Raw genomic sequence first — 270,790 nt, 5'->3', positions numbered from 1 at the left:
GAAAAGAAAGGATCCTAAATATTCCAAAGCATGTTGTCAAATGATAATGATCAAACTTGACTCCAGATCTGCATATGAGGAGGAACCTCCTCACCTTCTTGCAGAGATGAGGAATTATGGGTATGGCATGTGGTATATATAATTTAAGATCTTTTTGATGTGTTAACTTTGCTTTTTTAAAAATTTTTATTCAGGGTTGGCTAGGTGGCGCAGTGGATAAAGCACCAGCCCTGGAGTCAGGAGTACCTGGGTTCAAATCCGGTCTCAGACACTTAATAATGACCTAGCCGTGTGGCCTTGGGCAAGCCACTTAACCCCATTGCCTTGCAAAAATCTAAAAAAAAAAATTTATTCACTGGTAGAAGGGATAGCTTTCTGGAAGCAGAAGGGACATAGTGGGAAATGTAGGTGATGCAGAAACAAAAGACATCAATAAATTGAAGAATATTTTTTTTAATTCTCCCCTACTCATAATTTTGGAAAGCACCAAATTTTAATCTCTTCTAATTTTTAAAAATAGCTTGACCTCTTTTATTTAGATCATGCACCCATTTTAGCATGTTGTGTTATGTAGATTAAGGTCTTAGTCTAAACTTGATTTGGGTCAAACTACATTCCAGTTGACCCAGTAGTTCTAGTTTTAAAAAAGGAGCCCTTTCCCCAATGACAGGTTTTTCAAACACAGCACTACTGGTTTTTTTTATTTCTTCTCTTTCTTGCTCATCTAGCCTTTTCTCAGTCCCAATCTGCATTGACTTTTCTGTGATGTTTTAACTAATGCCAATAGTTTTGACTATTGCTGCTTTATAATATAGTTTATTCACATTTTTCTTATGATTTCCTTTTAAATAACCTTTTCCCTCCGAATGATTTTTTTGTTGTATCACATACTCTATATAAAATTCCTTTGGAATTAGAGTGTTATATCACTATCCATTAATTTAATTCGTAAATTAATTTATTATTGCACAATTCAACTTGGGCAGTGAATATCTCTCCATTTCCCCCCCCCTTTATTTCTTGTACTTTCTATTTTTTTTCATCTTGTATGTCTAAGTAGATTAATTCCCTAATATTTTGCAGCTGTTTTTACTTATTTTAAATGATATGCCTTATTCTTTCTTCCTGACTTTTTTTTTTTTTTTTGGTTTTTGCAAGGCAGTGGGGTTAATTGACTTGCCCTAGGCCACACGGCTAGGTCATTATTAAGTGTCTGAGGCCGTATTTGAACTCAGGTCCTCCTGACTTCAGGGCCGGTGCTCTATCCACTGTGCCACCTAGCCGCCCCTCTTCCTGACTTTTGTTAGTACTATATAGAAATACTAATGACTTATGGATTTACCTTGCTATTATGCTAAAGCTTTGGCTTTCATGTCTTTGCCAGCTCTCTAGGATTTTCTATGCACACTGTGTCATCTGCAAGTGGAGTTCTTTTGTTTCTTCTTTGCCAATATTTATGCCTTTGATTTTGTCGTCCTGTCTCATTGCTACAACTAATGTTCCTAAAGCCACTGCATATAATAGTGAATAGAGAGGGCATCTTTATTTTACATATTTGAATTTAGAAAGCTTCTAGTGTTTCACCATTGCAAACAATTTTAGCTCTTGTTTTTAAGCATATCCTTGTAATGTATTAATTAAAGACCTTCCATTCTTGACCTTTTCTATGGGGTCTTAACTTATATGAGGGCAGCTGGGTGGCATCGTGAAGTGCCAGACCTGGAGACATCTTCCCGAGTTCAAATCTGCCTCAGATAGTTACTAGCCATGTGACCCTGGGCAAGTCACTTAACTCTGTGTGCCTCAGTTTTCTCATCTGTAAAATGAGCTGGAGAAAAAAAGGGCAAACTACCCCAGAACCTCTGCGGAGAAATCTCCAAACAGGGTCACAGAGTTGGACACAGCTGAAAATGATTGACATTTTTATCAAAGGCATTTTCTTCAACTACTGAATTTATATGATTAATTATGATCATTGTTCTAATGTTTAATCACCCTTATGTCCCTGGCATGAATCTAATTTGGTCATAGTAAATTATTTTCTGGATATATTTTTATAGGCCCCCTATGAGGACTTAAAACCAAAACTTACATCAGTATTCATTCATGACCTTAGTCCAATATTTTTCTTACTCTGCTTTTTTTTCTCCCTTGTGGAGTTAACAGGGCCATGTGTGTCTCATAAAAGGAATTTGATAGAGTGTATTTCTTTTCAGGAAAATAATTTTTTAAAGCAAAGTAATAATTTCTTTTTAAATTTTGGTAGAATTCACTTATTAAATCCATCTGAACCAGTGGGTTCCCCCCCCCCCTTTGCCTTGTTCAAATTACTTTTTGGAGAATGGGCTGCTTAATTTACTTTTGTCTTGGCATTTTGTTTTTTGGATTTCTCTTTAAGGTTTTTTTTGTAGATATTTATCCATTTCCTTTGCTTTTGTAGTTTTACTGTTTTGTAATTATGTATAGTATTCTTGATAACTTATTTCCTCTGTGTTATGAGTTCACTTCATTCATTTTTTATTTTGCTAATTTAATTTTTTCTCTCTCTTTTCCTTAATCAGGTTAGCTAATGGTTTATTGATTTTTGTCAGTCCTCAAAAACCCAGCTCTTGCTTTGTTTATCAGTTCCATAATCACTTTAGTTTCTAGTTCCTCAGAATCTCTTCTAATTTCCAAATTGCCTTCATTTGTACTTATTTTTAAATTGCTAATATGTTTATTTTCTAATTTTCTAATCGCATGCTCAGCTTATTAGTTCTTTTCTATATTGTTAACGTAGGTTTTCTTAGATATAAATTTCACCTTAAAGACTGCTTCAGCAATGTCCCCAAAGTTTTACTATATTCTTTCATTTATATCATCTTTAATATAATTATTTATCATTTCTTTCACTTGTTTTTTGACTTGGTCACTAATCATGTTATTTCTTTTTTATAATAATTGTATCTTTATTTTAAATTTTATTTATAAGGCAATGGGGTTAAATGACTTGCCCAAGGTCACATAGCTAGTTGATTATTAAGTGTCTAAGGTTGGATTTGAACTCAGGTCCTCCTGACTCCATGTTATTCCTCCTCAAGGGAAACCAATGTCTTTTGCTTATATGTCCTTTATTACTAAGCACATTACATCAAGGTCCAAAAAAGAATGTCATTATTTTATCTGGCTTTTTAACTACCTTTTTAACTGTCTTGAAGGTTTGCAAAAGCAGTTTACATGCTATCTTATTTGATTATCTAATTTACAACATCCTGTAAAGTAAAAGCTAAAATTCCCATTTTATAGATGAGGAAACTGAAACTGAGAGGTTAAGTGATTTGCCTCAGACCATACCAGCTAGTAAATATCTAAGAGATGATTTTAACTCCAAATCCAACAAATTGTCTACTGTATCACCTAGCCATCTTTTGATCATAACTCCTTTAGGTATTAGCACATTTGGGTAAAGGGACTGTGGGATACTGGTATGCTAGCTGTGTCTACCTCCCCATACTTTCCTCTGTGATCTCCCTCTCAGTATTATATCCCTTGTCTTTCTTCATCTCAAAGGCAGGGGAAGCAATGGAAATCCTTTCATCCCTTCCTCTCTTCAAATCCTGACCAGTCATTAACCACTTCCTTGTCTCACCCTCTCTTCTTTCCATCTGGCAGGTGTTACTTTATTGTACTCTGGCACCTACAATACTGATTTATTAATAAAGAAAATGGGGCGGATTTTGCTTGAAATAGTAAATCACTTCTTCCACCTTCTGTCCCACTTTTTCCTTCTTATAAACTGTTCTCTTTGCTTACTTGTTACCATTCGGGCAAAAATATGTCATTTTTAAGAAAAACAAACATTTACCCACATTTGTTGTTTTATTTGCTTCAGTCATAAGAAAATAAACAGTTCATTTCTTAGTCTTTGATTATTATGTGAAAGTGTTTAACCTTCTGCGCCCTGGGCATGCTGATTTCCTATAACCACAGAGAGATCTCGTGGTTTTCTGATGGACTCTTCTTGAAATCTGAAGACTGTTCTTCACCTACTATAAAAGGTCCCCAGTTATATTGTAATCCTGAGATTTCACCAGAATGTTACTTGGGGTGTCTCTGTTGGTGTTCTCCATCCATTTTTTCCACTGCTTCTAAATTCCGGGATATTTTTCTGTGTGATTTGTTGGTGTGTGACACTCAAAATTTATTTTTCATTATATTTATTTGGAAGAATTGTTATTATTAGATTATCTCTTCACATCCTATTTTCAAGTCCAGTATTCTTGTTTGGTAGAGTCCTGGGTATTCTAATCTTGGTGGATTTGTTTAGCTTTTCTATTTTGTTCCAGTGTTTTACTTCTAGGGCAGCTAGGTGGTGCAGTGGATAGAGCGCCAGCCCTGGAGTCAGGAGGAGCTGAGTTAAAATCCAGACTCAGACACTTAACAATTACCTAGCTGTGTGGCCTTGGGCAAGTCACTTAACCCCACTGCCTTGGGGAGAGAGAGAGAGAGAGAGAGAGAGAGAGAGAGAAACAATGTTTTGCCTCTGTCTCACAATTTTTTCCTTCCAACTCTGATTTTTTTTCAGACTATCTATGGTTATGGAGTATATGTATATTTTGTCCTAAGTTCATTAGTCCCTGATTAGTCCTACTGATTGCTTCTATAAAAGCTCCAGTTTCTTTCTTATTTCTCTGATGTTTTTGCTTAATTCTTTCCTTTGCTTTTCAGATCCACTCTGGAGGTTCTTCAGAGATGTTCCATTGTTTCAGAGACCTTGATGAATTTGTTATCTTCAAGGGACTTTGACTCAGTCTCCTCTGTTGCAAAGTACATGTCCATTGAAATGGTCTCCCCTCCCCTTTGGTTTTCCTAATCCTTGTTCATTTTATCTCAGTTAGCTTTGGTCTAGTTTAATCACATCTGATTTTTCTCTGGAATTTTTGATGAAAATGTGCTTCAGTGTCAATCCCTTTCTTTCACGTGACACAGCACTTTTGCTTCATGGCCCCTCTCCCACTGACTGTTTCTTGTCCTCTCACAACCATCAGGATTGAATAAGGCCTGTTTCCCTTACAAGGTAAGAGTACCCAGTTAAACCACTTCTGCGGGAGAATCCAAGAAGCCAAAATAACTAGATTTATTCTCCGTCCTTACCAGGCTCCCTCTTCTGATGTTTCCACCATCCTCTCTGCAACCATGAAAGAGTAAGGGGAGGTACCCTGAGACATTGCTGAGAGACAGGCATCTCCTTTGTAACTGGGTCTGCTCTCTGATTTTGTCTTGTTCCTTCCCCAGTTTCCCTATTTCCTAATGTAGGTAGCCACTTTCCAATCAATCCAATTCAATCAACATTTATTAAAGCCTACTACATGAGAGGCACTATGAATGCAATTAATAAAAAGACAGCCCCTGCCCTCAGGGAGCTAAAGAGGAAGCCAAGACACAAAAGGAGGCAGGAAATGAGAGTTGAGGGGAGGTGGAGGTCGGATAGTAGGGGGCACCTAGTGCAGGCTCATCTCGTTCCAAGGAGTTGAACCTAAAAAGAGAAGCACCTGCAGGCTGGGTTGAGCAGGAGGCCAGTTTGAATTGTCTAGAAAGGAAGGCGTTGGGAGGAGGCCTCCAGTCAGAGGGGAGAGGAGGCTGAAGGAGGCGGTCTTCAATCGAGGCTTGAGGGAGCAGTCCCCTGATAAACTCAACTGCAAGGGACATCTGGTTCCACTGAATTGAAACCAGGCAGAGAAACAAATAATTAGCAGAATGAATTTTAATCAAATTTCCACTTCCAGGTTCCTCCCTCCTTCACTTGTCCCCTAGACTCCACACTCCTCCATAGCCACCCCTCTCCTTGACTGATTGACAGGCCTCAACTTGGCAAGCTCATGCCATTTTCTCCCTAAGGGGGAGAATTCCAAAAGTTAGCCACCTAAAAATGCAGGAGGCTTTTGGCGTTCACTGAGCTGTTAGCATCTTCATCTCAGCCTTAGATTAGGGAAAGGGAAACAGAAGAAATTGGATCACTGGCCTAATCAGTAAATTTTCATTTATTTTTTTTCCTGTAAGAGTCACTTTTATGTTAGCTTCTCTCACTTATCTTTTTGTTATTTCTAAGTCTTTTTTTTTCCCCTTTAAGTTAATTTACCTTGTATTATTCAGGTGGAGTATAATACTATGTCCTGGAAACCTTTGATTCTACCATTTCCCCTAGATTCCCCCAAAACTTGCCATAAAAAATGTCTTTAATGTATTACAGTTTTCTGCAGCATATGCTGATGAAAATTAATAATTTAATAATCATTCATTGATATTGGTACATAAGCATTAACCACTGTGAGGGTACAAAAGTAAATGAGAGGGACAGCTAGGTGGCTCAGTGGATAGAGCGCTGGCCCTGGAATCAGGAGGACCTGAGTTCAAATGCGGCCTCAGACACTTAATTACCTAGCTGTGTGGACTTGGGCAAGCCACTTAACCCCACTGCCTTGTTAATAAAAAAAGATTTTAAAAAAAGTAAATGACATATAGTTCTTACAGCTTGTGCTATTCTAGATCAAATATGCTTAAATGTAAACTGGTCTCCATAAGATACCTGAAACTTGTTTTTCTGATCAGTTTTTGGTGGAAGGAATGCCTCTCTCTAAGCATGGTGTTAAAACTGCACAACCAACCCCTTTTTCAGTGACTCCCTTGTGTCAGCATTTATCTATTTATTTATTTAATTGATTAATTAATTTTATTTATTTATTTATTTCAAGGCAATGGGGTTAAGTGGCTCGCCCAAGGTCACACAGTTAGGTCATTATTAAGTGTCTGAGGTCAGATTTGAACTCAGGTACTCCTGACTCCAGGGTCAGCGCTCTATCCACTGCGCCACCTAGCCTCTCCTCCATTCAGTATTTATTAAAACATATTTAAACCCTTTGAGACACTGAAACTTGACCAAGGTGAAATATGTTGGTGTCCAAGCCTGGGCTAAGACACCAGCTCTCCTGACTCTGCATCTGATGTGTTCTCACCTGGGCGGAAGTTTTCCTTGCAGTGTTTGGATCACCCTACCCCTCCTCCCCAGCTTTCTCAGCTCAAAAGCTTTCTCCAGTATCATCATCGGTGCCCTTCCTTAGTCAGTGCCCTTTCACTTACCAGCATTCCAAACACCCGTTTCTTTCTGGTCCCCAACAGGATGGGTCCCCATGGCAACTTCATTGGCAGTTTCAGCCCACACTCTTCTCTCCCCTCCACTTTCATTTTGTTGATGGGGTGTGAAGAAAGATTATCCCTCACCATTTCAAGTGTTTGTGCCAGCATTATTTTTGGGAAGCCTTATCCAAAAGCAAGCAAATGCTTCAGAGAAGAAGATGATGATGCTTCTGAAACTGCAATTTTACTTAAGTTCTCATGCCTTTGGGCATGATCTCAAGCAGAAGCAACATAAACATAAGGTGTATCTTGTATCAGACACTATGGGTCTGAAAATCCTTTTTTAGTGATTTGCATGATGAAATAGCTTTGTCATGAAATCACTTTCTGCATTATACTGTATATTTTGGTCTAGGAATACAACTAAACTCATTAAATTTAATGTCATTTTTTTTGCTCCATTTTAAATTCCAAACCATCTCCCTCCCACCTTCTTCAACAGGTACTTCAACAGGCATTGGACATATATAGATGAATAGATGGATGGATGTATGGATGGATGGATGGATGGATGGATGGATGGATGGATGGATGGACGGATGGATGGAAAAACTATACTATGCATGGTTCCATGTCTTGGTTTTGTTTCTCTGAAAGTGGGTAACATATTCTTTCACAAATCTTTTGTAGTTGATTTAAATATTTATAATACTCAGAATAGCTTAGTGGTTCACAGTTGTTCTTCAAACAGTATAGCTATTACCATATACAACATTCTCTTAAGTTCTGCTCATTTCATTCTTTATTATCTCATGCAAATATCAAAGCTAATGTTGGGAGGAAGGAAAATACAGAAAAATATTACCAACCAAAACCTAGGAGGGTTCATTTTTCCAATTTCTTATGGAAGTTTCAAGCATTGGCTCCCAAAAGAATGACAACCTTGTCTTTGTCCTAGATCCCCTTATTCACTGGAACAAGTATAACCCATGTCAAACTTTTGCCAATATTGTCCGAATTGTTTTAGGGGTGAACCATTTATAAGTGAAAAAGTTACAAAACTAGATTTGTTTTTTCATCAGATTATCAGTCTGATCCCATGTCTCATTTTGAAAAGTCCATTGGGGTCAATGAATAGAATTCACTCCAGATAAATTGATAGATGATTGACAGATGAGAGAGAGAGAGAGAGAGAGAGAGAGAGAGAGAGAGAGAGAGAGAGGATAAGGAAGGAAGGGAAGAAAGGAGGAAGGAAGAAGAAGGAAGGGAGGAAGGAAGGAAAGAAGGAAGGAAGGAAGGAAGGAAGGAAGGAAGGAAGGAAGGAAGGAAGGAAGGAAGGAAGGAAGAAGAGAGGGAGGGAGGGAGGGAAAGAAGGCAAAAGGAGAAAGAAAAAAAATGAATCTACATTTTCACTTAGTACTATGGCAGTGATCTTGTTTGGAGATCTTGGATGACCCCCCTACCTGTTGGTAATATTAGAGTTCTCCTTATGTCAAATCAAGAACCTCTCATTTATATTTGATCTCAGTTCCCTGATTGATCTATACTAGCTACAGCCATCCTCAATAGCTTTATTTGAAACTATGGAATCAAACCACCTGTCTTTTCTTAGCTTTCAATTCAAGCAATCAACATTTATTAAGTGCTTACTAATGACAGATACAATGCCAAAGGATAGGGACATGGGTGGGAAGGAGAAGGGGGGACCCCAATCCCTGTAATCAGCTTAAGGATCTTAAATTTGAGTGGGGGACACAAATGTATACAGAGATGGGTACATACAAGATGTGTACAAAATGGTAGCTTCCAAAGCTAACAGAATCCTGTGCTGCCCTTAGAGAACCATGGTGTCCAGAGCATAGGAAGCAGTGGTCTCGTTGTACTCTCTACTCAGATCACAAACAGGGTATTGTGTTCAGTTCTTGGTGCCATGTTTCAGGAAGGACATTGAGAGGAGAATGATCACTGTGATGAAAATCCTTGACACCAAGCACTAATAGAAATGGTTAGCCTAGAAAAGAAAAAAGCTTATGGGGGAAATGATAGCTGTCTTTAGGGCAGCAGAGAGACCATGAAGGACAGTGGACATCATACTGGATTTACTATCAAAAGACAAAATTTTGAATCGTGACTCTTGTTAGCTTTGTGGACTTGAGTTTCATTTTCCTCATCTGTAAAAGGAAAGGAGATATCAAAATGGACAGAGGGATCAAACATCTAGAACCAAAATAAACTATAATTGGAAATATTTAACAAAATAAGTAAAAATACAACAGAACATAGATAATGCTAACGTGGTTTTCTATGTCATTATGCAGCCCCTGCCAGGATCATTATGTATGATTTAGTGTTCTCCATTTCTGTTTGAGTTTTATATCACTGAATTAGATGAGCACCACGCCCCTTTGTAACTACCTCTAGATCCAGATCCAAAGTATCTGAAGGGCTATCATTTAGAAGAAATTTGGCTGAGTGTGGCAGAAAGGTAGATCTTAATTTAATAAGAAAAATTTCCTAATGCTACTAACAGGTAGTGGGTCACCCCAGATCTCCAAGCAAACTTGCTAAAGCCCCTTACCAATAAATTGGAATAGACTGCCTGTGTGATTCCTCCCAAGCTGGGAGATTGCGATTCTGATTCTCTGTCTCTCAATGGCAGTTATTCCAAAGCTTTCTCTCTGTTGACTATCTCCAATTTATCCAATTTTATCCAATTTACCCTAAATGGCCAATTAATTTAGCATGTTTACTGTACTTAGTTGTTTGCATGTTGTCTCCCCCTTTGAATTGTGAGCTGTTTGAGGACAGGGACTATCATCTGTCTTTCTTGTATCCTGAAACACATAGTAGGTGCTTAATAAAGGTTTATTTGGTGCCATAATCAGAATTATATGTCTCTCCTAGCTTTTTGCCCTCTTTATAAGTTGCTTTTTTGTTGTTCACGCATTTTAATCATATCTGATTCTCCATGAGCCCACTTGGGGTCTTCTTGGCAGAGATACTTGAGTGATTTGTGATTTTTCTCCAATTCATTTTACAGATGAGAAAACTGAGGCAAACAGGGTGAAGTGACTTGCCCAGGGTCACACAGATAGTAAGGATCTGAGGCTGGATTTGACCTCAGGAAGATGAATCTGACTCCAGACCCAGCTATCTATCTACTTTATCACCCAGCTGCCCTTATAGTTATTAAAGCAAAATGTTTTAACAATAAGTTGTTACTGGATTCTTGGTATCTTGAGCTGGGAGCAATGGCCTTAGAGTCAGAAGAACTAGAGTTTGAGTCCAACCACAGCTGCTGTGTGACCTTGGGTAAGTCACTTAACTCTGCCTCAAATCAGGGTCAAATGACTCAAGAGGAGAAAGTGAGACTAGTGACTTAGCACAGTACTCCCTCACTCCATCCAATTCATTTGTTTTTCATGGCATCACCTCCCTTGATGTCATGGTTCTTCTTCAAGAACAAAGGACAAGGGGTGGCTAGGTTGCCACCTAGTGGATAAAGCACCGGCCCTGGAGTCAGGAGTACCTGGGTTCAAATCCGGTCTCAGACACTTAATAATTACCTAGCTGTGTGGCCTTAGGCAAGTCACTTAACCCCGTTTGCCTTGCAAAAACCTAAAAAAAACAAAAACAAAAAAAACAAAGGACAAACATCATCAGCTAGACTAGAAGCTTGTAAATTGAGTTTCTTATATTTAAAATATTTTGATAACTGTATTTTATACTCTAATATATAACTATACTATATAAATACTATAATAATTTCATACAATTTCCTTCATATTTTATTTTATTCATTTAAAAACCTTCTTCATAGAAGAAGTCTTGGGCATTACCAGACCATCAAAGGATCCTGGACATCAAAATGGTTAGGAAACTCTAACCTAGAACGTTATTTTTTTTAAAAAAGAATTTAATTTTAATCTTCAACTTTTCAATTTATTGTTAAGGTCAATATAACTCCCTTTACTCAAGTTTTTGGAACCATTTGTGTTTATGTTGAGTTTTGGGTTATTCCAGTCCAAGTCAGGGTTAGCATTCCGAGTTCAAGGAAAGGGGGTGACGGAACCGGGGAAGAGCGTGTTGTTGGTGTACAGAAAGGTCTCGTCCTGGGTCTGGGAGCTGCATGTTTGGGGCAGATCCTTGCCATCCCGGAGCTGTGTAGGAGGTGGGTAGGATTCTCTCAGTGTTTTGGTGAACACGGTAAGGAGACGAGCAGATGGCTCGGAGTTGAAGGTGGGGGGGAGGACGTGGAGCAAGTGTTTTGCTCTTAATTTGGTAGCAATTGGCTGATCTCATTGTTGCTGTCTAGGTGGGGTGCAGTCTGGGTGACTCATCAGAACTAGTTAGAAAAGACTGGAAAACAACTCGGGAGAGAAACTCTGCATCCCAGGCCTTAAAGGCTCTTTAATTTGTTGGTAGAGAACAATGCCCAACCTCAAAAATGGCTCTGATGCAAATAGAAGAGCGAGCTATTCACAGCAAAAAAAGAAGGGTGACCTAGGTAACCAGCCATCTGGCTGCACGCAATTGGTTATGAGCAGCTGGTGCCTAATTCCAAAGAGGCCTGTGAAGGTGTGTTTTCTTCTCTAAGGAACCCTAGAGCTCCTCTTTGGCATATGAGGCAAAGAGGGTCATTTTCCATTTTTCTATAGAGTTATTCAGAATAAATCAAAATGTATTGCCAACTCTGGGTTACAACTTTCATCATTTCAGTTTTGTGGTTTTGCTTTTAGAGTAGGGAAAAGAGAAATTGCCTCTAGGCTCCCTATTTTCTGATTTCGTTATTTCCCTTTAGCTGTAAAAATCCCTCATTTAGCCAGATGTCTACCCTTTCACCTATTTCTCTCTCCTCTCTCCTGTTCCCCTCTTTCTTCTCCTCTTTCTTCTCCTCCTTCTCCTCCTCCTCCTCCTCTTCCTCCTCCTCTCTCTTTTCAAACTTCTTCCTTTCCTGTCCTTTCTATCCCCCCTTCTCTAGCTTCTCTCTCCCCTCCCTTCTCTCCTTTTAATCTATTTTCTCTCTCCTCTTCATCTTTCTCAACTGTCTCTGTGCTTCCTCTCTGTCTCTCTCTCACTTTCTGTTTCTCTTTCATTCTCTCTCTCTTTCACCCTCCCTTTTTCCTTCCCTCCTCTTTTTCATGACACGGAACACGCTGCACTTCAGATGTAAAATGCTATGCCATCCATTACTCACCACATTCTTCAGAACCCTGTGCCCAGAATCCACATGGTGGCAACCTGTTAGAAAAGTCATGCTGTGCAAGACTGGGTATAGCTTTGCAAAAATCATCTCTAAATTAAGGACCTCACTCATTTGAGTTTTCCCAGCCTACATTCAATGAGACTTGGAACAAAAGAGAATTGTCTTCCCCTAACCTAGGGCTGCTGGCTGACAAGCAAGTAGGGCAAAGCGTCTCCCACTTAGGTGGCACTCAGGTGGTCCTGTAGATAGAGCAATGGGCCTAAAACTAGGAAGACCTGAATTCAAATACAGCCTCAGATTTTTATTTGCTGTGTGACCCTGGGCAAGTCACTTAATCTCTGTTTGACTCAATTTCCTCAACTATAAAATAGACATAAATAATAGTCTCTCTCTGTTTCTCTGTGTGTCTCTCACTCTCTCTTTGTTTCTCTCTGTCTTCCTGTCTTTCTCTGTCTCTTTTTCTCCCTATCTCTCTGTCTCTCAGTTCTCTGGCACAGAGTAAGAGATGTGGAGATGTTTATGCTTTTCCCCTTTCCCACTCAGTCTTAGAATCATTATCACTTTATTGCTATTATGATGTCCCAGTTCACAGTTGACTGAAACCTATAGGAAAGATTTGGGTCTGTTGCTTTCACAAGTTTTAGAGACAATGAAGTCGACTCACTAAGTAATTCAAAGGTATTTTAAAAAAGGAACCTTCTGGATTGAATCTAGTCCTCTCTTCAGGTTATTCTCTGATGAAAAATACATTTTTTCCCCTTTCCAGTGAGTCACTGAATACAGGTGAGTTCTTGCAGAAACTTGGTCCAGAGTCAAGACCTTTTGTCGTTCTTGTTATTCAATCATTTCTAATTATCCATGTCCATTTGGGGTTTTGGCAAAGAACCTAGAAGGCAAAGATTTCTTCTCCAGTTCATTTGAAACATAAGATAACTGAGGTAAGCAGGGGTAAGTGATTTGCCCAGGGTCACCCAATAAGTTTCTGATGTTAGATTTGAACTCAGGTCTTCCTGACTCCAGGCTTCCTTACTCTGTGCACTATGACATCCTGTAGCTGTTTCACATTTTGGGGGGAAATTGGTGTGAAACCCTAGTGAAACTGAAGTCAAAATATTGGGTTCAAATCCTAGTTCCTTTGCTGGCATTTGCATGCTACAGGTTTAACTCAGTACTCAATTTAATACGTTTTTGTTGACTTTGCTGTTGGATTGTCTGTGTGACTTAATCTAGGTAACCCAGGGATAAAATGAAAGTCATAGTGGGAGGGCAAAAGGGTGGGCTGATGTCAGAGCAGAGGGAATCTAAGGTCTAGTGCTCAGCTCTGTTATCCTATAGAGTCTAGCACATGTAAGATGTAAATTGGGAGTGGGGAAAAGAGAACACATGGAGCCAGAGGTCCCTTCAGAGACCGAGGCCCTGTGAGTAAATGTGGGGTCTTCACCCCAATGGTCTCTTATCCCTTCTTTTGGATATTCCTTGTCTTTCTGAATTCAGGAATAAAGAATTTGAGAGGAATGGGATCGTTTGGGGAATCATCGTATTGAGAATGTAAAAGTCCCCAAAGCACTTTATGTATCATAAGAAGGTGCTTATAAAGTGCTCAGACCCTCTTCCCAAATCCATCCTCCCCTCAGAAAAATCTCATGACTACAATTTGTCCTTTAGGGGTTCCTTTGGGCACATATTTCACACACACAGGCATTCAGAAGATCCACAGTTTCTATGAAAATATGAAAAATAATTGACTATATGAAGGATAAACACTAATAAGAGTGGGTGAATACCCTCCCCTTCCTTGCAAAGGCCATAGAATATTGTATACACTAAGACTGTTGGTGGGTTGATTCATTTTACTGAAATTCTTTTCTGTCTGTCTGTCTGTCTGTCTCTCTCTCTCTCTCTCTCTCTCTGTCTTTGTTCTCTGTCTCTCTTGACTCTGGCTCTGGCTCTGGCTCTGGCTCTTTGTCTCTCTGTTTTTCTGTGTGTTTCTCTCTTTCACTCTCTGTTTCTGTGTCTCTGTTTTCCTGTACCTCTCTGTTTTTCAGTCTCTCTGTCTCTCTGTCTCTCTGTCTCTCTGTCTCTCTCTCTCTGTCTGTCTCTCTCTCAGGCTCTCTGACTCTGTCTCTCTCTGTCTCTCTCTGTCTCTGTCTCTCTCTGTCTCTCTGTCTCTCTCTCTCTCTCTCTCTCTCTCTCTCTCTCTCTCTCTCTCTCTCTCTCTCTCTCTCTCTCTCGTCTCTCCCCCCTTAGCTTGCTGATCAGGGGAGGATATACAGAGATAAAAGTTTGGATAAAAACAGAAGATAGCAATGGAAATTGCTTCTTCAAAAAAACAGGAGAATCGAAACACCAACATGTGGAGCTTAGAAGGCCGCCCCAATGAACTCTTGCGCTCCTCTCTTTAGCAGTCGTCTGATACCTACGGCAGCATGGATGGGAGCCAAAGGGACCAAAGAGGCAGAAGCCTCAAACACCTCTGAATTATTCAGTGAGTCAACCTCATTGTCTTTGTCACTTTTGAAAGTAAGAGAGCTAAAGTCTCAGTCCCAGAGGTTTTCCCCAACAGTGAAATGGTATACTATAATTGCCATAAGCCAACAATAATGCCAAGACCAGTGGGAGACGTCTGGTGGCAGCTCATTAGTGCCGATAGATAGAGTGCTGAGCTTAGAGTTGGGAAGACCTGAGTTCAAATCTGGCTTCAGATACTAGCTGGGTGACCCTGGGCAAGTCACGTTACCCTGGTCTGCCTCAGTTTCCTCATCTTTAAAATGGGAATGCCTGGTATATGGTAGGCTTAATAAGCACTTGTCCCCGTTCTCATTCCTTCTCCTACCTGTGCCACTAAATCCTTGTAGATTCTACCAAGTTAGAAGGATTTTGAGTATAGGCCCATAAGTGTAGTCTATCCTAGGGTTCTTCACAAGACTTGCCGTGGATGGGTGAAATACTTGGCCCCAGCAAACCCTGGCGAGTAGATACTAATCATAGCAGGGTCCAAACCTGCAGTGGCAGAGGGGATACCCATACCAAGCAGGTCTGAGTTGCTTCAAGTCTAAGGAGCCTCTGGTCCACTCTCAAGTCTCCTCTCTTATTTCTAGCCCATGCAGAATCCTTGGTGGGGCTCTTTTTATTCTGAGTCATGTAGGGAAGTTTTCCTGGAAATACCTAGATCCTGGGGTTCCACAGCGCTGTAGGAACATGCGGCTGAGGAGAGCCATCTGTTCCCTTTGTCAGTCTTCTCATCCGACTTCTCTGACTCCCCTTCTTTTGTTTGAGGTTTTCTTTTCCCTCCCAATATTCCAGAACCAGCTAGGCAAAACGTGACACTGGGGATCAGGGAAACAAAAGGCGTTTTTTCTTACAAAAACAATCACTACAGCAAGCCCAGCTGACAATTCTCAATATTGAGGTCACTCCGTGTAATGAGAAAGTTCTGTGTAGGAGTTGACACGCTATGACAAGTAGGCTGTCATGTTTCCCAAGTGGCCCCAGCTGGGCTGTGATCAAGCCAAGAATACTTCAGGTGGGAGAAATAAATAGTAGACTCAAACTTTTGAAAAAACGAACCAAATCAGTTCAATCTCTTTCTTACCACTGTCTTGCTAGTGTTATTCTCAGTGACCCAAAATGAGTGATTTGCCTTTTCCCCTTGGCCCAGACAATTTTTCAGATACGGGAAATGACAAGAAATATGGCATCTGGATAAACTCTAAGCTGGCCAGAGGACTGGTCAGAACACGAAAAAAATTAGTGTTTTAAGAAGGAGATCCAGGAGAAAGATAATTTAGCCTAAAGAAAGACTGGGTCAACTATTATCCGTGTGACCTTGGGCAAGTCACATTATCTGTCTCTGCCTCAGTGGGCTCATGGTTAAATGTTGGGATTAGTAGAGATGACTTCAAAGGTTCCATCTAGCTCGAAACCTAAGATCCCATCATCATAAAACTCAAACTCTCTTTCAGATTCTTACCTTTCTACTGAAACATGATTCTAAATTTAATCACAATGGAACATTTAAAAGGCTAAATACTTGATCAAAATTACCAGGGAGAATGCTTCTCTGCATTCTTGGCGTAGAGCCCTGGCCTTGAGTCAGAAAGATCTGAATTCAAATGCAACCTCGCCCACTTAGCTGTGTGACCCTGGGCAAGTCACTTAACCCAACTTGCCCCAGTTTCCTCATCTATAAATGAAGAAGGAAATGGCAAATCTCTCCAGAATCTCTACCAAGAAAACCTTAAAATGGGGTCACAGAGTCGAACATGACTGAAAAGCAACTGAACAACAATAATTTCTCTCCACAGACAAAATGAGCTAAGAAAGAAAGATAATTAGGTTTCACCTTAACTGTTTGGTCTTTCACTGATCAAATGAGAAAATTTATTAAGTGTTTAGCATAGTGTCTAGCCCATGGTAGGTATTTAATTAATATTTGCTCCCCTTCCTTTTCAGAATTATGCTTTCTAATTCACTGACAAATGTTATTCTTTAACATCAGCTTAGTGTGTGGTTTCCCAATCAGCATTTTAGAGGCCATTTGGCCTTTCTAAAACGGAAGTTTCACCTTAGAGTCCAGAGCTAATGCAAAGGGCAGCTCCATCACTTTCTAGCAGTATGACCATAGGCAAGTTAATGGACTTTTTTGGACTTCAGTTGCCTTATCTGTAAAATGGGGACAGTCATGTGGGCAAAGGTTATTGTGAGAAGAGTATTTTATAAACCTTAGCAAGCTATAAAAATATGAGCTGTTGCTATCATTCTTGCTGAGCTGTAGCCCTCTGAGGTATTTCCTTCTCCTTGCCAGGTTAAGTGAAGGGGCAATAAGAAACTGAAGAAAGGAAAAATGGCTGGAGTGCATGTATGTATGTATGTATGTTTGTATGTAGAGATTAAATATAACATTGGTGGGTATGGGTATATATGAACATAACAGATGTGGAAATGCATGTTACATATAGATTAAATATAACATTGGTATGTATTGGTACAGCTACGTGGTACAGTGGATAGAGCACTGGCCCTGGAGTCAGGAGGACCTGAGTTCAAATCCGACCTCAGGCACTTAATAATTACCTAGCTGTGTGACCTTGGGCAAGCCACTTAACCCCATTTGCCTTGCAAAAAAAAAAAACTAAAAAAAAACCCATTGGTATGTATTAAGTGTGTAATATAAATATAACATAGGTATGCTTGTCTGTGTATATATATATATATACTATATATATATATATAGTATATATATATATATATAGTGTGTGGTTTCCCAATCAGCATTTTAGAGGCCATTTGGCCTTTCTAAAACAGAAGTTTCACCTTAGAGTCCAGAGCTAATGCAAAGGGCAGCTCCATTACTTTCTAGCAGTATGACCATAGGCAAGTTAATGGACTTTTTTGGACTTCAGTTGCCTTATCTGTAAAATGGGGACAGTCATGTGGGCAAAGGTTATTGTGAGAAGAGTATTTTATGAACCTTAGCAAGCTATAAAAATATGAGCTGTTGCTATCATTCTTGCTGAGCTGTAGCCCTCTGAGGTATTTCCTTCTCCTTGCCAGGTTAAGTGAAGGGGCAATAAGAAACTGAAGAAAGGAAAAATGGCTGGAGTGCATGTATGTATGTATGTATGTTTGTATGTAGAGATTAAATATAACATTGGTGGGTATGGGTATATATGAACATAACAGATGTGGAAATGCATGTTACATATAGATTAAATATAACATTGGTATGTATTGGTACAGCTACGTGGTGCAGTGGATAGAGCACTGGCCCTGGAGTCAGGAGGACCTGAGTTCAAATCCGGCCTCAGGCACTTAATAATTACCTAGCTGTGTGACCTTGGGCAAGCCACTTAACCCCATTTGCCTTTTTGGCCTTTCTAAAACAGAAGTTTCACCTTAGAGTCCAGAGCTAATGCAAAGGGCAGCTCCATTACTTTCTAGCAGTATGACCATAGGCAAGTTAATGGACTTTTTTGGACTTCAGTTGCCTTATCTGTAAAATGGGGACAGTCATGTGGGCAAAGGTTATTGTGAGAAGAGTATTTTATGAACCTTAGCAAGCTATAAAAATATGAGCTGTTGCTATCATTCTTGCTGAGCTGTATATATATATATATATATATATATGTAGATTGAATATAATACAAGTAACATCAAGTTAGGGGCAGAAAGGTGAAACAGTGAATAGAACCAAGTTCAGAGGTAGGGAAGATCTGAGTTCAAATCCAACCTCAGACACTCTTATTAGCTGTATGACCACTTTAATTTGCCACAGTTCTCTTTTTTTTCCCCAAGGCAATGGGGTTTATGTGGCTTGCCCAAGGTAGGTAATTAATAAGAGTCTGAGGTCAGATTTGAACTCAGGTCCTCCTGACTCCAGGGCCGGTGCTCTATCTACTGTGCCACTTAGCCACCCCCAGTTTCTCATATGTAAAATGGGGACATACTGGAAAAGAAAGTGGCAAACCACTTCAGTATCTTTGTCAAGAAAACCCATCATGGAGGCTCAAACACAACAGAATGTCCGAACAGGGATACACATATCATACAAACATGTTGAGCCATTTCAATCATGACCAACTCTTCACGATCATTTTGGGGCACATTTCTTTCTTCAGTGGATTCCTGTTGTCAGATAATCAGAGGTTAAGGGATTGACTTGCCAGAGTCATACAGCTAGGAAGTAGATGAAGCTGAATTTGATTCCAGATCTTGTGGACTAAGTGTCTCACATATATAAGTCTGTATGTATCTGTTTATATGTATGTGCGCATTATGTATGTATGTTCATATATATATGAGAATATTTTCCCATCTCAGTGTCATCATCATCATCATCATAAGGAAGCCTGCTAGATAACAAGCATCCTTTCCCCATGCTTTAACGGCCTCACCTAGAAAAGAATCCTCAAACCTGTTCGCTGTCTTTTTAAGCATCCCTTGGATCTGAAAGTTGTTGGGATGACATAGAGAAGATTATTCAGGCTTTGGAGGGGGCAGGAATCTGATGAACAGAAAACCTCTATCATTTATTAAACAAATTAGGAAAAACATGCTGATATCTAGAGACTTCTAAAAGGTGAAGATGTGCTCTTTTTTTTTCTTTTTAGTTTTTGCAAGGCAGTGGGGTTAAGTGGCTCGCCCAAGGCCACACAGCTAGGTCATTATTAAGTGTCTGAGGTGGGATTTGAACTCAAGTACTCCTGACTCCAGGGTTGGTGCTCTATTCACTGCACCACATAGCTGCCCCCAGAGGGTATGCTCTTAAGACTGAGAATAGCTTGGGTGCTCCTGGCTCCAGGGCTGGTGCTCTGTCCACTGTGCCACCTGGCCATACCTACAATCATCATCATCATCATCATCATCATTATTATTATTATTATCATTATTATCATTATTATTTTAATTTTTTCCTCTCCCCTTTGTTGCTCATGCGGGTCCATATTTTGGGGGGGGGAGTATTATGTTTACTCTTAAACAAGAATATTTTAGCAATGTATAAAAAACATTATTTGTACAAAATAAGAATAAATAATTAATTAATTTTTAAAAAAAGAAAGAAAATAAGAGATGGTTTCTAGATGAAATGGGAGCCAAGCAGATACAGCATTCTCTAGGGTCTTGTTCCTTCCCAACAATTTTTTGCCAGCTGTGGGTTAACCCCAAGTTTAGATGTAGCCTGTGAAGTATAAACTGGCAACAAGATGGGGAAAGCCTTGGTGAAAGGAGGCTGAACTCTCCAAGTAAGCTCATTGCCCTCCAACTCCCTTGAACTACCTTGATCTGAACTCGGAATAGTTAGAGCAACTAGGGCATTTAGGGGAAAATGCCCCAATTCCCAACTTTTAACCTTGAATCAGTGAATTTTCCCTATTAGAGGAACGGAGGAAACAAGAACCACTTAAAGCTTCCCCAACTTGGATTTTATTTCTGGATTCCTGTACTCTGATAGGAGAACCTGTTACTTATCTTGCAGGAGCCCAAACCTGCACATCATCATGCCCCCATGCTTGTACCCCACCCCATCTTATGTATTGTCCTCTTCCATGGACAAGTTCCTTGAGGGCAGGGACTGTTTGGCTACTTAGCACGGTGCCTGTGACAAAGCAATAACTTAATTCATGTTCATTCTATTTATCATCCATCCATTCATCTATTCATCCATCCGTCATCTATCCATTCACTATCCACCCACCCACCCATCCATTCATCCATCTAGACATCCATCCATCATCTATCTATATCTATTTTTGGGGTGCCCATTCAACTTCATGTCACAATCTGGACAGCAAGCATTCTTCATCCCTTTGTTTTTTTCTTGCATTGATTGTCAGGTCAAACCTCTTAAGGGGTCATTTATCTCATTTGGGAGGCTCTCAATTTGATGCAATATGCAGTGTTACAGACAGAATCAAACACCTCTGACATTTGGGCTTCACCTTAAACATCTTCATGACAATGGCAAATTGCATCACCTTTGGTGAGCCTGTCTACCTGTTTTACGCCAAGCTGGATATCAGAGGATAATCAAAAGTACTTCATTCTGTCTTTCAAGCTGTTGAATTTTTTAACATTTTTAACATATTCATCGGAAAGGCCTTATTGGTGTTTACTCAATTATATCAAATATCAACACTAGTAATTATCATATTTCCATTGTACCTCTCAATCCAGTGAAAGATATAGGGTGGTGTCGAATATCATTTATAAAATCCTTGCTCTTCTCATATTTTCATCAGGGAGACTTTGTATTCATGTAAGTTATTCTCAGAAATTTTTTTTTAAGAGAGGAGAAAGCAGTCATATGATTTGGAAGTGATTCAAGTTTTCTTGATGGGCTTTCTTAGGTAGTGAAGATGATGATGATGATGATGATGATGATGATGATGATGATGATGGTGGTGGTGGTGGTGGTGGTGGTGGTGGTGGTGGTGATGGTGATGATGATGGTGGTGGTGATGGTGATGATGATAGTGGTGGTGGTGGTGAGATGATGATAATGGTGGTGATGATGATGACTATGGTGAAAATAAAGATGCCCAGAATTTTTCCTAAGCATTTGGTATATTGCCATCTTAATTATCTTAGTCCTACCCTCCTCTAAGTATATGTGGGCTGGTCCAGTGATACTTCCCTTCTTTGATTTCTTTCTTGTCATTCCTCCTTCCTTGTAGACATATCAAGCTCTGTGAGATTAGCATCGAAATGTAATGGCTCCTGTCTCTGATGGAGAAAATAGTTTTTATTATAGAAATTGTAACCCCTTTCCACCCTGATTTTAATTCTTCCAATTTCATTCTAAATTATCATTTTAATGTGGCTTAATTAGGTCTCTTCCCCAGTTTTCCATGCATTCTTCCACATGATGTTTTTGAAATCAGTATTGTTTACATTATCCTTCCCCATCCTCCTCCATGTGATCTAAGGAACATTTAAAACCTTACATTGTCTTTTATTACAATAATTGTCTGCTGATTAGAAGCTCAAATGCTTGCTGGCTAAGACATTTTTTAGATTCTTCCTCATTATTTTAATTAATTTTTGAATTTCAGTTTTCTCATCTATTAAATGAAGTTTAATTGAGTTACCTTTTAACTCTAAAGTTATAATCTTAAGAAATACTTTTTGTTTTGTTTTGCTTTGTTTTTGTTTTTGTTGTTAGATTTTTGCAAGACAATAGGCTTAAGTGGCTTGCCCAAGGCCACACAGCTAGGTAATTATTAAGTGTCTGAGATCAAATTTGTACTCAGGTACTCCTGACTCCGGGGCCTGTGTTCTATAAACTGTGCCATCTAGATGCACCAAGAAATACTTTTTTGCATTGGTAATATGATAGTATCTATCCAAGATCGAAATGGAATTAAATAATATTGTCAAAATCAATTGAGATAAAATTTTTAAAAAATAACTTAGCACACAGTGTTATTCATTCATTCAGTTGTGTCTCGTCTGTCTCTTTGCAATCTTGTGAACCAAAGTATACTAATAAGATCCTTGGGATTTTCTTGCAGAAATACTGGAATGGTTTGGCATTTCTTCTCCAATAGATTGTCACACAGCTGAGGCCCAATTTGAACTCCGTTCTTCCTGATTCCAGGCCCAGAGCTCTATCCATTTAGTCAGCTAGTTGTCAATGATGGTTTATTTTCTCTTCCTGTATCCTTTGATCCATTTTCCATTTTCCAGTATCAATAACTTATGTAAATAAGTTAGAGTTATTTTTAAGCATTTATGATCATCACAATCACCACCACCACCATCACCATCATCATCATCATCATCATTGCTACCTGAGAAAGCCCATCAAGAAAACTTGAATCACTTCCATACGCTCTCATTTTTATTTCTTCTTCTACTGTGGTATTGATTTTTATCTTTGCAATTCCTAGTTGATGGCCAGACCATTGTTACAGTAAAGACACCCACCTCAGTATTTAGTCTTTTCCTATGTTAACATATAGTAAGTTTTATTTTATTGTATGTTTTTATAGGGCTTCCTATATCTTTTATCCTGCTTGAACAAAACATTCACAATTTGGGGGGTGTAAAATTTGTGAGTAGATTTAGAAGTTTTTCATAGCAATACTGAGTCATATTGTCCAGGATGAGTTTCTGTTCCTTACCTATGACCATCTTTGCAATGAAGCCACTCAAGAATTAAATTATATATTGATTTTATTGAGGGGGGGCTTATCAGATTCTTCATTGAATGTTTCTTCATCATAGATTTAAAATTGGAAGGGACCTTAAAGACCCTGAAGTTCCAAACTCTTGCAGATGAGGAAACTGAGACAGATGACATAGGTCAAATGTGACATGAAGGGGCAAAGTCTGAACCCAGGGTATCTGACTCAAACTCAGTACTCCATAATATATGCCGGTTAGCACAGAAGCTGCCATTATGGTTTTTTTTGGGGGGGGGGGGTAAAGCAATAGGGTTAAGTGACTTGCCCAAGATCACACAGCTAGATAACTATTAAGTGTCTGAGGTCACATTTGAACTCAGGTCCTCCTGACTCCATGGTCAGTGCTCTGTCCACTGATGCCTCAAGCTGCAATTATCTTTATGGTAGTCTATATGGTGGAGCCTTTGGAGCTTATGCTGATCTAATTGGCCAGTCAGACACACTGTACCTTTACCCCAACATAGTAATGCCATTTTAGTCCTCCTTTGAGCACAAAGGACAGCAACTGACTCCTCATAAGCATGGGTTTCCAAGATGATCAAAGTGTCCCCTGAAAGGCTATTTCTTGATTGTTTTTTGAATTCCCCAATCAATCCAGCTCTGCCAATTTGCTCATTTGCCTCTCCAAAGGGACTCTGTCTGCCACCCTCCTATGTAGCTGTGCCTTCCTTTTATCTTCTGTTTTCCTCTATCAGGAGAATGTCAAGGTTGATATGATCCAATTCCTCCAGAAGTATGGTATTTCACTGGTCACTGGGCAACGAACTCACATTAAAAGTACTGTTAATGCTTCTAGAAGGATTAAAAGCTATGGGGTTCTTCATACTCTTTGTCCATTTGCCTCCACCACTTTGATACTATCATCACAGAAGGGGAAGGAGGATGCTCACCACCGAGGGCCACTTCGATCATACAACAATAAACATTTATGAAGAACCTACTGTATGACAGGCCTGACTTGGATTTATTCAATATGTTTCTTTGTTTTACATGTTTCCATGGCTGAAGAATTCACTCCCATGTTGTCAGACTCAAGGTGATAAGTCTATCTGGACTTTTAAATCTTGTCCTCAGAACACAAACAATATGCCACCAGGACCACACTCCTAACTTTTCCAGCCTGGTAGAACCCAACAAAGCTTGGGTAGCCTTTGAGAAACCTGGTTATCTCCCTTACCTTAGGCAAGTCACTTTTTCAGAGTTTCATCTTCAAAATGGGGTTGGTCTGGATCTGTCCAGTTTGTCTCCATCATCCTATCATAACCTTATATTTATCTATATCTTCCCATAACCTCCTGTTTGTCCATCTCCATCATCCCATAATCTCATTTGTCTCTACCATTTTATGACCTCCCTCACACAAAATGTGACTTTGAAGTATGTTTCTATTATATACTTTACCTATGAACAGAGAAGAGCAACAGAGAAAAACCCACTTTATAGAAAGGGAGCCCAATGCACAGAATTGCAATGATATACCCAAGGTCACATGGTTCCACTTGGTCACTCCTGGGACTAAAGTCTTAGGATAATGGAGAGTCCCAGACGGAGTCAGGAGACATAAGTTCAAGTTTCACTTGAGGCACTTAATAACTATGTGATCTTGGGTAAGTCATCTTTATCCTCCTGAGCCTCAAAATCCTTTGCTGAAACAGGGATGATAATACTCCCAAATCTGTTAGAAAGAGAGTGTGTCATACACCTTAAACCACCATAGAAATGTGAGTTGTGAACAGGCGCACATCATCCACACATCTTAAATAAAGAACATATAGAGACATGTAGATATCCAAATTTTGAACACATGGATATAAATATTTTAAGATCTATTCAGAATAGAGGATAAGGGAAAGTTATTGAGTATCATAAATTAATTATTTCTACAGATGAGGAAACTGAGGCTTAAGGAGTTGAGGCCCAAGATCACACAGTAGTTAAGTGTCAGAGTTGTGATTCAAACCTAGATCCTCTGATCCTGACTCCAGCCAATTTTCTACTGTGCCATGTCTATTGGCATCTGGAGTGTCCAACAATGATGAGACTGTTTAATCTCTGGGATTGGGGAGATGATGAATAAATGGCATCTACCCAAGTTGCTGACCTGTTCTGTGCAGTAGCTTAGCTCAAAGGTCAAAGTTTTATCCCAAAGCAGGATGGTTTAGTGATTGGAGTGAATATAGATTCAAAGAGAAAGGAAAAGCTTTCAAAATGATAAAATACAAAATTGTTGCTTTACAAGTCAAGTCAGCAAGCATATAATGAATGTTTACTATAATAGAAAAAAGGCAAAAACATGGTGTCTGCCCTCAAGAAGCTCACATTTAAATCCAAATCTTAGAGCACTATATCATGTCACTGAAGGTACAAAAGTGGCACCAGAGTGCCCAGAGCGCCAGACTTGGAGTTGTGAAGACTCACCTTTCTGAGTTCAAATCTGGTTCAGACACTGACTAGTCGTGTAATCCTGGGCAAGTCATTTAACCCAGTGTGCCTCATGTTTCTCTTATGACAAATGAGCTGGAGAAGGAGATGAAAAACCATTTTAGTTTCTCTGCTGAGAAAAGCCCAAATGGGGTCACAAAGAGTCAAGACACAACTGAAAAAACAACTGAACAACAACAGTTAGTCTGTCCTTGTAAATAAATGCCAAAATCTTGCCCGCCCAGAAAAATAGGCTACAAATTTCCACAACATTCTCAGGGCCCATACGCTCAAATCCATTCCTACTTACTTCCATCCATGCAGATCACAATCCGCCCACAGTCCGTCCTAGGAGAGTCTCACTTTTTCCTCCCATAAGGTCATCTCAGAGCATCCCAGAGCTCTAACCTAAAAACCTTCTTTACTGTCTCTTTGATGGTTTTTGGATACCAGGCAAGCTCACAGATGGCCCATCAGTGGTCCCTCACTCTCACCGTGTGACCAGACCATTTTCTTTTCCAGTTACACATTTCTCAACTGATATCCTCTGCTGTCTTTGGCCTAATTCATTCCGGGTTATAGACTGCTTCCCCAAACCTCTCCATCGTCCTCTTGAGTGAACTTCTTTTTCAATTTTCAGACTCTAAGATTCCAAGACTTAAAGGCCACAACACAACAGTAGTGATAAAGTGAATGAAATCATCCCACATGAGGGGAATATTTATTTAGAGGAATATTTATCTAAGCAAATGGCTATTGTCAAGTCTGGCAAATTATAAGGAATCAGATTTTTTTTTTGTTCTCAAACCAGCCTGATAGAGAAGAGTGAGGAAACGGAGGGGGGGGGAGGAAGGCTCCAGTCTCAGATCCCAATCCCTCTATCTACTTAAAACAGGCACCAGAACTGACACCCAGTGATATCACCCTCAATTTTTAAATCATGTTGCTGCCTACAGAGTTATCTCAGCTTCAAAAAAAGATGCCTTTTTGGGAAATGTTCCACTCCCCCCCCCATCCAGTTCACTTGTTTTGGAAGCCAAGCATCTCAGGATGAATATTGTTGCTGCTTAGATGAATGAGACAGCTGCTCCTAGGTCAGTATCTGCTTAAATGTTGTAAGAAGATGGAGATGCCAGTGGGCAGGCTCTTGGTCATTCTTCAGATCCTTTGGTCAGTGTGGGGATGAGACAAAATTGATTGCCAAATTATGAATTCCAGATTTGGATGATCACCTATCTTTGTATGGCCCTGCAAAGCTAAGAACAATTATTTGACTTGTGAGCTACAGTTTGCCTGACCTACCCTGATAGAAGGATTTTCTTTACCTGATTGCTCCCTTTATCAAAGAACTCACAGACCCTTCTCTTTAAATAAGAGTTATTTAAAGGAGGACTCATCCCTGTGAAAGGATGAGCAAGCTCAAGCAATCAGACTCCTAACAAAAGGAAGAAAACTCTGGGGCTAGCTGTTGGAAGACCCAAGTTTTAGCCTAACTCTTGTTCATTTTTCAGTCATGTCTGACTCTTTCTGGCTCCATTTGGAGTTTTCTTGGTAAAGATACTGTAGTGGTTTGGCATTTCCTTCTCCAGATCATTTTACAGATGAGGTAACTGAGGCAAACAGGATCAGATGACTTGCCCAGGGCCACACAGCTAATATCCTAGGCTGAATTTGAACTCAGGAAGATGAATCTTCCTGGCTCAAGGCTTGGCGCTCTGTCCATTTTGATGTCACCTAGCTACCCCACATCCCTTTGTTTCTTCAACTGTAAAATGTGAAAGATGAATTAGATAAAACATTCTTAACCTAAAATCCATGAATTCTTTTTATAAAACGATGACTATATTTCTGTATAATTGATTGCCCTGATAATCTTCTATGTTTTATTTACGCATTTAAAAATATCATTCTGAGAAGGGATCCATTGGCTTCCCCATATTGTCAAAGGGAACCATAATCCAGGAAGGTTCAGATCACCTGGTGAAAAGATCATTAAGGTCCCCTTCAGTCAACCAGTTACAGTTTGGTCCTTAAATGTCTACAGTCCCCCAACTCTTGTAGGATTGAGTAGGAGTGTGTGTGTGTGTGTGTGTGTGTGTGTGTGTGTGTGTGTGTGTGTGTGTGTATGTGTGTGTTCTTCAGAAAATGGGTCTCAGGGCCCCAATTTGTCTTTTTTTTAATAGTCATCTCCTTCTCAGCAAGAGTAATTAACCCTTGCCTTGGTTTCTCATTGTTTTGGGGTTTGGCCAGGGATCCAGAAGCTTCTCTTCTAGCATTCCTCTCCTTCTTTTTCTCCAAATATCTAAACCTACTGCCTTCATAAGAGATGCAGGGTAAGGACAGCTAGGTGGCGCAGTGGATAGAGCACTAGCCCTGGAGTCAGGAGTACCTGAGTTCAAATCTGACCTCAGACACTTAACAATTACCTAGCTGTGTGGCCTTGGGCAAGCCACTTAACCCCATTTGCCTTGCAAAAACCTAAAAAAGAGAGAGAGAGAGATGCAAGGCAGAAGTACTCAAAGAACATGGAAAGAGTCAGGCATGATCATGGTGCATGCCTGTTATCTCCACCACTGTGGAAATTGAGACACCGATGGATCTCAGTGTCTATATAACCAACAGGCTGTTAAGTCTAATGCCAATATGAGGAGCCCCCAGGAAACAAGAGTCGCCCACCTGCCAACAAAGGAACAAACTTCCCCACACTGGAAACAAAGCCCATCAAAGCTTCTAAACCCATCAGTATCAGAACTGCTGCAAGTCCACTCTAGGCCAGACAGGGAAACCCATTATCCAAAAGATGAAATAATAAAAATCCTGATAGAAACAGCTGGGAGCCTTCTTTTAAGTTTTATTCACATCCCTACGCCTTTATTCAAGCAGGGGAGAAAACCAATGCCATTTCTGATTAGTGTCGACTGGTCTTTGTAGGCCCCCACTAGCATCTTTTACAAAAGCAGCTTGGTTTGGGAGCAGGAAGAGGTAGACAACTCCGAATAGTGGGAGCAGAGGCAGACGGGGGACGATGGGGCTGATGGGCTGGCTGTGTGCTGACAGCCGGATGGCACCCCCTGAGTCAGCATAACAAGGGCATAATTGACCTTGGATGGCATAGTTATTACTCTCCCACCCCCAACCCACAGAAGCAGCAGATAACTGCTGCTGCTGAGGGGGTCTCCGGTCTGTGGGTGCAGAATAACTGTTTCCTGAGAGGTTAAATTACAGTGAAGGGCAGACAACCCATATTCCTGTTGCATGTCCCAACTGGTCTTCCCCCACTCTCTCTTTTCTGCTGCCCTTGCAATAATGGTCAGCCCTGACTTTTTTAATGAGGCAGGACCAAATGATGGGCTGCCTCCTCTCGGAGGATGCTACCTTATAGTTAAGGCCCTGACTCCCAGGCTTTAGACGTGTTCTCACTCAAACTGACGGTAACCCCAGAAACCCAGAGGAGATGTGGGAGGGGGTAGACTTGTCCACTGTCTATTAGGCAGTCTTTGGGTACTTTTAGAGGTGAGACAAACCTGAATGGAGCATCTGAAAACTAACTAGTGTGAGCCTTGGTCCTCGTTTCTGAGTTGGAATTGGAGTTTTACTGTTCTCATTATAGCTTCTTGTGTGACTACACAAGCCACTTTCTCCACCTTGGCCTCAGTTTGCCCATTTGTAAAGTGAGAAGATTTGAATAATGACTTTTTTTTTAGGTTTTTTGCAAGACAAACGGGGTTAAGTGGCTTGCCCAAGGCCACACAGCTAGGTAATCATTAAGTGTCTGAGAGCGGATTTGAACCCAGGTACTCCTGACTCCAGAGCTGGTGCTACGCCACCTAGCCGCCCCTGAATAATGACTTCTAAGGTCTCTTCCAATTCTAAATCACATGATAGAGCAATGGACCTGAATACAGGAAAACTTGAGTTCAAATCTCACCTAGACACCTACTAACTTCATGAGGCTATCCAAGTCACATAACTCTCTTAGCCTCAGTTTCTCCATATGTAATGAGGAAGGCAACAAGCAAACATTTATTAAGAACCTACTGTTTGCTAAGCATTTTACAAACATCATCTCATTTGATCCACACAACAATCACAGGATCTGGGCACTGTTATCCTCATTCTAAATGAGAGGATCAAATGAAAGCAGAGTTAATACTCCCTGTAAAGCTTTAATCATTTATCATTAGCTGTGATGTCTCAGACTCAGTTTACTCATCATAAAATGGGGTCCACCATGGCACCTGCCTCACATGGCTGTTGGGAGGCTCAAGTGAGATAATGAGCTTCAGTGCTCTAATGAGGATGAGTCTGAGACACAGAGGATCAGATCAGCGTTTAAACAGAATTGCATCAACTTCCCTAGATTGTTATCATAGAAATTTGCAGACAATTTTGAAGACTTTTTTCCAGTGGGATTTCTCCATTTTCTAAACCAGAGAAACTAAGGTCTCCAGAACAGAACTGAAAGAAAAGGTAGGAATATCAGAGAAAACATAAGAAAATCCTTCTCTGTGGAGAATCAAATCCTATCTCTGATATTTACTTAACCATGTGAATCTGGACAAATGATTACACCTCTATGAACCCTAGGTTCTTTATCTACAAAACAGGGATAATAATGCCTCTAGTTGGTACAATTAGGTGAGAGTGCTAAGCCTGGAGTTAGGAAAACCTGAGTTCAAATCCAGCCTCAGACTCTTAAAGCTATTATGACCTTAGGCAAGTCACTTAACCTCAGTTTGTCTCAGTCTCCTCGATTATAAAATAGAATGATCAAGCTAGCACCCAACTCCCAGTGTCGTGAGGTTCAAATGAGATATTTAATTGTTAGACCAGTATTTAGCACACAGTGGGCTTGTTTCTTTTCTTCCTTTTTCAAACTGAACATGGGACAACAGCACAACTTCCTGACTCCAAAGTTAGGGTGAACCTTACTTTCCCCCACACTTGCACAATTTGAAAAATAGAAGTGGAGGGAAAGGTCAAGGTTTATTCTTCCATTTTGTGACTTTCTCATTGCTTCCCCCCCACCCAAGACTCCATGATTCTCCTTTTTCCCTACCAATTTGTTCCCAAATTCCTCCATTGGGTGATTCTTTCTCCAAGAATACCTTCCACACTTTGACACTGCCTCTCCCCAGTGACCATATGTGGGGCCTTGGGGGCCAGAGAGTAAAGTCTAGACCAGGTGTGTACCCTGTTTCACCTCTGGCCCAGGTCTGTGTTCAATTCTCTGGGTATCCTTTCTCTGCTCCCTTTGAAGATCAAATAGGATCATAGGGAGCCTTAGAGGTCATCATCAAATCCAAACCCTGACACCAGAATCATATTTTACAGGGGAGGAAACTGAGGTCCAGAGAAGTGGCATAACTTGGCTGGGGTCACACAGTCAGTAAACATTTATTAAGAGCTATGTGTCAGCTACTTTGCTTAGTTAGAGTATAAGGCAGGACTCTAAGCCAGGTCTTTCTGATGCCAGATTGAGCAAGGTACTCCTGGTCACTCCCCATTGTCCCCAAAAGCAATGACAAAAACATCCATATTAGCCTAGGTTTCATGAAAGCCCGTTGAGTCAGAGCTCCTGGCAGGCTCTTTAACTGTATTATCACTGGTTTCCCCTCTTATATCCTTCTACCGCTTGAGAAATCCCAGGCCCTGTCATCCGGAGGACGATGGGGAGACTAAAATAGAAGTTGGCATTCTGATACATCTCTTTGCTCCTCCAGTCTGTTTGCAACTTTCCCCTTCCATGTAATGCAGCATTTGGAACCGATCTGTGGGGTTCCTTCCCTTCACCCCCCTTGCTATTTCCTGGAATGTGTCGCTCTTTAGAATTATATAAATAATAGAAAGCAAGCCTTTTAAGGAGCCCCTAGCCCAGGAGCAGTAGCCTTTTATTTTTAGACAGCCAATCAGCCTGCCCACAGAACTGCAAACCTCTGCAGTCTATGCCCTCTGGTCCCAGGCTGCAGCAGTGGCAGGGACTGAGCCCTCTGAACCAGTGTCCAAAAGCGTTGTGGACATCACACAAGCTTGGCATTGTTATGGGGCTTCAGAGTTTTCTTTACCTACCTTATCTCTTTCAAACCCCCATGGCCACCCTGAGAAATATAATTATCCCCATTCTGCAGATGAGAAAATTGAGGCAATCAAGAGGTTTAAGCCTTGCCCAGGATTACAAAACTAATAGGTATCACAAAGAAGAGTCTGTTCATCCCAAGTCATGTGTTCAGTTCTGGGGCCACGTTTGAAGGTACTGGGACCCTTCCAGTAGAGACAAAGCATCATAGTTGGAGTCAGTTGACCAGTGTTCAAATCCCAGCTCTGCTACTTACTGACTTTGGGCAAGTCACTTGATTTCTCTGGCCTCCATTTCCCCATCCTTAAAATGAAGAGACTGAAATAGCTTGGTTCTTCAGGTTCCTTCCAGACCCAAATCAATGACCTGCAATGTGACTCCTTGTGGATCTTTGAACTAGTCCCTTCCCCAAGGTCCCTTTCAGCTCTAAATCTAGGGTCTTAGGACTAGCGAGGGAAAGAGATTGGAGACTATGTCTTACAAAGATTGGCTGACCCAAATCTGGAAAAGAGAAGATTTGGGGAGAGGGGGACACCTGAGATTCTTTAGGGTCACCCCATTCCCCAAATGCTGACCAGTTTTAGTGGGTGCTATGTCAGGTGGTTCCCTGTGGAGGTTTGCCTAGATTGGCATCCACAACCTCTTAAAGTCTCAGCCAACCAAAGGCCTTCAGAGCTTATGGTTCTGGGAGGGGAACTTAGATACTCTGAATTCAAAGTTCTTTTCAAAATTCTCTTGGGGAGGGGATGAAGAGGGGGCAGCTTGGTGTCACGGTGAATGGCATACCAGCTCAGGAGTCAGGAGGAAATGAGTTCAAATTTGGCTTCAGACACTTACTAGCTGTGTGACCCTGGGCAAGTCACTTAATCCCAGTTGCCTATCTAAAACAAACTAAAAATAAATTAAAAAAATAAAATATTCCAGGGTCTCTCAAGGTATGTTGGGTATGTATATATGTGTCTGTGTGCCCATGTATATATCTATATATATATATATATATATCTATATCTATATCTATATATATATATATATATATGCGTGTGTGTGTGTGTGTGTGTGTGTGTGTGTGTGTGTGTGTGTTTGGAGTGGTCCAAGAAAGAGGGGGGGAAAAAGTTGGTGAGAAGGGGAGGGAGAATGGAGTGCTGATGGCTTTTTATTCTCTATTATGTATCTCTTGAGGGGAAGAGAAGGACATAAGGTCCTGGCTGGAAATAAATGCCCTCAACTTTATCCTTAAAGTCTTGGGTTGTTTAGCCTCGTCTCGAGGAGGAAAATCTGGAAAGATGTGTCTGCGATTTCCCCAAAGGTTGCAAAGTACAACTGGTGACTGTCTGTCCTTTAACTCCATCCAGGGAAGAACCAAGACCTTCAATTGTAGCATAAACGGATTTAGGGGAGATAAAGGGAACATTTCCTGGCTCTGAGTAATAGGAGACGAAAGCAGACTCGGAATAGAATTGCTTTCTCTGGAGAGTTATAACTTCATAATAGTTTCTCTAGAATTATTTTTAGAGAAATTCTGCCAAGAGGTAGGGGGCTATCAATCAAACAACCAATCAATAAACCTGGATTAAGCACCTACTAAGGGCCAGATCTTGGGCTAAGTGCAGGAGTGGGGGGAAAAAAGAGGCAAAACCCTCAAGAAGCTTACAGTCTAATGGAGGAGATAATATGAAAAAAAATTCATACAAAGAATAACTATATACAATATTAATAGAAAGTAAACAAAACAGGCAGCTAGGTGGCTCAATGGATAGAGCACCATTCCTGGAGTTTGGAAGATTTGTGTTCAAATCCAGCCTTGAACACTTACTAACTGTGTGACTCTGGGCAAATCGCTTTACTCTGCTTGCCTCAGTTTCCTCCTCTGTAAAATTATCTGGAGAAGGAAATGATAAACCACTCCAGTATCTCTGCCAAAAAAAATCCAAATGAGGTCAAAAGGGTCAGATACAATGGAAATGACTGAACAACAAAACAAAAAATAAAGAGGGAAGGCAGAATTAAGGATTGGAAATGGTTTCCTAGAGGAAAAGGGGATTTTAGTTGGTATTTAAAGGAAGATAGGAAAGTCAGAAGGAGATGAGTACAGAACACATTCCAAGCTTGTGAAAATAACTGGAGAAGAAATGAAGTGCCTTGGTCATGGGACAGCCTGGAAGCCAGTATCATGGATACTGAGTACACAATGGGAGTAAGGTATAAGAAAACTGAAAAGGTAGGAGGGTATGAAAGTTTGCTCCCGGAGGCAATAGGGAACCACTGGATTTTAGTAAAGGGATGGGCATCAGCCCTGTGCTACAGGAAAATTACTTTGGTGGCTGATTGGAAGATAGACAGAAGTAGGGAGGGACTTGAAGCAGGTAGATGCCCCATGGTCCAGTCATGAGCTGATGAGGGTCTACAGCAGGATAGGGGCAGTGTCAAAGGAGACAAGAGTATATACATCAAGAGATGCTTCAAAGGTGACGTAGAGGGGCAGCTAGGTGGCACAGTGGATAGAGTACCAGCCCTGGAGTCAGGAGGACCTGAGTTCAAATCTGACCTCAGACACTTCATAATGACCTAGCTGTGTGGCCTTGGGCAAGCCACTTAACCCCATTTGCCTTGCAAAAAAAAAAACCCTAAAAGAAAGGTGACATAGGTAGGCCTTGGTACCATATTGGATCTGAGGATTGAGAGATAGGGAGGAGTCCCTGATGACTCCTGGGTTGTGAGTCTGAGGGACTGGGAAGACAACTGTGGCCTCAATAGTAATTAGGAAGTGGGGAGGGGGCAAGGTTTGGAGGGAAAGATAATGAGTTATGCTCTGAATATGTTGAGTTTAAGATGTCCACAGGATATCCAGACTGAGCTATCTGAAAGGCACTTGGAGATGCAAGCTTGGAGGTCAGAAGAGAGTGATCAGGAAAGGCAGATTTGACAACCATTAGCATACAGATGGAAATTAGATCTACACCAACTATGAGATCACCAAGTAAAGCAGTACCAGAGAGAAGAAAAGAGAGTCCAGGACAGAACCCTGACAGACACCTATGGTTAAAGGGCATGGTCTGACGGCACATCCACCAAAGGAAGCAGAGGAGAGCAGTCAGAGAGAAAAAAGGAGAATCAGGAGAGAGGGATGTCTGGAAAATGTAAAGAGAAGAGAGTATCAAGCAGGAGAGAGTGATTAAGAGTGTCAAAGGCCGTAGAGATGTCAAGAAAGATGAAGATTTAGAAAAGATCCTTGGCCTGGGCAACTAAGAAATCATTCATCACTTAGGAGAGAGCAGTTTCAGTAGAAAGATAAGGTAAGAAGGCAGATTGTAAGAGGCTGAGAGTGAGAGGAAAGAGCAGAGGTCCTTATGACCTTGCAGATAGGATGATGGTTAGCAGGGCCATCCCAGAAGCCCTCTGGGATCTCTTTCAGTCTTAGGCATCCAGAGACAAGGGAACAAACTTTTCCAGTAGTGGAAAATTTTTTTTGGATGTACAGTGACATCAATTCTATATAATAATAATAATCAATTATTCCTATTTTATAGTACTTGAAAGTTTTAAAAACACTTTACACATATGACTTTACCCACTTGACCATCTCAGCAACCTTGTGAGGTAGGAACTATGATCACTGCCATTTGACAGATGGGGAAACTGAGTCTCAGAGATGTCAGAAAGTATTAGAGGCAGGATTTGACTCTAGGTCCTCCCTGATAATAAGTCTGACATTGGAAGGAAAAGATGATTTTTGAATAAGACATCAGAAAAGAACCTTGTCTGACAATCACTATAGCTCCATTAATGAAGTGTGATAAAAGTCAAGGGATCTTTTGGAACACTTTGGTTTTCTCTATTGGGAAAGGGGAAGATGAATGCCCATGCTTGCTGATGACTACCAAGTCTATAATTTTTAAATGTTAAGAAGATAATAAATGCTTGTTTTGATTACTTGATTAGTTGTTTGGTTATAACCTTCACTAATAGGAAATTTGGGAATGCTAAGCTAAATGTTTGATGAAGTTTATTGAAGTCCCAGAATAAAATGAAGATTTTCCCCATCTTTGTTTCTCTCTTTTGAGGTATTTTTTTTAGGCAATGGGGGTTGAGTTGCCCAAGGTTACACAGCTAGATAATTAAGTGTCTGAGGTCAAATTTGAACTCAGGTCCTCCTGACTCCAGGGCTGGTGCTCTATCCACTGTGCCACCTAGTTGCCCCTTGTTTCTCTCTTTACCATCTTTGGGTAAAAGACCTTGATGGCAAAGAACCTTGGACTAAATCCTTTAAAAATGAAATTTGATAGAGATAAATATAAATTCTTACACTTAGATTTAAAAAAAAAACAGTATCAGAAGGACATGCTGATTAACATGCAGCTAGATGATAATTCATGTTCTTCATTGAAAAAAGATCTCAGGATTTTAGTGAATCACAAGTCAGTAAAAGCCAATAGTAATAATCTAACAGACAAAAGAACTAATTCAAACTAATTCAGAGCAAAGAAAGCAGAACTAAAATACCAGTACAGACCTTAGCTACTATGGGGCAAATGACAATGACACAAAAAGAGTCAAACTTGGACTAAATATAATGACCAATTTTGGCTGCTGGGAGATGATGGCGGCTATAGTCTCTGTCTTCTTAGGAGGCAGATGATGGACTATGAATGTGGAATACTCCAATTTAACCCTACTTCACTGTTTTTCTTTGCTGCAAGGAAGAAGTTTGACATTCATATTAGGAAATATTAGGACTGTGAGGTAAGATCAAGGGAGGAAAACAAAAGACAAGGAAGAAAAAAGAAGAGGAAAAAGGAGGAAGAGATGAAGGAGAAGGGAAAGGAAAGGAAGGGGAGAGGAGGAGAGGGAAAGAAGGAGAGGAAGAGGGGAAGAAGGAAACGAAGAGAACAAGAAGGAGGATGAGGAGGTGAAGGACGACAAAGAGGAGGAGGAAAGGAATAAAAGATCTTTTACGATGGTAAAGAGAGGAACAAAGGTGGGAAAAGGTATTGGACCTCATTTTATTCTAGGACTTCACCAAACATTCAGCTTAGAGTTCCCAAATTTCCTATTAGGGAAGATTAAAATATCAAAATATAATCAAATACTCAAATTAAAAAGGATATAGCTTGTAGGTCCATCATGCTGGCTGCATTCTGCCCTAATTAGAACATATATGAAATATTATGACCTATTTTTAAAAATGCACTTTTTAAACACCCTTTCACTTTTGTAGAAGACCTTGTGCAAGATGCTAAAGATGCAGAAACAAAATGAAAATGTCTTATCTTAGAGGAGTTTAAAGTCTACTTTAACTTATATTCTATTGCATTCACTTCTGGACACCCTATGATGGATAGTCATTGATAAAATGGAGGACAACCAGGATGTTGAAAGTTCTCGAGAAGAGGTACAAAAATATAATAAACTCCCTGAGGATGGAGACTTCTATATGAGTTGTGGTATCCTTAATGCTTAGCCCAGTGTTGGAACATGGTAGGTCCTTAACAGCTGCCTGATGGTTGATAGTTTTCATATTATACACAGATACATCGAAATAATTAGGTATATTTAGCCTAGAGAAGAGAACTCTTAGGAAAGACATGGCATGATAACTGTCTTCATATATTTGGTTTTTTTGGGACTGGGTCTCCTTGTCTCACCCAAGTTAGAAGGGCAGTAGCCACTCCCTGGACATAGCAGATTCTCCCAGTATTTGGGGGCACAGATGTCAGTAGCCTGAAGAAGAATTGACCTTTCCTTAGACAACCTGGTGGCTCTCTGCTTCCAGGGTCTTATCCTTTTGGTTTCAAACTTAGCGTAGACCCCCAAATGTAGCCTGACTCCAGAGCTCCTCCCTAGCAGCAAGAATTAAAGGTATTTGACAACACCACTGCTTCCAAGCCATCAGGTAAAAGAGATAACCTACTTTCCTTACTTAAAATCAGCAAAAGGACAGATTGTTGTCTTAGTGTCAAACATCCTAGCACCGAGAGCTGTTCCAAAGCTGTTCCTAAGTTGCCCCAGGATCCTTTATAATGGACAATCTACCTACCTTTGGAGGTAGCAGGGTCTCCCTCATTTGGAGGTCTTTAGGCAAAAGGTGTCTGCTCATTTATCAGGTATTTTTGTAGAGGGGATTCCATTTCAGCACAGGTTGGGCTAGATGACTCTAGTGCTCTTAGAATCCCAAGGCTCCATGATCAGTACGGTATCATAAAAGGAGCACCGACCCTAGTGACTCTCATTATCTGTTATTGTTCCATCATTTTCATTATGTCCAACTCTTCATGACCCCATTTGGGGTTTTCTTTCTTTTTTTTTAGGTTTTTGCAAGGCAAATGGGGTTAAGTGACCTGCCCAAGGCCACACAGTTAGGTACTTATTAAGTGTCTGAGGTTGGATTTGAACTCAGGTCCTCCTGACTCCTGGGCTGGTGCTTTATCTACTGCACCACCTAGAGCCCCCATTTGGGGTTTTCTTGACAAAGATCCTAGAGTGTTTTGATGTTTCCTTCATTGGTTCATTTTACAGATGAGGAGACTGAGGCAGTTAGGGTGAAGTGACTACCCCAGGTAAGTGTCTGAGACCAGATGTGAACTCAGGTCCTCCTGACTCCAAGCTGGGTGTTCTCCACAATGTGCAACCTAGCTGCCTCTCATGAAGTATGTCATTGATTTATTACAGGCAGCTTTTATATTTCCCCCAGAGTGTTGAGCAAGTCACTCCATCAATGAAGCAGATAACCTAGATGGCCTCTGAGATATAGATCTGATACTCTGATCCCCTCTGTGCCTCAGTTTCCTCATCTATAAAATAAGGGGATTGAACTAGATGGCTTCGGAGGTCCCATCCATTGTAAATCTAGAGTCCTATGACCCATTGTTTCTGTGTCTTTTCTTATAACTAAATTGTGTCAGCCTAGCCTGTGCCAAAGCTTTTAATCAGCTTCTCTGGGGAAGAGAGGCAGTTGCCTGGAGACTGAAGTGTTTCCAAGCCTTCCGGAGGTTGGGCTGTGTTTTGCAAAGTCAAGATCGAGATGGAGTTTCCTTTTTTTCCCAGGCATTAGACTAACAGGGCTAATCATCGAACAAGACCCCGTTAAAAGCTTCCAGTTGCTAGAGAAAAATTATAGGTGCCAAATTACCCACAATACAGGGCCATTACCCAGACAGGGGAAACTGCCCTGCCTCATTTCCCCATTAAATGCAAGGTGAAGAATTGGTGACAGGCCTGTAATGCAAAGAGCCCAGGAATTGGACCCAGGCAGCTTCAATTGACTCAACCTACCAATGTAACTCCTTCATTTGGGGGAGAGGAGGAGAAATTGAGGGGTCTTTGAAGAGAGGGGACAGAACCTTCAACCATGGGAAATATGACCTCCTTGAAGATTTTGAAATTCAATAGTCCTTCTAGCTGTCTCCTTGGATTTTCCTCCTGCCACAACCCTCATCCCCTACTTTTGGATGAGACAAGTGGATCAGTTTCTGCCTTTCTTTGTACCCCAACTGATTAGCATAGGATTGAGTGACTGTGGGACTATTGCTCTCCTGTTTTATCCTAGGGGTTCTCCTAGCAGAATTGTTCTCCCCCTTCCTCCTGACGAAGTGTCCCTCTGACAAATATCTAAAGACACTTGTAAAATGAGGATGAGTGGTTTAGATCATCCTGGAACTGGGGGTGTTTAATTTAATCTGGAGAGGGAAAGGTTATTTTGGGGGGGGGATATGAAACTAGTTTCATCAACAGGCATTCATTAAACACTTACTGTATGCCGCTATATACTGTGCAAACCAATGGGGTTACAAAGTGAGACATTCATCTTGTGAAAGGAGATTAAATATGTGTTCTTGGTCCCTGAGGCTGCAAATAGGAAAAATGGGTAGATGGGAGAAAAAGCTCTATGCAGACTCCAAACTTCTTATAATTGTACTTAGTTATTTGCATGTTGTGTCTCCCATTAGACTGGGAGCTTTGAGAACAGTCTGCTTTTGGATTTCCAGAGTTCAACACAGTAAATAAATACTGAATAATTTTTTGTTGGTTGACTAGGAATGAATGCTGTCCCAAGGTGGAATGAGCTGCCTGTGAAGGTTGGCGCTTCATGTTGAGATGGATGGTCACTTGCTAGGAAGGGCACAAGGGAAAATATTTCCTATTCATCAATAGCCTCTGAGGTCCCTTCCAGGACAAAACCCTGCTCAGTTAATTCTTTTACCATTTTATAATAGGTCAAAGTGCCTAGGTCACAGCAGTCAATAAAAGTTTGTTCAATTAAATTAAGGCTGCCCTGTCTTCAGATAGGTGATCTGACAATGGATGCAGAGGTCACTTTCTAAATCAATACAAAGAGGAGAGAGTAAGCCTTTATAAATAATATAATATCTTAAATATATAGATAATATGAACCTTTATAAATCAATATTTATATGCTCATCACTGGGTTAAGCATTTTCCAGTTACCTCACTTGACTTTCATAACAGCCCTAGGAGGTAGGTATTCTTATAATCCTCATTTTACTGATGAGGAAATGAAAAGGTAGGTTAAGTGACTTACCCAGGGTCATACAACTAGTGTCTGTGGTTGGATTTGAACCAGGGTCTTCCTGCTCCATCCACTGTTGTTATGATCTAGGCTAGCCACTGAGGATACAGAGACAAAAAAAAACAGCTCCTGCCCTCATGGAGCTTGCAGCTTCTCAGGAAATAAGCCCTGAGTTCAAATCCAGCTGGGACACATACTAGCTCTGTGTCACTAGGCAAGTCACTCCATCTCTGCTTCCCTCATTTTCTCTATCTTTATAAGCTTGGCTTCACTTCAATTCACACAGAAGTCAAGATGTCACCGGTGACGTCATTGGTCCTCTTCAAAAATAAAGGACAGACAAGTATCTGTAAAATGGAGATAATGGCCGTACCTGCCTCCAAGAACTGCTGCAAGACTCAAATGAGATCTTATTTGAAAATGTTTTGCAAACCTTAACGTGCTGTAGGGATGCTGATGAGTATTATATAAACATAAACTAGTTCAAGTAAATAGATTATGTAGGGAGATCAGGAAGCTTCATGTGGAAGATGGTACTCGAGCTGAACTTTGAAGCAAATTGGGAATTCTAAGAATCTGAGGCAAAGAGGGAATTCCGGGCATGGGGAGTGGCCAGGACAAAGGCGTGAAGGTGGGAGATGAGGAGAACAGCAAGCATACCAGTCTAGCTAAAGAGGAGAGCTTATAAAGGGGAATGATGTGCCTAGAAAGGTAAATGGGAGCCAAGCAATTTGAGGATAGCCATTGGAGTCTGTGGAGGTCCCAGGACCACTACAGTGGGAGGTGAGGAGGGAAAGAAGCTGGGATGGCCCAGAGCTTGAATTAATATCACTTCACTATGTCTCTGGCTCAGAACATTTGCTTCCTAACCACCCCACCTTCTTTCTGACCCCTCCAAGGACATCTCAAAGTAGATGAAGACAAAAAAAGTGAATCTCTTCTGCATTCCAGTCTCTACTCCTGGGGAACTTTAACAAGGCAGCTCCCCAGGAGCATCTCAAAGTCTCTGTGGCCTTCCTGGGGGAGAAGGGAAGAATGGAGGAGGCAGCATGAAAGCCCCATTAGTTACTCATTTGATTTTTTAATAATTTAGTAAAATAAAATCACAGGAACCAATAAAAATAAATGAGTGGTCATAAAAATAGAATTCCCAGCAAGTGTGGGTAATGATGAGCTTGGTCAGCACCTCACAGATGCCTCAAAAGGTCAGGGAAGCCCTGCTGGCGCCAGAGAAGACCAGCTTTGGTCTTGAAGGCACAACTGCTTTCCATGTTTGCTCAGCCTCCTGGGCCTGCTACTGGTTCAGGTATCTAGGGCTCTCCTACTGACTGACTCCCCTCAGGTCTGAAAGCTGCACCTCCAAAGGTGAGCCCCAAAGGACAATCTCTTCCTTGTTACTTAGATGATAGACTTAGGACCTTAGATAAGGACCTTAGAAATCTTGTAGTCCAATCCTCACGCTTGACTCATAATTAAATAATAATAAAACAAAAATGTTCGTAGCAGCCCTGTTTGTGGGGGCAAAGAAATGGAAACTGAGGGAATATCCTTCAATTGGGGGATGGCTTAGCAAACTGTGGTCTATGTGTGTCACTATTGTCTATTAGAAACCAGGAGGGACGGGAATTCAGGGAAGCCTGAAGGGATTGGTATGAACTGATGCTGAGTGAGATGAGCAGAACCCTAACAGCAACATGGGGTGATGATCAACCTTGATGGACTTGCTCATACCAACAGGGCAACAGTCAGGTACAATCTTGGGATATCTGCAATGGAGAATACCATCTGTATCCTGAGAAAGAATTGTGGAGTTTGAACAAAGACCTTAAGTTTAAAAAAAAAGTTATCTTATTATGTAATTCTGCTATATCTCATACTATATGTTTCTTCCTTAAGGAAATGATTTCTCTCTCATCACATTCAACTTACATCAATGTATACCACGGGAATGTTGTAAAGACCAACAGACTGTCTTCTGTGGGGGTGGAGGAGGGAAGCAAGATGGGGGGGGGGGGAATTGTAAAACTCAAAATAAATAAAACCTTTTTAAAATTTAAAAAAGAAAAAATAGCTAAGATTTATGTAGCATTTTCTATATGCCAGTAGAGTTCAAATGCTTGGCAATTCAGTTCATGGTCTGGTACCTTCTCTTACCAGATGAACTTCAGAATCTTCCCAAGATAATTAAAAAGGAAGTGGTTCAGTTTCCTGGCTTGGATTTGGTAGACTGTCCAAGCTTCACTCATACAACAATGAAGTCAGCACAACTTGTACATAGCTCTGTAGACCTTCATTTATGGGCAATCTCTTCTCCCTTCTCTCTCACCCTTTCTTTTGGAGCCTCCCAAACTCTGAACTAGCTCTGGTAATGCTTACATCAGCTTCATGATCTATTTGGACATACTCAGAAAGATGAGTACCGTGGTAAGTGAACTTCACCAAGACTCAATATTTCTCCATTTGCTATAACTGTTGGTTCCACATGTGGATGGCATGGTGCTAACTGGTAGAGAACCTCTGCTTTCTTGGTACTGTCAGAAAAAAATTAGTGCAAATGACAGAGAATCAATCTACATTCTCTTGCATCTTGGCTTCAGAAGCTGCATTGAGTGCACAATTCTCTGCAAACAAAAAAATGATGCACCAAATTTTCCTCCACTTTAGTCTTGGCTTGTAGCCTTTCCAAGTTAAATAATTTACCATCATTACAGTAGCTGACCTTTCATCCTCATTCAAGGCATCTGACAACATGCCCGAAAACATCTTGCTAAAGTACAAGGGAGCCAGTGCACAGCCTTGTTTCACTCCACTGGTGATTGGAAAGCCGGAGAGCATCATCCATTATCCAGATTTCGAGTAAGCATGCCGTCATGAAATTGATGTACGATACGGATGAACTTTTCCAGAAAAGCAAATTTTGATATAATTTTCCACATGTTCCACACAACTGACAGCACCAAAAGCCTTGGTCAGATCAAATTTTACTTCAAAGAACTCAACTTGATGGATTAGCCATGTTGTTTGAATGCCAAACAAACATTTGCCTAAGCTATTTTACAGAAAACTCACACAAGGCAAACATTCACATGAAGATCAAAAGAAGCAATACAAGGACAACTCTCAAGGTCTCGCTGAAGAAATTGGGAAATGACTTTTGGAAAAGAGGGAGCCATTGGAACATCTGGAGCAAGAGAGATCTATGCCTTGAGAAAATTATTATTTTTAATACTCTTTAAAATGTTCTTAATATGCAATACTCCCTCCTTTGCCACAATCCTGGGTTTTACACAAATTGGCATTGCACTCACCAGATTGTGACATGTGTTCTTTGATTCTTCATCAGGAAACCACCCACGACCTTGGATATTAAATGTATATTTGACAAATGTTACACGGGAGATACTCAACTTGGTGTGTCCACATCGAAGAAAGAGCTGTATTCTATGAAAGAAGCAGAATTGCGGTAGCTCAAAAGAAACATGAGGTACACAAATGTAAAGACATCTCCAACCCAAATGTTCATATGGACTATTTGTGCCTGACCCGTGGTAGATCCTTCTGAGTTCATATTGGTCTGATCATCAGAAACACTGTACCTTGATTCCAATATAGTGATGCCATTTTGGTTCTCTTTGAGAACCAAGGACAAAAACCACCACCAGCAACAAAACAACCCAGACACTATACTAAGCACTCTACATTTATTAAGTCATTTGATCCTCACAAGAGCCAATAGTTATAGCAAATGGAGAAGTATTGAGTGTGGTGGAGAAGTTCCCTTCTTTCTGGGTATGTCCTTATAATAGAATGGGGGAAACTGAGACAAACTGTGAAACTGGTGGGGAAACCAAGGCAAATGGTGTTGAGTGACTTGCTACATTCATTCATTTATTCATTAGCAGGTCCATTTATATAGATACAGACATTCATATGTATGTATATGAGTGTCTCTAAATGCATATGTGTATATGTAGATATAAAGATGTGTGTGTGTAGATCCATATCCATGTATGGATATATGAATATATGTATTCACACATATATGTCTGCTAGGTACCAGGTATTATTACCCTGACCATTGGGAACACAAAGACAAAGTAGCACCTGATCTCAGATCTTATATTCTATTGGCTGGGGTGGAGTGCTGAAGACTGACCACCAGCATTTATATAGAGCTTCTGAAGGTTTGCAAAACACTTTATAAATATTATTTCATTTTACTCTCCAAAACAACCTTGGGATATTGGTATTATTATCCTCATTTTATAAATGGGGAAACTAAGGCAGAGATTAAGCAACTTCTCCAGGCTCACAAAGATAGGATTTGAGTCAGAAATTGAACTCAGGTCTTCTTGACTACAGCTCCAGCTGTCTAGCCACGGTGCCATCTACCTCCCTTTTCACACATACAAAATAATAAACATTTACACACACGTACACACTCACACACCCCAAAGATACAAGGTAATTTCCAAGGGAGAGGGCACTACTAGCTAGGGGCATCAGGAAAGGGATTCTAGAGGAGATGGCTCTGAAAGCAATTTGGAATTCTATAAGTCAGAGGCAAAGAATGTATTCCACAACACAGAACAACCTAAACCAAAACCTGGAGATAGAGGTGAAATGTTGGGTACAGGGAAGGATGGGTAGGTTGTTAGGGCTGAAACAGTTCATGAAGGACATAATGTTCCATATATCTGGAAAAGGGACCTTTAAACCTCAGGGGAGTTTAGAGACAAGAGGGAGCCATTGGAACCTGTTGAGCAAGTGAGAGATCTATGCCTTGAGAAAACTATTATTTTTTAAATACTCTTTAAAATATTTTTAATATGCAACACTCCCTCCTTTGCTACAGTCCTGAGTTTTATACCATTTGGCATTGCACTCACCAGATCGTGACATGTGTTCTTTATTCTTCATCAGGAAACCACCCAAGACATTGGATACTAAATGTATATTTGACAAATGATCCAGTTTTTCCAGGTCTAGTTTTGTTGAAATTCCCTTTTTTTATTTCATTTTCAGTTAATAAGTATTTATCCTTCCACCCTACCCCAATTTTAAAGAAAATAGAAAGACAATAACCTCATAAGAACTATACACAGTCGAACACAGCAAAGGATGCCTAGTTTAGCAGTTATGAGTAAGATGAATTGGAGAGAAGGGAATGGAAGTGGGGAGAGAATTAGGAGGCCAGAGCAGGATGTAGTATTCCAGGTGAGAAGGGCCTAGAGAGCAGGGGGGGGGGGTGGAAGGATAGATTTGGCAGCCAATTGCTGAGGCATCTTAACAATAAATAAGGAAGCAAAGCTTAGAAAGGGTAAATAATTTAACAATTATTTATTATAAAATTTCAAATTATATATTTATATATTATTTATTGTGTAATATTATATATTATAATATATTAATATATTTTCTATATAATAAATATAATAATAAACATATTGCACATTATATATTATTTATTATAAAATTAAATAATTATTTATTATTATAAAATAATAAAATCACTCAGCTAGTAAAAGTGGTGGCAATATTTGAACCCAGATCCTTTGACTCTCCATTTGCTTCTCTATCTAGTATACTCCACTTGCCACTCCTGATCTCTGTTTGTAGAGTGTGTATATATACACATATACAAACAGATATGTGCATATAAATTTACATATATGTGCATGTATGCATGTGGATATATTATATATTTTTTTGTTGTTTCCTTGTAATCCCATTTGGGGTTTTCTTGGTAGAGAGATTGGAATGGTTTTGCCATTTCTTTCTCCAACTCATTTGACAAATGAGGAAATTGAGGCAAACAGTATTAAGTGACTTGCCAAGGGTTACACAACTAGTAAGTGCCTATTGCTAGATCTGAACTCAGGAAAAGGGGTTTTCCTGCCTCCGAGTCCAGGATTTCATCCACTGTACCACCTAGCTTCCCCATATATCATACATTATCTGTAAATTAATTATAATAATGGATGATAATATAACAAATGACATTGCTATAATATATTATTTGCAAGACAATTCATACATATATATGTATATATATTTTTTAAAAAACAGATAGTGGCAAAGTTGGGGACTATAACCCAGTTCGCCTTACCCAGAATGCTGCTGTTTTTTCCATCACACCACATAGCTTCTCCTCAGACTGGGTAGCTGCGTGGAGGGGGAGGAGTGCCCAGGCTGACTTCCTCTAGTAAACAACTTAGAAAAAGTCCCTCTTCTGAACTTCATGAGATCCTCGACTTACAGTCAGAAGGGACTTTAGACATCATCTAGTTCAACTCCCTCCCTTTATAGGTAAGAAAACTGAGACTCAGCTAAGTGACTTGCCAAAGGTCATGCAGGCAGTAAGTGGCAGATGCAAAGTTTGACTCCAAAATCATGCTACAGCATGCTACCTTTCTTAAAAGTCACTTCCAGGGCATCTAGGCATTACAGTGGATAGAGGACCAGCCCTGGAGTCAGGAATTCCTGGGTTCAATTCCTGCCTCAGCCAAGTAATAATTACCTAGCTGTGTGACCTTGGGCAAGTCATTTAACCCCATTGCCTTGTGAACAACAAAAAAAGTCAGTTCCTCAAGGTAGCTAGATGGTGCAGTGGATAGAGCACTGGCCCTGGACTCAGGAGGGCCTGAGTTCAAATCCAGCCTCAGACATTTAATAATTACTTAGGTGGCTGACCTTGGGCAAGTCACTTAACCCCATTGCCTTGCAAAAAAGAAAAAACAAAGTCACTTGCCCAATCAAGGTTACACTGGTTGAAGGGAGCTGCCCCAGATCGAACCCCTGGCTCATTGATTCCAGGTGGAGGAGGGCAGATTGCAGAGAAGCCTAAATCTTGACCTGTAACCCCAAGGATATAGCAACTTATGCGACCTCTTCTCATTTTACTAAGGTCTAGAAAAGTGAAGGGACCTGTCCAAGGTCACCCGGTTGCTAGGGATAGACTTGGGATTCAAGCTCAGATCTTGGGTCTCCAAAGGCAGTGCGCCCTCCTCTTCCCGCTGCTGCCTTTGTTTCCCCCTCTGTAGAATGAGGAGGTGGGATTCGTGGTTCTTTCTTGGTTCTGTTCCAATCCTCATCCCCGTTATCCAAGGGGAGGCTAGAACTTTCCGAGTGGGGAGGATCTGGAGCTAGAAAGGGGAAGGGTTAAGGAGAGGCCCTCCCCCTCCTCCGTCCTCCGTCTCAGGACCGTGCTGAGCCCGAGGAGCTTCGCGGAGCCTCCTCTGACCTCCAGATCTGCGCCTCCGGGCCTCCTGCAGTCCCGGGAACACGGCAGGCTCTGGGACCCGGCGGGCTCTCGGGGTGTCTCTATATTAGCCGGAGCTCCCCCGAAGCACGTAACTGTGCTCCTGGCTTGCTCCCCGCTGGCCCCGGGGCGCAGTCCGGGCTGCAGTGCTGAACCGGCGCCGGCTCCGGCTGGGCAGGAGGACCAGCGGACAGCCCCGCTGCAGCGGCCGCCGCGCCTCCCCGCCGGCGCCCGCGCTCCCCTGCGCGTCTCGGGGCGCCCCGGGGCGGTGGAGTGGAGGGGGCCGGCCGGCTGCTCCCCAGCTCTGTCCCAAGCCGGCGCAGCCTCTCCCCCCCAGCTCCCTTCTGGAAGGATGGGCTCATCCCAGTCCATGTCGGAGGAGGTCCGGGAACTCGTGGGCAAGACTGGTTGTGAGTACCCCCGGGGGCTGGGCCGGCTGCCCGGGGCTTCCCTTCTGCTCACCGAGGGTTCTGGGTTCGTGAGGCTGCCCTGCGTGGACTCTAGCTCCTTGCCGGTCATTTCTCTAGGCTGGGGTGGGGGGAGAAGCTCAGAGAGGGGCCAGTTTGGAGGGGAGGGAAGGCAGGAGTTCGGGGAGACCTCAGTGGTGAGGGGAAGTGGACAAGGGGGTGCCCACCAAATCACTATTACTAGCGGGTGTAGCACGTAGGGGGTGGGGAGAACTGGTCCCGGAGAGCCCAGGGTTCAAGTCCGCATTAGTCCGGTGACCCTGGGCAAGTCTCTGAAGCCTCTGCGCGTCCCCAAGTCATTCCAGGAGACTAGAAGTTTCGGAGCAGAGCCGTTCTGCCCCCTGCAATGAGCGAGTCTAAGGAAATGGACCAAGAACTAAACAAGCAAAACGCTGTCATTAGCCAGCATTTGTAAGGGAAGGAGTTCCATTGGGAGCAAAACTGCGTGTTGGGGCGGGCTTGCCTGGAAAGTCAGAAAAGCCTGGCTCCAAAAACAACCTTGACCCAGACACGCAAATCTTTTAACCTTTCCCTGCTTCCTCGGAAACTGTGAGGGACGAGTTGCTTTTCTGCATGGTTATTAATTCCCTGCTGAAATAACAAGCTCAGACGCCCACCCACCACCCCAAAACGTAGCAGACACTTTGCTCTGGGATTTGTGATCTCTATCACCGGAGGGTGTTTCCACACCAGAAAGTTCCCTCCGCTCCTGGTGCAAAGTGCTTTGCATACATTATCCCATGGGACCTTTAACTACAAGCTTCAGAGGCAGCTAAGACAGACATTATTATTATCTCTATTTTATGGAAGAGCAAACTGAAGCTCAGACTGGCCAGGGGGCATTGCTTCTGGTCCTATAGCTAAGAAATATCAGAGGTGGGATCTGAACCCAGATCCCGTCTGAGACAAAACCTAGAAATTCTAAACTCAACGCTACAACTTAATGGTCATGGAAACAGAAGCTAGTCATTTTCTGTTTCTGAGACTCATCTCGGGGCAGCTAGGTGGCACAGTGAATAGAGCACAGGCTCTGGAGTCAGGAGGACCAGAGCTCAAGTCCTGCCTCAGGCACTTAATACTTATTAGCTATGTGACTCTAACTCCAATTGCCAGAGAGAGAGAGAAAGAGAGAGACAGAGAGACAGAGACAGAGAGAGGAAGAGAGAGACAGAGAGAGAGAGAGAGAGAGAGAGAGAGAGAGAGAGAGAGAGAGAGACTCATCTTCCTGATCTGTCTAAATGAATGAGTAGGTTAAGAGATGGTCCCAGGCCCTTCCTCATACAGTGGAAAGAACACTGGCTCTGGATTCAGAAGACCTGGGTTCAAATCCAGATTTGGACCCTCCTGTGTGACCCTTGGTATCCCTGGCTTCAATTTCTTCCTGTATAGAATGAGGAGATTGGCCTCTACTGAGGTTGCTTCTGGCTTTGGATCCTGGGATTTTCTTTGCCATTCAATTCTTTTTCAAAGAGTGGGCTCAGTGGACAAGCTGAGGGCATGCCAGTCTTCATTCTAAGTGATGGCTGAAGCCAGAGCTTCGGCAGAGGTGCTGTATCCTTCTCTCTCTAAAAGAGGCTTCTAGTCTTCAAACATACTGATGTCACCAAAGGCAGCTGAAGAGAAACTTCCTTCCTTATTTCACCATTTCTGGCAGGGGGAGGGCCCCATCCTACAAAGGTTCCTGTTCTTATCATACGCTTGCAGCTCTTGGGTAGAGAACCACGAACTAGGGCAGAGGGGAGAGACATACAACTTGACTTCTAGGAGGGTAGTATGGATTCTATGATATATCAGCCAATCAATCACTATTTATTAAACATCATTTGGAACTTGCCCAGGCATGGAGAATACCAGCTAGGTGTCATTGCCTGAATTCAAATCTGACCTCAGATACTCATGAACTGTGTGACCTTGGGCAAGTCACTTCACTCTGGTAAAATGAGCTGGAGAAGGAAATAGCAAATCACTCCAAAATCTTTGCCAAGAGAACCCCAAATGGGTCACAAAGAGTTAGATGTAATGAAATAACAATATATGTCAAGTACCCTGAAAATTTTCAGGTGGGATTGTTGGGACACTGCTGGGATAGTGAACTCACTATCAAAGTCACAGAGCTTCCATTGTACTGAGGGTATACATCACCCAATCAACTGATCAATCAAGGTGTCAGACACAGGAGACGCTAGAAGGGGAGAAGGATTGGAGCAAATATTCAAAATGGATGAAGTGGGTTGGTTTGGAGCAATGATTTCACTGCTCTAGGGAGCTCCTGACTCCCCAGTCAAAAGTTGACTTCCCTTTTCTAGAATTCTCTGGAAAAGGGAGTTCTCTGAAGTCATTTGAAGGAAAATCCTTCAAGGGGACTCAGGCAAGACTTTGTGTGGGAAGGGGCAGCTGAATAGTGATTTGAAGGATTGTAGGAATTTATTGTCAAATTGACTATATGCTAAACCCCAGGGATACAAAGAAAGATGAAAAAAAATAATTATGGGGGCAGCTAGGTGGTGAAGTGGATAGATCACCGGCCCTGGAGTCAGGAGGACCTGAGTTCCAATCCAGTCTCAGACACATAATTGCTTAGCTATGTGACATTGGGCAAGTCACTTAACCCCACTGCCTTAAAAAAACTTAAAAAAAAAGGGGGGGGGGGGAATCATGCCTGGCCAGGGAGTTTATAGTCTAATGGGAGAAATGATGAAAACAGTCATGTGCATTCAAGATATAGATAGGATAAATTCAAGTTGGAGTGGACCCTAAAGGTCTCTAGTTATTCAGCAGATAAAGTAATAAACCTGCAGTCAGGAAGTCTTGAGTTCAAATTTGGAAAATGGAAGACCAGCTCAAATCTGGCCTCAGACACTTACTGGCTCTATCTGTCTCCAGCTCCATTTCTTCTCCTGCAAAATTGGAATTATAATGGTACCTACCCTCTTCCCAGGGTTGTTTGTGAATCTCAAATGAGAAATTTGTAAAGAGGTTTTGCAAACTTGAAAAGTGATTATTACTAGAGGGAGCAATCTCCTCAATTTATGACTCAATTAATCTGCAAACATTCATGAAGTGCCTACTGTATACCAGATATGAAGAAGGAAACCAAAATCCAGAGAGACTGAATGATTCACATGAAGTCTCCCAGGTAGGAAGTGACAGATGGAGGAATCTAATGGGCCCAGGTAAGGGTGGGGGTGGGAGGGAGGCCAATCAAGGATGGGGAAAAGGGCAGCCTGTGCAAATCTGCTATTCTCTTGTTCACCAAGCCAGAGTTGGCTCACGATTCATTCCCAGCAGGGAGGAACCAAGCAACCCACAGAGGTGACCCAGCCTTTGAACAGGCAAGACCAGGCTTATCAGCATATCTTCCATCAACAGAGTTGTTCCTCACTGTGACCCTCCCAATTCCTCCCAAAGCCACTGAGTTATTTTTGGAAGAGCCTCATCCTGCCAGGCCTATGATTCCACACCCTAGAGATTTCCCAAGACCCCCAGGGGCCTCTGGCTTTCTCTTCCCTCCCCCAACTCATATGCCCTCCCAGAATGCCCACTGGCCAGACCTCTGAAAATGACCAATCTCTCTGAAGTCCAAGAGGTTTCAGGTGCTTCAGAGGGCATGTGCTCCCTATAGAAGGATAATGACCCACCCAAAGGCAGGTAAAAATCTGGGGAACACTAAGCTCTGCCAAGAATTCTGACCTTTACTGATCCCTCTCTTTATAAGGATCTCTGATTATAATCAGTAGTGGGAAGTTTCCCAAGGCCTCCAGGGGCTCTGGTTTTCTCTCCCCCTAACTCATATGCCCTCCCAGAATGCCCACTGACCAGAGCCCTAAAAATGACCAAAATTCTCTAAAACCCAAGCTCACCACAGAAAGATAACGACCCACCCAAAGCCAGGTAAAAATCTGGGGAACACTAAGCTCTGCCAAGAGTTCTGACCTTTACTGATTCCTTTCTTTATAGAGCTGTGATGATATCATTAGTGTTGAGCATTCCTGGGATGGGAAGTCCCTTCAACAATGCAGATTGCCACCCTAATGTATAACCATAGAGAGTTACTGGGAAACTGAGGTGACTTGCCCAGAGTCACATAGACAAATTCGAACCCAGGTCATCTTGACAGCAGGGCCAGCTCTCTATTCACTCATGGTATCTTACCTAAAGATCCTATAGATCACAGTTTCATTCAAAGCCCAATTCAGAGTAGTTACCTTTTCTTTGAGCCCTGCCCTCCCCCTCTTCTAGTTCCTTTCCCTCAAAAGAAAATAAAATACCCACTTGTATTAATTTTCCTTATGTATATTTTGTGACTCCTTACATACTCATCTGAATTCACACTGTCTCCACCAATACAATGTGACCTGAGGACCAGGACCTGATTTAATAAATGCTCATTGATTTATTGAATGAGTCGAACCCATTTATTTTCCTCTCTGTAAAGATTAGGAATATGAAATTTGTTTATGAGAATCTTCCTTAAACTCTATGGACAATTCCCAAGGGCTATCTGAACCGAAAGAGATGAGGAAACTGCTCCAGAGATGTTAAGTAATTTTTCACAAGGTCACACAAGCTTCTGATTCCTAGTCTTGGACTATTTCCCATGCTCCATATTGCCTGCCACAATGCTAAACCATTGGTTAGAACTTCCAGGGATTTCAGACCCTGCTGTTCCATTTCCTAGAAAAATACCCCAAGACCCCACTGGTCCCAGAGCAAATATCGATGACCCTCAGAATCACCCTTACCCTGTTTGGGCTGGGCACCATTCAGAAGCTCCAAAGGAAAGAGAGCAAGACATACCAGTTACCCATTCTCCCAAGTCAGGTCCTCTAAACTAGAGACTGGTTCATCTGCAAGGATGGCTGAGTGAAAACCTCCAGAAACTATTCTTTAAGAGGTAAGATGAATACAAATCCTTCTCTGGAGTTTAGGGTTCAGGCTGTCTGTTTTCAGGTGTTCAGATAAATTTTGTTGTATCAGATGTGACCAAGGTCAAGGGGAGAGAAACAAGAGAATCCTGTATTTTTGGATTCCTAAGTTGGCAGCTTTTATCATTGAAATCAAAGTCCTAGGAGCAGCGTGGTTTGGGGGGGGAAAGAAAGTGGGGTTGAGAGGGAGAGGACCTGAGTTTAAATAACAGCTGGGCTCTAAACCTTGTTTCCTTATCTGTAAAATGAAAGAATTGGACTAGATAATCTCCAACCCAATGATCCTCTGATGTGAATTTGAATTATTCATCTTCCACTTAGCATGTGACCTTGGAAAAGTCACCAGTCCCTTCTCTCTAAGGTTACCCTCCATCCATAAAGGTCTGTATCCGGTATGGATATAGTTGGAGGGCAGGGGCCTTTCTTTCTGTCCCTGTGTTTGGTACAAGATAAAAACTTACTTGCCTTGATTTCCTCATCTGTAAAATGGATTCTTTGGACTCCATGGCTTGAGATTCCCTTGAGCTCTAGACATTTGCCTTCCCTTGCTTGGGTTTCTAGATAACAATTATATTAGTTTCCCACAGTAGGAGGTGAGCTCTCCCAGACCCTGTAGAGGGTCCTTATTGGAAAAGAGCACCTAATGTAATTAGGGGGAATTCAATCTGCTTAAATAGACTTCGTAAAGGCTCAGTCCATGAACAGATGGGAACTGCGAGCTGCCTAACCAGATTTCTAGGAGTTCTGCTACCAGATCTGCTGTATCTTCACTGAAATGGCAGTGGGTTTCTCTCCTGAGAATCATTTGGGTTAGCAAATGAAGAGAGATCCCTTTTAGCTTCCCGCAATCAGACCCAATTAAAAAAAAAAAGAACTGGAAAATGAGATGGCCAGGAGTTTGATCCAGGAACGAGGAATTTCCCAGAAGCCTAGAATATACCTCAGGATGGGAAATTTAAAGAGCCAAGGTAGGAGTAAGACCTGGGGAAGGGTGGGGGGAGAAAGTTGACTCCCTGTCTGAGGGAGCAACTAAATTGTGTAGAGGGCATCCTAGGGCATGATTGAAGCCAGTGGAACCCAAGATGTGGGGAAATACATAACATATCTGTAGCAGCAGCCTCATGGGGTCCTTGAATCTCTGTCTCCCCTGCAGGACCATCTCCCCCAAGAGATTGGTGCTTCTCCTCCCCTTTCAGTTAAGGTTACCCTTCATACCACTTGCCCCAGACATGATCAGTTAGCCAATGAGCATTTATTAATCACCTACTATATGCTGAGCAATGTACTGAATATTGGGGATAGAAAGAAAGAAAGCAGAAAAGTCCCTTGTCTTAAAGAGATTAATTTCAAATGGGGAGATAAAACGCGAATAAGTGAATACAAACCATATACATGGTAGAAGGAAGGTGACTATAAAGGAGAGGCTCTGGCAAAGGAGGGGCAGGTAAAGGGTTAGGTTGTGATGCTTTCCCTAAGTTCCAAAATTCCCCACTACAATGTTAATTGCTTGAAAGCAGGGACTGATTTACTATGCCATTCCCCTTTTTTTCTTTTTTCCACCCCATTCTCCTCTTTCTTCTTCTCCTTCCCTCCTTCTCTCTATTTGTCTCTCCGTTTCTCCATCTCTGCCTAACTCTGTCTCTTTTGCCTCAGTTTTTCTTTCTGTCTCTGTCTCTCTGTCTCTGGTTTTCTCTGTCTCTCCTCCACCCTCACCACCCATCATAATGGGGATTCTGTTCTGACCAGACTTCACCTGTTCTGGCCTGGGCACCACTGTGTTAGGAAAGTTGATGATGAACTGGACGCTATCTAGAAAAGGGCAGCTTGTGTATGGCGTCCAATGGGGCTCCCTTAGGTTACCAAGAATGTTTACCCTGCGTTGGGGGAGGAGCTGCCAGGTGACAGCCTTTTGGCAGCATAGCTGGCCAACATAGAAATATAAAGACACACATTGTGTTATGAAGCATCGATTCAGACCAGACTTGGAGTTGGAATCGAATCTCATCTTTGCCACTTAGGGAGCCTTGGGCAAGTCACCTCACTAAGGGTCTCAGTTTCCACCTTTTTAAAATGTAGGACTGGACCAACTCTAAGTGTAGTCCAACTCGGGTGCTGTGGTGCTACCTGCTGAAACCCGATGTGACAGGGAAGAAGGGAGGAAGGGAGGAAGGAAGGGGAAGGAAGGAAAGAAGGGAAAGGAAGGCTTTTAAAGCCCTTCATAATCTGGTTTCAATTCTAGAATTTTCTTTGTAGACTGAGTGCATGTACTCGGTTTCAATCAAATTGATATACTTGCTTCTTCTTGGGTATGAGTGAGTCGGGACTCCTTTCATATATGGGGTTAGATGAGGTGCCGGCTGAGATCCCCTACTTGAGTTTATTTTGTCTGCATCTTGCATTTCCTTCTCTCTCTTTGCTTCTTTCCCCTTACCAACATCACTGCCACCATCTCAGAATATAAGCTCTTTGTGGGCAGATACTGCTTTGCTTTTGCTTTATTCCCAGCAACTAGCCTAGGCCCTGACAATTAAAAGGAAATGAATGACATGTCCACTCTTTACGTCAAAGAGAGCTCGTATAATTTGGTAATATTGGAATTCCTGGATCTCAGTGATGGAATCCCCCTGTCCATGGGCTGAGGAGTGAGATCACCCAGCTCCAGACAGAGAAGGGTGACTGGGAAGGTCATTACTTTAAAATCCAATTTTTATTTTTAATTAGTTAATCAAATAGTATGCACTTGTGCATTTGAAGAACCTGGGCTAAATCCTCCAAAAATAGACAGTCTATGAAAGCCCCTTTGCCAGAGAGCCTCAGAAACCTAGGTGATTGGTTGAGGAAGTAAAAGTGAGATAATTAAGTTGAAGTGGGTGAGTGGGTGGTGAGTGGGTGAGTGGGTGAGTAGGTGAGAATGAGTGGGTAGATGAGAATGAGTTGGTAGGTGAGAATGAGTGGGTAGATGAGAATGAGTGGGTAGGTGAGAATGAGTGGGTAGATGAGAATGAGTTGGTAGGTGAGAATGAGTGGGTAGGTGGGTGAGTGAGTAGGGTTGTGCCAGTTTTACTGAAGTTTTTCAAACCTCCTCTGCTTGACTTCACCCTTTGGGTCAAGAGCAGTACCAGTCCCCAGAGGCTGCTGGCCGGGGCCTAGTGCCTGAATTGACAATGGAGAGCCAACCCATCTTGACTCCTTTGGGTTGATGTTCAAGTAGTTTCATTTATGGCTTGCCCTGTAGGGGGGATGAGAAGTGAAGGTTTCTGGGAAACATTTTTTTTTAGATTTTTGCAAGGCAAAGTTAAGTGACTTGCCCAAGGCCACACAGCTAGATAATTAAGTGTCTGAGGTCAGATCTGAACTCAAGTACTCCTGACTCCAGGGCCGGTGCTCTATCCACTGTGCCACCTAGCTGCCCCTGGGAAACATTTTTTTAAATCATCCCTTAAAATCTAGACTTGGATCTCAGAAGTTGCATCTTGATGCCCAAGAAGTTCCCAACATCTTCATTTTATAAAAGAAAAAACTGAGGCTCTAAGAAGGAAAGTCAAGTTTCCTGAATCCCAGACTGGGGTCTTTCCATTCAGGAAAGAGAGGGATGGTCTGCAGAGGTCAGAATATACGGTATATCTGGGGAGGGTAGACTTGCAAAGGTGGCCCAGGACTGTTAAGTATTTTCACAAATAAGGGAAGGAATGGGTCAGGGCAAAGGAGAGGGCAACTCCTCAGAGAAGGACACAAAAGAATGGCCAAGGACAATGTCACCTGGTTCAGTTTTTCCCCAAGATCACCTACTAGTGATACTTGGGCCCTAGTGCTTGGAGACTCTTAAAGAAAAACTAAAAGAACCTTAGATATGCAGCAAACCTCAATCTCTTTCTATTTCACTATACTGTCTCCCATGGTGCCAACAAAGCAGTGGCCCATCTGTGCCAACACTGGTCCTAACTGCTGAGCAGCAGCAATTCGATCCCCTTGAACTGAGTTAGAGTCCCAGGGCATCTTTCACAGGGCAATGGTCCCCAAAATGCTGAATGGGATTTGACACAACCACAAGGGAATTCTACCAAAGACAGGAACTCTACCCCAATCATGTGCATGTTCAAGGGACTTCTGAATTTTCTTGTCCTTCCTCCCAAACTAAGATGTTTTTTGGAGTCAATTCTTACTACACTGGGAAGACAGGAAGAGACTTTCTCAAGGAGCTGACTTTGCAGAGAGGGTTGGGAGTGGGGAGAGACAGAGAGATAGAGAGAGAACAGGACTAGAGGATAGAATGAGGGGGGTCCTGATTGAGCTTCTAAATTAATCCAACAAATATTTATTAGCATTCAGTCTAGATGCTGGGGATATATAATTCCTGCCCTCAGTGAGCTTTTATTCTAAAGTATCTAAGTGGCTAGAGAACCACGTCTGAAGCCAAGAAGTTCAAATCCAGTTTCTCTGCATGCCCCTAGCTATGTGCCCTCCAGCTGTGTGCCCCTAGCCGTGTACCCTCCAGCTACTATGTGCCCCTAACAAGACACCTGAGCTGTTTCCCCATCTGCAAAATGGGAATGATAATAATAATAATAGTAAAAATAGCACCTACCCTCAGGATTGTTATGAAGATCAAATGACATAATCATAAAGCACTTAGTTTTATGTTCAATTTGTTTCTGTTCAATCATGTTCAATTCTCTGTGATCCCAGGAACCAAAAGTCCATGGGATTGTCTTGGCAAAGATACTAGGGTGGTTTTCCATTTCTTGCTCCAATAGATGAAGCCAAACAAAAGTTGAGTGACTTGCCTAGGATCAAATCTAGTAAGTGTTTGAGAGTGAATTTGAACTCAGGTCATCCTCACTCCAGGTCTAGCACTCTCTTCACTGAGCCTCTTAGCTGCCTCATCTGGTACAAAGTAAGTGTTATATGAATGATAGCTATATCATTATTAGGTGGGACACATAACATGTATACAAGTTAATAAATAAAAAACATATACTTATCCAGCCCAACCTCCTTCTTTTACAAATGGAGAAACTGAGACCCAGAGTGAGGAAGAGCCCAAGTGTCACCTAAGCAGTAAGTGGTAGGGTTAGGATTGGAATGTAGGCTTTCTGCCTCTGACTCCTGATGTGTTTTCTATTAGCAACATGTTGCCTCCCACAAAGTCATCTTTTTTTAAAAAAAAATTTCAATAATATGCAAAAGTAGTTTTTTTTAACAGACAACCATTTGCAGTTTACAAGTTCCACATTTTTCTATCACCCTCCATTCCTTCCTCCCTTCCCATGGCAATGAACAATCTGGTAAAAGCTGTGCATATATATAATCCACTATGTCATCTGGTGGAACTCTCCAAGGTAGATTTCAAAACCAAGCTCGGATGCTTATGACCCATGCCATCACCTCAACTTTCTTCATCTCCGTTTCCTCCTTAGTAAAAATGAGGGGTTTGAGCAAGATTGTTTTTGACATCTCTTCCATTCCTAGATCTAGGATGCTGTGAGGTTTGAATGTTGATGATAGTAATGATGGTGATGATAATGGTGGTGGTGGTGGTGGTGATGATGGTAGTGATCATGATGATGGGAGCATCTAGGTGGTGCAGTGGATAGAGCACTGGCCCTGGAGTCAAGAGGATCTGAGTTCAGATGTGGCCTCAGACACTTAATAATGACCTAGCTGTGTGACCTTGGGCAAATCACTTGATATGACATGTTTGTTTGTTTTATTTTGAGTCAATAGTGATTAAGTGACTTGCCCAAGGTCACTCCATTAGGAGGTTCCTCTTGGGTGAAAGTGGGAGGAAGGGGAGAGAAAGGGCAGAGTCAAGATGGCATCCATCTCCAAGTGTGATCAGATTTGAACTTGTGTCGTCCTGACTCCAGGGCAGGTGCTCTCTCCACTTTGCCATCTCACTGTGCAGTGACTTGTTCCTAAAGAGGTTTGGGCATCCCTCAGGGAGAGGGAACTCTGAGGCTGGAGGGCAGGATCACTTAACCCCATTGCCTTGCCAAAAAAAAAAAAAACAAATAAAAATTTAAAAAGATAGTGGTGATGATGGTGACAGCAAACCTTTATAGAGTTCTTTAAGGTTTCCATGCTGACTTACAAATATGATTTCGTTTGATCTTCACAACCCTGAGAGGTAGATACTATTATCATCCTCTTTTTACAGATAAATAAACTGAGGCAGAGAGGGCCTGAGACTTACCAGGATTATATAATTAGTAAATGTCTGAGACTAGATTTGAATCATGCCTCTGATGCTATGACACCCCTCAGAGCCTCAGTTTCCTTACATGTAAAATGGGAAAGTTACTTGAGGACAGAGACTATTCTGCCCTTTTGTCTTTGAACACCTAGTCAGTAAGCCCTTCAGCATGCATTTATTAAGTGCCTGCTATATGCCCAACATTATGCTAAGGATTAGGGATGCAAAGAAAGACAGAATCATAGCTTAGAACACAATTGTTGTTAGCATTTTTTAGTCATGCCTGATCCCATTGGGGGTTTCATGGCAAAGATACTGGAGGGATTTACTATTTCCTTCTCTAGCTCATTTTACAGATGAGAAAACTGAGGCAACAGGGTGAAATGACTAGACCAGGGTCACACAGCTAAATATCTGAGGTTGGATTTGGATTCCGGATGCTGAGTCTATGCAATATGGTACCACTTACTTGCCCTCAAACACAGTAGGTTCTCAAGAAATGCTTGCTCTTTGATGAATAAAATAAAAACAGTGCTTTGTGAAAGCAATTTTGAATACTACATGAGCCGTTAATATTTGGCACAGGAGGAAACCAGGTGAAGGGAAATAGTGACTTGTCCAAAGTCACCCTGGTGGGAAGTAGCAGATGCTTAAATAGAGGTGCTCTACCTCCAGATTCAGCGAGTGCCCTTTCCCTTAGCCTTAGGATGACCAAAGAGTAGACTTCTGGGAAAGAACCCCTGGAGCAAAGCCATTGCCTCAGCCAAGTTTTGCAGCTTTTCCAAATCATGTTCCCAAAGTAAAAAGACAGGTGATTGCCTCCAGTGAGCCAGCAATATAAAAGTCTCTATGACAAACAAACCCTTTGTTTGAGGGCAGATGACCTTTACTGAAGGAAACAATGTTGAAAGAGGGTTATCTGTTCTCCCAAAGGTCTCCCATGAAGTCACCGGAGATCCCCGTGTCCTGGGAGGAATAACAGTCACACCTGGGACAAAGCCTGGTATTTTTTCTGCTGTTGAGAACTCTGGGAGGACAGAAATATGGAATGGGACAGGAAGTGGGAAAAGGTGGAGTCAGGCTGAGTTCTGAGTCCCCAACAATCTACCAGTCATGGCCCGGAAAGGAGAAGGGTCTGTTGGACTCAAGCTATGATGACTCCACAAAGGTTGGAGCCCCAGCTTGTCTACTTGTAATCTGTATGACCTTGGCCAAGTCCTTTCACCTCTATGGACTTTTACTTCCTCTTCTGTGGACTTGGTCGGTCAGATAGGAACTTGATATAGAAATATTTGTGAAGGGGGATTTCCTGCCCTTATCTGGATCTGTATGTGGGTTACCTGTGACCCAGCACCCCAAACTCTGAACTCATCAGGTCCAGATACTGAGAACTCTAGTGCAGGCCCCCAACCAGAGGTTCACCTCAGAACCTCAAAATTGGGCTCTTTCTTCCCCAGTCAAGCATCTCCAGCAGTTGGACCCCAAATCTAGAGGACGAAGGGACCTGGGGGACCATCTTTACAAAGACCCCCACCTTTCTTTAACAGATGGGGAATCTGAGGCCCAGAGAGGTGAAGTTCCACAGGTAGGGGACCATCCAAAACCAGATTTGAACCCAGTTCCACTGGCCCAATACCACTATGATATGACATGTTTGTTTTATTTTGAGTCAATAGTGATTAAGTGACTTGCCCAGGGTCACTCCATTAGGAGGTTCCCTTGGGTGAAAGTGGGAGGAAGGGGAGAGAAAGGGCAGAGTCAAGATGGCATCCATCTCCAAGTGTGATCAGATTTGAACTTGTGTCGTCCTGACTCCAGGGCAGCTGCTCTCTCCACTTTGCCATCTCACTGTGCAGTGACTTGTTCCTAAAGAGCTTTGGGCATCCCTCAGGGAGAGGGAATCCCGAGGCTGACGGCAGGATTCCAGAATCTAACATCTATTATTCTTATTACCTAAAGACTCACCTTCACTGGTAGTTTTCTTGGCCATCCCCCATGCTTGGAATACTCTCCCTCTTCATCTCTGCTCCCTTCCTTCATCTCTTCCTCCATCATCCTGGCTTCTCTCACTTCTCCATTAAAATCCCACTTTTTTATAGGAAGAAACTTTTACTAAACCCTCTTGGCTCTGCTATCTTGCCTCTTTTAATAATATCCAGTTTAGGGGGCAGCTAGATGGCACGATGAAGAGAGCATCGGCCCTGGAGTCAGAAGGACCTGAGTTCAAATTCGACCTGTGTGACCTTGGGCAAATCACTTAACCCCACTGCCTTGCAAAAATCTAAAAAATAATAGTATCCGATTTATCCTATGTAAATCTTGTTTGTATGGACATAGTTATTTGCATGTCTATCTCCCTCACTAGACTGTAAGCTCCTTGAGGGTAGGGGGTCTCCTGTCTCCCTGGTGCTTACAGGAGTATCCGGCACTCCAATATTGTAATAGATGGTTGACTACGAGGGTGTTTGTCCACCGCCTGTGAACCAGAAATGCCTGCCTGGCTGGTGTTGCTCCTGTCTTTATCCTTCTATCTTGGGCTCCCCAGAACGGAAGACGGGCCTTCTCCATTTCACCGGAGAGAAGAGTCTAGTTTCCAGGCTGGCCCCCTCCCCCACAGCCCTGCCCCATGCACTTGTTCTCCCTTTCGATGGATGCCCAGAGGGCTCCATCACTAAGCCTGGGAGTCCCAGTCTGGGTATGGGTTTGACAGTTCTCACTGTCAAAGCCGTGTGCCCAAGCTTTCCCCAAGTCTGACCTCAGGGCAGAGCTATCAGTCAAAGAAGGTTTCCACCAGACAGGAAGCTGTTCCTTAGGAGTCCTGGAAAGCTAATGTGACGGGGGGTGGCGGGGGAAGTATGGAGATGAAGAACTTTCAGGAGGAAGGACAGTCATTGCTATTCTCCGGTTAGACCAGGAGAGATTAAAAAACCCCAAGGCTTTAAAGATGGAAGGGACCTCAGCACTTAAAGGGCAGCTAGGTGGCTCAGTGGTTAGAGTCCTGGACTTGGAATCAAGAAGTCTCATCATCCTGAGTTCAAATCCAGCCTCAGACACTTCCTAACCGTGTGACTTTGGGCAAGTCATGCCCCCAGTTTCCTCATCTATCAAATGAGTTGGAGAAGGCAATGGCAAACCACTCCAGCATACTTGCCAAGAAAACCCCAAATGGGGTCAAGATGTGACTGAAAATACCTAAAACCCTAATACTCCAGGCCCAGAAAGGTCTTGAGATCATACAGCTTGAGACAGAAGGAATCCAGAAGCTCTTTGGTTCAATCCCTTTATTTTACAGATGAGGAAACTGAGATCCGGAGAGGTCATGAGATTTTAGATTAAGAGTTTTAAGAAACCTTAGAGGTCATTTAGTCTAACCCCTTTATAAATGAGGAAACAGTCTCAGAGGGGGAACCTCTGGAGTACTGGATGTACTTCCAGGCATTATATTTTAGTAAGGACATTAATAAACTGGAGGGCATCCAAGAGGGGGGCAACCAGGATGATGATAGGTCTCCAGTCCAAGCCATATTAGGATGAGCTGAAGGAAGTAAGGAGGATCCCTTGGGTGAAAGTGGGAGGAGGGGGAGAGAAAGGGCCGAATCAAAATGATGCCCATCTCCAAGAGTCTGAAGAGCTATCCCAGAGAGAAGATGCAGGAACAGTGGGGAGATTGCAAAGGTATGAGGTAAAGAAAGACTTTCCAACAAATGGGGGAAGCACCAGACCTGGAGTCAGAAGACCTGAGTTCAAATATGGATTATCTGTGTGACCCTAAACAAGTCATTTAATACTCTGTCTCAGTTTCCTCATCTATAAAATGAACTGAAGAAGGAAATGATAAGCCCCTCTATCTCTGCCAAGAAAACTGGGGTCACAGAAAGTTGGACATGTCTAAAACCATGGAATCCCACAATGGCAGGGGATTCTTCAGGTGGGAATGGAGGTCTTCAAGAAGAGACGAGATGACCACTGAGCTTTGTTGGGAATGCTCTAGATGAGAGCCTGATGGTATTGAGGCATAAACCATGATTGGAGAAACTGAGGATATGGGCTCCAATTTCCTTCCCCCAATGCTTCCTACCTGTGTGACCTTTGGCAAGTTACTAAACCTCTTCGATCAGAGTCCTGTGGAGGATTGGTTTAGCCTCACCAGATCTTTTCAACATCAGATTGGTTGAATTCTTCCCTTTTCCCCATCTTTTTTTGTGGGGGGAGAAGGAGGCATTTTAATAAAATGAAAAAATTGGCACAGCTGAGCAAAGGAGAGAAAACTGGACAGGAGATGAGATGCTGGCAGAACACACACACACACACACACACAGACACACACACACATTACAGCACATAACACACACCACAACTCTCACATATCCATATACCACAGCTCACACACTCCACAACACACACAACTTTCAGACACAAACAGCTCACCTACACAGACCCCACAGTTCACACACAAACATACATATACATACCATAGGTCATATACACATAGACCATAACACAAACACGTACACATACCCCACAGCTCACAAATACCACAAGACACACATACCACAGCTTTCCCACACATCAACACACACAAACACAGCTTTCAGACACACACAGACCACAGTTCTCATATACATATCTCACTGCTCACACACAATAACATACACACACAACACAACTCACGCACACATATCATTGCTCACACACACACACACAGAGCCCACAGCTCTTCCCAACCCAATGCCACCTCCCCAAAGGCCCAGCTGGCTGGTGGGGAGAAGAAAGGCACAATGAAAAGTCCAATCAATACAGCTGAGCATCAACCTCTGCCTGGAGAAAGGCAGCAGGAGGCTCAGAGATGAGAAAGAAAGGGTTGTTTCATCCTCTTAATTCCTTCTCTAGATGAAAGATTACAGAGAACCCCCTTCTAGGCCCAGACCTCCTCCTGCTGTGGGCACTGTTCCTATTGGCAGAAGAGGCCCAAGTTTAAGGGCGGTGAGCTGTTCAAGGTCATATTCAGCTCAATTCGATGGGATAATAATAAAGAAAGAACATTGCTATATAGTGGCAGTCACTGTGCTAAGCATTTTCCAATTATTATCTCACTTCATTCTCACCACAACCCTAAGAACAAGATGCTAGTACTATTATTACCATTTTAAAGATAAGGAAACTGAGTCAGAGTGAGGTTAAGTGACTTGCCTAGGGTCACACAGCTAATAAGTTTCTGAATCTGGATTTGAACTCGTCTTCCTGATTCCAAGCCCAGCATTCTACCCACTTCCCCACCACCCCCACTGCCCTAACACAAACCAGGGGGCTTAATAAATATTGACTAGTTGATGGAAAGATTGTGCTTCACTGGGCTCATTTGTGACCCCTGGCAGATGGATGTCCCAAATTCCTAAAATCTTTCAAGACTCTCCTCAGGTGCTCCCCTTGATGGATGGTGTTTCCCAATCTCCTGCAGCTGATTGTGGCCACCCCTCCCTCACTAGCTCATTTTTGATATCATATGCACGTGTAGTCTCCAGTAATAGAGTAGAAGCTCCATGAGAGCAGGGTGTGTGTGTATGTGTGTCCAGAGCCAAGTCCAGTGACTGGCAAACAGCAAGTGCAATGCTTAGATGGAGAACATCCATATAAAGCTGGGAGATTGCTTCATTTAATTGTCTAATTTTACAAATGAAGCAACTGACACTCAGAGAAGTTGGTTTATGGATTTAGAGCTAGGAGGGACTTCATGGTCTGTCCTCATTTACAGAGGAGGAAACTGAGGTAGTCTAAGTGACTTGCCCAAGATAATCCAGGAAATAATTAGCAGAGATAGGATTCAAACCCAAGAATACTTTGCATTGCTCCTACCCAGTTGCTGCCCATTACCATCCTCAATGACATGGTCCCAAATGGAAGAATCCAAGGGAGACCATGAAGAGTGGACAAGAGGGAAGCTAGATGGTGCAGTGGATAGAGCACCAGCCCTGGAGTCAGGAGGACCTGAGTTCAAATCCGGTCTCAGACACTTAATAATGACCTAGCCGTGTGGTCTTGGGCAAGTCACTTAACCCCATTGCCTTGACAAAAAAAAATAAAAAGAGTGGACAAGAGCTTACTGGGACACATTCCCATGGTGGGTACGTAGGGGTCCCTCAAGGCAAGAGAATTCACACTATTAACAGAACAATCTGGCAACTGAGGCTGTTGGTCGAACTCAGCACCCATGTCCTACCTGATTAATTGTTCATGCTCCTCTTCATCTGCATACTGGAAGGATTCAGGATGTTTGTATTGAACTAAGGATCTTGGGTCTCTGATACATCTTCCTTTGGGCAGGATTAGCCTCTGTCTCAGCTTCCTTCACCATAAAATAAAGGGGTGACCTCAAAAATTCCTTGCAGTTCTAAATCTCTGATCCTTCCCTCACATCCCTGAGCCTCAGTTTCCTCCTCTATGAAATGGGAGGATTAAACTAAATGGCCTCTGAATTGCCTTCCACTTTATTTTTTAGGTTTTTGCAAGGCAACTGGGGTTAAGTGGCTTGCCCAAGGCCACACAGCTAGGTAATTATTAAGTGTCTGAGACCGGATTTGAACCCAGGTACTCCTGACTCCAGGGCCGGTGCTTTATCCACTATGCCACCTAGCCACCCCTTGCCTTCTACTTCTTAAGATACCAATTGTTGCTGTTCATTGTTTCAATTGTGTCTGATTCTCCTTGACACCATCTTGGGGATTTCTTGGCAGAGATACTAGAGCAGTTTACCATTTCCTTCTCTGGTTCATTTTACAGATGAGGAAACTGAGGCAAACAGGGTTAAGTGACTTGCCCAGAGTCACACAGTTAGTAAGTGTCTGGGGTCAGAGTTGAACTCAGGAAGATAAATCTCCCTTACTCCAGGAATAGAACTCTATCCATTATGCTACCTAGATGACCTAAGGATACCAATGCACAATCAAAAGTAATCCATGGTGTCAGGAAGTTTATATTCTATCTACTTGGAGGCTATAATATTTTCACAAATAAGTCATTAATAGTTCTAGAACCATCTCATCTACCTCTTATTTTACAAATGGAAAAAAATAAGGTACAGAAAGAGGTTACACAGGGAGTAAGAATCAGAGGTGAGATTTGAACCTAGATTCTTTGACTCTATATTCCTTGCTAATAATTGGGGATGAGATGGGGACATGGATCAGGGGAAGTTTCACAACAAGGTAAAAGCCAGGGGCAGCTAGAGGACAGAGACAGTGGATAGAGCACCAGCCCTGGAATCAGGAGGATCTGAGTTCAAATTTGACCTCAGACACTTAATTACCTAGCTGTGTGACCTTGGGCAAGTCACTTAATCCCATTGCCCTACAAACAAAGTAAAAGCCAGCAAACTCAGAAGCAATAAGTCTAGTTAAGAGGAAAATATTCAAGAGTCTAATTCTTGCTTTTCAATTCTCCCCTCCATGATGAACCCCATTAGGAAAAAGGCCAATGTAGCTACCTGTTTTCTTTACAGAGATGGGAATTATGTTTGGGGATCACTGCGTGTTCTCTCCGAGCTGCTTAGATTCTCTGATCTACTTTTTGTCCCTTTCCAGCATTACTTGATGTAAGTTATGACTCAGTAAAGGAAGGAGAGAGATGCATTGGGAAATAAAGATGATATAAAAACACAAAATCAATTTCTTAAAAAGAAAACTGAGGAAATATCACTCATCTGGGAAGGGGGAGCATCAGGCCCACCTTGGCACAAGGGCCATGAAGAATGAAGAGAATTCTAAAGCTATTTCTGAAGGAGGGGGCTGGGTCCCTGAAGCCTCATCTTTGCTTCCAAATGTCTCCTTCAGTCTTGAAGGGATTGTTCCAGTCCCTGACTACATCTAATCTCCTCATTAGCCCTAAAGAGGCAGAGGCTGAAGACAATTCCAGAAGACAGGCATTGCAGATGATGGAAAGGGGCCAAAAGCTAAAAGCATTCGGAGATTCAGCCTGCCAGCCTCCAGCTGCCAAAAGGGACTTGAGTTTTTTCATCTTGGGACCAAGGTTCCCACTCCGACAGCCCCTTCTTTCATCCAGGGGATTCCTCACCCATTCTACGCCTCCAACCTAAATGGGATCACATGACCTCCCCCCAGTTTATCTTCCCTGAGGGTAGGAATTGTTTTACATTTGTCCTTGTATCCCCCATCATCCATCACAGAACAGGCTAGCACAGAAAAGGCGCTTCTCCTTCTTCTTCTTCTCCTCCTCCTCCTCCTCCTCCTTCTTTTGTTGTTCTTCTCACATTCCAGGGCCATCTCCAGTCACCCTGATTCCTCTCTGGCCCCTGGACCCAGATGGTTCTGGAGGAGGAGCTGAGGCTCGTGACTGAGCACAGCCCCCCCACTCAAACCCAATTCAGACGCTTCCCATGGCATCACCTCCCTGAAGATCATCCTCATCCTCATCCTCATCCTCATCCTCATCCTCATCCTCGTCCTCGTCCTCATCCTCATCCTCATCCTCATCCTCATCCTCGTCCTCGTCCTCATCCTCATCCTCATCCTCATCCTCGTCCTCGTCCTCGTCCTCGTCCTCATCCTCATCCTCGTCTTCTCTTCCTCCCCCTTCTTTCCCTTCTTTTGTTGTTGTGACTGCTGCTGTTGTTTGATATTGTTGCTGTTTTTCTTCTTTCTTCTGTCATGTCCGATTTTTTGTGACCACTTTTTCTTGACAAAATATTTTTAAAATCTTTAAAAAGTGGTTTATCATTTCCTCTCTAGCTCATTTTACAGATTAGGCAACTAAGGCAAGCAGGGTAAAGTGACTTTCTCAGGGTCACTGAGATTGAATTTGAACTCAGGTCTTCCTAATTCTAGATCCATCATTCTTTTCCACTGGACTCTCAGTTTCTTGAACCAGATTTCTTTTCCCATCTCCAGGCTTTTGTTCCTTTTGTCAACTCTTCTTTCCAATCTCATCTATCTATATTTTGATCCCTTATTTTATTATTTTTATAATTATATTGTATCATATCCTATCCCTTTTTATATATTTGCTTCCTGGCAGCTAGGTGGCAGACAGTGGCTAGAATGTTGGATCTCAGGAAGACTCGAGTTCAAATTTGACTTGAGCCTTAAATCTGTATTAGCTATGTTTCCCTGGATAAGATACTCTGCCTCAGTTGCCTCACTTATAAAATGGAGACAATAGTTTCCTCACCTATAAAATGGGGATAATAGTTTCCCTCCCACAGTTTTTGTGAAGACAAATTGAGATGCTATTTGTAAAAGTGCTTATCATCACCTGGTATATATTAGGTGCTGTAGAAATAGGAGCTGTTGTTGCTGTTGCTATTGTTACTCCCATACGATTGTATGATTGTAAAATAGGGAAATCATATGTAAAGTATTTTGTAAATCTTAAAGCATTATATTACGTATTGTTGATGATGGGGGTGGTGGTGATGGTGATGGTGATAGTGGTGATGGTGATAGTGGTGACGATGACGATGGTGGTGATGGGTGGAGGTGGTGGTGATGATGGTGATCATGGTGAGGGTGATGGTGATAGTGGTGATGATAGTGGGTGGTAGTGGTAGTAGGAAAAAGGAGGAAGAGGAGGAGACAGTCCATGGGCGGCTCTTTCCATAAAGTCTCCCAACTCTTCTCTTCTCTGATTTCTTAGCACTTAGTTTTTTGTTTTTTAGGTTTTTGCAAGGCAAATGGGGTTAAGTGGCTTGCCCAAGGCCACACAGCTAAGTAATTATTAAATGTATGAGATTGGATTTGAACTCAGGCCCTCCTGACTCCTTGGCCAGTGCTCTATCCACTGTGCCACCTAGCCACCCCCCTCTCTTAGCACTTAGCCACTCCTCTTATGCCCTTTTCCTATTCTAGTCTGCATCATATTTACCTGGACATCTCTTGGCTACCAGACTGTAGGTATGTGGGAGGGGGGATATAGGAGTTATGACCAATAATATTAAGATACCATCTTGTACAAGAAGGAAATAGCTGTAGTCAAGGCACAGGGAAATGTGCACTGAGTGTATTGGCAGGATTTGGCAGCCACGGTCCTTTCCAACTCTGATATTCCATGTTCCAATATGGTGTATTGTAAGGGCAAATGGGACAATGGAAACAATATGTGAATCAAAAGCCCCACCTTAGATGGGTACCACTTTTTGACCTTGGGCAAGTCTCTTTACCTCCTGAGCTGACTCAGTTTCTTCATCTGTAAAATGAAAGGATTAGACAACAAGGAAACTCTGCTCCCTTTCAGTACTAAACTTGTGACCCTAACCTCTTAACATTTAGGACTTTCTCAAAGAAGAACCATTTGTATCTAGTAGCTAGATATGAATCAAGTTGACTGGAAACGGCCCTTCTTCAGGAAGTGGTGAATTCCCCACGACGCTTAGGCCTCCAACCATAATCTGAATGGTCACTTTTGGGGACTGTTCAAATACGGATTGAAGTTAGCACTGAATGATCTCTGAGGTCTCTTTCCATTTTCAAAGTCTGAAAATCCCCAAAGAGAATTTCTTCTGACATGGGATCAATTAAGGCATCAGTCAACCAGAATTTATTTTAAGTACCAGTGATATGTCAGACAGGATGAGGTCTCCTGCCCTCTAGGGGCTTACCTTCCACTCAGACACATTAACAGCTGTTTAAATCTAACATAAATAGAAAATAAACTCACCGTGGTGGGTGACTCCTTTGTCTAGTCCTGTCTCTTTTAAGATGCTTAATGTGTCTATGCATTGCCATTTAGGCTCTTCACTGCTCTATGGACAGGCTTTGGTTTCCTGGTCTTATAGGATGTGGTGGGCAGTTGCTGACTAGTGATAGCTCTGGGGCCTGTTATGGTAGAAAGGAAACAGGCAAGAGATATGCTCTTGGTCTGTTTTGATCAATCTGTCAGTAAGCCCTTATTAAATGATCACTGTGCTAAGTACTAGAGAGAAAAAAAAGGGAGGGGAAAGGACCAAAATGTGATCCCTGCCTTACAGGAGCTTACAATCTCAATGGAGCTTTGGAACAGGTATGACTTAGAATCTTAGTCACAGAATATTAGGAAGTCTAAGGAACAACATAAATTGATCATATGTTCCTCAGTTTCCTGAAGAGAAGGAGCAGCTAGATGATGCTGTGGATAGAGTTGGAAGCCCTGAAATCAGGAGGTTGAGTTCAAATCTCATCTCAGATACTTATTAGCTGTGTGGCCCTGGACAAGTCACTTAATCCTGATATCCCCCCCCCAATTTTTTTTAAATTTACAGAAGAAGAAACTGAAGCCTAAAGTGGGGAATGAAGTTGCATGGCTGGGAATGGCAGATCTGATCCTCAACCCCAGGCTTAATGACTTTAAATCTCAGCAAAACTCCTTCTCAGAGATGAGTCTCAGTGGGCAAGGAAAGGAAGGGTGAAGGATTCATAGCCTGGTTAAAAAGGGAAAGAATGTCAGTCATGGAGTCCAAGGCCTTGATCTTGACCCTGCCATTTACTATCTGTGTGAGACCTTGGCTAAATTTTACAACCTCTCTGGGCCCTATTTTCCTCACCTGCAAAATAAAAGGGTAGGACCAAGCGGCCTCTAAGATAGTGGCAGTTCTAGAACTGTGCTCCTTTGGGGGGTATCTTCATGCTCCTCCATGCTCACACTCCTGGGATTCAGTCAGAAGAATGGAAAAGAAAATTCAGGTGCCAGTGAACTTTGCTGGGATGGCAGCCAAGAGGTGATAGAAGCTGAGCTAGCATAATGATAAGCTTGGCCATGACCCATAAAGAAGGGACAATAGCCTCCCAGGGAGAGCAGCTTTGTTTTTGAGGTCCTCACCAACAGGACTGCACCCTTTCAAAAATAACTGCTGCCAGCCTGTGGGGTAGCTTGAATGAATCACAGGCAAGTTTATCCTTAGTCCTTCAGGTTTCCCGCTCACTGGTGAACTGTGATGGTGATGCTCTATCAAGCCTGCAGATCCAGACAGATTATGCATTACTCCCTTCACACATCCTCCATTCCAGTCAAACTGTCCTTGCTGTTCCCTACAAACAACATTCTAATCTCCTTTCTCCATATCTTTGTCCAGGCTGTTCCCCATGCCAGTTATGCAGTTCCATATCATCTGTCTTGTAAAACTCAAGTTCAGGTTAAGTGCCACCTTCTAGATGAGGCTTTTCCTGATTTCCCCTAACTCCTAATTACATAACCTTCAGAATTATTTTGTATGGAGAGAAGTGGAGGGGGAAGGGGGAGAGGGAGAGAGACAGACAGACAGAGACAGAAACAAAGTCTAATGTCTAAGCTATTATATAACAGATTCTCTCCAGTATATACAGCATATATATATATAGTCTATATAATATCTATATAGACATTCACATTCACAAACACAACAATGTCCAATCAGTTCTCTCTGTGGTTGATTGGTTGGTTCTTGTCCTTCACTATCAAAGAAGACCAAAACAACATCACTACATCAGAGACAAGTTACAGGAGGTTCAACTGTGGGTGATCAGACCAATATGATCTCAGAATGCTCAGGCACAAATAGTCCATGTGAATGTATATATATATACATATATATATATATGATATATATATAGATATAGATATATATATGCATAGGTGTCTATAGATACATATGTATCAACCAGTTTCAGATACTTATTAATTGTGTGATCCTGGGAAAATCACTTAATCTTTTTTTATTAAAATGATTTTTATTAAGGTATCTTAACAAACAAGTCACTTAATCTTTTCCTCATTTTCCTCATCTATAAAATGGGTTTAATAAGAGCAATTACTTTCCTGGTGTTGTGGTAAGGAACCAATGAGGTAAGAATTGTAAAACACAGCCTAGTGACTGCCATATAACTGGGTGTTATATAAATGTTGCTTATTGTTTTATCTCCAAATCTATGATCCTATGATGATGCTAAAATTTGCATCTTTTTCCCCCTGGTACAGATACTATCTTCTGCATAGAACAGGAGTTTAATGGTCATGTATTTAGATGGATGGATGGATGGATGGATGGATAGATGGGTGGATGGGTGGATGGGTGGATGGATGGGTGGATGGGTGGATGGGTGGGTGGATGGGTGGATGGATGGATGGATGGATGGAGGGATGGGTGGATGGGTGGATGGATGGGTGGATGGGTGGATGGGTGGGTGGATGGGTGGATGGATGGATGGATGAATAAGGATAGTGGGAAGGCCCAGAGGGATTATTCTTTAGCTCCCCTGATGTCCCCAGTGTGGATTTAAGAAAACAAGAACGGTAGGAAAGGATTCCAGAAATATGAGATGATCTCGTTCCCATGGTTCCCACTGCATCAATGACTTCATCAGCCAGGGTCAAAGGCTGGGTTACAGGACTTGGAAGCAAACATGGAAAAAAAAGTAAAATTGACATGAACAATCAGATGGGAATAAAAACAGCCTTCTGAGTGCCAAAGGAAATTGGAGGAGAGGGATTTGTTAACTTGAAAGTGTTTATAGGAACCTGAGAAGATTGATATTAGCAATGTTTTTTCTTGATCTGATGATCTGTGCTTTCATCCATGTGCAGGATTCCTGGTGTGGAGACTCCTTCTCCCAAGATAGACATAACCCCAGTAAATCCAAAGCTGGCAGGGCCCTCTAATTCCATTATTTAGAAACAAATTTATAAGACCTAGATGAAGAACCTCTACTTTAAAGAAATTTCATCTTGGATCATTTTCAAGTGAATAATAATCCCCATCTTGTAAGTCAATCTAAATTGTTCATTCATTACAGTTCCTAAAATGAAGCACACTCCTATTGATATTTTCATGTATCAATGTTAGTAAAATTTCTCTCAGTTGCTCTTGGAAGTGTAAAAAGTAGAGACCGTCCTGTTATTGTTTCTTTGACAATAGGGAGGTGCGAGTGAATTGGATTTAAGTGAGGGGGTGCTGTGCTATGTCACCAGCCTCACTTTCTCCTCCAGAGCCATCTGAGTCTAGTGGCCAGATATGAAGCAGGAGACCTGGAGATGGAAGAAAAATGACAATCATAATAGCTGTCTCTTTCAAAGTTTGCAAAACAATTGAATAGCTTCTTTCATCCTCATAACAACCTGAAAGATAGGTGCTATTTAGTATCTCCATTTTGCAGATGAGGAAACTGAGGTCCAGATAAGTTCAATTAGTTCATTTTTATTTAATTTGATCAAAATTTAAAGTTTGCAAAAACACTTTTTGTATATTATCTCATTTATTCGTCACATTAACCCTGTAGAGGAGGCTCATTTGGAATTAAGTGACCTACCCAGGGTCACAAAACTGGTTTGGACCAGAGACAGGATCTGAACTAAGACAGGATCAAAGGATTAGAACTGGCAGGAACCCCAGGGGGCATCTATCCAACCCTCTCTCTGTATAAATGAGGAAACTGAGAAAGATGAAATGAGTTGGGGTAGTATCTCAGATGGGATTGGGGGATCATTTTATCTGCTAAATTAGTCTGCCTATCTATGTCTCTGAAGGGGAGGGACTTGTAGAGGGAGAAGATCCAGAGAATTGTAGCCAAGCTGGAATGGGACCCCTGCTCTTTAGACTCCAAATCTACCCCCGGCCTTGAGCATGAGAAATAGATAGGATCCCTGTTCTGGTGTGGGTCAGACTGACTGACTCCTTATGGTCCTTCCAACTCTGCAATCTTGGGATTCTGCTATCATCATCAACACTACCATCATCATCATCATCATCATTAATTATTATTATTATTATTATTATTAATTACCTAGCATTCCATCCCATTTCCAGCCTCTTTTTCCAGCCCCTGGGGGTCCCAGGAAGTAACTACAACATATACCTCCTACCCTTTGGGAGATGGGATGAAGGTGGGAGAGGAGGGCTGCTGTCAGCCTAGAAAGGGAGAGTTAATGGTACCTCCTGAATATGCGGCCCCAGGGCTTCTGAGCTAGACCAGCTGTGCCCCTGGGCATGGCCCCAGGCATTCTCCAAATTCTGGGCTTGTTAAGCACCAGAGTCATTCCTTCCTCTCCTAATCAGAAGATCAGATGGCATGTATTACTTATTACTTTAGGAAATGGGGGTCCCCCAGTCTGACTTTAGTGCAGCACACCTCAAATAGCATCACACTTTCACTATGTGCTTCAAATTAATTCAGGTGTGTGTATATTCATGATTCTTTTCAAAGCCATTGTTTAGATATTTCTTATCTTCATTTTACAGCTAGGGAAACTGAGGCAGGGACTGCCCCCCACCACCACCAATGATTGAGGTTATATTGTACAAAGTCAGGTTATATATTCAAACCTGGAGCTCTGAAATTCCTTTCAATTTCTCCAATTAGAGCCTTAGTAGAGATATCTCCTTAAGGTAAAAGGTAGGAACATCTATATTTGAGATGAGGGAGGGTTCAGCTGGGTTTTCCACCCCCAAAGGGAAGGGCAAAATAACACCCTCCCCCACAACATGCTATGAATGAGGAAGGGGAGATGGGTTTAGGAAAATGGAAGGAAGGAACTCTGATGTGACTTATTTGTAGATAAATAATAAATAAGCAAAAATAATATAAATAATAATAATAAATGAATAAAAATAAATAATAAAAAAGCTGGTCTTGGGACTTGGGGGGTAGGGAGGCAGTATTCACCAAGGACAATGAACTGAGACCTCCAATTGGTCCCTTTAATGCCTCATTTAAGGGCTAGGAAATTCTGTTTGATTCAACATTCAGAAAATGTTGAGAAAGAGAAAAGGAAAATGAAATGGCTACTTCCCACAAGAAGCTTATAGTCTTCTTAGGTAGACATGGAGGAATGGAGGTGAGGACTGAGTTTACAAAAATAAGCTAAGATGTGATGGAGGCAAAGAAGAGAGAGAACTGAGAAAATAGTTGAGGAAGGAAAGAATACTGTCAACTGGAGAAGGGGAGGAAGGAAAAGGTTAAAAGCTTCCAACTACACCAAAACTTTTGGGACATCTTATAAGCAAGTGAATGTGTGTGTGTGTTTGTACAGATTTATATTTATATAACTTAAATATAAAGTGAATTAATACAATACCATACTTTACAAACCCTAAAGCCTATAGAAAGATTAGCTTTTGGTGAAGATGAACCTCTGATTTCATTATCGTGTGGAATTCCTGGGGAGACTCCCACACATCCCCCTCCCAGTACAGGTCAACATCTGGAAAATTGCCTGGGGGTCATGGACTGGCTCTTTGATGGTTTCCCAGGTCTAGATGCTGTTTATGAAGCTATTAGACAAATCATCACCTCCCTAAGCCTCAGTTTCTCTCTCTCTCTCTTTCTTTTCCTTTCTCTTTTTCTCTCTTTTATCTCTTTCTCTTTCTCTCTCACTTTCTCTCCTTAGACATAAAAGGAAGAATATATATATATATATATATAGCTATATATAAATATAAATAAATAAATATACATATGGGGGGTGTATGTATGTCTGCATAGATGTAATTTATAGACACACACACATATATATATATATATATATGTATTTGTGTTTTATAAATATAAGACAAACCAAGAATGGCTTGGGATCTGAGCCATCCAGAGCCTGAGTTGAATTTCCCATCTCAGTTTGAACCTCTTCCTCCCTCCTTCCCCAGCCTGAAAACTTTGTTGGGACAGTGGAATGTCAGCTCCTTGGGGGCATCAGCTGTTTTGTCATTTGGGAGGATTTTGTTGTTATGTTATTTTTGTGGTGCTTAATAAATGCTGGTTTATTGATTAATTGGTGCCTAGGGAAACTCTTGGGATTGTGGGTAAGGTCTTGGGTAAGGGGTATTAGAGATGGGAATGGATTTTTCTTTCTCTCCCCTGAGCAGTTCAAGGAGAGAACTCCCTCATTTACTAATGTCCTTTCCCTCTTTTTTCACCCTTCAGTCTCTTCAGATCAAATCGAACAGCTTCACAGGAGGTTCAAGCAACTGAGTGGGAACCAGCTGACCATCCGGTAGGATGCTTTATACAATCCTTTCCATAAATTTGTTAGGAAGTCACTGTTTGGGGGCAGCTAGGTGGCGAAGTGACCCTGGAGCAAAGAGGAACTCAGTTCAAATCCTGCCACAGACACTTAATACTCGCTTAGCTGTGTGACCTTGGGCAAGTCACTTAACCTCATTGCTTTGCAAAAACAAAACAAAACAAAAAACAAAGTGCCAGCTCAGGTTGGGGCATGGGGAAAGCTTCCCTCTCTTCCCAAATGATGACCTTCAGGACCCAACTACAGCCTGAGGTTTTCACCATTTTTACATCCTTGGTCTCCCTTGGACCGTGTGTCTGGTGAAGCTAAATGGACCTCTTCTAAGAATCATACACAAGAGAAAGTACATAAGATTATAGAAAAACAATTATATTAAAGAGTTATCAATTTTTTTTCACAACTCTAGATTAAGAACTCCAGGTCAACTTAAAGTCCACAAGGCAACTTAAAAATCTTAAGGACACCATCGGGGAGGAAAGGAGCATATAGCTATGCTAAGTATATAGTGAAGGGAGAAGGGGAGATCACTCTCCTATTCTTTTTTGGACCAAATGAGGGAGCTAGACTCATAGATTTAGAGCTGGAAGGGGTGGAGGGGGCCATCCCTTCCAACCCCCTTGTTTTTACAGATCAGGAAACTGAAACCCAGAAGGAATAGTAGATTTGAAACCCAGAGTCATCCCCCAATCCCCGTGATTTTATAAGGGAAGAAGCAAAAGTGACTTGCCCAAAGCTACATGGATGGTAGGGGGAAAACCAAGATTGGAAGTCGTGTGACTCCAGATTCAGTATCTGCTCCCTATACCACGCTTTCTACTAAGATCTTCAAGATCCAGGTTCTCCTGGGAAACTGAGTCAGTGCTCTGGGAAAATGAAGGTATTTCTTTAGCAAGGAATCTCCTTAGAAGCAAGACCAGGAGTTTTTTCACCTGGAGAAGAAAGGACCAAGGAATAGGTTGGAAGTTACAGGAAGGGGGGGGGTTATAACTTTTCAATAAGAAATGCTACCTTGAAAGTGAGCTCCTATCATTGAAGAATTCAAATTCAACCCAACAGTATGTTAAGCATCTATCAGGTGTAAGGCTTTGAGAAGGCAAAGACAGAATTTTCAATAGTCCAGTACTCAAAAACTTGATATTCTACTGGAGGATATAGGAAAGTGTGTGGCAGGGGGGCGGGAATGAGAGAGCACAGCCTGTATCATTGATTGGTATATCTTGATTGATTCGATATTACCTCCAGGATCAAATAGAAAATCCCCTGTTTTTTTAAAACCACTAGGCTTGAAATGAGGCAGACTGTTCTTCATGGGTTCAAATCTGCCTCAGTAACTTACTACCTGTGTGACCCTGGGCAAGTCATTTCACTCTATTTGCCTCAGTTTCCTCATCTGTAAAATCTGCTGGAGAGAGAAATGGCAAAGCACTCCAGATCTTTGCTAAGAAAAATCTCAAATTGGGTCATGACTGAATAACTACAATGGTAGCTTGTCACCTCCCTACCTTTCCAGTCTTCTCACCTTTTTATCCCCTCCATGTTCTCCAAGATCCAGGGACACTGGCCACCAACAACACTGCATCTCTGGATTCCAAATATTTTCACAATCCCTAGGTGCCTAAAATTCTCTCCCCTTTTCATCTCTGCCTCCTGGCTCCCCTGCTTTACTTCCTATTTCACCTAAAATTCAATAGAAACCTTTTCTAGTTCTCCATAATTCTAATGAATTCTCTCTGAGATAGGAATTCACCTTTCGTCTCCTGTCTATGTTTTGTTTGTGCATAGTTGTTGGCGTGTTGTCTCTCTTATTAGACTGTGAGCTCCTTGAGAGAATTTACTGTCTTTTACATTTCTTTGAACCCCAGCGCTCAGTCCATAGTAGGCGCTTACTAAATGATTATTGATGAGTGATACTGATAAGACTCCACTGCATCAGTCAAGGAGAAGGGAGGGCTAATGATTCATGGGTTCAGGTTTTCTTGCAAAAAGTGACTCATGAACTTCCTTTGAAGGAAGTCATGGATCCTAAGAGATGGAAGGGAGAAGGGGGTGATGAATAAAGAGATGGCAGGCTCAACTGAGTTCAGCAGATGGACCAATTTGTAAAGTAGAGAGTGTATCAAAGAAGAAAGGTTTTGATCAAAGGAAAGATAGTCCCTGCCCCCAAGGAGCTTACAATCTAATAGGGGAATGGGGAAGACAACATACAAAATGGAGCATGAAATGGGGGATGGGGAAACCAGGGAGTGCCCATCATGGGGGCACCTTCTTCCATAAAGTCAAAACCAAGCAGGATAGCAGATACATAGTGGAGTGAGATAAGAGTCCAGCTTCTGCCATCTATAAAGGAAGGCAATGCGAGGAATTTGATACTCAGCCCTCCAATCAGAGTGGAGAGGAAGCTGAAGAAGGTGACATCAATGGAGGCTAGAGTTAGCAATATAGTGGCGAGGTTAGACAAGATGAACTTAACCTGGTAGGGACATCTTTTTCCATGGAGTTGAAACCAGGGAGAGCAGCAGATGTGAAGGGGAATGAGAGCCCCAGAGGGTAGACCCCAGAAACAATGGAAAGAAGAGTCAATGAAGACAACTTTGGAGTGATATCAGGGCAAACTTGTTGACATAAATGGAAGGTAGAAGTTCTCTCTCCCTGAAGGCTGATCACTCTGGGGGATGCCACTGATAGTATTCTGTTATAGGTTAGACTCCATGCCCACTCTGAGATGATGGGATTCCAAGAAAGACTTGTGTCTCTTGCACAATGGCAGCCCAGATTTTACCTTTGTATACCTAGACTTCTATTAATGCCCTAATAAATTTCCAGCTATTCCAATCTTCAATGGCTGAGCTCAGCCTAAGGGAATCCTAGCTTCTGAGCCTCCTAATCCAGAAGAAGATAAAGGAAAGGAGCTGAGGACTCCTGATTCCCTCTCCCTTTCCCCTCCCCACCATCAAGCTTTAGCACCAAGAATTTGACCTTCCTTCTGCTGTCTGGTCTCCCAGGGGACCTGGATGCCTGGCTCATTATATAAACAACCCAGCAGGGAGAGCCTCTGGTGGCTAGCCAGGATGCCCTTGGCACCCTGCTTTGCATAATCTGTCTTTCTCCATGTTCTTCAAGGCAGTAGAGAACAATCATCCACAGCTGTCACCCCAGGGATGACAGGACAGAGCTACAGGCGACAGAAGAAAGAAGAGACAGAATCTCTCTGGGACTTAACCCCCTTCCTCCCCCCTTCCTTCTCTCCCTCTTGGGGATGCCTCCAGAACAGAAGGCTTTATCAGGAGGCAGGAGCCTATATCCATAACTCCTCCCTGCCCCTCACTTACTCCATCCTACCACCCCATCAGCAAGCGTGAGGGGAGGGGAAGTGAGAGAATCATTTTATCTTTAGTGTTTAGCACAGTTTCTGATATATTGTAAATGCTTGATAAATCCATCTTGGTTGACCTTTGATCCCCTCTGATAGGTCATAGGGATACAGAGACCAAAGTGAGACAATTTCTGTCCTCATGGAGCTGTCTCTGCTCAGGGAAAGGACCAGTACTTCTGGATATGAATATTTATGAACTACATTCCCAGGAATGATAATAAGGTGTGCTAAGCACTTTACAAATATTTTCTATTTGATCCTCACAGCCATGGGAGGGCAAGGTTATTACAAACCTCATTTGACAGATGAGGAAATAAGAGGCAGCTAGATAAAGTGATTTTCTTGGGGTCACTCAGTTGTTTCTATGCTCACTTAACAGCTGAGGAAACAGAGGCATATAGATCAAGTGACTTATTTGGGATCACTCAGCTATCACAAACCTCATTTTACAGAGGAGGCAGGAAGATAAAGTGACTTGCTTGGGGTTACTCAGCTATTACTATCCTCTTTTTTACAGATGAGGAAACAGAGGCAGACAGATCAAGTGAATTATTTGAGGTCACTCAGCTATTACTAATCTCACTTTACAGATGAGGAACAGAGGCAGGAAGATAAAGTGACTTTCTTGGAGTCACTTAGCAATTGTCTAAATGCTGATTTGAACTCAAGTCTCAATGCTACCAGGTTCAAAACTCTATTATTTAGATGCCTGAGGAAAATTGCTTGATTGTGGGGACATTTCAGTTGAGCCTTTGTAGGCATGCAGACCAGGCATATATGCTTGTTGGAATTGAATGAAACCAAGAATACAGACTCTTCTCCCAGAAACAAGCCCATCCCTCTATAAAACAGAAAATGGTGGAGAAAAAGTTCAGCAATGGAAGTATATTGGGCAGGGATGGATAGAAGGGGAGAAAGGAGAGGAAAATTTCATGATAACTGCCCTCAAGGAGCTTACAATCTATTTTGAAAGAACATTGAGGGGCAGCTAGGTGGCGCAGTAGATAGAGCACTGGCCCCGGAGTCAGGAGTACCTGAGTTCAAATCCAGCCTTGGACACTTAATAATTATCTAACTGTGTGGCCTTGGGCAAGCCACTTAACCCCATTTGCCTCGCAAAAACCTAAAGAAAATATATTGACACAGGAAATAAAAGTTTTTAAGCATTAAACAATTTTTGCTGCATATAAGTTGTTGCAAAAATGACTTTTGGTTCCGTGGCTTCCCTGATATGGACCCTGACTGCAAGATGTCCAGCATAATTCTCATGGCTCTCCCACAGAGGGTCCACCTGGAAGAGCCAGTCAGTAAGGATTTATTAAGGTGTCTACTCCTCGCCATCACTGTATGTATATAGAAAGGCAAGAGACAGCCTTGCCCTCAAGGAGCTCACAGTCTGATGGACCAGTCATACCAGCCACTCCATTCATAGAGCCCTGGACTGAATGCCTTCCTTCCTCGGGTCCTTGTGATCTTACAGGTGACCCCTGGGCTCGCCTTCTTCATTCTTAATGTAGAATTGTTCTGTTTCCTCAGCCTAATAAATGACCAGGAGCAGGTTGTGCAGGATGGACCTTCTGTGCCAGGGCCAAGAGCTCTGGGTCAGAAGTCTGGGTTCTGGGTGGTACCTTGAACTCTGCTGTCAGGAAGCTGCGTAAGCTTCATCAAATGCCTTCCCTCCTCTTTATTTTCAATTAGAACGAGAGGCTATGGGACTGGTTTCCTTCAAGGCCCTCCCAGATGACATTCCCTTTCTAAGGCTCCTCCCAGCTTTAATGATCTATAATACTATTAACTCCCAATTTTATAAAACTTCATACTTCACAGAGCACTTTCCTCACCACAATCACCTCAGAGAGGCATTAGAAGCACTCTTATAATTCATTTTACAGGTGAGGGAACTGAGGCACAGAGAGGTTAAGAAACAAGTCCATGCTCACACAGTTATAGCAGAGGTGGACTTTGAATTTGAGCCTGGAAAATCCTACAGAGATTCAGAAAATGGAATATCCTCTGTGGGCTGGAGTAAGTAGCCCAGAAAGGCATCTGGGGAAGCAAGATTTGTCCTGGCCTTGGCCAGAGTAGGCAGATATCCCAACCAGAAGCTTAGACCCAGGAATCTAATTGTACAAATGGGCAAGTGGTTTCTTTTTGGTTCTCTCTTCTTGCTGTGGGCTGGTGGGAAGTGGGTGGGAAGGAGAACCATCCCAGAGCCCTTCAAAAGAGAAATTTAAATTGTTTAAGGAAAGAAGCAGGGACCTTGTTCTTTGGATATCTCATGGGGTGGGGACTTGATCATTCCTTTACTATGGGGCCTTTGGTTTTTGACCTTTCTCCTCTTCTCATCCCTCCCTAACAAGTTTGGGTGCAGAGGATAGTATTGAGTATTTAAAGCATCACCTTGCTCCCTCCTCAAAATCCAAACTTTGATCCCCTGTGGCACCAGGATCACTGTAAAGCCACTTGGGTTCAGAAATAAGGAGGAAGAACAGGCCTTCCCAGTTGATCTGATCTGTGCGGTAAATGCCATTTCCCTTGAGGCCACATAAAGGCAGGGCCTGGTAGGACCAGACAAACAGCTCAGGTTTCTGCCTGTTCCTGTCTCCTTAGCAACCCTTTCCCATCCCCCTTAGGAAACAATACAAATCTACAGTGATGCCAGCAAGGTCCCAAGGGAAGTCACCAAAGATACAGAAGTGGAAAGTGTTGGATTTGTAGTCAAAGGACCTGAGTTCAAAACTCTCTGCCACTTACTTGCATAAGCCATGTAACCTCTCTGTGTCTCAGTTTCTTCATCTGTAAAATGAACAGTTAGGCCAGATGAGCTCTGAAGACCCTCCTAAGTTCTCAATCTATCTTTCTCCAGAATAAAATGAACTGGTCATGTGATGGAAGTGATTGATCCCAGAGTCCAGGACAGGGAGCAATGGGTAGAAAGTGCAAAGAGGACAGTGCACATGATATTAGATTTCCTAACAATGAAACCAAAGAACTGGGTTCCCTCTCATTGGAGGGCTTCGAGCAAAGATTGGGGGGGGGGGGCTACTTGTGGTTTGGATGTTATAGTAGATGATTCTTTTTCAGCTATTAATTGGACAAAAAGAGAACTAGGACTAAAGTTAGAGGAGCAGGGTTCAAATCCCCCATCAGATGCTTACTAGCTGGGACTTGAGAACCGATAGATGAGGAAAGTGAGGAAAAACTGATAGATATCCCATATATTCAGAGAAACAAAGAAGGCTCCCTAGCATAGTCACCTCCAAGAGTGAACTGATGGAAGGACATGAGTTTGAGGCCTATTGAAGGGATGGCGTTGCCACCTGTGCCATGGTGGAATATTGGAATCCATAGGAATCCAGACCCACTGGACCAGCATGGAATGGTAAGCACTGGGTAGAAGGAAGGAGGAGCAGAGATGGAGAAGTCTTGGAGAAAGAGGGGAATTTGGAAGAAAGGAAACAGGGGCTGGGAAGCTCAGGGAAATTTGACATTTTAAGAAATATGTGCCAAGCCTTTGCAAAATAGCATCTGTTAGAGATGGCGGGGGAGGCTTTGAAAGTCAATAACTCAGTTTTTTGTCACAGAACAAGAAGTGGGCTCACGTGGATGGCCACCAGACAAAGCAGCTGGGCTTTCAATCACAGCTTCCTACAGACAGATATGTTCATTTTCCCCATCAAACTTCCCGAGCCAAGATTTGGGTTCCTTCTGGTTCTACTTCCCTTCATTTAATCTGGGAACATGTTACAATCTCTCTTAATCAGTCCCATGGTCTGTGGTTCCTCTGGCCCTGAAGACGGAGGATGACAGATTTCTAGGCAGAAAAGGAGGGCTGGAGAGATCATTGAGTCCAATCCCCTTATTTTACAAAGGAAGAAGCAAAAGTCAGGGGAGTGAACTAGTCAATGTAGGAGGGAGAATTTGAACCCACATCTTTCTGATAGAAATTCCAATACCCTCACCACGATATCAAGAGGTCTCCTTCAGTCTCTGGCATGTGAGAGCTGAGAAAGACCCTAGAAGTCATCTAGTCTACCCTGTTCCCCAGATGAGGAAACTGAGGTTCAGGGAGAACTTGCGATTTGTCTAAAGTCATACAGGAAGTAACTGACAGAACTAGGATTTGAACCCAAAACAGCCACCTTCCAATCTTACAGCATTTCAGGGTTCCAATCACCTTAGTTTTCCTCAATCAGTTATCATAGATAAACCTCCCATAAATTTATCTAAACCTTTTCTTGTGAATTATTCACAAAATCTCTTCTTTTTAAATTTTATCACCTCTCCTGACCTCTGAATTTAAAAGACCTGGGTTCAAATTCTACCTCTGACTCACAATAGCTTTGTGACCTTGGATAAGTCATTTAACCTTCTAGTGCCCCCCTGGGAACTCTGTAAGACTATAAGATGCAGAGTAGATGCTTCTCTGAATTAGTAGAGGGAATCTTCTCACCTGGAGTTCTCTACACTAAAGAAATCCTCAATCTTTACCTTCTTGCTCTGCCTCTACTCCCCAAAGTACTTCTCCAGGGGGGAAAAAGTCACCTACTTGTATTTCTATTTGAGGTTTTGGTGGCAAAAGTGGTTTGTCATTGTCTTCTCTAGCTCATTTTAAAGATAGGGAAACTGAGGCAAACAGGGTGATGTAACTTACCCAAGGTCAAATAGCTAATAAATGCCTGAAAGTCAAATATGACTTCAGGAAGATATCTAGAAGCGCTGTATGTACTATGGTGCCACGTAATTTGTGGAAACTGAGACAGGATGAAGTGACTTGCCTAGGGTCATCTAGCTAGCAAGTGTTGAAGGCTGCATTTGAATTCAGGGCTTCCTGAAACCCGATAAAGATCTATAAGGAGAGGCTGACTAAGCACTGGGGATAGTGGCAGAGGAATTCAGACTAGACAGTCTCTAAGGGCCCTGCTTGTTGTCTGTGCTCCTGTGGTCCCCAGACAAGAGAATCCAGGGTTTGCAAAGCTCAAGAGTGTGTTGACTTGATTGAATTCCAACTGAGTTCCCCTGCATTCTGCCTTGCCAGGATGGAGTCATCTTAAGCACCAGGAAACCTAACTTGGGAAGAGCATTGATGAGCTGGGGAGGATGGGGTGGGGGAGGAGGAGACTAGCATGGGAAAAGATCTCTAATTCACCTCCTCCAAGGAGGGTTTGAAGGAACTAAGGAAGCTTAACTTGGAAGACAGAGGAGTGAGTGAGATGTGACAACTGTCCTTAGCTACTTGAAGGTCTGTCCAATCAAGGAGAAGTCATTTTTGTTAATCCTGGCCCATGGGGACAGAACTAGGAGCAATTAAAGGATAGGGGGAGAGAAAAGGTTGGCAGAGAGACAAAATTTGGCTGTATGAAAGGAAATTATCCTAACAGTCATCAATACCCCAAAGAAGATGGGGGACTCCTCCAGCAGACTTGTAGGCTAGCTGAGAGGGAAGCTAGGTGGTGCAAGGGATGGAACACTAGCTTTGGGGTCTGGAAGTTCCAATTCAGCCTCAGACACTTGAAACTAGCTGCGTGACCTTGGGCAAGTCACTTAATCCTGATTATTTGGTATTCAGGGACATCTCCCGTTATCCTGCTTCATATGTGGCCAATGGACCCAGATGACACTGGAGGAGAAAGTGAGGCTGGTGACTTAGCACAGCCCCCCCTCACTCAAATCCAATTAACATATTTGTCATGGCATCACCTGCCTGATGTCATGGTCTTCTTCAGGAATGAAGGGCAAGGGGTGGCTAGGTGGCGCAGTGGATAGAGCACCGGCCCTGGAGTCAGGAGTACCTGATCTGACCTCAGACACTTCATAATCACCTAGCTCTGTGGCCTTGGGCAAGTCACTTAACCCCCACTACCTTGCAAAAAAAAAAAAAGAATGATGGACAAACATCATCATCAAACTAGCTGAGAGAAGAGGAACCATTTTGGCTTTTCTTTGCCATCCTCAATGCTTAGCACATAGTAAGTAATTAATAAATCTTTATTGACTTGACTAAAACCATAACCATGATCAGCTCAACTCTGTCATTTCTCTGGTCAGTTTATCCCTTTTGGCTCCATTCACTCTTCCTGTAACATTGTGGACCCCAGTGCTTTTTACTATCTGCCAATCTCTCCCTTTAGAATGAAAGGTCCTTGAGGCCATGGATTTGTCTGATTTTGCATTTCTAATGGTAAAGTGAATAAAGCTCCCAATCTGGAGTCAGGAAGACCTGAAAACAAGTTTTAGACACTTACTAGTTGCGTGACCTTGGGCAAGTTCTGTTTGCCTCAGTTTCTTCATCTGTCAAATGAGCTGGAAGAAGGAAATGGCAAACCAGTCCAATAGATTTGCCTTGAAAACCCCAAATGCGGTCACAGAGAGTCAGACACGACTGAAAAATGACTGAACATCACAAATGCCCAATAAATGTTTATTTATTCATTTCTTCATTCTCTTATCCATTCATTTATTCATACTGTAGAGGACATTCCAATTCAACGACAAGTCAGATTGTATGGCCTCTGAGTTTCTTCCAGTTCTCAGGTTCTGAAACTCTATTTGGTATGCAGCAGGCGCTTAATAAATGAGAGTTGCCTGAGGGCTTCCATTTGACTTTAAACTGCTATCCTGGAACCCACCTGAATGGTTAAACAACGACTAAATAGGACAAATGACAGAAGACATGATCTGACCCATTTCTCTTCTCTTCAAAACCAGCAAAGAAAACTTCAACAACATCCCTGACCTGGAGCTCAACCCGATCAGATCCAAAATCATCCGTGCCTTCTTTGACAATAGGTAAGAGCGCTCGGCTGGTTTATGAAGCTAATGGATTTTAATTCTTATTGTCATCACCACCCTGCAATTATTACAACCTTTTCATTTTTTTTCAAAGCATTTTCCAATCCCACTGGTAGTTCATCTTCCCCAAGTCAACAAGGGCTAACGTAAGAGGTAGAATTATTCCCGTTTTATTTATGAGCTTATCTCAGCAGGTACCTCAGAGATCCAACAGTATTATATTGGGATTTGCCCAATAGCATGGAAATAGCTAATGATTACATAGACTTTCAAGTTTTCAGATTACTTGGTCTGTCTCTTTTGAGGCAGCAAGACAGCATAACGAATAACACAGAGGGCTAGGAATAAGGAAGAGCTGGGTCTGTATCCTGCCCCACTATTAACTGGCAAGCATCTAGTGGTGTGGCAATGGGCAAGTTAATGGTCTACCAGCTTCAGTTTTCTTCATCTGTATAACTGGTGGATAACCACCCAGGTTATATGGGAGGATGAAATAAGGTAATGAATGTCAAGATTCTGCAACCTTAAGTACAAGGGAGCCCAAAACTCTTAGTAAAGTTCTAAGTTTATGAGTTTTTAAGATGAGCTAAGATTTTTTGGGACACTGTATGAGTGCCAGTGATTATCTAATTCAGGCAGCTAGATAGTACAGTGGTTAGAGCACATGGCTTGAGTCAGGAAGACCTGAGTTCAAGTCCAGCCTCAGACACTCATAGCTGTGTCTGTGGCAAGTGACGATACCATTTTCCTCAGTTTCCTCATCTGTCAAATGAGCTAGAAAAGGAAATAGCAAAGCTTTCTAGTATCTTTGCCAAGGAAACCCCAGAACTTCCAAGTCAGTATTTTTACCTTCTGCTATACCATACTGCTTCCTCCAGAATTATATAGGTAATAATCAACTTAGAGACTCAAGTGAGATCATGTGTATAAGGTGCTTTGCAAAAAGCACCTGTGTGTGTAAATGCCAATTTTTATTATTAGATAATATAATAATAGATATTATTAGATATACATTCACATAGTGTTTGGGGGGGGGAATTGGGCTTAAGTGACTTGGCCAGGGTCACATAGCTTATAAGTATCTGAGTCTGGATTTGAACTCAGTTCCTCCTGATTTCAGGGCAAGTGCTCTATCCATATGCCACCCAACTATCCCATTTATATAGCATTTTAAGGTTTACAAAGTGATTTCCAAATAATATGTTATTAGGAGAAAGGTACCACTTACTACTTACCTGATATAACATCTGTGAGCCTCAGTTTCCTCATCTGTAAAATGAGGATAATCCTTATAATATTTCATGATGTTGTTATGGGCTCAAATGAGATGAAATAAAACTGAGGTAGACAAGGGTTACCCAGCTAATCAGTGCCAGGGTTAGGATTCTAACTCAGGTCTTCCTGATCCCAGGTCCAGCAGACTATCTGCTTTTCTGCCTAGTTTTTTCCTACAGTAAATGCTATGACAGAACCAGGGCTAGAAATAGGTTTTCCCATTTCCTAGCTGTTCAATCACACCCTTCTGGAAAAAGAACATAGAAAACATAATAGTTTGCTCTCTAGTGTCCACATAATGTCTGAGAATATAAAGGTGGAAATCACCAACTTACCCTGGGGGATATAAAACCATCCACTACATTTATTCTTTATGTGCCTAAGTCCACCTCTTCTCTACCCCACCCCCAGGAGAATGTAAGCTCCTGGAGCAGAAGGGTTCTTCCCTTGTGTCTTTCTGTCCTTGGCATTTAACTTGTTGGCTTGTAGATTGATTTATGATCCACTAGATCCCTACTCTACCTTGGGCAAAGGAAGCCCTGTCTGGGGAGATTTCTAAACATGGAGAAAAAACTAGAAAGGAAGAAGGAAGAAAGACTATGTGTTCCCCTGGCCCCAAAGATCTAGGAGGGGCATATTTAATAGTGATAAAACTGGTGGTGAATAACCCAGTGGGTGGGGAGCCTGGTGCTAGGAGGCCCTTGGCTGAGTTAACCACTTTTAGGTCACACTTTAGCCCAGGGTTTTTTTTCCCTTTAAGTGGGTCACACACCCCTCTGGCAGTTGGGGATCTCTTCTCAGAAAAATGTTCTTAACTCATAAAATAAAATATTTACTGTTGCAGGATTATGAAGGAAACCAATTCATAGGAAATACAGTTGCAAAAGTTTACAGACTCCAGGTTCAAAACCAAGACAAAAAAGAGAGAGAGAGAGAGAGAAAGAGAGAAAAGGGAAAGGGAAAGGGACAAAGGGGGGAGATTTTGATAGAGAGATAGAAACAGGGAGAGGGAAAGATAGACAGAGGGAAGAAGGAAAGGGAGAGGGGGAGAAAGATCTAGAGAGATGGGAAAAGGAAAGGAAGAAAGGTGGAGACAGACATTGATGCTGAAAAACAGAGACAGGGAGAGAAGAAGAGGGAGACAGGGAGTCAGATAAAGAGAGAAAGAAAGGGAAAAGAGAAAGGGAGAGAGAATAGGAAAGACAGAGATACAGAGAATCAGAGACAGAAACATTGAGGCAGAGAGTGAGAAAGACAGAGATAGATACACAGAGACAAAGAAAAGAAGAAGGGGAGACAGAAAGAAAAACAAAGAGAGAGTCCTCCTACACAATAATCATAGTTCACATGCATCTACTGGTGTAAAATAAACCATTTTTACATAGTTTAATCCATTTGATCCTCTCAACAACCCTGAGGGGCAAGTGTTATTTTATTCTCTTTATTTAACAGATGAGGAAACTGAGAACCATGCAATCATAGAAGTAGCTAGGTTTTATATAATGTTTAAACATTTGCAAAGCATTGGACACCTGTGAGGCAAGTGTTATTATCTTCATTTTCTAGATGAGGGAACCAAGGCTGAGGAAAGTCAAGTGACCTACCCAAAGTCATATAAATTAAGTGACTTGTCCAAGGCAGCAGAGCTGAGTTTGAATTATAATTCATAGGATTATAGATTTAGGGTTGGGAGGGATTTAGAAACTACTTAGTCACAGGCTACTAGAATCATAGATCAAAGGACTTTAAGAAGTCACTGAGTTCAGGAACATAAGACCAAGTCATTCACATAGCTCATAAGGCAAGGATTTGAACCCAGAGCTTCCTGACTCTCTAAATCAAATTACCTTTCAAACAACAGGTAGTAAGCATCTATCATATATCCTCGATCATCTATCAGGGCTAGGTGGTACAGTGTATAGAGCTCCAGTCTTAGAGTCAGGAGGAATCTGAGTTCAAATCCAGCCTCAGATATTTGACATTTACTAGATTGATGACCTTGGGCAAGTCACTGAACCCTGATTGCCTTGAATCTAGGGCCATCTCCAGTTGAGCTGATTCATATGTGGCCACTGGACCCAGATGACTCTGGAGGAGAAAGTGAGGCTGGTGACTTAGCACAGCCCCCCTCACTCAAATCCAATTCACATGCTTGTCATGGCATCACCTCATGGTCTTCTTTGAGAACAAAGGACAAACTTCCATTAATAAGCACCTGCTGTGGGATTTGAACCCTGATCCTCTGGCTTCCATGCTAGTGCTCTTATCCAAGGAATTTCTGAAAAGGAATTTCTCACTACAACCCCCCCCAAAACAGATATCCACTCTGTTTGAAGACCTCCAGTGAGAAAGAACCCACTTCTTTCTGTGACTCCCCACACTACTCCAGGATAGGTTCTTATTAAGAAACCTTTTCTGCCCTCAAATCCAAATTAGACAAGTTACAAAGATGGAACTTCCACTGAGCTGTGAAAGACCTTGCTACTTTAATCAAGTACAATCATCCAAGGTAGCTCCCATTTCTGGTCTTTGGGGCCAATCGTCATCGGAGTCTCAGTTTCTCATATATGATTGCAAACTTGCCTGAGGCTTTGTAGGATGTACTCTTTATGTCCCAAGCTCTCTCTGTGGCTCAATCTAGGCTCTGTCATTCCCATTCCCTCATTCTCCCTACGCCTGCCCTTTTGACACTTCATTAGGAAAGGGCAAAAGAGATGGATGGTCTATTTGGTGCTTTGTTAGCTGCTCTGGTATTGGGAGAAGCCTAGAGGGAAACATTTATTATTGAATTTTTTTCCAGGCTCCCCTCGCAGTCTCTTGTTAATATGAGAAAATGATAGTTGTTCTTAGGCTGGGCCTTTTAAAGAGCTCTAGATTAGAAATCTGACACTGATTAGCTTCATAACATGGGAAAGCCACTTCTCTGGACCTCAGCTTCTTCATCCATCAAGATCATCATCATCATCATTTCTTTACATGCATTCTCATTTGAACCTCACAAAATGAGAGGGTTGGACTAGATGGGCTCAGGGCAGAGCTATGAGTCTGCCCTATGAAGTAGGTGTTGTCACCCCCATTTCATAGATGAGAAGACTGAGGCTAACAGAGATTAAAATGTTGGGGTCTGATTATTGGGTGCCTGTGATGCTCAAAACATGATGTCATTGCATGAGTGACCTTGGGTCACTACCTTCACCATAGTGGCTTCAGTTTCCTCTTCTGTAAAATGAGGGAGGTTCCCTTCATCTCCAGATCCATAATCATAGGGTACCTTTACCCAAGCTTCAACACTATATTGGAGGAGGAATTGGGGTTGTAGATTCCTGGGTATAGTATTTGGTGTTGAGTCTCATGGATATGCTAAGAGTATGGTGGAGGGGAGACCTAGACAACAAGTAAGGACTCAGACATTATGAAAAGTTGGGGGGTTGATTTCATACAGGAGACAACACTGGATTTAGAAGATGGAGACGGGGGAGAAGAGAACCTTTCAGTGGTCATCTGTCACCTCTAGGATGAAACAGAGTCAACCTCCATACGGCTTCCTGCTTCAGTTTGTTTATTTCCACATCACAAACACTTACCCCAGTGTTGAAAGCCCTCCACAATCTGGCTGCCTCCTACCTTTCCCCAGTAGGTGTATAATCAAGGTTTGTTGAATGAAAATGAGAGCCAGGAGGTGGTTTCACATGAGGGGAGAGGAGCAAATGGAAAATAACAAATCAGGAGATCGGTAGGACTGGGAGAACGAGAGGAATAATTAATGTCGGAAACCAGGAGCCCAACTGTGGTTGCTTGGATAACACACCACTTTTGCAATCTTCTCGTAGGGCTATTGTGAGCATCGGGTCATTCGTGCTGTCTCTCTCTTCTAATTGCCTTAAATGTTCTCATCTTGGGATTATCTCGTGCCCTTTAATAAATTGCCAGCTCCTTCAGGACAGGACCCTTTTTGCTTGTCTTGGCATGCTCTGCATCCAACACAGATCCTTGCACAGCATACATTCTTAATTTCAGTTGTTTTTCATTTATGATTGACTTATGGAGGATTTGAACTCAAGGACATGAAGTCTTCCCGGCCTGCACATTATCCAGGTTGCCACCTAGCACATAATCAGTATTTGTTACATTGAATTGGTATTTTGTAAACCTCAATGTTGAAATGGCAGTTATGATAGAGTTTGAGGAAGAGGTCGGACAGATGGGAGAACAGCCAACATATAAGCTATTATGGACCTATGTACCACCCAATCCAAGGAAGGGGAGAGCATCCTTGGGGGGTTGTGTGGTAGTCCTTGGGTGTTCCATTGATCAAACTTCTCTTCAATACTTTCTTAGTTCAAATAGTAGCTTCTCTTGTGGGTCATCATTAGATTAATTCCTTGGAATGCCACTGATAATGAGGCAGCTAGGTTCATAGGCTCATAGGGCAGAGAACACTGGTCCTGGTGTCATTAATTTAAATCTGATAATAGTGCTTATTAGTTGTGTGACACTGGGCAAGTCGCTTCATTCTGTTTGCCTCAATTTCCTCAACCACAAAGTGAGCTAGAGAAGGAAATGGCAAACCACTTCAGTATATTTACCAAGAAAACCCCAAGTGGGTTTATGAAAAATCATAAATGATTTTGACTGAAATGACTTAACAACCGCTGGTAACAATAATTGACATTTATAGCATAGGTCAAGAAGAAAGAAGCTATACTTGCTGACACCAGGGATTCTAATATAGAGAAGGCATGGTAAAGCAGGCTTAGAGTTGAGAAAACCAGATTCAATTCCTTTCCTAGCCTTGGAAACTAAACAAGTCACCATGAAGAGCCCAACACCTACTACAAGTCCTGGGCTTAGAGTATCTGAAATATGAACTCATTTGATCCCATTTTTTTCCAAGTAAGTTTCATAAAAGTTGTAATTGCCTGTTAACAATCACAACACAATTATTATCTCCATTATATTGTGGGTTAGTAGTAGTGGTAATTGTGGTAGTGGCTGTGATTGTGGTTGTAGTAGGTGGTAGCGGTAGTGGTAGTGGTAGTAGTATAGTTAGTTCTAGATTAAACTATGAACTGTTATTATGTCCATTTTATAGATGAGGAAACAGAGGCAACCAGAGATTAAGTGACTTGCCTAGAGTCAGAATCTAGTAAATGCCCAGGGTCTGAAGTCCATGCCATTCTTAGAAGGACACCCAAGATTGGGTTTGGGAAGACAGTCTGATACATGTAGGGACAGTGAGTTTAGAAGCCAGCAGCCAGCTCCAGAGACAGACAAAGATTGAAGGTGCAAGGGGACCCCTTTCTGTTTCTGTGGATCAAGTGGTTGCCCAGAGAGAGAAAATTATAGAAAGACAGCACCCTGGGTTTGACCAAGAACCAGCCCAATAGGATTCAGATAGTATTATGTAAACATTTGAAATATGGCAGAACCCAGGGAGGGAGAGAAGACTTATTCAGGGGGGATGAGAAAGAACCCCAAGCATGGAAACTATTAAAGAGACATTCTAAGGAGCTTCTGATCCCTAGACGCTGAGGGAGAAACTCTCCATCTCAAGAGAATGTGAGTTGCATTTCTTACTTTTGACCAACACATCCCTATAGAGAGCGCCATTCATTGACCAAGCTACCTCACTTTTACTAGTTGTAGACAAAACCTCAGAAGGTTCATTTTTCAAACCGGGGAGGGGTTTCTAGGAAGCTGGGGTTTGGGGGACAGTTCCAAATGGCTGGTTATCAGTTGCAATTGTTTATAGATGGAAGAGCAGGGTTCCTTTGTTTCCTGTGTCTCCCTCCTGAGTTTCATTTCTACATGAGAAGGAAGGAGTCCTGAACAGCCAATTGGCATCAATGTTCATTTTGGGTGCTGAAAGGGCAGCACCATGTAGGAGAAAGTAAATGGAATTCAGAATCTGAGAACCAGAGCTCAAAACTAATCAATGACCTTCAGCAAATTATTTCACCGTTTGTTGCTCAGTCATTTCAGTTACGTCTAATTCTTCATAGCTCCATTTGGGGTTTGCTTGGCAATGACCCTGGAGTGGTTTACCAATTCCCTCTGCAGCTCATTTGACAGATGAGGAAACTGAGGCAAACAGGGTAAAGTGACTTACCCAAGGTCACCCAGCTAGGAAGTGTCAGAGGCTGGATTTGAACTCAGGTCTTCCTGCCTCCAGGCCCAGTCTCCTTAAATTTCTCATCTCTTCCACCTCCAGGAAAGAGTCACACAGACAGGAAGACAACCTACTGTAACTGTCTACATATTTTTTAAGAAAGGGATTCCATGACTCCTTTAGGACCTTGTCCAGCTTTGAATCTTCCCTGTTCTTTTTGCACCCAACCTCAGGGCTTCTAGTTGAACTTTAAGACTCTAAGAGTGTCTGGGAGTTAATGTCTATATTGGGTAAATATAGGGGACTATTTTTACAACAGTGTGTACTTAGTCTACACTGGCCACCATAAGAACAATGAGATTATTTTAAATAACATATTAGGAGTGGGAGAAGCTTTATAATGTCAGTGATTTGGAAGAGAGGCTGAAGGAAAGGTGCCTCTTCCAACATGCAGAGGGAAATCTTTCTCTGTCTTTCCTTGAAGTTTACTCCTCAAAGGATTTACCTTCTTGTTCCCAGTTCTGGATCTTAGTCCTTCTTAGGAAAAGTCCCCTTTGAATGAGAATATTTAGAGCTGGGGGGGGGCACTAAAGATGTCATCTAGCCCCAATCTCTTATTTTACAGGTAAGGAAACTGAGGCCCCATGAAGTGACCTGCCCTTGGGCAGAATTCAGTTATTAACTGGATGATCTGGGGCAAGTTATTTAACTTTGCATCAGTTTTAACACTTACTAGCTGTGGGAATTTAAGAAACTTCTCTGGGCCTGGGTTTGCTTCCCTGTAAAATGGAGATAATAATATGTCTAGTACCAACCTTGAAGGATTGTTGGGGGCGATCAAATAGATACCTTATGACCTTTGATGTACCAGATAAATGGCATCTGTTTTTATTAGAAAGCTGAATGGACCAATTCTACAAGGAAAAAAAAAAAGACGATGGGTCACTGAGGGAGTTATATTGGAAGAGTACCTCCTGGTCAACTGCGGGGGGAACTTTTCCTTCCTTTCATATGGTTCATAGTCTAACCAGTGTTGAGATTGTATCACTCAAGGAGTGAAATAAGGGGCAGTTAGGTGGCCCAGGGGATAGAGCACCGGCCCTGGAGTCAGGAGGACCTGAGTTCAAATCCAGCCTCAGTCACCTAATAATTACCCAGCTGTGTGGCCTTGGGCAAGCCACTTAACCCCATTGCCTTGTAAAAGAAAGAAAAAGAAAAAAGAAAGTGAAATAATCAGAACCCTGAGTCTTGGTACTCACCTCCCATGAATTGCTCCAGGCAAGTAAGTGAGTAGTTTTTACCAAGTCCAGCATCAGCTGGGGACCCCATAGTGTACAGAGTCTGAAATTAAGAAGACTCCATCTTTTATGAGATCAAATCCGGCCTCAGGCACTTACCAGGTGTATGATCCTGGACAAGTCCCTTTACCCTGATGGCCTCAATTTTCTCATCTGTAAAATGAGCTGGAGAAGGAAATGCAAGCCATGCCAGGATCTTTCCCAAGTAAATTCCAAATAAGATCAAGAAGAGTTGAACATGAATGAAATGACTGAATAACAACAAAAGCCAGTTAAGGAGTTTGAAAATGCCACTCTAAGAGTTTCTTTAAAACCCTTGTCTTTATATTACAATTCATGGGCAGGGAATGATGTAAACAAATCAAGAGATCCAAATTCTTGGCCTAGCATCATCATAAAAGAGTTGTATGGCTCCAGGTAAGTGATATGACTGTCCTGTACCTCAGTTGTCCTATCTGTAAATTCCACATGTCATTAGCATGCAGTGAGAAAGTTTAATGTTTTCTCTGAAGAAAATTTTCCAGGTGATACAGTGGATAGAGCACCAACTGAAGTCAGGGGGACCCAAGTTCAAATTTGGCCTCATTTACTTAATAACTGCCTAGTGGTGTGACCTTGGACAAGTCATTTAACCCATTATAAAAATTTTTTTAAAGTTTTTAAAAAAGAAAAATTACTTGGAAAGGTAGGTTATAAATATATTTCCTTGAGCAGAAGTAATGCTAATCTTTTTCCTCTCTCCCTCATTTCTTCTGGAGGAACCTCCGAAAAGCACCCAGTGGTTTGGCTGATGAGATTAATTTTGAGGATTTCCTGACCATCATGTCTTACTTCAGACCAATTGAGACCAACATGGATGAGGAACAATTGGAGCACTGCAGAAAGGAGAAGTTAAGATGTAAGTCTTATAGGGAGGTAGCCTGCTTGTCCAGTTGCAGAAGGAGGACCCAGATGGCTGGACAGTAGACAGTGTGCATTCCCAATCTGACCCTGGCCTTCCACAAACCTTCATTCTACAACCAATGGTCAAAGCCAGAATTTGAACTCAGATGTAGGGTGCCTTCTACTATATTGTATTATCAAGGGTCCTTTTCATGGTGTCTTATGTATAAGTTTTGTTTGATGCAGGTCCAAACTGTTAAAGCTTAAAAATGGCAGAAAGTCTTTGAGGGCACTTTCTACATGAAACACAACCAGAAATGACTTTTGTGAAGCATTTGTTATGGTTCTTATTATGGTATCATGCTAAGATCTAGGTATTCAAACAAAAAAAGCAAGATAGTCCTTTATTTTTAGAAGCTTAATTTCTAATGAGAGGAAACTATCTGGAGGAGGGACCAGGTGCAGTGTAGATGGAAAGTCCTTAGGGAGCAGTAGTATTATAGTCTTGTAACAAGATCCAATTCTTGTTTACCTACAGTGATGAGGGCACAATACCAAGATGATCTCATGAGTTAAATAGCACCCAAGTAAGTTGTTATTATTAATAAAGAGGGGTACATTGCAGAGTGGTTAGAGAGCCAGAATTGGAGTAAAAAGTCTTGGGTTCAAGTCTTGCCTTCAATACATATCAACCAAGTGACCATGGACATTGAACCACTAACAACTATTCTTTTGAGTCTAGTCATCCAACTAGTTTTGAATCCATTACATTACATTAATTTCTAATCTATGTCTCTTTATCTTCTCTATAGAAAGAGTATGATATACTTTATCAAAAGCCTCATTAAAATCTAGGTAAACTAGGTCACAACCTTTTCCTCATTCTCTAGTCTAATAAACTTGTCCAAAAAAAATGTCGTCAGTGAGGTGCTTCTCCTGTGCTTGATAAGGCCAGTTTGGCTCATTGTAATCATTGCTTTCTTTTCTATAAGTTCTTCAAACATCTCTTTAATGATTTTCCCAAAAATAGAAGTCAAGTGCACTGGTCTATAGTGTGGCAAACCCTTTCTGAAAATTAGGAATTCAACTTTCTCTAATCTTGTGCTACCTTTCCCATCTTCCATGATTTTTCAGGTATCACTAATAGTGGCTCATGAAGGACAAGTCTAAAAGATATTTTCTCATTTATCTTTATATCCAATTGGTATTTGCTATTTTTGTTCTGTTATTCCAATATAAATGCTATTCTCCTTGGAAGAGAAAAATAATTGAGCAGCTCTGCCTACTCTTCTGGCCATTATGGCCCCAAGGAAAGATCATGTCCCATCTCTTTCTTTGACTATAACAGAAAACTCTTTTTTTTGTTGTCTTTAATTTCCCTCAATAGCCTGACCTCATTTGGAGTTTTAGCATTCCCCACATTATTTCACAGGACCATGATATGCTCTTATATTCATCTTCTGTTGCCCCCACCTTATGTAAATTTATTTTTTAAATCTAAGTTGGTGGGTGAGTTCTACATAGATTTCTTCAGACAAATTGCATTTTTTTCTTTGCATCTTCACAGTTTGAGTCATTTTTAATTTAATTTTTTGAGACTGAATGTCCTAGTCTCACCCAGGCTGGAAATATAACAGCCACTTATGGACCTGATCAAATTGTGATCAGCATGAGATCCTTGATCTGCTTCATTTCCAACCTGAGCCATAAACCCACATAAATCAGCAGCATTTCTCTACATTACCAACAAAGTCCAGCAGCCACAGATAGAAAGAAAAATTCCATTTAAAACAAGTATAGACACGATAAAATATTTGGGAGTCCTTGCCAAGTCAAATCCAGGTATTATATGAATATAATTGCAAAACACTTTTCACAATTAAATTCAGATCTAAACAACTGGGAAAAACCAGTTGCTCATGGGTAGGCCGTGCTAATATAATAAAAATGACAATTTTACCCATTTCCACCCTGGGTCCTCCTTAGGCAGTCTATTGATTCCCTTCTCTTGGGGCCTCACCCTCTTGGTGCTAGACTTAGTGAGGATTGGCTTGTGGCATTATTGTAGTTCAGAACTCCTAGGCTCAGCAGATCCATCACCTTCAGTCTCCCCAAGTAGCTGAGTCCAGCTTCATTGCTGAGCAGCTCCCATCCCTCCTGACTCCATGCCATTCCCCAAGCCAATACTAATTCTACTCCTCCAAGCTGCCTCTTGTTTATAGTGTCTCAAATTGCATTTTTTCTTAACTGTATACTTCTAGACTCTAGACTCATTACATTTTCAGTCAATCAATAAACATTTATTAATAGCAGCCCTGTGCTAAGTTATGGGGATACAAAGAGGAAAATAGCAGGTCTTTCTTTCAAGGAGCTTACCATCTAATGGGGGAGACAACAAGCAATCATAATTATGCCAACAAGTTATAGAATAAACAGGAAATGATTTAGAGCGAGAAGACACTAATTTTAGGAGAGGTTAGAAAAGGGGTCTTAGTTGGGGTTTATAGCAAACAAGGGGGTCAATAGTCAATGCTGTGAATGTAGAACATTGCAGGCATGAGGGGACAGTCAGAGCGAATGCCTCAGGAAGAGTCAGCACTATATAACTGCCAAAAAATCTATTACATTCTCCTTGGAAGGGGAGGCTGCATGAACAGAACGGCTTGTCCAGAATAAAGAGAGGTAATATCAGACCACATGGGAGCACTGTATTGTCTTCTGGATGCCATTTTAAGAGGGATGCTGATAAATAGGGCCATACCCAAAAGAGGCCACCAGAGGATGGCTGAAGGGGGTCATGAAGTCTCAGCATATGGAAGAACAGAGAAGAATTATAGCTCTAGAATTAGGATAGACCTCACAGGCCAGCTAAGCCTAGCTTCCCTTTTTACAGATGAGTGAATGAAGGTCAGGGAGATTGTGAACTAAGATCACTCGCTAATTGTGAGGGAGGGGATTTGAATCCGGAGTTGATGCTCTTTTCTCTAAGCCACATTGCTGTCATTACTGTCTTCAAATATGTAAAAGCTGTGAAATTACTTATTATGCTTGGCCCCAGGAAGCAGAATTAGGTACAGGGAAGCAAATCTTGGTCAAATGAGGTGACCTCTTTAAAGATCAACAGTTCAAAAATGGAATATTTTTTCATGAGATAAAAATTTCCTGACCTCAGTGAATATGTTTTAGCCAAAGGGAGGCCATCACTTATTGGGAATATTGTAGACAGCATTGGTATATCAGATGAAAGTAGAATTAGGTCAATTTACATTCCCAAAATTTTATGATTCCAAATGGAATGGATTAGACTTATCTTTTTTTTATAATTCCAGGAGTAGCTTTGGCTCAGTAGATAGAACATCAGCCTGGAGTCAGGAAGACGAGATCAAATTCAGCCTTAGAATTTATTAACTGTGTGACCCTGGATAAATCATTTCACCCTGTTTGCTTCAGTTCCCTCATCTGTCAAATAAGCTGAAGAAGGAAATGGCAAACCACTCCAGCATCTATACCAAGAAAACCCCAAACGGAGCACAAAAAACCAGATATGACTCAATAGCAACAATAACTATAATTGCAGAGGATCGAATAAATAAACAGGAAAACTGGCCTTGCCTCAGCCTACAGAAGAGTGACCTAATAATCTGAACCAATAATGGAAGGACCTACTTTGTTGGGATGGTGACTTTCAAAGCCTTAGAGGAGTTAAGAAAGACAGAGGCAAAGGACTTAAGGAAAAAGCTAACCAGAATCCCTGGTGCCATCTTCTTTTAATGGACAGATTACAATGCAAATAATCCAGAAGTCATAACAACCTAATGTACCAAGATCCATTTTTGTAGCGAGTTTTAGCTTTTTGGTCTTCTCTCTCTTAATTGTGTTGATTTCAGAAGAGGAGGGAAGGCTGCTAGCTCAAGAGTCAAGAGACTAGAAATTTAATTAGGTCAAAACTTTTCTGGCTTCTTTTGAGTATGATGTAGGACCTGATGCTCCGGGAGCGAGCCCAGTAATCAAGGGGATTTCTATGGTCACCTCCAGGAAGCAAGTTTTGACCTAACTAAACTTCTCTTTCTCTCTCTGTCTCTGTCTCTCTCTTTCCCTAGTTCTGTTTCACATGTACGACTCTGACAGTGATGGCCGGATCACCTTGGAAGAATATCGAAATGTAAAGTATGCTTCCCACCTTGGCAACTCCCCTTGCCTTTCAGAAGCCTCTGTACATTGACTCAGATGTCACCCAAATATGTCTCTGCCTTGGTAGGTGGTAGAGGAACTGCTTTCTGGAAACCCTCACATTGAAAAGGAATCAGCCAGATCCATTGCTGATGGAGCCATGATGGAGGCTGCCAGTGTCTGTGTGGGACAAATGGTGAGCTTTCCTGGGGCAAGAAGATTAGCATCTGGCAGGGCTTGGCATTAGGCTTGGGTTCAGAAAAAGGAGGAAGGAAAGAAAGAACAAAGAAAAAAGTAGGGGTAGGAAGGAAGGAATGGAAAGAAAGTAGTAAAGAAGGGAAGTAGGAAGGAAGGGAAAGAAATTGGGAAAGAAGGAAGTAAGGAGGGGAAATAAAGTAGGAAAGAAGGAAAGGAAGGCATGTGAGAAAATAGGAAGGAAGAGAAAGTGGGAAAGAAGGAAGGGAAGGAAAGTAGGAAGGAAAGGAAAGCAAGTGGGAAAGAAGGAAGTTTGGGAAAAGTAGGAAGGAAGGAGAAGAAAGAGAGTAGGAAGGAAGGAAAGTAGGCAGGAAGGAAGAAGGGGAAAGAAAGTAAGAAGGAAGACAAAGAAAGTGGGAAAGAAAGAAGGGAAGGAAGAAAGGGAAAGAACATAGGAAGGAAGGGAAAGAAAGTAGGAAAGAAGGGAAGTAAGTAGGGAAGGAAAGGAAAGAAAGTAGAAAAGAAGGGAAGGAAAATGTTAAAAAAAAGGAAGTGAAGGAAGAAGGGAAAGAATGTAGGAAGGAAGGGAAAGAAAGGATAGAAGGGATTCCTATTCTAATAGGGGAGATAATGGAGATTTCATCAATGGAGACTTTTAAGCAGGAGGTGACCCCTGGTAGGGAATGATAAAGGATGATGGAGGAGATATTCTTGTTCAGGTAAGGCTGAGACTGGATGGCTTTTGACATCCTTCCAACTCTGAAGTTTTTTTGACCACTTGAGCAAAAACAGGACAATACTCAGAGGAAGGGCAAGAAAATGATGGATGAGAAGCTGGGAAATTATGTGAAAAATGAGAGAGAGAGAGAGAGAGAGAGAGAGAGAGAGAGAGAGAGAGAGAGAGAGAGCCCAGATGAAGAGGGTCAGACTTTCCCAAACCCTCCCCATGGACAGAGTGGTTCAGCTAGTGGCATATGGGGCAAAATGGAACGAGCTCAGCTTTTAAAGTCCCAGCTATAAAAAGACATTGGCTCTGGCAGGCATCTTCCTTATCTTAGTAAGTGCTTTTAAGATGCTTGCATTTGGAAAGGGCCACTTGCAAATGATAGGGGCTATAATAGGTGCCACTAGGTGGTGCCAAAGTGCATAGAACTCATTTCCCTGCGTTCAAACCTAGTCTCAGACATTTATTATCTGGGTGACCCTGGGCAAGTCATTTCACCCTGTCTGCTCCAGTTTCCTCATCAGTAAAATGATCTGAAGAAAGAAACAGCAAGCCTCTCCATTATCTTTGCCAAGAAAACCCCAAATGAAAAGTCAGGTATGACTGCTTGAAAACAGCTATAATAATAATGATGATGATGATGATGTGGTAATAAACAATTACCATTTATATTATACATTTAGGATTTGAAAAACAAATATTTCATTTGATCCTCACAATAACCCTGGAAGGTAGATGCTTTTATTATCCCTTTTTTACAGAAGAGGGGAATGAAGCAGTCTGAGGTTATGTGATTTATCCAGGGTCCCACAGCTAGGAAGTATCTGAAGTTGGATTGGAACTCAGGTCTCATTGACTTCTGGTCCAATGTTTTCTGTACTGGGCCAATGAATGGCCTTTATCTTTATTCTCTCTATGCCTCCTTTCTTTAAAGGAGGAGAGATGGAACACTCAGGATCAGCATGGAGCTCACTCTGATCTGTGGTGACCTTGTCCTGGGTTCAAGTATCCATCCTAACCAAAGCTGGTCACCTGAATACTGAAAGACCAGTCAAGTCTTCATCGGTTGTTCTCCTTAAGCACTTGCTTATTTTTTAAAGGGGTAAAAAGATGAGACCCTCCCATTGCTAGTTTGAGTCACGAAATGTTTGTCTTCATTGTGGCATCCCAAGTGGAGTGGAGAGGTGCTTCAGCTGATGAAAAGCTTGCATGTGGCTCCTAATCATATTATTGAAACTGGGAGACAGATTGCCAGCTGTTGTGGTATGATCTCAGGCACTGGGACTGTCCCTGGAGATGGAGGCTTTGGGTCATTTTATTTACTCATCTTTTTCAGGCTGGTCTTTTGGTCCTAAGGGAGGCTTCTGGCTAGGTGGAAATCTGGTACATTCAGCAAATTAAACTACAGCAGCCCAGAGGCCCACAGCACTGGTCACAAGGGTCTGGGCTGCCCGGCTTGCTTCCATCCTGGGCCAAACTCCCATTTGATTTAATTATACTTTCCCTCCTTAAATTACTCCCAATCCTACTTCAGTTTCCATTGGTGACAGCATTCTTAATTTCCCATAGTAAAATTGTTGGCAGCTGCTGAGTGACATAAAAGCCACAGACACATATTAGTAGCTGTTGAAATGATTCATGTATGTGTGTCTCCGTGTATGTATGTTGATGTTCTCTGTGCATTTTCCCAATATTGCTCCATCTTCGCTAGGGTCATCCCCTTCAGTGCCTCATCATGGTGCGGTGACCCTAGATAATCAAAACCTATGCCAGGAAGCACAGGCTTTGGCAGCTCCCAGCCCAGCTGGGAAAGGCTTCAAGTGTGGGGCCAGTGTTGGACTGACATCTGGAGAAATGTGGGGTTAGGTCACAGAACCGTTAGGCAAATTCAAAACTTATGGACTGGCTAGACCCAAAATATGGAAGGTATCTAAGTGATCCAATGGATAAATGCTGAACAGTTACCAGCTGGGACCTGGGAAAGTCATTTGACTTCTGTTTGCCTCAATTCTTCATCTGTAAAATGGGGATAATGATAGAACCTTCTTGCCATAGTTGTTGTGAGAATTAAATGGGGTGATATTTGTACAGCACATTGTGGACTTTATAGTTTACATGGTAGCTATTATGGCATTTATTACTTAATGATATGGAAAGTCTCTAGCAGAATGCCTCAAATATCTATCCTTAACATTATGTTGTTCAACCATCTTATCAACAGCTGGGAATGACATGTTTGTCAAAATTGCAGATGAAACAAGTAGAAAGGCTCAATGAATGCCTTGTATGACAGTATCCAAAGACATCTTAATGGGCTAGAAATATGGTCCATAATTAAGATGATGAAATTGTCCAGATAAATATTTGTAAAATTTTACATTCAGGGAAAAAAAATCTACTTCAAAATTGAAAAAGATTTGAGAACTTTTGATGATTGCAAACCTCAAAGGCAGCAACATTGTGATATGGTAGCCTTGGTATCTTGGCTTGATTTAAGAGAGGGATAGGGCGGCTAGGTGCACATGGATAGAGCACTGGCCCTGGAGTCAGGAGTAACTGAGTTCAAATCTGGCCTCAGACACTTAATAATTACCTAATTGTGTGACCTTGGGCAAGTCACTTAATCCCACTGCCTTACAAAAACCAAAAGAGAGAGGGGGAGAGAGAGAGAGAGAGAGAGAGAGAGAGAGAGAGAGAGAGAGAGAGAGAGAGAGAGCATCCAGGACTAGAGAGGTGATAGCTCCATTCAGTGCCAAATCAATCCTGGGTAGATCATGCATAGAGCAGTGTGTTTATTTGGGGGGCACCGCATTTTAAGGGACCTTGAAAAATCTGCATCATGTCCAGAAGGGATCAAGTAGGACAGTGATGGCCCTCAAGACCATGTGATCTGAGGATGTGCTGAAGGAAGAGAATATGGAAAAGACTTAGGGGGGAAATGGAAGCCTTCTTCCAGTATCTGAAGAGCTACTCTAGAGACAAGATCTCAGAGAGTGGAACCAGGAGCAGTGGGTAGAAACAAGAGAGGTAAGTTTAGTCATGAAATAAGGGGATAATCCCTAATGATTGACAGCTGCCCCAGAATTGGCACATTGGGAAGCAATGGGTTCTCACTCATTGAAGGTCTTCAAGCAATGGCTAGATGATAGATGGGATATGTCACAAATATTTCTTCTCAGATGTAAGAGGTGATAGATGCCTCTGAAGTCTTTATGAATTTTTTGTCTAAGAACTATAGTAGCTGATTTCAGAGGGGGTCAACACAAGTTGGCCACACATTCATAGTTACTTTGGCCATGGTTGCTCATAGGAATGGTCCATGAATGCAGTTGTAATTTGCCTTGGTAGAGAGATTATTCATCCTTGCCTGCAGGCTGGCAACCGTGCCAAGCATATATGCCACTCTATGATAAGTGCTGAGAACACAAATAAATACAAGGAAAAAACAAAGTCACTTCTATCCTCAAAAAGGTTATATTCCAATGGGAAAAACCGGTACAGAAAGAGAAACCAACAAAATCATGGCTCCTTGAAGTATCTACACATATCCAAATCTGTATCATTCTCCAAGGAATTCGATAAGCACAAACCTATAAGATAAAGAACGCAAACGCATGGAAAAGATTTCCATGAGAGATACCATTACTGACAATTAACATGTATACATCTGAATGTATATTTAAATATTTTATGTAAATGCAAACACACAGTAGGATTTGTGAGACTATAGAGGAAGAGAAGAAGAGGGACACAGTTCTGCATCATCTGGTCCTCTCCAAAAGAATTCTTTGGAATAGGATGATCTGAGTATTACTGGGCAGGCTGGTCTGAGAGTTAAGATCTGGCTTCAGATTCCACATCTGACACTTAACTCTGTTGTGAGACACATAAGAAAGTCAGTTCAAATCTCAGTTCTCTGGGTGACTTTCTAAAACTAAAAGGATGATCTACTTTGGTGGAAGTCCATGTCAGAAGCATCTCCCAGAAATGGAATGATACATCCAGGACCTCTCCTTCCCAATCCTGTCTATGCAGGATCTTTGTATCCTGTTCCTCATGATCTCATTTGGGGTTCTCTTGGTAGACATTAGAGAGATCTGCTGTGTCCTTCTCCAGCTCATTTTACAGATGAGGAAATTGAGGCAAACAGGATTAGTGATTTTATAAATATATGTATATGAAATATATATATATATATATACATATATATATAGACACATACAAATATATAGATACACACAAAGGACCCCTCAAGTTAGTGAAATCTGCTACCCTCCCCCTTTTCCTCATCAGTTCTTCCCTGCCCCCCATCTTTGACCCAGTCTGGTTTCCTTGGAATCTAATGGTGAGAACAGAGTCTTGTGTCCCTCCAGATGGACCACACCCTAGAGATGAAGGATGGAAGGAGTAGATAGGGCAGGTGGGGGAGGGGACCTGATTATGGATGAGTATCCTCATCCCTACCTCTCTCCAAGGGCTCTCCCCAAGTTTGCTCACTTTTTTGTTTGCTTCATCCCTAGCAACCGGATCAAGTATATGAGGGAATCACCTTTGATGACTTCCTAAAGGTGGGTGCTATGGGAGAAAAGGATGACCATGATCTGGGAGCACTAGGGCTAGAAGGAAAGTGGTCAGGAATTAGAACCTTGGCTGGAATTCCTAGTCTGCAATTGTTCTCTCTCCCTTCTTGGGTGATTGTGGCTGTGGGAGGGAGATGCCAAAGCCCTGGGTCCCATGAAGTTAGAGCTCCTCCCCATTCCTGGCCTCCTGGCTGCCCCTGGTACTATGTCCAACATGGTAAGAGATATGGACATTTGAGAGGCTGAAAAATTCTCAGTTCAGAAATGCTCAGTAATTTCCACCCTTCACATGGACAAACTCTCTTTATAAAGTTGGGGTCCAATGGTAGAAAAGAGAGACAGAAAAGACGTGAGGGGAAGGAAGGGAGGAGAGGGAGAGACAAAGTGAAGGGAAGAAATAAAGGGGGTCAGAGAGAGGCATAGTCAGAGAAGAGAGAGAGAGAGAGAGACAGAGTGAGGAAGAAAGACAAGAAGGAAGGCGGAAAGAGACAGACAGAGAGAAACAGCGAGACAAAGAGACAGAGAGACAGAGACAGAGACAAAGAAGAAAGGAGGGAGAGAAAGAAAGAAGGGGAGAGATAAGGAGGAAAGGGGGAGGGAGAGATAATCTAAAAGACAGAATACTTGATTAGAATTCAAGTCCACTGAGGTTCTAACCCCAGTCACTCACCTTTCTGAAGCTTCACTGTCTTATTTTGTAAAAACAGAATAGTTTTACCCCTTGCCAGATGTACTGTTAAGACAAGGAAGTTAGTCATTATGAAAGTGTTTGCTCTATCTCAGGGAAAGAGGAACTGTAGGTCATTAATTATTAATCCTAGAGGCCTAAGCTAGAGCCTCAAGTCAATACTAAAAAATTTGCATTTAAGGTGTACTGATAATCTTGAAAGTGGACAAATATTTATATGCCAAAGGACTTTACAAATATTATCTGATTTGATCCTCGTATCAACCTCTGGGAGGTAGGCACTATCAATATATCATCATTCCATTTTAGAGGGGAGGAAACTGAAGTAGGTAAAGGTGAAGTGACTTGCCTGGCATCACACAACTGATAAGTGTCTGGGGCCGTATTTATGAACCCAAGTCTTCCCAACTCCAGGCCCAGGGCTCCCTCCCCTCTATCCTTTAAGATGTCTCTAGGCTAAAGAACACAAATGCCATACCCTCTAAAAACAGAATGAATTTATATATATGATTAAATTTCAGTCACTTTTTAGATGCTCAGAGCTTTTCAGACCTGGAGGAGGGTCAGTGCTACAAGGAGAGAAATGAAAATATAGACTGGTCAGCAGGAAACAAACAACTTCCCTGACAAAGGACTAAGACCTTTAATGCTGATCTCTCATCCCATTCCAGATCTGGCAGGGGATAGACATAGAGACCAAGATGCATGTCCGATTCCTCAATGTGGAAACCATTGCCCTCTGCCATTGACTTCTGCCTGCCTCCTCCGAGGGCCTATAGCATTCACCCTGCAAAGGGCAAGGATGCCAATGGTACCCTTGAACAGCTCATCAATGCTGTTGGTCCCAAATGAATGTGGTTTTTTGCTACTGACATATCTACAACCAACTTGTTAATGTGCTTCTGTTTTTTTTTTTCCTATCCAGAATGAATGGTGTGTGAGACTTGATTAAATCAACTTTTTAATCTCTAATAAATTAGGTTTTGTTAATGAATGTGGCCTTCATGTCTGTTCATGGGATAAAAGAATCTAAGAATTGTTAGGGTCCCCAGCGGTGATTTAGCGCAACCCAGTTTGACACGAATCTTCCTCCGAAAGGGGCTCACCAACCTGATCAGACCTTGGATAAAGGACTGGTTTTCTTAAATCTGACAAAATAAGTAAAGGGGGTTCCTACTTGAGCTTCGTGACCACCAGGAAACTTTGCACCTCCTTCCAGAATACTTCAAGTAACCTTCTCTCTTAATGGATCTCACCATCCCTTGGACTTATTCTTATCCAAGTAGTAATGCTGGCCAAATGTCTCAGACAGGATTTGAACTCAAGTCTTTCAGACCCTAAAGTCAGCACTCTAGCCACCATATCACCCAACTAGTCTCTGCTAGGTGGTACAGTGGATAGAGCATTGGCCCTGGAGTCAGAAGGGCTGGAGTTTGAATCCTGCCTTAGACACTTGACACTTACTAGTTTGAGCAAGTCACTTCACCCTGATTGCCTCCCATCCAGGATCATCTCCAGTCTTCCTGATTCCTATCTGGCCACTGGACCCAGAAGGTTCTGGAGGAGAAAGTGAGTCTGGTGACTTAGCCCAGCCCTTCTCACTCAAATACAATTCATGTGCTTGTCATGGCATCATCTCCTGATGAAATAATCTTCAAGAATGAAGGACAAACATCACATCATCACAGAAGCATCTTATTCTAAAGAAACTTCTTTGACAATTTATTCTAGGACGCAACCACTCACACTCTCGGAAGCTTCTTTATATTGTAGCTTCATTAGCAAAATTCAGAAACAAATGATGTTCAAGACCATGGGTCTGAAATGGGAATGTTGGGTTCTCATATGCAACCAGAAGGCTAAATGCAGTTGTTGGACAGTTGTTGAGCTGCACCTCTAATAATCTGACCTTGACTCATCTCAGGTGTCCCCAAACTGCCAGAAAGCTCTGAGACCTCCCCATCCTCATCTTACTGGGGCACTAAGGGGAATTCAAATTTGCACTCAGCACCTAAGTACTTTCATCACAACTACCCAGCAGATAGTTGCATGCTTCTTTTTTCCATTTTTCAGATGAGGAAACTGAGGCTTTGATATCTTACTTGACTTGTCCTTGTTCTTGTGGCCAGCAGCTTTCTGAGGTAGTATTCAAATTCCCAGCAAACACTAGCCAATCTACTATGTGACCCCTTGCATCCCTGGGCTCTGCACTGATACCATAGAGGACAACTGTGACTTCTATTCTTCCCTGGCCCAGCCTTTTGATGGAGCTAATATTTTCCTGCTTAAGGTTTTCTTCCCCCCCCCCCCACCATCCTTCCCTTTCCCTGTGAGGGTTAAGGAGATGCTGCATGTTCTGTGCATCCTAAAGACATTACTCTGACCCCATGATTTAAAGCCCAGACTAATCTCTTTGGAGTCTTGGGCCAGTGGTAATTTGCATGGCTAATTAAGGTAAGATTGATTCATCTAGAGTTTTGTTCATGTGCTCAAACAAGATATGATTTTCAGAATCACCAAATGACCAGAACCCAGGGGGTATCTTCAAATTGGCCAGAGTAAGTGTTCATTGCCACTGGAACATGTGCTGTGACATTTTCTTGTGTTCTTTTCCTTTCCTCCTGGTGAGTTATTTGTATGGAATTCTGTTTCTGATCATTTGGATGACTGGGAAGTCATTAGAGTTGCCTATTAGTTTGTGGCAAATTGGCTACCAAAAGAGGGAAGGTTAATTTTGGTGGGGGTTCCCCATGGTCTAGTTGTGCTGCTGTGTTCTGATTAATAAATAAGCTATAGGTCATCGCTCCAGGTACCTGCTATCTGAAAGCCTTCGACCATCTGTTGGGCAGTCTGTGCAGCCTAGGCTAAAAAGACTCTTCTGAAATAGATTTCGTTAACAGCGCCGTCCCTCTTTGTGCTTCATTAGCCAAAAGGCTCTGATGAGCGTGGGGGAATGTTGGACTTATAGAGCACAGAAACTGAGGCAAGCGGGATGATCAAATCCAGTCCCTGCTCAGGGAGCAGAACTGAGAGATGGCAGATGTTATGTTCATTTTGAAACATGTATCAAGCCAAAAGATAGACCTGGCATTTGTTTTCACCCATTTTTTTTCCTATCTAATACACAGGTTTCCGAGTCATACCCATGAAAAGTAAATATTAGATTAAATATCAGAACTTTCAGAGTTCCCTGGTAAAGAAGGCAGAGGGCATGTAATTAGGTGTGGACTCGGGTTAAGGCCCCATAGGGTGGCTGCGCAGTTGAGGTCACTCTTTTTGCCCTCACTTTTCTGCAAGTGTTAGAAACAATAAGTTCACTTTTATACCTCTAAAAGAGGAAGCTATCACTGGTCACATAAAAAAATTCTAAACCACTACCAATAAGAGAAATGCAAATTAAAACAATTCTAAGCTACTCACACCCACCAAATTGGCTAATGTGACAGAAACGGGAAATAGCAGATGCTGAAGGGAATGTGGAAAAATTGGTATTCTAATGAACTGTTGGTAGAGTGGTGAGCTAATCCAATTATTATGGAGAACAATTTGCAATTTTGCCCCCAAGAGCAATCAAAGTGTTCCTACTCTGATCCAGAAATACCATTACTAGATCTGAACCCTAAAGAGTGCACAGAAAAAGGACTCATATGTATAAAATTATTTATGGCAGTTCTTTTGGTGGTGGCAAAGAATTGGAAATTGAGGGGAATTGGGAAAGGGTTAAACATGTCTATGATTATTATGGAATACTATTGTGCTATAAGAAATGATGAGCAGGTAGGTGGCGCAGTGGGTGGAGCGTCAGTCCAGGAGTCAGGAGGACCTGAGTTCCAATCCAGCCTCAGACATTTTAATAATTACCTAGCTGTGTGACCTTGGGCAAGTCACGTAACCCCACTGCCTTGCAAAAAACAACAACAAAAAAGACAAGCAGGATGATCTCAGAAAAACCTGAGAAGACTTATATGAGATGAAGCCATACATATATATATATATATATACACATATATATATATATAATACTTATTATATAATACTTATTATAATAATGAAAATCAACTGTGAAAGATAACTACCTTAATCAACACAACAATCCCTGAAAATTCCAAAGGATTCACGATGAAAAAATACTGTTCAGAGAGAACAGATGAAATGAATGTAGACTGAAGCATATTTTTCATTTTTTTGGCAACAAGGCTAATGTAGACATGTTTTGCATGACTTCACATTCTTAACTGATATCACATTGCTTTCTTTCTTAATGGATGAGGTAAGGGCCGGAGAGAGGGAGAGAATTTGGAACTTAACATTTTAAAAATCAAAGAAACAAATCTATCACTGTATCTGCTAGCTAAGGGATCCTGCCCAGATCCCTTAATCTCTCTGGGTCAGTTTCTTTGTTAAATGGGAAGCATAGCGGCTATAATACCTATTTCATATAGGTTCAAATAAGATAATATAGGTAAAAAAATTTGTGAACCATAAAGCATTGTGTAAATTATTATTCATTAGTTGTAATAGTAGTAGTAGAATTGCCACATTACTGAAAAGAGGCAGCCAGAAAAAAAATTCAATTTGAAACAAATGAATTTGCTGTGTTTACCAAAGGAAGATGTGTAAGGGGAGACTAAAGAGGGAAACCTACTCGGAGGAACTCAGGGGTAATAGGCTACAGTAGATTTAGAACTAAATTATAAATAAAGGAACTGATGTTATAATGAAGTAAAATGACAGCAACTTCCAGTTTGGGCTATTTGCTGCCCTTCAAGAAAAGAATGATTGTTAGCCTTTAACAACACATTTCTTTTTCTTCCCCCTGGACCATGGTGGGATTCTGATCTTTTTATCCCTTCATAATAGGAAGAAACGTCTTCTACTGGCCTGACCCTTCTCTTTCAGCCGCTAGATCAATCCCTACCTGCACTACAGTTAACAAGGGTGAATGTGAACACCTCCCCCCTCCCCCTCCCCCATCTGCAGAGCTGGGAACAGCACAATGTGACTTAACTAGGCTTTGGGGGAGTTAAAAATACAAGATGCTTTGGCAAGGGTTTTGCAAAACACCTGCCTCCCCGGCTGTCCTCCCACTCGTGACCTTGGGAAGGAGAGCACAATCAAGCGCGAGGGAATGAGCATCTCCCCACCGCAGCCTCCCCAAACACCAGTCCTACCTTTCTCTCCTTGGTTCCAAAGCCATCTTAAGCACCTAATAGGGATGCTGGCTGGGGTTCGGTGTCAGATCAATAAGCTTCAAAAGGCTGATTGTTGCAGGGTAGGCCTCGAGTTGTGGACCAGCCACAAGGCAGCAAGAGGGATGAACTGGTCTCTTGACATCTTCAAATGTGACTGAGAGAACTGGGTAGAAGGGAACACACTCTGAGGGGGAGTCTGGGAGATATGGGCTGGAATAGTGGCTCTCACATTTATTGTCTGGGTGACCTTGGGCAATTCCCCTGGTCTCATGTTTATTGGTAAAAATGGAGAGATGTGCTGGAAATAAGGACATTGAGTATTTTGACTCGGGAGACTCAAGTCTAAACCTTGGCTTTTAATAATTTAATAAGCTGGAGCAAGTTGCTGTTTCTGAGCCTGTTTCCTTATCTGTAAAATGGGTGGTCCAGTCTTGTGTGAACCAAAGCAAGCTGCCTGGAGCAGAGGGCACAGGGCTTAGGCTGCTACCCCCTAAGGAATAGAGGGATCACTACCCATTGTGCCTCTCTGGCACAGGGCAAGGGTTCCAAAGATGTGGAGGACTGATCTTGCCATGGTGGGTCTTTGCTTCTAAAGCAAGAATCAAATGAGAACAAAGGTCATTTAAGATTATCAGGACAGGGGGCAGCTAAAGTGGCACAGTGGATAGAGCACCAGCCTTGGAGTCAAGAAGACCTGAGTTCAAATCTAGCTATAGACAATTAAGTCACTTAATCCCACTGCCTTTCAAAAACAAAAACAAAAAAGAATATCACTCTGAGAAAAGGAATAAATAAGAGAAGGCAAGACTGCCAGACAGCCATCCTCCCAAGTCATGAGAGGAACTTAGGGCCAAGCTCAGATTGCTCCACATTCTTACAGCAGAAGCGGGGTCACCATCTAATATAGCAAGGCCCACAAGATGGCCAGCTCTTCCAGGCTGAGGCCCGTCGTCTGCCCCTCTCTGGCCAGTGAGGCTCCAGACATAAGCTTCGGCCCTGTCGGTCATGACAAGGAAGTAACCCAGATGGCCATGGGGTCAGCTGAGGGGACAGCCAGTCACACCAGCTGAAAAGCTTCTGGTCTCAATGGATGAGGCTTGGTTTTTAATATTAACACAAGAAATGGCTTCCTTGACCTGGAGCCTCCAAACACCAGCCAAAGGGGACCAGCCTTGAAAAATTCTTAGGTTTTTCCCTTTTCAGAAAGGGCGAGAATTTCCATCCCAAGTAATACCAAATTCTCCTGTAGGGTAGGTGATCTTGTGGGCTCATAGGACTTATCTGTGAAAAGGACCACAGAGGTAGAGCTATTCCAAAGAGGGTACTCCAAACTCTTCATTTGACAGAGAAGAGAGCCAGGGCACAGAGGAGTCAGGTGATTTGCCCAAGAGCACAAAGGCAGTAAATGGTGGGTGCAGGATCCAAAGCCAGGTGTTCTGACACCAAGGTCAGGGGCCTTCTCTTCAAAAACAAACAAAAACCTTTCTACAACCTGTGTCCCATTAGCCCTGATAAATCCTCCCTTAGAGGGTGCCTATGTTTATAGCCTCCTATAACTAAATACTGCATGTGGTATAATCCTTCCATTATGAGCTGAAGGATAACCATGAAAAATTAAGTTTTAATGAGCAAAACTGCTTGAGGTTTTTAGGAGCCAGAATTTGAAAGAGCTGAGCTCATCAGAATGAAGATTTATAGATTAAGGCTAAACAGGAGAAACCAGGGGACAATGCCTGCCAAATCTTAAGGTGAATAAAAGGCATGAGGTGAGGAAGGTTGAAGACGAGGGAGGAAAGGGAAGGGAAGCCAATGCTGAATTATTGAGGAGGGGAGCCAGTGATTGTTAGCAAAGAGCAGGGTGACTTCTTCCCTGCTGGTAAAGTTGATGGCTGCAAACCCTGGCAGGGGCTGGGTGTTTGAAGCACACAATGCTGGCCTGACAAGGCTATTCAGCTAGGACTGGATTGCAAAGCCAGTGGTGCCTAATTGCAATAGGTTTTTAATAACTGAAAGAAAGTTGTGTCATAGATTAAAACTGGGAGAAAATTTTATTATTTCAACCCATATTTAGTCATGGACAGGACCGTTGCTGGTTGAGGGGTAATGATTTCTTGGAGCTCTTGAGTTTCATTTTTAATTTTTAGAAAACCTCATCTAACCCCTGATTTAACACAAATTCTGCCTAATTCCAAGCCAGCTAGTGACTGCCTTACTTATCTGGAGAGCTAGAAGCATGATGAAATGAACAATGCCACAGCAGGGCTGCTTTTGGAAAACAGACTCTCTCTTTTGCCCAATAACCCATTTGCAATTCTCATAAAGTCAATGTATGGGCAAAGAACAAAGGCAGAAGTCAAATGATATTAGAGGAAGGTCAGCTGGGGGTCAAACCAACCCATAACCAACATAATTAATACTTCTCCAACACCCCAATATTTCAGGTGGCTGATGTTACATTAGTAGAATCTTTGAGTTACAAGTAAACTCTGAGCAATCTTCCCAAAAAGTGCTGTTCTAGAAAGGCAGTTTTGGAAGGAACAAAGCAGCTGGAGGGGAAGCGGGTGCGCCGTGGACCTCAGCTGTGGTCCTTCTGCCGCTCTCTCTCTCTCTCTTTCTCCCTCCCCCCCCTTTTCTGTCTGTCTCTCATTCTCCCATTCTCTCCTTGTCTGTCTGTCTCTCTCCATCTGAAAAACCAAAAGGTCCTCATGGGACAGAAATGATTGTTTCCAGAAGGGAAATTATCCTGAATTTACAAGACTGGAAACTGAGGACCTTCCTTGAGCAAAACAGGAGAGTTATCCCATTGTGTAGCTGCTTAATTTATAAAGAAAAATTAAAGCATGAAATGGTTTGGTTGAAGATTGATTTTTTTTCAAAGGTCCTTGTATTGAGAAATTCTTTATTCTGAATAGAACTGAGCCAGTCCTCAGGAGGCGACCCCTCCAGAGTGGTTGGCTTATGCTGAGGGACATAATACAGAGGGCTAAAGTAATGGAAGCTCTGGAACAGATCCAAAGCTTAGTGCATCAATTCCTCTTTTCGAGGATCCAGTTTTCTTTCTCTTAGGGCTCATCTCCTCCTCCAGCTTGGGTTCTTCTGGCACTTTGGCAGCCTTTGATTCTGAAGTTCTAATGCCACTGCCAGGACCTAATCTGGCCCAAGCGAGAACATCAAGCCTCTAATCCTCCGATAACCGTTGATTGCCAAGGTGTGTGTGTGGGGGGGGGGGGGCAGTTGGCAGACCCAAGGTTTCTTCAGGTTCTAACAAGTCAAAAGGAAGCAGGGGGCTCGAAGCTCTTCTTGCCCTCTCTATTCCACATGGGGAGATCATTCTCTAAATGTTGTCATAAGGGACAGCCAGGCCAATGTTATAATTGTAACCAGCCACTTCATCATAGGATGAGCGGCAAATTGGAAGAATGCTTTCAAGAGCCAATTGGTCCATGGAAAATTCATAGGCATAGATGATTCCTCGATGCCTGAAGAAAGAATTAAAAAAAAGTGAGCAAAAAAGTATGACTACCAAGAAAGACACAAATTATTAATAAATATTATAGGATTAAAAAGGGTATTATTAATAACAAAGATAAATAATCAGAAAAGGGATCTGTCTGGTGTTATCCCTCTATCTCTGAGTATAGATGGTGGATGGAAACACAAGGTTCTCTTTCCCCCCAGCCTAGGAACCTGTAACATGTTGAATATTTTGTGTCTATATTATTATATAAACTGATGAAGTGAGGGCAGAGAACAAAGGCCAAGAGATTAATTCATTGGATACAAACTTTAAAACAACATGGTCCCTGTATTTATAGGTGGGTTCCAGTCCCCCCAGTGACTGTCACTTCTACGTGAACGTTCTCTAATAAAAAGAAATTCTGTGAGTACAAAAGCTAATCCTCAAGATGAAGCAGCTAGGAAGTGGTGGAGTTTAGATGGCAAACCCCGCTGGTTTAAGTCTAAAACCATGGTCCTTCCACTAGATCACAAAGACTCCAAAACATTTTCCCCCTGATAAATTCTGGCTCACCAGCAAGCCCTACCCAGACCAGGATGGCCAACTGACCTTCGATGAGCCGTCAAATCATCATCCAGGATGCTGGCCCCCCGGGGATTCTTCTCATTAGGGATGTTGGCTGTAATAAGGCTGTGTGTATTAAACCAGATGTGACGTACAGGGTGTCTGGAATACCGAGGATGGAAAGACAACTCTTGAAGAGACACATTCTACTAAAATGAAGACAATCTCAAACCTTATCATTTATGCAACTCAGAGCTAGAAGGAACCAGAAAGCTTGTCTAGTTCAACCCCTATTTTACAAATGAGAGAAAACTGAAGTTCATGAAGGTTAAGCCACTTACCCAAATTCATACGTGTTTGTGTGTGTGTGTGGGGGGGGGAGTGAGTGTCAGGCTTAAAAGCTAGGTTAAGTATCTTAAAGGGATTGATGAGAAATTGATGAGATAACTGAGGCACAGTCTTATCAATATTAATCTTATTCAATCAAAAAAAGTGGATTTTTAGAATGTCTTGCAAGGACCAGACATTGAAATATTTTAAAAATTAAATTGAATTTTGTTGAAGTGGAATGATTAAAGGATTGTACTGGCACGGTGGCACTAGGAATAGACACTGTATTTCCCATCACACTTCCAGGATTCTGCATAATCTTAGATGTATCACTTCTCTTTCTCAGGCCTCAGTTTCTTCATCTATAAAATAAATTTAGAATTGAATTAAACGGCTCTAGAAACCCTTCCTTGATCTAAATCTATGGTCCTGGTTTGCCAAGGTTGAAAATTAAGATGGCTCCTAGCACCATCTGGTGGAATATCAGTGCATCACATAACAAATGCCCCCCAGAAAGAAACCCTTAAAGTGACCTTCTTTTGAAAGGTAGGGAGAATGTCAGGGAAAGAACACCCTGGAGTGTAGCCCTCTTGTACTACAGTCAAGGTTCCAGAAACCACCATCTCTCAATAATACCTTCATCTCTCAATAAAACCTTCATCTCTCACGACTGTATCTGGTGAGGTACAAACCACCATGCACATGCTGAAGCCATCTTTGGATTTCAATTATAAGAGACATGACAAAAGAAAGTACTGGTTTGTACTTCAGTTCTTTGAAGCTACCCCATGCAACATAAACCAGAGTGGAATTCTATTTTATACATTCTAGGGATCACAGTTTACTTGTGATGACAATAAAAAAGAATCCAGGCTTTTCAACTTCAAACTCTTAACAATTTCACCAACTGCTCCAAACGAACATTAAAAATTTTAGAAATGCCCCACCTGGCTAGACCCAATGGAATACTCTGTGGGAAAGTATGGGCCATTTTTAAATAGGAAGAATTTTCTTATTGCTATTAATTGGCTTAATGATTTAACTATACATCTGTCACTGAGAATTCGCTTAAATCCTTGAAATAATTTCTATTCCCAGTGTAGATGATTACTTAGAATATTAGCAGCTAGGTGATGCAGTGGATAGAACACTGGCCTTGAAGTCAGGAGGACTCACTTAATTGTGTGACCTTGGGCAAGTCACTTATCCCTGATTGCTTCACATCCAGGGCCACCTCTAGTCGCCCTGATTCATATCTGGCCACTGGACCCATATGGCTCTCAAGGAAAAAGTGAGGCTGGTGATTTAGCACAGCTCCCCCTCACTCAAATCTAATTCCTGTGCTTGTCATGGCCTCACCTCCCTGATGTCACAGTTTTCTCCAAGAATGAAGGACAAACAACATCAGGATATCAGTAACCACTTGGACTCACATTTATAATGGCATGCTTGAAAGCCCAACTTTCTCCTAGTTCAGTGACAAAGGAAATGATTCTTAAGTCTAACGGTACACATTTAGCATGATGGCTCCTCCAAACAATTGATTTCTGAATAAAATTGTCCAGAATGAGATCACACATATCCACACAATTATAAACTCTATCTGAAGAAGTCATTGTCCTATATCAACCTAGTAGAACTTCATTTGGCATTGAGAGGCAGTGTGGTAGAGGATAGAGTCAGTCTTCAAGCCAGGAAGACCAAAATTCAAATCCTGCCTCTGCCATACCCTGGTTGGGTGACCTGGGCACCTCTCCAAGACCTTCTGTAGCAGAGAAGGGAGAGTGAGCTGTCCAGACCAAAGAACTCATGGTTCCCAGGCCTTGTTTACTGAAGTCAAGGACTGAGATCACGGCTGGAGATGACCATCCATGCTCTCTTGCCCACTGTGTGCTGACACATGAAGGCTGGTCAGCCATCTCAAATTCCTCACTAAGAGCCTTTGTTCTCTGAGCAAGCCAAGTATGTCTGAGATGAAGGTCTCTGTTTTCTACCATATTTATGATGAATCCTAATAGAATATGCATTTTTACTTACTTGGAACTAGTGGCATTGAGGAAAAGGGATTACAATTTTGCACGTCTCATACATAGGTGTCACAAGAATGACCTGAGATTCTGGCTGAGATTCTATGGCAATAACATCTAGAGAAATGAAGTTACCTGGCATGCATTTCCCATAGCTTGTTGCCCATCCGCTGGTCCCAGACACAAACCAGGCCTTCTTCACCTCCACTGACAATTTTCCAGTCATCCATCTGAACAGCTGAGACTCCTAACTGGTGACCATAGAGTGAACACAAGGAAGAGCTGTTGCGTAGATCATATACTCTCACCCTAAGTAAAGAGATGATAGACACAAGAATGGAAGTGTACTGTCAATTTGGCTGCTTTAGGGTTTGCAAAATCCAGACTTATATCACTTACAGACACTCAGAGAAAGGAGATAAAAGAATTGTGCATAAACATGAAGCACATTGACTTATGATGTTAGCATGTGGCTGTGTTAATGTATCTCCCCCTGCTTTCATTCACAAATGTTTAATTAATCACATTACTGAAAAGCCAATCTCACTCAACAGTAGAGCTAAGGTATAAAAAGAACCTGGCGTAAGAGCTGGAGAAACTTCCTTCCTTCTCATCCTCTGTGACATAGGGCCAGTCACTTCCCTGGGACCTGCCACTTCCCTGAGACCTGTCACTTCCCTGGGACCCAGTTTCTTCACCTGCTAATTGGGGATTAGCAGCACCTGTCCCTACTGTGAGTTTGATTTAGATGGGGAAGGAGAACTTATCACTGTGTGACACATGAATAACTAACATGTTCAAACAGCCAGTTTATAAGCTAATTACCCATGAATTGCATGAGGGCAATAATGCTATTGGTAAGACAATATTTTGTCAGGCACCAGAACACTAGTCAAATGAATCGACTCGATTATTGAGCACATTATGAATAGAAAATGAACCTCTCATAATTCCACTTAAAAACTTGAAAAGTTCCTGCTAGAGAAACAGCCAACTTGCTGAAATGAATGCAAATGAAGTTTTCAACTCATAAAGAGAAATAGAGTTGGGTTCCAACATGCCCCAGACATTCGGTGAAGTGGGAAGGCATCAACATATCAAACACACATCAGAAAGGGCACAGAAGAAAACAAAAAAGAAGTTCCAAGAGGACCCCAAGCAAATGTCCATTTTGTTAGGACAGCATTTAATTTAGTCTATTGCTTCTTTAAAAACCATGAGTGTAGGGGCTGTTGGGTGGCACAGAGGATAGAGCACCAGTCCTGGAGTCAGGAAGACTTGAGTTCAAATGTGGCCTCAGACACTTAATAGTTGCCTGGGTGACCTTGAGCAAGTCACTTAAATAAATTTTTTAAAAATCCTGTGAGTGTCGTAGTTTATGGTTTTTCTATAAGAAGACTTGATTTCCCTCTTGCAGAGGAGGAAACTGAGGTTCATAAATGTAAAGTGACTCTCCATCCCACCCCACCACTATGCTTTTCACACAGCCCAAGAGGATAAATTATGTGAAGTGAATGTTTCTCCCTCATCAGCATAGTTCTTGACTGAGTATAAGCCACAATAATTCTCCTGTATTTGCTCTTTAAGAAAACAGAAAGGAGAGAGGAGTGCATTTGGGTTACTCAGCTGAGCAACCATGGATAAGTCAACTCATTTATCTGTGCCGTGGTTTCTTAATCTGTAAAATGGGGACAATGATATTCACATGACCTTCTTAGAATCACATCACCTCAAGGCCAGATATATCTGTTGTGAGGAGCAACTGAGACAATGAATGCAAAGCAGTTATCTGAGGCCACTCATTGACTTCCTTGCCTGTAAGACTGCTGAATGACAAGGCTTTTCAGAGAGGGTCATGGGAGCAGCAAGCTACAGGTTGATGGGCCCTATGCAAGGTCTACTCTTGAGTAGAATCACAGAAATCTAGGATTGGGATTGTTTGGGGAAGAGCAAAATTTCCCACGTGCCATACCTAGAGATAGTTGGTCTAACTGGAGAGTTGCTCAAAAAATCTTAAAAAAGAAAGAAATATGCAGCCTGGAGTCCTCTAGAAGGTGTTTTTGGTAAACAAAGGTCTAACTGCCTTACTGGCTCCCTTAGAGGCTCCTTTGCTAGATGGTGAGGTTCCCTGATTTAAACTTGGCTGTTAGGGGAGACAAAGGCAAACACAAATCTGTCCACAAGTTCAGAGTTTGCCATCTGTTTTTCATTTGGAAAGCAGTACAGATAACTCCAAATAAAATAAACAAATAAACCAAAAGATACCACTATTGGCTTTTAAATGACTAAAAACAAGGGGAGCCTCTCCTCTTCCTCCACCCCGAGTTCCAGGGAAATAAATGACTTGGAACAGAAAGCAATTGTGGAGGACACTCTAAGAGGAAAAGTTGTAGTTTTCTTCCTGTGGACAGTACTGAGGGCATGGACAGATCAATCAACTAGATATTAATCTCAGGTGAACACAATAATCAGCTTCAAATCTGGTACAACTAGGTAAAGCCTATATACTTCAGCACTAAATCAATCGACTCCATGGACTGAGACCCAGATAACATAGCCAATGGGCACACAAATATGCCAAAGAGGATAGTGTCCAGAGGCAAAAAAGAAGCCAGGCTAGATATCACAAACACATATCTAGCTTGCGTTTCATCAATGTAGTGTGCTGAAAAGAAAAATAATTGGTCCAAAAGCTATAATTGTGTTATGTTTAATATTCATGGTCTAGCTGGAGTACTGTTCCAAAGCTCCCCCTCCCAGCCCCTCTCTAATGAAAACCACTCCATAGGAGCCTGCTCCATTTCGCCAATTAAAACAAAAGACACCAGCACCATCCAAAGACTCCAACCGAGTCGCATCCATCTGATGGGCAGGAAAACGTGCTGGAGCGGCGATGGAGGCCTGCTCTGGGTGGGTCTGCCGTCCGAGTTCTGAATCATTTCTTCTGACCCTCACAGATGGAGTCAGCAGAGCATTTAGCTGGCCTGCTCCTTCTCCCTCTGACAGCAGGCCATGCCACGAGCACACCGCAATGTAACATTAACAGGGGAAGATGGAAGCTTGGAGACTCTTTAATTGGAGATGACAACTTGGAGCTTTCTTCCCATTGGTTTGGCTTGGAAAGTCCCATCTGACAATAAAGGTTCATTGTATTTGATAGAATAGCTGGCGACAAACCTGAAGCCCATTCAGACTCTGGCTTGGTCGGTTTATTAAGGATCTGACCTTCGGCTATGTTTCTATCCAAAAAAGCATGGCGGGGGGGGGGGGGAATGAAGTAGTCAGGCATTCAAATTTAGCCTTTCAAAACAAAAGATTCTCCCCACCCCAAATCCCCACCAAATGCACAACAGGATTCAAAGCATGATTCATTTTGGTTTCAGTGACAGCTATTTATTTATTTTGGTGCATAAAGAGATGTCTAAAACCCTCTTTCAGAAGCAGTTTTGATCCCTTATAAATGATTCCATTTAACTAAGATAACTGAGAAAGACAACACATTTCAAGGGAACACTGGCCCATTTAATTCAAGTAGGTTAAGACTAGAATCTTTTTTGAACCTCCCACATCGAACAAATGTTCAGCAAATGCTTAGTTATCACAAGTGACATCAATTCAATAAAGTTATTGAACACGTACTGTGTTGAAGACTCGGTGCTGGCTGCTCAATCATAATTTCCTATCTGATAGTGTTTGATTAGCATAGATGATCTCAAAAGGAAATGCTAAAAACATATTTCAATAAGCTGAAGGGTTAGTGCTAAAATTCAACCTGGCATGTAGTCACTTGAGCTTGTTTTAATGGCATCCTTATTACTGCTATAGATGCTCTACCTCTCACAGGGACCCATGACTTTAAAGAATCCGACACGGCAACATCAATTTCCTCAGAAATGCCATTCAATTTGATGCACCCGACCCTAGGTTTCCTGAGAAACAACAAGAAAATGTAAAGAGAAATGACTGCCATGGAGAGGAGGTTACCCTGGCAACCTGCTGCTGTCCCCAAGCTGGGCCCCCACCACTGCCTCGTCCTCTTGTCCGGGCCCCCCCACCATCAGAGACTGAAGCCTGCTGTGGAAATAAGAAGGGCTGGGAGGTCCCTCCTGAGGCCACCCCTGATTTAACCTGGCCCTGCTGAAAAGGGATGCAGGGTGCTTCCTCCACTTTCTGAGTGCTGCAGAAATGGTCTGATTCTGAGGTGCTTTCTGGTCCACAGTCTCCCTGAATTCACATGTGTCCTGATCTCAGGGGGAAAGGCAAAGAGTCTGTTAGACAAAAGAATCCAGAGTGTATCTGATTCAATGGAGCCGCACAGAATTCCCATTGGGTCTCGGGGTCACCTAGCCACAACAGCCAACAAGGACAGAGCTGGCGAAGCCCCAACCAAGGATTTCCCTAATGATTCCTCTGTCATTGGGTTCCCCCAGGTTTTCTAGAAATTAATTTAATCATTAATTTGTAATTTAATCATTCTCCATGATGTAGAGAGGAAAGGATATTGGATTCTTTTTTTTTTTTTTTGGTCTTAGAGGAAGAAGCTGTGGGGCTTTAAACTGGACTCTGTAGCTAAATGGCAGGTCATTTCACCTCAAAGCCTCAGTTTCCTCAACTGTATAATGGGGAGAAGAACCCTCACTATCACTCCCAGTTCTTAGAAGCAGAGCACTATTGGGAAAAACATGGCATGCAAAAGGCAGCCCAAGACAAAGTTCTACCTACTGGGGGTGGGGGGTGGGTCTGGATCCCACACCTCAGAACCCTAATTAGCCTGGGATGAGCTAGAGGCCTTACCTCAAAGAACCTCAGTCTCCTCATCTGATAAATGGAAAGAAAAACTCTTGCCAGATGGTGGGGAGGAAAAGTACTTTGGAAACCTGGAAGTTTTTGTTTTTGTTTTTTTAATTAGCAAGCCTAACATTCCCAAAACCACTCCTCCCCCATTTTAATTAGTGTTGAAAATTATTCAAACTGAACCATTTTTTTTAAAAGCAAATTTTTTTTCTACATTTGGCCTTAATTTGGTTTCTAAAATGCCTGATTTTTACTCTAAAGTTACTTACGAAGCACACTTATGGTACAACAGGGACATGTTTTTACACACTGAAAAGGTAATTCTGGATTTTTTTAATGGCACCCCAGGAAGTCCTTCCTTTTCCTATCAGAGAACCAAACAGGGCACTCTTTTTAAAATAAAACATTAAATTCCTTGAGAAGAGTGCTGGATTCTTTTTTTTTTTTTTTTGAAATAAACAGGATGGATGAGGTTGAAATTGGATGCATTGGGATCAAATGGGTTTGCAAATCTTAAAGGTCTACAAATGTGGGTGAATATACTGTATGGGGGAGGTGGGGAGTGTATGTAACTATAATGAAGCAGCAGGACAGTAAGGAAGACCCATATTCAAATCGAGCTTCAAACACTTCCTAGCTATGAGATTCTGGGTGAGTCACTTCAGCTCTATCTGCCTCAGTTTCCTCAGCTTCAAAAATGGGGATGGCTCATATTAGCATCTACCTCCTCAGATTGTGAGGAGGATCCGAGGAGATGATATTGGTCAAGTGCCAAGCACAATATACAGCTCAGAGCAGGTTAAGTCTTCAATGTTATTACTGTCAATCTTCATTGCCATCACTGGGCTGTCTTTTCCAATTTCTTCCCTGGCCCCAAGATGTCAAGAGACCTCAGTAGTTACCAATTTTCTCTCTTTATCTATTATTGTGACTGTTGAAAAGCTTCTGCCTCCTTCTCTCCCTCCCCCCCCCCCGCCCCCCAAAAAAGGTCTCTCCTCTGACCCCAGCATTTCGCTCCTGATCCACATCTCATCAGGAAAGGACCAGCATCTGCACTCCCTTGGGAGCAGACCCTGCTTTCTCTCATTTTGTTATTCTCACCTGTGGAGGGGGATTTAAAAATGGGTTTGTCAGGTGCATTATCTCCTATTAAAATGGGCTTAACGGGACAGATAATTAGGTCAGATTTTTAGACTCCAGAGTGACAAGAGTGCCCTTTTCCCCACTCCACTGGGTTCCCGCTTGGGGGATAGAGCACCTAATTAGGGATCCCTGCTCCACTGAGTATCTATAGGCCTCCCAGTTGACAATCCAACGTGCAGCTGCTAATGGTATTACAACTTGGCTCCAAACTCTTCCTTCGGTTCCTAATTGGGCCTGTATATGCAGAGAGCAGGGGTCTCTTCTCTGCTCCACTGTTTTGGTTCCCTGTGAATCTAACTGTGACTGAACACCCAAATGCTCATGTTGTAAACAAACTCTGCACGAATAAATCTATAATCCCAAGCTTTTCATTTGGACATCGCAAGTAGCCTTCTGCATTTACTCTCCTAGAAAACGAGTGGCTGCCAAGTCCCAGTGGGAAGAAGGGTATCAGATAAGCTTGTGTTCTTTGTAGCCCCTGCACAAATCAACACATAGCTCGCTTTGGTAACACTAATACACGAGATTAAAACTATAAATTGATTTGTTTGGTTTTGCTCGGCCACATGGGGAGACCACTCATCAAACCTGGCTTTGTAAGAGAAAAATAGCCTGGTCTGTTTGCTAGATGATCACGTTACACCTATCAAAACATCAGCTGTCTTCAGAAGACTAAGAAAAATGATCGAGTATTTTCTTTAGCAACAAAGTATGTGGTGCACTTGCATTATCTTTGCCCTGAAAAATGGGGAGGGGTTGGGGAAGGGGGGGGGTTCTGAAAACATTGTTTGATAAAATAATTATTTTTGCAAGCTGCTGCACTGGCGGGACAGAGGTCTGGGATTTGGCAAGAGAAAGTATCCGCCTCACAATCTGATACCCACCACCAAACCAGACCACCACCTGCAGCCTGGTGCCGAGCACTGGGAGAAGGAGGGGTGCCATTAGACACTGGCCCCTCGCCATTCCACATCTCTTTGGGGCACTGGATCAGACACCGCAGATAACTAGCCAAAAAAACAAAAAAAGGAGGAGAAAAAAAAGAAAACCTAAAAATTGGACTCATAGGGTCTTTTCAAACACTTTAATCCTTTCGTGCTGACGGTTCCCGGTGTGCCCATCGCTGGCAATGGACACCACATAGGGAAAACCTGACTCCCTAAGCCAACGAGTTAAAGGGAAGGCCGCTAATCAGCTAAATAGAGCCTGGAACTTGTTCATATGAAGTCCGTCTTTCTCTCTCCCTCTCTTTTTTGGTCACTGGAGGGATACCATAGTGTTCTGAAATACACCACTGACATCATTTGGCAAACAAATTCATTTCACTGAACATGATTCATCCCTTAGGTTATTGTTTTTAATATCAGAAAGTGAGCTTTTAAATGCCAGACAAATTTTGCAGCAGGGGTAAAAAATATTCCAAGTGGTCTCTCTGGACCCTCCACCAACTGCGTCCACCAAATGGCTTAAAAGAAAATCTTCCCATGATGCTCTCAGAAAGAAAGCAAAGAGGCAGAGATATCCAACGATTACCTAATACCAGACTCTCCAAGCTCATGGAGGCAGTGTTTACAGCATTGGGCTGAACCAGATTGGGGAGGAAGGGAAGGGAAAGAGGAGGAAGAGGAGGGAGTGGAAGAGGGGGAAGAGAAGGAAGAGGGGGAATTGAATAAGAATCCTGACAGGGTGAGCCATTCATTTCTAGAGAGCAAGGATGGTTCCAACATACCTCCTGTCCTTGTTGCCCGTGACCAGCAGGTGTGGGGGACTGTTCTGGAGGTTGACGCAGGTGAAGTCACCCAGGGAGCTGCCCAGCGTGGCCAGGCACTGACTCGTCTGCAGGCTGTAGAGCAGAATCTGTTAGGGAAAAAGAACAGCACCTGTATCCACGGACTCAAAATAGCAGGGACTAGGCCTGTCCCAAATGACTCTCGCTTCAGGATAAACCAGGGCAAGACCCTGAGCCCTCAGACTGGATTCAAAATGTTTTGGCAGGTCAACTTCCCAACCTTCCCCAGGTTAATGACATTATGGGACTCGGCAAACTGGAGGACAAAGACTCTAGATGGCCAAGGAGTACCACCAACAGACAAAATGAGGAGAGAGCTGCTTCTCCTGGGCTGCCTCTTCCTGAGCCTGGGAAAAGAGGTACAGGAACTGGAACTGAAAAAGGCACCCACTCTCTCTGAGATGGACCCAAAAGGAAGACTGCTGAAAGAATGATGGGCAGGGACAACCGGGTTCCCCTCAGAAACACTCAAAGGAATGGTTCTAGGAGTAAAGGCAGGGGAAGGAGAGGCCCACGTCAGCCTTAGGACAAAGAGGAGGGAGATCAGAGGTCTACAGAGGGTCTGTAAGTGTGGTCCAAGGCTCCAGTTTATAATCCAGGCTCAGGGTCTTCATCTATAAAATGAAAGGTTTGGCCTTGATGGTCTCCAGTCCTGTTCTACAATCAGTGAACCTATGACCCGTGTATTGCTCTCCTTTCACACATATAGAAACTGTGGCCAGACATTTATGCAACTTGCCCAAGGCCCTGCAGGTGGGGAAAGGGCCCCAGCATCCCTTTGAGCCCTTCCTCTGGGCTAGGCCCTGTATTTAGTGCTTTACAATGATTATCTCATTAACCTCCCAGTAAACCTGGGAGGTAGATGCTATATCACCTCCATTTTACAAAGGCTGATGCACAGAGAGCTTAAGAGACTTGCTGAGGGTCACCCAGCCAGGAAGGGTCTGAGGCCAGTTTTTAGAGTTGCAAAGCTATTGTTCCTTCCTTCAACATATATCTACTGAGTGTTAATTATATTCAAGGAACGAGATCAAAAATACAAAAAGGGTCACTGGATTTCCAAGACTTGATAGTCCTGTAAAGGGATGGAGAGTGGGTACAGCATTGGGCTGTACCAATAATTGTAATACAAGATAAAAAAGTGAAACTACAGTAAGAGACACTCAAAGTGCTACAGAAATTCAGAGAGGGATTGGGAAAGCTTGAGCTGTGTTTTACACGATATGTAGAATCTGAGAAGGGGAGACGATTTCAGAAGAAAAGACAACAATAACAAGGGTCCAGAGGTAGGAAAGCAAAGTGTGTTTGGAGAATGATTATATTCAGCAACATGGTGGGGGGGAAAAACACTTTCTTTTTGAAAATTATTTTCCATGTGTGGCCTTGGGCAAGCTGCTTAACCCCATTGCCCTGCAAAAATAATTCTTTTCCCAATAATTCCCTATATTAGCTACTGATGTAGCTCTTGTGGCAAAGTGCTTAAAAGAAAATCTTCCAGGAGTAATTTTGGAAATGGAAGAAGAGGCTCCAGCAGTTAAAGGCAGCCGATGCTAAGGACAAAATGTGAAGTCTGGAGTCAAGAGGACCTCAGATCAAAACCAGCTGCAGACACTTACTAGCTGGATGACCCTGGCTAAGTCACTTTACCTTGTTTGCCTTAGTTTCTTCAACTGTTGAATGATTTGGGAAAGGAAATGGCAAACCACTCTAGTATCTTTGCCAAGAAAACCCCAAATGGAGTCATAGAGTCAGACTCAACTGATCAACAACAAAATTTAGGTAGGTAATGTTCACAACGTCAGGATTGGTCCATAGGGTGTGTGTGGCCACTGGATTAGGACAACCTTCCATCCCTGCTCCATGGGGAAGCACCATTGAAAGTTATACAAGTAGAAACAAAGAGATTATTTTTTCAAATGCTCCCCTAGGGTTAGTGTCCCATCCTCCTTCTCCACAAGCTACTATTCACCATTTAGGAGGTATTGACTTCATTAGCTCTCCACAAAGTAAGACAGCTTATCTACGGTCTCCAGATACAGGACTAGATTCTATTCTCATCAAGCACTTTCATCCCCCCCCCCAAGAAGAGAATATTGTATAAAAACAAATCTAGCATCTTTCAACAGTCTTTAGCCAACCACCATGGGAAATAGAATCTAGAGATCCTGCTAATTTGTAGAAAAATTAAACATTGTAGAAAAACACTTGGTTCCTAACTGATTTCTTTATGATGATAAGGCAGCAAGTCTAAATTTATTTAGGAAAAGTTAGAGCATCTGGGGTAGTTAGTACTTTAGAATAACTCTCAGTTAAGTTTGGATCCTGAGGCCAAAGGAAACTTTGCTTCACTGGGCAAAGTCTAACTCTTCATTCATCAAAGTAAGGTGCAACAGTGGGTGACTCGAGGCTGAGCTAAAGCAGACCCAGAGAACCTCTGAGAAAGGCTCACTGATCTTTTCCAGTGGCCAGTGTAGCAAAAGATCTGCCACAAAAGAAGGAGTAAACTACAGGGTTCGAGTCTGACCTTAGATGCTTAGTCCTTTAGGCAACTCACTTCCACTACAGGATCCTTTTGTTGTTCAGTCTTATTTGACTTCTTGTTTCCCCATTTAGGATTTTCTTGACAAAGATATTGGATTTGCCAATTCCTTTTCCAGTTTATTTTACAGATGAAGAAATGGAGGCCAACAGGGTGAAGTGATTTGCCCAGGGTCACACAGCTACTAAGTGTCTGAGGTTTGAACTCAAATCTAACTTGACTCCAGGGTTGGGGATCTACCCAATAAGCCACCTGGCTGCTCTTCCTGGAGTCTTAGTTTCTTCATTTGCAAAATAAACGGGGTGGAACAAGACAGCCTCTCCAGTCCCTTCCAGCTTTAGCTCTATGACCCATAATCAATCATCCTAAAGTCAGATACAAGATATGATGCTAAACTATTTTGAGCATTAACTTCTTAATTTTGGTTTCCAGTGGATCTGTATTCCTCTCATTTCAACTGACAATAGATCTGAACCCAGAGTGGAATAATTTGCTTTTCTTAAAAGAACTAGGAAACCAAGTTAGAAAATATGCTATAGGATTTTGAATCAAAGCATTGAATTTCAATTGTCAGGTTTATTGACCACACAGCCTTTGGGGTTAGATGTCCTGTATTTTACAGAAACAAACATAAAGAGCAAGCATCATTGTCTTTTTGGAAAGGATTATCCCCTACCTTGAGGATCAGCTGTTACATGTCAAGCCTATTTTTCTCACAAATATTTACAGAAACAGTTAATCCCTCAAATCTGGATATAATATTAGAGTTAGTCTCTGCTGAGAATTTCTGAAAGAAATGGGCAAGTTTATTATGATTCAAGACTGAAGAAAAAATCTAGGAAATAGCTGAAAATGAAAATTTTATGTACACCAGTGAACTGAGTTTCTTCTAATTCCAGTAATTTTTCTTTCAGATCAATAAACAAATATTGAATAATGAAACAACTATCATGGACAATTAATAACCCAAGAGAATATAATTAAGGAATTCATTCAAAGACTCTATAGAGGAAAAAAATAGTCCTGATTTTGGTTACTATGGCCATAAGAATTCTGGACTTGTTTTATTCAGGCATCACCTACATTTATAATATACTTCTTCAAAGTATTTTTACAATAAAGTATTCGTTTTAAAAGAGCAATAAGCACATTGAATCAATGAGGACCCAAAGCATAAAAAGGACTTGGTGGATCTTGAACTGATATCTGATATGTTGATTAGACAAGCCCCATCATCTTTTCTCCCAGTTCTTTTAAGGAGACAGATTATTCTTAACTGATAGAGTGTGACCACCTCTTCCCCAAAAAAGACTTTCTCTATTTTCATTCTAAAGACTTCTAAGTTAGTAGTTAAGAGTCAAGTGTTCTCTAGAATGTTTAATAATTCAATGAATTAGAAATATCCAGAGTACCTTTACCATTATGTTTAGTTAAAGACCACAGAGATTAGAAAACACATTATCCATCTCAGAGGCGATTCGTTCCATGTTACAAGTCCCTTAACGACCTTTCCTATTTCTCTCTCCTCCCTCCCTTCTCCCTCCCTCCCTTCTCCCTCTCCCCCCCCTCTCTGTCTCTGTTTCTGTCTCTCCCCCTCCTCTCTCTCCCTCTCCCTCTCCCTCTCTCTCTCTCTCTCTCTCTCTCTCTCTCTCTCTCTCTCTCTCTCTCTCTCTCTCTCTCTTTTAATAAGGCTGAGCAAATGGGACTTCATTTTATCTGATTGCCACAGACTAGTGAAATTAATTATTCATGCTCACACTCTCCCTTTTGTTAAGACCATGCATTAGACTAATTTTTCTCTTTATTGCACTAGTTGGGTGAGTCTAAAACTTGTGGCCACTCTCCTTAGACAGATGTACTAAGAAAGAGGTGGGCAGATATGTTAGAAAGGAGGAAAAACCCACCCAGAGCTAGTCTTGTGAAAATGTTCTGTGCTAATGTGACCACCAAATCAATAGATACCAGGGAATTTTTTTAAAGTACAAATTGTGTCTTATAAGGTATATGAAAAAAAAGTGGATACAAAGCACATTTCTACAGAAATTATGTTTCACTAAGATTCATAGCAAAGCCTTGACACTGTTGCTGAGTATTGGAAAGCAAATTGGAGAAAACAATGTTGGGGCTTTCTTTTCCCCTTCAGAGTCTTAAAATTCTACATTGGGGCAGAAATGGAAGGCGGTATTATTACAGGAAGCATCAGCCTTTTCAAGAAGACCTCACAAAAAGGTCTCCTACGTTTCTGAGGATTAGTTAATTATGTTCCCATCTTAGTCTCTTAACTTGGACCCATGGTAGTTTAAGATTCTCTTAGACCCTTTCCTTAATTTTTCACATCGGTACAGATATAATTTTGAAAATGGAATGATCCCAATGTACAACAAAACTATATTTCGATTGTTATAGGCTTTAATGGGAGGCAATTCCGACACTGCCTTCTAATTCAGAAATTTGATTGGGTTTTTACTCAGATAGAAATACAGATGGGAAAAATTACTGTGATTTCTCATCACAGCTATCACTAATCTTGTCCTTCTCATCACCCCTCTGCCTGCACATGCCCATGAAGGCCCCAGAGACAATGTGCTGGGTGATCTCAATCATTTACAGAGGTGGTGGGCAGTTACCAACATCTAAAAGCCTCTCTCCTTGCACACTTGACCCCTGCCACGCACTGTCACTCTTCTGCATTACTGCCAACTCATAAGCTGCTTCTTTGGGGAGCCTCACTCCACTGCTGTTGGTACATTAGGAAGCAAGGAGAAGGGGTTCAGAACCAGGAAAGAAGAAACTCAGCCAAAGCTCTAATCAGAGAGAGGAAAACCAAAATGCCCTAGTGGAGGCCAGTCCAACCCCTTCTGAGAATGGTCTGAACTACCTACTGTGCCCCAGACTGGCCTCGATGAATGGCCACTAAGGAGGAAACACTACGGACACCACAGAGAGAAGCCATAGATATACATAAGATCGAAGTCTATGAACTTCCTCCTCCGTCCCTTCAGAACTGCAGTCTACAATGTAAACTTGACACATCTCCAAATAGGACTTCCCTGAAATGAGGAGGCTTGGCGCCCTATGTAAGCAGTGAAAGACGGAAAAGATCTACAAAGACTTTTAGAACTTCTTTTCACTATCACAGTCCGAGATGTGTTTCCAGAGGAAATGTGGAGAAAATAGGGATTGGGAAATGCAGTTAGACTAGACCAAACAAACACAAAGTATATGTTGGAACTTACCCAGATTTTAAGATACTAAAAGGCACTGGTTGGTTCTCCAAAGAACCAGTCCCTTAGTGTCTTTAAAAAAAAGTGTCATTTCCAGGCCACACTTTTTTTAAAAAACAAAAAACAACAACAAAAAAAACAAACAAAATATGGACAATTTACCAACCCAGATCTATATATAAAATGTGTGTGAAAATAATATAGACATGCACCAATGGCATCCTAGGTGAAGGCATTTAAATGTAACATGTAAGGCTTTTCAGGAGATATTCCAAAGCAAGCCACATTTTTACAACTGAATAATTCACTTTAAGGTATAAAGAATATACACTCCTACTGTGCTTATTATTAGCCAAATATATTTAAAAATTTGATTTGGTAAAACAAAATGCTGCCTTAAAGACTCTCTTCTAATGGTGTGTTTCCTAGGCATATATCATAATTATACAAGAGTCCCATGATCATTAGCTCAAGGACAGCATGAGACAGGGACACAGACATAGGCTTATCAATAATGTTCACTATGGTCACAGTGAAGCTCAAGCCTGGTGTTCTACTAGAAAAAAGACTCCAGCGTGGTCAACTCGTCCATGTGCTTCTGTTTGGGGAGGAGATTGAATTTGACTGCATCAAGCCCTTGTGACAGTATATAATCTCCTAAATGAGACCCTTGACTACCCAAAAGCGTGGGACTAATTAACTAATTGCACAGGAAAACCCAAGTGGACTCAGAATGCTCTTGTCCAGGACATCATGTGCGGTTGGAATGAAAATCCACAAGTTTGTCCATCGATATGTGACCCCCTCGGGCAGGCACAACAAATGGACAATGAATTGGTTGAAGAATTGAACAGGAGGAGGAGAAGGGTCTGGAGTATCTTTGGGAAACTGCCAAGTTATTTTAAGAGTCCAAACTTCTCCCTGAAACAATGCCCATCTTTTTAATACCAGTATTTTCCCAGGGATATGGTATGGTTGAGAGTCTTGAACATTACAATCTCGAGTGAACAATGGGGGAGACAACATGGAAATATTGATTACATATAAAATACATATATATACAGTATAAACTGAAGGTAATCTTGGAGGGTACTAGCCAAGAGGGAGACTAGGAGAGGCCTCTTGCAGAAGATGGGATCTCATTATAACCAAGTCAGAGAAATCAGTGCACGACTTATTTTAGTCAAACTGAGAGAGTGAAGAAGTCACCTTCAACAGTAAGGGACAAATGTTCTTAAGCTCACTGACCAGGTAGGAATAATGGATCAGAATGCAAAAAATAAAACAACCCCAAAACAGAATATAAAAATCACACAGGTACTAAAGTACAGTAATCAGAAAATCCAAGATTCTTTGTACTAAAGTAGTATATCTAGGAATGGGCTTCCCAGCTTAAAAGGGGATGAAGGACTTGAAAGAGGACTAACTAGTCATAAAAATGACTGAGCACACTCTTCTGGATGCTTGCCTTCCCCTCTTCAAGAATTTTTTATTTCTGAATATACTTACTTGTATCTATCCTGATCAAATGGAAGCTCTGAGGCATGAATCCCCAGGTTCTAATCCAGTGCTTAGCACAAAGGAGTCATTGAATAAATACTTAGGGATTGACTAATATTATTATTTTACCGGAAAGGGCTATCATGGAGTAGGAGATAGAGAATCTCAGGCCTCAGAACTAAGAAAGACCTGGATTCAAATCTGTCTCTGAGGCTAAGACTGCATGTTACAAAGGAAATGCCAAACTGCACAGGGAGAGAAGTTTTCACATCTGGAAGTGCCTTAAACCAGTGACTTAACTTATTCCTAATTTTTAAAAAGTCATTGAATTATTTAGATTTTTGTTCTAGAACAATTTTTGATTCTGTAAAAATGAATCAATGAGAAAATAGGGTTCAATGTACAGGATTTCATTTAACAACCAACTTTTCACATAAATAAATATTTGTATATATGAAAAGATGGCTGTATAAATATGAACATATATGTATGAATATACACGTGTGTGTGAATAGTTATCTTTAAAAAGATAGAAAATCGTGTAGTGGATAAAGCACTGGCCCTGGAGTCAGGAGTACCTGGATTCAAATCCGGTCTCAGACACTTAATAATTACCTAGCTGTGTGGCCTTGGGAAAGCCACTTAACCCTGTTTGCCTTGCAAAAACCTAATAGGAATATTGATTTTCAGATAAAACTCTGCTCATTTAATTTTAAGATCTTAAGTACCCCAAATGACAAATTAAAATCATTCCCTCCCAACTTAGATCTCCAGACTTCCGAGTATTTTTCAACTTTTTTAATCTCTCTTTCCCTCACCCCCCCCTTTCTTCCCCTGACCTCCCTCTAGTTCAGCCCCTTCTCACAGCAAGCCTCAACAACAGGCTCCTAACAGTTTTCTTAGACATAGTTTGCACCTTGCACCAATCCACCACTACCAAACGAATCTTATTAAAAACTCTCCTTTGATGTGGTTACTGTCTAACTCAAATCCTTCAGTGATTCCCAACTTCTAAAAGACTATAGTCCAGATTTCTTAGCTAAGCATCCAGAGCTTTCATCATTCAATCTTTTTTCCTTTATAAGCTCTCATCCCCTCCTTTCTGCTCCCCCCCCACACTCTTCCCCTGCCCTCCTTTCTCTTCTCTTCCTTTCTTCTCCCCTCCCTTCTTCTCCCCTGGTCTTTCTAGCTTCTGGGCCTTTTACTCATGCTGCTGCCTCTCTCTCTGTGCTCCTTGATTGCCCCTCAGTTAAATTCTTCCCTCCAAGTCCAGTTTAACTAACTTCCTCAGTAGTATCTCCTTCAGCACCCACACTCTGGTTCCCCCCCCCTCTCATCTGAATTACTGTGGCCTTAAATGTCTCCTACCATTTCATCTTCTTATAAACACAATCTATCTCTAAATTAGATTGTCAACTCCTTTATGTCTCACGCTGCACCAGGCCAGTGCAGCTCCAGTCCCTTGCTCTAGCCTGGATCTCTGACTCAGCTGGACCATTTGCCTTTACAAACATTTATTTAGACCTTTTGCTAGGTATAAGGTACCACGCTATGTGCAGAGGATAGATGGGCTGAACACAATCCCTATCTTTAAAGAGTTTATAATCTACTATTTGTTGTTCACTCATTTTTCATATCCCTGTCTGAGGCTTTCTTGGCAAAGATAGATCCTGGAGTGGTTTGCCATTTCCTTCTCCAAGTGGATTAATCTAATATGGATGATAATATAAGTGTGAAAATGATTATTAATTAAAAAACATCCTAAGCGCATAAATGAGGACTAGAAAGAATGCTACATTTGGAGCCAGCCCTCCAGCTCTAATACTGTCTCCTTGGGGGACCCTGGACAAGTATAGTCTTCTCTGTGGACTCAATTTTCTCATCTGAAAAACAAAAGAGATAGAGCAGATGACCTTTATTTTAGTTCTAAACTTATGAGAAAATGGAGTCTAGCTGATTTTGTGGGAAAAAGTGAAATGGCAAGGGAAAGATAACAACAAGAGAGCATCTGAGGGGGGCCTTTAAGTAGACACACTGGAGAATTCCCAATGGGTCAATGTAGACAATAAAATGGCACCACTTCTGCTATGGTTCAACTTTTCAGCTCCTCCCAAAGAAGCAAAGAGATCCCAGACATTTTTCTAGGCCCTTCAGAGTGAGTGTGTCAGAAAGCATGTATCAAGCAAATGTATAAGACTTATATGCATGTACCATAGACACAACATATTACATGTATATATTTCCATAGATGCCTCTGTGTGCATTTGTGTGTGCACATGTGAGGATGATGCCTTCATCTCATCTGGTCTCTGGATCTGCATCTAAGAGGATGGTCTCCATAGCTGAAGCCTACACTGCCTCAGAGACATTCAACAGAGTTGCCTGAGGAACCTTCCAGCTTTCTTCTTCTAAGCAGACTGATGCTTCTGGAGAAATCTGCTGCCTGCACATCTTTGCCTTTCTCCACTGATTCTATCTTAGCCAGTGATCTGGTAGCTTTACCCTAAGTGTATTTTCATGTATACAAGTCAACATATTCAGCCAATCTGTTATCCACTAACAGATTTGGCCAATTCATAAGCACGGTGTTCCAAATATTATTTAGCAGACATCATTATGCACAGAATTACCATTACTGCATGCATCACTCTTTCTTTCCTTCTTTCGATGAAGGACACAAAAGAATCAGGTTTACAGGTCTTTAGGGGGCAATTTGCTGGTGGAAATGTCCCAAGTTGCTATTCTGACCCACCATAAATATGGCATACGAAAATAAGAAATTTAACTATGAACAAATGCAGGGTCAGCATATCGATGTTCATACACAAAGCTAAGTGTATAGGTTCTATAAATTCACAGATGAGCTAAGATTTAAAAGGAGTAGATGAGGGAGACAGACAATTGGGGAGGGAGGAGGAGACAGAGAGAAAAGAGTAAATCATACACAAAACAGCCAATAAAAAAATAAAAAAGCAGTTAATATACATGAATAATGGATGTTTGATTTAAAAGCAGTTTACTCCGATATGATGTAATTTTTGACAATCAGCCAGAGAGACTATTTTGCAAGTCCTTGCCAGAGGGAAGTCATAGAATAAGGGCTAGTAACACAGCTATGTCTGTGAACATGTGGAAAATTGACTTTCCGGCCATCCCAAAGGTGACTTTCTGTTGGCAAACAAAACCTTCCATCTCAGGTGCACTTAGCAGCACTACCTAGCAATCTGCAAGGTTTGGAGAACTTGCTTCGTGAGGCAATGGCCACATACTGTCAGCCCCCTTCGGAAGAAGCCTCCAAACTATTCCTATGCTGTAACTTAAAATCACCACATGTCACTCAGATGACCCTCAAAATAGGAGCCCTGGAGCTTTTCTAGTTTCTTTGTTAAAGTTCTGAACAGAATGAAAGTGCCCATGAAGCTGAGCTATTTCAGAGATGATACTGTATCTCTCAATGTAGCCAGGCATGGTAGAGGCAAAAACTGGGTAAGCTTCCCCACCATCACTTGCCAATGCACCTGCAACCCCTGCTGTTCCAGTCCTGGCCCCTTCCTGGGCAGGCACTGCCAACCTCTCAGGACTGTGCCAGGCTTGGGGGCTTTGTGAGATGGACAGATGTCTACAAAGGGCTAAACCGAGGCCAAACTGATGACTTATGATCTGACTTGACCTAACTCTAAGGAACAAGAGGTAATCTGGGGGGGGGGTCGATTCCAAATGTTATTTTCTTTTTACATAATCATGTGAAGTGATTTTTTTTTTTTAGAAATTGATCTAGATTTAAGGAGTATGAAATTTAAGGGCTTCTTCTCCATCAAAGATTCCACGCATCAGGTGGGAATCTTAAGCAAGATGTAAAGGAAAGAATACCTGACCTAGAGTAAAATGATGAATTCAATTTAATTCAACAACAATTCAACTCATGAATGGATATTTCTATAATGAGATAAATAGCAATAGCAACAAAATACACTTGGAAACAAAAAATTTGGGACTCCTAAGCCCTGGGAATAGGCTACCTGTGGTCACTGCCCTTTTCTGAAAACTTCCAAGGCTTGTCCTAGGGGAGGCAGGCAGGGGCGTAGTGACAACAAGGAAAAGGAGTGTGTGGTTTCTCTGAAGCTAAGGGAGGAAGGAAGCTCCAAATGAGGCCACTGTCAATAGCTAGAGAGATGTCCAAGACTAGAAAGGAAGGAAAAAGACCAGTGCTTTTGATAATTAGAAAATATTAGGGGAGGCTAGGTGGCGCAGTGGATAGAGCACTGGCCCTGGACTCAGGAGTAACTGGGTTCAAATTCAGCCTCAGACACTTAATAATGACCTAACTGTGTGGCCTTGGGCAAGTCACTTAACCCCATTGTCTTGCAAAAAAAAAAAAGAAAATATTAGTAATTTCTGAGAAGACATTTCTTATGATGGGGCAGAAGTCATGACCAGGGGGAAAGTGGGTAGTGAAGAAGTAGATATTTAATATAGATTCTACCCCCACCCCGACTATTAGCAGTAGAAAAGTGGAATACATTAGTAGCTGGTGGGAGTATAAAGGGAAAATAATAAAGGCCTCCCCTCCTCCCCCATGGGGGGATGATTATTGTGTTCTAAGTTATAACAAAAGGGATAGGTATGGTAAAATTAAGAATATGGGGGCAGCTAGGTGGTGCAGTAGTTAGAGCACCAGCCCCAGAGTCAGGAGGACCTGAGGTCAAATCCAGCCACAGACACTTAATAATTGCCTAGATGTGTGACTTTAGGCAAGTCACTCAACCCCATTGCCTTAAATAAATAAATTTAAAAAAAAGAATATAAACTAATTGAGCGAAGCAAGTAGAACCAGGAGAAAAATTTATAATACAAAGTGATTACAACATTGTAAACAGAAATAACTTTGAAAAATTTTAAGAATTTTGACCAAGACAACATCCAATCAAAATGCCAAAAGATCCATGACGAAATAGGCTGCCCAGATACAAAAACAGGAGACAGATAAAGGAACAGAATGAGACATTGTTAAACAAGATGTGGGTTTGTTTCACTGGACTGTGCTCCCCCCCACTTTTTGTTACAAAAGAAGAGCTTCTTCAAATGGTATATGTATATAGTGGGGGAGTTATATGGAGGAGGGATAGAATAAGTTATGCCAAAAAAGGAGGAAAATTCAAAAGGAGAAAGACAAGAAATCAATATGTTGAATTTATAAATGGTTTTTAAAAATAGTTTTAAGTAATCAAGATTTGTAATTTCATCTACAATTCTCTTTTTCTATTCTCTGGATTGGGAAATGTTTCCATTTGTTGGGTTTTTTTTTTATAAAGTTTAGACTAATGAAAATTTTAATTTAAAAAAAATGAAGTGAGGTCTGTTTGTAGGCAGATGAGGAGTCTGTGAAGAGAGAAACTAGAGATTCCTGAGAGAAACACAAATCTGAGATTTAATACCTAATACCTATTGCCTACATGACCTTGGACAACTTCCTTAAACTCTCTGAGGCTGTTTCTTCATCTATACAAATAGGAATAAACAACTATCTTCCTCATAAGGTTACTGTGAGGAAAAATGCAAACCATGGAAATGCCAGCTTATTATCATTGCTTTTACTAAATGGAAGGTGTTTGAATTCATGCTGACCTACCAGGACAGTGGTACCTGACTGGCACTCCCAAAGGAGTAGAGGAAGAAGAGGAAGAAGAGAAGTGGTCCCTATACCCCGTCTCACTCATCACAACATCTTTGGGCCCTAAATGCTCCCTTGGAGAAGGTGGCATCCAATGGAGGGAACTAAATGAAAGACTGCCCTCTATGGACTCTTGGGCCCTTTCAGCTCTCAGACTTGGATCCAGGATTTATTTTCTGCATGGGGAAACTGAGACTCAGGGAGGTTAAGGGATTCAGACATTGTCACAAAATAGTTGTAGAGAAGCGAGCAGGGAATATTCAGCATGCACTTGGACAAATTAAAAGACTATATATCATACATAAAATTTTGAAAGCTAAACTCCACCCCTCAAGTTGTTCCTTATGTAGTTTCTACTATGGGATCACAGTAAGAACACCCCTGGGATGGGTGCTCCCATCAGTTCCGAGGCAGAGAGCGACACTGCTCCCACCAGGGGGAGCCACAGACCCGCCTGCACATCCCACAGGATGCGGAGGACGACGTCCCTTCATCTATTCTTGGTCAGAGAGCATCAGCCTGGGCATGGCTCCCAAAGTTTCTGGGCCTGGCCATCTGCCCTGCTGCCTTCTGTGCCAGAATACTAAGGACAGCAATGAGGCACAGGCTAGGCGCTTTACGGTTATCTTTTCATCTGCTCCTCACAACAGCGCTGGGAGGAAGCTAGGGTTATTATCCCCACTTTACAGATGAGTAAACTGAGGCAGGCAGAGGGACACCCAGCTAGAAAGTGTCTGAGGTCAGATTCGGGCTCAGGTCAACCTAGTTCTGTGGCATCCTTTCTCTGCAAGCCCTTTTCATCAGAGAGGAACTGACAGCAAACCCTTCTTTATGTATTGTTTCATCCAATTAGAAAGCTAGCTCCTGGAGAGAAGGGTTTGTCTCCTAAATCCTCAGCACAGACACACAGTAAGAGTTGAATACTTTCCCATTCCATTATACTTGATTTATAAGGAAGAGACCCTGAGGCACAGAGAGTAAATACTCTAAAACCTAAGACCTGAGAAAGATCCCTAAGTGAAAAATGCAAATATTTGTGTGTCTCTCTCTGTTACTATCTGCATACACATACAACCACATCTGATGTGTATATAATGCATATTATATAGAGTTATATTATGGGTGTGCAGAGATATAAGTATATATATGAAAGCTGGCTTTTCTTTTGTGTATAAAGCATGACAGAGGAATTATTTACTAAGTTATTTAAATTATTTTGCTTCACAAAAATCCTACTATATACTTAGAAAACCAATGATAAGAAATGAAAAATAGAAAATGAGCTACACACACAAGAGTTAGCAACAATAGAATCTGTGTATATGCAGTCCACAGACATTCCCCAGAATCTGTATGACCCACTATTGGGAGTAGATGGGCCACAGGACAAGAAGGGGACACCAGATGGACAACTCTAAGAATTAGAAGAAAGGGAAAGCTTTCAGTGCCCTGGGTAAATACTCTATAAAAAATTTATGGGGAAAATGGCAGACACCATCAAGAGTGAGAGGACTCCAACCTCTATTAATTGAAGAATGACTCCCAATTGCAGAAACCAGTTGTTTCTTGTTAAACAAGATGAAGAACTCTGCAACACAAATGAGAATTCTTACAAGTTCTGACGGACTCTCCCATGAGCATCTGCTTGTTATGGACGAGCAAAATGAAGGAGATGCAAATTTCACATAAATGATTAGGGAAACCATTAGAGAAATTAGATCCTAAATAAAGTTCTAAGGTTCAACCCAAGAGCCAAACTGGATTAAGAAGGCTGATGTGTATTATAAATCAATGTAATGGCCTTATAAACCTGGTTAGGGCCTGACAAATATCAGTGTCAATGACATAAAAGATAAAATGGTCATTGTTATTAGTACATGCCAGTCAGAAGTCAATCTTGTGGGAGATCAATGTTGAGCATGGGACTAGGTGATGAGGTCATTCCTAACACTGAAAAGCTGTAAGAGAGAAAGGGCTGGCTGCAAAATTTAAGGTTGGAACTCCCCGCACCTTCATCTGGCTTTGTACTGTTGAACACCTAATTCAATAAATATTTTTTGTAGATCAGCTATGTGCAAGGCATTTCCTTTCTAAGGATCTGTATGGAAATCCAATTAGTGCATTAGTTTCCCCTTAAGTCTCAACAGATCTATCTTCATCGCTCTAAACACACTCTAGAAAGATTTCTGGAAGTCCTGAAGTAAGCTATCATTAAACACAGAGTACCAATATCAGATACACCAAAATCCAGTAATCTAACTTTATTCTTTTTGTATTGTCTTTCTATCAGCACAAGTTTGCTTAGGAAATAAGAAAGTCAAGACAAAACAACAACAAAACCCGAAGACATGACATAACCATACAAGGTATAAATCAAAGAATAACTTACAAATAATCTGCCTCCTTTTGGAAAATGTCACAGCAAGACCACAAGGTCCCTAGCCAAAGAAACACCATCATCAGTCTAATATTAGTCTCTCTCTTTGATCACTAGAAAAATGAATTTTTTCTTTTTTTTAGGTTTGTTTTTTTTTTTTGCAAGGCAAATGGGGTTAAGTGGCTTGCCCAAGGCCACACATCTAGGTAATTATTAAATGTCTGAGACCAGATTTGAACTCAGGTACTCCTGATTCCAGGGCCAGTGCTCTATCTACTGCGCCACCTCTAGCCACCCCAAGAAATGAATTTCTTAAAAAAAACCTTTCCCTCTATGCATTTTCTGTAACAACATAGAACAATTCCAGGAATTCTAGAGGCCCTAATGTGCTGTATCAGTTCCTATGGAAAGCACAACCATGCCAGGAAATCCTGCTATTCATGCTAGATATTTCACCATGTGGAAAATAATTTTCTCTTCAATTTCAACCAACATGGAAGGGAGAAGAATTAGTTACCAAACTGCCAATGTCTTACAACTCAGCCAGACTGTAAACTACCAATTCGGACTCTCCTCTAGGACAGAATGATGATAATGGAAAGGGCTGCCTGTATATTATGGTATGTATACAAAAAACAATCAAATTCATGAGCAATAAATTTCTGATTTCAAAGGCTCTCTGAGACGATATTTCAACTCGTGACCAGGATAGGCAACCAATCCAAAGTCTCTTCACGTACATGTGTGGGGAATAATTATCATAATAGACATTAGTAATTAATTTCCAGTGTGATGTCAGCTAGGGTAGCAGTGCCAAGCCAGCGTCCTTGTCAAACACATTCCAGCCGTCTGGATTACTTCACTCACATCTCCCTGATTAGGATGCACGTGGATGTGCTGCCTAATACAATCTGCCAACAAATGCCCAATACTTCAGAACTAAATTAGGAAATATGTCCAAAACCAAAGAATGATGCTAAGGGCTCTAAGTGGATTTCTCTCTTCATGAGCATGAGAACCATCACCAAGATAAAGCTCTTGACTGGGGCAATTCTATCTTCTAGCCTCCCACTTCTGAGAACAAAATTAGATTAGAGCGACAAAAGAATTAATAAAGACAATATGGCATCACAAGTACAGCTCACTACTGGAAGTATTTATGGAGGATTCGGGGTCTCTGAGGTGTAAAAATAAATTCAAAGGAGACATTTGGAGCAAAATGGATTTTCCACTTGTTTTAAATCCACACTGGAATGAAGTTTTCAGATTAAAAGCAACTGATCTTGTCTATGATGTTTGCTCTAAAATCAGGTGACAGATTAAGAATGTATCTCAGGGTCACTGGGATCTGAAAACTCCAAAGGGCAATCCCCCAATATGAATGAGATTCCATTTAGATTAAAAGAATTTTTATAGAACTTCTCACACATCAAGTCTTTCAGAAGGACTTGAGGCATGATAGAAAATATCAGAAGATTTCTTTTAGAGAAAACAAAAAATAAAAGCAAAACCTTTAATTGCAGGGAGATCTAATTGGAAGGGAATCTTTAGAAGAAAGAACCAATCATTCATTTAATAAGAATGTTCTTTGCTATTCAAAATTTCCCACTTAGTCAACACAATCTCAGAAAACAATGGGAAAATTGTTTAAATGAAAAGAAATTTTGTTTAAAAACCAGAACCAGTCAAGTAAATAGGTATTGCTCATGGGACTAGGTAGCAACCCATCTAGTTACTATTCCAGATGTGCAACTGTGCAGGTTGTCCCTGATACCCCTATTCCCCTGTCTTTTGGATTCCTCTTTTCCTTCCTTCTCAAGTCATCTTCGATATCACCTGCTTCAAGAAGTGCTCTCTAATCCCCCCCCCAAATTTCCTAGATCCCTCTATCTGGATCTCTGCTTTGCCCCAATCCTAGTCCAACTGGCATCATACTTAACTGTGATGTGCTCTATCATCCCCAGTAGAAGGTGAGCCTATTGAAGACAAGACAAGGCCTAGAGAAGTGCCTTGCCACAAGTGGAATTTCATAAATGCTTTCTGAATGAACAAATGAAGGTGCAATAATTTGCCCTGGCTTCCATGTCTATGGTCTCTTCTCACTTGCCATGGCTGCCGTGCTTCACCCTCTACCTCCGGAGCTCCCACGCTACCACTTGATGGGAATTCCCCACATCCACTCCAGCCCCAGACCCACCATCTTAGCTATGGCAAAAGTACTTAACAAAGATGACGCTGCTGGAGAGGACCCATCAGCTCATCCCCATCCCTATGACTTCCCAGACCAACCCAGCCTAAACCCATGTGCCATATCATTAGAAGGTAAGCTTCTTGAGAGCAGAGCCTCACTAGCTTTCTGTATCTGTGTCCCCAGTATGTAAGCCCCAAGAACAGAGGGGGTACCCAACTTAGGATTTTTCATTCATTCATTCATCTCCAGGTGCTTCAATCAGAAGGTATGCCCAAGGGAAGGGGACTAACTCAGACCAGGTGCTGGCATGCCTTCCACCTTATTATAGAATCTCTCACCAGGACCTCTTCCTCCCCCCAACAGTGGCCAGGCCTGTGGCTAACCCTAACTTGAACTAGTATCAGGACTTCTGGCCAGGAAACACTCCCCACAACTGACCATGGTGTAGCACCCCAGGATCTATAAATCTGTCGTAACCTCACACTCCCTACATCCCTTTATAGTAGACATCTTTATCCTTGGTTTACAGTTAAAGAGACAGCCTCAGAGGAGTGAAATGCCTCGCTCACAATCACCTCCATTTAAAATGTCCCAGGAAGGACTGGAACTCAAGCACTGGCTTCCATCAAGTTCAGACATGGACCTACTCTCCCAAGCTGTTTCCGTCAATGACCAGGGAGGTCATTTGGGTGCCTTGGGCTGGCTCTCTACCCCAGTCACTGCTCTTCTGTTGGATAAAGGGGGGTTGTCTGCCAGACAGAGGTTTGGGGGGTAGCTGTGTTCAACTGCTATTCTGAATGCCCTGGTTTAGAAGATAGGAGAATCAGTAGGAAAAAAGGCAAAGGGAAGAACACTGAACATGGAATATGGAAAGTAAAGGGATAGCCAAAGATTAACCCTACTCTCCCATGCCCCCCCAATTCCTCACAAAAAAAGGCAAAGGATGGGCAGAGAACTGTGCCAACTTTCTTTCTTATCCTTACCACCTGAGATAGAGAAGTAAATGATCTCTGATTTACGTATGACTGATTTCAACATAAAAGAAGTTATTTTAAAAATAGTACATAAGGGAAAATCCCTTTTAGTTATTCCCTTACCTTAGAAAATTCAAGGCATAACAGGAATGGGCTACCCAGAAAGTATCTATTTACATGAATAGTTTAGATCTTTAAATAATATTTCCCTGCCATTTTGGCAACATGGGTATTACCTGTTTGGTTAATTGTAATAGGCTACAAACTACAATCTGCTTCTCGATGTTGCAAGGGAAACTCCTGACTACATAAGACTTGTTAACTCTCTTATAAAACCATTATTGGATTTGGAAGTGTAAAAGACAGGTCGGAATTTGATTTTCGTATCTGGATTTCATCCACACCTGCCCTGTCTCCTTTTGTCATAGATAATCAGAAGTGAATTGCAGATAAAGTCAGGCTTTGGACTCAGGGTTCTCTCTTCTCAATCTTCCACTGAGACCTTGGAGTGGCAGCCAAAGTTATAGAAGCTAATAATCTAATACTTGGTCTCATATAAAATGTAAGAAATATAACTAAACTCTATTTTTTTTAAAAAAAAAAGTTTTGCATATATTCATCATAATATTCATCAACATAAGGGTCATTCTATCCAATATTCAAAATTCCTTAGGACCACCACTCCAGTGAGAGAAAAGCTCTTCAGCTTTTTGTGTGTCCTACCCCACTTTGGCATAGTCTGGTGAAGCCTACATACCCTTCTCAGAATTAGTGTGTTGCTTTCCTTCACAAATGAAGAAAAAGTTACATTGAAGTTGGTAAAAAGAAAGATATGATTTTTTTCCCTCATACTAAATCTTAGATGCCCTGAAATATATCATGAGCCCCTTGGGTTTGTTGGACCCCAGGGAAAGAACTTTTTTATTTTTTAACAGTTATTAACAACTGTTTGGTGCTGAATACAAAAAGCATTCAGATAAATGGAGACATTTATCAATTTTCATCACTGTTCAACACATCCTATAGGAACTTCTGCTATGCTCTAATTCTTAATTAAAGAAAAATCAGTAGCTGAAGGAGAAAACCAAGACTCTGATGGAATATGATCCAGAAGAGAGATTCACAAAATTAATGTACGAATCTTTTGCTAGGCTTGAAAAGAGGCTTTTAGAGGTGAAATCAGACTCTTCACTGAGGTAGACATTTTCAAGAGCTAACTGGTGAATTAAGTCATGGCCATATTTAAGAAGCATTCCAATACTACCTTTGTAGGGAATTCTCTCCTCTAACTGGTTTCCTGTTCAATCACATCGTTTATCTTCTGCAGTTACTTCACTACAAGAATAAATTCATTCAAATAAGTCAAAGGGAAATAGAGCCTGACTAGAAGCTAGATAAATGAAAATTTATCTGAAAGTACTAAGGATGAAAGAATACCAAGGAAGATATTCTGTCTAGCCTTCCCTAGGTTAGCAGACTAAAAACAATCCTAACGAACCTTTCCAGAGGGTAAAAAGCTACCGCCTCTAATAGCAAGTGCATAAAATAAAACTTATGCCCTCAATGATTTCTTAGCTAAGCCTGGATTCAAGAAAAAGGAACAATCACATTTTAAAGACCATAACAGAAGGTAAAAATGATCAGGAAATAAGAACAATGTTTTTTCAGTTCACCAAGTACTCTAGCTCCTAGACATAAAAGATCAGAGAGACTCCTCCTCTTTGTCCAGGGGTCTGAAGGCCAGTACCTAAAGCCCAGGCATCTGGTGGACCAAACCATGTCAGCTCTCCAAAGAAAAATTTGCAGTGGAAGCCAGCATATTTCATTTCAGGGGAAAGGACATGTGAGATGATTTAGTCCCATTCACTATTTTAAAGATCAAAAAACTGAGGTACAGGCAAAAGTACTAATCAGGATTCAAACTCAAATGCTTGGACCTCCAATTCAGACTTCTTACTGCTATATCCTAAATTATATTTAAGGAAATTGAGTTTCTAAAAGATTAAATAGCTTGTCCCAGGTCATACAGGTAGTAATTTTCAGACTTGGGCTTCAAGTACAAATGTCTCTTCACCATATTATACTGGTTATGTATCAAGAATCATAATAATTAAGAGACATGCAAATTAAAACAACTTTGAGTTACTCCCTCATACCTATCAGATTGGCTAATAAGACACTGGAGGCAATTTGGGAAAACTGGGACACTGATGCTCTGTTGATGAAGTTGTGAACTGACCCAACCATACTGGAAAGCAATTTGGAACTATGCCCAAAGGGGAATAAAACTTGATCCAAAAATGCCACTGCTAGGTCTATATTCCAATTGATCTAGCAATACCACTACTAGGTCTATATCCCAAAGAGATTTTTTTTTTAAAAAAGGGGAAAAATATCTATTGGTATAAAAATATTTATAGTAGCTCTTTTTGAAGAGGCCAAGAATTGAGGAGATGTCCGCATTTAGGAAATGGCTGAACAAGTTGTGGTATATGATTATGATGATATGATGAAGAGAATGGTTTCAGAAAAACCTGGGAAGCCTTATATGAACTGATGCAGTGTGAAGTGAGCAGAACTAGAACAGTGCATACCATAAGACTAATGCTGTATGATGATCAAGTATAAATAAATGAGTTATTTTTAGCAATACAATGATGCAAGACAATTCCAAAGGACTGAAGATAAAAAAGGTTATCTATCGAAAGAAAGAATTGATGGAGTGTAAAGGCAGATTAAAACATTTTTTTTTTAACTTTGGGATTTAAGTTTTTGGGGGATATTTTCTTTTGGAACATGTTAATATGGAAATGTTTTTTATGACTTCACAAGTATAATCTATATCAAATTGCTTGCCTTTCCAAGGTGGGTAGGGGAGGAAAGGAAAGGATTTGGAACTCAAAAATTTTTACATGCCTTTGAGAAAAATAGAGTAAAACTTAAAAAAAGAAATCATAATCAGAGATCAAGAAAATCTATTTTTCTTCAGGAAGTAGCCACTAATATATCACAGATTAGATCCTAATGTAATCTACAAGGGACTAGAGATATAAAAAAGCTACTTCAAAATAATTTCTATTTGGTTGCACTTTTCCATTTGAAATAATTCTGCTCTTTAATGCAACAATCAAAACTAAATAAAATTTAAAAAGTATTGTACACAATGGAAAAAAATCTATTTTGATGCTCTACAAAAGGATGATCAAAGTCAATATTATTATCAATGTTGCTATCTAATTTCACAACTAGCAGAAATCCATTTGCCAGAGTTAAGGAACAGGGAAAGAGAAATTCTTTTCAGGAAAAAATACAAGTAATACTTGAGTTGATCATAAGAGTAGTGCCTTTTAATAATTATGGTGGTCTAGCAATAACAAGAGTTTGTGAATAGGTGGAAAAAATACCTCCTACCACATGAGGATGCAAGGAAGGAAATCCTTGGTGTCCTTTATTTGGTAGTTCAGACACTTGTTTTAGAATAAGCAGAGATAGGGGAAGCTAGATGATGCAGTGAATAGAGCATCAGCCCTGGGGTCAGGAGGACCTGAGTTCAAATTTGACCCCAGACATTTAATAATAATTACCTAGTTGTGTGACCTTGAGCAAGTCACTTAACCCCTGGGGTAGTTAGGTGGTGCAGTAGATAGAGCACTGAGTCAGGAGGATAAGTTCAAATATGAACTCATACTTAATAATTACCTACCTGTATGATCTTGGGCAAGTCACTTAATCCCACTGCCTTGCAAAAAACAAACAAAAAAATTAGTCACTTAATCCCATTGCCTTGTAAAAAGCCCAAACATAAATAAAATAAAATGAACAAGTTATAATTTTTTTAAAAGTATAAGCAGAGATCATTACCTTCCCAAGAATCATACTACATTTTTTCTCTCTTCTACTCACTGTCAGCAAGACCTACAGCTTCCCAAGAGAGTGAAAACTCTGTGTGTGTGTGTGTGTGTGTGTGTGTTTTAATCTCTTCCCACTAATAGAAAGAAAAGTCATACAAAAAACATTTCAGGAAAAAGAATTCACTAGGTCATATGATCATAGATTTTGTGCTGAGAGGGATCTCAGAGTTCATGTTATCCAACCCTCTCATTATATGGAGAAGGACAATAAGAGCCAGAAAGAAGTGATGGTCCCAAGATCACATAGGTATCAAAGTGATCAGACAGGTGTTCTGCCTCCCAGTGCACTGTCCTTTCCACTGGAAGAGACCAAGATCTCTCCAAACCAAATGAGGACCATTTGATCTACATCTCTATATCTTTTCTTTTAGGTTTTTGCCAGGCAGTGGGATTTAGTGGCTTGCCCAAGGCCACACAGCTAGGTAATTACTAAGTGTCTGAGACCGGTTTTGAACTCAGGTACTCCTGACTCCAGGGTCAGTACTCTATCCACTGCGTCACCAAGCCACCTCTTCTGAATCTTATTACAACGAGAAAGCTTGGTCTTTTACATGTAAGTCCTTCCCATGCCATTACACCATGAGAATCAGAGAAGATTTTGCTTCTTGGATAGAAAGATTCTCTCTTTTTATATTAATAAACAAAGTTTAATTTTTTTTATTTAAGGCAATAGGGTTAAAGTGGCTTGCCCAAGGCCACACAGATAGGTAATTATTAAGTGTCTGAGGAGATTTGAACTCAGGTCCTCCTGACTTCAGGCCTGGTGCTCTAACCATTGCGCCACCTAGCTGCTCCAGGGTTCTCTTTTTATAATGACTTGCCTGGTTCCTTAAATACTTGGGTTTTTTTTTTAAGTTTTCTTTTTTTTAAATTTTTTTTCTTAGGTTTTTGAAAGGCAAACAGGGTTAAGTGGCTTGTCCAAGGCCACACGGCTAGGTAATTATTAAGTGTCTGAGACCGGATTTGAACCCAGGTACTCCTGACTCCAGGGCCGGTGCTTTATCCACTACGCCACCTAACTGCCCCTTTTTAATTTTTTTTTGCAAGGCAATGGGGGTTAAGTGGCTTGCCCAAAGCCACACAGCTAGGTAATCATTAAGTGTCTGAGGCCACATTTGAACTCGGGTCCTCCTGACTCCAGGGCTGGTTCTCTATCCACTGAGCCACCTAGTCACCCCTTCTACATCTGATCTATAAAAAAAACAGAAGAGACATCATCAAATTCTCCACTGAAATCTAGGTAAACTGTATGTATGTTATTTCCCTGATCTAATACAACAGTAATTCTTTCACAAAAAGAAATGTGGTTAGCCTCGAAAGACCTTTTCTCAACCTCCCCCTGAATTGTGTTGTGGGTCTCTAGCTGGCAGGATCCATTTTTTTTCTTTTTTTTTCTTTTTTGAAATTAGGGGCATTTGACCTTTTTCTAGTCCTGAGGCATGGCCCCACTCCACTATCAGGAGCACCATTTTGGTCATCATTTCAGTTAGGTCTCTCAGCACCTTAGGAGATAATCCACTTGGGCCTAGTCAGCTGAATGCACCAATGGAAAGAAACTGCTCTCTTACTGACTCCATACATTTCTTGAGTTTCACTTCCTTAGTAGCCACATTGCTTCTCTCCCGTCCAGTTCAAATACCATTCTTTTAGGTAGGTAAAAGAGAAGCAAAGTAAGAATTGAGAAACTCCATTTACTCTGTTTCTGTACTCATAACCGCACATATCCTGAGCAGCAGTCCCACCATCTCTCTGATTCCTCTCTTTTTCCAAGTATAATTCAGACTAAGAAAAACTAATTATTCTGACTTTCCCTGCCAACTTCATCTCCTAAAAGTCAAGCAGTACAAGAACTGAAAAAAAGTTGAGCAGTCCTGATCTCGTTCAGTGCTCTCATTTATAATGGAAGAAACTGAGGACCAGAAAACATAAATGACTCACTTAACATTACATAGGAATAAGGAAAAGAATTGAAATTCAAACACTGGATCTTTAATTAAAAATCCAGTACTTGTCCCATTCTACCCCACTACTACTATTCAAGTATTTTTGTTTTCTATTGTAAGGATAACAAAATACTGAGTAGGGAAAAGATTTTATCAACATCCCAAGATATTTATCCCAGTGGCAGCTTGGCTAACCAGTGCTCTAAAGGAAATTCTCATATAGCATAGAAAATGGAAATAAAAGTTTCTGAGTTCTCCTCTAAATCTATGATTCTTTGAATTTTTTTTTTTTTTGTAGTTTTTGCAAGGCAATGGGGTTAAGTGGCTTGCCCAAGGCCACACAGCTAGGTAATTATTAAGTGTCTGAGGCCAGATTTGAACTCAGGTACTCCTGACTTCAGGGCTGGTTCTCTATCCACTGCGCCACCTAGCTGCCCCCAATTCTTTGAATTTTGACAATCCAAATTCCTTCCATCCCAGTCTAAATCCAAATAACTCCATTTGCCATCTGACTATCTTCTGTACCTTGTTTCCTTCATTCATCCATCCTAGGCTTTTGACACCAAAGGCTGCCTCCTTAGAAGAGACATCTAGACACGTGACAGGCTGGCCATACACAGAATGAAGGACTTGGCTAGGATTCTCTGCTTTCAGAAGGTATACAACATCTTCAGCAGCTGCAACAGCCACAGGATGTTTTCCAGCATCTGGAATCAGATGAAGAAAGTTGACCTATTTAAAAGAAAAGTTTTGAAAATCTTTAATGGTTTAGCTGTAATGGCTCTTAACATAATTTAAAAGCTCACATTTATAAAAGCAATATTTTATCATAAAGCAAAATCCCCAAATCCCATAAAGCTAAACACTTCCAAACCATCTCTTTGTCCCCTCATATATCACATGTGATACCTTGATTCTTACAAAGATTTTATCTTCAGATGAAGGAAAATAAATAACCTTCATCTTCATATCACCACTGTGTTTATGTCACATTCATACATGAAAAAAGTCAAATTTAAGTGAACTATCCAGCATCCCAAAGCAACACCTCACTGACAGACTTTTACAATTCTCTACCTTGCTCTAACTCTTTATCCTTTTTTTTTTTGCAAGGCAAATGGGGTTCAGTGGCTTGCCCAAGGCCACACAGCTAGGTAATTATGAAGTGTCTGAGACCGGATTTGAACCCAGGTACTCCTGACTCCAGGGCCGGTGCTTTATCCACTGCGCCACCTAGCCTCCCCCTTTAACTCTTAAATTATATGAATACATGTGTAGTACTGAGGTGAAGAGGGTGCTTTCCTCTTATAAGTAGGAGTTACTTGCATGTTTCTACTTTTAATAATATAAAACTAGAAAATAACTACTTCTACATTTTTTCCTAGTGTGAAGTATATAGAATGGTTGTAGTAAAAAAAATTCTGGATATAAGCCACTTTATATTCTCATAAGAACAAAAATACAAACAGCATTACTCTGACAATAGGTCAAGAGGTTAAAAGCCTGAATTCTAAAGGCCATCCATGAGAGCAAGATAGCAAACACTGGTGACCTTGTTGATGCTCAATCCCCATACTGTGAATGGCACCCTAACACCCCAAGTTATGGAATTAACTCAAAGGATGTGCTTTCTGGGCTAACATTACAAACACTGAAATATTGCCAAGACTATCTGGAAAAAACAAAATGGCACACCATGATGGTGGAGAGTTGCACAGAATAAAGTATTTGCTAACAAATTTCCCCTCCCTCATCATCCTTGAATAGAAATAAAATATATTTTTAAAGTTGTCTTATAATATAGTTGCTTGTTTTCTTTTCTTTTCATAGTTAGAATCTTTCCTTTTTCCTTCTGCTAAATTATAGCTTACATGACAGAATTGAGACTGATAACTACTTGGCTCTCTGTTGGTAATTTAAATTTTGTTGAAATCTTAAAGTGTGTTCAAATGATCAGTGAGCTGGTTGTGACATTTATGGGTAGCTAGTTACAACTCCTTCAGACAGCACAAGAATTTATATGCATTAAAGGATTTCATATCTTGGTAGCTGGTGGTGACCACATATTTCCATGACAACTCAGTGTTTTTCCATAAAAGAGCAAGGATTTAACTTTTGGTAGCTAGAAACATCTAGACCTCCATTTTCAATTTGAAACTAGCCAAGGGGATCTCTACCTTTGAGAACAACAATTACTATCTGTTACTATGAATACCCAGGCTTCATCATAAAAAAGTAAGAAATATGTGTGTGTAATCCAGTCATCAGGTACTTAAAGATATACAACCCTAACAAGATCTCTGCCAGGAGAGAAGGAGATAGGAATCAGGACTTATTCCAATCCTGGCCAATGAATCATGACTTCATTGTTTGTTTTTTTAGCTCACTCTTTCTAATGCCAAAATCAGATTGTTTCTATTAGATCCAAATTCACTATAAAGTGTCTCAAACCACGACCAACTCTTCCTCCATACTGCCAAATACTCTTCAATTATAATACTTTAAGAAGAAGAAAAACTAAATACTGAACCAGTCTGAAATAAGCCACAATCTAAAGAAAATACAACTTCAGATGTGACATCCTGTGGCAACCAATTAACCAATTAACACTGACTTAAATCTGTGTTCACTCAAGAGTTACTCCTAATTCCACGTGAGAAAATCTTGGGATGAAGAAAGCCAATTCTCAGTCTCACTTTGACCAAAAAATTTTAATTAAAGAGTAGGAGAGAACTCTCCCTCACCATATGGACTTGAATGACACTATAACACTCATTTTCACTTGAATTTGGGGCCAGAAACTGATCTCAGATTTCTAAGGGTGAGGGACTAGTCCACCAAGGCACAGAAAGCACCAAGGGCTTCAATGGATATGATTACTCCCAGTCTGGCTCAACATTTCCCTCCTGTCTGGAGGTCTCTCTTCTAGGGCCAACTTTACTTAGTAATTATATGGGCAGAAGCGAAAGAAAGTGAACTAGAAACTCACCAACTTCTGAACTTCAAAATGAGCTGCTGTTTCCCAATATCCCTTCTCATTGGGGCATTCCACTCTGACCTCAAAGCCAGAAGCCGTGGCAATTGTGGCCCCCTCCAGGCTGAGTGCCAAGGCCTGGATGCTTAGGTTGTGCTGATAACAATGGACAGGATCACGACCAATCATCAGACTCCAAACGTTAACAGTCCCTGAGCAGAGATAATATAAGTAATGTAATTAAGAGTATTAATTAATCAGAAGCTCAAGTTTTTTGCTAGTAACAAAGACCAGGAAAATGGAAGTAGATTCCCACTGAGGGGGAAATGGATACACAAATTGTGGTGCATTAATCAATTGATTGATAAATATTTATTAAGCCTCTACTATATGTTAGACACTGTACTGAATGCATGAATGAAATGGAATATTTCTATACTGTAAAATACAACTATAAACAATTCAATGACACATGAAAAGATCTATGTGAACTGATACAAAGTGAACTAAATTAAACCAAGAAAACAATGTATACAATGACTCCCACAATATAAAAGAAAAGAATAACAAAAATATCAACAAAATGAAACATGAATCTGGGTAATCATAATGATCAAGTATAGATGACAAAACAGATATAACTTTTCTTTGCAGAGGAGACAGGAGTAAGGATGTTGAACAATGCATGTCACCAGACTTGACTGATATGGTTTTGCTGAATTGGTTTTTCATCCTTCTCTTGTTTATTCTTTGCTACAAAGTATGGTTCTCTGGTTAGGAGAAGGGGATATATTTGGAAATAATAAAAGCAAAGGATATCAGTTTAAAAAAATTAACAGTGAGGGATAGGAAAAACAGGGACCTACAAATTGTGTGGATTTCTGTAGAATTGAAATATCAGGAACTCTAAAGTTTCCCAAAGAGTCTAGAGAAAACGGAAATTAACCTTTAGTTACTGGTACGGGATAACCATGCTCAAACCATTGTGCTTTCTAAAGGCTTTGTTATTCTTTGACCTCAGTAATAATTATTTCTTTTTAGTTTGTTTGATTTTTGTTTGTTTTTTTGGTTTTTGTAAGGCAATGGGATTAATTGACTTGTCCGTGGTCCCACAGCTAGGTAAATAAGTGTCTGAGGCTGGATTTGAACTCAGGTCCTCCTGACTCCAGGGTCGGTGCTCTATCTACTGCACCACCTAGCTGCCCCCAGTAATGTATCTTCTTTTTAAACAAATTCTTCCATCTTTTTACCTTTCTTTTTCTTCTGTCTCTGCATTTTTGTATTTTTTTTAGGCTTTTTTTTTTGCAAGGCAGTGGGGGTTAAGTGACTTGCCCAAGGCCACACAGTTAGGTCATTATTAAGTGTCTGAGGCCGGATTTGAACTCAGGTACTCCTGACTCCAGGGCCGGTGTTCTATCCACTGTGCCAACTAGCTGCCCCTGCATTTTTGTATTTCAAAGCACACTATGACATTCTCTTTTTCAAAGACTATTCTGGAGAGTTTCTCCATTACTGTTCTAAATTTCCTACTCAAGTTTGTCTTCCTGATTTCTTTCTCAAGAATGCTCACTTTCATTTCATTTCATTTTTATTTCCTCAGGTCCAATATAATTTTATTAACACATTGCTTTTTATTGAAGGAATCCTTGTTTCTAAAATACCTACTCATTTGTCTGGTTCATTTTCCAATCTTCTTTTTTTTCTCTTTTTAATGGGTGCCTCTATTACAATTATTTATGCACCCTGTTTTGTCTTTCTCTCTCAAAAATTCATAATTGGGCAGTACTTAAACATTTTTAAAATTAATGTATAAGTGAACTATTCCTTTACTCTATTTATCCCATTGCCCGGGCTTGGCTATCATCCTTCAATCGGTTATCTTTCTTTCATCTCTTAAATTTGTTACCATTTCTACAGTTTATTTGATAGCTTTCTTACTATATGAAGGTACAAAGTGAGAGGAGGATTCAGAGACTACTTTTCCCATGTTCCTCTTGCCTGCTATTCTAGGAACTTGGCTTTGCCTCTTAACCCTCCTTGGCAATAGCTCTCTGCATCGTCCTGGGATAAGGTGTATGAAGCTGAGGATGTTTGACTAAATCACTCCTGAAGAGAGACTTCTAGAGGTCTTACAACTACCCTGGAGCTCATATAGGAACTGGAGCATGGCCTCTATGGATAGTGAAAGTGACAAATGAGTCTAGTTAGGTCCAGGTTCTAGGCCTCCAATGTGACCATTTCCCTTGCAAGCATTCCTTCTTTTTTGCTCCTATTTCTTTCTTTGGGGGGGGGGGGGGCAATTCTGAAAAAAAGGCAGGAAAAGGGCCTGTTACAGCAGGTTCCTCTTTCCTCATCTCTTGAAAACTACTGACTGCTGCCCAGTCACATCTCCTTTTATGGACTCTTGACCAGAGTGTGGGCTTTTCTAAAATTTGAACTGTCTCTCATATTTTTTTTTTTTTTTTTGCAAGGCAATGGGCTTAAGTGGCTTGCCCAAAGCCACACAGCTAAATAATTATTAAGTGTCTAAGTCACATTTGAACTCAGGTCCTCCTGACTCCAGGGCTGGTGCTCTATCCACTGTACCACCTAGCTGCCCCAGCTCTCATATTTTTTGATCTGAAGTTCAGACTTCCCTGAATTTTCAGACTTTATTCCTCTTCTGCCTCTCAGATTAACTTTGACAGACTGGGTAAGCCTCTGAACCCTTTTCCAGAATCATGCATAATATGCATGTGTAAATACAGAAAATAAAATGTATAGGATTACAAAGGAAACAAATTCTATTAAAATAGTTATCAAGATATTTTTAAAAATAAGTTCATGAATTCCAGGTTCAGAACCTGTATTCTTTAAGTATTTAAGGAAGTGAAGAATAAAGAACCCTTCTCTTTCTTAAGCCTCATCTGGTACCACCTTCTCCCAGAAGCATATCTTGCTTCTCTCATTGGAAAGTGATCTCTTTGATCTTAACCTTATTTCTTCATTTCAAACAACTATGTAAGCCCATCAGATTGTAATTCAAGAGCTATTCCCATAAGGCCTTTCCGAGTTGCTAGTATTCACTGACCAAATACACTGCATTTATTTTGTAGGTATTTCTATATGCATGTATAGATCACTTCCTCCCAGCATAAATCTCTGTAAGAACTTTTCCATTTTGTCTTGATGTCTTTAGTAGCTACCAACTTGCCTAGTACTGAGAAAGCATTAAATCAAAATCTATTGACTTATTATTACTTGCTGTAGATGTGGTCCTTGCTAAAGTTTGGGGGTAGGGTAGGAAGATACAATACAGGCCTTAAAAAACAGTCTGCTGGATGAACTGATGCTGAGTGAGATGAGCAGAACCAGAAAAACATTGGTATACCCTAACAGTAACATGGGGGTGATGATCAACCTTGATGGACTTGCTCATCCCTTCAGTGCAACAATCAGGGAAAATTTGGGGCTGTCTGCAATAGAGAATACCATCTGTATCCAGAAAAAGACTGTGGAGTTTGAATAAAGACCAAGGACTATTAACTTTAATTTAGGAAAAAAAACTGATATCTTATTGTCTGATACTTTATGTTTCTTCCTTAAGGATATGATTGCTCTCATTCAATTTGGATCAATGTATACCATGGAAACAATGTAAAGACTGGCAAATTGCCTTCTGTGGGGGGAATAGGGGAAGGAAGTAAGATTAGGGAAAAATTGTAAAACTCAAAATAAATAAAATCTTTAAGTAAAAAAAAAGCAAGAAATAAATGACAAGCAGGATGATTTCAGAAAAGCCTAGTGTATGACTTACATGAAATGATGCAAAGTGAAGTGGGCAGAACCAAGAGAATATCATGAATAGTAACAGTAATGTATGATGATCAGCTATGATTGATTTAGCTTTCCTCAGTAATACAATGAATGATCCAAGAAAATATTCATGATGAAAAATGCTATCAGATGTCTGAATATAGACTGAAGCATTTTCTTTCTTCCTTTCTTTCTTTTTTCTGTTTCTCTTCCTTCTTGCCTTCTATTCATCCTTGCTTCCTCTTTCCTGCTTTCCTTCCTTTCTTCAAGTCTTTTTCTTGTACAAAATTACTAAAATGAAAATGTTTTACATAATTGCACATATATAACCTATGTCAGATTGTTCATCCTCTCTGAGAGAGGACAGGAGAGGAAGGGAAGGATAGAATTTGGAACTCAAAAATATTAAAAAAATGAATATTAAAAATTATCATTACATGTAATTGGGGGAAAAATAAAATATTAGAAAAAAAAGGAAAAAAGGTCTGCTAGGAAAGATCTCTATAGTTTTTCATCTTTGTCTCTCCAGCACTAGCCCAGTGCTTGTTAATAGTAGACGATTAGTAATCATCTAATTATATGAATAATTAGTTCCTATATAGCCCAAGTCTTGCCTTTCTCCTCATTCAAAATTTCACTGCCAAAAACGTATCCTGATTCAACAGAACACAGGATGGATGAGATAATCCTAAAATATAAAAAACAGGGCCCTCTCCAGACAATCCCCACTCTCACTTCTAGTTCTGGCTCAATTTGTCTCCCAAAATCCATTAAGAGAAAATTACAGGGCCCAGAATTTTGTGAATCTGAGTAGGAACTTTATTTCCTGTGAGTTATATAAGGTGCATAGTAACATATGAATACTCAATATATCTGTCAGTATTTCCTGCCTCTTTTATTCATTCAAAACTGACTTTTTTATGTCAATTTTTCCACTATTTCTTATCTGTGGATACACATGTGGCTTTACATCTTTCTTCCCTTAGTAGTGCATTCACAGTCTTTTGTTCTTTATTTAATATGGTCTCTTTATTTCTTTCCACATTAAGTATTTTGGACAGAGGTTTTTACCACAAAATAACATGTAGTCCAGAAACAGCAGAAGAATGAACTCATGGGTTGGTTTACAAGCATTTCCATCCGAGCAGAAACAGGACATTATCAGAAATGAAACAGATCCCTCTTCTAGAGTCAGGAGCTGCCTAATTCTTCAGTGCAGGTTGCTGTCTTCACACCATAGGAAACAACAACTTTGCCAATAAAGCATACTTCGCTGATTCTGGTCATTTTTTTATTTAAATTTTATTTCATTTTTTTTATTTAAAAGAACAAAATGAAATGAGGAGTGAACACTACAGGCCAAGAGAGCAGAGAACTTTTGAAATCCAGCTGTAAAGCGAGGTGCCTGTATCTAAGATGCCACTGGCTCCAAATGTAAACTGAGTAGGGATGACATATAATCCAACTCTATCTGAGTCTGAGGCTGTGGCTTATCCAAATCTAATTAATGTTTCATTTCCAAATGCTTCTTCCTGTCTTTATTTTGAGGAAGCCTAGCAGGCAGTAGAAGCGACTTTCTGGGACTATGACTTTATGCGGTGGGTATCCCCTCAAATAACAGGGATGGGAGCCCTGCCATGCCTCTCCAATTCTCAACTCTACCTTCACTTCAGTCTTCTATAACAGCTTCTACCCAAGATGCTGGAGATTCCTCATGAACTTCTCCCACCCTCAGAAGTACCAATGCAGAACTCAGACTATGTATTCTACCAAAAAATAAGCTCCTTGAGGACCTGGAATCTATCTAGACCAGTGCCCAGTGGGTATTTGATAATTGTTTACTGCCTGTTCCTTACTAGATGCCATTGCTGAGAATATCTCCATACCTACCACTGCCCCTGGGGTAGTTTATCATACTTTTGCCACAACAACTAGTTAAACAGACAGAATTAAAGGTAACTTCCAGTCCAATGTCTTACACTTACATAAAGTTGGAAGTATATCCTGCAAACAATTTTAAGACCATATATATTGATTTATGCATATTCCCAAAATTAAACTGCATATTATTTACTGTTTATTATTTCTATTCTAATAGAATGTCAGTCAGCTCCTTAAAAACAAAAGTTATTTTGGTGTGTTTTCTCCTCATTGTCTCTCCAGCCTCTAGCCCAGGGCCCAGCCCAACATAGGAGTCTAATAAATGATTTTTGAGCTGAATTGATTTCATACTCACACTAGCAAAGCATGTGGTGGATCTGGAGTTAGAGGACCTGGGTTAGAAGCCAAGTTCTACTAGGGATCGGCTGTGTAACCCTGGGTAAGTGATTGTACCCTGTGGGCCTGAGCTTCCATGGAAAGACTGGGACTAGATGGCTTCTAAGGTCCCTTCTAGCTTCAAAAATCCCGTGACAAATGTTTTCTGTAGCATCAAGGAATCTCAGAACAGCAGTTGTTTTTCAGTCATGTCTAACTCTTCAAGAACCCTTTTTAGGGTTTTCATGAGTTTTTCATACTGCAGTGTTTTACCATTATTTTCTCCATATTATTTTATAGATCAGGAAACTGAAGCAGAGTGAAGTGACTTGACCAGGGCTACACAGCTAGAAAGTGTCTGAGGCCAAATTTGAATTTGGGAAAAATGAGTCTTCCTGACTCCAGGTTCAACACTCTATCTACTCCCCATAGCTGATATTTCAACATCATCCACTCATTTCTTTTTCATACATATATGTAAATACATATATATATATATATATATATATGTATATATATATATATATATTTTTTCATTTCAAACTTAAATACAAAAACAAGAAAAAAATTCTAGGCTAAATTTGAATGAAGTCAAGCTGAGAAGTGGTAATCTCTAGATGCTGGGGTGAGAGTTGACAACGAAAGGTCTTTTGCAGAAGGTGGGACTTGAACTGGGTTTTAAAAGAAGTCATAGAAGTCAGGAGGTGGAAGTGAGGAGGGAGAACATTTCAGTACTGGGGCAGGCAGTGAAAAGGCCCAGAGTCTGGAGATGAATGTGTCCTGTAAGAACAATGGCAAGAAGCTTGGTGTTATCAAATCCCAGTTTGTGGAGGAAAATTAAGCAGAAGAAGCAGGGTAGTTAAAGGGCTTCAAAAGCCAGAAAGGAGATTTTTCTATTGGCTTTTGGACACAAAGGGAAACCAGTGAAGTTTACTGAGTTGAGCAGTGGGTGCCAACTGTCAGTCTTTTGCTTCAAGAAGATCCATTGGGCAGTTGAGTGGAGGATGCATTAGAATGAGGAGTGGGAAATCAACCAATGGGATCACTGAGCCAGTCCAGGGGCTGTGAAGGTAGAAACAACAAAATAACAATAGACTGCGTCTGTGGAATGAGTGCAAGTGAGGAGCCTAGAACAACAATGAAATTACCAGTCCAAAAGGAGGATCGTGGGAGGAAAATTGCAAAAAGGGAGACGAGGAGAGTGATTCTTTTAGATGTTTTGAATCAGAGATATCTAAAAGGCAACTGTAAGTGAGGAGAGAGGTTAAATAGATCTAAGAATCATCCGCATATAGACACAAATGATAACTGACCCCATGGGAGCTGCTGAGATCACCAAGTGAAACAGGAGAGACAGACAGACAGACAGAGACAGAGACAGAGAGACAGAGAGAAAGAGGTAGAGACAGAGACAGACGGAGAGGAGAGAAGAAGGTCAGGGCAGAGTCTTGGGATAGGAGAACTGAGGAAGAGCCATGCCATAAAAACCTAAAAAGAAGGATAGAGAGATTTATGGGCAGATAAAGGATGGAGAGTGAAAAGGACAGTAGATAATAATTAAGAGATAGCTTTGGAGAGAACAAATTCAGTGGAATAGATGATGAAGTTGGATATTAGGCTGCAGAGGGTTTAGAAGAGAAGGAGGAAAGTGGACACACCAGTCACTGGCAGTTCTTTGAAGGGGATTAGCCATGAAAGGGATGAAAGCTACAGTACCATAGCTAGTGGAAAAGGTTGGATCAATGAAGATTTTTTGATGATGGGGGAGAAATGGGAATATTTCTAGGCAGCCAGAAAGCAGGTAAGGAGAGACTGAAAATTAGCGAGAATGGGGATGACTGAAGGGGAAATCTACTAAAGAAAGAGGGGAATGAAATGGAATCACTTTGCCTTGGTGAGGGAAAAAGATATGGAGGAGGGAAGAAAAGGGCACTCTTGGTTAATGGTCACAATTTTTTCAGTGAAAATTTTAGAATTTTCAGAAATTCATTTTCAGATTCTATAGACCACAGAAGTACATTTTCTAGGGATTATTTATAAAGTGGGAGAGAATATATCAATTTTAGAAATAGTACAGTTGATATACTAATTAGAAGTGAATACAGGGGCATCTAGTGGCACAGTGGATAGAGCACCGGCCTTGAAGTCAGGAGTAACTGGGTTCAAATCTGACCTCAGACACTTAATAATTACCTAGCTGTGTGGCCTTGGGTAAGCCACTTAACCCCATTGCCTTGAAAAAAATTTAAAAAAAAAAGAAGTGAATACATAAAAGAAATCAACTTGGTCTCAGGTTAAATATTAAGTAGACTTTCCAACCTAAACCTTAAGTTTTCCAAGCCTTGATTTGGAATCTTCACAGTGATGGGCTCTCTGGTGTTTCTAATTCTATCTGAAAATATGGTCATGACAATTTGATACTTGCCCACCTGGGCTCTCTGAAAAAGGATTAATCCATTTCTGGATACAATCCCATGCTCATTTTCAGCCAATCAAGAAGTTTCATAATGGCATAGAAGGCTGTGGATCCCTAATCCTTTCACTACAGTAATCCCTTAACTATTTTTCCTCCCCCAGGAGCAAATGGAAAACAAGTAATGCAAATAGATAAAGAGCATCCATCACTCCCCAAATCAGACAAATGTAACCTGAAATATGTATATATATATATATATATATATATATATATATATATATATATATATATATATATGTATATGTCAACTCCAAAGTTTACAAAAGATCTTTTCTTCAAACACAAATAGCATTAGGCCATTGCCTGCAATGAATACAATTTAAAAATCTGTCACAAAGCATTCTAGGTTAGGTAGGACACATAGCAAGCAAACTCAGAGCCTTCCATGTGTCTCACATCTCACACACACTGAGGTTTTGATAGAATTGTATAGTGTGGAAACTAGCTCCAAAGGGCAGCTCTGTATAAACAACTCTTTCACACTTTACCTTCCTGAATCCTCCACAGGGGTCTAGCAAACAGGTAAGAAGGCCCTTTGTCTAGATTCCTTGGCAGAGTTTAAATACAAATAGAGAACATGCGCTATTGTATAAATCAGTAAAGTAAAAACAAGAGTTGGACAGTTTCCTGACAATATCTCCTTAGTACAGGTGAAAGATGTTTAATTTTCTTTGATGATACTGAGAACAAAAAGATTAACAATATCTCATTCATTAGTGATCAAAATAGTAAAAGAGTTCAAAAAGAATGACACACAAAAGTAAGAGTTGGGTCTGTTTAGAGGAGCAAAAACCAAATGAGTGAGGTTGCAAACCTGAAAGTCAAGAGGAGAGGAGTTAGGTCAGGGACTGAAGATAGACCCCAGACAGTGCCCAGTGGACTTGTGACCCTCCATCTTGACAGGCTCTTCCTACAGCATCAAAGAACTGTTTAGTTCAATGAAGGCTATGGATGCTCATTAAGGATGAAATGAGGAACGATGGCTAGTGTTTTTTGAAGAGACATAAAGCCCTGTTAAGCAGCTGTGGATGGGCACCCATGCCAGCTTGCAACATGCTCCTCCCATCTCCCAAAGGAGGTGAGCCAGAGTGTGGTAATGAAACTGCACATAGTGGAAATGGGATATAAATGAGTTTAAACTGATTTATGTTAGCTTTTGTAAAGATTACTTGATATCTGGAAAGTGCTACCACTGTGAAATAATGTAGACAATCCTTAAGACCTCTGCCTAATGGCACTTCCATGGAATATTTATATTCCTCGTCATGGGAACAAGGACCATAATGGATACCATTTTTGTTTTATTAGGGATGCATATTTAAATTAATCTGCTATTTGCCTAAACAATTAGCTGCCTCTGTTTTTGTGCACAAAGCCAAAATTGCAATTAGGCTTCCATCAAAAAGATAAGTCCCCACTAAAACTGTCCCGATGGAGTCATAAGAATTCAGGGCAGAACTTTCCAAAATTACTTCTTAGCATAATGGTAATTATGTTAATTGCTTGAAAGGTAAATAACTGCTGAACTGGTTTTAAAAAATACAATTGGCACTACCCCTCCCCTTTGATCTTTTCGATGAACCACAAATACATTTAAAAGAAGTTATCAATTTAGGCTGTTCAGCCTTGGCAGCTTCTCCAACTGTAATTTTTTTCCGGCCGTGGGAGATGAGTTTACTTGCCTAGTAAACTGATTCTAGGCAGGAATCCCTAGGCCCAGAACTAGCCACATGAGCAACTGAGACTGCTCTAAGTTGTGCTGATCGAGGGCCTAAAATCAGTAATTAGTGGTCAGAACGATGAAAATTAAGGGCTCTTTACAAAGAACTGATAAAAGCAGTAAACCAACCCAGTTCCACCACTGGAAGGGGAAAAGTCATCAGAAATAAAACTGTGACCCAGGTAACTCTCTAGTCCTCTTGTAGCAACACAATAGAGGCTGCTCACAATTTCATTGTATCTTGCAAACTTTATCTCATTTGACGCTTACAACAAGGCAGGAAGGTAACTGCCATGTTTTATTGGATGAGAAAACTGAGGTACGAAGAGGCTAAGCCATGGGGTGGCTAGGTGGTGCAGTGGTTAGAGAACTAGCCCTGGAGTTCAAATCCAGCCTCAGATACTTCTTAATTACCAAGCTGTGTGACCTTGGGCAAGTCACTTAAACTACTGCCCATGGTTATACAGCTGGAGAGTGTCTGAAGCCAGACTAAAGCTCAGAGCATTGACTCCTCTGGGCCATGAGGCTTCTCAGCATCTTTAGTGTTCACTTCAACTGTCCCCAGTGATTGTCATTCTGGAGAAGAGCTCATTTGGAGTGAGGGGTTGTGTACTGGGGCTTCTACAAAGGGACAAAGTTGGAAATGAGGCTCAGAGGAGCTTTTGGTTCCTCCACTCTTGGGGGTTTATTGTTCTAGTCTGACCTGGGTATAAGAAGGATCCAAGGGCAGCTAGGTGGCTCAATGGATAGAGCACCAGCCCTGGAGTCAGGAATATCTGAGTTCAAATCTGGCCTAAGACACTTAATAAGTACCTAGCTGTGTGGCCTTGGGCAAGCCACTTTAACCTCATTGCCTTGCAAAAAAAAAAATTTTTTTTAAAAATTAAAAAAAGAAGGAACCAAAGGAGGGTGTTACAGTAAACAAAATAAATTCTGAAATAGCATTTGAGAAGGATAGAGAAGCAGGAGGCAGGCAGGCAAATTAATATTCTTTGGGTCCATTAGAAGAAAGGAAGCTGAATCTGAATTACAAGCAATAAAGATAAGACAAGACTAGGTCACAAAGTCAGAAGTAAGGAAGGATATCAGAGAGCACTGATTTTACATATTTTGAAAGTAAAGTCCCCAAAGGCAAGTAACTTGCCCAAGGTGATTTGGTCCAAGTGGAGGCAGGCTGGTCCAATGTACAGGACAATGTTCTGGCATCACAGGACTGGGCTCAGATGCTAACTCTGATACTTATTAGACACTTCCTCTTGAACAAGTCACTCCCTGGATGTCAGCTTCCTAAATTGTAAAATGAGGGGGTTGAATTAGATGACTTCAGAGCTCCTTTTCTCAAAATCTAGGATCCAAAGCCAAGTTCTCTCTTTACAAATCCAAGATGCATTTCATCATACAACTCTGCTTCCCAAGGAAAGAGAACAAAATTAAGCACAGTGAATAGCCCAGATGTTTAATTCCACTCACTTGGACTAACCTCCTAATTGACCCTTGTCCATCTGCCCACTGCCTTGTCCTCCCTTCCTCATGCAGCTCACCCTAGCTGCCAAACAGACATTCCTAAGGCCCAGATCTGACCATGTCACTCAGGAAGTTGCAGGGCTCTCTCTCCTTTGCCATCAGGACACCCTGCTCCACTGGTTGTCACTGAAAAGACATCCCCGACCTGGCTCCAAGTCATCATTCCTGATCACAATCAGCTTCCTCACAGAGGACACTCCAGCTATGACCTCTGGGTCTTCATCAAGACAGCTGGCTGGTCCTAGGCCTGCAATGCTTTCCTACCTCACTTCTGCCTCTGAGGACCCTTAGAATTCAAGCTTTCCTTAATCTCATCAATTGTTGCCTCTTTCCTGAGACCTGCCCTCCTCCTTCCACTATTAGTGTCCCACTTCATTGTGGATGGAATTAGTTTACACAGTGTATCCTCTTAATAGTGACTTTCTTAAGGGCAGAGGAATGCCTTAGAACAATGCTTCATCCAGGTCAGAATTGCAGCCTTTGTAAATCTACAAAGAACCCTCGACAGAGTTGTATGGTGAATGAAAAAATGGCCTTTGCTAATGTTGTTGAGAGCTACACCATCCAGGCTTCAAAGATAGGCCTGCTAGGAGGCAGAAAGGTAGATCGTGTCAAGTAGGTATGTCCCAGGCTTTCCTGGGCTAAGGAGCCTTCATTAGCTAGTGGCTATAAAAGGTGCTGGCTTTATGAGTACCTAACTCTTCTCAGATAATAAGACCAATCCATGCACAAATTGAAAGAGAATGGAAGTGGGGAAAACAGATTTTCTTCCCCATGTGGCTCTGCTTTGCCCTCTGGAGGCCAAAGGAATCATTTTCCAAGTGAAACATCAACTGTACAACATCTACTTACACGAAGATATTTTTGCAGTAAAATATATCAATTCCTCAAATACACAAACCTCTGCTTTGCTTTAAGATTCAAGGACTTAGACTGAGAAGGGTTATATTACCAAAAGTTGAGTTACTGTTGGGAAAATGAAATTGTATTTGATCACTTAAAATTCCATTTATATATCAAAATAGAAAAAGTTCCTACTCAGTCATGCACAGCTAAACATAAAGACTAGGGGGAGGGGAAGGGAGGAAGGGGAGGACACAGAGTGCTCTCCACAAGATGTCAGAGAGAAGGCAGGGACTTGTCTTAGCTATCCCCCAAACCCCTCCAAAGATATTTAAATAATACCCTAAAACAAATCCACAAAAGGACAGGACAAAACAATTTTCCAACCTAAGACAAGTAGGAAGTTTGGCAGGAAAGGTTTGTTGTACTAGGGCATGAGTAGAACACATTCAGCACAGGCTGAGCCAGTGCAGACTGGGTCAGCGAAGACTAGAACCCAGCAAACCAGGTGCAGGCCTTGGGAGTGATTGAATCAACAGACCATAAGGACGTTGAACAACTGGTCAGAAGGAGATGATGGGGTTCTCTTGCTGGCATGGGGACAGGACTCTGTAGCTTTGCCCATATTCAGATCTGAGTGACAGTCCTAGGTGGCAGTCCCAGGACACTAGCATATCAGAGCTTGTGACTGCAGGGGAGTAGAGACCCTCCTCACAGTTCCAGGGCAGAAAAGACTGCTTGTGGTTGCTCACAAGCCAAAGCACAGATCAAGAGAATAGCAAACACATCTTTCCTTAGACTATACCACCTTCGAAGAACTGAAAACTTACAGGTCCCTAGAATTATTTCGGAAAATAGCTGCACAAAACCCCAGAGGCTTGGGACAGTGCACTCTCCATGTTAGCAAAGAGCTAAAAAGTCAAAAAAAAAGGAGGGGAAAATGAATAGATGACAACAAAAAATCCTGACTATTAAAAATTACTTTGGAGACAAGGAAGACAAAAACACATTCAGAAAAAGGCAGCAAAGTCAAAAACTCTTACATCTGAAGCCTCAAGGAAAAATATGAATTGGTCTCAGGTCATAGAAGAGCTCAAAAAGGATTTTGAAAATCAAATAAGAGATAGAGGAAATACTGGAAGAAGGTCAATAAAATCATGAAAAACAAGTCAATAAAGAAACACATACAAACACACACACACACACACACACACACACACACACACACACACAAACACACAACTAAAGAAAATAACACCTTAAGAGTCAAACTAGACCAAATGGTAAAAGAGTTACAAAAATCCAATGAGAAGAATGCCTTAAAAAGCAGAAATGGCCAAATGAAAAAAGAAAAAGAAAAATAGAAATGACCAAATAGAAAAGGAGGTACAAGCCTCACTGAAGAAAATAATTTCTTTTTTTTAGATTTTACTTTTAATTTATGGAATAAAGTATTTCCATTAACATGGCACAAGAAAAAAGATGACTAGACATAAAACTGGAAATCTGCTGTGCACAATTTGCTGTTCATTTCAAATATACAACAAATTATCATCTAAATTTTTTTTCTTTCTCCTTGCCCCTGCCCTAGAGATGGATATTATTAGACACAAATATATATATGTATATATATATTACACACACACACATGCGCATGCACATTTTTGTACATACTTCTATTTATCAATGCTTTCTCTAGATGCAGATATCATTGGAAAAGAATTTCTTAAAAATTAGAATTAAGCAAGTGGAAGTTAATGAATGATTCTATGAGTCAAGAAACAATAAAACAAAACTAAAAGAATGAAAAAAATAGAAGAAATATCAAATATTTCATTGGAAAAACAACTGACCTGTAAAATAGATCTAGGAGAGATAATTTAAAAATTATTGGACTTCATGAAAGTCATGATAAAAAAAAATAGGAGCCAAGATATCATCGTTCAAGAAATGATCCAGAAAACTGCCCTGATATTCTAGAATCAGATGGTAAAACACAAATTGAAAAAAATCCATCAATCACCTCCTGAATGAGATCCCAAAATGAAAACTTCAAGGAATATTGTAGACAAATCCCAGAGCTCCCAGGTCAGAAAGAAAAAAATTCAAGTATCATGGAGCCAAAGTTAGGGTAACACAAGATTGAGCAGCTTCTACTTTAAAGGATCAGAGGTCTGGGAACATGTCATTCTAGAGAGCAAAAGAATTAGGATTACAACCCAGCAAAATTGAGTATAATACTTCGGGGTGTGGGGGGGAAATGTGACATTCAATGAAACAGATGACTTTCAAGGATTCCTAAAGAAAAGACCAAAACTAAATGCAAATTTGACTTTCAAATACAAGATTAAGAAAAGCTTAAAAAGGCAAACAGAAAAGGAAAATCATATGGCACTTATTAAGGTTAAACTATTTATATTTCTACATGGGAAGAAAACTATATTTATATTACAAACTATTTATATTTCTACTATATTTCTATATATATTATACTTCTACTATATATATATATATATATATATTTCTGTCTATATTTTTACTATAAATCATAAGAACTTCCCCATCATTAGGGTAGTTAGGAGTATATATAGACAGAAGACATAGGTATGAGTTGAATATGATGGAATGTTATCCTAAAAAAATAAAATTAAGGAGTGAGAAAGAGAAATGCACTGGGACAAAAGAAAACAATGGGGTAAATTATCTCACATAAAAGACACAAGAAAAAGCTTTTACAGTGGAGGAGAAGTTGGGGAGGTAACAGGAAATGCTTGAATCTTACTCTCATCAGAATTGGCTCAAAGAGGGAACAACATATATACTCAGTTGGATAAGGATATGATTTTGTCCTACAGGAAAGGAAGAAGGGAAGGGGATGAGAGTGGGGGGGGCAGTGTTCACAGAAGGGAGAGTGGATTGGAGGAGACTAATCAAAAGCAGGATGCTTCTGAATAGGTACAAGGTTAATGGAGAGAGTATAGAATATACAGGGGAAAGATGAAATAGGATGGAGGGAAATACAAATAAGCACAACTATGAAAAAATTCTGAAGCAAGTTTCTCTGGTTAAAGTCCTCATCTCTCAAATATATAAATAAATGAATCAAATTTATGGTAATGAGTCATTTTCCAATTGATAAAATAAAAACAATTTTCAGATGAAGAAAATATGAGAAAATACTCTACATCGCTAGTGATTGGAGAAATGCAAGTTGAAACAATCTGTGTTACTACCTCACACCTATTAGATTGGCTAATAAGATGGAAAAGGAAAATGACAACTGTTGGATGGGATGGGGGAAAATTAAAACATTAATGCATTATTTGGTGAAGTTGTATACTGATTCAGCTATTATGTGGAGCAATTGTGAACTATGCCCAAAGGCCTATAAAACCATGTATACTATAATTGGCCTCGAAGTACTACTACTAGATCTATATTCCAAAAGAGATTAAAAAACAAAAAAAGAAAAGGATCTATATGTACAAAAATATTTATAGCAGTTCTTTTCTGGTAGCAAAGAATTAGAATTTGAAGGGGGGTCCACCGATTAGGGGAACAATTGATCAAATTGGGGCACATGGTTACGATGGAATGCTATTGTGCTAGAAGAAATGATACACTAAATACTCTCAGAAAAACCTGGAAATACTTAAATGAACTGGTGCGGAGTGAAAATTGTACACAGTAACAGCAATATTGTAAGATGATCAACTATGAATGAATTATTTACCTGGTTCTTGGCAATACAATGATCTAAGACAACTCTAAAAAACACGATGAAAAATGTCATCTAGCCCCAGAGAAAGAACTGATGGAAATAGAATACAGATTGAAGTATTCTTTCTTACTTTTTATTTTGTGGGTTTTTAAATTTTGGTCTATGTTTTCTTTTACAGCATGACTAATATGGAAATATGTTTTGCATGATTATACATGTATAACCTATATCAAACTGCTTGCCTTCTCAATGGGGGAGGTAGGAAAAAGGAAGGAAGGGAGAGGAAGGGAGGGAGAGAATTTGGAGCTCAATTTTAAAAATGAGTGTTGAAAATTGCTTTTTCATGTAATTAGGGGAAAATAAAACACTAAATTTAAATAAATAAATATAAAGACTCTGGTAATTTATTCCGCTAGATTACCTCCAAAACGTTATTGTTCTATTCTGTCCTTAAGATGCCTACTAGAAAACATTATCAAAAATAGTTTTAGCAAAACCATTACAATAAGCCAAAGAATCATCACCAAGTCATTTCGAATAGATTAATTTTCTCTTTTTCTATAAGATTACTTCACAAATTTAGCAATAAAACTTGGAGGGAAATAAAAAAACTTAGACTCCTCTGCTAGAGTCTGCTTTTTTACATGAGAGCCTAAGTAAAAGACTCTAATTTAAATATTCTCTCCTTAAGAAACATGGGAGATGGTTTATGCCAGCAGCTGCCTCTGCCACTTCCAATGCAGGTTCTGTTCCAGCAGACTAGATAACATGGCACACGGCCATGACTGACTTGCTGTGCAACCTTGGGTAGGCCCTGGGATGGGCAGGTCATTTAAACAATCTGTGCCTCACTGTCTTCATCTGAAAAACAATGATCTGGGCCTAAGTGACCCCTAAGATCTCTTGTAGCACTTAAGAATCTGAGCCTGTTATGCTTAGGTAGTGGACAGATTTAAATCTCAACTCCTAAATTTAAATCTCCTCCTAAAACACTGAGACAAAGGCAATATTGGTTGGCCCCATCGTACTTAAAATACTTTTAAAAAGCACTAGCAATTTCATTCTAGAAAAAGGTTGACATTTTCAACATGCTTACTGCTGGGCTTTCAAAGGATTTTTATGTCTTATAAACTAGAAAACTGGCCAGTGAAGTAGAAATTTTCCCTGTCCAACTGGAGACATGTCATCATGGAGAAGATTACAATGAGATAATCAATCCGGAGTCTCTTTTAAAGTTCTATGTTTCGTGGTGGCTAGGTGGCACAGTGGATAAAGCACCAGCCCTGGAGTCAGGAGTACCTGGGTTCAAATCTGGTCTCAGACACTTAATAATTACCTAGCTGTGTGGCCTTGGGCAAGCCACTTAACCCCATTTGCCTTGCAAAAATCTTAAAAAAAAAAATAAAGTTCTATGTCTCTATGGAAAACCATTTCCACTAAAGGTATCTTTATAAGTGACTGAACATATATGCTCACTTTGAGACAAATATCTTTTAATGTTAGCCCACATGACTATCTCATTTTAGCAACACCAAAGTATTCAAAACTTTGACATTTCTATAGGATTATAGAATAAGTCTTCAGAAGACCCAGCCTCCATAACATTTGAGCTAAGATTTTATCCAAAATGTGTATGGTATTGTTGAACACAACCAAAGAGAAGCTCAAAGACACTATCCATTGTTAAACTATCATATAATGAAAAATGATTGATTTTTCAAGCCACAAATAGGCACCCTTATCTGACTGCACCTGCCTCTGTATGTGTGCGTGTGTGTGTGTGTGTGTGTGTGTGTGTGTGTGTGTGTGTGTGTGTAAGAGAGAAAGAGAGAGACAGAAAAAGAAAGACACAGACAGGAAGAGACAAAGAGACTGAGAAAAGTTGAAAGAGAATGAATGATGGAGAGAGTAGACAATACCAGCAGAGTTGTGAAAGTGCTAAGTTACTTGATTTTTGATTTGCTCCACAGCAGCAGGTAAGGCCTTATCAATATAGAAATATGAATAAGGATGAATTCTTCCCTACTGAATTTCCATAAATACATGAGAAGTTTTTTTTACCTAAGATGTGCTTACAATCTCACCACCAAAGAATGAGTTTTCAAGACAAACTCTTTGAATAGGGAGGGGGTTTCAAGTAAACTACAATTCCCCAAAGTGGTGGCTCCAGGCCAAAGGCAGGCAAGCGTGGAGCAGATGGAGTCCTGGCAAGGTCTCTGCTGTCCCTGCATTAGCAGCATCTGCTCATTACTCAGAACCTTCGCCTGCTTTATCTAATGCTCCAGGAAAAGCATTTTGATTTGATTCATTTCAGGACGGTAACGTGCAACACAATTAGTGGTAAAATCAAACTGGAGAATGGCCAGTGCTGACAATCGGAAACAAGGCAGAAGAAAGATGAGGCCAGTGGGTTGGAATTCAAAAATCACAACTGTGGATCAACTTGCCAAATCTCAGCACCCCAGGTGTGTGTACAGTGTTCCTACTGGGCAACGAGAGTGGAAAGGAGGTGGGGGTGACTTACTTTCTCCCCAGTACAATTTCCATCTCCCTTCCCCTTTTGAATCTGATTCCTCTGTGGTAAATGCATGTAGATATTCAACTGGGTCTCAATAATTGCAAGATTCCTTTTGGCACAACCATCTAGCTTAGGTACAATAGTCCATTTTATTATGGTACTCTTCTTTTCTGTAGAAAAGAGAAATCTCAAGAGTTGCCCCTAAAAGGTGATCTCCCTGATCTGTCACTTTTTAACTCTTTGAAGAATTTTCTTTCAGTTGTCTAAGACAAAGGCAAGATAAAATGTACATCTGATTTTAAATACTTCATCAGATTTTCTTTGCTCAGGAGCAACAATACAGTTAATACATTAATCACATTAATTGGTTAATATGATCTGAGCTAGATGACCCCATGTGAGTACATGGGAAGAGTTGGGAGCAGCTGGTGTTTAGTTCAGCACACTTACAAGTCTAGTTCAGAGGTGGAGAGGAAGGGCAGAGAGAGAGAAAGAAAAGAGAAAAACCAATAGCTTTTGAAAAAAAAAGAAGAAATCTGGAAAGTTTTTCACAAACTTTGTAAACATTTTCTTCATAATTTTGCAATGTATCCATGCTTTCAGTGGCAAGAACAATCAAACATGGATGAAATCAATTTCAACCAGAAAATTAAAATGAAAACTTCCCTAACTTGTGTGCATCATCAGAGAGAAGTTGAATTAAATAGATCAGTCATGTTACTGTGTATACTATTAGACATAAGAGCTACCACAAACTGCTTTAGAACCACCAAAGTAAACTTCAAACACTACAACATTTGCATAAAATTTTGTGAAAAAAATCATTTGGAAAATAGCATAATGAACACAAGCTGTCATTGAAAGCTACAGCATCTATGCAGTGTCTCAATATGCATTTATGAAATATTAATAATAATGAGAGCAGCAGAAGCAGTTTAGCTTGGCTACTTATATAAAGGCTAAAAAAAAAAACCCAATGGTTTGTACCAACATAAAACCACAAGAACAAAGTTCATGCTGATAAAATCTTGAGATGGAAATATTTTCATCATTTCAGCTCTGGTTTTTATTTTTATTTTTAACTAACATGTATATCCATGGCTCCCCATTAGTTGCCTGTCTTCAGTTCTATCCCCTGAGCCAACTAACAGTATTGTACTCTGCATTGCCTGGAAATCAGTAGTGATGTTCTAGCCTTGAATACTAACATTGTGAAATAGTATATGGTCCCCTGTGAGGTGAGTGAAGCAAGGCTTGTCCAGAACTACTGAACATAATGGGAGATCAGAACTTGGAAAGGTTGAAAACAAGATTTCACATCATGGCAAGGGCTAAGTAGAGGAAAGGACCTCTTTGTAGTTTTCCACATCCATAATCTCCAAAAGTTTGTGTCTCTCACCCATTCCCCATTTCCTTTGGACTGATAGCTTCCCTGGGGTAAATAGGCCAAAGAGTATTGAATATTTTACAGCAATCAAGTTATTTGCTTAAGATGGATTGGCTAGACTGGCAGTACTCAAATTCAAGGCAACCATTTCAGTAGGAATTAAACACCAGTTTTAATGGGTGCTATGTTCCAATGCTTGCTAATGCATTGAGGGTTATTGGCCAACTTTTCTACATAAAGACAAATATATGTGTATGTGTGTGAACATGTGTGTGTGTGCAAGAGTGTACAGAGAGAGGATTACGGGAAGGGGGGAGGGGGGAGCTAGCCACAGCTGCTTAATTTTTGTAAAGCTTTTTTTTTCTTAATAGGGAGGAGGGTTGTGGTTACTTACCATCCTCATAAGCTGCTACAGCCAGAGAGTTGTTTATCCTCACAAAGGAGACATGTGGCTGAGCTCCAGGCTCAGCAGCGCCGTGCATTGGTTCCAGGATGGGGGCTGTGTAGTCCCAGGTGCGGGTGTCCCACAACCGCACATCCCCTGATGTATATCTGGAAGAGAAGGGCACTCTTTGTTCCAAAAATGTTTCAGAGGGCACTATTGCAGGGAAAGTGGAAAGAGCCTTGAAACAACATGACAGAAATAAGATAGTCAAAGCAAATTCACTACTTCCCCACAAATAGGATAATTCACTGAGTGATTCCCAAAGGAGAAAATGTCAAATGAACAAACTAAGTCTATGATTCCACAGGAGAATAAGAACTACCTAGAATTAGATTACCCCCCCCCCAAAAAATGGCCATCCAAAAAAAAAGCCTCTTCTTTTATAATGTCTGAAATGACCAAACTATATTGTATATATCTTCACCATAAAGAGACAGTAATGGGAATCTTTATCAGCATCGGTATTTATATACATATACATAGAGAAATGCTGTGTGGACACTAAGAACTAATGGTTCTGTAGGCATGGGCTTTCGACTACTTCATCCATGCATCAGATTTGACTGCTTAAAGTCCCTAAAGACTAATTGATTTGCTGATACAATTAAATCTTGCCTCTCGGAGCCAGACAATGCTGCCTTCTCATGAAAAGCTCTCTTGCTGAAATGCAGGGCCTGCTCCAGTCTAGTACCCTAGCCTTTGTAGGAGAGTTCTCTTCCTCAGATGACTGCTGCCATCTTAACGCCAATAATGGCTCCCTCAATCAAGTCAAGTCTCCCCAACACATACGGTGCCTACTATTGTTGTGTTAAAGGCTGATCAGATCAGATCTTGGGCAGAGATTAGGTGTGATCACCATCATCGCTAATAACAGTAACAAGAATATTACAATAGCAGCTAAGGTTTCTATAGCTCGGACTTTTCATCAGACTCTGTGTTAGGCACTTTAAATTATTATCTCGTTTGATTCTCACAACAATCCTGATGGATGAGAAAGGCAGACAAACAAAGCCTAAATGACTGGCCCACAGTCACCCAGCTACTAAGTATCTGAGGCTGGATTTGAAATCAGGGTTCCCTGACTCCAGTCATTTCTAGTTTAAAGTCATTCTGGTTCCTTTTATATGAATGTTTACTATAAAACTGAACTGATGGTTGAGATTCATTCGAAGTTTTAATAGCAAGTTAGTCTCTAGATAGTATGAATGATTCCTTTCTGTCTCCTAGCCTAGAGAACATGACCCATTTTGGATTCCAAGAGGCTTTAGAGACTCAGACCATGGGCCCGCATCCTCTTCACCATCACCCTCCAGCTTCTCTGATTTCTCCCAAGATGTAGCTCCATTCCCAGCTATCCAAGGAGGCCTCTGCACTCCTCCTCCTCCTTGGCCAGCTGCTGCTCAGACAGCACTCCAGATCTATTCTCTATGGGTCTTGGATCCACTCAGCTTGTGACTCATGGTCTCCCCCTTAGAAAGTCAGTTCCTTGAGAGCAGGAGCTAGTTTTTGTCTATTTTTGTAAAGTGTTGAGGACATTAAGTGTTTCATAAAAGCTTACAGAATTGACCTACTGATCCCCCCTTCCAAAGGGTCATGTTTACTTCCAGGTTAGTTTTATTTCAACCCAACAGGTTCTTCCCCTTCATTCCTGATGTGTGTCTAAGTATACCAATTACAGAAGATGAATTAACTAAAACTTTGCTCATTGCCTGCTCTGAAGGTCAAAAGATCCAGATCCTGCCCACTTGGAAGGTTCTCCTCCAAGCAGAAGCCAAATGACCTCTTGCTGAAGAAATGACAACAGAATCCTGCATTGGGGGAGTTGGACTAGATGACCAACAAGTTCTAGATCTACCACTATGTCAGATTGGGCCTTTCTGAGACTCAGTTTACTCACCTGTAAAATGATGGGATTGACATTCTGGAGAGCAATTTGGACCTCAACCCAAAGGGCTATAACACTATATATACCCTTTGGCCCAGCTATACTATTGTTAGATCTGCCTGTATCCTAAAGAGACAATAAAAAAAGGGAAAAGGACCCACATGTACAAAAATATTTATAGTAACTCTTTTTGTGGTGTCAAAGAATTGGAAAATGAGGGGATTCCTAATAATAGGAGAATGGCTGAATAAGCTGTGGTATATGAATGGAATGGAGCACTACTCTTTTGTAAGAAATCATGAGAAGGAAGATTTCAGAAAAACCTGGAAAGATATATATGAACTGATAGAGTGAAGTGAGCAGAGCCAGAGAACACTATTCACATTAACAACTTCATTGAGTTATGATCAACTATGACAGACTTTGCTCTCCTCAACAATATAATGATCAAAGCTGATTCTAAAAAGACTTATGATGGAAAATGCCATCCACATCCAGAGAAAGAACTATGCAGTCTGAATACAGATGAAAGCACTTTTCTGTTGTTTTTTCTTTCATATAATTTTTCTTTTGTTCCAATTCTTCTTTTACAATATGACTAATATTTTTAGCATGATTGTGTATGTATAACCTGTATCAGATTGCTTGCTATCTTGGGGAGGGAAGAGGGAAGGGAAAAATTTTTTTACAAAAATGACATCAAAAACTATTTTTATATGTAATTGAGAAAAAAACAATTTAAAAAAGCAAAAAAGATGATATGATTAGATGACCTCTAAGATGCCATCCATCTCTAACCTATAAGCCTACAGAAAGTGATAGAATTTTTTAAAAATTAGCGAACAGGAGGTAACTTTCATAACAATGACTTGATAAAAATTAACAAAATAGAGAACAGAGGTGATCATAATATAAAAACAAGCAATTTCAATCACCCTAAATAAATAAGCTTTTTTCAAACAAATTCAATGAAGCTGGAATTAAGGAGTGTTGAGTGAATAAAAAAAGTTTACATTAAATAAATGGTAAAAGTCGCATATTCAAAATATATGTAGAACTGATAAAAATACATAAATAAGAGTAATTCCCCAACAGATAAGTATATGAACAGCTTTCAAAAGAAGAAATACAAACTATCAAACACCATATGAAAAAATGTTTCCAACCACTGATGAGGGAAATGCAAATTAAACAGTCTTAGTGTATTACCACATCCATCAAATTGACAAAGATGTTAATTAATGAAAATTGTCAAAGTTGGAGGAACTGTGGGAAGACAGGGCCATCAATAGATTGCTGGTCAAACTATGAATTGGTTCAAAATAATCTGAAACTACACAAGAAAAGTCACTAGACTGTTTACGCTCTTGGCCCGAACAATCCTACTACTCACCACTTGGTCCAAAGAAATCAAAGACAAAATCCCCATGTGTATACCAAAATATTCATAGCTGACAGCAAAAACTGAAAATAAAGGAGATGCCCACTGATTGGAGAATGACTAAAAAATGCAGTAAATAAATGAGATAGAATTGCCTAATCAATGAAAATAAGTGCTTAATATTTTCTAGGTTCTATGTTAAGCACTAAGGATACAATGGAAGTACAAGGCAGACCTTGCCCTCAAGGACATTATAATCTAATGAGGGAGTCATCTATACAAAGCAAGTTATAAAAAAGAATAAATGGGAAATAATTAGCAGAGGGATGGCACTAGAATTAAGGGAGACTGGAGAAGGCTTCCAATAAAAGATGAGACTTAAAGAAAGGCACAGAGGTCAGAGGTCAGAGTGGAGGGCAGAAAGAGAGTACCAAGCAAAAGGGACAGACAGATGAGATATCATCAATGTAAGAAATTCAAATCAACATGGGAGGGCTTATATGAACTCATGTGGCGGAAAGCAGGCCCTTAAAGCAAGCTGAACTCTGAACCACTGTTCTAGTCCAAACATGGTTCTGTAAAACCGAAGATGAAACACATCTCCCTTCTTGTGATGGAAGGTTGGAGAGTTACTGATACAGAAGGTCATATCCATGCCAGACATTTTCACTTTTCACTTGTTTTTGTTAAAAGGGAAACTATAGTGGGGGCAGGGAGAGATGGATATAAAAACAAAAATAGTCAATAAAATGTTGAATAGTTTTTAAGAAAGCCAAGCTCAAATAAAGAAAAGAGGATTTGAGTGTTTTTTTATTGTATATCAAATAAGATAATTATTAGTATCTCTGATAAATATTATTGTCTGGTAATAGGCAGCTAGGTGGTGCAGTGGATAAAGCACTGGCCTTGAGTTCAATTCAGCCTCAGACACTTATCTCTTACTAGCTATGTGACCTTGGACAAGTCACTTAATCCTGGTTGCCATCTCCAGTTCATGCAGCTATCAAACTAATTTTCCTAAATCACAGGTCTGACCTCCCTTCCCTCAACTCAAAAAATTTTAGTGGAGTTTATCAAACCTTCAAATTAAATCTTCTGTTGGTCCCTCAAAGTCCTTCCATTACCTGCCTCTGTTGCTTTCTTACACTACTCTATCCTGCCCTTGTTCTGAGACCCAGTGACACTTGGCATCCTTGGCTATTCCTCACAGAAGACATGCTATATCCTAACTCTGGGCATTTTCACTAGCTGCTCCCTAGTAAATGATATCCCTCATTTCTAACTCTAGGCTTTTCCGGTTCCTCTTAATTTCAGTCCCTTCTCTTTATTATTTCTAATTTAGGCTGCATATAGTTTGTTTAATATTGTTATTTGAATGTTGTCTCCTCATTTTTCTGTGGACTCCTTGAGGAAAGGAAGCAATATGTAGCAATATGTACCAAAAGCATTGAAACGGAAAACAAGGAAAGTACAAGGACACATTTCCTATTTTGAGCTAATTTGAAGTCAGTATTGTTCCTATGAGAAGCTAGGTGGCGTAGTGGCACAATGCATAGAGCAGCAGTCTTGGAGACCCGAGGATACGAGTTCAAATCCGGTCTCAGACACATAACATTTACTAGCTTTGTGACCCTGGGCAAGTCACTTAACCCTGAATGTCTCATATCTGGGGCCATCTCCAGTTGTCCTGATTCATATCTGACCAACTGAACCCAGAACGCAACCCCCCCCACCCCGCCACACACACACACATTCAAATCCAATTCACTTCCCATCATGGCATCACCTCCCTGATGTCATGGTCTTCTTTGATAATGAAAGACAAATATTGTCAGCATCGTCATTATTCTAATTTAACAGGAAATAATTTAATAATCCTAATCCTTATAATAAAATACATATTTCAATTTTATTCATACTGTGCTCTCCTACCATTAATTCTTTTAAAATTTAAATTGTACTATTAATCCTGAATTGAACAAGCACAAATGAGGGGAATAATGCTGATGATTCCATCATGTCAACAAGCAAAGTTTTCATTCAAGTCACCCAGTTGACTTTTCCAGCTTCTCTTATAAGCACTTACATGCATTTATAATCAGCTCTCCAGGATCATTCTCTTCTTACAAGGCTTTTCAGCCAAGAATTTATTGACCAGACAGGTCTGAATTGCTATGGTAGCATTATTATGAAACTTACTTTTATAATAGGGCACTTTCAGAATGAGATCTTTCTTAATCAAGCACTATGATTGCTCAGTTCCATTATGGTATTTGGTTTAAAATTTGGAGCTTTTAAAAGTTCACAGAAGTGGTTGAAGGGGACCAGGAGGCAGACTGGTGCCATAGAACAGCTCAACTGGTAAACCACAAGTGAGTGTTAGATACAGGACAGGAGCAGCCACCCACCCAGGTCTAAATGTCAGTCAGTAAATAAGCGAAATTGCTGGAGACTCTATCCCTGGCCCTGGCTCCCTGTCTGCCCCAGCCACCCAGAGTGAGACAGCAATGTCCTCTGGGCCTTAGAGCTGTTCCAAGCCATGAGGCCCTTAACACTTCCCCCCATCCGACTTTCCCCACACATATATACATCCCATGTGAATCCTAGTCAGTGAAGTCACTTCTTGGTGGAGCCAAAGTCATCCAGGACAGATTTTTGTGGTGTAGTAGTCACCCCTCCTTAGAAGAAAAGAACCATAGAGCCAAGGCAGGGGGCTTGAACTTCCCCAGATGCTGTGGTTGCCCTGATCCCTAGAAGCCTGGGCTGCAGAGCTTCCAAGGAAATACTTGCTGAGCAGATGACTGGTTTATACTTGTAAGCTATAATACTATATACTGAGGTCAGCTGAAAGGAAGCGACCTTAGACCCTGTGCTTTAATTTCCTCATCTATAAGATGAGGGAGTTGAACTAGAAGACTTCTTCCAACTCTAGAATCTCATCATCCTAAGCCCACCATCTAAGTCCCTATGTGAGGGTCAGAGATAAATACTATCTTAAACTCTGAGCAATCAGAGAATTCCTCACGTGTACCAGCAGGAGTGCCTTTAAAAGATAAACATTTATACTATGTATAAACAAGAGGAGAATGAGGTAGATTTCTTCTAAATGAGGCTCATGCACCTCTGTTGGTCATTCATTCTACAGTACACAGAAACATTCATTGTGCATGTGGTGGTACAAGAAGGCTTGGGGAATCGATGATTTAATGGGTAATATTGCCATTATCCTAGCCAAACCACAATCCATGCTTTCCCCACATTGCGTGCAACCCAATATCATCCTCAATTTTTACTGTTATATTTTTTCTTTGATTATAATTCCTTTAAAGATAATACATGGAGCTGTGCTAATCACTGTCAAATGGAGTATGATATATCTAATACCATATATGAAGTGGTACACTGAATTTAAGGTATGTCTATACATACATGCATGCATATATTTATAGTATATGTATGTATGTCTATGTTTTAATTATGCTACCTGATTTTTCTCTGTTCTCATCCATCTTGACCTCTCCACTGTATCTCTCACAACTGAGCACACTCCAACTGCTGGTTCCTTTTTCTTCTCCAGATTTCTGTGACCCTTCCCTCCTGGTTCTCCTCCCTGCTCTCTGACCAGTTCTCATTCTCCTTTGCTGCCTTAACATCTAAATTAGACCCTTAACTGTGGGTGTTCTCCAAGGCTCTATCCTGGATCCTCTTCTTCTCCCTATGATTCTAACAGGTCTGTGCTGATGACTCCCAGACCACTAGATTGGGGGGGGGGCTAGGGTGGCACAGTGGATACAGTGCCAGTCCTTGAGTCAGGAGGGCCTGCATTCAAATCCGATCTCAGACACATAATAATTGCCTTGCTGTGTGACCTTGGGCAAGTCACTTAGCCCCACTGCCTTCCAAAAATCTTAAAAACAAAAAAACAGACCACTAAATTCATCCCTAGTCTCTCCCCTCAAGTTCAGGTCCACAATCACCAACTGAAACTAAATGTCCCACAGACATCTCAAACTCCAATGCCAACCACAGGGCCCTCTGCAGTGGCAGGGCTAATGATCCATGCAACATCCTAAAAGCAAAGTGCACAGAAAGACAACAGAAGGGAATTGAATAACCCATAGACTAATTAATCAGCCCCTGAAAAATCAAGAGCTAACCACCTAGAAAAATATGTTTTATTCAAATGTTTCATTATATAAAGGACATCGTCAGTTGAGAATAAGTAAGCTGAATGAGGTTGTTTTGCTAAGCATGAGCTTGTTTGGCAAATACTGGCTTAAATGATCGCCACTCACTGTGGGCAGAAGTGGAAGCTAATGACAGAACAGTTTTGCTGCAGAATAACTCAGGAGGTGAATACTAAAGTCTCCAGGTCTCTAATGTTGATGGGAATGGGGGGGCAATAAATGCCCCATTTCAGCTGGCACTATAACCTGACATGTGATAGAAATCATGGTAATGGGAGACTGGCTCAGCTCTAATGAACTGGTGGTAAAAAAAAAAAAAAGCAGACAGTTTCACAGATGTAAACATCACAGGGAGGCGGGGAGGAGGGCAGTAACAAAAACCTAAATGGCATCTAAAAAGACGGAGCTATATTGGCCAGGAGAAGACAGACTAACTGCTGAAGGGAGGGAGGAGCAGAGGCTGCTCTCTCTGCAGAGCTCCAGATGTCTTTATCATTGCCTAATGACAATTCCACTCAACCAATTAAGACACTACTATGAAGTGGCATTGTCAGAAAGCCTTTGGACCTCAGTATTGATGGCTGGCTAATTGGTGTTGGTGCAAAGGACTGCAACTAATACACATGGAAGATAAAATTAAGGAACAAGTTTTTTTCCAAACCAATGGCTAAGTGTCCCATTCTATGGCACAAATCAGAGTTCCCACTGATTGTCCCAATTTTCTTAATGTGCAATAAGGTAGTTTAACTCCACAGAAGCAGGTTTTACCTGCTTTTCAGTTAAAAGGGCAGGAAAGGACAGGTATGGCCCTCTCACAGACATCACCTCCAAGCCAACTTCAACTAAGTAGTGAGTCTCCAATGAACAATCAGATACTTATTTCACATGAGGTCAGAGAAGTAAAACCAAGAAACAAAAAAGCTGTTAGGCAAGACCTAATCTTCTTTTTCTCAGGAAGTACTGGCTGGTCTCTTTCTGGGTAAAAGCATATTTTACTTGCTAAGCAGCAGAAAAGTAGAAGGCAATGGAATGCTCAGTCCCAGTCAGAAGTACCTGGGCTCACAGAGGAGGTCTACTAGCTGGGTGCCCACAGGCCCAGTAGGGGAACTCCTCCAAGCCTGTCTCTCTGCCTGTAAAACAGAGACGATGTGACCTAGAAAACACAGCTCCCTCCCAGTCAGAGGTCTAGAGATGTCAGGGATAACCCTTTTTAAAACAGGCAACACTTCCAGAAAGCATTCTCACTAGACAATATACAAAAACCCTCAGAGCCTGAAACATTAAGAGAGGACTAAAGGGAAAGAAAGAAAATGCAAAAGCCAGCTATGGGAGTCTGGCTGAGCAGCAGAAGGACATCTTCTGACTCCAGGTCACTGGGGTCAATCACATTCCTTCACCTCTTCCAATTTCATCCTCTCTTGATGACAAAGGGAATGACACCACTAGCAATCAGAACTGGGAACCTGAATGGATGAACTGTCTCTAAAACAGAAGGCATAAGTGTATGAAACAATTTAAGCCAATTCAATACTGAGGCAGTTAGGAGGTATAGTGGCTAGTGAGGAAGACTCGAGCTCAAATGCAAGCCTCAGTCCATTCCACTAGTTGTGGGATCCTGGGCAAATCATTTGAACTCTCAATGCTTCAGTTTTATCATCTCTGATATGGGGATAACAATGGTACCTAACCTCCCAAGGTTTCACGGAGGATCAAAAAAGACATCACATGCCAAGTGTTTTGTAAACTTTCAAGCACTATCTACATGAACTAGTATTAAGAGGCCTTGGGGCAGCTAGGTGGCGCAGTGGATAAAGCACCAGCCCTGGACTCAGGAGTACCTGGGTTCAAATCCGGTCTCAGACACTTAATAATTACCTAGCTGTGTGGCCTTGGGCAAGCCACTTAACCTTATTTGCCTTGCGAAAACCTTTAAAAAAAAAAAGAGGCCCTGTGTGAGGCGATAGGGACACAAAGACAAACATGAAAAGTCTAGGCCTCAAGATCACATTCTTCTGAGGCCAAACAATATAGACACTGATGATAAATGCAAAATATATACCAAATAACAGATTCAAAATAATCAGCTGCGTGTGGCACTATGTTAGGCCCTGGGGAAACAAAGAAAGACCAAAGACAGTGCCTGCCCTCAGGGAGTTCACAGTCCAACATCCAAACATCTACACACAATCAAGAGAAATCAAAGCCTATATAAGGGAGGCCTCAAAATTAAGGCTTCCTGTAGATTGTTGGATTTTAGTTGGGACTTGGGGGAAGCCAGGGAAACCCAGAGGCAGAACATTCTAAGCATGGAGGACTGACAGAGATATGAGGAGTCTAGGGATGAAGCTAGAGGCAGCTATCACTGAACAAAGAGCATTGTGGTGGAGCTAGAAAGAGGTTGCATTGCCCTTTGGAAACTGTGATGCTACCTTTGGGATCCTGAAATCCTCCCAGAATCTAAGACCCAGCTTCTTAATACAGACATTCTTCCAGTGTTGCTGTGTGACATTCAATCATGGAAAACTACACGCTTTGAGGAATTAACATGAACAGGCAAGAGCATGTTACAAATAAGGAACTCTGAAAGAGAACTAAAATAAATGGTGTCATCAAGAGAATGTATATGGGGGCAGGGGGACAATGGACTCACTCATAGCTTCACTCCTACTGGAAGGCATCCACCCAAGAGGGCAGCTATACCACAGCATAATGGGGCTCCTTACACCTATGTGCTCCAGAATGGGCACAAGAAAGCATGAGGAGTTGTGAAGTTTAAAGTCAAATATTTTTTAGGAATCACTGAATTTCCAGACTATGAAAGCAGCAAAGATAAGACCAATGGTATTTGAAGTGGGCTAGAGGTAGGGTGCTTATCTGCCTCAATTCAAGAAACTGTACAGAGAAAGGGCAGACCAGGTCCCTTACTTTGAAGCTGCCTGTCTCTAACTTGCAAAAATTTAAAGAAACTGTCACTCTTCTTTGTACAACATCAAAATGATATCATACAATAATTAACTTCATACCAAAATAAAGACTTTGTAGAACAACACTGCTACCACCATTAAGCAGAGCACACAAAGCATCAACTGGAAAATAATGAACTTTTTAATGGGCCCTCAAAGAGACTGCCTGCACAGAACACTTCAAATTATTTTCAATACATCTTGGTTAATCACGATCAATAGAATCCAAGTCAGTGATGATTACACACAGAGTTATTGAGTCTGTGGCTCCTTCCATTGCTCCTGGGAGAACAGGAGATGGATAAAGGCAAGCATGAGTTCACAAGTATTTATTAAAGATATTTGGGCTATCTTTTATTATAGACATAAGAAACTTAATGTTCTTTCTATGACATTAACAATATCTTACTTACCTCAGTCATATTTATGTTTACAGATATTTTACAACAGAAGTAAATTAATAAATTCAGAAATATTTTAAAGAGGTTAAAAAGGAGAATAGTGATTCCATAATAATTGATTGCTCTTTTCTTAGCCTCTTATGTTGTATTTCTATTACAGTGATTTTGTGTGTCCATCTCCTGACTAGATCATATGCTTTATGAAAGTAAGACATGTCATTAATTTTTGTATCTCCCATGGTACAATACATGTTGCTGTTTTTGTTCTTCAATCATTCAGTCATGACCAACTCTGGGATCCCATGGACCACAGCACACCAGGCCCTTCCATCCTCCACTCTCTCTCAAAGTCTGTCTAAGTTCATGTTCATTGTTTTCATGATACCATAGATCCCTCTCATCATCTTTTTCATTTTGCCTTCCTTCTTTCCCAATGAGTCCTATTTTCTAATGTGGTCAAAGTATTAAAGCTTTAACTTCAAAATTTGACCTTCCAGGGAATAGTCTGGAATTATTTTATGTACTGACTGATTTGATCTCCCAATTGTCCAAGGAACTTTCAAAAGTCTTCTCCAGAACCACAGTTTGAAAGAATTAATTCTGTGGTGTTCAGCTTGCCTTCTTGTCCAACTCTCACAGTCACACAGTGCCAAAGGAAAAACCATAACTTTGTCTACATAGAGCTCTGTCAGCGAAGTGATGTCTCTGATTTTTAGTGTCGGACAGATTCGCCATAGCTTTCTTTCCAAAATGAACTGAACGATGAATGGAATTTTCTGATTAAATTCTTCACAGGACAGTGGATAAATTCATGGTAATAACTAGGATTAACTTCCATGCACCACTGATTTGGGACCTAACCCTTGTTGCTCTCCCATAAAGACTGACTAAGACAGCTGTCATTCTAATGTAGATGTTCTTTTTTGTCAGCTGCTCTGGCCACCAAGCTGGTGATGACCTCTCACCATTTAGACAAGCTGTTCTATCAGGCCCACTCTCAAAGCATGTCGAACTCCATACCTCCTACCAGACTTCTCACATTATTGTCACAGTCTCTTGAGGGTCATCTCCATGTCCCAAAGAGGCAACAACAATATGCTCTAAAAGTCCCCCACAAAAGCAAAAGATAAAGCCATGTTTTCAAGAAAAAAAGGAATCTCAAAATTGAGAGCATGTCCACAGCATTAATATGAATAATATAATATGTGTATAAGAAAGCTTATAGCATCATCACCCATCTGGATTTACCTTCCAGGGACTCCAGGGACAACCCCAACAGTTCAATATTCCAGGGAGTTGTGCTTTAGATGGTGAAGAAACTTCCCCTACTTCCTTAACAAATAGTCCTGATACTCTACTAACCCTTTTACAACTCATCCAATCATCTTTGAGTGTTAATTTGAACAAAAAAATTGCCTTGGGGCAGCTAGGTGGCGCAGTGGACAGAGCATCAGTCCTGGAGTCAGGGGTACCTGGGTTCAAATCCAGTCTCAGACACTTAATAATTACCTAGCTGTGTGGCCTTGGCCAAGTCACTTAACTCCATTGCCTTGCAAAAACCTTAAAAAAATTAAAAATAAAAATAAAAAAACAAAAAAAATTGCCAACCTGAGGTCAGTAAGAACTGCTTTGAGTTTAGCTAGGCTGGTTCTAAGACAATAGGCATCATTTTCCATCTTGGTAGCATCTGTGAAAGATTGGGCTCTGCTGGCATACCCTTCAACAATCCAGGGCCAATTTTATTTCATGATGAGGCATTGGAGGAGAATTCAGTGTTAGACTTCAGAAATAATATTTAATTTAGCCAGAAGAAAGAAAATAGCAACCAGAGCAACCAAAATTTCATTTCTGAGAAGAAAGACTTCATGTTGAAACAAAAAGAAAAAGAATATGTCAAAGAATTTGGTTAATACAAAAGATTGTTGAATCATAAAATGAGTCCCCTTCTCCTACTACTAGGGTAAATGTGGGGAATGAAATAGCTAGAAACGAGGTAAAATAGGAAGTTATCTTTGATCCTCTCTAGTTTGAGTAAAGAATGCCCATCTAACAAATCCTAATTATAGACAGTGATTAAAGTCCTTGTGTTGGGCAAACAGAATCAATTAGCGAAGCAGACATTTAAATTCAGGTACATGTAAGCTAGATGTCTGATGCTGAACAGAACACTCAAAATGCTCTCTATTCTGGTGTCCACTATATCTGGGGAGACACACACAGATCGTTCAATTAAGCAGTCAACCTAAACTGGTACAATTGGCCCATAAGAGCTTACTAACCTGATGGCTAAAGGATCAGAATTTCCCTGTGAAGATCTGAGAATGTAAATTCAAGATCCAGTATTTAAAAAAACTATAAGATAAAATGCAATACAAATTTTAAAGAGAAAAATAATTGTTCTTTCAAAGCAAGAGATGACTAGAAGAAAGGGGAAGGGAAAAAGAATGCAATACAAATTTTAAAGAGAAAAATGATTGTTCTTTCAAAGCATGAGATGACTAGAAGAAAGGGGAAGGTCAAAAGAATTATACATATATATACTGCAAGGAAGCAAGGATAAATTAAAGTATGCTTTCCAGGAAGAATGGAAATGTTGACTAAAAGATCAAAATTTTTAAAAAGAAAATAGATGTGAAGGGAGAGAAGAGAGTACAACTATGAGTACAGTAAAAGAAAACATTTTGTAAACAAATGATTTTGCTAAATTTTTTTTAACTCAAAGGAGAAGGAGGTCCTCAAATATAAACAGAAAATTGTGCTTTGTTAGAGGAGCTGAAATGCTTCAGACTTATGAATCTTATGCACCAGTGAGGAGGGAATTTATTGCCAAACACCACCGTACTCTTGGGCATCTGATAAAAGCTTTTTGGTAAGCTAATAGCTTAATGGTGAGGCTGAGCTGGCACAGGGGTCTCCGATGAGCACACAGCTCAAGTTTCTGCTCCAGGTTTCACCTGAGATGCTTTCCTTCACTAGGTGGCAGTCAAGTGAATACACTTTATATCAACTTGTAACGAGATCGACAGATCAGGTTTTATAATCCGACCTTTCTGAACTCATGATGTCATCTCTTCAACAAACATTTAACTATGAGACAGCAAGTAGGGGGAGGGGGAGCTTTTTGAGACTCACAAAGCAAGATTGGCATGGTGGGTGCCACCCCAGTCCCTCCATTTCTTGTCTCTGGTTATAAAGATCAAAAAGAGCCCTGCCATCTCTCCATAGGGACCTCTGAGGAGGCACCTGTTCTAAAATCAAAGAACATACATTCTGCATCTCTGTAGCATTAGACAAATGTCCCATATCGGGTGCTCAGAGGAGCTCGCCGAGGGGCAGGGCCTCACCCAGTCAGACACTAACCAGGTCCAGATGCAGGGTCACTGATGTCCCTAAAATCCACTGATGAAATAAACAGAAATTCCTACAACTGTTCTAATCTTTGTTCCCATCTTTGTTCCCAGGAAGACAGTTCCAAATGCAACTACTGCTTTGAATTTTTATTAAAGTTCTTTTTCTGAAATCAATTCAGAAAATCTCCTCAAAGAAAAGGGTAATCATGGACAGTTACAAGGCCATGATAACATTTTTTAAATGTACAGAAGACAAAAGAAGGAAGCCCAAAGAAGCAGGATCGAAGACTAGAAATGGAAAAGGTATTAGAAAGCCTCTAGTCTTCTTGTTTCACAGCCCAGAGAAGTTGGCTGAGTTGCTCGGAGACACACAGCTAGTTAATGACAAAGGAACATTTAGAACTAGACTGTTGGCTCCTCTTTCAGTACTTGTTAATAAGCAGGAGTGGGACAGTGTTGCAAGTAACATGTAGAATTCAAGCAGAAAAAAATTCAGGTTAAAAAGCCGAAGCATCCAAAGTGGAGATTCTTTTAAAGAACCCTTTACCTGAGTGGCTATGCCCATGAAAATGTTCTTTGATGTCTGAATGAAGAATACACTTTTAAAAAAAGCATCTATGGAACAAGACAATTACCTTTTTCTTTAAATGTTATTAAAGTATAGGACAAAAGATTCAGTCATCTTTTCTTTTTAACATTTTATTTGTTTTCAAATTATATACACTAGTAATATGTACCTATCATTTTTTTGTAAGGTTTTGAATTCTACAATTTTCTCCCACCCTCCCTTCCCTCCCTGCCACAGAAGGTTGTCTGATAGTCTTAGAATAGAGACAGAGGAAAAAAGTGTACTTCATTCTGTGTTCAAATTTCAGTGGCTCTGTCTCTGGGGTGAGTTGGTTTCTTTATCTTAAGTCCACCAGAGAAATTGCTTCAATATTTTTCCCTCAGTTACTATTACTAGCTGTACCTCCACTCTATTCCTCCCTACTCCCATTTATTCTAGTCTCTCTTTCCTTTCATCTTGGCCCTGTCCAAAAGTGTGTTGTATCTGAGTACTCTCTCCTTCGATCTTCCCTCTCTTCTGTCACCTATTTCCCCTTCCCTCCCCCCATTCCCCTTTATCCCATCCCTTTCTTCTTATTTTTCTCCAGGATAAGAAAGATTTCCTCATCCTATTAAGTGTATGTTATTTCCTCTCTGAGTCATTTCTGATGAGAATGAAGGCTCACTCACTCCCCCTTGCCTTCCCCACTTCCATTCCATTGAAAAAGCTTTTTTCTTGACTCTTATGTGAAATTTCTTATCTTCTTCTTCACCTCCTTTTCTTCCTCCCAGTACTTTCCTTTATCACCCATTGACTCCATCTTTTTACTATATTATACCATTATATTCCACTCCTTCCTGTGTCCTGTCTATATATGCTCCTTCTAACAGCTCTTATGAGAAAGTTCATATGAGTTATCAATATCTTCTTCCCATGCAGGAATACAAACAATTCAATATCATTAAGTGCTTCATAGTTATTCCTTCTCTTCCACTCCCTCTATGATTCACCAGAGTCTTGTACTTGGAGCTCAAACTTTCTGGTCAACTCTGGTTGTTTCAATAAGAAAGTCTGAAAGTCCCCTGTTTCATTGAAAGTCCAGCTTTTCCCCTGAAAGAGGATGTTCAGTTTTGCTGGGTGGTTGATCCTCAGTTGTAAACCAAGATTTTTTGCCTTCCAGAATATCATATTCCAATCCTTATGAGCCCTTAATGTAGATGCTGCCAGATCCTGTATAATCTGACTATGGAGCCTCGGTAGTCGAATTATTTGTTTCTGGCAGCTTTTAGAATTTTCTCTTTGATTTGAGAGTTTTGGAATTTGGCTATAATATTCCTGGAAGGTTTTCTTTTGGGATCTCTTTCAGGAGATGACTGGTGAATTCTCTTGATTTCTATTTTACCCTCTGCTTCCAGGATCTCAGGGCAATTTTGCTGTGGTATTTCTTGAAAAATGAAGTCTAGGTTCTTCTCCTGATCATGGCTTTCAGATAGCCCAATAATTTTTAAATTATTTCTTCTGGATCTGTTTTCGAGGTCAGTTGTTTTTCCAATGAGATATTTCACATTTTCTTCTAATTTCTGACTTTTTTTGGAAGAGTTTTATTTCTTCCTATTTCTTGCAAAGTCATCAGCTTCCTTTAGTTCCATTCTGCATTTGAAGGAGTAATTTTCTTCAGAGAGCTTTTTTATCTCCTTTTCCAGATGGCCAATTCTGCTTTTTAAGGCATTCTTCTCCTCATTTGTCTTTTGTTTTGATTTTTCCACTAGGCCTAAACTGGTTTTTTAATATATTATTTTCTTCAGTATTTTTTGTATTTCTTTCATCAAGCTTCTGATTTGGTTTTTGTGATTTCTTTGCATCGTTCTCATTTCTCCTCCCAATTTTTCCTGCATCTCCCTTAATTGCTTTTCAAAGTCTTTTTTGAGCTCATCCATAGTCTGAACCCATTTTCTATTGGTCTTGGAGGTTTTGGATATGGAAGCTTCGATTTTGTCATCATCTGAGTGTTTTGATCTTCCATGGGACTAAAGCAATTCTCTAAGGTCAGATTCTTCTTTTTCTGTTGTTTACTCATTTCCTCAGCCCAAGACAGCACTTCCAAGGCTTTGGGGTTTTTTGGGGGGGAGGACACCCCACTGGGACCTTTATTCCTCCAAGATCTTAAGCTCTCTAGTCTGTCCTTTGATATGTAGATGACCCCCTTACTTCCCTCTGCCCTGGGGCTTTAAGGAAGATCCTGCTAGCTTAGTATGGAAGCCCAAACTGCAACCTGGATCTGAGTGTAGGCAAACAACAGAGTCCTACCCTGAGAGAGAGCAGAGAAATTTCTGCAGACTTCCCTGACCCCTTACCATCTCTGGGAGTGCAGGCTGCTTTCTCCAGATTCTCACCCCAGATTCTGCACCCCCCCCACCCCGTGCTCCCTCACTCCACACTCATTCTGGTGTAGCAGAGTTCTCACACTGACCCCTTCAAACTGTTGCCAGTGATCTCTGGGCTGGGCTGGGCTGGGTGGTGCTGTAGCCATGGCTTTTTTCCAACCCCCAGTCCTGGTGAAAACACACCTTTCCCATTGGACTTCTAAGTTATCTTGGACTGGGAAAATGTATCACTCAGTCTTTCTGTGGGTCTGCCCCTCTAAATTTTGGCTAGACTCATAATTTTGGCTTTTGGAGTTTTTTGGGGAAGGAGTTCCCGGGAAATGCTGCTTTCATGCTGCCATCTTGGCTCCACCCCACCCCAGTCTTATCTTAAATAAAAAAAGGATGCTAATCTTAAGTCTTATAGCAATCTTTACAATTTCTGCAAAAAAATGGCAAGAGTAAAGCCATGTCTCTCTGGTGTTTGAAGAGACCTTAGTCATCTAATCCAGACTTCCAGTCGATGCAAGCCATCTCCTCTGAAGTATTCTGAACAAACGACTGACTCTTCTTGAATGCCATGAGTGACAAGTCTCTCTAGAGGCAACCTGGCCCTTGAGCAGCTGCTGGGGCTGTTACAAAGTTCTACCTTCTTCTGTACTACTTCAGAATGGGACTCTGAAGGCCACAAAGAGCCTGTCTGTTCTCTCTTCTAGAGGCCTTTTTTCAAATACATTCTGTCTTCAAGTTGTCTCTTTAGATTAAATATCCCTCTCCTGCTCTCACAGGAGGGCAGCAGTCAATAAGCATTTTTTCAAGGGTCCACTATGTGGCAGGCATGATGTTAAGCAGAGGGGATACAAAAAGAGGCAAAAGACAGAGCCCTGGCCTCCAGGAACTCACAGTTTAATAGGAAAACAACATGCAAGTAACTATGTAGAATGAGGATGTTTGTCCTTCATTCTCCAAGAAGACTCCAAAATCCAAGAGGAGGTGATGTCATAACAAGCACATAAACTGGGTTTGAGTTGGGGGGGGGGGGCACGCTGTGCTAAGACATTGGCCTCACTTTCTCCTCTGGGGCCAACTGGGTTCAGTGGCCAGATATGAGGCAATCAGGGTGAAGTGACAAGTGTCTGAAGTCAGATTTGAACTCAAGTCCTCCTGATTCCAGGGCAAGTGTTCGATCTACATCATCATAAGATCTACTCAGGATGAATTGGACATAATCAACAGAAGGAAAGCACTAGAATGGGAGGGGGGGGGGTTAGGAAAGGCTACTCTGAGAAGGTGAGGTTTTAACGGGGACTCAGCTGGAAACCAAGAGGCAGAGCTCAGGTAGGAAATCAGTTCCGGCAGTGGAGTAGAGGACGGGAGCAGCCAGTGAGAATGGCCAGAGTCAGAAGATGGGAGGCCAGTGTTACTGGGTCTCATAAGAATTCTGGGAAGGAAGCAAGGAGTGAGACTGGAGGCTGGAGCTTATGGATCAGATCTGGTCAACTCTGTACTTCAAGCAAGATTAATTTGGCAGCCAAGTCAAAGATGAACTGGAGTGGGAAGAGACTTGAAGCAAGCAGACCCACAGCAGCTACTGCAATGTCTAGACAGAGGAGATGGGGGCTGGTACTGGAGGGGTCAGCATCAGAGGAATGATGGAAACATGTTTAAGAGATGTAAAACAGACACATAAAAGGCATTGCCATCCTCCCAATCCCTCAGGTTCTCAACTTAGGAATCATTCCAGATCCCTCATTCTAAGCCTGTTGATTCCACACCTGCAACACCTCTCCTCTTACACTGCTACCCCACCCCCACTCCCACCCTGTTGCGGACCCTCCTTCCTCATCCCTGGACTACTGCAATAGCCTCTATTGCCTCTAGTCAATCCCCACTCCAGTTCATCCTCCATTCAGCCACTAAAGTAATTTTCCTAAAGTTAAAGTCAAATCATATCAACTCCCTTCTGCCCCCAATCTTATACCCCCACTCCATCCACACAGGCACACACACATACTCAAATACAAAATCCTCTGTTTGGTGTTCCAAGTCCCTTGTAACCTGCCTCCTCCCACCTTTCTGGTCTTTTTAACCCATTACTCCCCAGCAGTGACACTGATCCTTTGGCTGTTCCACAAACAAGACTCTCTCCCTATCTATTTCTTTGCCTACTGTCTCCCCCATTGGACTGCAATCTCCTCGAAGGCAGGGCTTTCTTTTGGCTCTTTCCATATCTCCAACATTTAGCAGAGTCCTGAGCACAGACTAAGCCCTTAATGAAAGTTTAATGAACTGAACCGCATGAGGAGTCAAGGACTCCTAGTCTGTGAGTCCTGAGGCCTGGGAAGATGGTGGCACTTTCAATAGTACAGGGCACATTTGGAAGGGGGAGGGTCCCAGGGAACAATAAGAAGCTCAATGTGGGACACATTGTGTTTAGCTCTAGGTGTCCAACAAGCAGTTGGTAATATAGGTCTGGATGTCTTTTAACAACAGTGAAGATATTTTGTTTTTTAAGTCATCTTTCAAATTCATCTGTCTTGGTAGAAATCAAAAGCAAAACACCTTCATTTAAAAGTCAAATAAACTTTCCTGCCTCAGTCACAGCGACCTCACACACTAAGATACACATCAAAAGATAGAGCCTGCCCAAACAACCTGCCATTCAAGAATGCTGAGCAATAGCATTTCCATGACAACATATACCGTACCCAAGATTGTACCTGCTAACATTCCCCATCTATGTTAGGTGGACTCACAGTTTGTTGGGAGGGCTGCAGTGAGCAACCTGGAGCAGGACAGGCATGACCCTACAGAATGGACATTTTACTTTCAGTTTTATAGTGATATATCTCTACATGACCTTCCAGATGAGTATATAGGTCTGTGTGTCTGTGTATTTCAAGTCCCAGACAATTGAGAGAAAGGTTAGGGCTAGATAAGCAGATCATAACTGAATCCATAGAAGGTTTCACCAAGTGAAAAAGTACAAAAGGAGAAGAGGGTCCAGAACAGAGACCTCACTCTATTCCCTTTTTGTCTAATAAGAAATTATGAAAGATTTGGTCAAATGATTTCTTGAAATCAAGACGCAAGAATATTAGGTCTCATCTTGATCTACCATTCTTCTAATTCCATCAAAAATGGAAATGATGGTAGTTTGATATGGTTTTATTCTTAGCAAATCTTTCACTGTTCAACATTTTCTTTCTTCAAGTGTCCATGTAATAATTCAATAATTTCTTCCTGAATTTTATTAGGAATTAACATTCCTGCAGTTTGGGGAAAACCATCTTAAATAAATGCTTTTTGTTTGCCTCCTCTCTCCCTATCTGAATTTTGAAAAAAATCCTCTTCTTTGTACCATAGCTTCTCAAAGATAACAGACAGTGGTTTCAATCATTTCAATAGGCTTTTTTAGTGAAAGGAATGAAAAAGAAGGAAGGGATATGAAAGATTCTACAAAGTTGGTCTCTATAGATCAGAGTAAAATATATTTTACTATATATATATATATATATATATATATATATATATAATATATAATATAAGACAAATTATTTGATACAAACACTTTAGGCCTAAATACCAAAAACTATTAAGCCTGGACATTCTTATTAAATTCCATTTGTGTCAAAGGAAACTAAAAAGAAAGAATAAAAGAAAAATACAAAGGGAAGAAATCGTGAAATGGTTCCTGGCTCTTTAAGAAAATCCTCAGAGAAACATAACTGTAGAAAGCCTGGTGAATACAACATTGATTGGGAGTGAGGTAACCACAAACACCACTGTCTCAAATGAAAAGGGATTCAAGATCTGACCCAGAAAACAAGCATCGTAACCACTGGATAAAATTTTAATGATAAACACAAGATGCTGTACATAGAGGCGAGATTGAATTATCTGATGTTAGGCCATAAACGTAAGGCTCTTTTAGAAAGAAGAGATGCTAGGAGCCTGCTCTGACCCACAGATCAAGTTTCATTCTATTGATCCATGAAACTCTGGTATCTCCTGTCTTTCATGCTAGCCTAAGCTGATGAACAAATCTTGGACAGCAGAAGAGATAATAAAGGAAGGATTGACATGCTGCTGGTGGTCTTCACTTCACAAAGATCATCTCTCGAATGGAAGGTCCATGTTTGGCTTTCTTAGACTAGGGGAAGTCAGATGTCAGCATCTCAGCTTTGAGTCCCACATCTTTTAACACCTCCTAACTGAAGGGATATACCTTCTTGATATGTCTCAGAATCATGGAATCCAGAAATGAAAAAGATGATCAGAAATCATCTTGTTTAATCTTCTCAGTCTACTCACAGAAAAATGAGGTCTAAGGATGTTAACTGAGCTGCCCACATAAGCCCAGTTAGATTACAACCAAGATGTTTCCTAGTCACTTTTTGAGACTTGTGAAATATAGTTCTATGTCCCTCAACTCAGATTTGCAGGACATTTTACAAGAGTTCTGTGATATCCAAATCAGCATTAATCTTGAAATCTGAGTAAACATAAATAAAAGGACAGAGTGAGAGACAGTTTTCCTCCTGGGTATTAAAAGCACCAAATACTGCCGAAAAGGTACTCAAAACTGCTTTTTCCAAAACATCGTCTATTAAAATCTTCCTGCCTCTCATTTAGAATGTCAGTCCAAATTTGAGTGCTGTTTAAGAATGTAACTTAAGGAAAGTTTACCCTTATAGTCACTAAAGAAACATATCTATTTACAATTATTACGTAAAAATGTGAAGGATACTTCTCTCTCGGGCCGGCTCCTCTTTAAGGTCTGGAATAAACTCTAAGTGTTCTCATCTACACTTTACAACAATGTATGGTATAGTGTAGAAACATCTGTGATCCATAGAGAAAAATGGCCTTCCTAGTACAGTGGTGGAGAAAAACCTGTGGGCCATTTCTAACAATTTATGAAGAATTCATAAGTGGTTTTCTGTGCAGAATGCAGAGAAATTTACAGATGTGAGAGTGAAATTAGACTTCTAGTGCATCAAGACACATAAAGAGCCCTATTTCAAGGCAGCTTAAACTGCAAATATATACTGTGTGGTGGGGAAGGAAGATAATGTGTGGTCACAACCCTTCATCATAATAAAGGCTTCAAAAATAAAGAATTAGTGTAGACACTGGTTTCTACCAACTCTTCTTCTTCTCGTTTGACTTTTTTATGTCTTCATAAAATACAAACTATTTACCCTAATGAAAACCCAACACAACATGCCACAAGAGTAATTTAAAAGCTAAGGAAATCTTATTAAGACAAATGGCTTAAGGATCCTACTCAATAGGAGGGTGATTCTATAGTTGGAGTCTCATTATTAGCTGGAGAACACTGGCAGTGAGTGGCATCTTGGAAATAGCAGAAAACTGAATCACAAGCAACCTTTGCAAGCAGCCCTAAGAATTAGGTGCAAATGGTGCAATCGGTTGAAAATTTATGTCTGATGCTATCCTAAAGGACAAGGGAACAGAAAAAACATCAAGATCAAGAGGGAAAAAAATAAAAATATTTTTCCTTACCCAGCAATAACAACACCGTCACAAGAATGGACATCGCAAAGAACTTTACCAAGTTCATACTGCAGCTGGCTCACGGCACCATTGCGATTCTACATTAAAGAAATTGGGAATATTTTTTATGCTATCATTGAGATCATCTAGTAACAAAATACCTAGGTAAGTCTTGAAGGAATTTTTAAAATTTTCTAAACTTTATTATCATTTTCAAAATCTTTCTAAGTATCAAGAAAATAAAGAGGGGTTTTATATTTATTTTAATTTAATATATATTAAATTACATACACATGTATGTATAGGTTTGTATATAGAGAGATATAGATATAGATAGATGATAGAAAGATAGATAGATAGATACACAGAGAGAAATAGTTTTCTATACACCTAGCGAGCTATATCTCCATTTTCTCTTCCAGACAGATAAAAGTTCTTAAGACTAGCCCATTTCATGCTATTTAGGTAATCACAGGAACAAAAGATCACAGAGTCTGAGCTGGAAAGAACCTCAGATGTCATCTAGACCAGACACAGAATTCCCCAGTGCCTTCGGAACCAAATTAAAATGTAATTGGGAAATGTTTGTCAAAATAAATAAAAAATATAATTTCTGTCATCCAGTCATTTTGTGATTCCATTTGGGATTTTCTTGGCAAAGATACTGGAGGGTGTTGGCATGTCTTTTTTCCAGTTCATTTTTTACAGTGGAGGAACTGAGACAAAAAGGGTTAAGTGACTTGCCCAGGGTCACCTAGCTGGTAAATGTGTGTGAAGCCATGTTTGAACTCTAAAAGATGAGTCTTCCTGGTTTCAGACCCAACATTGTATCCACTGAACCATCTCACAGCCACCCCAAAACAATTCATCATAGATAATGTTACTTTGTGGTTTTCTAAGTCAATTTAAGCTTGTAAGGATCCTTTTCACCACCACTGATCTAGACCAATTCCTTCTTTTTAAAGATGAAGAAGCTTGAGGAGAAAAGACTGTGCAATTTGTCCAAAGACCCTGCTGTATTAAATGGCAGAGCTGAGATTTGACTCAAGGATTCTGTCTACAAACCTAACAATTTTCCCCGGTGCCACTTTAGTTTGGACCATGAGATCTAGGAATAGCTGCACTATATGTACCAGATGTACTATGGTATGTCCAGAGACTTAACTCTAGTTTCAGGGTCATCTCAAATTGGAAAGTCCTGGAACTCTGAGATCCTTTCAGGGTGGCCTCCTAGATCCAATTCAGGAAATCCCAGGTCAAACTTTAGAAGTCAGGAATCAAATGGAGTTGACCTACTAGTTCAAGGCCAGTTCTACAAAGATCTTTAAAGCAGAACAGGTCTGCTAAGTTGGCTGGGTGAGCTGAACTCATTTGACTAGTGGTCTCTGAGTCTACTCCAACCTAAACCAAGTATAAGAACTGAATATCTTTGTTTATAAACTCATCATGCTAAAATGCTAAAATTGAGATAGGTTCCTCTATGGCCACATCAAACTGAATAAATGATTCCTAATTGCAATGCTATTATTTCATCTTTTTTTGCTAGCAGTCTGAGGAGAAATGAATCCAAAGCAGCCTCAACATGAAAGTTTCCCCACTGTTCTAACACTGCTAAGCTTCCAACTCTACTTTGACTTCATCTGATTCAAGAAATATTAAGTAAAAATACCCTTGACTCCTCAAGAACTAATAATGAACCACACTTGCCTCTTCTAAGTGGTAAAATTCTGTAGGTTTGGCTGTCAAAGACAAGGTGTGAGTTTATTTAACTTAACTATAGTGTTTTTTGTTATAAAGGAGGATTCCAGGGAGTGGTACAGCATGTGAGTATTGGAAGTTACAATGAGACTGAAAAAAACAAAAGGCATCCATCAAACCTTTGGAAAAAAACAAACAGCTATTAAGTGACTACTGCATGGAGGGTCTCTCTGAAGAAAAGGGGAGATAAGGCATCTACATGAACCAATTTAAGGAATCATGGAAGCTATATGATTAAGCACCAAATAAATGATAATTCAGTGGTCAGAGATCCTGATGGAAAGAGGGAAGGGAAGGCTACAAAGAGGCAGTAGCTTCCTGAGCACTGAGAGAACAAGGTCCCTGCTGTTTGAATTCAAAAGGTTCTATCTAGAAACTGCAGCAAGACTCATCACTGAGTTCTTGGGCACAAAGACCTTGGTCACTTGAGAGACCCTTCCTCTCAAGTCATATGCACACTATAAATCCTACAACTAGAAGTCATCTTACTTTCTGAACCTGAATTTTTCTAATTAATCTCCTTTTACCCTTGTCTCAGTTGACACAATTGCCTCCATTTCAAAAGATATCAAATCAATTAACAAACATTTATTAACTACCTACTAAATGTAAGACAATGGTGGGGATATAGATACAAGTCTATGGCATCATCACCTACTTTTCTGTCAATTTTAAAATTAACATTTCTAAAGTTCATTTTATTCCTGGTGAACTTCTCTTATCTAGAGCAAAGTAATTTTTTAAAAAAAATCTACAATTTACATCTGGAGAGGAAGTTTCTTGCTATAAGCAGTTCAAAGAACTTCATAGTTCCTAAGCACCCCTTGCCCCAGAAACATTTAACCAAAGTCCTTCTTTTGACCACTATATATATATATATATATATATATATATATATATATATATATTCTATATGAAAATTTTAGTTGTGTACAATAAACAGTGTAAAGATCCTATGGAATCAGTATAGCTATGTTTAAATATTCAAGGCTAATATACCTAAGAAAAAACAAAATACACTAACTCCCTTGGGACAAGTACTTCTCATTTGATACATCTGGACTATTTTTCAGTTGTCCAGATCAAAAGTATTTATTACTCAATAGTTATGGCTTTCCTGAAGAGAAACACTACAGTAGCCATAAAAACTATTAGTAATATGCAAAAATGTGCTAATCCAAAAGTGAACAAAACTCTAAATGGGTTTAATCTTTTTTATGGGGGGGGGGAGAAGAGAAGTACATCTTTGCAGTTTAGTCCTTGTAAGACATTCAAGAGGGTAAATTAATATTCTTCAGATTGTCTTACTACTTTGAGAACATCATTCCAAAACAGTGTACATGGCAGCTGTTTCTACAAAAAAAGAAAAAATACTCTTGGGAAAGCTCCTAGCTATTTCCTGAGAGATTCTACAGTGATAAATGATATGGAGTTAAGTCAGTGATAATCTCTTAATAATCTCTTCCTTGCATTTACTAAGAATATTACTTCAACCCCTCACCTCCGAACTAGTGACACTTTCATTTTTTCCATTTAATTTAAGAATAAGTGAAGATGAATAGAGACTCCTATTAAGAACTAATAAACAATGATTAATTCCATAGCCCCAGTTTAGAATAGAGCTAGAAGATACTCTTTAATGCTGTTGGGGGATGGTTTTCTAAACACAAACAACATGGGCATCAATTGACCAACAGTGGAGGGAAAAGCTCATCAATCTTCCCACTGACTTCACTTCTGTCATTTCACCTCATGCAGATATTCAAAGGTTCTAATTTTAAGTTCTCTAATCCTCTACTGGGTTAGTCTCCTACAGGTAAGACTCCTGGGTACTGTTTACCTTCCAGTTGGTTCTTAAAGTGTGTTCCTTGGCCCGGGATTCTTGGAAGGCAAGTTTCCAGCAGGAACAATCAGAGATACTGGTATCTGGAAGGTACCCTTCCTGTTGGCACAGTCTGTACCACAACACTTCATCTTCTGCAAGAACCTTCCACGTCCTGCTCACCTAAAACAACCCAAGTGACATAAATGTCAAATTATGCAATTACAGAAGCCCCACTGCCATCCAAAAATCAATCAACACCTTTATTGCTGCCCTAGATTTATGGCAGTGTAAAATATCTCGTTAACAAAAAGCTCTGTGTTAAAACATATATACATATATATATATGTATATATGTATATATATATATGCAAAATGTTTCCAGTTTTCTCTCCCAAGATTTCAAAACTAATACCTACAATCACATCTTACAACATTTAATCAGACTGTCAAATATAAATGTGAGAGATATTAGGAAACCAAATAAAAATGCAAAATCTAAGTAGTTTCAAATGTGTTACCATCTCCATTTTGTAGTTACGTAACATCTTTCATAAGCGACTCTCATTGCCAACAAACATTATATTTCTTCATTCTGAGATAAGAAGTTTGAGTGAAAGAGAAAAAAAGTCCTGCCCAGAAATTTAGGGGTACTGTAAAGAACAGTAAACACAACTAGTAACTCTGTCATTTATTAGTAAACCACACTCCTTTCATTTAGAACTATATTCTCTACTGTGAGAACTTGGATTCTATTCTGTTCATAATCTAAAAATAATTTCAAAGTATGAAAGCAGAGCTAGAGCAGGGATGAAATTAAAATGCTGTTAGCCCACATTTTTTAAAGGGAACAGCAAGCTGCTATCTAAGACTGATATAGAGAAATTAAGATTCTGTCTAGAATGGTCCTTTTTAAAACCCATTGGCATCCAGGGGAAAGAAGCCATTTTTAGATCAACCTTCATTTAAAGGAAAGATTTATGATGTAACAGAATGACGTACAAAGTTGGCTGATCTGAAAAGGATGGACTTTGTTGGCAAGAATCTGAGACTGGTTCAGACAGATAAATGTGATCTGGGGTCTATGGTATATTATGGAAACAAAGGATCAAGTGGTTAATGCTTGTTCTCAAGCGTAAGGTTGCAACTCACATCTAATAAAAATGAGGACAATGACCCACAGTGGATAGTAACTTGTGATCTCTAACATTCCCTGAGGGTCATTTCTAAACATCAAATATATCAGACCAGGAAGGATTGGGGTGGGATGGGGGGGGGGAGGCTGAGGAAAAAAACATGTCAGAATTCTTGTGAATGTTAGAAGAACTGTGACAAAAGTCCCACCCCCATCCCACTCTCCAGTTAAATACATATATGTATATGTGCATGTTTCCAGAACCATTATACCAAAAGTCAAGGAATGAATGATTAAGGAGAATTTCATTAAGAAGGATTTCACATTTTCCAAAAAAGTACACTGCAAAGTTTCTTTAAATCATTATTGTTTGTTACCTTATATAGGCATTGTTTCATAACACCCCAAAATAATCAATATAGTAATATCAAAGATCACTGGTCACATATCATCATGACAGATATAATAAAAATAACAAAGTCTGAAATATTTCAAGAATTGGCAAAATGTGATACCACCAGAGAATGGAAGCATAAGTTGTTGAAAAATGGCAGTAATCAACTGGATCAACATAGGATTGCCACAAACCTTCAACTTGTAAAAAATGCAGTATCTGCAAAGTTCAGTAAAGCAAAGCGCAATAAAATAAGGTGTGTCTTGTCCATCTTTCCTACTCCCCCCCCCCCCCCCCCCCCCCCCCCCCCCCCCCCCCGGCCTGGAACATTCTTCTCCTCCTATCTCCAGGCTTTGCTATACCACAATCTACAGCAAGAAGCCTCAGGGCTCTGTGCCTAAGATCATCTCCAAAGGGTTCTGTCTCTATTTTGTTTGGACCTAGTTGCTTGAGTGCTTCCTCTCCCATTGGAATCTGAGTTGCTTGAGAGTAGGATCTTGATAAATGCTAGCTGATTGACTATTATATAAAAGTCAACTGCATTATCAGGAAATGAAGTGGTAAAGTGAGAAAATGACCAAATGAGGAAAATTCTTTAGTCTCAGTTCTTTCATTAACTATATTGGACAAATCACTTAATCTCTTTGTGTGCCTCAGTTTCCAACTCTAAAAAAACAAGGGATTTGAATTAGACCATCTCTAATGTCCTTTATAGCTTAAAAATTGCTCTACACCTTTCCCAGGGTTACATGGCTAGAATGTGCCCAAAGTGGAATTTTAATCAGGGTCTCCTGACTCCAGGTAAAGGGAAGGGGGTGGGAAGGAAACAAGATTGTGGGAAGCAACCCTGAGAGGTATAGGTCTTGTTATTATCCCAGTTCCTATAGGTGAAGCACAGGACTTGCCCAGGTCCCCCAGCTAGAGGCTGAGACTGTACTCAACTCAGCTCTTCCTGCCTCCCTCACTCTCTGGGCACAATGGCCCCCTTGAGTGGCCCACAAGTCTTCTAAGCCATATTCCCCCCAGGTTGGTATAGAAGGAGGAAAGCTGGACTTGGGCTCAAAAAGTCTGAAGCCTATTGTAGTTGCTCACTAGCTCTGCTATATTTAGACTCCAAAAGAAACCTGTTTCTCCATCTGTGAAATGGGGATGAAATACTCATAGTCCCTATAGATGGTTGAGGATTAAACTTTTTCAAACCTGAATGTGCCATGTAAATGTTAGTTATTATTAATCATTGACAGTGTGAGATGGAATCCACATTGCTCAGCACAAAAGCCAAACCCTGCTCGTGTGAACTCCTTGTTACTCCTAAAATTTTCTTTGTTATTCTGAAGCTTTAAGGCATCAAATATTATTTGGAAAAAAAGCAAATCATTAACTGAGTTCTGGAAATGTTTTGTCTGTAAAGAGATCTTTGTTGAAATGGTATATACAATGCCAAGCCACGGCCTATGTGTGACAACAGACATATGGTGAACCCCATCAGGGCAAAGGAAGGTCGAAATGCAAAATCTCTCATTTTTCTGTTTCAAATATTTTGCCTAATAATCAAGTTGCTAAACATAAAAAAATCTAACCTAATGAATGAAAGGTATTAACATCATCCAAAGTTATGTATGTGAAAGCAATGTCAATCAAGGACAAACTGATTTACCTTCCATACCCTGACTTCTGTAATGACTAGGGCACTTTAGTTACTTTTTTTTTTTTTAAAAAAGCCTTATGGGTTCTATCTTTTTGTTACAAATACCCAAAAGTCTTTCGGTTTGTCAAATTTCCATTTTTGGGGGGGGCAGGGAGGGGACTTTTGGAAGATGGGGGGCAAAAGATGAGAAAACAGGGAAAGGATAAAGAGAGGTTGAAGAAGAAAATAATGAGTAAACAAAAGATGGAAGGAAATTCACAAATAATAATTAAAACTTTGAATGTGAATGGGATGTTTACAGCAGAAATTGCAGGGATACCCATCAGTTGGGGAATGGCTGAACAAGTTGTGGTATATGATTATGCTGGAATACTACTGTGCATGTAAAGACTTGCACAACATGATGAAGGCTGAAGTGAGCAGAACCAAAAGAACAGCATATACAGTAATAGTAATATTGCTTTAAGAACAACTTTAAGTGACTACCATTTTGACTATCATAAATAGAAAAATTAAAAATAAAGGACCTACAAAGACCCCCCCCCAAAATGCCTTATATATGAATGTGGATACAAATATAAGGGAAAACAAAAGAGACAGTTTTTTGCATGGGGTCTTCAAAAGCAGTCTTTATGTTTTAAAGCTAAACTCTGAACATGGACACACAAGTATATATCATATGTGAAGATACACAAACACAAAAGATTAAGTTAGAAGGGGATAATGTAGTAATGGCCAAGATTTCAGGCTACTTACAACACTTTCTTGACCTAAACTGACAGAAAAATTTAAGACTAAGTTGCTCCAAAGACCAAATAATTATTTTAAAGAAACTCCTAGCCCTCAGAGAAAAGAGAATCTTAGAGCCAGGATGAGGTTCAGTCTAATTTAACCCATACCCTAATTAGGAATTCTGTTTACATCTCCAACAAATGAACTTCCAGCTCCACAGATAGGGATCTCATTATCCCCTTAGGCAGCCACTCCATTTTTAGACAGATCTAATTGAGAAGTTTTCCCTTGGATAGAGTTGAACTCTGCTCCTCTGTGACTTGTACCCATTAGTTTGGTTCTAGGACCTTTTCCACATAATTTTAAAAAATTGACAGCCATGTCTTTCCAACCCCCTACCCTATTTCCTAATTCCTCCAAATGATGCTAGTCTGGCATAGATTTTGGTTTCCTCCCCATCTTAAATGTCTTTCTCAAATGTGAATATGACATTTAACACATCAAATGTGAATATAACATATCCAATGGGCCTGTCCAGTACAATGGGATTATCAGCTCCCTTCTCCCATCTATCCTTGTTTTCCCACCTCTTGCCTTCCACTTTGGGTCTGCTCAGAACAAGGCATTTCTCTTAGGATTCAATTCCAGTGCGTTGCCATACAGCAATTATTTACTGAGTGCCTATCATTGTGTTAGGTGCTGAGAGAGACAGAAGACTCATGCTTCGTAGGCAGTAGCCTTTATGGCTGTGTTGGGGAAAAGCTGGGTGAAAGGCTTGTTGTTATTAGGGCAAACCACTGAGAATCTCCAACATTTTCAGAGTATTCAACACCCAGATAACGATTAAAATTGGTTTTGCAAATAAAAACTGCTGCCAACTTCTTTAAGAAATTGGATAGGAATGAAGGGGAAGAATTTTTAAGAAAATAAATACATCTTAGAATTTTTTTTAAAGCAATTAAGGAAAAGGAAAAGAAAAACACAATGTAAATCATCCAAAGCTTTCACAAATGCTTGAAAGACTTCCCCAAAAAGAAATCTCTCATATTTGGTGATTTTTTTAAAATCAAATTATACTAAATCCAGTCAGTTTCCAAGCTCAAATTTTCCAAAGGGCCTAACCTGACCTTTCTTTAACGCACCAGAACTGGCACGAGACTCCCCTGTAAAAGCCCCACTGAGTGAGCCTCAGCTGTGAGAAGTCTCTAATAAAAATGTCTCCAGCATTTCACTTTACAAGCCCACTGTGAGTTGCTGTGTTAAAAAACAGCCCTTGGCTCCAGATCAGCTTGATTAGCTCTGCCTGAGTTGGGGTGATGAGGTCCAGCAAGCAAAAAACCATTGTTCTAGTTACGCTTAGACCGACAGACTCTCACACAAAGTCCGAATGATGAGAACAAGCCAGCAAAGCCATGGGACTCAAACTCAAGCCCAAGGAGGGCAACAAAGGTCACCTCTGAGTCCCTCCTGCTCACCTGGGCCATTCCCAGAAGAGGAAGATGTTCTTAGTCCCTCACCACCATAAGCTAGGCTCTTGAGGAGCTCCACTTGCCCCTCCAGAAAGAGTCAATGCAGTCAGAGCTAAGGGAGGTCAAAGTGCTCCCCACCTCAGGTTCTCTGGTGACGGGTCCTTAATCCCCTCTAGGTCCTGCCTGCCAATGGCAAGGTTCGCAGAAGACTCAGGTTCTAAAATAATCGGGGTCTCAATCTGATTTTGATATTCTTCCTTAATTTAAGGATTTCAATAAGCAGCCTCTAAAGAGGCTTCTGCCTAAGCCTTTTCTAGCTAGTCACAAAGCTAACAGCTGATTTATCTCCTGCTTTTCAATTCTATGAGCATTCGCTGACTCCTGTAATTTCTGTAACATCCATTAATTTTCTTTATTAGTTTCTTTCTGCTAAATCCAAAGAAATGAAATTGTCTCCTACTCAAAGATGGCCCCAGAAATTTACCATATCCTTTTCAGACTCAGAGTTTAGAGGACTTTACAGGTGTAATTCAGGCATGATTACCAATGGAAGTTGAGACAACTATGGTTTATGTAAGTGGAGAATAGCAACATACACCTGAAGGTCACCATCCATAGATAAGTATTTTCTGACAGATAACCTAACATTCTAATTTTTTCATACATAGTGAAAACAATGGAAATGATCCTTCCATCTCACATTACTATAGTTTGATTTTCCTATGAGCCCCCAAGCATGATGTCTGGCAGGCTGTGGGTATTTAATAAATGCTTGCTGATTGACTAAATGGATGTGCCCTTATTGCCCCCTACCAGACCCTGAGTTCTTTAAAGGTAATGCCATGATCTCTTTGGATCTCCCCCAGAGTTTATTAGCAAAGGACATCTGCACCCAGTAGGGCTTCCTAAAAGTCTAATGAATGAACTCTGTTGTCCTGTTATCATTTAAAATATCAAAAAAGTACCACATCCTGGTAGCACTAAATAAATGAGTAACAAATGATAATCTAACAAAGAATTTTAAAGGGTTGGCAAATGCATCTATTCTCCTACAAACAGGAAGATTGTTTGAGTGCATTTTTCAACACCAAATCCTCCCTTCACCAGAGTACAGGTCCCTTAGAGACCACTAAGCCCTCAACTAGAGAAAGCCAAGGTCTCTGAAGAGAAACCTCTAGGATTCATATGGATCATGAGCTAGTACAACATGATAAGAACTGAGCCTGTTAAACTCAATAAAGCCGAAATGGAGGAAAGAACAGAGGCAACAAAAATCAAAGGAAAACAATTTCTCCAACAATTTCATTTTTGCCACACTTGAATTTCCAAAGGTTACTTTACTGTGAGTCAGTTACCAATTTGGCATAGAAAGTTAAGCAAACAGGTTTTCTCCAAGGGCACTCATATAGTTCACGATGCCAATTTGACAAAACTGGCTCAATTTCATTAAAATCTCAAGGGACCTTGATTAAAAAAAAAAGGTCTCTCCAATAAAAATATAAAGCAGCAGGACATTCCATTCGACAGAAGGGTTTTTTCTTGTTTCAAAAACAAAAACACCATGAGAAAAAAAAATGAAAATGCTATTTATTTTTATTACTTCACCTTTCATTTTAACATTCAAAAAGCAAGCCAATTCTATGAACTACAAGCCTTCAGTAAGCATTTACTCTGAAAGCCTCACAAAATCCTGGCCACCTGGGGCACAGCACATTATCCAAGAGCTGAATTCAAGAATATTTTCCAATTCTTATACATAGTCTCTCCAAACCAGACTGGGAAAAAAAAAAAAGAAGTAAATCCAACTGGCCAAAGGGGGAAGATTTCTGGTAGACAATTGGACTACTGTGTTGTAAATGAGCTTGTTCACACCTGCAGAATAATCTCACCAGCATAACCAATCTACCCTGAAATGCAGCCCTGTTGTCTAGAAAGGGGGATGTCTTTTTCTACAAGATGATATCTGTAACTGATAAACTCTTTGGATGAGAGAGGCAGCAGCAGATGTGAAAGCCACATGGCCCTCTCTCTCTACAAAACAGGAGGACAGAAAGCAAGGCTCAAAGAAATGATTTCTTAAACAGCAGTTCCCTATCAAGAGAAAGATTTTTATCTTCTAATGCTGACTTTTTTATAAAGCTGCTATTAAACCCTATCCCAAGATTACAACTAAGAGGACCCAGTTGAAATTCAGTAATCGGACCCATCTCGCTACACTCTCGTTTTCAGCTTTTGGGAGTGGAGCCAATATGTAAAGTTAAACTCCAACAAATCAAATGTCCAAGGAAGAGAAAAATCAATATGGGTTTCCCTTGATTAATGGAAAAGAGGTGTTCCAACAGAATTTCTATTGAATGAATCTCCTTTTCTAATCCATCTTCATCATATACTGAAGATGTGTTCTCCACAGGATTTCAGATCTAGAGCTGAGTCTTCAGAAGTCATCTATTTTTGCCATGAAAAAAAAATCTGTAATGTTCAATACAAATTCAAAAATCCAACCATGATGTTTAAAAAAGAAAACCACCTTTTGGGACATAGGCTTTTCAAATTCATATTTTAAAATTCATAACCTTTCATTAAAATGTTAAAAATGACATTATGCTAAAATAAAAGGACAGGACAGGGATAGGAACTAGACCTGTGCTTTCATGGGGTACCATAGCGAGCTCCCAGTTTCCAGTGAGTCTTCTATTCTTCGAGATTTACTTAGAAAAGTGGTGTCAAACAGAAACAGGGCCATCCCTGCCGGTGGCACATGGCCTTAGAACACCACATGTGAACATTATGTTCTACTGTGGGGCACTAGGTGGCGACGCAGGGCCTAGAGCACCAGGCCTGGAGCCAGAAAGACCAGAGTTCAACTCTGGCCTCAGACTCTTTCTATCTGTGGGACTATACAGTTGAATCACTTGCTCCTGCTTCCTCAGTCTCCCCATCTGTAAAATGAGCTGCAGAAGGAGCCAAGATGTACCCAAATGTAATCACAATGAGTCCAACATGACACAAATGAACAACACACATTTTATTATATTTTTATTTCTTTGCTAAATGTTTCCCGGCTGGTATGTGTTTGACACCTCTGATTTTAGGATCATACAGCTGGAGTGTGTGAGAGAGAAAGAGGTCTTAACCAGGGTCTTCCAGGCTCCAAGGTTGGTTCTCTATTAGCTATGTCACATATAATCCCACAACAGAGAGAAAGCCTCTATACTCTCTCTGAGCCATCCAAAAAAAAAAAAAAAAAGGAACAAGTTGTTTCTCTTGGAGATGAGGGGTGTCCCTTCACTAGATCTCTTCAAGTGCTTTTGGGGTGCTATAAAAGGAATTCATGTTTGGACTGGATGATCTTTCAAGTGCTTTTCCAATGTACAATCATAAAAAAAGGAGCAAACACTAAAGGCCTGGATGTTTCACTACTCAAATCCCTTTCAATATTTCTAACTTCATATTCCTTCATTTTTGGTATATAATTCCCTATTATTTAAATGTACTATATTCTTCTTCTCCTGTGAATTCATGAAAAGTTACAGTATCATGGAATGAAAGAAGGAAATAACATGCACTATGGAAATATCTAATCCTTGCTTGGCAATAGAGAGTCTCTCCAGAGTCTGTGAGTAGTTAATCAACAGACTGCCTGACCATGATTTTAAAAAAACAATCCTCTGCCTGTGCTATTTTTGCTACCGTCGTCATCGTTTATTTAACTATTGGCTGGCATATCTCCATTAGGGACTGTTAGCACATCAACAGCAAAAGCTACTGAATCTTGCAGAATAGTGATCATTGTCATCTATTTCCTCTTACCTTAGTTAAGCTATAACACCTGTAACAAAGGGAGCCAGGTATTTGAGATGGCGACAACTCATTATGGTAATACTGACAATATGATAGGTACAAGGCACAGTAGGTGCTTTGCTGTTGTTGTTCAATCCGTTTAACTCTGCGTGATCCAATTTAGATACTGGAGTGGTTGGCTATTTCCTTCTCCAGTTCAGAAACCGACACACAAAAAAAAGCATTTCTTCTACTGTGCCTGAGGTCACACAACTAGTAAGCGTCTGAGGCTGGACTTTAACTTAGAAAGACTCATCTTCCTGATTCGAAGCCCAGCTGAATTGAACTCACAAAGGGCTAGAGTAGAACACCCAAATTCTTCTAAGTGTGGAGAATGTTTTTCCTTAGAATGCATTCACAATAATTCATTAATTCCAAAAATTTTTAATTCTGTTCCCAAAAATGTCATTGAAAGGAGGCTATTCTATTTATCTTTAAAAGACTTCTCTGACCAAAACCTGAAATTGTTTTGGTACCTGTTGCTAATCCCTGCGACATCAGATGGGTGGAGCTTACCTGAGCACACCTTCCCAATTCAGTCCTGCCCAGATACTGAAATATCTTTAATGCCAGCTCATAAGGGAGCTGGATGTCAAAGAAGGGGATCTCGTTGATTTCATTCTGAAAAGAACAAAATAAAATCATTCAACCAAAAGCTTCATTTTCCACAGTGAAAACAGCTCATAATTAGTGTCCAGATAATTGGGCATCCATTGTCTATAGGTAGAAACAATAAAAATCATATGGTTTTCTAAGAGAAGAGACAAATTCCCGCTATTCCAGAGCTTCTGATGGGGCTTAGCCACCTTCTTCTAATCCCTGACCCCACAGGTGGCCCCCGACCAACCCCACTGTGCCCTTCTAGAATCCTAGAAACCAGTTCCCACAATGCTTCACAAAAGCAAGAACAGGTTCCCCACATTACAAGCTAGGGAGACCAACAGGAATCCACGCAAAGGCTCACCCACTTCAAGGCAGGGATGCCTCCTATTTCTAAAGGGGCTGCAGTAGCCAGGGAAGAAAAGAGGCCTAAGAATCCAGGCATCCAGGAGCGAGAAACAGCTCTAGCTTCCAAGACAACTGCTGCTACCCCCAACTTGGAGGGTAAGCCCCACACAGTGAGAAAGGCTGATCTAATTCACTAAGTGTTTTCATTAGGAAAAAAAGAGCAGGGTTGTGAAAAGGAATAAAAAGAAAATAAATAAAATGCTACTCTTAATTGAGGTAAACACCATCTTCCCTTTGCTGCTTAGAAGAGCATGGTTTCCTAATGTACTCAAGGGATTACACTGGTTAACCTGAGTGGGCCAATGCAAACAAAGCATTTCTTCTACTGTGTCATTTATTAATGCTGAGAAATTAGAGCTTGCTTGTCTTTAGTTAAGCAATTAGAGATGAGGTAAGGGGCTTTATTGGAGAGAAACGGCTGTCATGGAGCCGCCGCCGGCCTACAAAGAGAAAACGAAAATGTCAAAACAAAAAGAAAAATAGAGCCTGTGCTCTCTTCCACATGCACCTGCTTTGCTTCATTTTAGGCTGGGTAAGAAGCATGCTCCTCATTCCACCAGCAGGTACAGACTTAATAAAACGCAATCTTAATCAGCTTTGGCCGCCTTCGGTGGTTTATCATCATGACAGGCCAATCACTAATTCACCATTCCAAGGAAAACATCCTTATTCACTGCATGGCTCTAGGCTTCAAACAGGCTCGCAGTCTCAGCTTTTTAAGAAAATATGGTTCCACCAGGAGAACACTGTACACAGTAATGGCAACACTGTAGGGATGGTCTACTGTCAAAGACTTGGCTACTTGATCAAGACAATGATCCAAGACAAGTCCAGAGAATTCATGGTGAAAAAATGCTCTCCAACTCCAGAGAGAGAACTTTGTTTACTCTGTTTTTATTCTTTTGTTAGTGTTTTCCTTTGCAATAAGGCTAATATGGAAATTTATTTTGAATTACTTCACATGTATAATTGATATCAAAGTGCTTGCCTTCTCAAGGAGATAAGGGGGAGAGTTAGGAATTCAAAAAATTGAAAAATGATTGTTAAAAAATTTTACATGTAATTGGTAAATATTTAACAAAATAAATATATATTTTTGAAAAAAAAGAAAAAAGAAAATCTGTTTCTCACTTTTTCAAACAAGTCTGGAGAATCCCTGAAAATGTTCCAGTTCTGAGACATATGGGACCACCAATGAATGCAAAGGTATGGAGACAAAAGGAGGTGAACAGCGTGCTTGGAAATGAGAATGAATAGCCCAATTTTACAGGATCATTGGGCAGAAGGGGAATCAGTAAAGGGAAGCTAGAAAGAATAAGATTAAGCTACAGTAAAACATAGGGGATCAAGGATCAAAAAGGTGTGACCAAGTAAAAAAAAGGAGAAAGTATAGTGAGAGAGAAGCACTTGGTGGGCAAGAAAAGAATGTATCATGCCAAAGGGAGGGCCTTGAACCAAAAATAATGGGAAGCCCTTCATGAAATACAGTGTTTCTCCACCTAGTTTTATTAGCCCCTAAGGGACCCAGAAAACAATTCCAAAGGGGTCCATGTGTGAGAGAGGAAAATGTGCGAGGAAATAAATATAAATACTTTGACTTACTACAAAGGCTAGAATAGGCCTCTGGGGAAAAAAATATCAAGCAAACAGCAGTAGTTTACTCCTACTATAAGGGGCTAGAGGGGGTCTCTTTTCTGTTTTTTCCTTAAGTACTGGGCTTAGCTAGCTTTTCCTTAAGATTCTCCCCTCTAACTCAGGGTTAAAGAAGGAGTAAGAGGAGGGAATGTGTCTTCTCATTGTTCAACCAGGGTATCATCATGCTCTTTCCAAATAAGCCTGGCCTTGCTCTTCCCCCTCAGGAATGTCAGGCCTCAAAGCCTACAGAGAATCCACTTCCAAAGTTGTCCTCTCACCTGGCTGTACTACTTTAAGGATTTCTCTCACTTCCCTTCCATGCCTCAGGAAGTTCATTATTAGGATAGCCTCATCTTGCTGCAAGCCCTCATCAGTGCCCCTCTGCCTCTCAGATTGGCAGTGACAGGAAGATCATGAACCCCAAACCCACCAATGAAGGAGGAAGCTCAGCTCGGCCCAGAGTATTTCTCACCTGGCTACTCTACTTGGGGCCATCTCTGACTCCCCTGCCAAGGCTCCACATTGGGAGGCCTTGTTTATTAACCATGTTTCTTAACAATTCCAAAGTGGCTTCCTCAGCCTTGGTTCTGGGCTTAACATGTTCAAGACAGAAATCATTTCCCTCTTATCCTGACCCATTCTACATCTGAACTTCCTGTTTGGAAAGCAGAGTCCACTCTCCATGTCCTTTCTCTACCTCATCCCATGTTTCCTGTCCCCAATTTTAGTGTGGCTAACTTTACCACATCTCTCAGTTCTGTCTCCTTTCTACTTACAGACCCTTGCCACTTGCCCAGACAATCATACTGTCCTTCTGATTGGTCTCCCTGCCACAAGACTCCCCTCATTCCAATCTCACCTACTTAGTGGACAAAAAAACTTTTCCTGCAACATAGCTCTGACCGTGTCTACCTTTCCACCTCCCTCTCCTTTGCTCCATAAACTACAGTGGTCCCCTATTACTTCTAGGATAAACACCTCTACTTGACCTCTCCCAGTCTTTCTAGTCTTCTCACCTTCATCTTCCTACCCTCTCCTCATGTCCACCTGCTCCTCCTACAATGCTCTCACACCTCCCTCTACCTCCTAGAACTCCTGGCTTCCTTCAAAACTCAGCTCAAGAACTACCTTCTATCAAAGACCTTTTCCAGTCTGCCAAATGCTAATGCTTTCTGCTCTAAAATTACCTTAGATGACTGAATGAAATAATACATATTTACATATAAAGTGTTTTATAAAACTTAAAGCCTCATATAAATGTTAGATAATATTATTTACTTTATACAAGTCTATTATGAATCTATAAATGTTATCTTCATTAAAATACTCCTTGAGGACCAGACTATTAGAGCTTTGTCTTTATATCCTCAATGCTTATACACTGTCTGGCTCAATTAAATAAAATGATTAATTAAATAGGAGGATCCCTTAAGCTGAGTTCCTTCTCCCTCAGGTCTATGATCTATGATATCCATAAACCAATGGCAGTACCCAGGAGCTTGGACGGCAGTGGGATAGAGCAGACAATGAAGGAAATTTAGGTTTCTCAGTAAATCTTCTCCACAATGACAGATGTCCCAAGGTGGGATGGACTGTCTCAGGAGATGATGAGTTATTCCTCACTAGTTCTGCAAGAAAGACTAAATAACCATTTGTTGGATATGCACTAGTGAAGATTCTTTTATGGATTAGATGGTTCCTGAGGGCTCTCCCCAACTCCAAAATTCAAATCCATTGATTATGTGAATAAGGCAGAGATTCAGAGGCTATCCTCTTGGGGTTGGGGAGGCATTCCAGAAAAATCCTAGTAGTGCACAAAAGGAGGAATTCTGTACAAATGTGGGGGATATCAGGAACACTAGAAAGCAGAAAAGGGTACAGAAAGGCAGTTGCTTGACATCTGAGATCTGAGGCAAGCAGCAGGTAGGTTTCTCCTAAAGTAGAGTGTATACAACATTAGGCAAGGATGATGGCAAACAATAGGCAGAAACTAGAATCATACAGTAAATAGAGAGTGAGCTACAGGAATAGGGTTCAAGACTAAAACTCCAAACTCTGTGAACGCTGAGGAAAATAAGATAGGGTCTCAATTCCAAAAAACTGAGGTACCATACAGGGAAGCCTCAGTCTTGCAAGAAAGGGCAAAACCAGCAAGACAGGGACTTTGAAAACTGGGCTAGAAATACTTGATCAGAAGAAACAAGAAAAGAACCTGGGCATTGGATTTAGGACACAAGGTCAAAATGAGACTAGCAGGCTTACTTAATTAACAATCAAGACAATGGGTTATAAATTCATGCATCCTTACATTCCCCCACTTTCAATGTGGACTAGTACCAGAGCCTAAGAACTGAGCAGAAAACCAAGTAGTTGGGGCAGCTAGCTGGTGCAGTAGATAAAGCACTGGCCCTGGAGTCAGGAGCACCTGAGTTCAAATCTCGCCTCAGACACTTCATAATTATTTGTGTGGCCTTGGGAAAGCCACTTAACCCCATTTGCCTTGCAAAAAAAAACTTAAAAAAAAAGAAAACTTGAAAAAAAACCAAATAGTTAAGGAACCAGGCAAGTCATTAAAAGAGAACCCTGGGGCAGCTGGGTGGCACAATAGTTAGAGCACCAGCCCTGGAGTCAGGAGGACCTCAGTTCAAATCTGACCTCAGACACTAAATAATTACCTAGCTGTGTCACCTTGGGCAAGTCACTTAACCCTATTGCCTTAAATTAAAGAAAAAATTAAACTTTGTTTATTAAGAGAGAGAGAGAGAGAAAACCCTTCTATCCAAGAAGCAAAATCTTCTCTGATTCTCATGGTGCCTCGATGGCATGAGAAGGACTCACATGTAAAAGACCAAGCTTTCTCATTGTATTCAAACCAACACCAGAAGTCCTGTTTCCTATATTATCAGGTCACCAGGTTAAGATAATTCTGGAAGAGACCATGAGAAGGATGTCTTTACACAACATTCCTTTCACTTTAATCAACATAATGTGCATGTCATGTCATCATTCAGTTCATGTCAAGGTCTTCTTCCATCTCAAAAGATAACAATCATCAGAAGTAATACAGAGAAGGCAAGAAGGCTTCTGACACGATTTTGAGTAATCCAAAATTCAATTCAAATAATATTTTATCTTATTTGTCCTGTGGAAATCTGAAGGCTCTACCAAAATGTTATAGTAATCATAAGGACAATAATTCATGAATGTATTCGTGGATTTCACTGCACAAAGTATTCTATCTCAAAAATACATAGAATGAAAAACTTGCAAAACACAAAGATGCACCAAGGTAGATCAAAATCATGTGAGAAAAAATCCATATTGACCTGTATACTACTGGAATTGTACTAGGGATGCTTTCAGTGAATCTCCAAAAGAGGAATTTACTTATTCATACTAAGTGATTAATGTTTTGTTCTTCAATCAAGACAAAAACATCAGGGAAATGATGCCATGAATTGGATTTGAGTGAAGGGTGCTGTGCTAAATCACTAGGCTCATTTTCTCCTCCACAGGCATCTGGGTCCAGTGGTCAGATAGGAGGAATCAGGACAACTAAAGATGGTCCCGGATGCGAAACAATCAGGGTTAAGTGACTTGCCCAAAGTCACACAGCTAGTATCATATTTGAATTCAGGTCCTCCTGACTCCAGGATTGGTATTCTATATACCCACTTTACCACCTAGTATTCAATTACAAAAGCAAATATTTTATCCACTAGCGAAATAGTCCATAGAAAATTAAATATAAAAGAATAAGAGTGGGATAATGACTTGTGCCAAGGTTGTTTCTATATGAATTCCACATAAAACAGTTAGATGATATAACAATATCTGAAAAATATTATAGTTCCCAATGTATAAAACACTGTGGTAGAAAGGAAAGAAGAGGTGCTGCATGAACTAATTTTTTAAAGTTTTGTGGTTCTTTTGTCCTTACCAGACCCCCTCTATTAACTACAGATGGACCAATCTCAAAAAGATAATGAAAAATCCTCCCATAACAATGCTTTAGTACATAAACTGTAATGGCGGCAATCTTATACATCTTGGTGGCTTCTGAGAGCTACATTTAAATAAACAAGAATATGTATGACTTCCTGCTACACCAGCTCAGAGAAATAATTGCTTTGTTTATCCATCATATTTCCTCACAGACCACTTCTGAGCAAGAGAACTGTACTGCTGTCTACCACAGACACTATCAATCCAATGATAACATCAGTAATTGTTGGCTTAAAAAATAAAATTGACAATTTTTTGAGCCAAAAAAACTCCAAAAATGGAGAATGATTAAAAAGCTATTAAAAACAGACCAAGTGAAACCTTGGTCACACTATAAATTATTAGTGATCACAATATTTTTGAGGAATAATATTAATTAATCTAAGTAATATGTGGAAATATGGTTTGATAAAAAGAGCCATTTGACTTGGACTCTGGAGAGATTTGATCCTGCCTCCAAAAGTCACTTAACCATTTGGAGTCCAAGTTCCCTCATCTGGAAAATGAAGATGATCATAATACCCTAGGCTCTCTTTCCCAGGGTTATTGGGAGGAACAAATGAGATCAAGCAGACCTACAGAAATATCAGCTATCATTATCATCCTATTATATTAAGAATGATCAGTTTGAGAGATTCATCATAATCTGAAGATTTCTTCAAACTTAAGGAAAACATTTTTTTCAGTGTTATATTCACCAAATGTTAACTGTTGATGGCAAAAGAGGAATTTATTTTTTGTCCAGTGTCTCCTAGATTCATTTTTTTCTAAATCAAACCCATTTATGTTTGCATTTGGAGGTATAGAAACCTCCTATGTCCCTACTGTGTAGGTCGGGTAAACCAAAAACACAAAAGGGTAATGTTACTTTGTTACTTCAAAGTCACTCAGTACTCTATTTTCCCAAAGTCTACTGGCCTTATTCCAAAAGGCTTGGTAGAAATTGCAAATAGATCCATCCCCTGGGAGAGAGAGTTGCACTCCTATGTGCTAATGTAATACTAATTCTGTAAATGGATTAGTTTTGTGCCTTACTGTCAGAAATTTAATCTGCCCCCTCATTTTTTTAAAAAAGAGATAATTAGTAAGAGCCAAATCAGTCAGAAGTAAGGAAATTGACTTTCTTCTTAATTTCTTCTCCAATGTAAAGCTTCAGGGAAAACAGGACAAAGAGAAAAATTTCCCCTAAGTGTTTTTTTTGACAGAGAGAAAAGTAACTATAACTATAATCAAAAAATGTTCATGCAATTACAATAAAATACTATGTGACTAAAAGCGTCTCCTTTCTAAGGCAGTTTATCTTGATTATTTTCATATTTGGCAAAAGCTAAGAAAGCACAAGATATTACAATCAGATATAATGGATGAAGTCAGCCTCCTCAAAGCGCTCCTTTTGAGTGCTGATTGAAAAAAAAAGTTGGGTAGCAAAAGTCCAAAACAGTCAAAAAAAGTTTCTACAAATTTCCATCATACTACTGAGAGAAATTTACTTCAAAGAAATAATTAACAAGCATGTATATGGCACTACATGTTATCTCATTAGAGTCTCCCAACAACACTTCGGGGCAAGTGCTCTCATTATCCAGTACTCAGTAGAGTCCCTGACATGGGAAGCACTTAATAAATGTTTATTGCTTGATCTGTTATTCCTATTTTACAGTGAGGAAACTGAGGATGAAAAAGCAAAATGACTTGCTCAGAATCACATCTGAGGTGAAATTTAAATTCAGGTCTTTCTTTAACTCTAAGGTCCTGTCCACTTCCTCACCCAACTGAAATAAAATTTATTCATTCACCAAAACAGAATACTTATTATGTGCTCAGCCCTGAGGTAGAGGCTAAGAAGAAAAAGAACAAGACATGATTCTTAATCAATATTTGTTCATTGATTGGTTCCTAATTTCCAGAAATTGACAATTTAGGTGAACAAAATATACCCACATAAAAAGTTAAATAGGAATATGGGGCAACATTGACAATTCCCAATTATGAACATATTTTCCTTACCAAACTTTGCAAATCAGAGCTCATTTTCCCATTGAAATGTTTAAAAAAAAAAAGGAAGGGGGTGTGGATAATACATTCCAGGGCTAGCCCACCAAAGTCTACTTAGCTGCTAATGAAGATGAATGGTGGCACTGTAGAACCTACTCACCACTATTCCACAATTTCTGGAAGGAAATGGTTTCCCATTTAAGAAGGATATTATTTTCCCTTACCACAATAATATTCCTTCCAAGACACAAAAACTCTCATACATCCATAAAAGACATACAAACTTTTGTCTTCCCAAACAGCCAACTTTCCTCTAGCTCTGAGGGTGAGAGGAGAGCTCTAGGCCAATAAGCCTCCCAGAGATAGAAAATTCAGGGGGTTCGTTTCACTACTGCATCCATTGGAAGGAAAGATCTTGATGGGTAAGGAGGACTTGAATAAGCTATGACTTCTAGGAAAGCAGGAGTCTAACAGGGAAAGAGGATGGCTTCCAAGACACTGGCTCGCAAGGTTTTTGAAGAAAAACTGAATGCTATAGGGAAGAGCCAGGGACTACTTGTACATGACTGTCAAACAAGAAGTATAAATATTATATGCTTTGAGTACAGAGGAAATAAAAATCCTGTGGACCAGAGAAGTAAGGAAATGCTTTAAGGAAATGATATCTGAGTTAGGAAAAATCTGCAGGTAGTGTGTAAGTTATCAAAGGAGAGTTAATTTCTTGTTTCATCACTGACGGTTTACTTTTGGATTTGTAATCACACTTCTACACCTGTGACTGATATCTAAATGTTTAAAATGTGCAAGTTAGGGAAATATTTATTTCACTCTCAGGAATAAAAAAAAGATTACAATTAAATTAACTTTTTGATCTGCAATCATAAATATGCTGAAAATAAGCTCTACTACTATAGGTATTTTCAAGTATAATCAGTAGCTAATATTGAAAAATATACATATTAATTGAAATAGAATTTTTTCCTGCTCTAAAATGTTAACCATAAACTTCTAAATGACACCAATGGTTGGGAAAGACCAATACCCATGTATAAGCAGGTCTTTATTGAATGTCATACATTTGTGGCATACATATGTATGTGTTTTAGGATCTTCAACAGCACACTTCCATGTGCAGCAACAATTCACACTGAAATCCTATTTTGAGTTGCTATTAATGACAAGAACTTTGGATGATTTCATGTATAAGTGCTATGACATACCAGGTACCTAACTTTTAAGTTAATTACAGAACCTCTCAGGCTTTTGTTGCTTCACCTGTATAACGAGAAGCTGACTTAAATGCTCTCTAAGATCCTTCCCAGCACAAATACTTTGATGAGGATGATAATTTCATTTATTCATTAGTTTTTCACACTGATTGGCCTAAAAAGAAAAAGAGGAAGCACTGGCAGGAGGAAGCAGGCGGAAGCTCTTCTGAGGCTGCCCTAACAGGACTAGGTGAGGATGGAGAGAAGAAAACAGAAATGGGGCAAAGAAAGAAGGCGCCCGCTATCAATGGCATTCTGCCCAGGAATGTGGCTGTCCTTTCTGCATCTGAGTAACTGAATATGAAGAAGAATATCAATTGCTCACTTAGTCTATTCCTAACTCACCACCTAAGATGAGATGATTTCCAACTGCTATTATGAAAAGCTTCATGGGCAGAGACAACACTCAAGAGGGAGTCACTGATGAGTTTTCATTTCCATTGAATTCTAGGTGTCTATCAAGGCTCTGCCACTCTTTAAATAATAGCTCTTCCTAGTCAACACTAGACTCTAAGAAGACGAAACTCTTAAGTTACAAAGATCTACATGTACATGCTCTTAAAAGGTGGCAAAATAAAAGATAAATAGAAAGTTGAATTATATTTTTCCATGTTAGCAGTTTCATCTCTAGTGAAAACTTTGGAAGAGAATACATTTTAAGATAATACAATATTAAAAAAGGATATGCAAAGGCAATTTACAGATGAGGAAATCAAAGCGATCCATAGTCATATGAAAAATTGCTCTAAATCCCTACTTATTAAAGAAATGAAAATTAAAGCATCTCTGAGGTACCACCACACATTTCTCAGACTGGCCAATATGACCAGAAAGGACAGTGATCAATGTTGGAAGGGATGTGGGAAAATTGTTGGTGGAGCTGAACTCATCCAACCTTTCTGGAAAGCAATTTGGAATTACGTCCAAAGGGCAACAAAAATGTGCATACCCTTTGATCTAGCAATACCACTACTGGGTCTATACCCTGAAGAGATGATGAAAAAGGGTTAAAACATAACTAGCACAAAAATATTCATAGTAGCCCTGCTTGTGGTGGCAAAGAATTGGAAATTGAGTGAATGTTCATCATTTGGGGAATGGCTTAACAAACTGTGGTATATGTATATCATGGAACACTATTGTTCTATTAGAAACCAGGAGGGATAGGAATTCAGGGAAGCCTGGAGGGATTTGCATGAACGGATGCTGAGTGAAATGAGCAGAACCAGAAGAACATTGTACACCCTAACAGCAACACGGGGGCAATGATCAACCTTGATGGACTCACTCATTTCATCAGTGCAACAATCAGGGACAATTTGGGGCTGTCTGTGATGGAGAATACCATCTGTATCCAGAGAAAGAACTGTGGAGTTTGAACAAAGACTGAGGACTATTACCTTCAATTTTAAAAAAACCCATTATCTTATTATGTAATTTTGCTATCTCTTATATTTTATTTTTCTTCCTTAAGGATATGATTTCTCTCTCATCACATTCAACTTAGATCACTGTATACCATGGAAACAGTGTAAAGACTAAGAGACTGGGGCGGCTAGGTGGCACAGTGGATAAAGCACCGGCCCTGGAGTCAGGAGTACCTGGGTTCAAATCCAGTCTCAGACACTTAATAATTACCTAGCTGTGTGGCCTTGGGCAACCCACTTAACCCCATTTGCCTTGCAAAAAAAAAAAACCTAAAAAAAAAAAGACTAAGAGACTGCCTTCTGTGGGGGGATGGAAGTGAGACTGGGGGAAAATTATAAAATTCAAAATAAATATTTTTAAATAAATAATGCAATATTCACAACCAAAATTAATATGCTTCTATTAAAAGAAGGGCAGCTAAGTGGAGCAGTGGAGAGAGTGCACATTCCAGAGTCAGGAGGTCCTGAGTTCAAATCCTGCCACACATATTTACTAGCTTTGTGGCCCTGTGCAAATTGCTTAACTCTTTTTGCCTCAGTCTACTCACCTATAAAATGAGCTGGAGAAGGAAATGGCAAATCACTGCAGTATCTTTGACAAGAAAACCCCAAATGCATTTACAGAGAGTTGGACATGATCAAAATGACACAAAAACTGCTAAAAGAAAAAAGTACTGAAAGGACTTTATATTTTGTACAATTAAATTTTAATGGGATCAATTCCCTTTCATTATTTCACTAGAATCAACATTATTTCTACATAGAGCCAATATAGATATTTCTATGTAGACCCAAAAGGGAAAAAGTATTTTCAGTTTAAGAATAAAATAAATTTCATTTAATAAATGGTTCAGATAAGGATTTTGTGATAGAGAAATCACGGAGAAAGAAGCAATACCTCTTTACATCATTGTCCAAGTTCAAGAAATCGAATAGATCAAGAATCATTGAAAGCAAAACATTTCTCTAAAATAAGAGTTGCATTTCCATTTAGAGTGTTATTATTGAAGGTTACATCTTGGGCAAATAGAACCAATAAGTTGAAAATATTGGCTATTACCCACTGTAGTGTTTTACTACATACACCACAGTTAGCATTCCCCAGAATCAATTCTTTCACTAAAGGATGGCTCCTTTGGGTAATATGCCAATTTCAGAGGAATTTTAGTCCCAAATCTCAGAGGACTTTTTCCTAGATGTTATCTCTAACTCATCATAATCTGCTCTGAATTTCGGTCATATGTATCCACAAGAAATTTCCCTATAATTAGATTATCAGCTCTTTCAAAACAAGAACTACACTATTTCATCACTGTGGCCCTATTACCTAAGATGCTTGGGAAAAATTCATTCATTCAGTAAACATTTTATTTGTTTAAACAACTTTATATTGCTAGTCTTTGCTCTTATATCACCTGGGTATACTACTCATTGTATCCCTCTCCTCATCTCTTCTTAAGAACCATTACCTAAAACAAGAAAAAAAAGGAAGGGAAAAAAATAGCTCAGCAAAACCGACCGACATTCACACAAGTCTAAATTTATATGCAGTATTCCTCCACTTCTGCAAAAAAGAGGGAAGGGACAAAGTGTTCTCCTATCTCTTAATCGTGCTAAGTTTCCACAAGAATTTAATTCATGGGTTTTTATATGCTAGGCACAGGTTAAGTGCTGGTGATACAAAGGCAAAATAATCCTTGGCCTCATATAATTTACATCATAGGAATTCAGCAAGGTGGATACTTCTATCACTTGGTTGGGTCTTATCTTTTGTTGTCAAAGAAGACCAAAATGCCATCACTGCTTGAGACAAATGACAGTGTGTCCCACTGTGGTTGATCAGACCAATGTGGGCTCAGAATGCTCCACCATAGGTTGGGCACAAATAGTCCATTATAGGGATCAAGTATAGTGTTTTAAGATTTGCAAAGTGCTTTACAGATATCTCATTTGATCCTCATAATAACTCAGGCAGTAGTAGGTGCTATTCCCATTTTACAGATGAGGAAACTGAGGGAATAGCACTTGCTGTCTCCCAAGCCTGGGATTATTTTCCCTCCTCTTCTTGGCTCCTAACTTCTCTGACTTCCTTCAAGTTTTCCTAAAATCTCATCTACAAAAAGCCTTTTCCTATTCTCTTTACTACTAGTGACCTTCCTTTTTTTGTATCCATCCTATTTAAACAGTAGTTTGCAAGTTGCCTCTCCCACTAGACTGTGAGCTTCTTAAAGACAGGGGCTGTCTCCTCCCTTTCTTGTAGCCCACCCCCCCAAGTGGCTGGCACCCAGCAGGGTTTAATAAATGTTTGTTAACTGAGAGTCTTCCTGAGCCAGGCCAAGAGCTCCTTCCACTGGTCACACACCATGGGCTTAGACTTGGCAGAACCTCTTGAGAGCTCATCCAGTCTGCCCTTTAAGTATGAAACCCAGAAAAATCAGGTGCCTGGCCCAATGTCACATGGTTAGGTCCTAAGTAGCAGAGTTAGGACTGAAACCCAGGTCCTCTTGCCTCCAAATCCCTTGTTCTTTCAAAGTTCCAATTGTTTCCCTCCTATAATGGCAGGGTCAAAACCCAACAATCTCACAGCAAACCTCCAAAGCTCCAACAATTTTCTGACAACTACTCACAGCCATTACTAAACACAAAACCTGTTAGAGCCAATTGGACTTCCCAAAAATTGTACTTCAAAAGCATTCAGGAGCATCATCCCCAATACCACTGTCTTCTTCATCATTAACATTTAAACATCATTTTAAAAAGCCACTTGATATAAATGCAATTACAATGTCTAAAATGTCTGCATAGTTTGATCCAGAGATTCCATTACTGGTCTTATACTTCAAGGGGGAAATTGATAAGAAGAAATTCCTTATCCATAGACATCAAAATAATTACAAAATCACTTTTTTTGTGATAGCATAGAATTGGATACAAAGAGATGTCACTCACTTGAGGAATCACTAAACACATTACATGAATCTAATAGAATATTACTGTGTTGTAAGAAATGATAAATGAGATGAACACAGAGAAATATGAAAAGATCTGTATGAACTGATGCAGAATGAAGTCAGCAGAACCAAAAACAAAAACAGTTTGCTATATTTAAAATGGAAAGAACAATCACAAACCCAAAAAGTCAAAAGTAAATGTAAAATTATAAAGAACAAGCAGGGCTCAAAAGAAGATTCACAGAGCTGGGAGATCCCCCCAGGGGTTGGATGTTGCAGGGCTGTTTGTGAAATTTTTCCAAAAATGTTGCTCCATTGTGTTTATTTTTTTCCTCTTCTTTTTCTTTTGCCTTTAAAATGATATTTATTGGGTGGCTAGGTGGTGCTGTGGATAGTTAGGAGGACCTGAGTTCAAATTCAACCTCAGGCACTTAATAATAACCTAGCTGTGTGACCTTGGGCAAGCCACTTAACCCCATTTGCCTTGCAAAAACCTTAAAATAAATAAAATAAAATGTTTTATTTTCAATGGCATGGGGATGAGATATGTTGATATAAAAAAAGGCATCAATAAAACTTTTTTTTTAGGTTTTTGCAAGGCAAATGGGGTTAAGTGGCTTGCCCAAGGCCACACAGCTGGGTAATTGTTAAGTGTTTGAGACCAGATTTGAACCCTGGTACTCAGGGCCGGTGCTTTATCCACTGCGCCACCTAGCCGCCCTGATAAAAAATTTTTAAAAATAAATGGTGCTTTAGGCTTTGAAAAACACTTTACATATAAGTTCCTTCCTGTTCTCCTTTTTGTACCCCGCCTCAACATCCCAAAATGTACCTTGAACAATTAAATGTTCACTGGACTGGTTAAGCATTAACCTTTCGCTAATGAAACATATCTCCTTTTCACAGATGAAGAAAATGAAGCCTGTGAGATTAAATGACTTGCCTAAGGTCACAAAGCTAGGATAAAAAGCCAGGTCTTTTTGATTTCAAATGCTCCTATTTCGTGGAGGTTTCCATGAAAGCTGCTGCCCAAACTCTGAGCCGGAAGAAAAGCCCCACGGAGATCCAGAGACCCAAACTGTGCCTCGTGCGGATGGCAAGGCGCTGGAGGCCAGGGAGGCCCCAGGCTCCCCCCGCCCTGCTCAGGGGGTACCAGGCCCCCGGGGCGGGGCGGGGCGGGGCCGCGCCGGGGGCGGGGCGGGGGCGGGGCTCGGCCGCGCGCTCGGATTGGCCGGGCCGCGGGGAGGGAGCTTCAAAGGCGGCGGCCGCACCTACCAGGTCCCGGATGAGCTGCTCCAGCAGCCGGTCCTCGGCGGCGCTCTCGGGGGGCTCGGGCGTGGGGGCGGCGGCCCGGGGAGGGGGCGGGGCCAGCGGGCACTCCCCGCCCCCCAGCAGGCTCTGGGCCAGCTGGAAGTAGCCGGCGGCGGCGGCGCCCCCGGGGGCGCCCCACGGCGCCCCCGGCTCCGACCCGCTGCCCCGCCGCCGCCGCCCGCGCTCCTCCCGCTCCGCCCCCGCGGGCCGCCGCCTCTTGGCCGGCCCCTCCCGCCGGGCCAGCTCCTCCCGCCAGCGGCGGCGGAACTCCTCCAGGCCGGCCTCGGCCATCGGGGCGCGGCCGCGACAGGGGGGGCCTCCCTCAAGGGAAGACCCTTGATCCTTAAACTGGGGGCCTCCCTCAAGATGAAGGGGAGCCCTCCCCTCCAAATCAGGGGGACTCTCCCTCAAGGCGGACCCTTAGAGAAAAGGGGCCCTCCCTCCGAGATCAAGAAGAGAGGGGCCCTATCACCCCCCAATCAAGAGGGGTGCCCATCCAGGGGGTCCCCAAGATCCAGGGGAGCCTTAGCCCGAGACCAAGAGGAGCGTCACACACCGCTGAGGGGGAGCCTCGCCCCGAGGTCCCGGGGAGCTACCACTGCAGTCGGGGAGCCCCTGAGGAAGGAGCTGAAGCCTCGCCCCGAGGCCAGGACTCTGCCTCCCCGAGCTCCCCCCAAGATCTCGGGGGGCGCCGTCACGCTGAGGTCGAGGGGAACCCCCGCCCCGAAGTCACCAGAACGGCCCCTGTACCCCCAAGATCAAAGGGGCCCCGGCCACTCGGCAAAATGGGGGCCCCCCCTCAAAGTCCCGGAGCCCCCCGGGGCCCAGCTCCCCCACCCCCCCGGCCCGGCGCCGGCCCAGCAGCGGCGCCCCCAGCAGCGGAGCCGGCCGCTTCCTCCGCCGCCTCCGGAACTGTCCCCCCGGCACACGGATCCGCCGCCGGAGCCGGAAACCGGCGCTCGGAGCCTCGGGTTCCGGCCGCTCTCGGGCGCACGCGCAGTCCTGCGCCTTCCCGCCTCCCGGCGCGCTCCCGCAGCCGGACGCGCGCGGCCCGGGCTCCCGCCGGTCCCGGCTGTCAATCTGGAGGGCGAGGGGCGGGGCGTGCGAGGGGAGCCGGGCGGGCCAGGAGCGAGCTAAGCGCGGAGGCGCCGGACAGACCCTCCCCCCCCCCCCCCCCCCCCCCGGTACCTCCCAGTTTCCTCGGGATCCCAGATCAATCCAACAAGCCTTAGTCCGGATGCGCGGGATGAGACAGTGAACTTGGAAAGGGAAAGACCTGGGTTCAAATCCTCTCCACAAACTTGGGCTTCCAGACGGGAATCAAGCTCCAGAGTCCTCTTGCAGCTCGCAGTGCAGGAAACTGCGGCTCTGTCAGGCCTCTAGCTGCCTCATCAGTAAAATGGGGGCTGGGGGAAGGGGGCCACCCTTCTCAGTCTGTGAGCCTAAATTAATGGTATGCCTGGCAACGAGATAAAAAGATGGACGGATGGATGGATAGATGGATGGATGGATGGATGGATGGATGGATGGATGGATGGATGGATGGATGATGGATGGATGGATGCATGGATGGATGGATGGATGATGGATGGATGCATGGATGGATGGATGGATGCATGGATGGATGATGGATGATGGAAGGATGCATGGATGGATGCATGGATGGATGGATGGATGGATGGATGATGGAAGGATGCATGGATGGATGGATGGATGGATGGATGATGGAAGGATGCATGGATGGATGGAAGGATGGATGGATGCATGGATGCATGGATGGATGTGGATGGATGATGGATGGATGGATGGATGGGATGGATGATGGAAGGATGCATGGATGGATGCATGGATGGATGATGGATGCATGGATGGATGATGGATGCATGGATAGATGGATGGATGATGGATGGATGGATGGATGGATGGATGGATGATGGAAGGATGGATGCATGGATGGATGATGGATGCATAGATGGATCATGGATGCATGGATGGATGGATGATGGGTGCATGGATGGATGGATGGAAGGATGGATGGATGCATGGATGATGGATGCATGGATGGATGCATGGATGGATGTATGGATGGATGATGGAAGGATGCATGGATGGATGATGGATGCATGGATGGATGGATGGATGGATGATGGAAGGATGCATGGATGGATGGAAGGATGGATGGATGCATGGATGATGGATGGATGGATGGATGATGGATGGATGATGGAAGGATGCATGGATGGATGCATGGATGGATGATGGATGCATGGATGGATGGATGGATGATGGAAGGATGGATGCATGGATGGATGCATGGATGGATGATGGATGCATGGATGGATCATGGATGCATGGATGGATGGATGATGGGTGCATGGATGGATGGATGGAAGGATGGATGGATGGATGATGGATGCATGGATGGATAGATGATGGAAGGATGGATGGATGAATGGATGGATGATGGATGGATGCATGGATGGATGGATGGATGGATGGATGGATGATGGATGCATGGATGGATGGATGGATAGATGATGGAAGGATGCATGGAAGGATGGATGGATGCATGGATGATGGATGCATGGATGGATGTATGAATGGATGATGGATGGATGGATGGATGATGGAAGGATGCATGGATGGATGATGGAAGGATGCATGGATGGATGATGGATGCATGGATAGATGGATGGATGGATGGATGATGGAAGGATTCATGGATGGATGCATGGATGGATGATGGATGCATGGATGGATGGATGATGGATGCATGGATGGATGGATGGAAGGATGGATGCATGGATGGATGATGGATGCATGGATGGATGGATGATGGATGCATGGATGGATGGATGGAAGGATGGATGGATGGAAGGATGGATTGATGGATGCATGGATGGATGGATGCATGGATGCATGGATGGATAGATGATGGATGGATGGATGGATGGATGGATGGATGGATGATGAAGCAGGGAGGGAGGAAAGGAAGGATGGAAGGATAAACAAAGGGATAGGTGATAGAAAAATAGAGAGATAGAACAAAATGGAAGGACGAAGGGTGAGTGGATGGATGAAAGGATGGAAGGACAGGCGAAGGGATAGATGACAGAAAAATAGAGAGATAGAGAGATGAAAGAAGGAAAAGTAGATGGATGGATGAAAGAAGGAGGGAGGGAAGGAAGGAAAGAAAGAAGGATGGATGGATAGATGGATGGATGATGGATGGATAAAAAGATGGAAGGATAGACGAAAGGACAGATAATAGAAAATAGAGAGAGATGGAAGGACGAAGGGTGGGTGGATGTATGGTTGAAAGAATGGAGGGAGGGAAGAAAGGAGGGAGGGAGGAAAGGAAGGGTGGATGGATGGATGGATGGATGGATGGATGGATGGATGGATGGAAGAAAGAGGAGGGAAGAAAGGAAGGATGGATGGAAGAATAGACAAAGGGATAGGTGATAGAAAAATAGAGATGGAAGGAGGAAGGATGGATGGATGGATGAAAGAAGGAGGGAGGGAAGGAAGGAAAGAAAGAAGGATGGATAGATGGATGGATGGGTGGGTGGATGATGGATGGATAAAAGATGGAAGGACAGACGAAGGGATAGATTATAGAAAAATAGAGAGATGGAAGGAGGAAGGGTGGGTGGATGGGCAGATGGATGGATGGTTGAAAGAAGGAAGGGAGGAAGGGATGGAGGGAGGAAAGGAAGGAAGGAAGAATGGAAGAAGGAGGGAGAGAGGAAGGAAGGGTGGATGGAGGGAGGGATGGAAGGATAGATAGGTGAATAGGCGATGGATAGATAGACAAATGATACATAGATAGATAGATAGATAGATAGATAGATAGATAGATAGATAGATAGATAGATAGAAAGAACACTCCTGCCCTCAAGAGATTACATTCTATTGAAATATTACCAACCCGACATAGTCTGGTGAAATGTAGTGCTGACCTCAGAGTGAGGAAAAACTTACCTCACTTCTATATATTGGCTGTGTGACCTTGAATTAATCACTAAATCTCTCAGTTCTCCAGCATACTCTCTGGAATCATTAGAATGAGAGCTAGATGGGACCTTAGAGTTTTCTTATTCAGCTCTTTCATTTTACAGAGAAAATTGATAGGATGAAAGATTAAGACCTGGAAGGGACCCAAGAAATGACCCAACCTAGTGGTGTTAAAATCAACTAGGAACAGATCCCTACAAGCAATATATTGATGTGGAAAATCATATATCAGCATTAACTATGTTGTATTTATTTAAACTTCTCAGTTACATTTTAATCTGATTCAGGCAGCATTCTGGAGATGTTTGACCCTTGCCCTCTTTTATTTTTCAAATGAGGCTTAGGGAGATTAAATAATTTACTTGCAGGAAGTCCCTGTGACTATGAGCATAAGAGGCCTCTGACTGGAGAGTCAGCAAATCTAGGTTTGAAAAAAAAAAGATGATTAGGGGCAACTTAAGTGGTGCAGAGGATAGAGCACCAGCCCTGAGGTCAGGAGGATCTGAGTTCAAATCCAACCTCAGACAATATTTACTTAGCTGTATAACCTTGGGCAAGTCACTTGCCTTGGCAAAAACAAAACAAAAAGATGACAGGCAATATAGGTAATATATAGCAGGGACAGTGAGGAAGCACCATAGTGCACAAATTGCCAGGTCTGGAGACAGGCAGGCCTGACTTCAAATTTGACCTCAGATACTTATTATGTGTGTGACCCCTGAGCAAGGCACTTCTCTCTGTTTACCTTAGTTTCCTCATCTTGAGAATGAGCTGTAGAAAGAAATTCCAAACCACTTCAGTATTTTTGACAAGAAAATTTCCAAATAGCATCATGGAGAGTCAGACACGACTGGAACAACTGAACAACAATGTATAGAAAACCAGCTACAGAAAAAGACTTGGATTTGAGTCAATTAATAAACTTACATTCATAGTAATCATCTACAATGTAATGGCATTATGCTCAATATACTTAGGGATACAGTTACCAAAAAACCCCTGGAAAAAAACAAAGAGAAAGAAAGAAACTATCTTCCTGGAGGAGGATTTATTTTATCAGCAGATCCAATATGTACATATGTTTTTTATCTAAGACTCAGATTCCTGCTATCACTTGCTGATCACCTTATTATAATGGAGCCAGGAGGGAATTCCCAAGGCACTCTGATGCTTGATGAAAAATGGGGAAGAGAGTTTTACTCTTTGGAATTGTACTCATTGCTTATCCCTTTTGAAAATCCATCTTTTTCTATGACTAAATAAATCTATTTTTGTTAAATGTCAAATGACCTCCAGGTATCTCAGCATTTTTTTCCAATACAAAACAAACTACCAGGGGACTTGCCTAAGTCAGGTCCAGTCAGGAATAGAGGAAAAGTCAAATTGAGTCAATAGCCATTTATTAAGCATTTCCCAAGGGCCAGACACTGTCTAGGAGATCACAGTTTAATGGGGGAGAGAAAACATTCCAACAGCTATGCACAAAAGAGATATTTTGGAAATGTTGGTTTGCATTGTCTCCAGGGCAACCAGTTTGATAGGTGCTGGAGGACTGAAGCTCAGGAAAGATACCAGACCTAGATAGAAAGATCTGTAAAACATCTACATAGAGATGATATTCAAGACCAGGGAAGTGGATAAAATCACCTCGAGAAAGTGAGCAAAAAGAAAACAGGGTTCAAGACAGAGCCTCGGGGTACTCCTACAGTTAGATTTGAATTTTTGATAAATGAATTTTTTTAAAAATCACATTAAGACCAGGAGTTCTGGCCCTGCAGTATTCTGTTTTGGAAATGTTCAGTTTGAGGTGTTTGTGGGGCAACCAATTTGAAATGTCCAATAGGGATTTAGGGCTGAAACTCAGGAGAGACAGACATATAGTTCTGCATATGGAGTTTTTGGCACAGGGATGATAAATGGGGGGGGGGGGGGGGAGAACAGAGAGAAAAAGAAAAAAGAGAGAGAATGTGAGGGAGAAAAGGAGAGGAGGAGGGGAGAGAGAGAGAGAGAGAGAGAGAGAGAGAGAGAGAAAGAGAGAGAGAGAGAGAGAGAGAGAGAGAGAGAGAGAGAGAAGAAACAAAACAGAACCCTAGAGTATACTCATATCTAGGTTTGAACGTTTGATAAATGATTTTAATCACATTAAGATACCAGAGTAATTGCAAATCATTGCTCCCCTCCTTGTCTCAAAGGAAATTGAGACACATGAGACTGAGAAGGGGCAGTTATACAGGTAGGATGAGAAACCAGGAGACCGTAGTATCAGAGAGTAAAAAACGTGATCAATTAGGTCAAATGCAGCAGAAGTAAAAAAGGCCAAAGACTGGGGGAAAGCCCACAAGATCTGTCAATTAAGAGATCGTTGATAATTTCATAGAGAGTGATTTTAGTTGAATGATGAGGTGAAAAGCCAGATTGCCAAAGACTGAGGAATTAATAAGGGGGGGGGGGAAGATCCCTCTGATAGTTCTGACATTTTGTGGACTATTGGACTCAAGCTAAACCACTTACATTTTTAGTGCCCCAGTTCTCAATGAATACAAGTTACAGAATAGATGCAGATAAATATTTGTGAAGGGAGTTTCTGAATCTGGATTTTCCTACATCAAGAATCCTGAAACACCTAATACAGTGTCTTATAGCTGACATTTATCATAGGATCATGATGGAAGGACCTTCAGAGGCCTGATAGTCCAATCTCTTCACTTGATGAGGAAACTGAGGCTCAGGGAGGTTAAATGGTTTCTAGGATGATGCAATTGGTAAATGGAAGCAGGATTTGAAGAGAGGTCATAGGATCACAGATTCTTTGGAAGGGTCACGTAGCCTTACTCCTTTCTGGCATCTTCCTGGGGAGAGACAGACATATAGTTTTTATTGGTGGGCTAGGTCTCTAGAGGGTGACTGACTACCACTACACTCAAGTTTCTAACACTGTTCCTGAGTTTCCACCAGTAAGAAATACTCAGTAGACTCAATTAGCTTTTAGAAAAAAGTTTTTTTTTTAATGGAGAAGCTAGAACAAGAACATTTAGTAGGAAACATTTCTTCTAAATTGGGAATAAGTTCCATCTTTGTTTATACAAGGTACTTTGGGGAAAGTGGAATCAGACCTATTGGAGGTTGTAAAAAAACACATGCATCAAATGTATATTGTTAGGGGCAGCTAGGTGGCGCCGTGGATAGAGCACTGGCCCTGGAGTCGGGAGAACCTGAGTTCAAATCCAACCTCCGACACTTAATAATTACCCAGCTGTGTGATCTTGGGCAAGTCACTTAATCCCCCATTGCCTTGCAAAAAAAAAAAAATTTTAAATATATATTGTCCGACTCTGGGAGTCCTTTTCTCTTTTTATAGAGTCCTCATGAGGATCCCGTTAAGAATAGTTCCCTGCTGAACAAATAGGACCTTCGTGCTCTTGATATGGGAGAGTTCGGTTGTTTCTGTAATGAATCACAAATCGACCAGGAGAGCAGGTGGAAAAGAAAAGAGATTCATTAATAAGTCATTTCAGGGGCGGCTAGGTGGTGTAGTGGATAAAGCACCGGCCCTGGAGTCAGCAATACCTGGGTTCAAATCTGGTCTCAGACACTTCATAATGACCTAGCTGTGTGGCCTTGGGGCAAGCCACTTAACTCCGTTTGCCTTGCAAAAACCTAAAAAAAAAAGTCATTACAACACAAAGAAACAGAAAGTTGAAAAGATCTTTAAAATCCACCCTGGCTTTAGGGATTGTAGTTTAACCTGACAGGCTGAGGTCAGAAGAAAGAGGAGGCTCAGGCACCCTTCCCCCCACCAAACTCTCCTTAAATGTCCCCTCAGGGTCCATGGGAAAGACTGTGTTTTGGAAGTGGTCCTGGTCCTGTTTTGGAGAGTTTGCCTTTGGGGGTGATTGGAGAGATTGGAGAGATTGGAGAGATTGTTTCAGCTCAGGGTGGTCAAAATCTTTGTAGGAGGTAGTTTAAGATGAGTAAGTATTCTAGCATCCAGCTTGGCCCATTGGTGAAAGTAGGGCCAAAGTCAAAGTGAAAGTCAAGAGGAAGTGTTCTAACAATGCAGAGGTGACAAGGATCAATACCCAAAAATTCAGGGTTCTAACAATGCAAAAAGATTACAAAATTTCTTCCCATGCCCATAATTCCCTGCTTCACTCTGAAGGGCAATCTCTCAGTTAAAATCACAATCATCATTTCTTTCTGCCAAAAGGGATCTCAGTGGTGGAAATTTCACCTTTCCTCTGTCCTTGGCCACAACTGACCAGTGACCACTGCTACCACAAAATGAACTTCTGATGGGAACTAGGTCTTTAGAACTTAACTAAGAAACCTTAGCTCTTCAATCTTAGAATACTCACCTGAGAATAAACTCAAAGATACAGAAGCAGTCAAGAGTCCACATAGCCTCATGGTCTGCTGGAGTGAAGTAGGGATGAGAGAAGGGGAAGGGAAAAAACATTTATTAAGTACCTATCATATACCAACCCTAGGAGGTCGATGCTATTATCATTTTCATTTTATAATTGAGGAAACTGAGGCAAACAGGTTGACTTGCCTGGAGTCACATCTCAGACCTGAGGCCAGACCTAGTACTCCAATTTAGCAGGCAAAGAGAAAGGGCTACCACCTCTCCTACTCAGCTTAAAATAGTATGACCTCCTTTCCCAGGCACCAAGAAAAGAGGAGAGATGGGAGGACCCCCTCTTGTGTATATACACACTTAGTTCCAGCTCCTCAGTTTCTGAGAAATCAGTTCTCCCTGATCCTCAGTCAATGAAAAAACATTTTATCATCACACAATACCCATCCCTCATCACCATGACCATGAACAGATTCCTCTCCAAATTTTCATACAGTCAAGACAACCAGAACCAGATAGAGAATATTTGAACATGCTCTTTAAGACTATATCTTATTGGTCAAGGTCTCCCACTGTATCTGGGGATGTTACCAGTATTCTTGACCTATGGACTGTGATACTTCTGGAGAAGAGACTGAGGTTGATGACTTTACACAGCCCTACATACCTTAATCTTATTCATCACCCTCCTTATATCAATGGTCCTCTGAGAATGAAGGATGAGGAACAACCCATAAAATGTAAAATACAAATGTGAAGTAAAATAATGAAATACATGATATTATTCTTATTCCTGATATTTGAGGATCACAAGGGGAGCCAGTGGTCTATTCACTCGTCTTTTTTGCTATGTCCATTTTTCCTGTCATACTTTTCCTTCCAATTCTTTCTCTAGTGTAATTTCTCATTAACAAAAAGAAATGGATATGTTGAAAACAGAGAAGCATGAAAAGACTTTATATGAACTGATGCAAAATTTAGCTGAACCAAGAAATAATAAACACCTTAAAGCACACAAAAATGTAAATGGGAAAAAATGGCTCCCACAAAATTCTTGCAAAATTAGAAAGAATAAGATCTACATCCAAAAGGAGTTTTTAAATTATTTTATCTTTGTAATTACATATTATCAATGTTTTTCAACATTCATCCACATGCATACATACATTTTTAAGTTACATAATTTTCTTCCATCTTCCCTTCCCACCCCCTTCCCCTCAGTGGTGAATAGTCTTGTGTTTAATATGTTTACAGATGAGTCTTTTTCGGTATGAGCAATTAGGATTAAGGGAAAAGAAAGAAAACCATGAGATAGGAGAGAAATACATAAGAGAAATTTTTTTAAAAAATGAATATAGTGTTCATTCAGATTCTGTAGGGGTTTTTGTATTTGTTTTGTTTTGTTTTTCTTCCTTTGGATGGTGATAGCATTGTCCATAGCCAATCTCCTGGGGTTGTCCTGGTTCTCTGAACTGCTGAGAGGAGCTGCATCCATCAAGGTTGATCAACTCATAATGTTGTTGTTAGGGAGTACAATGTTTTCTTGGTTCTGTTCCCCTCATTCAATCTCAGTTACTATAATTTGTTCCATGCTTCTGTAGAGTCTGACCATTCATGGTTTCTTATAGAACAATAGTATTCCATAGCATTGGTATATCATAACTTGTTCAGCCATTCCCCAATTGAGTAGCATCCCCTCAATTTCCAATTCTTTGCCACTACAAAAAGAGCTATTATGATATTTTGGAACATGTGGGATTTTTCTCATTTTTTATGGTTCCTTCTGAATATCTAGCATTGATATTGCTGGGTCAAAGGGTATGTTCAGTTTTATTGTTCCTTGGTCATAGTTCCATATAGCCCTCCAAAATGGTTGTATTAATGTCCCAATACTCCCACAACCCCTCCAACATTGATCGTGTTCCCCCCTTTTTTTAAGGGTTTTTTTAGGTTTTTTTGAAAAGAAAATGGGGTTAAGTGGCTTGCCCAAGGCCACACAGCTAGGTAATTATTAAGTGTCTGAGACCGGATTTGAACCCAGGTACTCCTGACTCCAAGGCCAGTGCTTTATCCACTACACCACCTAGCCACCCCTCATTTTCCCTTTTTGTCATCTTAGCCAATCTGGAACCTCATAGTTCTTTTAATTTGCATTTTCCTAATCAGTAATGATTTGGAGCATTTTTCCATATGATTATATATGGAGCTTTAATTTTTTTTACTTAAAAACTGTCAATTCACATTCTTTGACCCAAAGAAGAGTTTTGAGACGACATCTCCTCCAATCCTTTACAGATATGTGTGGGGTGGAGTATATTGGAACACTGAATTTAATGACAAACTTTTTTCCTACATATTATTCAATTTTCCTATTTTTTTCTCTTCCTCTCTTTTTTTGATAGAAAGAATTTTGATATGAAGATTAAAGGTAGAACCTCGGGGCCTGAAATACAGAACTGGACCCAAGAGAAGTAGAGGGAAATGAGGGAATTTTGACTTAAAGTGACCCTAGGAGTTCTACATGATCACATTTCCAGTCCTGGGGACCCTAGTTCTGAGGCCCTCATGAGAGTTTGGCAATACTCTAAGGATTGGATCAATGAACAATCATTGATTAACTGTCTGCTTTGTGTCTCAGGCATTGAGAATACAAAGACAAAAAATTCAACATCCTTGCTCTCAAATAGCTTATGTTTTATTAGGAATTAGTAGGAATTTGATTGAAGTGATGTCTTCTACCTTTACTAAAGAAATCATTTTTGTCAGTAAATTATAATATGTTTGAATTTCCATTGGGATTCAGTTCTGGAGATGTAGAATCTCATCTTTTATACATCAAAATCTATAGATCAAGGGATAGTATTCATTTTAACCTGGAAAATGCTCTTGATTTGGACCTATATACACCAACAAAACAAGAAAGATCAGTTTTTCTAATTGTGCTTACCAACAGAAATATTAACTTCGTGATAATTAATTATAACATTGTTAAACCAGTAGCATCAAATGAATAAGGTTAAGGGAACCCTAGCTATTTCTAGGAATGAGATTTTCCCCTTCCAGTTCTAAAAAAAATTAGAGTCATGGATTTACAGTTGGGAGGAAGTAGAAATGGAAGGAGGGAGTAAAGGAAGGAAATAGGGAAGAAAAGATGGCGGCAAAGGAAGAAGGAGAAAAAGGAAAAGAAGAGGATGAGGGAGGTAGAGAGAGAGAGAGAGAGAGAGAGAGATCCTATTTAATAAGTATAGAAAATTATTACAACTGCTGGATAAACTTTTATCTCCCTAAATATCTACTAGTTAATTCTCTCTTTTCTTCTTCCTGTGGTTTCCCAAATCCAACCAAAATGAGAACATAGGATCATAGAATGTTAGAGCTGGGAAGGATTTAAGAACAGAAAATGGAGAGGGAAATTGGACTATAGAATATCAGATCTGGGAGGGGTGTGTCTTAGAATATAGAAATAGCTAGCTAACATTATAAGGTTTGCAAAATGCTTTGCATATATTATCTAATTAAATTCTTCCAAAGACCTTGGGAGGAAAATGTCATCAGTACCCCCATTTCATAGGTGAGAAACTTAAGGCAGACAGAAGTTAAGTGACTTACTCAGGGTCACACTGGTAAGTCTCTAAGGCAGAATTTGAACTCAGGTAGGACCAGAGCTCCATCCACTCACTACAGTACACAGCTGCCTCAGGAAAGACATTAGAACATAAAATCTAGATGAACATTGAATGTCATAATGAGACTGGACCAAAAAAGAAAGGATTTGGAATTTTTAAATGGAAAGAATCTTATAACCCGGAATATCAGTGCTGGAAGTTACCTCAAAATTCATCTATTCCAACCCTCTCTATTTTATAAAGGAAACTACTCATATTATCTTTGATTTTATAGTTGAGTACACAGAGATTCAGAGAGGCTGAATGACTCACCCAGGATCACATAACTGTGATTATGTGGTTAAGTGGCTGTTATAGGACTTCTAAATCTATGAATGTCTTGATTAATTTATTAACTAATAATGTCTCATCTGTGATTTCAATGACCTTTGTTATGACATGTAATAAGGTGGGATCACAACTACTCTTCCCAAGTCTCAACTCTAATATTCCTATTAGATGAGAACACAGCTTGATTAAATCAATCAATTAGAAGTGTGAAACAGGTGTGAACAAGGTCTGGCATCTTCATTTCAGACTGATGCTACAGGAAGTCTGTTCAGATTGGTTGAAGAATTTGTTTGAAGTTACTCCCGAGGGTCTTGTATAAAACTAGAAAGCTAATTTAGAAAGAGAGAGTCTGGTCACTTAAGAAAGAAATCTTACAGTCATGTCCCTGGGAAGGAATTGATTAGGAAGGCGGGGGCACTTCCTATAATATATAAATATATTTACATCATGCAAATGTACATATAGTGAAATATCATATATTTATGGAATATGTAAACTATGTTTATGTAATATATACTATACATAATATATAGCCATTGTTTAATATAATATATAATGTATAAATATATTTATATACATATAGTATGTAATTAAATATCATGTATATCTACTACTACCACCTACTACTACTACTACTACTACTACTACTACTACTACTACTACTACTACTACTACTATCACTACTATTACTACTAGTCTTTTGATATTTAGGAGTATTACACCAACCACCAAAGTGATTATATTTCTTATAGTGAGGGGTATGCTGTGCAAAGCATCTTCTCACTTCCCTTTACCAGAATTGTTTCGCCCCATGTCTTGATTGATAGGAAACAGAACTATTGGAATTGGTCTGGCTACTGCAGGAGTCTCTTGACCCTAAATTGGTTTTGTTTCCTCCCAAGTCATTGAGGCACCATGGCAAGCAGTAGCATGTGTTCTCTGACAACAGACTATATGAACTATATTTACATTTATATGTATATATAAATTAAAAACAACTCTATACAATGTAATTTCCAGGGAAGGAGGGCATTGGCAACTGGAGGAATCAGGGCAGAATTCCTGAAGGAAATGATATCTGAGCTGAGATTTGAACTCTTCTGTGAGGGAGAAGTAAAGAGAGAGAGAGAGTACATTCTAGGTTTGGAGGGTAGAGGTTTGGAGATAGAAATAAGCTCTGCCAATTATTATCTGTATGACCTTCAATAGACCTCTTAGCCTCCGGTACCTCAGTGTCTTCATCTGTGAAATGGGAGGATCAGATTAGATGACTAAGGTTCTTTCTAAGTCTAGAGCTTCTAATTCAAGACTCAGCTTCTGCAAAACGTCTTTCCTGGTCTTCTTTAATCTTAATGCCTTCTCTCTGTTGATTATTTCTAATTTATCCTATTTAAATCTTGATTGCAACTGTGAGTGGATCAACTTTGATGGCCGCAGCTCCTCTCAGCCATTCAGAAAGCTAAGAGCACCCCTGGGAGATCTTCTATGGACAATATCAGCCACAACCAGAGGGAAAAAGCAAACAACCGCCCCCACCCCGCAGGATCTGAATGTTCACTTTTTCAAAATTTCTCTTGTGTTTTTCCCTCCTCTCCCATGGTTTTTTTTTCTTTCCCCTTAACCCTAATTTTTCGTTCAGAAAATTACTAATATGTAAACATGTTAAACACAAGTGTACATGAAAAGCGTTCACTAGACTGTTCACCTCTGAGGGGAGGGGGCAAAGGGAGGGTGGAAGAAAATAGTGGAACACAGATAAGCAAGTGGATGAATGTTAAATATGCAATTGGAAAAATAAAATGAAATACCAATTAAAATCACAAACACACAAAAAAAATCCTGGTTGTATACAGCAGCTTGTCTTTACCATTAGACTGTGAGCTCCTTGAGATAAAGGACTGTTTGTTACTGTTTTTTCCTTTTCTTAAAAATATCTCCAGCATTTAGTGATGTATCTGCCATACAGAATCGGGGCTTTATAAGCTAGTTTGGGTGTCAGTCATTTAATCTCTCAGAGTCTCAATTTCCTCTTCTATAAAGTGATCAAGTTAAAGTATGCCTCGGATAGATGACCTTACACATTATTTAATCCCTCAGTCTCAGTTTCTCATGTGTAAAATAGAGATTGTTGTTTAATCATGTCCAACTCTTTGTGACCCCATTTGAGGTCTTCTTGGCGGAGATAACAGAAGTGGTTTGCTATTTTCTTCTCCAGTTCATTTTACAGAGGAAGAAACTGAGGCAGACAAGATTAAGTGACTTCCTCAAGATACTTCTCCGGTTCCTTTTACAACTAAGGAAACTAAGGAAGACAGGTTTAAGTGACTTGCTCAAAATACTAGAATGGTTTGCCATTTCCTTCTCTATCTCCTTTTACAAATGAGGAAACTGAGGCAGACAGGTTCTCACTTCTAGAAAGTATCTGAAGCTGAATTTGAATTCCAGGCCTGGCACTCTATCCGGTCACCTAGCTACCCCATCATAAAGCTACAGTCTTTCCAAATGGGAAGGGGTCTTGGAGCTCATCCAGTCCATCCCATACAAGGAAAAACATTCCCGTGTTACCATTTTATTGCTTCCCTCACTGGCATATTGCAAGCAAAGAGTCGGGCAGCCCTTCAAATGGCATATAGAATGTTACTGAAAGAATGCAGGACAGTGGCAAGTGAGCTAGATTTGAATTTAGTGAAGCTGCTCTCTCTACTGGGCCATGCTGCCCTCTTTGACCTCAGGCCTCAGTTTCCTCATTTATAAAAGACGGGATTGGGTAGTTGGATCCTGAGGACCCTTCCAGATCTTGTTTTATATCTGTGATTATTATCTCGACTCCCACATCCCTCATTTCTAAAGAGGAGGCTGGTCTCTTCTGTGCTGGCTGCTGGGACTCTCCCAAGCACCACCCACTGAGGCAGCCTCTTCCCGGGGCTGGAGCCGGAGATCGAAAGGGCAGTCTTCCAAACAGGGTAATAATCGTCCCATTAAAATTAATGTCCGTGAAGAGAGCCATTAAAAGCCTGCAGATTAAAGGGGAAATTGTTCAATTTAAACCAAAAGGGCTTTTTAAATAGACACTGGGTCTTAATTCTTGGAATGCTACACCCCTGCAATTTATCAGATCCCCGTTTGCAAGGACAGGGGAACGATAAGCAGCATTCTGGGCAGGAGGCAGGCAGGGATCCCAACTGGAGAAACTGATCTTTAGCCAGAATCAAGTTTGGGTTCTTAGAAGTCCTTCACCGGCAGTAGCCCTGGGTCTGAATATTGGTTCAGCCACCTATGTGACAGCTGTGTGACTTTGAGCCATCACTTAACCTCTCTGGACTTCAGCTTCTTTTCTGTAAAATGATTGTAAATTTTTTAGACTAAGTGATTTCAAAGATCTCCTTTAGTCCCCAATCTGTTATCCTAAGGGCCTGAACTCGCTTACCCTCTCCATAAACTTGACCATGAGACAATGAGAACCAGACCTTCCCTTCTAGGTTCTACTTTATTAGGACAGTAGAATCTTCTGAAGTTCTAAGACCCTACCAACTTCTGCCTTGTGTTGTAGTGGCTCATTCAGTTTTTCCTCTGCCTAGATATCTGAGCACTGTGATGATGGTGGAACTGCTCGGAATCTTCCCAGGGGGAGGGGGCAGGGGCGCAGTTGGAATCCCAGGTCCCTTAGGTCAGTAGTCTGCTCTATAGTCTTCTATGTCCTTTGAGTACCGAGACAGATTTCTGTTTAGTAGCACAGTGGTGGGAATGAAAATGGGGAAGAGAAGGGGCATCAGGGGAGAAGTGTTCTAATCTGGCACTGTCACCAAATTGCTGTGAGACTGGCTAAGTCTAAGTCTCGTTTCCTCATCTATGAAATGAGACTTCTGAATGAGGCCCATGACCCCTACAATTCTGAAATCTGGTGGTTTTGCTTTTTCCAGACTTAACAGGACCTGGGTGCCAATCCTCCCTGAGCACCTAGGCTCAATTTAAACACCTATAGCTGGATGGGACCTCAAAGACCATCCAGTCCAAGTCCCTCATTTGAGGGTGGAGGAAACTGAGGCCTAGAGGGGGGAAACTGAATGCAAACTATTTGGAGTAGGGCTTTGTTTAGAACCGTGCTTATTTATTGATTATCCAGGTCATCTAAGTAGGGAACTTTGGAAGCAGGATTCAAACCCAGGTCCTTTTAATCCAGAGCCAGAGCTCTTTCCAAAGTGGCAGGCTGCCTTCTCTTTGCCTGTTTCCTCAGTATAATAAGGGAAGTTGTACTACACAGCCATCCATCCAGCAGTCTTCGCTCATTAAATGCTAAAGTGGCCCAGGAGATGGAATCAAGACTGGAGTTCAAGTCTAGCCTCAGACCCTTACCACTTACTAGCTATGTGACCTTGGGCAAGTCCCTTAAGCCTAATTGCGTCCCATCCAGGGCCTTCTTCAGTGATTCATGTCTGGTCATGGGCCCAGATGGCTCTGGAGGAAAAGTTCGGCTGGTGACTTAGCCCAGCACCCCCTCGCTCCAATCCAATTAAGGTGCATGTCATCGGTCACCTCGGCACCCCCTTCCTCCAGTCCAATCCATGTGCTTGTCATGGCAAGTATCCCCTGTTGTCATAGCTTTCTTCCAGAACGCAGGAAAAACAACCATGGGCAGCACTGGAGGATACAAGGAGAGACAAAGGACAGTCCCTGCCCAGTTTCCATTTTCATGGGGAAGACAACTGTGTCCAGTATGTGCCCAAGCGGGCTACACACAACACAAATAGAAAATCATTAAGAGAGGGGAAGGTCAGAAATTAGGAGGGGTTGGGGGAAAGTTCCAGAAAAAAAAGGGGGGGGGGAGACTTGAGGTTCCAGGCGATGTTCTAGATGAGACTGGGACCCCGACCTGCCTTTGCCCCCAATTCACATCCTCTCCAAAAGTGAGAATTTAACCCCCGATTCGGAGAGGTGGATCTTACCTATCTGGAGAGCACCTGCTCAAGTTCAGGGCCTCAGTCTACCCAAGTCTACCGGAGAGGGGAGGCGGTCCCCCTTGCGGCCCCAATTTGGGCTCTTGCAAGAGATCTGGGCCCTCCTGAGGTTGCTAGCGTGTCCCGTAGGTCCCAGGGGTCCCGGGGCAGGCGAGAAGTCTTCAAGGCTGGGCAGGAGGGAAGGGCCGTTTCTTGCCAAGCTGCGATGCTCGGCTTCTCCGGGGGGCGAACGGGGCCAGGAATGCCCTGCCAGGTGCTCGCAGAGGGGGGAGAGCTCGGCTTGGTCCTCTGACCGCTGCTCCCTCCGGCCAAGGCCAGGCTTGGGGGGCTCCGGGACCCCGGGATGGGGGGGAGGGCTGGGGTGACAAGTTCTGGCCGAGTCAGGCGGAGTTGGAGCCGGGTCCTCCCCCCTCCCCCGATAAATGCCCTCCTGAATAAGGGTGAGAATTGGGTCCCCCCCCCCCCCCCCGCGACGGGGTCCCTCTCCGGGGCGGAGGGTGAGGCGGCCTGAAGCCGAGCCCTGGAGGCAGCCCCCGGAGCCCCATCCCGCGCCCCTGCAGGGGTCCCCAGCGGCGCCCCGGCGCAGCCCGGCTCCGGCACGGGCAGAGTTAAGTTACCTCTCGGTTCCTTCTGCCTCCGGCCCCCCCGGGGCCGGATGATGTAACCCCCTCTCAGCCCCCCCTCTACCATGTGACGCTTTAATTAATAATAGCGCCGCGGCCCGGCCCGCCAGCGCCCGCCCGACACGCCGCCCGCCTGCACGGAAACTTGGGGAGCGGAGCCGGGGCCGGGCCGGCGGGGCGCACGGGCCGGGGCGGCGGCGGGAGCGGCGGCGGCGGAGGCGGCGGCGGCGGCGGCGGGCGGCATGTGCCCCTGCCCCCGGCACCGCGGCCGCGGCCCCCCGGCGGTGTGCGCCTGCGGCTCCGGCCGCCTCGAGCGGCGCGCGGCGGCGGCGGCTCAGCTCACGGCCGCCCGCCTGCAGGCGCTCGGGGACGAGCTGCACCAGCGGACCATGCGGCGGCGCCGGGCGCGCGGCCCGAGGCCCGAGGCCCCGGAGCCGGCCGGCCGCCCGCGGCGCCCCGCGCGCTGGGCCTGGCTGTGCGCGGCCGCTCAGCTGGCGGCGCTGGCGGCCTGGCTGCTCCGGAGGAGCCACTGGTAGGAGCGCGGGGGCTTCTTGGCGGGGCCGAGGCGGAGACGCAGCGCAGCCCGAGCAACAGGTACCTCCGGGCCGGGCCGGGCGGCGCGGGGGCCCGGGCGGCGCGGGCGCGGGGCCGGACGGCGGCGGGACGGGCCCCGCCACTCCCGCTCCTCTTCCCCCTCTACTCTCTCGTCCTCCTCGAGCCTACGGCCGCTTCTCTGCGCCTCGCTTGTTTTCTTTCTCTCCTCTCTTCTCTCTTCTCTCTTCTCTTCTCTTCTCTTCTCTTCTCTTCTCTTCTCTTCTCTTCTCTTCTCTTCTCTTCTCTTCTCTTCTCTTCTCTTCCCCTCTCTTCCCTTCCCTTCTCTTCCCTTCCCTTCCCTTCCCTTCCCTTCTCTTTTCTCTTCCCTTCCCTTCCCTTCCCTTCCCTTCTCCTTCCCTTCCCTTCTCTTTTCTCTTCTCTTCTCTTCCCCTCTCTTCTCTTCCCCTCTCTTCCCCTCTCTTCCCTTCCCTTCCCTTCCCTTCTCTTTTCTCTTCTCTTCTCTTCCCCTCTCTTCCCTTCCCTTCCCTTCCCTTCCCTTCTCTTTTCTCTTCTCTTCCCCTCTCTTCCCTTCCCTTCCCTTCCCTTCCCTTCCCTTCCCTTCCCTTCCCTTCTCTTCTCTCTTCTCTTCTCTTCTCTTCTCTTCTCTTCCCCCTCTCTTCTCTTCCCCTCTCTTCCCTTCCCTTCCCTTCCCTTCCCTTCCCTTCCCTTCCCTTCCCTTCCCTTCTCTTTTCTCTTCTCTTCTCTTCCCCTCTCTTCCCCTTTTCTCTTCTCCTTTCCTAACCTCTTTTTCTCTCCTGTCCTCCCCTCCCTTCTTCTCTCTCCTCTTCTCTGTTCTATCCTGGTTTCTTTCCTCTCTTCTCCTTCTTCTTTCTCTTCTCTTTTTCCTTCTTTCCTAACCTCCTCTTCCTCTCTCCTCTCCTTCCTCTCCTCGTCTCCCTCTTCTCTTTCTCTTCTCCTTTCTTTCCCCTCTTCTCCCCTCCTTTCCCTCTTCTCCCCTCGCCGTCCTCTTTTCTTCTCTTTCTCTTCTCTTTTCTTTCCCCTCTTCTCTGCTTCTTTCCCTCTTCTTTCCTCTCTCCTCTCTGTTTTTCCTCTCTTCTTCTCACCTCCCTCTTCTCTTCTTGTTTCCTCTTCTCAGCCTCAGTCTCCTCCTTTCTGCGATCTCCTTTAATCTCCTTTTCTTCTGAATCTTCCTGTTTCTTGTCATTTCGCAGCCCATCTCTCTGCGCTTCCTCTCCCTCATTTTCTCCCCTCCATCTCTTTCCCTCGCCCGTGACACTTCTTTTGATTTAGTCAACTTTCTCCTCCTCCCTCTATCTCATCCTCAGTGCCCCACACGGGACCTCCAAAGACTGCCCTCTAGGAGCTTGGTCCGGGCTAAGAACCTGCCTGGGAAGGGCCCTTGAGGTTTGGGCTTAGAATGGAGTAGTCAGTCAGTCAGTCCCCTTGGAGGGGTGGGAGAAGAGGGACCATCTCCTCAGGTCTGGCACCAAACAGGTAGTGAATCCCGCTGGGTGCTGGGGGCTAGGCAAAGTAAGGGATGTGGAAAGAGAAACAGTTCTGTCCCACCGAGGCTGAAAGACTGGACAGCGATGAAAGGTACAGCAACCATAGGAGGGAAGGGGGGGGGGTGGAGGTGTCCAGAAGGAAACCAGGAGCTGGGGACCAGGGAAGAGAACAAGGCTGACCCTGGCGGGGATGAGAGGGAAAGGCAGAAACACTGTTGGGAGTCGGTGGTTGTTGAGGAAGGCAGGGGAGTGGGCATGGATGCCCAAGGGTTCGGCCCCCTAGGGCATTGCATCCTGAGAATGGCTTTGCCAGCAATCGGGGCTGGCTCACCAAACGTATCTGCGCCCTCCCCATCTGGAATGGACCCCTGCAGATGAGTCCCAAGTCCATCCTCTCTGGATTGGGCAGGGATAACCCCAACTCATTGCCTTATAGTGTAATGTTGGTGAGGTGGGGAGATATGGGGACAAGTGCTTTGTAGGTCTAAGGAAGCCAAAGTCTCTCTTGCCTGCGATCCCTGGGAAAGTTACCCTGCTAGTCTCTAACCTGTGGCAGAGGAAGAAGTTTGGGGTCCACTCCTGCCCCAAGTGGGAGCAAGATGGACCACTTTAATGCCTCTCCCTTTGAGAAGCAGAGAAGTTCCCCTCCCTGTCTAGTCCCAGGCTTAGCCCGTTTTCTTTGGGGAGCTAAGAACAACTTTCTGGAGAGAAGAGAAAAAAATGAATAGAAGGAGAGAAGCAAAGATGGGAAGAGAAGAAAGACTCAGAAGAGACCGAAAGAAGAGGAAAGGAAGAATCCTAGGCAGAGTTGAAGAGTCTTAGGATGATAGAGCTGAGCATCTAGCTGGCAGAGACCTTAGAACCCAGTATGTTAGAACTGGGGTGCTCTCAGAGCAGAGAATGTCAGCGGAACAACTTAGAACATGAGCGTGTCTGAGATGGGATAGTTCTTAGATAAGAGAATATAGAGACTGCTAATCCTGGGGGGTGTAGGGTGTGGTAGACCTGAGAGATTCGAGTTGAAGCCTCTCATTTTGTAAAGTTAAAGTGAGAGAGAAAAAAGAAAATGGGAGGACCCCCTCCGTTTCTAGGAACAGAAGTGTTTGAGCTCATTTACATTTAGTCCAAGCCCCTTATTTTATAGATGAGGAAACTGAGGAAGTGAAGTGACTTAATAGGTAGTAAAGAACCTGAGAGAAAGGCCTTGAATCTTCTCCTGTACGACACAGAAAGAAAAAAAAAATTACGAATCTTAAAAACAATTGAGAAAGAATATGACTGAAAGAAAACAGAAGATAGATGGGGCAGAGAAAAAGGAGCTGGGCTCTGCCAAGGGCCAGCTCCCTCTCCCCCACCCCCCACCCCGCAGCTTTGGCTTGGGGTCTGGGGCACAGGGTTGGGAGATTGGGGGGGGCAGTGATTCTCACTCTCCTAAGGTTTCTGCAAGTATAGCATTCCCTCGGGCCCCGGGGAGTTGCCTGACCAGGCAGGAGCCAAAGGGGTGATTGGGGGGCTGGCGTCCTGGAGGCGCCGGAGGCAGGCGGGAGGGGCGGCCAGCTCTGGGGGATGCTCGTGTTCCCCCACTGGGAGGGGCAGGTGCCCGGAGAGACAAGGGATGCGGTCGGATGGGGGGCTGCTTAGGGGACGGATGGGGAAAGCCGACTGAGAGGTCTCTTCCAGGATTCGCTGGGGGTGTTGCCGAGGTTACCAATTCCCAGCCCTAGGAGGGAGCCCTAGCCCGGAGTCAGTGCTCTGAGCTCATGTAGAGGTGTGGGAGTAAGTGCCCCGTATTCCAGGAGGGGGTCCAGGTCACTTTGTTCCGGTGAACATTAGCCCGGGACATAGGAGACCGACCCACTGTTGTTAGCATCTCGGAGACGAGGCAGCGTGCTGCTGTGGAAGGGGAATCCTGTTCGGAGCCTGGTTGCACATCCCATTTCTATCACTGCTCAAATGACCCAGGACAAGACATCTACTCTTTCAAACCTGTTTTTCCCATCTATACCCTCCAGTTTAGCTGACAATAATGTTAATAATAGCTAGCATTCGAATGGAAAGCACCTTGAAGATATTATCTCATTTGATTCTGTGAAGCAGGTACTATTTTTATAATCTCCAGTTTACAAAAGAAAAAACTAAGGCAGATAAAGGTTAAGCGACTCACCCAGGGCCACTCAGCTAGTAAGTGTCTAAGGCACGATTTGAACTTGGGTCTTCCTGGTTCCAAATTCAGCACCCTAATCTACCTAGCTGCCAGGATGTCCTTGGAGAAAGACTTAGGAAGTTGCCACCCTTTCAATGACCTTCTTAAAACAACAATCACAACTTCTTTAATTTTATTTTGGATTCCACTGAAGTTCCCTTCTCATTTCTCATCTCTCTTCATGGCCTGGAGATGAACCTGGATTCTGTTCCAGGGGAAAAAACAACAAACTTTCCTCTTGTGGCATAAGCACTGGCAGGTTCTACCAAACCGGAAAGGGTTTGAGTAAGGACCTAGTGTGGTGAGCTGTGTCTGTCCTAATCTGAACCATCATGATTACATTGAGAGAGATCATTGTGTCTCCTAAAATATTGAGTGACTGCAATCAGAATTTATGGAAAGAATGTGAGCTATGGTGAAGTATGGTGAAGAAACCCCATCCCTCCGGTAGAAGGCACAAATGAAGATGATGGTTATTGATTGAAAAAGCCAAGATCCTGACAGTTCATGTCAGGGCCATAGGATGAAGACTGATAACTCCTTTCCTGTTAATAAAAAGAATAGACTAGGACCAGGGACTGGATCTGTGATTTCATTGATTTTTGGAACTCTTAAATTTTGAAATTCCCTTTCAGACCTTCAGACCTTGGATCACCCAGTCAATGTGGGTCAAAATTGAGACTTGATCCCAGATTTTTTGAGTCAAATTTCCATCTACTATGCAATGATGTCTGCCATGGCTAACTAATAAGTGACAATAATTCTTTTGCTGCACATTTGATCTTGGGTATGATCTTGGGGAAGTAATTAATTTCTGATTCCTCCTAGGCACCTATCTGATTCTGTAATTTGCCAGGGAGGGGCTGATTGGCATTGGGAGATGGAGTTATCTCTCGAGAGTTTCTCTATATCAATACTATTATCAGTCCAGTCTCCCTTTCCCCAAATTGGGATCGATTTCACAGCTTGTAGTCTCTGATTAACAAGACTGTTGTGAATCCTGTGAGTATCAAATGGGATAAAATTAATAAAGTTTGTTGCAAACCATAAAACCTTTTAAATGCCAGCAATGATTAATTAGACCTTCTTTCAAAAGTAAGTGACTACCTAGATACTGCTAGATACTTGCCCCCTAAGCCACTGCTCAGAGTGACTAGAGCTGACTTCTCCCATATCTTCAAATGGTTCAGATCTAAGAGGGTAGCATTTTACCATGGGCAGGTACTACTTCTGAAGTCAGAAGATCTGGGTTCAAATTCTACTCTGGCATTTTAGGTAACCTGGAGTAAGAAAGACCTGAGTTAAAATCTTGCTTCTGACATTTACTAACTGTTTGGTCCTGGGCAAGTCATTTACTCTGCCTGCTTCTGTTTTCCCAACTGTAAAATGGAAATAATAATAGCACTTACCTAGCTTCCAGAGTTTGTTGGATCAAATGAGATATAGATTGTTAAATGCTTTGCAAGCTTAGATACTGAACCAGCCTTCAAGGGGTTACCATAAGGCCAATACCATGTGCCCTTAAAAGTATATACAAAATATAAACAAAATACAAGAGTAATTGAGGGGGAATATTAACAATGGAGGAGGGGAAGGTGGGGGTGGGGGTGGGGGAAGTACCTGAATCCAGAGGTGAGAAAGGCAGGAAAGGAAGAGTGGAGGCAGATGCTGATGATTTTAAATGACAAATGGAGGAACTTGCAGGTCTTCTCCTCTCCCCTTTCCCTCAAACCTTGTAAGGACTTTGAGGGCTCCTTTAACTTGGGAGAAGAGGAGAGTGGACTCATCAGGAAGCCATTTGGTTACTGATCTGAAGGAACCTCAGGGAAGCGTCCAGATGTGAGGGAAGAGGCAAGTTAATGACATAGCCCTCCTCCTGACTACCACATGTTCAGGGTGTGAAGCTGCCCAACTCTCCTGGTGAGATTCCAAGTCACAAGTGACTGAGCTGTGGATGTAAATACAACTGTACGTGGAGATAATTAAATACACCAGCAGCAGCAGCAGCTCACCTTATGGATGTGCCGGGGGCAAAAGTGCCTCATTACTGAAACACGTCCCTATGTCCTTGTTCTTTCTGTAAGCATGTCTCTCTGTTTCACTCTCTGTGTCTACCTCTGTCTCTCAGTCTCCATTTCTCTTTGTCTCTGTCTTTCTCTGTCTCTGTCTCTCTCTTATCTCTGTCTCTGTCTATCTCCATTTCTCTTTCTGTCTCTCTGACTGACTCTGTCTCCTCTCTCTTCCTTTCTCTCTTTTTAATTTGGGGGGGGGGGGGAAGCAATGGGTTTAAGTGACTTGCCTAAGGACACATAACTAGGTAATTAAGTGTCTGAGACTAGATCTGAACTCAGGTCCTGACTTCAGGGCCAGTGCTCTATCCATTGCATTACCTAGCTGCCCCCGCTCTCTCTCTTTCTCTCCAATCCTGTCCATTCTCTCTCTCTCTCCCTCTCTCCTTTGCTTCTTTCAAGGTTAACAAGCCTTGGATCTTCATGGTAAATCAATTAGAATACGAAATTTAGATTGGAAAAGATCTGTGTTGGAATTCTACAATTGTCTCAATTTTCTTACCAGTAAAATGAGGGTATTCTAGAAGTGCTAAACACCCACTCTGGCAGGTGGCAAATGGGCAGCAAAACTCCCAGGTGCTGCTAATTCAGATTAAAATGTAACTGGTAGGGATAGCTAGGTGGTGCGATGATTAGAGCTTGGAGTCCGGAGGACCAGAGTTCTGAGGACAAATCTGGCCTCAGGCACTTAAGACTTACTTAACTGTGTGAACTTGGGTAAGTCACTTAACCCCATTGCTGTGCAAAACCAAAAATAAAATAAAATAAAATGCACCTGTGAAACATTTATGAAAATAATAATAATGTGAAACAGCATAGATAATGTTAATCTAAGTCAATGTGCCTGCTTTGAATTTGCCACCATTAAATTAGATGATTTCTGCCATAAATCTATGAGTTTCTCAGTTTCAACTGAAAGTGAAGCAGTTGAGATGATCTCGAAGGTCCCTTCCAGGTCTAAATCTTAAGGTGAAAGAATGAAAAATGCATTAATGCATTTATTAAATGCATCAAGAACACAAATGTAAGATAGTGGCTGTCCTCAGTGAGCTTGCATTCTATTAGACCATTCACGGTGGAGTGCTAACCAGGGAAGGGAGTTTTGGTCTAAGGGTCACAGCGATGGTGACTGAAAGCAAAGGACAGTCTATGGTCAGGACCTGCACCCCTGTCTCTTTGGGCATTCTACTATACCTCAGGGTTCTCCCCTCCCTCAGTTTCCTTGTGTGTTATATTTCTCCAGTAGAATGTAAGTTTCTTGATAACTTCTTGTTCAATCATGTCCAATTCTTTGTGACCCACTTTGGATTTTCTTCCCAAAGACAGTGGGGTTGTTTTTAATTTCCTTCTCTAGCTCATTGCACAGATGAAGAAACTGAGGCAAACAGGGTTAAATGACTTGCCCAGGATCATACAGCCAGTAAATATCTGAGGCCAGATTTGAACTCAGGGAGATGAGTCTTCCTGACTCCAGATTTTGTCCTCTATTGGTTGAGCCACCTAGTTGCCTTTAGGCACTATCTTTCTGTTTTTATTTGTAAATCTGGTGTTTCAGGACAATGTCTGAGTAAGAGTTTGTCAACCTGACTTGGATGTGTCTTTCCAGAAACATTGGTTGTGTTGAGTTGGTATGGCCAGATGGAGAGGTAGAAAGATGAAGTGGTGGTTCTGTGTGAGTTGGGTACATCTGTACAGCTGATGGCTACATGTCCAGGTGAGGCAGGTGGAAGGAATATGATGGATGAATCCTGATTAGATAGAATGCATTTCAGTTCAGGCCAGTAAACATGTATTAAGCACATATGTGCTACGCTTTGGGGAGACAAAAAGAGGCAAAAGACAGTCCCTGCCTTCATGTAGCTTATAGTCTAATGGGGGGGAGACCATATGGATCCTTGAAGTTCTTTTTAGGATTTGGAGCTAAAAAGAATTTTAGAAATAATTCAATTTTCATTTTCTTGGGGAGGAAACCGAGGCCCATAGAAGCGAAATATCTTGATTGAGCCAAGGTAGATAAGTAGTAAAGAGCAGAATGAGAAGCCAAGTCCAGCCCCCCCATCACCCCCCCCCCCCACCTCCACCCCTCCACTCTAAATTCAGCCCTGGTTTTCCTAGTCACACCAAATTCTAGGACTAGATTATACAATGTCAGCTCTTGTCCAGGCTTTCATGATGCCCTTTCTCTACTGTTTCCCCTTCTATGTCTGGTCACTCTTTTTCCATTTTTCTTTTGCTGAATTCATCTCCTTCTATTTGTTCCCATTGACCATGGGTGTCCCCCAGTGCTCTTTCCTGGGCCCTTTTCTCATTTTCCTCTGTACACTTTCACTGGGTGATCTCATCAGCTCCCCTGGGTTCAATTATCATTTCTATGCAGATGATTCTGGTATCTATATATATAGTCCTACTTTCCTATGTCTCATGTCTCTCTGTCTCTCTCCTCCTTTCTCTCCTCCTTTCTCTACTGAGCTCCAGTCCCACATCACCAACCGCCGTTTGGACATCCCAAACCAGATGTTCTTTAGACATCTCAAATGAAACAAGTGCAATAAAACAGCTCATTATCTTTCTTCCCTTATACTTCACAGTTATTATGGCGGGTACAACACTACTCCTAATCACCCATGCTTGGTAACAACCTCACTGTCATTCTCACCTCTTCTCTTTCTGTGCTATTCAGTTCAGGGCCAAATCTTGTCAGTTCTATATAGTTCCTCCTCTCCACTCACACATCCCTTTATCATCTCATGTTGAACTGAATATTCTAAATGGTCTCCCTGTCTCAGGGGAGATAAGTGCTATTATTATCATTAGTTTACAAAAGATGAAACTGAGGCAGTGACTTGTCCAATACCAGATAGTTAATAAGCATCTGAGGAAGATGAATTTCAGATTTCCCTGACTCCAGGTTATTGATCTATCCTCTGGGCCACCTAGATCCTTATGGATAATCCCTTCAGCTCATCCATGATTTCTTATCCTGTGAGACTTTTCCAAAAGGGTTACCCAAATTGCCTTCCACTTAGGCTTAATAACATGACATGGAGACCAACAGAATCCATGGACTGTCCATTTGTCTTTGCTTTGTAAACACAAACTATTATCATTTGCATCAGAGGGTAGAAAGTTCCATGCTAATAGATTTTTAATAGCCTGCTGTGTATATTATAGGAACATGTTGTATTTATAAAACCTGAAGTGTATTTTTGATAAACCCTGTGCTGCCCTTTCCCATTTCGTTTATGTCTTACTGTACTGTGGACAGGATAGATATTTGAAAAGATAAAATGAACTAAATAATAAATAATACAGTAATGAAATAAGCTAAAATTAAATAATATAGGTAGTTAATAAAAATAAATAATTTAAAAATTACTCCATAGAATCAGCCTCCTAGAGTTGGAATGGTTCTTTGAGTTGACTGATTCTATTTTATCCTAGGGGAAAAGAGAAGAGGTATCTTCTTCCTTTGAGAAAGATGGAAGAGATGATGAGTATATGACTCTATCTGACTCCATGTTTTTTGATGAATTAAAGTGTTGATTAATTTTTCTGACTTGTTTTATTTCTCTCATTCTTTTTTAAACTTTGTCATAAGGATGGTTCAATGAACAGGAAAGAAGGGAGGGTTATAAGCATGAATAAAGGTGATGTATGAACAAATTATGTAAAGAAATAATTCAAAATGAAAAAAATTCACCTGCTCCAATTTTTTTCTTCTTCCTTCCTTCTTTTCCTTCCATCATTCTTTTCCTTTACTCCTTCCTTTCCTTCCTTCTTTTCTTCTTCCTCTTTTTCCTCCTTCATACCATCTTTTCTTCCTTCTCCTTTTCTTCCTTCATACCTTCTTTCCTTCCTAGCTTCCTTCTTTCCTTCCTTCCTTCCTTCCTTCCTTCCTTCCTTCCTTCCTTCCTTCCTTCCTTCCTTCCTTCTTTCCTTCCTTCCTTTCTGAAAATTGCAGGAAAGAGGAGAAGGTCTCTGGGACATGCTAATAAAAGTACATAGGGTCAGCTGTATATCTGGGAGGGGAATGAAGCATGGCCAGCCTAGACCTGATCCCCAAAATGGAGACCCTGGAAGGAATTCCCCAATGGGAGAAGAGAGCTAGCCTGATGGAGGAAAAGACTAGGGTGAAAAGACAGCTGAGTCATGAGGGCAAATCCTGAGAACCAAAAGTATATCTTCTAGGATTTTAGTCTCTTGAGACCAAGACCTATTTTATTATTACTTTTTAAAAGTGTCTTTTTATCTCTAGTACCTTGTATTTATTCTCATACATAATATGCACTTAATAATTACTTGTGAATTGAATTAAAATGAATTTTTATGATGGTTATTTCCCAATTGATATTCCACCCCCATCATTGAAAACTCCTTTCTAGTAAAGGAAAAGTTAATCAAATAGCTAGCATTTATAGATAATGAATGCCTACTATGCTCAAGTGTTTTATAACTACCCCACTTGTTTCTCATAACAATCCTGGTAGGTCAGTAAAGATTTTTTATCCTCCTTTTGCAATTGAGGCAACTGAGGCACAGAGAGGGGTAAGTGACTTGCCCAGGGCTGCATAGCTACTAAATCTGAGGTCCCCTTTGAACTCCTGACTCCAGACCCAGAACTCTGACTTTTGCCTAACTCCCCAACTAACAAAATAGAGAAGTTCCATTTAATTAATCAATCCACAAGTCTTTACTAAGTGTCTCTCTATGTCTTAGGTATTAGAGATACCAAGATAAAAATGAATAGTTCCTGATTTTTGTGCACATATAAGATTTTACAAAGTATATCTCACATCAAAGAAAGGTAGTTAGTGGGGAGTGGATTCCAGGCCTAGAAAACAGTCTATCAAAAGCTGAGAGATACAGGATGGGGGATTCACTATGCCACTTCTGTACACCTTAATCCATACACTCGAGAGGAGGGAAGTCTGAGCTTTGTCATCTGTTCTGTGGGGTCCAGATTGGCCATTGCCATTAATCTGAACTTGGCTCCCTTTTAGCATTGTTTTCGATTACATTAACCTCAGTGATGTATTTACCTTATTTATTGACTTGGCTCCTTCCATGTCTGTGTTCCAGCTGTTCCATGTCTGGGCTGCATAGGGCGTTGAGAGGCCAAATCTATGGATATGATCCCCTGTAGGGTAGTTCAGTCTATGTAGCAAATAGTTGTTTCCCATTAGTAGACTCTACTACTAAGTCTGGTTACTTAGTGAGACAGGATGGGATAAGATGGACCTTTGTGTGTGTGTGTGTGTGTGTGTGTGTGTGTGTGTGTGTGTGTGTGTGTTTATGTGTGCGCGTAACTGCGTGGATAACTGCTTGCAAATCCACCTCCATCACTGGGAAAATACCTTTAAGGGTATAATGAGGATCACTCCCTGCCCATCCTCTCCACTTTGAATTAATTTCCTCCCCTGCAGTAATTGCTTAAACACTAGACTGAGAGATATTATCAAGTTAAAGTTCCTCAAATGGTATCTCTTATTACCCAGAGGATGAAACTAAAGCTCAGGGATGGCTCTGGGGGGTAAACATGTTATAAGCCTTAAAGTATGAGGAAAATGTGAGTGGTTGTTATTATTTACTGCTAAAGCCCCATCCTGGTATCACTTTGTGGTGTGAAATGTGGGTCGGTGATAGAGGAGGATGGATGGTCCTGGTTTAAAAAAAAAAAGGAAACAAAAATTTTTAAAGCACTTAGTAGGGGTTAGGCTTTTATTTTTTTTAATTTTTTATTAAAGATTTTATTTATTTTGAGTTTTACAATTTTCTCCCTAATCTTACTTCCCTCCCCGCACCCCCACAGAAGGCATTCTGTCAGTCTTTGCATTGTTTCCATGTTGTACGTTGATCCAAATTGAGTGTAATGAGAGAGAGAAATCATATCCTTAAGGAAGAAACATTAAGTATAAGTGATAGCAAGATCAGACAATAAGATATCAGTTTGGGCTAAGTTTTTAACAGATATTATATAATTTGACCTTCCTAACAGCCCTGGGAGACAGATGATATTTTCATCTCCATTTTATAGATAAGGAAATTGAAGCAGATAATAGTTAAGTGGTTTGCTCAGGTTCACACAGCTAGTAAGTATATGAGGCTACATTTGGACTCCAGTCTTCCTGACTTTAGACTTGGTGTTCAAAAATATACAGAAACCATTAGACTTTAAAATCCCTTCTAGTCCATAGGTCCTTAGATAAGGAACTAAAAGGGATTTTAAAGTCTAATGGTTTGTGTATATTTTACAGATGAGGAAACTGAGACCCGTGGAGGTTGGAGTGATTTAGAGTAAATTAGAAAATTATAAATTAAGAGCTGGAAGGAACTCCCAAGGTCATTAAGTTCAACTCCGTGATTTAAGTGACCACCCTCCTTGACTTGTCCAAGATCACTCAGGTAGAAGAACTAGAATTTAAAGTCTCATTCTAGGGGTAGCTAGGTAGCACAGTGGATAGAGCACCAGCCCTAGAGTCAGGAGTACATGAGTTCAAATACAGCCTCAGACACTTAATAATGACCTAGCTGTGTGGCCTTGGGCAAGCTTAACTCCATTGCCTTGAAAAAAAGAAAAATAAAAAAAAAAGTCTCATTCTTAGTCTGGTGCTCTTTTCATTACCCTGACTCAGTTCCTTTTCTATCTTTGTTATCTATAATTATTTGTCAGCTAAGATCATCTGGAAACTTATGGGAAGCATAACCCTGGCTTTCTAAAAAATGACGATGGCTTTGTCCCTGAACACCAAGCCCACTCAACCGAGCAGTTTCTCCATGGTATCAGAAAGTAGGGAGAGAACCCAAGTGACTCCCCAAGGTCTCCATTTTCTCTTCAGTAAAACTAGGGAGTTAGGCTCAGTGGCCTCTAAAGTCCCTCCAGCTGTATATCTATGTCAACTTTCCTGATAGCTGAAGCTATCAGACTTGCCCAAGGTTACACAGTTACTGTCTAAGGCCAGATTTGAACTCAGGAAGATGAATCTTTCTGACTTCAAGCCTTTACTCTATCCATTGCAGTGCCAGCTAGCTGCTTCCTATTTTATTTTACTTACATTTTTTATATGTATATGGGGTACAATGAAAAAATACTACCTCTACTACTAGAGGACTTCAGGCCAAAGTTCACTTCTAGGACTTACTCCCTGTGTGACTGTGGGCAAAGCATTTAGTCTCTGAGCCTCAATTTTCTCATCTGTAAAATGAGAGGATTGGACTCAATCTGTCTTTGCTTTTATTATAGAATATATGATTTAAGTCTCAGATTTTATTATGATTTGCCTGTGATTTTAAGTATGATTTCTATCTATGATTTTATTTAAGATGCTTGAAAACAGGGATTTTTCATCCTTTCATTTCATTCTTTGTCTTTGGACTCCAGTCTCTAGCACACAGTAATTCTTAAAGTACCCCCAAAATATCTGATTTTTTTTATTGCTATCATTTACTGCTAATTTCATATTTGAATGTCTCTTTATTTGGGCTAGTGACAGATCAGGATCAGTAATCCTGGGGAAGAAGGAAATAATAATTAGCAGTAAATGTTTAATGCCAATTATTAATAGCAGTAATAGTATCTTTTTATTTTATATTATTCTCATTTAAAAACCACATTTATTAATTCTAAGTTAATAACTTCTGGGAAAGACCACTGACTATTTTGCAGAAAGAGGTCATTTTGCCTCTTCTTTAATAATCTTAAGACTATAATTTCATCAATGGGGTTGCAACTTCCAAACTACAACCCTTCTATAGTTCAGTAGATGCTCCTCCAAAATTCCTGTACCCAAAAAATTCATTGTCCGGCCAGTGAGGTAATGAGTCTCTCTAGGCTTTGAGGTGGCACAGTCTCTGGAAGACCTGAGTTGATATTTGTCATGTGTGGCTCTCAGCAAATCCTTTCATCTGAATCAGTTTCCTCATCTGTAAAATGGGGATGTCACATAGGTTGTTGTCAAGATTAAATGAAATTATATCTATAAGTTCTATTGAAATATTACCTATGATGATGAAATACTATTCATTTTCCTGGGAACCTGGAATTCCCAAACTTTCCTTTCTTTTTACATATCTCCAAACTCTAACTTTCATCATTCTAACTTCCATCACAGCCTTCTTTTGGCCTCTGAGCTCTCTAATAAGCTAGCACCAGAGAAATGTATCATTATTTAAGTGATAATTAGGACCAGAGGAGCTCTTCTCCCCTTTCCTGATTATTCCCCTGGAGAGGGTCTTTATAACAGCTTTGTAAGCTGTTAACACTGGTACCAGCTCCTTGCCTGACTCTGGCTCACTTTGTTGTTTAAAAAAGAAAGCAAGAAAAAAGCTAGAGGCAGAAGGAGCTTTCTCTGATTCCTAAAACGTGTCAGGTCACCCTCTTAGGGAGCTACTTTCTTGCCCCCTACAAACACTCCTGAATAAAGGAAACAAATCAAAGAAACAAGGTCTAGTAGAAAGCTAATAGAAGGCAGGACCAGGAAGTCCCATAGTATGTAGACCTATTTAGCTCAAATCTGGGGAGATCACATTTTATGAAGGAATCCAATAAACAGGAGAACATTGAGAAGAAGACAACTAGTGTGGGAAGGGTCTTCCCTAGAATGTGAAAGTTAATAGAAAGAACTGGGTATACTCAACCTGGCAATAAAAAGACTTGACCATCATGGCCAAGAGCAATTAGATTTGGGACAGCTAGATGGTAAGCACCATCCCTGGAGTCAGGAGACCTGAGTGAATATCTGGCCTCAGATACTGGACACTTCCTAGCCGTGTGACTCAGGGCAAGTCACTTAACCCCAATTGCCTCACCAAATAAAAAAATGATTAGACTCATTTTGCTTGACTAGAGTGGGCAGAATGGAGAATACTGGGTGGAAGCTACAAATTGGGCCTTGTGGAATAGGCTGATGCACAAAGTGTCGTGCATTTCCCTTCCATTGGAGGTCCCCCAGCAAAGATTGGGCAAATGCTTTCATCTCATTGACCCTCAGTTGTTTCACTTATTAAATATGGGAAATAATAAGTGCACAGTCTATCTGAGATGATAGTTGTGGGTTGATGATGATGATGATGATGATGATGATGATGATTTGATTGATGTTTGTTCTTGGTTCTCACAGGCCATGACATTAAGTAAGTGAATTGGATTTGAGTGGGGTGGGGTGCTGTTATAAGTTACCAGCCTCACTGTGTCCCCCAGAGCCATCTGGGTTCAGTGACTGGATATAGATCAGGATGACTGGAGATGGCTCTGGATGTGAGACAGTCAGGGTCAAGTGACTTGTCCAAAGTCACGCAGCTAGTTAGTGTCAAGTATCTAAGGCTGGATTCGAACTCCCTGCTCTATCCACTGTGCCACCTAGCTGTTATGGGTAAAACACTTTAGAAACTTACCTCTTGCAGGGCTGAAGCATGTTACATTGAAAAATCCATAGTTTCTGCAAGTTTTAATTGTTATTTAATTGCTTTAGGTTCATTTATAGGGTAATTAGGAAGAAATTAACATAAGTTACAACTATAATTGATCCCTTGTGAAATTTGCATTTGGGCCTGAATTTGTCACAAAATATTCAGAACTGGGATGAAAGGGAAAAAAATTTCAACACTGAAAGAGTTAATAAACTAATATAATTGCTTAGTATAGTGATTGATGCATAGTAAGTGATTAATAAACCTTTCTTCCCTTCCTCCCAATCATGAATATGGTAGATAAGAATAAGAAGGGGCCATCACAGAGCAAGATCTGTACTAAAGTATTGTGCTGGTACCCCCAAATTAGAAATTTAATAATCATAAACAAAATAATCAAGAATTAAAATCTTAATGAAAGCATAACCATTCTACTATCTTTCAACTTTAAAATGCTATGACTGGATTATATCTAGCCTCTCTTATTTTTTTTTATTTTTTTTAGATTTTTTTTTTCAAGGCAATGGGGTTAAGTGGCTTGCCCAAGGCCACACAGCTAGGTCATTTTTAAGTGTCTGAGGCCGGATTTGAACTCAGATATTCCTGACTCTAAGGCCAGTGCTCTATCCACTGTACCACCTAGCTGCCCCCTCTCTTATTATTTTAAAAGGGAAAAGATCAAAAAGGACTTCAGCCTAAGTGTCTGGGAGAAAAAGATGGGAAGTCAGTATTGCTTTTACTGATAGGAAATAGACTTTTAATTGCCTGGATGTTTTTTGTTACTTTAGATCTAGGATTTCATTGGTTTAGAGTTCTGAAGATGTGGGTTCACATCCTGCTTCTAATACTTATGGGCTCTATGACTATGGGCTAATCACTTGATAACGATGTTCTCATCTGTAAAATAAGTGAGTTGGAGTAGATGGCTTTACCCAATCTTTGATACTGTAAGTCTCTCTCTTCTTGGTGTTCTTTCTTATCTGTAAAATGAGAAAGTTGGATGAGATGACCTTTGAGGTCCCTTTCAGTTTTCAATCTGTGACCCTAGGGACAGAATGGAAAAATGAATTGGAGAACTCCTGGTGTGGAAAGCTCCTCCACTGAGGCAGATCAAAAATTCTGCTGTAACCTCCAGTTTTAGTTGCTTCAGGATAGGGGGTAGGAGGGAGCACAGGGGAGTGGGGGGAGGTAGGGGGCTTGAGACATTTTTTTACATGACTTGCCTGTGATCACACAGTTTGTGTAAGAGTTAGGACTTGAACTCAGCTCTTCTAGACTTTTAATCTGGTCTCTCTTCCCTCTTGACAGTGGCCTTTTGGTTCCAAATTAATAGCTGAAAAATCTCATCTTTTATGTCAATTCTTGGTTCAGTGATTGGAAGGCAGGAAAAACCCTGCTACCTGACTGTGGACTCTATCAAGTTTCAAAGATTGGAAATCTAATCTCATCCAATTGGGAGTCCCCTGTAAAACAAACCATGTTGGGGGGGGGGGTTTGGTTCTTACCTGCCAAAATAGAATAGACTGTGGGCACAATGGGTTCTATAAAAACTCAAGGACCAGGGATAGCCATTGAAGAACACAAACCATGTTTGGGGGATCCATTTGGGGACCCAAAGAATTAGTACAAGCTGTGAGCACAGTTGGTTCTATTTTTGGAGGTGTCCCAACCAAAAGAACTAATACAGATTGTAGGCATAGTGGGTGATCCTCTGAACCAATTAGGAGAGAAATAAAAGACTTGGATCTTGGCTTCAGAAACATCATTGATGACTTCTTTACCTGGGACAAGTGGCAGTGGGTGATTGGGGTGATGGAGAGAGGAAGTCATCCTGGTTTTTCCACTTTTGAAGGAGGAGGAAACTGGCAGTAGAGGGGTAATGTAGGCAGGGGAGGAAGAATGTCCCTTCCCACCTCAATGGAACTCGAAATTCCCTTCCCTGGAACAAAGCCCAGTTATTTCACCCTAGGTATGGTTCTACCTGCCTGAGAGATTCATGGGATCTCAAACCCATCAAACCCATCATCTAACTAACCCCTTCAGATTATAGATGAGGAAATTGAGGCCTGGAGATGTTGGGTGCCCAGTACAAAGTCACAAAGGGAAACAGCCCGAGAGGGAGGATTTCCACTAAGGTTCTCTGCTTCCTGAGCATTGATGTTCTTTCCATTGTACCATACTGCCTCATATAGTCTAGTTTCAAATGCTTAATAACAAAGATTGGCCTCTTTGTTGTGGTTCTCTTGAGTCCTCAGCACAGAACAGAGTATTCTCTATGTCCATATATATTGAGCAAGATGCAAATCTTTTATTTCCCCAGGCTGGAGAAAATCCTGTGTCCTTGGAGCAAGCTGGATCCCATTTTCCTGGAGGGAATCCAGAACATGAGTAGCCACTGGTCCAGAAGGGTGGCACCATGAGGAGAAAGCGGAGGACATCAAAACACCTCGGGCAACGGGAATGCCGAATTGGACTGGAGGCAATCTTCAGACATCCAGCAGCAGAAATAGAAACAGAAACCTATCCGTATATATACATATCCATAAATATATATATTATATATATATATATATATATATAAAAGAGAGAGAATAGGAATATTTATCATCTCTGCATGCTTTGTTGAGAACGGGCGTTCCCGTTCCATTTATGCGACTCGCAGTATGAACATTTGTCCCCCTCCGTGTTTGAGGCACAGAAAGTGAAGGCCCACTGGGACAAGACTAGTGTATTTCCACAGCCAGAGTCAAACATCTGGTGACAGCGACTGGGAAAATACAGATGAGGGAATGGAGGCCTGCTAGTCTTGGCAAGGGGTGGGCACAAGGTCCAGGGTGTTTGCACCCTGGAACATTCTGACGAGGCCTAGTTTGTGTATATAGAAACTCTGCTCCACAAGGGGCAGATCCATTTTTCTATCTGTTTGGTATCTTTGGTGCTCTGTTTTCATATTTGCCGGGTGCTAAACTGCCTTTCTGGTGCTACCATTTTACTCAAGTTGCTCTTGGGGCTGGGGACTAGAGAGGAATTCATTTCACTTGTCCAGAATTTTTGTTTTTAAAGGGATGAATTGCCAAGGTCTGTTTGTCATATTCTCTTTGTTGTCCTTGGATCCTTTTGGGCACATCTTGGACATTGATAAGGGGGGTGGTGAGGCTCAGCTAGAGAATTGTTGGCCTCACGAGCGAGTGAGGGTTTTTCCTTGGGAATCCATTCCACAGCAATTCCATAGGATCTCCTCTCTTGGATTTTTGGGATTCAAGAGTCAAGATGCCGACTAGGCTTTCTAAGTAGGGCCTAGAGGAAGAAGCTGAAGGGCATTCCAGTGGTAGGCACCAGATTGGCACGGCATCAGAGGTTTTTAAGATAAGCTACTTTTTTCAGAAGTTTATAAGAATCAGTTATAAGAATGCACCTCGGAGAACAAGTTGGCTACAGAGTCTCTGGGGAGCAATTCTTGTTTTTGTTTTCATTAAAAAACCAAAATGAAACAAAATAACAACTGGTATTATGCATCTGTGCTGAGCACTCCATCTCCTCTTGTCTCAAGGGAGAATAGAGTGAGGGTTAGACTCCAGCTTCCAAATTAGTGCTCACCTCATTTTGTGGGTAGTGGCTCTGCTCACTTTGGTGACTGGGGGTCCCAGCTGTGAGAACATAGTGCAAGCAGCAGGAGATCATCGAACTCATCCGGTTAAAATGGGACTGATCCCTTAGAAAGGAGAAGGAGCTTCATGGTAAGGCCCCGATTCCTGCTGCCACCTCCAGTCCACTTCCCCCCCAAATAATATTTACATTACATATAGAAAAGACAACATATGAAGACTGTTGAACCATCCTCTAGTCTTTCACACACAGTCAGTCCTCTTTAGTGGGATATGACTTTTATGAGGCAGCCATGATTCTAACATTTAACTCCATATTTCACGTCCTTGGACCTATCTTTTCATAGGGTCCTCCCAAAGGCCCTTATTCTGGTGTTTGGATGGATATTGGAGTGAGAAAAGGGGGTTGTACACATACCTGAGTCCTTTACTACTTGGGGATAAGACTGTCAAAATCCTTCATAGTATCTGCTCCATTGTCCTTGACTCCTGGGGGAGTGTGCTACCCGGCGATCAGTGGTATACAAGATGGTGTTTATTTCAGGGTTGTCTTTTCCAGACCCCTCTAGTATTTGTAGGAGTATCTGGTGGCCTCCAGTTTGGGAGTACAGAGGGAAATGTTCCTAGTCTGTAATAATCTTCTTGGGCTTGGATCTACCCTTTTCTCTTCAGCTAGCCTTTAAGTCACTCCTGTTGCCTGGAGAACAGAATTTCTCCCAGCAGGTGGTTTTGGGGTTGTAGTCTGGAGGAGACCCTGATTTCAGGAAATCTAGTTTGCTGGGAGAAGGAGGCACACCCCAAAAGTTTAATGGCTAGGATTCACTGTATATAGCTTCCATATATTATTAACAAATGTGTATCTAAATCTTAGATTTTTTATGGGGAGGGGAGGCACATCATGAATATGAGTGTGCTTCTTTGTGACCCCTGCTTTTGACAAGGGGCTGTTTTTATGCTCATTTTGATATGAGACTCGACTCTTGATTGACATTTGTATTAGGAAATTGAAGCATGATATATATCCACATGTGTCTCTGCTGTCTTCTCTTTGCATTACGGAGATTACATAGGATAGTGAGCTGGGCTCTTTTGTTATTGTCCATATTTTGACCATGCTTACTTTCTTCCCTCTCTCTCTTTCAATCTCCCCTGTTCTCCAGATGCTAAGAAATCATTGATTTTGATGAGCTTCACTGCAGAGCCTCAAAGGATTTGGAGAGAGAGAGAGAGAGAGAGAGAGAGAGAGAGAGGCAGGGCTTAAAATAAAGAAAGACCTCATCTTGGATTTCAGCAGACTGATTTGGTACAGGGAGGGGGGTGAGGCAGGTTCTGAGATCATCGTCTAGGTGCTGGCTTCCAGGGAAGAACAGTCTGGGCTCATTTGAAATAAAAAAGCTTTAGAAAATGAGTTACATTTCCCAAGAGGTGGGCACTTTGGGGGTCAGGGATGCTCCTGGGATTTCAAGATTTTTTATCAGCCACCCCTCCCTCCTAAGTAAATCCTGTCTGCCCACCCCCCTTTTTGAAGGTGGAGGTGATCAGTTGGAACAACTTTTTACATCTTTGAATATTTATTGAACATTAAGGAAGAACCCACTAGCTTTTATCAGTTACAGAATATTTTTAAGAAATCACCTCTTCATTGAGATCTGCCTAAACTGAGAATTGAGGGAAGGCTTGTACCTGGATTCCCGTACAGTTTTAAGGTCTCCAGCTTAGCCCTAAGCAAAGGAAGTGAACTGATATAAAAGAATCATTTAAAAAACCCCAAAAGATTTGTAGATGAATAGTGTAATGGGTAGAGCACCCAATTTGGAGATGGAGAACATGAGTTCAAATCCAATCCTGGCTGCTGTGCGACCTTGGTAGAATGTGACCTTTCTGGACCCTGATTTCTTTCTCTATTAAACAAAAAAAGGGAAGGTTCGATTATATTCTTTCTAGTCCCATATTCTATTATTCTAGGATGAAGGCTACCTAGGTTAGGTCAAGAATTTGCTTCTTTAAAGGCAGGGTTTGGAAATTACCTCTTCCTCCTTTCTGTCCCCCAATATTATTATCAATCTGCTGGGAACTTTGAGTATTTACAGTAACACATGTGGCCTCACTTGACTCTAGCCTTAGGTTAGACATATATGAAAGGATGCTGTTCCTGATTAGAAATCTAGAGACTCTTTATTGTGGGATAGCCAGAGGATTTCTTCCATATTGAATTTTAAGTATATAATGAGATCTGTATATTATTCATGGTTTTGGGGTATTTTTGGTTGAGGATGGACTAGGTTTTGCTAGAGGTCTCTTCCAGGTCAGGTATAGGCTCTCTCCAATAGGGCAAGGCAGTTTGCCATCCCATAACTTCACAATTCAAAGTCACTGAAAGTTCCATCTTGATGTATGGCCATGGTTCTATTTAAAAGGATGTATTGTTCCAAATGGACAAGGCTGGGGATGGTATCCTTTGTTTTTTGTTTTTTTTAATCTCATCCCATACTTTTAGGACAGTCTTTTTTTTTTTTTATTTTATTTGTTACATGTTCTGGGTTCCAGTCTCCAGAAGCAGCATAGAAAGGATGTTGACTTTATTGAGGAGAGAAACCATTTTGAATTCTAGTTTTAATACAGAATATCAGTCTGTACCAACTTGGTCTAGTCATGTCCTTGCCTGTGTCCAAGGCACCTTGGTCTTCTCTTATGTAAAATGAGGAGATCTGCCTTGTTGATGCCTAAGGTCCCTTCCAATAAAACAATGAATGATCCAAGGAGCAGCATCTCATTCTGTCATTCCAGGGCAGTGGGAACTGGAAAAACATTTCTGCCTCCCATCTGCTTCCATTTCCAAAGTCCCTCCCAAATCCATTCCTTCTGTTTGTCTGGCCTTTTTGTTTTACTAAAAGTCCTACTTTTGAGGAATGAATTTACTTTAGGGAGAAATTTCTTAACTTGGTTAAGTCTTCCCAAGGGGTCCAGGGATAGATTTTAGAGGACCCGTGAACTTGGATGGGAAAAAATAATATATTTATTTCATGATAACTGATTTTCTTTGTAATCCTATGTATTTTATTAATTTAAAAACATGTTTCTGAGAATGGACCTCTAGGCTTCACCAGACCACCCAGGGGTTCCAGGACACAAATAAAGTGAAGAACTCTTGTTATTAGGGGGAATCCTGCAGTTGGGCACCTAATGTTTCTATAATGGGTTTTACAGAGTGGCTTGGTGTGTCCTCATATCCTGCCTGCCCTCAATGGGGATGCAACAAGCTAAGAACACACTCTTCTGGTTTCTGATATGACAAGTTTGCTGTACTATCTTTTGTAAGAAGGATTTCATACCTTTAAAACTCTTTGTACATATTTATAATGACTTTATTAAAAAATTCAATGTGCTCTTGAGCCTAAAGTCTTGGTTGATCTTTTCATTTTGGGCTACAGAGGTGGATGGGGTCTGAGGCGTGGGAAGGGGCTGCTCCCCCCAGGATTCTCTTCTCTGTTTTGAGGCCTGATGGATAGGAAGTCAATACATATCCCCTGGTGCTTCTGAATCAGGAGTGTTAGATTTGGGAGGTGGAGAAGAAAGTTCAAATGTTACCTCTGAAGCTGTGTGACTTTGGGCAAGTCACTTCTCTTCCACGGAACTCAGTTTTGTCTTTCATGAATAAAGGGGATTAGCATAGAAGGCCTCAGATCTTTTTTCTGTTCCAGATTGAAGATGCCTTCAGGTCCAAATTCTACAATCACTGAAAGTGACTGATTTTGGACCAAGCAATTAACTTTAGTTTCCTCATCTATAAAATAGAAATGATATTTTCACTTTCTATCTTTCAGGGGACATTAAGAGAAAAGTGCTTTCTGAATCTTAAAATGCTATAAAACTGGGAAGTATAATGATGATTATCTCATGTTTTAGAAAACCTTCCTATCATGTGGGATGGAGAGAAAGAATCTCCTTCTGCCTGCTGCTCTCAGGTCCTCTTTCCAAGCAATCTGATTCAAATGCAGAGAGATCATACCAGCTAATGTATTCAATTCATTCAATTAACATGTTAATGAGCATGCAAATAGGAACAGATTGCTATCCAGTTTTCACCCCCACAGTGCCCTAGCCTAGCTGTGATGGGAAACAGGTATTCAGTTCCCTTCTTCCTGATTCCAGGCTAATCCATGGTCCCCTTTGAGGCTCAGGGTTAGTAGAACATTCACAGAGAGAGGAGAAGATCCATGACGGGGGTGGGGTGGGTCAATTAAGGAAGTATAATGGATGGAGTGCCGGTCCTGAAGTCAAGAAACCTGAGTTCAAATGTGACCTCAGATACTTGCTAGGTAGGTGACCCCTGGAAAAGTCACCTAATCCTGTTTGCCTCAGTTTCCTCATCTGTCAAATGAACTGGAGAAGGAAATGCAAAGCACCCCAGGATCTTTGCCAAGAAAATCTCAAATGGGGTCACAAAAGGAGTCAGATATGCTATGACAAACAATAACACTTCCAAGGGTTGTTTAACATTAAATAAGAAAATGATAAAGCACCTGGCAGAAAATCGGCATTTTAAAAATCCTTGTTTTCCCTCTTTCTCTTTCATTTAAAAAATAATTTTTGTTGCCTGCATTTAACAACATACCCCTCCATTTCCCTTCCCAGGGGCCATTTCGAGTGGAAAAACAGATCAGCAAAACTAAGTAACACTTGCTTGACATCATTTAATAGCAATCAGTTCCAGTTTTCCACTTACATTGTTGTCAATGTATTCTATTAAGTTTCCCAGGTTCTGTTCAGTTCATATAAGTCTTCCCATGCTTCTCCAAGTTCCTCATGTGTTTTCTTTTTTAAAAGTAAGTTTTAATTGATTTTTATAGTACCCAACCATTCCAAAGTATCCCTCTTCCCTCCTACCAGAGAGCCATCCCTTATAACAAAATTAAAGGGGCCCCGAAGGGGATTGGGGAAGTAAGAGGGAAACTTAACCAGTCCATTGCAAAACTGACATTTATGTGTGGGATGTTCCACACCAACAGTCACCAGTCTCTACAAGGAATGGAAGGAGGCTTAACCCATCTCAAGACCAGCTTGGTCATTATGACCCACAGTATTCAGAGTCCATCTTTTTATTGTTATTCTTTACATTTGAATTGTAGTAACTACAGATCTCATTTTCCTGATTCTCCTAATAATTTTGTATCAAAACATATGGGTCTCCCTAGAATTTCTGCATCCATTATATAGTCATTGTTTCATGTAGCACAATAATGTTCTAATACATTCAAGGGCCACAGTTTACTTAGGCCATTTCCTTACGGGTGGGCAGTCATTTGTTTCCAGTTCTCTGCTCCTACAGAAGGTGCTGTTATAAATATTTTGGCAAATATATGACCATTATTTTAATCTCTGATGGCCTTGAGGCATATTCCCAGCAGTAGAATCTTTGGGACCAAGGATATGGACATCATAATCCATACTTTCCACATATCCAAATTGCTTTCTAGGCTGGAGACAGCAATTCATAACTCCATTCACAGGGCACTGACATGCTCATATTTGGACAATCTCTCCAACACCCAGTATTATCGATTATTGGTCATCTTTGCCAGTTGGCTGCCCCTTCCACCAGAGAGGTTGTGCTAGGCTTTGTCCAAGATCACACAGTTAGTCAATGACAGACACAGAATTTTTACCCAGGACAACCCCAGACCCCACTAGACCACAGTGACGGCTGTTGCCAGATGTTTGGAGATCCCTTAGTGTAGGAGTGAGAGATGACCCCACTGAAAGGACACTTCAGCAGGACAGTGCTGCTGAAAGTGTTCAGAATATGGCAAGTCACAGATCTGCCACTGGACCATGTGTCACACCTGAGAAGTGGTTACCTCATTCTGAAAAGCCTATTTCTCATCTCTGCCTGCTAAGAATCTATGCATCCATCCTTCAGGCGCTTCCTACTGCATCATTGCCATTTCAAAGAGGAAGCATGATATTGGTCAGAAAGCCAGCTTTGTAGTTAGGAAGACTTGGGTTCAAGTCTTTTCTTTAATATATAACTAATCTACTACTTAGTGTAGTAACATGTGCTGTTTACTTAGTTGTGAAATTACAGGCAAATGATTTAATCTTTGTGTCTCATTTTCCCTATCTGTAAAATGGGGGAGAGGTAGACTCAATGGTCTACAAAGGTCTATGTGGTTCAGGATCAAAGGGCTTAGGATTCCCCTCTATTATGCTGTGTGGCCTTAGATAAGGTGCATCCCTTTCACAGGTCCCATCTATATAAAATGAGAATAATTAGACTTGCTCAGTGTTTAAGGAGGCAATATGGATTGCATTTTGCAAACGTATACATATAAAAAATTTACTATATTCAGGGAATTCTTGCTATAAATATAGTGTAATCTATTGGGGAAAATGTTGGATTTATAGTGAGGAGAGTAGGGTTCACATCCCACCTAGGCTCCTTAATTAACTTCACTCCCACTTTCCCATGCCTCAGTTTACTTTTCTGAAAAAATGAGGCACTCATTGGAACTCAAGTTCCAAGATCTGTAGAATGTATAGCAATTTATAGCAATGTATAGTGGAAAGGGCAATAGATTTGCAGTCAAAGAAGCTGAATTCAAATCCTACCTCTTAAGACCCTGACAAAGCTCCCTGGATTTGTTTCTTTTCTATAAAACAGAGAGGGCCAGACTAGGAAGTCTCCTAAGTCTCTGATGCTCTGTGATTCTAAGGTCTCTATCTCAGTTTCCTTTTCTGTAAAATAAAGAGGGTCAGATGAGACAGTTCCTACAGTCCTCTCCAGCTCTCCCTACTTAGAGAATAGTGTCCTTCTGGGAATTTTCCACTGGCTGTGTTTTGGGGAATCAGATCCCCTGGCTGATGGCATTCTGATTCATTAATCCAATTCAGAGAACTGGGCTAAACATTGGGAAAAATCCAGAGAGTCAACCATAGAGGCATGGAGATTTCTCCCCAAATCTCCACCATGTTGCTTACCAGAAGTCTCCTCTGCCTGTCTAGAAAATGTTGCCTTCTCTCTTGGGTTCTTCTTGTCCATATGCTTCAGTTTGCCAGCACAAAGACTGCCTCGGGGCTCCTACAAGATCATGGATTGGGCAAGGGGAGCTAGAAACTCGATTTGGGGTCTCCTGATACCTCCAAAAAGCACACTCTCCACTAGATCATACACATCCTCTGCTAATAAGCCTTCTCTGGCTCTAATTTATCATGCCTCTGCTGTGTCTGCATGCAGAGAAATTTTTCTGATAAACCAGTTGCCGGGCCTCCTGTTGTTTGTCTTTGGTTTTCTTCCTTAAGGCTAATAGAAAGAGAAGAGAAAAAGGGCCAAGCTGATACATACATATAGCAGCATCTCCCTCAGGTGCCCTCCTTCCTGCCTGTTTATCTGAGCAAGTGGGATTTGAACATCATAGCTATTTCCATAGTAACAGAGCATGAAAGATGCCGTGTTACCCTGGAAGGTGATCTCTCACTGGGATCCGGGAAAACGCCCAAATTGTTGAGCGATGGAGAAGGTCCCAGCTCGCTCCATGCCCCAAGAAATGCCCCATGGCTGTTGGGATGGAAGTGCTCAGATAATCCCGTCTGGGGGCTTGGTGACAGCAAGACTGTTCGGCCTCACTCCTGAGAACTGTGGGATAATCAGCTTATTAACCAGCCAGGCTGCTCAACCTCCCCCGCCTTCTCTGAAAACCTACACACTTTCTGAATTCTGGCAACAGTGAGTGGTACTAAGGCCCAGGCTGAGAGCAAGATGGTTGGCGTAAAAAAGACCACAGAGGGATAGGCAGAGGATTCCTGGGGCTTTTGTGGTCCCTATGCAAAGGAAAATGTAAGAAAAGCCAAAAAAAATCACCCAGAACAAAACAAAAAGCTCTGAAATAGAATGCTGTGTAATTAAAATGACCAGACTAAATCCTGGAGAAGAGCGGAGAAAATGCATCTCCTTCCCCTCTTTGCCAAGGTTGGGATGGGATCAATAGGTGAAAAGCAACAGCGTACACGCTTCATGTATTAGTTGGGTTTGCTGAATAGCTCTTCATCTTTCTGGGTTGTGAGCGAAGAGGGAACATATTCAGAAATGAAAATGATGTTATAATAACAATGGAACAGGTAGGTGACACAATGGATAGAGATGCAATAATAAAATGTATCCATAAAAATGGATAGAGCACTGGGTTTGGGGTCAGAAAGACCTTAATTTAAAACTGACTTCAAATACTTATCAGTTGTGTGACCCTGGGCAAGTCACTTTACTCTGCCTCAGTTTCTTCCTCTGTACAATGAGCTGGTCAAGGAAACTGCAAACTTCTAGAGTATCTCTGCCAAAAAATATCCCCAATAGGGTAACAGAGAATTGGACAAAACTAAAAAATGGCTGAACAACAAATCAATAAAAATAAAAGAGCTAGATTGGGAGATCAGAGGATCCTCAAATTCACAGCCTTGAGGTCCTCAATTTTAAAAAGAGGGGTTGGACTCTATGCATCTGAAGCCCTTTCAGTGACTAGATCTTGGATCTTTTAGTCATGGGTTGATTAGGGAAGAAGCTGAAAGGAAGGGTTTTATATGGGTTGAATCCATAGTGTCATGGAAGTAGAGGATGCCCATTGTGAAAACTCCCTCACTGATATAATTTATAGGCTTATAAAATGGGAGCAATGAGAAGCAATTGGACTTGTAAATGGCCCTAAATCAAGTAACTATCAGGTCTTCCTGATTCTAAGGTTTATCTTCTATCCACTCTGCCAGGAGCTCTCTGAAAGGGAAATAGAATATAAAAATAAATCTCCCTCATGGTGTAAGTTAGAGAACCCAAGTATGACTGGGGCCCAGGGCCATAATTTGACATTCCAGAGAATATATAAATCTAGACCATGTACTATCTCTGATTCTTAGGGCCACCAGGAGGATGGTACTGGCAAGTATGAATGGTATTGGCAAGCAAGTATGGATGGTACTGGCAAGAGGAATGGTCAGTCAACATGCAACTTTGTTAAGTGTTGGGAATTCAAAAACACAGCCCTCGAGAAATGTGCACCCTAATGGGAGACAACATGTTCACATAGAAGTATACATATGATATGAGTACAAGGTGGTTCACATATGAATGACAAGCAGCTATGGAAAAGAAGAAAAGAAAAGGAGGCAGAGGAAGAATGGGAAAAGAAAGAGGAATTGAGAACCATCTACATCTAGGGAACTGGGTCCCACCTCATCCCTGAATGTGACATCCCTCCTAGCCTGTGGAAGCAGGGCTTTCTAGAGTTTTTCAGAATCTCTATATTTTTAGAATCTCAGAGATGGTCCTCTGCTTCAACTTTGACCCA

General features: G+C 41.3%; 3 protein-coding genes across 5 annotated transcripts; 2 read left to right on the top strand and 1 right to left on the bottom strand.

The window, feature by feature from the left end:
• The first annotated feature begins 47,542 nt into the window (after positions 1-47,542).
• Positions 47,543-106,944, top strand: TESC (tescalcin). Of its 3 annotated transcripts, none has more exons than XM_074205913.1 (8): positions 47,544-47,696; positions 75,743-75,812; positions 85,924-86,004; positions 95,448-95,587; positions 99,672-99,733; positions 99,830-99,937; positions 105,181-105,228; positions 106,600-106,932. In XM_074205913.1, exons 1-8 carry the CDS (start codon positions 47,639-47,641, stop codon positions 106,675-106,677), a joined length of 645 nt encoding a protein of 214 aa, XP_074062014.1. In that variant the 5' UTR covers positions 47,544-47,638; the 3' UTR covers positions 106,678-106,932. The 3 variants fall into 3 exon arrangements, with proteins under 3 accessions (XP_074062016.1, XP_074062014.1, XP_074062015.1); XM_074205914.1 differs by lacking the exon at positions 47,544-47,696 and adding an exon at positions 65,512-67,001 and having other exon boundaries at positions 106,600-106,938; XM_074205915.1 differs by lacking the exon at positions 105,181-105,228 and having other exon boundaries at positions 47,543-47,696; positions 106,600-106,944.
• Positions 106,945-114,002: 7,058 nt separating this feature from the next.
• FBXW8 (F-box and WD repeat domain containing 8) lies at positions 114,003-225,018 on the bottom strand. The gene is made up of 11 exons (XM_074205912.1): positions 224,173-225,018; positions 209,125-209,229; positions 199,409-199,573; positions 195,820-195,908; positions 173,163-173,320; positions 152,544-152,740; positions 150,080-150,286; positions 125,165-125,292; positions 117,634-117,807; positions 115,187-115,303; positions 114,003-114,599 (listed from the first exon to the last, which is right to left on the bottom strand). Exons 1-11 carry the CDS (start codon positions 224,497-224,499, stop codon positions 114,455-114,457), a joined length of 1,812 nt encoding a protein of 603 aa, XP_074062013.1. The 5' UTR covers positions 224,500-225,018; the 3' UTR covers positions 114,003-114,454.
• Positions 225,019-242,358: 17,340 nt separating this feature from the next.
• On the top strand, positions 242,359-264,839 carry HRK (harakiri, BCL2 interacting protein). The gene is made up of 2 exons (XM_074200860.1): positions 242,359-242,710; positions 260,174-264,839. The coding sequence occupies exon 1, from the start codon at positions 242,359-242,361 to the stop codon at positions 242,650-242,652; it is 294 nt and encodes a 97-aa protein (XP_074056961.1). The 3' UTR covers positions 242,653-242,710; positions 260,174-264,839.
• The last annotated feature ends 5,951 nt before the right edge of the window (positions 264,840-270,790 follow it).

The sequence above is a fragment of the Macrotis lagotis genome, chromosome X (genome assembly GCF_037893015.1).
Source record: "Macrotis lagotis isolate mMagLag1 chromosome X, bilby.v1.9.chrom.fasta, whole genome shotgun sequence".
Taxonomy (NCBI): Eukaryota; Metazoa; Chordata; class Mammalia; order Peramelemorphia; family Peramelidae; genus Macrotis; species Macrotis lagotis.
The sequence above is the reverse complement of the archived record's forward strand: the minus strand, read 5'-3'. Positions and strand labels throughout refer to the sequence as shown.

What these genes read in the sequence shown, in the direction of transcription:
- FBXW8 (XM_074205912.1), bottom strand. Translation starts at nt 224,499, where the DNA reads ATGGCCGAGGCCGGCCTGGAGGAGTTCCGCCGCCGCTGGCGGGAGGAG. An exon ending in GGATGAATGAAGGAAACAAG is followed by an intron (nt 125,293 to 150,079) that starts GTACAGAAGATA and finishes TTTCCCTAACAG; the next exon opens with ATTCTGCTCTACAGCCTGCA. An exon ending in GATTTGACGGCTCATCGAAG is followed by an intron (nt 114,600 to 115,186) that starts GTCAGTTGGCCA and finishes TTCTTTCTTCAG; the next exon opens with GCATCGAGGAATCATCTATG.
- TESC (XM_074205913.1), top strand. Translation starts at nt 47,639, where the DNA reads ATGGGCTCATCCCAGTCCATGTCGGAGGAGGTCCGGGAACTCGTGGGC. An exon ending in ACTCGTGGGCAAGACTGGTT is followed by an intron (nt 47,697 to 75,742) that starts GTGAGTACCCCC and finishes TTCACCCTTCAG; the next exon opens with TCTCTTCAGATCAAATCGAA. An exon ending in GGGAACCAGCTGACCATCCG is followed by an intron (nt 75,813 to 85,923) that starts GTAGGATGCTTT and finishes CTTCAAAACCAG; the next exon opens with CAAAGAAAACTTCAACAACA.
- HRK (XM_074200860.1), top strand. Translation starts at nt 242,359, where the DNA reads ATGTGCCCCTGCCCCCGGCACCGCGGCCGCGGCCCCCCGGCGGTGTGC.